Below are 234780 nucleotides of genomic sequence, written 5' to 3'. Positions count from 1 at the left end.
AGAACTGTTTGTAGTGTGGGCAGCTCAGTTCTGAAAAAGAAACTGTGAATAGTTCTGCGTATACTGGTTTTGGCTTCTTCATCAACTGTGATTTTTTTTCGTCCGCTACTAGTTTTTGGCGTTTGTACGTCCCCATGAATTTCTGCTTCTCTTAGTATTTTGTAAATCCATGATTTTGGTACACCGGTATAATCAGAGCACATATCAACTAATTTATCTTTTGTAATTGTGGAACTTAATGATGTAGAAATGCCCGGTTGGTTATTCGGAGGTACACATGTAGAATTACAGCACATATGCACAAAGTCATCTTTTGGTGGCTGATGATCTCTTTCAAGACAGTGAAATACTCGCAGTACAATTTGTTTTTCTCTTACTGACCGAGACTCCGACCGTTTTACCTTTTTCGACGTGGAAGGCCCGACCATGTCTCCAATTTTTTGAGTAGTTTGAGAACGGTGTAGAAATATAATTATGTAACGCTTAAACACATATTAGCACTATTATTTTCACCAATTGTTATCACAACACGTCGATTGCTGACTAACTTAACTGTAAAACGTACAATTCACGCTGTATAATTCACAAACCAATGATACGCTCATGGCTGCAAGTACATTAGTGAGGACTGCAACGATGAGATGGAAGTTACGGTAAAGTGACAAAGACAGAAATATCGTTGCGTACAGCGTTGCCACTAGTTGTAATAAATATCTAACACTATACAGAAAATAATGAATTTTAACTGATCAGTAATCAGAAAATGTATAAGTATTACTCAATAATACAAGCTCATTACTGATTTTTGTCATAAATAATACCTTTTAATCGTACTAGTATTGTGTATTATCTATAATTCGCCACAACCTACAACTCTACTGCTTACTATGTTTTGATTCTGCTATAAACTGGTAACGTAAAATTTAGATATGACAACGCGCTTTACTCTCAATCATTATTGGTTTTACTATAGCTACAGTTCAATAGCATAACCACCACGTGTTGTTGAGGCTAAAGTATAAGTTTAATTTATTTTGTAGTAAACAAAATACCGTGAAATTTAATTGTTATAACTGGAATGCCACCACGTAATCTTCGATTAAAGATTGGTTCCCCTATTATTCTCCTACGTAATTTGAATCCACCTCAATTATGCAAAGGTACGGGTTTGGTCATCAAAAAGATCACCGGAAATATTCTTGAAGCAACCATTTTAACTGGGAAGTGTAAAGGAAAAGTGGTCCTGTTGCCACGTATTCCAATGATATCCTCAGATTTTACCATACCCTTTAGAAGGCTACAGTTTCCAATTCGTTTAGCTTTTGTCATGTCTATAAATAAGTCTCAAGGCCAAACAATGTCCATTTGTGGTTTAGATTTGGAAAATCCATGTTTTTCTCACGGGCAACTGTATGTTTCATGTTAACCTGTAGGGAAACCGTCGAATCTATTTGTAATAGCTAAAGACAGGTTAACCAAAAGTATTGTGCACCGATTAGTGCTAAATTAAATTGAAATTAAAATTATGTATAATTAAAAATAATAACAGAACAGCTGCCAACTATGACTACCAGAAAAGCAGATAAGCAGAGTTGGTTAGGACAAAAAGGAATTACATTTCCCGAGGACATGGTCAAGGCCGAGCTTATGAGTGTCATTGAACAGCATCGTGACAGATATTGCCAGCATGTGGTGGATACAATAGCTCGTGCTGAAGGCATCACCATTTTGAGACTTGCTCCCTACCAATGCGAGTTAAACCCGATAGAATTAATCTGGGCTCAAATTAAGGGTTACATAGCTCGTGAAAACGTGACATATAAAATTTCTGATGTCCAACGTTTATTATAACTCGCAATGGAACGGATACGGAAAGAAGATTGGGCTAATGCTGTAGCCCATGTGATCAAGGAAGAAGAGAAAATGTGGAGATTGGACGGGATGGTAGACACTGTTTTCGACCAAATACTAATAGATTTTGGTGTGACTGGGGATTCCTCTTCGGAAGAGTCAATGGATTCTGAAACTTCATAAGCATAACATAGTTAATTTTTTTTGCTTTGTAGTTCTCTTTCTATATAAAAGGAACATGATAACTATTTTGTAAATTTTTCTGTTTTTTTGAAGTTACTGTATTAGGCATAATAAGAAAATGTAATCAGTTTTACCATTGACAGCAGGTAACAACTTTCTAACCGTGTTGCAACTGATGTGAAACTGTAATATTTATAATACATATAAAGATAAGATGCGAAATAAAACAGTTGTCATCAAAAGAAATACTCTGCAATAAAATATTAGTAAGCAATGATAATCAACGGGATAAATTATATCTAAGCAAGTTTATATAGATTCTGTTTGGGTTGAAATCATAGTCAATTAATATACTTCCTCCTCTCTTAAGTGGAAGATTAGGGTTGGTCTGGTTGGCTGGTCTGACCATCCATCTCTAAGTTGTCTTTTGAAGTTTTCTTATGTAGTTGTCTTCTTCGAAGATACTGGATCAAGTTTTAGGGATAACATGTTTTATAGTAACATGTCGCCAAGATGTAGATGGTAAGACTAACCATTAAATAAATGATAACAATCATCCAAACAGGTAGTGATTGTTCAGGCATTGGCACTTGGGGTAAAATAACTTCATAATGGGTGCTCATAATATAATAGATAGATAGAGATTCACTTTATTGTCGAAGAAAATACAATCTTATTGACGAAGCTTGTTGAAAAATCTGGTATATATAGCACTTCAAAGAATAAAAGAAAAGAAACAATTCAAAAACACAAATACCCAGAAACACAATTTGAACAAAACTAAGTTCACATATCTAATAGATAAAATATAACAATAGAAAATAAAATTTAACAAAGTTTGTAGCAAAATAGTTTGTATAGTCCCTTTCAAAAGATTTAAGTAACAAATATACAAAATTTGAACATAAGTTCACATATATCCTGGTATAAAATATAATTTAAAGTATTGGTGTCAATATAAACAACAAAAAAAACATCCATATTAAATCACAGCAAAGTTTCAGTGTAATATTCATCAAGATTTTTTCCTTCCTAATTTCGTAAGGTATGTGATTATACAGCTTTTTACTTTCATAAATTAAAGAATACTTTGTCTGGCTTGTTTTTGGAACAGAAAGATTTATTTTATTTTCAGTTACTTGCCGGGTTATGTAATTTGTATGTTCCAGAGTTCCAACCATATTATGTTTTTTGTAAATCAGGCAAACTGTTTCAAATATGAAAATACAAGTAACAGTGAGAATTTTTTCTCTCAAAAATAATGGTCTGCATGACTTACGCACTCCCATCTTGCATAAGTATCTAACCACTCGCTTTCGCAAAACAAACACTGAATGAAAAAGTTGTTGACTGCAAAATCCCCAGAAGGCAACGCCATATCTCAGGTGGGACTCAATCAGTGAATGATATACCATTTTTGTTGTGGAAACTATTCGAAGTGCATAACATCCTGATGCCAATTTTTTATTCAAAGCTGAAATATATTGATTAAATTTTGTTTTGTTATCCATGAAGATTCCCAGGAATTTGGATTGGTTTTCATTCTCAAGAATTTGTCCATTGAAGTATAAATTGTTAATATTACAGCTGAAGGTGAGTTGGTTTGTTTTTTTAATATTAAAGCACAAGTAGTTTGCCCTTACACCATTTTTTCACAACTTCTAAATCACTAGAGATAGTTTATTCATATTAGAAGTATTTTTTCCATGCCAAAGGAGCGTGGTGTCATCCACAAAGAACGTAAACATTCCTTGAGTTGAGAGAGTAACAAGGTCATTTACATAAATAAGGAAAAGAATCGGACCCAGTGCTGATCCTTGTGGAACCCCAAATAAGATATCGTTAGTGTGTGATAGTTTTTCGTTTGATCTTACTAACTGCCTTCTATCACTTAAGTAAGACCTGAACCAGCCATTACACGCTCCTATGGAGCCATAGTAGTTCAACTTTTGCAAAAGAAGTTCATGATTTACACAATCAAAAGCTTTGGAGAAATCGCAGAATACTGCAGCTACGACCTCACCATTGTTGAGATGTGTGTAGACACGTTCAAGAAAGGAAAAGATTGCGTCATTTGTGTTTTTTGCCTTATGAAAGCCAAATTGACAGTTGGTTAATATATTGTATTCATGAAGAAAAGCTAATACTCTTTTTTTCACCATTTTTTCTATGATTTTTGAGTGTTGAGAGCATGGAAATAGGTCTGAGGTAGTTTTTTTTGTACCTTGGGAGCTGTCTTGTCCATTCAGTCCAAATCTCCAGAAAACACTTCATCCTCTTGGGCTTATTGCGTTTATTCTCCCATCTTCTCATGACACCCATTCCATCAGTCTCGGTCTGAGGTAGTTAGTTTAAGCCGATTTCAGAACCACCCCCCACCACTTTTAACCTTGAAATGACCTCTACGTCACACGAAGTAGTCAAGGTGACTTTGAGTAGGTGTTATGAGTTTGACCTTGAACGACCTTGGTGACTTTGGCTTCGAATGAATTCGAGCCAGTTTTGCACCTACATGATTCAACGTAACCAAGGTGCCTTTGAACGATTGTATTGAGTTGGACATTGAACGACTCTGTCTTACGTCACACGATGCAGGCAACGTGACTTTGAGGTTTTGGGTTTTTCCTTGAACGACTTTCATTGATCCATGCGGCTTTTTTGAAGATTCTTTGAACGACTTTTTGCAATATCATATGCCTTTGTAAATTTGGGGGGCGCTCATGTATTCTTCTTCCCTTCCCCACTTTTTGAGTGAGTATATTAACGAGGGGCCGCCCACTCACAGGAGTCAGTTCGATATCGCGCATATTGAATATTATTTAGAAGATTTGAGGATTCGACCTTGAATGGCCTTCCGCTGCTTTTGGACGGCATTCTGACAATGACCTCTATATACGTCACACGAAGTAGCCGAGGTGACTTTGATGTAGTGTTTTGGGTTCAATTTTGAATGACCGCTATTCACTCCCCATGTTTTCGATATGTTTTGAACCTATACGACACAGCGTACATTGAGAAGGCGTTTCATGTTTAACCTTGAACGACCTTGACCTGTGTAACACGACGACGCTGGCAAGGTGACTTTGAGGTAGTGTTTTGAGTTTGACATTGAATGACCTTCATTGTTTGATGCGACTATTTCGAATATTAAAGGATTCGACACTTAACGATCTGCAGCTACTTGAATTCCCTACAACTTTGGTTCACATCAATTTTTTCGTAATATCGGTATTCTTTTATTTAAATCCGAGAAAAAGATGAAGATGAAATTTTCAATGGACTCGAGCCGATTACGCGGCTTGAAGTTTTGAACTTATACGACACAACGTACCCAAGGTGACATTGAGCGAGGGCGTTTCGAGTTCAACCTTGAACGACCTTCATTCACTCCATATATTTTCGACAAGGTGACTTTGATCTCGAATGAGCTCGAGCCAGTTACGCGGCTTGAAGTTTTTAACCTACATGGTACAACGTACCCAAGGTGACATTGAGGATGCGTTTCGAGTTTAACCTTGAACGACCTTAACCTACATCACACGGCGACTCAGGCAAGGTGACTTTGAGGTAGTCTTTTGGGTTTGACATTGAATGACCTTCATTGTTTGATGCGACTATTTCGCAGATTCAAGGATTCAACATTGAACGATCTGTAGCTTCTTGAATTCCCTTTTAATTTTGGTCCACTTCAATTTTTTCGTAATACAGATATTTTTCGATTTAAACCCGAGAAAAAGAGGGGATATAATTTTATCATTGTATTATCACATGAATATTACTGGAGTTTTTTCCCAACACCAAATCGTTATTTTTAACACCTCGACACGTGTTTCGATCACCAAGTGAACATCTTCAAAGAGAATATTAAAACTAAGGACTAGTACGAGCTAATCCTATTTATGCTATAAAGGTAACTCATACAGGTAAACCATCCAGACATGACAACCTAAATTAATTTTACAATTTTGCCTTATCTATTATTTTACAATATATGTTTATATAAAATAATTTTCAGCTATATAAAAATTAATTTCACAATATTGCCTATCCAAATTTATTTTTGCAATGTGTCCTTATGTAGTAATCAGTAAACCCAACAACATTATTTTATTTTAACAACCTATATAGTATGCTCTTTGGTATAGGTTCGTCATCATTATTCATAATATTATTGTGTTTACTTATTTCTACACTCTCATAGGCATCTATTTGCCTGTTGTTGTTAACTTGTCTAACTAATCTTAATGAACTGAAGTCTATGGAATGGTTTCGTTGCAAAATATGATGGGCGACTGCTGATTTTTCAGGTCTTCCATATTTTAAGTGTGCTATGTGTTTCTTATATCTTACTTTAATAGATCTTTTTGACTGTCCATAATATTTTGCATCGCAGTCCTTACATTCAATTTCGTAAATTCCAGACTTTTCCGAATTCTCGACTTTGTCTTTTGGACTTCCCAAAAGGCTCTGTAGTGTATGACTTGTTTTAAAAACCACCTTCATACCTAGTACCTTGAAAATCTTTCCAAAGTTCTTCGTATATTCATGGTATGGAACTGAGATGTATTTATCTTGGTTTTTGTCTTTTCCGAAAATCGAGATTTCGTTCATTCTTAACCTAAACTTCTTCTTCCTTATTATGTCATCTACAATACCCCTCGAGAAACCGTTAGTGGCTGCTGTTTCCTGTATTGTACGTCTTTCTTTTCCTATCATGTGTTAGAGGGAAAGTCAAAAGACGATGCACTAAAAAATTCAACCCAGCACGTTTGTGCTGTCCACAGTGATGTGAACTGTCAGGAATATACCTGTACGTGCTTGTTTTTTTCCTAAATATATCGTATTCTAACCCTTCATATTGGCTCCTCATTACCAAAACGTCAAGAAATGGTAGTTGTTCCTTATTTTCTAACTCATGCGTGAATTTTATTGATGGACATCTATTATTTAAAATTGAAACAAAGTTGTCAATATTCGATTTTTTGGTATCGTATTGTATTGTATTATCACGTTTATTTTCGATTTTACGAGAAAAATTGTAATAAAGAAAGTTGTATAATATTGAATTTCCTACAATTTTGGCCCCTATAATTTTTCTAGTGGGATCGATATTTGGGTTTAACCTTGAATGTCCTTCATTTATTTTGGAGTTCGTTCCGAGTTTGACTTTGAGTGACCTTTTGCAATATCATATGACTTTGCTGAAGTGAGTCACGACGCAGGTACATATACCGGGTGTCAACGAATCTATTAGACAAGTCATAACTTCTAGACTATTAGGTGTATCAAAACGAGATTTGGTACAGATAAATGGTATGTGGAGAGGAGAGTTTCCACATATTTTTCACTTTCCGGTCACTTCCGGTTTCAGCGGAAATGGCTCCGGTTCTGAATTTTTAAATGGAACACCCTGTATATTGTAACATTTTTGGATTTCTGAGACAATTCTGGATCAGAAACTGACATTTCCGGAAGTTTTTCAGCCTACTTGATTTTTTCAGAGTCACTTTTAAAATTGCATCTAGGTGGCCATGATCGGACGTAAACTAATCTATGGACCTCAGGTGATATCAGAAAATTGCAATAGCGGAGTTTTAGTGACTAGTGTGTTGAATATGAATGAGACAAGTTTACAAAATAACATTTTCGTGTCTAACTATTATTTTTCAAATGGCGACCATTTTTCGACAAGCACTTTCCAAAAAAAGGATTTTTTGACAAATCTAACGATACTAATTTATTTGCGATTGGATTACAAATAAGAACATAAATTAAATATTACTGAGGAAAATACTCGATACAAATTCATTTACTTTTGTCAAGGGTGCCATGGATAGGAATGATGCATAATATTTTGCGGTTATTTCCATCAAGTCCACTTTGGAGAACAAAACGCTCACCTAGGTTATGACAGTGACATAAGCTTTATGAGCAGAAAGTAGAAGTTTCTCTTGATTTTCGTTAATTTTAGTTTAATTTTTCGTCGAAATAATGTATACTCAAAGTGAAAAAGTGGATATGTTGTTATTGTTTGGAGAATGCCACAGAAATTCAAGGAAAGCTGCTGAGTTGTATGCTCAGAGATATCCCAATCGGCAACACCCATCTCATCAGTATTTTCCCTATGTTGAAAGTCGTTTTAGGCAAGAGGGAAATCGAGACGCAGAACAGAGGTTTGTCATAAATGAGGAGACTGAGATTAACGTTCTTGCTATGGTAGAAGTTGACAAAACGGTTTCTTTAAGAGAAATTAGTAGAGAAATGCAGATAAGTCACGAATCAGCAAGATAAATACTGAAAAAGCACGGATATCGAGCATTTAAATATCAGTTACATCAACATTTGTATGCTGACGACGGCAATAGAAGAGTAGTATTTTGTGATTGGTTGCTTCAAAATCATAGAGTTAACCCAAATTTTATCAACTTCATTCTATTTTCCGACGAATCACGGTTTACAAATAATGGCATGTTTAATAAGCAGAATTGTCGGTACTGGGCCCAACAAAATCAACATGCAATGAGAGAGGGCAATTTTCAAGAAAGGTTTGGCGTCAATGTCTGGGCTGGTATCGTTGGAAACAGAATAATTGGTCCAATATTGTTTCAAGGTCAGTTAACAGGGGTTAGATACTTGGGTTTTCTTCAAAATGAAATCGAGGATCATCTTAATGATATGCCTTTAGAAGTTTTACGGCAAATTTACTTCCAGCAAGATGGAGTACCACCCCATAATAGCAGAGACGTACTTGATTTTCAATAGAGCATTTTAATAATAGAGTTATTGCAACCAACGGTCCAGTACGGTGGCCTGCCCGCTCACCGGATCTGACTGTGTTAGATTTCTTCATTTGGGGATATGTAAAAGAAAGGGTCTACTATGCAACAGCCCCAGCCACTCTCGAAATCTTAGAAGAAAGGATTCAACAGGCATTTAGAAGTATATCGCCTCAAATGTTACAAAACGTGTTGAGAGAAACAATTGAACGAGCTGAAATGTGTCTTGAACAAGGAGGGATGCACTTTGAAAATTTACCATAGTGGAATTTTCAAGAACTTAGGATATTGCAAAAAATCTAAGTGCATCGCTGAAATTATTAGTTAAATTTGTTAAATTTGTTGATCCAATCGCAAATAAATTAGTAACGTTAGATTCGTCAAAAAACCCTTTTTTCGGAAATTGCTTGTCAAAAAATGGTCGCCATTTGAAAAATAATAGTTAGACACGAAAATGTTATTTTGTAAACTTGTCTCATTCATATTCAACACAATAGTCACTAAAACTCCGCTATTGCAATTTTCTGATATCACCTGAGGTCCATAGATTAGTTTACGTCTGATCATGGCCACCTAGATGCAATTTTAAAAGTGACTCTGAAAAAATCAAGTAGGCTGAAAAACTTCCGGAAATGTCAGTTTCTGATCCAGAATTGTCTCAGAAATCCAAAAATGTTACAATATACAGGGTGTTCCATTTAAAAATTCAGAACCGGAGCCATTTCCGCTGAAACCGGAAGTGACCGGAAAGTGAAAAATATGTGAAAACATTCCTCTCCACATACCATTCAACTATACCAAATCTCATTTCAATTCTCCTAATAGTCTAGAAATTATGACTTGTCTAATAGATTCGTTGACACCCGGTATAGATAGGAATGGGGATAGTGTGGAGCGCTACCACGACCACAGCCGAATCTTATAAAAGTCAAGTTGCCATTCTGAATCTCACACAGTACCTATATTAGAGCACATCAAGATGAATTCTGAAAAAAATGCCGCTGTATTAGCTAGGATATCACCTGATGATGAAAATAATTGGACGGATGATGAGTCATTGAATGGGGGTGAAATGGCCCCCAACATTGAGGGAATTGTGGAAGAGGAAGTTGATATTATTGGAGACGAGGCAGATATTGAAGTCGACGAAGATGCTCATGTCTTGGAGCATGAGGGGATTGTAGAAGGGGATATCGTGAATGATTAGGGTGACCTAAATGATGAAGGTATTGTGGCTAATTCATCTGAAGATGATGGTGCCTTAATGATCGGCGTCCGATGGCTCAACGTCACCGACACATTGGAAGATCGACTGGATCTGTATTGTGTGACAGATTCGCACGTACGAATGAGAATGATCGATGGCGGTATCCAAAAGTTATGTTGGTGCTATTTTCGATTTTACTCGCTACGAAACAATAACGGCAGCTGGTATCATCAACATATAAACATTCATGATACTGTATCTAAAATGCAAATGGGTCAGAATTGGTGTGAGGCGTGTGAGAGGCCACTCACAAGAGTGTCAGCTTGCATAATATGCAATAGTGTCAAAGCCCTTTTCAGGGCTACATAATACATACAAACAGTAGTAGTGGTGGTGTCAAATCTGTGGCACACTTACCGTGGGCCTTTTGACCAAGAAAACAGCTTCCCTTCTCAGGGCAACATCATTCATACAAACAGTAATAGTAGTAGTTATAGTGGTAGTATATGTAGCCGTTTTACGACTGAAAATATAAATTTGTATTGAATAGCTCATTTATTTTCAATTTTACACGAAACATAGTTATGACAAAAGTTGTACAAAATTGCATTTTCTACAATTTTGACCGTGGTCAATTTGTTCGTAGGATCGATATTTTTCGATTTAAACCCAGAAAATGATGGGGTAAAATCGTATCATTGTATTATCACGTTTATTTTCAATTTCACGGGGGAAAGTTGTGATGAACAAAGTTGTATAACTGGATTTAAACTTGAATGACCTTCATCCACTCCCCATATTTTCGACAAGGTAACTTCGACCTCGAATGAACTCGAGTCAGTTGGTTGGCTTGAAGTTTTAAACCAGCACGGCATTTCGAGTTTAACTTTGAACGACCTTGACCCACGCCCCACGACGCAGGCAAGGTGACTTTGAGGTAGTGTTTTGGGTTTGACATTGAATTACTTTCATTGTTTGATGCGGCTATTTCGAAAATTTAAGGATTCGACCTTGAACGATCTTCAGCTGCATAGACGCATTGGCTTTTGGAGTGCGTTCCCAGTTTGATTTTGAGTGACCTTTTGCAATATCATATGCCTTCGCTGATTAAATGACCTTCATTCACTCCACATGTTTTCAAAAAGGTGACTTTGACCTCGAATGAACTCGAGCCAGTTACGCGGTTTTGAACCTACATGGCACAACGTACCTGAAGTGACATTAAGGAGGCGTTTCGAGTTTAACCTTGAACGACGTTGACCTACGTCACACGGCGACGCAGGCAAGGTGACTTTGAGGTAGTGTTTTGGGTTTGACATTTAATGACTTCATTGTTTGTTGCGGCTATTTTGAGGTTACAAGAATTCGACATTGAACGACCTTCAGCTGCTTGAGTTCCCTACAATTTTAGTTCACATCAGTTTTTTCGTAATATCGATATTTTTCGATTTAAACCCGAGAAAAAGAGGGGGGGAAATTTTATAATTGTATCATCACGTTTATTTTCGATTTTACGAGAAAAAAATGTGCATCTTCAAAAAGTTTCAATAGAGCTCAAAATTACCTTTTCAAAAATGCAGCACACTTGAAATACAGAGCTTTCAGGTTTTTTCATGTAGACTTTTGAAACGCACACTTTGATCAAGTAGGTACCAAATGTTGAGAAAGCTTATCACAGCACTATTTAAAATGCATAGACTACTAGCATAGACTACTGATAAATGAAACTTGTATGAGCCCTCAGGCTCATACAAGCTAACAAGCCTGATGTAGTCCTTCTCGACCACCAGACCAGAACGATATTTGTCGTGGAGTTTTCAGCTCCTGGCGAGACGAATATCGTCAGAAAAGAGGAGGAAAAAGGGATAAAATATCGAGATTTTCTCTTCGAACTTCGCAGACTCTATCCAGATCACTCTGTCAAGATGGTCGTTTTGATTATTGGAGTCCTTGGTGGAATGATGTCTTCTCTACTCTCGAATCTCAAAAGCATACCGGCTTGCCACACTAAGGCAGAAATGTTAGCCGCGCAGATGCAGAAGGCTGTCATTCTTGGCTCACTGCGTTTGCTCAGGGCACATGATTCTCGGACCCAATGATCACTTACCCCACGGTGCGGGGAGTGGTCATTGGTTGATTATGCTGGCGCGCCCTCCCGAATGTATCGGGGCTTCGGGGGATAGAGCCTGAGCAGCGCACACTACGGTGAAAAAAATGATAATAATAATAATAATAATGATGCCGTACTAAGGCAGAAATCTTAGCCGCACAGATGCAGAAGGCTGTCATTCTTGGCTCACTGCGTTTGCTCAGGGCACATGATTCTTGGACCCAATGATCACTTACCCCACGGTGTGGGGAGTGGTCATTGGTTGATTATGCTGGCGCGCCCTCCCGAATGTATCGGGGCTTCGGGGGATAGGGCCTGACCAGCGCACACTACGGTGAAAAAAAAAATGATAAAGAACAAACAATGAAATATATTTCTTCAGAGAGGGTGTTTGAAATGTCTGTACAGCTTTTCCTACACACTTGCGACACCTTTTCTGAACGTTTTTTGCCGAATTAATTACTTCAATATGAGTAAGAGAAGCAAAACTTTGCATTATTGTAGCTTCCAATCCGTATCTAGAATTGGTCGGCAAAATAAAAATGAGATCTTTTAACCTTCCCCAGAGGTGAAAAGTCCATAGGCGTTAGGTCCGGACGCAATCAGTTGCATCTAATACTAGTAATAATAACAATACAAACAATAGTTGAGATTTATGGTGTTTGTGTCATTATCTTGAGGGGTGAGTTTTTGAATTTCTATGGTAATTTCAATCATATCCAAGCTCGCTTCTTATATTCAAAGGGAATTATCTCGAGCTTCCATATATTTAGAAGAAATGTTGTTTGAAGGATAACATTTTGATAATTTTTGAATGAAATTAGGAGTCTAAAGTGTATTTTTCCAAATGAATATAGTTTCATGTATCACAAGAGTGAATTATTAGGAGTCTAAAGTGTATTTTTCCAATTGATTATACTTTCTTGTATCAGAAGAATTATTTTGGAGTACATTTAAATACATTTAAATAATATCTTTCTGATAAAGTCATTTGAGAGCAGCTTGAGATCCACTCCATTTGTTCTGGAAATAATCTTATAATTTGTTTCGTAATCAGCTCTTTGAAAATCTACCAGCTTTAGACTGGTAAGTCACACATCTCGTATGTGAAATGAAAGACGAATAATTTTTTTACATTGTCTATTCAAGGAATAGTATTTATACCAGCATTTTTAAGTTCAGTAATAATCAGAGTGATTTCGCCATCATGAGGGTCATATGCTTCAATCAAATATATCAATCGATCAACCAAAATATTCGTGTCCTCCTACTCCAAAATGTTGAATGCTTTAGATTGTTTCTCCAATGTCTCTTTACATGGCCGCGACTTGGTTTCAGACTCACCCCTTGATGTATCTTCACGTATATAGGCTTAGTGTTAGTTTTGAAAAGGAGTTTGATAATTTCATTGAATTTCTTCTTATCGGCTTGCCCCCTCAAACTACCAACAGTATCACGGTGAGCAGCAGTGAGTTCCAATATACGTTTATACATCTGATGATCTATCGGCGTGTAATTTTTGGGATTTTTAGAAAATAGTAATTCCAAAAGACCAACAGTACTTTCGACTATAGATTATCTACGACTATATGTTTATCATCGAAGCAAATATTCTCATTCCCTAGTATCCATTCACCGTCAACATGTTTCGGACCATAATCATTGTCACAATCTATACAGTGTCCGCTGTGTCGAATGCGATTCTGCTACCTTAGTCTCCATTGGTTCGAAGCGATCAATGTGGTACCCAATGCAAAACTAATCCGACTGCTAAAATACTACAACTTATAATCATATGAAGACTTCTGAATAACTCTGAAGATTTCTGATGAATTCTGAGGAGTTCTGAAGAACTCTGGAGACTACTAAAGAACTCAAAATCCTCTTCTCTCTCATGAAATCGCGACCATTAATCATATACATTTTTGCTGGCGTATAGATCAAAAAAAACCATATAGTGCACCATACCTTCCAGCAGTTCCCCTTTAATAAAATAGTTAGGGAGCTAACTGATTTCGTTATTCAATAATCATTTCTGATTATATAAGAATCACAATAACTATAAAAAAAACGACAAAGGTTAATGCAGTCAAGCTGCTGGAAAATAATTCCATGAAAATCAAAAGACAAATAGATGAGTACTTTCTGATCATTCCCATATTGATTTCAATTTAAGAGCCACCGGTAGACAGCTGTTTCAGCCCATTGGGCATCGTCAGTACCGTGTAGGCGGTCCTCGATTGAAGACAAAATGTGAAAAACCAGAAAAGTACTTGATAAAAATAGCTGCGTAAACGCAAGTGAAACATAAGTGGAACCACCTATTGGGGTGACACCCAAGTCAACTTGCCAAGTTTATATATGAGGAAGATTAAAACAGTGATGATCGAAACACGACACGATATATGTTACATACAAAAGTTGATTCAATTTTCCCCAAATCAACTCGATGGGATTGAAAACAAAAATAGGGGGGAAGTCTCAATATGGTGTTCCATACTTTTCAGCAATACTCTCAAGGGCATACACTTATTCAAATGTTTTTGTTTGTAAAACTTCAAGTAGTTGGTTTTTGGCATAGTTATCTTCAAAATACAAATTGTTATCCATTAAAAAACTTTGTATTTCATCTTTCTTCGAATTTTTATTCGGTACTTTGATGAGCTGTCGCGAATGATATGAAGCGTTGTCAAGAACTATTACACTATTCGCATCCAAATTTGGGACCAATGTGTTTTCCATTCCATTGTATATTAGGGAAACCTATTTCTGAAATAAAGAAAGATTATTATTATTCCTCAAAAATATTAGCTTCCATGTTCTTATAATAGGCAATATTGCAGTCCTCAAGTTTTTTTCCACATAATTTCAAAGAATTTGGAACTCATCCTTTACTTCCTCCGCAATGCACAATGTTTGCAGGCATGTTAGGCATACACATTCTCGAACCACCAGTCAATCCTTTCGTAACTGTGTCGTGAGTGTCATACCAAGTTTAGTCCAAATAGAAAATTTGCCGTTGTTCTTGTTTATATATAGTTATTTTTCTAAGTATTTGTTACGCAATTCCCCTATTCTTCTGCTTTCCATAACTGCTTGACGTTTGTTTATTATTTTAAATCAAAATCCTAGTTTCTTTATCCAATTCTGAAAAGTTTTATCACAGCAGCTCAAGTTATGGCCGAAAGTATTAAATTTCTTCCTTATGATTTCAATTGTAGGAATCTCGTTGCTTTTGTAGTAGTCGTATATTGTTTTTTTATAATTGTATTAGATTATTATCTGAAGGTTTTGGTAATCCCGTATTACATCGCGTCTTGCGTTCATAAGGTTTATTTTTGACTATTTTACGTACAGTTGAGAAAGGAATTTCGATCAAATCTAATGTTGCTTGTAATAGTTTTTTTCAACATTCTATTGGTCACCGTAACATGACTTCAAATTCAATTTTATGACTTTTTAGCCAATCATAAAACTCGGTTAGTCATAATTATCCAATACAAACCGCCAGTTCTTCAGTCCACGTGAACTAATTCGTAGCGGCATTATTTCTTTGTTACTTCGTTACTTCGACTATACCACATCTGATCGTTATCTCGAATACTGAGACTGATTTCAGGACTCAAATTTGGAAATACTTGTGAACCTGGCTAATGAATAATTTCTGTAACATTCACCCAAAATGTGAGTCATAACTATTTTTTCAGTAGATCGTTTCATATCTAAAAATAAAAAAGTAGATTTCAATTATAGAAATACTCAACATTGACCTATAAATAATAATTCAAGTGTCCACCCTTCAAGAATAGATGATCATTGTCGATATTTTCAATATTTGAAGCCGTCACCTGTTTCATTGAACAATAGCGATCGGATAAATTTTTGTTAACGCATCACAAAACCTGTTGAATATGTCTGATATCGCCAGATAGATAGGTTCCGATAAATTGTGCGGTTGTCTAATAACGTCGCCATGTTTATTAGTTGCAATAGTTGTAAATCAACATTTGATATATACTTCAGAGATGGCACACTTTAAAAATTGTCGAGCCAGCTTTGCGGCTTTCTTGAAGTTTTGGACCTACACGACACAATGAACCCAACTTGAACTACATTGACTTTCGTCACACGACGCAGATAAGTTGACTTTGAGGTAGTGTATTGACTTTGACCTTGAACGACCTTCAGCAGCATGGATGAAGACTTTTGGAGTGCGTTCTGACAATGACCTCTACATACGTCACAATAAGTAGCCAAGGTGACTTTGAGGGGGTGTCTTGAGTTTGACCTTGATCCACGCCAAACGACGCAGAGAAGGTGATTTTGATGTAGTGCTTTGGTTTTGACATTGAATGACCTTCATTGATTCACGCGGCTATTTCGAAGATTTGAGTTTTCGACATTGAACCACTTTCAGCTGTATGTACGAAGAGTCTTTTGGAGTGCGTTTTCAGTTTGAGTGACCTTTTGCAATCTCATATGCCTTTGCTGAAATGAGTCACGACGCACACAAGGTGACTTTGAGGTAGTGTTTTGAGTTTTATCTTGAATGACCTTCTAAGATTCATGCAGTTATTTCGAAGATTGAATGAATTTGAAAGTGTGATATCAGGTATATCATCTTTTTGGTATATTTTTAAGATGGATTTCCATCACATTACTCCAGACAAGTAAGAAACTCTTTGGATACTACTTGTTCCGGTCGTTGGATTGGCCATCGAGGTCCTACAGAATGGCCAGCCCGCTCGCCAAATTTGACACTTTGGAGTTTTTTAGGGGCTGTTTGAAGCAAATGGTGTACGAAACTGAACCTGCTTCAATATTGGATATGCGGCAGAGAATAATAAATATTTTTAGAGATATTTACGTTACTGTGTTCGAAAATGTTCGGGGTGAAATATCGGATAGGCTGTTGATATGTCAAGAAGTTCAAGGCAACCATTTCGAGCATCTTCTGAACTGACCTCAAGCTTATTACCTTATATTAAGTAGTTAAATGTTATGTATTCAGGCAATCATTAAAAGTTCCGCCATTTTGTAGTACTCGAAGATATTGACATTATATTTAAGGGTTGTGAAGCATTTGTCAGGAGCCTCAAAAATATTTGTCACGAGACCCCTCTTTCCATTTAATTTTTTTTCCCAGATGGCGCCCAGTCGCATCTTGAGAGTTTCATCTGTAAATAAAGTATTCATGCAATTATTTCATTATCCCAAATTTCAATTTGTCGAGTTGACCCGTTCAAAAAATAAAAGGGGGGACATTAAAGAAATGCACTGTATATTGTAAACTCATTGTTGTTAGAATGTGTATGTTAACTGGAAAGGAGGGTGCTGCAAACGGCTTCATTGGACCAGAACCTGTCATTGTCATCGCTTTGGGCTTTGCCAAACAAACACTGAACACCTGGATGGAAAGAAGAGTTAGGGGAAAGTGGTTACCCTTTAGATTTAATTTTTTTTCTTCATAACTAATAGTTGAATTTATCAACTTTATGTACCAGATTGTAACAAATATATTGTAGTTTATTACAAAAAATTTCGAATCTATATTGTCAAAAGGTTGAAGCGTTACAGCGATTTTTCTACGATAAGACCTACTGTACCGCGTACGTGGGGTACGTTCGTACGCCATGGGTTAGATTCATACAGGGTAATAAAAAGCCAATTAAAGTCGTTGAATTGTTATTAATAATTTTAAAGATATTCATTTATCAAAGAACTAACTTAAAAATATGTGACTTGACTAATCGATAAAACTTTCTTTAAAAAAATTACAGAAATAAAATCGTTCATCCTTAGTTTACTTATTGATAATTCTAAGCTTTACAATCAGTCCAAATGAGATGTTTACAATCATTTTGTATGACATCGTTATACAGTCTTTGACAATTTAAACTTAAAGTAGGTAATCATACATTTGGTTGTTTACTTGAAACTTATTGCACATTATGATTATTTAAATCAACTGCAAATTTATAAAGCCTAGCCATTCTAGCTGTACAGCCCGTTCGTGGTTGAGGATCAGGGAGGATCATGGCGACATCTCTGATACACAGATGGTGTATCTCTTCTATATCTGGGAAAAAGAATGAACATGATGACCCTGGTTTCTTCCGAAGATAAGATATATTCATCTCTGTACCGGAATAATGACTGAGAACTTTTCCGACGTAATAAACAACATAATTCTTTTTTTCAATCTTTACCAAAACATAACAATTATCTTTGATTTTCTCTAGTATCACAATTGAATTTTTATTGATACTATGATCATCAGTCTCTTCGTCCATTTTTAAATCAACTGGAGATGTTGAACTCTCCCGCGAGCTAAATTGCGATCCTTCAGATTCATCTCAATCTTCGTCGCTTTCTCTTTTCTTAGATTTTTTTTTATTGAATTGAGTTCCTTTCAAACTACGTTTCACTGCTTTGGCTCTGGCTTTCCTTTTCTTTTTTTTCAATTCTTTATGTCTATGTCTCTCTTCTAGTTCAGTTTTTTCTAGTTCATATATATATATATATATATATATATATATATATATATATATATATATATATATATATATATATATATATATATATATATATATATATATATATATATTTACCCGGTTTTCTCCCTCTATTGGTTTTTCTGTTTCTAACAGCTGTAGAATAAGGTCTTATGACCACTGGTGTTATGGGAAGATAAGAACTCGGTACAGATTGTGTCTCGGCGGCAGAGGTGGAAGGTTCACCAGTTCCGGTAACACAGTCTTGAGGATTATACGACAACCGTCCTTGTATTACATCATTATTTGCTAGATTCATGAACTCTTCATCCACTTCTTGAGTATGCGTACCCTTTTTTCATATTTTTGCACCGTGATTCTGCAATAAAATATTAATTATAACGTTGACTCATTAAAAATATTTTATTTTGTTAGAAGTAGAATATTTCATAAAAGAAAAAATATGTTATTGTCTTATCTGCAGGATAATTTTAAAAGCTGATACTATATTTTATTTCATAAAAATTAAATTTTATATACTAGTGGTTGATACAATCTGAAGGGCAGCATTCGTATGCGTACTAACACTTACAATTACGAACTGAACTTAGGTAAAAAATTTACTCACCACCCGCAAAAACACGTTATGTCTTATCAGCTGAAACACCGTGGTGCCACTGGCGCGACACTCCGCTAGCAACATGGCGGTCTATATGTCTATGCCATAAGCAAAGATGTGTTTGTGTGCCGTTTAGTTTTTCTGTTATACCAACTGTACGAATGTGACCCGCGTACGAATGGTGACCACTTTCTCCTATGGACTTCTGGCAGAATCTTCCAGGATTGGCTCACCCCAAGGCGTTTATTAACCCTTTGAAGCTTGATTCCAAACAGTTGTTGGACTACAGTAGGGATGAACTACGATGTCTAACAGGCCTTCTTACAGGTCACTGTCATTTGAATGATCACATGCAGAGACTTGGACTGTCGGAAGACAGTGTGTGTCGCCTCTGCCTGAGAAATGATGAAACAGCCGAGCATATACTTTGTGCCTGCCCCGCTGGGGACCGAAATCAGGTTCTTTGAGTTTGGCAGATCCGTATTCTCACCATCTGACCTGAAAGACCACTCACCATACAAACTAATCGGCTTCGTTAAGAAGCTGGGTTATTTGTCGGAGTGTGAATGGGTGTGAGCCACAATAAACCTTTGTGGGTTGCGGTGGCTCACTCACTTTAGACCTACCTACCTACCTACCTACCTACCTACCTACCTAACTGGAAATAAAAATCTGTCTGTCTGACTGTATACTATTTTCTACGACTATTGAAAAAAGGGTCAATTATGTGAGCGTTTCCTGATTGATAAGTAACTATAGTTTGGTAGTAGACAGTGATCCATTACTCAACACCTCAGAACCAATTACAGTTCAATTCAACACTGAGGCAGGCCCATCTCAGATAGGCAAATTCATTTTTATACTTTTAAGAATCACCCCGTATACATAACCAATTGAATAAGTTTCTTCGAAATGCATTGTTCGAATAATTAATAATCACGACCATTTGTCGCAAACCTCGGCCACTATATTGTGTCGTTCTCTTTCCAGATTTCATCAGTTCTTTCGGTAATTCTCTCACATATGGGTTTAGTTCGAGTTTCCCCACCCACAGAACGTATTACTTGATGTGAATGCTTTACGCTTATTAGTTCCGATGACGGCTATCGTCTATCTACAAACAGTACAAACTACACGTCGCAAAAATTGATATCAGCAGTAGGAGATAACGAGAAACTCAATAAGGATTTATGAAAACATAGCAGCCTCAGTCAGTGCAGTGTTGTGTATAATCGGGTATGGAATGTGTATTTTTTGTTTGAGATATGATCACCAATGCCACACTCTTCTTCGGAACAGTCTCTGGTTACAAATTGTCATCCGGTGTTGATGGGCAACTCGGATATTTTGGTCAAGGATGAATTTGGTCAATCCAATCCCCTGGAAGTGAGTGATTACACTTCCAGGAATGGAGAACTGGTGAATCTTGAAAATGCCTGTGTTAATATCGATAATTCCAGTGATGTGATAATTGGTCCTGTGACACAATTCAATGTTAATGGAAATGTTACCATTTACCAAAATGAAAATGGACAACAGCGACCCGCTGACGAAGGAGGCACTGACACAGACACTAGAGAATCCAGTTATGATGGTAAGAAAACATGTTTTGTTTATATTAGTTTCGCGAAGGTCGACCGCAGCGCAACTTTCGACATGGTTATAATTAAATGGTCAATACAGAGTGAATTCATGTTGCACTCTTTGTTGTTTCGAATAAAACCGAATTTATACTATCGTTTATTTTTTGAACGAATCAACTCAAAAAAATTGAAATTTGGGATAATGAAATTGATGCATGAGTACTTTATATTGAAGTGAAATTGACAGATGAGACTTTCAAGATGGCGACAGGGCACCATTTGGGAAAAAATTGAGTGGAAAGGGGGATGACACATCTTTTTAAAGCTCCTAACAAGTGCTTCACAACCCTGGAATATAATGTTGAAATCTTCAACTAATACAAAATGACGGAACTTTAAACACTTGCCTGAATACATCGACATTAAACTACATAATATTAGGTATTAAGCTTGAAGTCAGTTCAGAAGATGCTCGAAATGATTGCCTTGAACTTCTTGACATATGAATAGCCTATTCGATATTTCACACCGAACATTTCAATATCTCTACAAATATTTATTATTTTCTGTCGTATATCCAATATTGAATCAGGTTCAGTTTTGAACACCTTTTACTTTAAATAGCCTCATAAAAAAGTCCAAAGGTGTGAAATCTGGCGAGCGGGCTGGTCATTTTGTATGACCTCGACGGCCAATCCAACGACCGGGAAAAGTAGTATCCAAATAGTTTCTTACTTGTCTGGAGTAATGTGGTGCTCCATGTTGTTGGAGTACAATATCCATATCGAATTCATTGAGATTCGCTTCGACGATTTCAGTGATGAGAGGGTCAACAGTACTTTCCAGCATATTCAAAATTTGATCAATAAATAGAGGTCCTAAAATATGATTTCCCATTATTTCTGCCGAAACGTTAATTTATTCTGGATATTGGGTATGTGTTTCCCGGAAAACGTGAGGGTTGGTGTCACTCCAATAACGACAATTTTGTATGTGATCATTGCCGTTTAAAAAAATGTACATTCGTCACTAAAAAAGAATTATGGAGATAGGTAGGATGCCTTGCAATGGTTTCCGTCATGATTTCGCAGAATGCTGTTTTTCGATCGGGGTCATCTTCAGTATCATTTTAATTTTGTATGGATGACACCTGTGTGTGTGTGTGTGTGTGGGAGGGTTGGCATTGGAGTTATCCTTTTGCCACAGAGTGTGGATGATACCTATTCCCCTTCAAAAGTCTCCACACAGTAGAAGGAGACACCTCACAAACATTCGCGGCGGAATAAGTAGACTGTTGAGGATTTGCTACCATCTCGCCATTTATTTGCATTTGCTGTTCTTTCGGAATGAACGGATGACCTGGGGGCTTTTTGTTATGTACACTACCAGTAGTTGTGAATTTGGCTACAAGTTCCCTCAAATATTTTCTACAGATAGGACGATTCAGAAAACGTTCATTGAAAATCCTTTCGGTCTCGTGAAAGTTACGCATCGCACCGTAAATAAAAATCGCTTCAATTTTTTCTTCCAACGGACCATAATTGACCATTTTAGAGATTGTTGACGTGGTACCTTCCTTCTAGTAAAACCGAAAACTAAATGAGAATATTCTAACTGAACAATGATGTTCATTGTCGTACTGACATTTTTTGACGTTTTTATAAACGAAAAATAACTTAACAAACCTTATCGGGATGCTGGAATTGCCATATGGCAAATAAAAAAATTTTTCCAGAAATATCGATAATAATGTGTTTGTCTTCAGGAAATTATTAAATGTTCCGCCATTTTGTAGTAGGTGAAGATACTGACTTCATATTCTAAGGTTCTACTCGTAAGTACTCGTCAGGAGCTTCAAAATGATGTGTCACAAGACCCCCTTTCCGTTTAATTTTTTTCCAGATGGCGCTCACTCGCCATCTTGAAAGTTTCATCTGTCAATTTAATTTCGAAATAAAGTATTCATGCATCAATTTCATTATCCCAAATTTCAATGTTTTGAGTTGACCTGTTCAAAGAATAAAAGGAGGGGGCATTAAAGAAATGCACTGTTGAAAGCATGACTTTTGTAAAAACCTAATTATAAACATTTTCGCTCTCTTCTTTGAGCAGAGTTGGGTGAGATATTTTAAGTGGTTAATAATTTGCTAACTCCCGCTTATTTTCAATTTTCAAATGAGAAATTAACTGTGAGTTAGATACCACCAACACAATATTTGTGTGTGTGGTATTCAGTAAAAACCAGTTTAGTATATTATGCTAATTTTCAAATGACATTTGACATAGTTTGTTAGTTATATATTTGTTATTTCACACAATTTTGAAATGTATCTGCTTATTTTGAAAACTTGCTAGTTACTGAAGAAAAATCGCGGATTTCTAGTCTGAATACCTTTACAAAATACGCAAGTAGATATATCATTTTGGTGGTTCGGATAATAATTCTCAGATTTAGTAAATACATTTGATCTGTGTTATAAATTTTTCTGCCTTTTGATAAGGTGATAAATTGAAATGGGCGATTAGCCAAATTATTTATATACTCCAGTTTAGCTAGCTGAACCACTTTGAATTTTCATATTCATATGAGGCTATAGTTTCAGCCTAATTTTTGGGCTAATTTTGTCCTTTATTCAAGAATTTTTGCTCCTCTTTCAACAGAGATATTGTGCATTTTTGGCTTTCTATTACTCCATCTTGATACAAAAAAATGTGGGAATCTTCCAAAAAAAAATCAAGGAAGTAATCAATTCCAAAAGAAGTAACTTTATACATAAATGTGTAGATCATGCAAAGAAGTAACTGGGCTCTACTGGACTACACAAAAAACATTTTCTTGAATCAGGTTACGACATCATTTCAGGGAGTTCCGTGGTGGCCGTGGTAGTGGACAGACGTGCTGATAACGTCCGTTCACAAAGAAGATACTCGGATGCCATGTGCTATCGTGGGGCTCCGTTTTGTGTTGTATTCAAATTGAAATGTAGAGTGTCTAAAAAAGTGATGAATAAGTGGCCCCCTTTATTCACGCCGGTATCCAGGCCGGGGTGGTTCGGATAACCACGTAAATGGGGCTATATATGTGAAAAATTACCAAAAGGTCTCCCAAGTAGGAGGCGACTTCAAAAATCAAATTGTTTTTATGCTAAAAAAACTAGTGTTTTTTATTATAAAAAGTTGGAAAAAAATGGGTGGCAGCATTGCTTTGTGCAAGACCGCTGCGCCCCCCGACGAAGCTCCTGTTAACCAACAGGAGGAGCATTGGTCATATGCGCCTGAAGATAGGAAGCAACGACCATCTAAAATAGAGAGACAGACATCATTTCAGGCTCATTTCAGGCTCCTATTGCCCCTCACCGCAGATATTCTGTCTGTGGGTTCTGCTAGCTTCACCATTAACCTGTCAGAACCAAATCGAAATCTTTTACTGTCTGGAAATTTTGCTATTGGAATAACTCTAGGCTTATTTCAGGCTCCTTCTATGTCTGGGCTTATTTCAGGCTCCTTCTACAACCTATTGATTATTCTCTTTTCCGAATCATAACCTTAAAAAACTCTGTATCATTAAGCGGATCATTGTGTGTAGACTTCTATGGTCGGTGCCTAACAGATTATTCGCTATTTTAGTGTTTATTAGCCATACTTTACAGGTTTTTGGGTCGACGTTTTGTCTGCATCTGCCCAAAAATAGCAAATAATCAGGCCCTTGTGTGGGAGAGGTAGACACATACAAAAAAAATCCATCGTCACCTTTCCTTGAGTTGGGAGAGGTAGAAACATAATGGTTTTTTTCCCATCGTCACCTTGCCATGAGTTGGTTTTTTGAAAAAATCATTGGGACCATTGTGGGCTCCTTCATTACACCATTGAAAAATTTGTTGCTCCCAGTTTGAATTGAATATTTGAGAGATTACTCTAAACATACCTTAGATAGGTAAGGAAATGGGCTTGCTTCATGCTATGGAAAATGATACTGGTTTGCTTATAGACTGATCGAGTTAGGGGTATATTACACTTATCAAGCCTAAGTCGTTGTTCTGACTTCATAGAGAACAGGTGTGAGTTTAGTAAATTGTTTATAGTTCAGTAGCGTACGATGACTATTAAAAGGGAAAATACACTAATATTGGATTTCAAGAATGTTAGAAAAAAACCTCCAAATATAAATATCCATAGATGGGTTAAACAAGAATTCGATTTCTCAAGAGATCAAGTAGAATGTATTCAATATGATCACATACGTTCGAAGGTATACATAAAAGTTATATCAAAGTTATTAGTAGAAAAAACCCTTCAGAGGTTTGAAAATATGAAATTGTTTTATGAAGATGAAGAAGAGAAACAAGAAATCTATATTAGTGCTGAAGAAGATGATATATGGGTAAGAATTTTTGATTTTCCTCCGGAACTTAAAAATTCCAAGTTGATAGAGTATTTTGGTAAATACGGAATAGTTAAAACAATAAGAAATGAAATGTGGTCAGGCCAAGATCTTTATCCGGTAGAAAGTGGTGTTAGGTCTATGTTAATTTCAATGAAGAAGAAGATACCTTCTTATGTCACTATCGAGGGAACAACATCTCTGGTTACATATAAAAATCAAGAAAAAACATGTATGATATGTGATAAACCTGGTCACGAAAGAAGAACATGCCCTTCAAAACCAAGCAACAGAGTTATGGCAATCAGAAGACCTAATGCACCGGTAATGCCAGCTTTACATAACTTACAAGGAACATCATACGTTGACGTAACACGGGATAAACCAAACAGAGAAACCACAGACCAAATCTTTGTCCATAACTTGGAAGATCTGATTGATCATGCTGGGATTTATAACAATCAAATACTGAATGTCCAAGAAAAATATTTTGAACCACCTCATTCCTTGCCAGAAGTTATCGTTCACAACCCTGCACAAAAACCACAAGAGGGAGAGACTATCCATACAACTTCAGTGTCTCAAGAAGAAGATATCATACCAGCCACTCCAAGGAATGATAAACAGGAAAAGAAAGCGGAAAAGAAAAGAAAGAAAAAGGCTAAAACAAACGGAAGTTCGGAAGAAGAAGAAAGAAAAGTCCCTAAGTTACATATAAATCTGAGAAGCAACACCTCACAAAACATTAACGAATATGAAATAGATGAGGAAGAGAAATCTCCAGGGAGCGACGCTGATATGTTTTAGAACTTTTTATTGAACCTTTCTTACTACTATTTGTTTTTATTTCAGTCCATAAAAATAGCTACAAATTTACTCACTCTTCTTTCGGCTAACTGTAATGGTCTTAAAAATCCAGTCAAACAAGGATTACTTTCTGAATTTATCAGAAAGCATGATATTGATATTATTTTTGTACAAGAATTAACTACAAATTTTTTGAAACTCTCTCCTGGATATACCATGATTTGCAACATAGGTGAAGCAAAACGCGGTACGGGAATTATACACAGATGTGGCTATGACATAAAGGATATACTTTGTTCTCAAGACGGTAGAATAGTATCGGTAACTATCGAAAATATTCGCTACGTTAATATTTATGCACCTTCAGGTAGTCAAAACTATCGCTCGAGAAATAAGTTTTTCCAAAATGATTTGTTTCTACACTTCAACTTCAATTTGCCTGTCATTTTAGTAGGAGATTTTAATTGTGTAATACAGCAAAGTGACTCTAAAAATAATACGTCAATTTGCAAAATGCTTTTACGACTCGTTCAGAGCTCAAATTTAGTTGATACATGGAATATTCTATATAAAAATAAAAAAGAATTCACATACATTAGAGACAATTGTGCTACGCGTATAGACAGGGCATATATATCCAAAGAATACAAAGATTTACTTCTTAAAGCTGATATTAAACCAGTAGCATTTTCAGATCATTCGGTGTATCTATTTTACCTTAAAATAAATAACAGGCCTAAAATTATAAATCATGGATGGGGTTACTGGAAATTAAAAAATTTTTGTCTCAATGAAGAAACTATAAGCGATTTTAAACAAGAAATAATAAGATTAAAACAAAATTTCTGTTATAATAAAAATTTTATCAGATGGTGGTTTCATGTATTCAAAAAGAAAGTAAAATCTTTTTTCAAAAATATTGAAATAACTGATGCAAGAGAACATAAAAGTACTGTTGAATTTTATAACAGGGCATTAATTGAATTGAATGAAAAACTTCTCAAAGGTGAACAGGTTGGGAATGAAATACGTGAAATAAAAAATATCATGATAGAATTGAAACAAAAAGCTTTGGACAAAAAATTCATGAACAAAAATAAAGACCAACTCAATGATCAATACTCCTTATATGACCTGATGAAGGAAAGGAAAAATAGCGCCTCAGTAATCTCAAAAATTAAAACTGAAAACCAAGGAATTTTAAAAACTTCTAAAGATATTTTACTTTATGCATCTGAACACTACAGGCAAAAATTTCAATCTTCCGGGGTCGGGGAACAGGCTGTACGATCTATGCTATCTCATATTGTCAAGAAATTGTCGATTCTAGATAATACGCAATTAAACAAGGAAATCGATAAAGATGAAGTGTGGAAAATCTTGAATTCAGTGTCAAAAAAGAAAACACCGGGTATCGATGGAATACCCTATGAATTTTACATTTGTTTTTTCAATGAGATAGGAGATGAATTAACAAAATTTCTAAACTTGATCTTCACTAGTGCAGTTTTGCCCCCTAGAGAATTTTCTGAGGCTGTTATTACTCTCATTCCAAAGATGAAAAATCCATTGATAATCAGTGATTGGAGGCCTATAGCTTTATTGAATACGGACTACAAGTTACTGACGAAAATTCTAGCGGAAAGAATAAAAAATGTGTTGCCAAAAATTTTAGGAGACGAGCAGAACTGTGGAACAGAAAAGTCAATTTTCAACAACCTTCTTTTGATCAGGGATACTATTTTAGATTGGGAAACTGAAAAAAAAACTGAAGGAGGTATTATAAGTATTGATTTTTCCCAGGCTTTTGATAGGGTTAATCATTCATATCTTTGGCAAACTATGCATATTATGGGATTCAGTAATAAAATAATACAGGCATTGAAAAACATTTATAGCACTGCAAATTCTTCAATGATGATAAATGGCTTTCTGTCTAAAAGTTTCGATATAAAGAGCTCAATAAGGCAGGGCTGTCCCCTGTCGATGATTTTATTCAGTATTTCAATGGAACCTTTTTTGAGACTATGTAATGGTTCCCTGCAGGGCATAAAAACTCCAAACGGGATAAGGATAGCTTCGGCTTATGCAGACGATGTCACAATTTTTTTCACGAATCCAAAGGATATCCACGTTCTGAACAACTTAATTGAAATATATTGTGAGGCATCTAATGCAAATGTTAACTATAAAAAATCTGTAATCTTACCTCTAGGAAACTTCAAACATAACTTTTCACAAAATTTTTCTGTTAAAGAAGATGTTAAAATTTTAGGAATGAGAGTATGTGCAGACTTCAATGAGATGATACGGAAAAATTGGGACTCAATTATTCACAATATGCACGTACTCCTGGAAACCAATTACACACGGAATTTAGACTTGATAAAAAAAATTCAATTTGTAAATATGTTTGTGCTCTCTAAAGCGTGGTATTTGGCACAAGTTTTACCAGTTTCTCAGTATCACATACAGAAAATAAAACTTCTAACGGGTAATTACATATGGAGTGGTCATCTATATAGAGTTAGCAGGGACCAACTTTTTCTACCTTATAAACGGGGAGGGCTAAATCTTATTGATTTTGAATTGAAAGCAAAAGCTCTCTTCGTCAAAACCCTTCAAAATTCTTTGGCCACTTGTGAAAGAAAAATAACTTACAAAACATCTTTGAACTATATACTAAATAATAACGTGAATAGCCCGGTACACAACTCTCTCAAAAAATACAAAGAAATCATTCGTGAGGCGATCGTAGAATTAGATCAAGATATGCTGCTGAAAACAAAACTAATATACCAAAGTTTTATGAAAAAAAAAATACATTAAACCGCCCATAGAGTCGAAGTTTCCGAACATTAAGTGGAATACGGTGTGGAAAGTAATCGGAAATTGTAGAATTCCGTCAAAGTGGAGATCTGCTGTTTACAAAGCGATAAATGGAATATACCCGGTAGGTTCTAAAACTTTACGTCATGGCCTTAGCGACTCCAATTTGTGTTCGAAATGTGACGATATTGACAACATATCGCACCGTATTAAAAACTGTCTAATCTCGAAGGTCCCATGGAAATGGTGCTATGAGCATATAAAAAAAAAGTTTCGCCTGTGTAACGATAGTGGCGATCCAAGAGAGATATTTCAAACTTCCTTCAAAAGGGAAAAAGATACAAATGTGTGGCTTTGGATATACAGTGCTTTACTGTATAACAATTTAGAAAGTTTCAAAGATTTGACTGGTTTTATAGATACACTTCGAAGAAGTAGGTGGAATATGATACAGACTGGTAATATTGTTGATTTTTCTCATAAAATTTATTTCTTTTAATAAATTCTCACACTGTGATAATAGTTAAGTGCTACTACTACTATTGTACTACTTTTATGAATTGAATAAAGTGTTTTTTTTTAAAAAAAAACAAAAAAAAAAAAAAAAGCCTAATCGGTCCCAAGATCTCTTTATATTTGCAGAAAAAAGAATAATTCGGAAAGCAAGAATTTAAATTGGCGGCGTGTCTGTTGACCAATAAAATTGATCGTGTCTAGAGCGGAGTTGCCAAGTGTATTGGTTTTTGATATCCAATCACAGATCTGATTATCCAATTTGACAGACGCCATTTTTGATGTTTTTGTTGTTATTGTTGTCAACTCGGTGTGAATACAACTGGTACAATTATCTAATTGAAGATTTTTTTTGTATAAGGTAGGTCTCGGAGGGTGCTTATTTTGCTGCATATTCCGTGTCATCAATTCACATTCCGAAAAATATTTTTCGTCTTATTTTTGGATTAAATTTTTCTATTGAAAAAATCTGTTTAAAATCTGTTTTACCGTTAACCAGCTGTCGCACCCCTACGAACGACAACCCTCAGAAGTCGAAACTTGTGCGAGCTAAGGATTAACGAGGTCTTACCTTTTAACGTGTGATTCCTAACACACTCCTAACCTAACTACCATCAAAATGGTTGAAATATGTTTTATACCTAGTTGTAAAAACAAATCATCCATACCAGACAAAAAGTTTTTCAGTGTTCCAAAAAAGAAAATCTAAGAGATATATGGTTTTCTTCAGTTGGCCGTGCTAAAATAAAAATTAAATCAAAACTTTCCATTCTTCGATAAAAGACAAAGTCTGAACTGAATGTTATACAGGGTGTTCCTCACAATCTGAATAATATATAAATCGATAAGTTACATTTTACATAACTATTTTCCAGATTGTGGAAGGGGTGAACTGAATTCTTTCGAATAAGTAGCCAATTTTCTTACCTGGGGTTTTGATATATTCTCTTATAGAAACAAACGACTGTTAATAATTTCTAGAAACGAATACATGATGACAAATAATTTTGTTCGTACAGAATAATAATTTTCATATTTATGAAAATTTTCATGAATTTTTTTGAAGGCCCGAAGTTAGTTGAAATTATCTGAGCTATTAAATAACATTCTGATGTTAAGTTAATTTGTAAGCAGCTGGATATTTCGAGAGATTTAGTAAGTCACAGAAATTTGATAATTATTTATTTTCAGTCAGAGATGAAATATTTACTATTAATAGTAATTAATATTTGGGTTCATTCATAAAGTGTTATTTGTAAAAGATTCTTCATATTCAGTATACTGAGATATGTAGCTTATCAGATTTGAGGTTAACCAGAACAGGAAATTCAGATATAGACTAGTTTTTCTGCTTTGCTTTGTCATTTATCGAGTAGATTACTTCAGCTGAATAATTATTCATGAAAATGGTTTAGTAGATATATGCCATTTTGTATATATTCGGACATTTATTGGAGTTTCCAACCGACAGATCTCTCCAGACATCAGAATTTGATCCTATTTCGCTTCGGAAATTATCTTTTTTGGCATTTTCTCAAGCTCGATGTGGAGTTTAGTAAACACTCCAGTACCTGTTTCTCCAAACTGAATATGATTATACATTACATAAGATTTGATTTTTCTACTACTATACGCTTCTTCACAGCATCCTTCAACTGCCGAACAGGCAGAGCATAGTGCGGTGGAGCCCCATCTTGTCGAAATATTAACAGATCCTCCCGACAATTGTGGTAATTTTCAATATCATCAGTGAGAAGGGGATTAATAGTATCTTCCAGAAACTCCAGATATTTTTGTTCGGTTGAATTGCCTTCTAAAAACAATGGGTCAACAATACGGTCACTAAAAATTTCAGCCCATGCATTTAATTTTTGTGGACGTTGAGTATGCACTTCATCGGTACTCCCAGATAGGAAGTACCGATTCCTTTTAATTAGAAGCGAATCATGTTATGTGATGTATAATGGCAGTACCCTTTTGTGTTTGATATTATTCTAAGAATGTACGCGAATATTCTCATAGGGTTTTTCTTTCCTACGGAAAATTTTCTCAACCTAATCCTGCATCCCAAAGGATTTTGGAACGTTAATCAGGGTCACAAGACTGTTCCTATTCACTGATTCGGCTCCATTTATCCATTTGGATGTCCTCATTGACTCACACAGAGGTATTTTCTACCATAGTCCGGATCTACCAATTCCTAGCGAGTGATAAGACGGAAAGAAAAAATATAACCACTCCTCCTTTCTTACTGCTTGATGACCTCATCTGCTCTACGGTTGTTACTCCTTTAGAATCAACGTTGGATGAAAGGATAGTTATAGATGATAGAGTTCTTTCAGTATTATAGTTTTGATTTAATATTTAAGTTCTTACTTTCAGTATTTAACTGTTTATATTTAATCATTCATAATTATTAATATAAATTTGCTATATCATCAATATTCAAGCTCTTTTGAGTTAACATAACTCAAAAAACATCTTATTCCCCATTAGGAAAAGTTCATGAATTTTGCCCTGGGTACACGCTTTTTTTTATATATTTATATATACTGGTATCAGTAAGTTATCCGTCAAGTAGGCTTGGGAAGGTTCAATATATGATCGTATGCTTTGTTATAATTGCATAATAGTACCGTACGACTTAATATTTATCTCATTCAATAATATGAAATTGGGTATGTCTTTTTTTTATTTCAGCTGTTGTATCTACTCACTACCTTAGGTTTCTGATCTTTTCCAAATAAGACCTTATGAAAAAAGACAGTGGCGCCCTTATTGTATCCTTATTTTATTTAACAGAATCGTAGTAATCAATCCACTCGAATATGGCGCCGACGAACAGCTGCCGGAGCTACTTTGCCATGTTTTCTCTTTTGTAAAAAGACAAAACAGGTGAAAGGAATAACAAACATTTTGCAGCACTCACTACTAGTAATAATGTAGATATCACTTTTAACATAAAAATGAGAAATAAAAACAGCATTTTTAACCATTTCTCAATTGTAATAGTCCTCTTATTAGAGGAGAACTAAAAAATTAAAAAGAAAGTAGCGTAAGAAACAAATTAAAGAGTTTCAAATACATTCCAACTGAGCAGTGGCGTACGACAATTTGTTGCTATTAACAATATTGAAAAAGTTAATTATCGGAAAGAAATCTTTCAAATATGTTCAAATTTAAAAAAATTTACACAATTGTTTAGACAATTCCAAGATCTTTCAAACGATGTGCGACTAACCCCCTATTCCCTATTAAAATTCCATAGGTTCACACCTCTGCTTCGGGGCTGAAGCGATGACGCTGTAAATGAGGAAAAATGTCCCCCGCCCAATAAAAATTGACCTGTCTGAGCGTTTTTTGGGATTTGCAAGATTAGTACCCAAAACCTCCAAGTCAAGTTCTCGATGGCCCACCCTATATAATGATTGTCTTACCGAAATGAAGGTTCGTTCAGATGAATATAACATGTAAGATTAGATTTAGTAATATCATGATGTTGTTAATTTGATTAGCGAAAGTTTCGAACAAAAGTGGCCCGATTTTCATGATTTTTGAATTATAGTAATAATCTCTTCTCGAAATACGAGATTAGCTATCAAAACTTTTGAAAAATTAGGAAAAAAATAGAATATTTTAGGTTATGTCAATTGTCAAGGTGCTCGCAAAGACTTTCGCGGATATGAATAATTGTTACGTCATAACATGACATGAAAAAATTCTCATAAAATGTTTTTTTTTAATGAAAAACGTACTCATTCCCGGTACTTTTTCGACACAGTAGTATTAAACAAACAGGTATAGATATTATGTTATTCTACGTAGGCACCTTCAGCAGCAAAACAAGCAAGACTCTTCTTGTATTCGGATTTTAGCGGAAGTGCCATTTCCTCATACAATTCACTAATTCACCACATTCACTGAACCTTTTGTCAGATCGGTTGGCGGCCACAACGATCACTGAAATGATTGCCAATTCAATAATCGAAATTATTGAGTGAATAAAATTTATTAAACTTAACTTATAAGAAAAAAACAAAAAAACGTATTTATGAAAGTTGTAACAGGAACGTGCGACAAGAGCGTTAAGAAAAGTACGATCAGGCGAGGCGAACGAAAGTTGAGAGGGAGGTATAAGTTACTGAAGATTAAAAGAGGGAAAGAGGGAATATATATATATATATATATATATATATATATATATATATATATATATATATATATATATATATATATATATGAAATCTGAAGTTTTCACGGATAGGAATATGCTGAACTGGTTTTTCCGGGTATTTGATCCGTGTATGTCATATTATCTCCAATTTCACCGACGTTTCGACAAAATCTCATTTGTCATTATCAAGGTGTGCTGTTACGTGTTCAGAAATTTGTTGACCTTGCTCAACTCACTTCTTACTATAATGGTAAAATGGAATTCGTTATGTGTTCAGAAATAGAGTAGTCCATAAACCCTCTACTACCTACTATTTAAACGTTGTTGAGTTTTACCTGCGTTCTTCTTCTTCTTAGTTGACCTCATCTCCCCGTTAAGGTATTGAATATGAAATCTGAAGTTTTCACGGATAGGAATATGCTGAACTGGTTTTTCCGGGTATTTGATCCGGGGAGATGAGGTCAACTAAGAAGAAGAAGAACGCATGTAAAACTCAACAACGTTTAAATAGTAGGTAGTAGAGGGTTTATGGACTACTCTATTTCTGAACACATAACGAATACCATTTTACCATTATAGTAAGAAGTGAGTTGAGCAAGGTCAACAAATTTCTGAACACGTAACAGCACACCTTGATAATGACAAATGAGATTTTGTCGAAACGTCGGTGAAATTAGAGATAATATCACATACACGGATCAAATACCCGGAAAAACCAGTTCAGCATATATATATATATATATATATATATATATATATATATATATATATATATATATATATATATATATATATATATATATATATAGATATATATATATATATATATATATATATATATATATATATATATATATCTATATATATATATATATATATATATATATATATATATATATATATATATATATCTATATAGATTCTATATATATATATATATATATCTATATATATATATATATATATATATATATATATATAGATTCCCTCTTTCCCTCTTTTAATCTTCAGTAACTTATACCTCCCTCTCAACTTTCGTTCGCCTCGCCTGATCGTACTTTTCTTAACGCTCTTGTCGCACGTTTACCAGCTTACTTCTCAAGTCAAGCACGCGTGCTTGACTTGAAATTAGTGAATTCCTCGTTACAACTTTCATAAATACGTTTTTTTGTTTTTTTCTTATAAGTCAAGTTTAATAAATTTTATTCACTCAATAATTTCGATTATTGAATTGGCAATCATTTCAGCGATCGTTGTGGCCGCCAACCGATCTGACAGAAGGTTCAGTGAATGTGGTGAATTAGTGAATTGTATGAGGAAATGGCACTTCCGCTAAAATCCGAATACAAGAAGAGTCTTGCTTGTTTTGCTGCTGAAGGTGCCTACGTAGAATAACATAATATCTATACCTGTTTGTTTAATACTACTGTGTCGAAAAAGTACCGGGAATGGGTACGTTTTTCATTAAAAAAAAACATTTATTCAACCCCGAAGCAGAGGTGTGAACCTATGGAATTTTAATAGGGAATAGGGGGTGAATCGCACATCGTTTGAAAGATCTTGGAATTCTCTGAACAATATTGTACATTTTTTTTAAATTTGGACGTATTTGAAAGATTTCTTTATGATAATTAACTTTTTCAATATTGTTAATAGCAACAAATTGTCGTACGCCACTGCTCAGTTGGAATGTATTTGAAACTCTTTAATTTGTTTCTTACGCTACTTTTTTGTTAATTTTTTAGTTCTTCCAAATATATACAAAATGGCATATATCTACTAAACCATTTTCATGAATAATTATTCAGCTGAAGTAATCTACTCGATAAATGACAAAGCAAAGCAGAAAAACTAGTCTATATCTGAATTTCCTGTTCTGGTTAACCTCAAATCTGATAAGCTACATATCTCAGTATACTGAATATGAAGAATCTTTTACAAATAACACTTTATGAATGAACCCAAATATTAATTACTATTAATAGTAAATATTTCATCTCTGACTGAAAGTAAATAATTATCAAATTTCTGTGACTTACTAAATCTCTCGAAATATCCAGCTGCTTACAAATTAACTTAACATCAGAATGTTATTTAATAGCTCAGATAATTTCAACTAACTTCGGGCCTTCAAAAAAAATTCATGAAAATTTTCATAAATATGAAAATTATTATTCCGTACGAACAAAATTATTCGTCATCATGTATTCGTTTCTAGAAATTGTTAACAGTCGTTTGTTTCTATAAGAGAATATATCAAAACCCCAGGTAAGAAAATTGGCTACTTATTCAAAAGAATTCAGTTCACCCCTTCTACAATCTGGAAAATAATTATGTAGAATGTAACTTATCGATTTATATATTATTCAGATTGTGAGGAACACCCTGTATAACATTCAGTTCAGACTTTGTCTTTTATCGAAGAATGGAAAGTTTTGATTTGATTTTTATTTTAGCTCGGCCAATTGAAGAAAACCATATATCTCTTAGATTTTCTTTTTTGGAACACTGAAAAACTTTTTGTCTGGTATGGATGATTTGTTTTTACAACTAGGTATAAAACATATTTTAACCATTTTGATGGTAGTTAGGTTAGGTGTGTGTTAGGAATCACACGTTAAAAGGTAAGACCTCGTTAATCCTTAGCTCGCACAAGTTTCGACTTCTGAGGGTTGTCGTTCGTAGGGGTGCGACAGCTGGTTAACGGAAAAACAGATTTTAAACAGATTTTTTCAATAGAAAAATTTAATCAAAAAATAACACGAAAAATATTTTTCGGAATGTAAATTGATGACACGGAATATGCAGCAAAATAAGCACCCTCCGAGACCTACCTTTTACAAAAAAAAACGTTCGTCAATTAGATAATTGTACCAGTTGTATTCACACCGAGTTGACAACAATAACAACAAAAACATCAAAAATGGCGTCTGTCAAATTGGATAATCAGATCTGTGATTGGATATCAAAAACCAATACACTTGGCAACTCCGCTCTAGACACGATCAATTTTATTGGTCAACAGATACGCCGCCAATTTGAATTCTTGCTTTCCGAATTATTCTTTTTTCTGCAAATATAAAGAGATATTGGGACCGATTAGGCTTGATAAGTGTAATATACCCCTAACTCGATCAGTCTATAAGCAAACCAGTATCATTTTCCATAGCATGAAGTAAGTCCATTGCCTTACCTAAGGTATGTTTAGAGTAATCTCTCAAATATTCAATTCAAACTGGGAGCAACAAATTTTTCAATGGTGTAATAAATATATATATATATATATATAGATGGAAAAAAGGTTATTGGACAAAGCACTCATAGGAAGGTGGGCAAACCGCAGACACGTGTTTCTGGGTCCAAGATAAATCGATGATTTATCTTGGACCCGGATGTCACGCAGGTTGCTATAGCTGCACCCGTGACGGAGTTAGTCCTTGTAATCATAAGGTCTTCCAACGATGACACGAAATCGCAGTTGGCCCCTGATGATGAATCCGCTTGCTTGTTTGACCCCTTTCTTGCAACCAAGTGTTGTATATCCTTTACACTTGGCTGTACCGGCTGTACCGTAGCCAGAAACACGTGTCTGCGGTTTGTCCACCTTCCTATGAGTGCTTTGTCCAATAACCTTTTTTCCATCGATAATACCATCTCACTCAATATCCCTTTATCTTTTGATTTGTTGATTGGTCAAAACACCAACACTGACATAAAAACTTGGCAAGTTGACTTGGGTGTCACACCAATAGGTGGTTCCACTTATGTTTCGCTTGCGTTTACGCAGCTATTTTTATCAAGTACTTTCTTGGTTTTTTCTCATTTTGTCTTCAATCGAGGACCGCCTGCCCGGTACTGACGATGCCCAATAGGCTGAAACAGCTGTATACCGGTGGCTCTTAAATTGAAATCAATATGGGAATGATCAAAGAGTACTTATCTATTTATTTTTTGATTTTCATGGAATTATTTTCCAGCAGCTTGACTGCATTAACCTTTCTAGATTTTATATATATATATATATATATATATATATATATATATATATATATATATATAATTAGAATAATTAGTGACTGGATTAACTATAAATCGGTTCAATTTGTGAGGTTGCAGTCAATAGCTGGGCTGTTATAAAGAAAACTCTTAGTTATGTGTCAAGCTTTCGGTATATTTCACACCTTCGTCAGGACAACTACAATAATAAGATTATATATCTTGTAAAAAATATATAAATATGGAGAACTTACTAACGTGAGAATAAAATATGAAATGGTTCAAAAGCAGATAGAAAAACATTAAATAATGACAGTTGATAAAAGTTTTTGGCTGACAATGTCGAGTGGGAAAATTCTGAATGATACTCGAATTACTAGATCTTTTATTTTCTTTATCATATATCAGAAGGTACGTGTAAATTTTGCTAAGACTATCAATATCAGTTCGTTTATTCATTGAATGTTCTTCGTTATTAATATGTATCATTTCCAAAAATATTCTTTTAGTTGTATTGGTTTCTCTATCTAATATATTTGGATTTTCAAAATTCATTTTATGATCCTCCGAATTAACATGTTCTGTTAATGCACAAGAATGAACATTTCGTCTACAGTCGCTCTTATGGGAAGTGATGCGACTACGTAGAGGTCTAGATGTTTGTCCTATATATGTTTTAGAACAATCCATACAAGAAATTTTGTATACTAAATTGGATTTTTGTTTATTTGAAATTGGAACTTTTAGTTTACTGTATAATTTAGATATAGAAGTGACATTTGTTTTAGATATTTTGAGGTTATTATTTCGGAATACATTGATTAATTTTGGTGTCAATGATATACAGAATTTCCTATCCAATTAATCCAATCCAATATAATCCAAATTACAATTGTTACAGGGAATGTTATAAATCACATTAGACTTTTTGGTGGCATCTGTTTTATCTTTTAATTTGATATTGAAATTCTTTATAGTTTTAATATTTTTTGGCATATTTCGATATTTTGTTCATTATGAAGTTTGATGATTTATGAAGATAAATTTCCAAGATTAGATATAGATTTATAAGAAAAATTGATAGATGAACTATTATTATTACATACATTCCTGGTGATTACATCGGAATTTGTATTACTTCCAGTATTGAAAATTATTTTATTGGGAAGTTTTCTGGGAAAGGAATTTTTGATCAATGTGCCTCTAAGGGGTTTGAGATTTTTTTGCTTGAGGGAAGGGTGTACTATTTTTTCTATTCTTTTTTCAAACAGAGTATTGAATTGATTCTAACTGTTTTCTCATGAAAAGAATAGTAATTGATATATCTTCCTGAATTAGTAGGTTCCACATACCAATCAGTGATCAAGGAATTATCAGTTTTACGGATAACTCTTGTATCAAGAAAAGGAAGGGTCTGATTATTTTCTATTTCGATAGTGAATTGCAATTTTATATCATATCTAACATAAGGAATTTCATGAGATTTGTCATAAGTTATTCCACAAATGACATCATAAACGTATTTTTTTAAAAAAAGAATTTCAAAACTCAGTTTAGGAAGTATGCTTTCAAAAAGATCGTCCATTACGTATTGAGCTATAATAGGAGAAATATTATCTACCATTGGTGTACCAAGAGTTTGTTTATAGTATTCACCTTCGAAAGAGAAATAACTTGAGTTGAAGATGAAATCAATTATTTCAATAAAACTTTTTTTGGGTTATTGAATATTTTTTATTCATATCATTCCATCTTTTGATAATACTTTTCTCCACTAGATGCATAGGTATATTCCTAAAAAGTGAAATCACATCAAGGCTGATCAGAATATAACCTAGAAGTAATGATTTTTCATTTATAAAATTGGAAAAATCGAAAGAATCCTCAATATAAAATTCATTTTCATAATTCTGAGAATTTTGGTGAGCATTTGGGCAATTCTGCTATTTGGAGCATCAATGGAAGAAATAATGGGTCTCCATTTCATATCAGGTTTATGTACTTTAGGAAGTCCATAATATTTGGGTGATATAGAATTAAGAATCATATACATTTTTGCTTCATCTTCTGATATCATTTTAGATTTTTTCAAATCTGTAATGATTTCATTTGTTCTTTGTTGTATTATCGAAACACGATCTCTATTAAGTTTAACATAAGAATCAGTACCTATTATTAATAATCTCAAGAGATTTCTCAATATAGTCAGATTTTTTCATAATCACTGTCACGTTGCCTTTATCAGATCTTGTTGGTATCAATTATCGATGATTCTTCAATTTTTTTTTGTTTTTTCAAATAGGGAATTAAGATAATTTTCTTTATCATGAGGTTTCTGGAAAAAGTTAATAACAATATTTGTAATTTTTGCAGGTTTTCAATATCTGAAAGTAACTTTGGTATATTCACCTCTTTGGTAGTTGGTGTTAAGCTGAAATTGAAACCTAAGGCGAGAAAATGTTTTATATCTTCAGGTATAATGATATCTGATGAATTTTGTATCCAATTTTCTTCAGTTTTAATAACTGATTTTGAATTACTTTTGTGCTAAGTTTATCGATATTTCTCTTTTTTATATCATTGAAAATTTCATTGAATTTGACAGTTTGTCTTTTTTTCAAATTCCCACCAAATATTAAAAGGAATTGATTCTGTCACAAATTTTGTTTGTTTATCCGAAAGTTTCTCTAAATTTTTCAAATCATTATGTGTGACTTTAATTTCAAGATTTAATCCTTTTTTCTTCAAGTTATCATTGGAATTATGAATGTCATTACAATTTTTACCATTTGTAGAATTGAAAAGGATATTTACATTTTTCGTATTATTTTCTATATGTGAAGGTACCCCATTGTTTTTTCTGCATTGAAGGAGGAAAATTCTTCTGTTGCGATACGATGCTAGTTTCTTGTTTGTATTACTTCATTTCTTTATTTCTCTGCTGACCTGGAATCCGTAGTTGAGCTCGATCTCTTCGAAGAACCCCATTATTATTTGAAGTTGAAAATCTTAGCGACTGGAGAAATGTACAGTTATTCCATTTTACTGTACAATTAATGCAATCAATTTTCTTTCATTTTCAGTATTTTAATATTGACATATGCCACAAAAAGGATTGGAAGCTTATAACTTCTATTTATTATATGCGAGCGCTTTCGATAGCTGGCTGTGCTATCATCTTCTTGGCTCTACTCAAACTCTATTGAGTTCGAGATTCATCGCAAGTTATTTCCCACTATGAGAAGCAGAAATTGATTCCATTTGCTCAATCCGACCAACCGATAGACCGGTTTCGAGGTACTTGCCCCGTCATCAGTACCGGGCGTGGCCTCTTCAGAACGGAGTGAACCGTCTGAATATCACGACCAAACACATATAATTCCAGTTGATATTGAACTTTTTCTGCAGCTGATTCAGTGGGATGTATACTGCACCACCTGAAGGAAAAGCCAGGAAACAACTCCACAAACACATACTTTGGGGTGCATATGACATGCTCCAGGTGAGAACATCTTTGTCCTTGTCTCTCATGCAGACCTACGAATTTGTATGTATGTGTGGCAGACACCCGACGGAAAAACAGTAACTAACCCAGCAAATGCCACACAGAAAGTTGACGTGCAATCATCAGGCATATGTGCAACGTCTTCGATTTGGAAGATTCGCCTCAAGTTTTTTCCCACTATGAAAAGCAGAAAAAAATACCGATAGATCGGTTTCGGATGGCGCAGTGGACATCTTGAAAGTGGCGCATCGTCCGAAAAGGAAAGGAAAAACAAATGACAAATCTAGAGTTCCTCTTCAAACTCCACAGACTCTATCCCTTCTACGCTCCGATTATTGGAGAACTCTGTATTCTCGAATCTGAAGATTATGCCGGATTGCCGTGCAAAGGAAAAATTTGGCCTGACAAATGCAGAAGTCCTCCATTCTTGACTCATTGTGTCTACTCAGGTCATATGTTTCTCAGATCCAATCGTCACTCATCCCTCGGTGTGAGGAGTATCACTGATTGATGATGCTGTCATGCCCTCCCGAATGTTTTTGGACTTTGGTGACGAGACCCGACCAGCTCAACTTTCGGAAAAAATAATGATAATGATGAAAATTGCAAAAAATAAAAAAAACGAAATAAATTTGCAAAATGGAGATATTCTCCAACTGCCGGTTTCTCAGTTATCGTCCTTCAGATGTCACCATCAGAAGTTCCAACTGCATTATTTGAAATTTAGTTACGTGTGTGATTTCCCCCTTCGATACCATTTATTTTCAGTTGCTCAGTACTGGCTCAATATAAATGTCTCACTCTAAGAGGAAAATAATATCAATTTAACCTAGGATTTTGTTGGGGCTGAACTTAGAACACATAGAAAGTGAAGAGTTGAAAACCACATAGGAAATGAACACATGACAACCAATGGGCTTGTTTCATGATTTTTGGTTTATAGTTCAAATTGAAAAACAGTGCACTTTGTTTCAGCTCTCTAAGTATCGTAGTTTTTTTTAATTATTAAAAATCGAATGTAGTTGGCCGGTGACGTCACGGGCCAATTCCCGCTTCTTGTTCGATTGACCAATAGGAGCAATAAAAATAATCAACATTGCCAAATCGTAAAATTTACGAAGCCTATGATTATTAATTTGATTATGGAAGTGTATATGAACCCGTTAACGTTTCAATTAATGAAAAATTCTCCACATGGAGTAAAATGTACATGAAAAATCATGTTTGGAAATAAGTTCTATATTTAAAATCAGTAAAAAAGTCGAAAGGTCACAAAATATTTACCTAAACTATGATTTTATGCGCTATTTAATAATATACAGTTATGAAAATCAAAAAATATAGCAAACTGGATTGAATAATCATTTCAAAAATTCAATTCATTCTTCAATCCTGAATCTGTACAACTGCAATTTATTATAAAAAAAAAGATTCCTACATACATACCTACCTCTTTCTAATATAGCTACTAAATTCAAGCGTTATAGGCTCGCTTGGGTAATCTGTTGAATCTTCCAAAACTTGAGAGGAAGGTTGAATAAGGTCAAGTATAGACAGAATTGATTTTACTCGAACTGATCCAACAAGAGCTTCTGAGGTAATACCATTAATCATATAATACAATTTAATGAAGTGAAATGAAAAGCATTTGATTTTTTTCCTGAAATAATAATTCATTTTGTTTCATACTTTTAGCAACAGTATTAACTCCAGATAATATTTTCTGTGGAGAATACTTGAAGTTGAAATAAAAAACTGTGCCATCAAATTCAATATTTTCGTCCGCCTTTCATTTATAGTCACTTTTTGAATGATTTCTATAATGTCTTGGAAGGGTAGAAGGATCGTAGTTCTTTCTTTTTAATACTTTCACCCATTTTTCTCATCATTTTATCCTTTGGGGAACCTAAACCCATTATATGAAATAATTCACCTATAAACCAATGCGATTTCTGTTTCTTGTGTATTTACGCACAAATCAAATCAGCACAAGACTGCACCATATTGATACACACAAACTAAACTCGATGAAAAAAAGAATTGTTTCTACGCGAGCTGTCAGCTAAGAAAAAGTTGAAAACAAGTAGAATGGATGCGATATGACATACATTTTCAATTCCGAAAACAGCAATAAATTGTGATATGGGTACTCCATTTTCTTGAGAAAATGAACGATCAATTAGATTTTTCTCTAATTATTCATTCATTTTTTTAAAAGAATAAAGCCAGCAAAAAAATATTAAGCATAAAAATGGACAATAATATTTGCCTTAATAACTGATATAGTTCAAGTTATATCTAATCATGATTCTAAATAGAAATTAACGAGCTGTATATTCAAATGGTTTTGAAATGCTCCTGAGCCCCAATAAAATAAATCAATTATGCATTCATGCCACCCACCAAAAATAAAAAATTCAACGTTACTGGTATATTAGCCATATTGCTATCCAGTCAGCCAGCGCCCTCTATAGTGTATGCGGCAATGTGCTCTTTCTAATGTTAATGGTTTCCACACACAACTTCGTATTTTTGCTAAAATAATTTCAGAATGAATGTTGAGCCTAGTTTTGTTAAAGCTGACTCCGACAACTTACCAAGAGTCGATTTTGAAGTGATCGTTGAATTTTACTTGAAAAATTTGCAATACTTTTGTATCGAATGAAAAATTGAAACGTAGGTGGTATATTCAGTAGGTCCCTTTTATTCAAATGACATTCATTTCAGACTTTGTCTTTTATCGAAGGATGGAAAGTTTTGATTTAATTTTTATTTTAGCTCGGCCAACTGAAGAAAGCCATAGATCTCTTAGAGTTTCGTTCTTTGGAACACTGAAAAACTTTTTGTCTGGTATGGATTTTCTGTTTTTCCAACTAGGTATGAAACATGTTTTAACCATTTTGGTGGTAGTAATGATAAAATTCAATTCAAAAATAACCTGAAAAAATATTTTTCGGAATGTAAACTAATGACACGGAATATGCAGTAAAATAGACACCCTCCGAGAGAAAAAAAACGTTTTTCAATTAGATAATTGTAACAGTTGTATTCACACCTAGCTGACAATAATAACAACAAAAATGGCGTCTGTCAAATTGGATCATCAGATCTGTGATTGGATATTAAAAATCAATACATTTGGCAACTCCGCTCTAGACATGATCCATTTTATTGGTCAACAGACACGCGGCCAATTTAAATTCTTGCTTTTGGAATTGATCTTTTCTTGGCAAATATAAAGAAATATTGGGACCGATTAGGCTTGATAAGTATAATATATTCCTAACTCGATCAGTCTATAAGCAAACCAGTATCATTTTCCATAGCATGAAACAAGCCCATTGTTAAATGGTGGGGAGGGGTGCGGTCTCCCTTTCTACTGGTACTTTCTTGAGAAGGGCATTGATTTTTTGAGCTGGTCTTTTTTAACCTGAATAATTCATTCAATGAGAAAAAAATGTAAATAATATTGAAACAAGAAAGCACTCGTGATAAAAACCATAATATTTTTGTTATCATCAATTCTCACCTCCAATCGTACCATCTGAAAGTGGTTTTCGTGAAAGACTACAGAATTTGAATCAATAAAAATAATTAATTCACCTACTTAATCTATCAAAGTTGATGAAGATAATATAAGAGACAACTTGAAAGATAATGTATGTTATCATCTATCTATCGACCTATATGTCTTTATCATTAGTATATTGATGTAAACAGTGATGCTACAGAACTTGGATTCAATAACATAAATAATTTACCTGCTTACCTTATCAAAGTTGATTAGGATAATATAAGAGACAACTTGAAAAATAATGTATGTCATCATCTATCTATCTATCGATCTATACGTCTTTATCATTAGTATGTTGACGTAAACAGTCTAAGCTTGGAAATAAACTGTTAGGTTATTTTAAAAGTTCTGTACGTTTCGATGTTATGTGTTTTTTTCAACTATATATCTCAATAAATATTTGTTCTATTGTGTTATGGTATATACTGATTGATAGAGAATTGCGGGATGAAGTTATCCACATCCACAAAGTACACCGAGAAAAAAATATCGCATTCTTATTTTTTCATTTACCGACAATGCACACCTACCATTTTTCAATATGATATGCTTATTTACTGATTTAGTGAAAACAAGAAGCGTCCTTGTTTATTAAACTGTCTGAAGGGGTGGAAATAGGATGGAAATATTTGAAACAGGGCCGTCTGAGGGGGGTTTTCACCCCCTCGGACGGCCTGGAAAACTACGGCGTGAAGTTTTTATTGTAGAATAGATCATCGTGGATAACATATCTCAAACTTGTAGTGTACACATTCAATTTTCGAAGATACGATTGTTCAACTTTCCACCCCATGTTCACCCCCTAAGACGGCCTGGAAAACTATAACGTAAAGTTTTTTTGTAGAATAGATCATCACGGATAATATATCTCAAATTCGTAGGTGTACACATTCAATTTTCGAAGATACGATTTTTTCAACTTTCCACCCCATTTTCACCCCCTCAGACGGCCTGGAAAACTATAACGTGAAGTTTTTCTTGTCGAATATATCATCAGGAATAATATACCTCAATTTTGTAGGTGTGCAAAGTCGGTTTTTTATGTTAAGATATTTTTTGATATTTTCACCCCATGTTCACCCCTGGAAAACTATCACGTGAAGTTTTTCTTGTCGAATAGATCATCAAGAATAATATACCTCAATTTTGTAGGTGTACAAAGTCGATTTTTCATATTAAGACTTTTTTTGATATGTTCACCTCATGTTCACCCCCTTCAGACGGCCTGGAAAACTATAACGTGAAAATTTTCTTGTTAAATAGATCATCAGGAATATCATATCTCAATTTTGTAGGTGTACAGAGTCGATTTTCCTTGTTACGATTTTCTCAAATATTTCCATGCCCTTTTCACCCCTTCAGACAGTTTAATAAACAAGGGCGGTTCTTTTTTCCACTAAACCAGTAAATAAGCGTATGATATTGGAAAATGGTAGGTGTGCAGAATCGGTAAATGAAAAAATAAGAGTGCGATATTTTTTTCTCAGTGTACTTTGTGGATGTAGATAACTTCACATCTGTCAATAAGCGTATCATGTTGAAAAATGGTAGGTGTGCAGAGTTGGTAAATGAAAAAATAATAATGCGATATTTTTTTCTCAGTGTACTTTGTGGATGTGGATAACTTCACACCCGTATGAGAAACAAACTCAAATTCAAAATAGAGTTGAAGAAATTTGTTTACAATAATTATGATATGTTTCTTCTGATCTGATCTGATAGATAAGAAATATCTATTGTTAGAGGTGTCTTTCAGAGCGCATCACAAACAGATCTTTCTCTCTCTTTCTCGTTCTCTATCTTCTTCTTACTATCTCTTCCTTTCTATACTCTGTTCACTATGTTTGGTTATACAGGAAAAGATATACTGTTCAGTTTGCTGGCTACAACACAAGCTTGCTTAGGTAGTCGTATCTTTCATTGAAATTGTATAATCTTTACATTTCATGTATCATTATTCATTTATTTTATTTTATTTTTAGTTTTATTTCAATTTTATTTCAATATTGTTTCATTCCATTTTATTTTTTTATCCTTTGTCATAGACGACTATGTATTTTGTCTTATTACTGAATTGAATAAATTTACCCACTTACTTACTTACTAGTTTATATACTTCAAACATACTGACTAAGATCAATCTCTGTTTCATGCTTACGCTGATGATATCCAATTTTATGAATCGTTTAAACCAGAATTGCTGAATGAAGCTGTTGCTGTCATCAATACTGAACTTCAAAACATTTATGATTCTTCTGTGAAACAAGAACTGCAAGTCAATCCTTATAAAACGCAGGTTCTTATGTTTGGTCCCAAAGGTATTTACCTCAAATAAATATTTCTCTGAATGGTATAACTTTAAATACAGTACCGGAGGCAAAAAATTTTGGCTTGATTTTGGATAATAATTTCAGGTTCAAAAAGCAAGTTTCATTATATATCCAGAGAGCTTACGCGAACTTAAGATTAATTTACCGTCACCGAGCATACCTAAATACTCAGACAAAACCAATTTATGCCAGACTCTCATCCTTTCACACTTCACCTACTGTTCACCTGTATATTTTCCCTGTTTGGATAGTCTAGATCTGTGCAGGATACAAAAAGTCCAAAATTCCTGTTTACGCTACATCTATGGCATCCGTAAGTTCCAGCATATTTCTCATAAGCTTAATCAGTCGCAATGGCTGTCAATGGAGAATTGTTTCTTATTGCAATCTCTTAGCTTATTTCATAATATTATCATCAACAAATCACCACAGTATCTTTGTGATAAAGTTCGATTTCCTGAAAATGGACATGAAGTGAATATCCGACACAAAAATACAATAACTGCCCCCACCACAGCACAGCACTGTTTGAGAGATCGTTCAGTTGTTCTATCTTCACTCATTACAATAGTCTTGCCACATACCTAAAACAATTTAAACTGCTGGTCAAGCTATAGCTTGACTCGTAAATGGCTATATGAAAAACAGCTATCGTTCACCTAAAGTCTTGCATAAAATTCAAAAATTCAAGTCATTCTGTAATCATTATCAATTACCCCTCTTTTATTCCTTTTTTTTCTCTGTTGCGACATAGGCACTATAATTTATTGTACATTTTATGTTTTATGAATACTTTAAGTTTTGTATATTGTAAAAGAGTTGAATGGAAGAGCAGGACTTGGCGTGTTGTACACGCTTGTCTCCTGAATTCCGATCCGGAATTTTACCAAACTCATTGTATTTTACTTTGTGTACTTTCTTTTTTACTTTGGTAAATAAAAGACATCATTATTATTATTAATATTGCGGTAATTAGTTCCTCTATTCGGCGCTTTAAGCCACTTTTCTCTGACCAACCCGTTCATCCTCCGATGAGCTTGAAGAATCTTCAGTCACTTCTTGTCTGCGGAATTTAGTCGTACCTCTCTCCATGTAATTACTGTGGTGGAGGCGACGTCGCTTCGGAGATTCATTATCACTCCCAACATCACTACCACTTTCCATTGCATTCACACAACACGTCAATTACAAAAATGAAGTAAAATCCCACTTCTGAAATGTAATAGAGAAACGTAAATTAAACGATGTTTACTGTTCGAAAGAATGCTTTATTGTGTCTTCAAATATATTTTCTAGTCACTCATTCGATATTACTCAGGCTTACCTAAGAATCCAAACACAAAGAAACGAAATGTGTCTCTGACTCAACCCTAAAATGACAAATTAACTGGACAATAATAATGGCAATATGTATACCCAATCACTAATTAAGTAATTTCGTTATATAATAGAATGCATTCTGCAATTGTAACAGCAGTATAAAAAAATATCGTCGTTTCAGGCAATTGGCTCCTGATAGAAAGAGTCAAACTTTTAGTATAATTATTGAAGCATCTTTTCAAGAATTTTGAAATGAAAAATTCATACTCCAATTCAAAGTATTTTCATTTGCTCATAATGAGAAGTAATAATGTATCAAATCGAGACTCTGCTTTGTCTTTATAGGGTCTTTTATTAATCATATCACCAACTCCAATTGTTTGCAAAGTTTCCACATCATCCAATTAATTATCTCATATCGATTTAAAGGAACATGCCATTTCTTCGAAAAGTTGCAACTCGTGTTTCACTGGAAAAATGTAATACGCAAGTAATTGATTTCATTAGCAGATTAGTGGGCTGGAACACTCTCTTAATGTTTCAACAACGCCAAAGGCGTAACAAGGTCTTGGTAAGATCAATTCCTCACAATATACATGAAACACAGGACACAGCAAGTCGAAAGTTTTATATTGTTCCTTTCCCAAGTATTTTATGAACGCTCAGATAATTGAAAGGATTCCATCAGCTGAAAGATAATAAATGATTGAAAGTTAATCGTGATTATAGAATGAAATCGTTACGATTGATTAGATATATATTCCAAACGTTTGAAGATAATTTACTTTGTCATTTTTTCAGAAGAACGAAATTCAATCTGAGTATTTTTGATAATGATGATAATAATAATAATAATAAACCTTGGCTTATCAAAGAGCCTGACTGACAGGTCGAGTGGGCTGAAGTCGGAAATTGAGAGGGGTTCATCATGGCTTGCCAGGATGGCAAGCCATGGCAGGCTTCATCTACCGCAGTCGCGTGATGGGTATAGAGGTTCCTGACACAAGATGCAGGGCCTGCCGCGAGACGTCCGAGAGCCTAATGCACTTGCTATCAGCATGTCCAGCATATGCGGTCTCCGCCTATATCCATCGACATAACGCGGCCCTAAGAGTGTTATATTATCATCTACGGCACTCTTACGGTATTGACGAGACACCAGTGTTGCCCTACGCTCCGGGGAATATTGAATCCGTGTGGGGAACGAGAAGTGCCGAATTTATTGGAACTATTCGTTCCCCACCCTCAGGCTAATACTAGCTAATAAGCTTGATGCAGTCCTTCTCGACCACCAGAGCAAAACAATATTTGTCGTGGAGTTTTCAGCTCCTGGCGAGACAAATATTGTCAGAAAAGAGGAGAAAAAACAGATAAAATATCGAGATTTTCTCTTCGAACTCCGCAGACTCTATCCAGACCACTCTGTCAAGATGGTTGTTCTGATTATTGGAGTCCTTGGTGGAATGATGCCCTCTCCACTCTTGAATCTTAAAATCATACCGGCTTGCCGCACTAAGGCAGAAATCTTAGCCACACAGATGCAGAAGGCTGTTATTCTTGGCTCCCTGCGCATGCCCAGGGCACATGATTCTCGGACCCAATGATCACTTACCCCACGGTATGAGGAGTGGTCATTGGTTGATAATGCTGGCGCGCCCTCCCGAATGTATCGAGACTTCGAGGGGTAGGGCCTGACCAGCGCACACTACGGTGAAAATAATAATAATAATAATAAATGCTTTCATTGAAAGGTTACTCAGTGCACAAGATACTTACCTGTTTAAAAAAATCTGTTGTTTGTCCGGTGACCAGCTGTCGCACGCCTACGAACTACAACCCTCAAAAGTCGAAACTTGTGCGAGCTAAGGATTAACGAGGTCTAACCTTTTACCTCGTGATTCCTAACACATTAAAACCTGACCCAACAAATGGCGGAAGTCAACATCTGCACATATTGCTCTTCCATCCATTTTTATGTATTTTAAACAAATTAAAAATCCGATGATTTCCTTTTTTATCTGAACGAAAGTTTATAATCAGTCGTTATTACATTTAGGTTTAGAGCGACTGGTTAAGTGAATGTATTCTTAATGTTCGATGGTAATTTGGATTATTCCCACGACTTTGATTCGAGTTTCGCTTTCACTAGTAGAGGGCGCTCCCTACTTTTTTGCGAAAATCATAACTTTTCTTTTCATTTTTGTATTATGTTCTATAGTGAAATTATAAATTTTCAGTTTTTACATGGATATACGATCGATTTAAGAACATAGATTTCCACGGCCGGAGTCCTGCTACATTTAATACGGTTGAGAAGTGGAGGTATGACAAAATTTCACAGACTCTCTCACTGGCAGGATACACACACACTCAATTGATTATATTGTGAATAGATCATACACCTGAATCCCGATCTTGAAATTCCATCGCTTGGACAGTCAAACTATCAGCAATAGTGTTATATACCGCATTCAAATCATTAGATTGATCAATAACTTGATTGGAACTATTGAATGCTTTAACATCACAGTATCTTAAGTTTGTAATTTGTAGCGCCCATACACCTCCGTAGTAAATTTCAGCAGTAGCTGACAATTCTACACTTGAAATCTGTGCCTACGATTTTAATCCACTCTCCATAATGCACACATGCATTCGTTCTATGCTGCAAGGTTTTCCGATGTAGGGGAGAATAGGGTAATGTGAGTCAGCGGTTAATGGGAATCACCCTCACATCCACCAAACAATACGAGCGAGCAACGCAAAAATAACATCCCTAACCCCGCTTTGACCCAACAGTGCTGCCTGGAACAGCTCGCGCCAGTCAGTGCCCACGCCATTGATATACGTAGGTGATATGTTTTTGTGCCCCTCTGGTATCATTTTACGTCATTGCAAATCAGAAGGTAAGTGTCGAATACCTTGCAGTATGCGATTGAGACTTTTACACGAAATCAGTTAGACATTCGAAATTGTAATGGACAGTTCAGATTATGTGGGTGTTTTGAAGATTTTTTGCATGCGCCTTAGTGTAATTGTGGGAAATGAGAGTCAGGTGACTTCCATTACCCGCAAGTGATCACTATTACCCGCAACTGTGCATGTTGAATTACGTCATTTTTATTTCATTTTAGATGCCGAAAGTACGAGTCAGGACAACTGCAAAGGCTTCCTGGTCTTCTGAAAGCCTGGAAAAAGCAAAGCTTGTTGAAGGAGATTCTTCTATAAGAAATGCTGCTGAGTTAATGGTCATCCCCTTTTCAAGCCTCCAAAAGAGGATAAAAAAGGGTCTACCTTAGGACCACATCTAGGACGATTTACTGTTTTTAGTGCTGAGACAGAAGCCACGCTAGCAAACTTCGTGAATAAAATGGCAAATATTTTTTATGGTTGCACTGCTAAACAAATTAAAAAAGTGGCTTTCGAAAATGCTGAAAAATTGAATATGAAGCACAATTTTAATCAGTCTCTAAAAATGACTGGACGCGATTGGTTGCATGCATTTATGACCAGACATAACTTTTCTATTAGGAAACCTGAGGCGACCAGCATAAACAGAATAACAGCTTTTAATGAAACCGAAATAAGTCTGTTCTTCGAGCTACTTGGCCAGCTGATGGAAAAGCATAGATTTTTTCCAAAAAATATTTATAATAGCGACGAAACGGGTATGGAAAAATTCTGGCTACCAAAGGACAGAAGAGAGCGGGATCGATAACCAGTTGGGAAAGAGGAAAAAACGTCACTTTGATGTGTGCTATGAGCGCTGCTGGCGGTTACATTCCACCGATGATTATTTTCTAAAGGAAAAGGTTGACTCCTCTGCTCAAGGAGGATGGTCCAGCAGGAGCGCTTTACAAATGCTCGGACAATGGTTCGATTAATGAGAATCTCTTTCTCGAATGGTTGGTAAACTTTAAACAGCACGCTGAGCCGTCTGCAGATAAACCCATCCTTTTAATACTAGACAACCATGCTAGCCACATTTCTTTTTCCATCTACAGATATTGCAAATCCAATCACATTCATATGTTGTCTCTGCCACCACACACGTCATACAGAATGCAACTTCTGGATGTTTCTTTTTTTGGTCCGCTCAAAATGGTCTATAAAAAAAATGTGACTTATTTTTGAAAAGCCATCTTGCAGAAAAGATAACATCTTATGACGTAGCATCGTTGGTGAGGAAAGCATTTAATAATGTTGCGTCTATTAGTAACGGAGAATCGGGTTTTAAAGCAACTGGAATATTTTCACTAAATCCGGAAGTATTTACAGAAGAAGATTTCTTCGCTACAGAAATTCTCCAATCTGAGACTATTGTAATCCTAGACTGCAATGAAACTCTCGCAGATACCAGCATGATTCCCAGTACATAAAATAAAATTCACTCACCAGTTCCGAGCACTTCAAAACAAATTGATCCACCGGTTCTGGGGATGTCTGAACGAGTAGGCCCACTTGATTCTGAACCAGATATTATATCAGCAGTAGCGGGTACGTCAAACCAAATTAGTGCTAATTTGCATGATTTGATCAAGTTGCCAGAGAAAAACCTGTTATAAATATAAGAAAAGGCCGAAAGAAGCACTACGCTACAATTTTAACTTCAACGCCAATCAAAGGAGAGCTGATAGAAAAAGAAAATAAGAAAATGAAAAAATCAGGGAATAAAGAAAAAAAAGAGATGGAAAGGTAAAGGTCAGGGAAAAAAGACTACAATCCTGAAAATGCAAAGCGCCAAGTACTACAACGACGTTTCGATTGTTAGTATCTACAATCGTCTTCTGGTGATGACTGGACTGATTCCTCCAAGAGATGACTATTTATGGGTCGTTCGAGTACTTTCACTTATCCCCGCTTTCCATTTTTATTCGCTTCCTTGGTTCAGTGGGAGATGACCGTTTGGCGGGAGTTGGCCATATTTCGCTTGATGTTGGGTTTCCATATGTTGCGTATCTCTATGCTAGCTTGGCTGGATACGTTGTTGGACAACATGCATGCGGTTATCTTGAATTTTATCCTAAACCAATGTTCCTCTCTGTGTATGATCTCAGCTTGGGACCACTCGATGTTGTGTTGATGGGTCCAAACATGGTCTGCTATTACTGATTTGCTGGTTTCCCCTCGCTGTTTGTGTTTTTTGTGCTCGGCAATGCAAGCAGTCAAATCTGTTTTTTCTTTTTGATTGTATAATATCCAAAGTTGATTGCCAGAGTGGCTGATAATTATTTTTAATGATAGTTAATTAAGTATATGATGTTTAAAGGCGGTTGCAATAAATAGTTTGCTTATGATTACACTTTTATTCGAGTTCTCGCTTAAGTGACCCCCATTACCCTCTTTTACCCTACATTCATCTGATCACATAAAATTGTCAAATTGCAGCACTGGCATGTCTGCATTGCCGGAGGTGGTGGGGGGTTCAACCTAAGTTCCTTCGAAGTTGATGCTTCTCCATCATTCTCGATTGATTAGCCTCCATAATTCACCAACGTACGGGAATCGCGCTGATGGCGACGCAGGTTGTCACTACGTGTGAAATTTTCCCACATTCATTGCACATATACATTTTGTATGAAATTATATGAACCAAAAGATTATGAGGAGAATGCGAACTGAGTGAAAGATTCACCCTGCACTTTCAATAAAAGTACATTCCCCCACCACTCCACTTCGAGTCAATGAAAATGACAGAGACGAATCTCAAACCACATGTTCAATGTTATATGACATGCACATATCTCAAGGTCGTGGGACGCCCTTCAAGGTCTAACTTCAAAGTCACGTATCAGGGATATTCTGGATTCACGAGGTCAAATTTCATGTTTACGATCACATAGCATACAAATAGCTCGAGGATGATCTTAGGGTCAAAGCAAAAGTCTAATGTCATGTGTCGAGGACATAATGGATAAGATCAAGATCATATTATGTGACATCATTCAAGGTCTAACCTCAAGGTCACGTATCGAGCAAGGTTGAATCAACCGAATATTCAATGTTAAACTGAACGGTAGATCAAAATCGTGAAGTATCTTTCAAGGTCAGACATACCGTGGGCAGACCCAAATCTCCACGTCAACACCCATGTGCAAGGTCATACCTTCTGACACGTGAATCAAGGTCATATGACGTCATTCAAGGTTATAAAATGTTACTGGAATTTTTTCTCAACATCAAACCGTTATTTCAACACATCGACACGTGTTTCGATCACCAAGTGATTATCTTCAAGAGGAAGATCAAACTGTTTGGTCTTCCTCAATATCATTTTTGAAGGTTTCAGGCCTGGTCTATCACCTGACTGAGATATATTATTGATATTGATTGTGAGGAATATTCGGTTGCTTGGTTTCAGGGAAACCAGTGTGTATTGTGTATTCAAATTTATAAATTGGGTGGTCAAAAAAACGAAACAGGAACTGCATGAACTCTTCTGTTAATTGCAATTCCGTTACTATCATCCCTCAAAGTGAAAATCAACCTAAATTATTTTTACGGCATAAGAGATATTGTAGAAGTCATTTCAAAGCTATTAAAATAATCTTCACAGCAAATAATACGCCTAACAGTTTTGTAAAACAATATATTTGGAAATTGGACTTTGTTCAGCAGCTTACTCACTACGTTGATTGAATTTTTAAACTAATTTTGTCGAGTATCCCCAAAAAGAAGTCAAGGTCCCAACGCTCCGGTGAGCGTTGAGGCTATTCATGCTGTCTCTTTCTCCAGATTTAGTATCGCGAAAAAGGATCGTCAACGTATCAAAAAACGAATAACATTCAATTCAGAGAATTGCTGTCCTGATGAAAAATTGAATGAACCATATTGGTGTACAGACTGAAAAATCGATTATAATATATTCGAGTTATGTTCAACTGAAGCTGAAAAATCTCACAATTTCTCACAATTATTGACATTCTATACTCAATTCATGATTAAGGTATTTTTCCAATAAACGAGTTTCCTCCTTGTGAATTCTGTGTCGATCATAATCTCAAACCTATCGAAATATGAATAGAATGGGTCTTCAACTTCAGGTCCAATTTCCGTTCTGTCTGATAACACTAAATTAATAGCATTTTTGAAACCAGGTTCCACTCACACGATATCACAAAATTATTTTCTATTTAAAGAATAGTTCTGTTCATGCAGCGAAGTGCTTATAAAAGGAAACCCGTTGCTGGCTAAATTGAATCTACATGCTATTCTTGCCCGATAGTTTATATTGGTCAAAAAGGAAGGGCCGCCATCCAAAGAATGAAAGAACATAACAGTCGTTTTTTTGAATGTGAAAACCAATTACACCTTCATTGATGATATACATGTGGAAAAGGAAGATTCGAAAATCAATCTTTTAGAATGCTCAAAAATAAGTAGATTTAACTATTAACTCGATGACCAACCAGAATTCAATGATTCTTCTTCGTTAAGTGTCGAAATTGGTACTTGGTGATATAATGCAGGTACCCAGGTATATTTTTATCTATTACATATTCATCTAATTGGGTTTGTTAATAGAATGTTGAGTTGGTAAGTCATTAAGTAGATAGAAACAGTCATAATTTGGATTAGTATTATACATAGAAGCATGTACTAGTGTATATATATTACAATGTAGGTTTTCACGGATGGTAGAAAATGATGTGTTGTTTTTCCGGGTGTTCATCCGTTGTGTACTATTCGATAGTCGACGTTTCGCCATCATCTCAGATGGCATTATCAAGACGAGTTACTGCTTCGCTTCGAGAGGTGTAACTGATGTTAGGTTCTTCTTGTGGTGTTTTTATATGGTTTCGCTTGCGTAAGTTGTATGGATTTGTTACCTGTTTCTCCACCTGAGGGTTGCTGATGGCTTTTGGCGGTTCTCCTACCTGTTTTTCTACCTGAGGGTTGTTAATGGCTTCTGGCGGTTCTCCTACCTGCGATGGTTCATTATCAATTTGTGATTGTCTTTGGTGGTTGTTTTTAATTATTGTTTTCCAAATCCTTGGGATGTTTAGTGAGTCATCCCTTTTGTTGATGAGGCCTTGCTTTTCGATTTCGATAGCTTCCTTGATTTGTCGAATTCTTGGGTTTTGCACCTGTGCTATCTGTTTTGTGGACTCAAAATTAATATTGTGACCTGTTTGTAGATGGTGTTGAAAGAGGGCAGAGGAGGTTTGTTTTGTTCTTATCGAGTTTTTGTGCTCCTGGGTTCTGGCAGATATACGTCTGTTGGTCTGACCGATATATTGTTGTCCACAGTCCTCGCATGTGATGCTATATACTCCTTGGTTTTCTAGGGAGATTCTCTCTTTCGGTCTGGGCAGCCAACTGGATATCGTTTTGTGTGGTTTGTAGGTTGTCCGAATGTTTTTACGTCTTAGTATTCTCCCGATTTTGTCGGTCACACCTTTGATATAAGGTAGTGTCACAGATTGTCTGTCGTGTGGAGAGTCTTCTCTTGATCTAGGGGATGTTTTTTTGGTTCTTCTTTGTCTGTCGATGGCCTTTTGAATGATCTTTGGTCCGTAACCATTTTGTCGCAGAGCCGTTGTTGTCTCCCCCAATTCTGTTGCCCTATTTGTTGGTTCTGTTAGGCGGAAACTGCGGGATATTAACGTGTTGGCTACGGATTGTAGCTGGCTACGGTGGTGGTGTGATGCTGCTTGTAGGTAGCGGTTGGTGTGTGTGGGTTTTCGCAACCGCTACCTACAAGCAGCATCACACCACCACCCTACCCAGCTACAATCCGTAGCCAACACGTTAATATCCCGCAGTTTCCGCCTAACAGAACCAACAAACAGGGCAACAGAATTGAGGGAGACAACAAAGGCTCTGCGATAAAATGGCTGCGGACTAAAGATCATTCAAAAGGCCATCGACAGACAAAGAAGAACCAAAAAAACATCCACTAGATCGACAGAAGACTCTCCACACGACAGACAATCTGTGACACTACCTTATGTCAAAGGTGTGACCGACAAAATCGGGAGAATACTAAGACGTAAAAACATCCGGACAACCTACAAACCGCACAAAACGATATCCAGTTGGCTGCCCAGACCGAAAGAGAGAATTTCCCTAGAAAACCAAGGAGTATATAGCATCACATGCGAGGACTGTGGTCAACAATATATCGGTCAGACCAACAGACGTATATCTGCCAGAACCCAGGAGCACAAAAACTCGATAAGAACAAAACAAACCTCCTCTGCCCTCTTTCAACACCATCTACAAACAGGTCACAAGATTAATTTTGAGTCCGCAAAACAGATAACACAGGTGCAAAACCCAAGAATTCGACAAATCAGGGAAGCTATCGAAATCGAAAAGCAAGGCCTCATCAACAAAAGGGATGACTCACTAAACATCCCAAGGATTTGGAAAACAATAATTAAAAACAACCACCAAAGACAACCACAAATTGATAATGAACCATCGCAGGTAGGAGAACCGCCAGAAGCCATTAAAACCCTCAGGTAGAAAAACATATATATACATATATAATAAATAATATATAAATATATATATATATATATATATATATATATATATATATATATATATATATATATATATATATATATAAATTAACAATGATTTTTAATAATTTGGAAAATAAAAGGCGGAGTTCATTTTCTCTAATGAAGCAATCGCTCACTCCATCAGGAAAATGTTCTTCCACTCAACCCTAGAACGTGTGTCTTACATCAAAAAGGTAGTAGGTTCTGATTGATAATTTAAATATTAACACATATACTTATATTGAGTTTCAAGAGAATACAGGATAGCATGTTGAGATCAAATTGTCATTGGTTTTTAAGTTGGATATTTTTATACTTTGACTTAAAACTTTCAATACTGTGATTTTGCAAGGATTCCGGAACGGAGTTCCGCAACTTATAAATTTGGTAAGTGAACGAACGTCTGAACATTTCAGTTTTAAATACTGGTGGAGACAACAAACCTCTGAATCTCAAATTTAAGTTGTGTACGTCCGTTCTGAATGTTATTTTTCTATAGAGGTATATGGGAGTTTTTGTTAAAATAATTTTGTGATATAATGAATTTGCATGATGAACTCTTGTATGTTCCATATTCAACCATCTGTTTTCAGCCAATTTGTGTGATATTATTTGATACTTTTTGATGCCATATATCAATCTTAAGCAGGAATTCTGTATTTTCTGAATTTTATTTATGTAGACAGTAGTCAAATTTGGGCCATACAATGAGTCCGCAAAATTAAAATTTGACAAAACTAAGGTTTCACATAATGTTATTTTAACACTCAGAGAAAAAAACTGCCGGTTCCCATAAATCAATTTTAGTGAGCTATATGCGCGTTGAATGAGCTTATTAATATGTTTTTCAAATCTTAAATCTGAATCTGAGATGACTCCTGAATTTTTGGCTTCCTTAACTATAGTTAACGGATCATTTTTAATTTTAATGTTTACAGGCAGCATTTTAGCACGATTATAAGCAGAACCAAACAACAACAATTTAGATTTAGAACAGTTATTCAACAAACAGTGTTCATAAGCTGAATCAGTGAAGGTTACTAATTTCTGATTTATAGTTTCACAAGCATTATCTACTAGTGAGGGAGGAAAACTGTAATAGATTTGGGTGTCATCTGCATATACGTGAATCTTACATAGCTTCAGAGATTTGATCAAATTGAGAGTGTATATAGAAAAAAGCAACGGGCCCAGGATAGAACCCTGAGGCACCCCTGATTTCAATGCCAAATATTCAGATTGAACTGTATCGATTTTTATCGATTACTTAAATAATTTTGTAAAAGAAGGGTGGCCATATCAGAAAAACCTATATAACCCATAGTATCAAAAGCTCTGCTGAAGTCTAGAAGAACTAAAATTGTACATTGACCTTCATCTATGGAAGTAATTATATCATCAACAACATTAAGTACTATATCCTAAGAATCACAATCGCAGTCATTATTTCAATAACTAAATTATGCGTGTCATGTGAAAATAAGACTTTCTGATGAGGGCAAAACACCATTTTGTATTATCAGGAAAACTTTTATTCATGTTATTAGAACAAACATTTCAATTCGAATTTTAAAACTAATCTAATATGAAGGATGAATTTAATGATTTTTATCAAGTTTGTTAATATCAGGTTCGAACTTACCTAAAAACAGCCTTAAGTCACCGCGTTCGGTAATCTGCAACCGATTTCTCTTTTTACTTAGTAACGTTGCCACAGCACTAAATCCACGTTCACACAAATAAGATGTTGGGAATGCTATCAAAAATTGATGAACGATGGACGACAATCCAGGGTACAATTGCGGGTTTGGCTTTTGTAGCCAAAATTCTTGGTATCCATTTTTGAATTTTATTTTTATTTCCTCGTTCGTTATCAGTTCTATGAGTTCTTCTTTCAGCTGGGTTGACTCTGCTATGTTGACATTTGAAAAAAAATCCAACACCCAGTCCTGTATTTCCAATTTTAAGATGTCCTGGAATCGTTATGCGAACTCACTGTGGAGGTTCTCCAAATGTTGGCAGTGAACAAGCAAGTCGTTGTTGTTGAAGGATACTGCTGACGAATTGAGGGCATTGCGAAACTCACGTATGCCGATATTATTTTTGTACAAGAATAATTTGGCTACAAAAGCAGCAATGACATTTTTTGTTTTAATCAAATTCAAGTAGTCACCTTGAAGTTGGAGATTGACCTCATTGAATAATTTATACAGGTCTGTCAAGCACGTAATATAATTCTTTGAAGTGATGAGGTTGTCGTGCAATTCTTTGTCTTTGTTTTCCAAGAACTCTATTACATAGTCAAATAGATTGCAAAATCTAGTCAGACAGTTACCTTTTGATAATCAATACACTTTTGTGTGAAATAGCAATCGGTTGAAATTTTCATCATTAGCAACACAAAGTTGATTGAATAATCTGTCATTGAAAGAGCTGTTTCGAATTTTATTAACTGCTTTGATGATCTATCTCTGTATCTGTAGAGTAGGGAGGGTGAGTGTAAGCCCACGCACTTAGGCCACATGTGACCCATTGTACATCCTCCCGAGGAGTTGTCCTCCTAGGTCATCGTCCATCCTGTCCTTTCCAAGAAGGTGGACAGGTCGCTGGGAGACATCTCCTTTATATCGGCAGGTGTAGGCCAAGACTCGCCGAACACACATTCTCTTATTGACGATAACTCCGGGCACTCGCACAAGACATGCCTGACAGTCTCATCTTCCTGTTCATACATCCTGCATAGAGGTGTGTCCACTAGCCCCATTTTATGTAGGTGTTTCCTTTGCTGACAGTGGCCAGTCAGAAATCCTACTGTAAGGCGTAGATTTTTCCTGGTCATCGCCAGATATTTCTTCGGCGCCAGCTTCCCAGGGTCGCCCAAGGTGATCCTGGCAAGATTACATCCTTTGATTTTATCCCATCTCTTTAAAGATTGAGCATGGGTGTAACATTTGACTAGTTCCGCAATTGTCGAAGTCATCAGGCCGTGGGTGCCGCTTGGTCCTAAAATTCTTAGTCCAGCAGCTTCCTTGGCTAAAGAGTCGGCAATGCGATTACGCTTTGATGATATATTGCAGTAATTGAGATCTTCATCATCAGCAACACAAAGTTGGTGGAATAATCTGTCATTGAAAGAGCTGTTTCGAATTTTATTGATTGCTTTGATGATATATTGCAGTAATTGAGAGAGGCGCTCACTCAAATTTTTCGCAACCAAATGTTGGCTATGAATGACGCAATGTACAGCGAGCACATCTGGAACTTTATTTTTTAAGTACGCTACGAAGCCTTTGTGACATGCTGTCATAGCCGGAGCGCCATCTGTATCAGCTGATATAATATTCTTCAGTGGAATGTCTTTCTCATCACAAAATTTTTCCAGTGTATATATGGTTTCTCCTTTTGTATCCGTCTATAAATTTCAGGTACATAGTAGTTCTTGATATATTTTCCATTTTTCAATAATCCTCACGTATGACAACAAGAATGCTTCATTGGTCGGTAAAGTGGACTCATCTAAGTGAATTGAAATTTTAGAAGTCTTCAGATGATTGCACAATGACTCTTCAATGTTATCCTCCATCTCATCAATTCGTCTTTGCACGAAACTATTGCTCAAAGGAATTTTTCAGATAATATCTGCCACTACTTTATGGAGCACAGTAGTTATTAGTTCTTTAATAGCCGGTAAAATTAAAATCTATCCTATAGCGAGGTTTACCTGTTTGAGCAATTAGCAAGGATATATTGTAGGAAGCGCGGAGTCAGTCGTCGACTTGCTTAGAAGCCGCTGAAAAAAGTTTTGACACATTTGGCTGAGCTGAGTGTTTCTTTTCCAATTCTTAACAATAAGTTACACTTTTGTCTTTATTATTCAAATGATCTTGTAGACTTGAGGGTTTCATCGCTTCATTCGAAAATGTTTTTTTGACAAAGAAGGCACATAGGCGAAGATGGATTTGTGGGATTTTCAATTAATCCATATTTTAAATATTCCGCGCTTTACTGCCGTACCCTCTTTTTTACTTCCGACATAATTTTGTCTTAAAAAATGCTGGGTTTGATTTTACCTGATATTTTCGTAACTTATGTATATTTTATATTATAAATGTAAGTTACAATGACCAATAGAAAAATATTTTACCATATATTACAACTGCAAAGATGTATATTAGTGGCGTACTCATGCATATTATAGGTTCGTTCCAACCTTGAGTCACCAACAGATTTCCAACAGTTTGTAAATCGTTGTCAACGCGCATGTCTGGTAGATATTTGTTTCTGATTAATTTGAAATTTCTGATTGGAACAGCTGACAGCTGATAGTTCAACTGAAGTTTGGCATGGAATTTCAACATAACCTTTAAAAATAAATCTAATCAATTGTATTTCTGGGGAGTAGTAGTAGTAGACTTTAGGAATCCTAATATACAATATATAGTTATGCATATATGAATAATTTATAGACGTATATAATTTTACAATGCGTCATGTATTACAATTTGATATATTCTAATGATAACTTTTTGAATACTTTTAAGGAATTTACATGTTTTATTTCATCAGGTAACTTATTGAAACTATCAAGACCTTTAAAGAACAATGAATTCATTTCACTCTTGTTCGGGATCTATAAAATGTATTACATGTTCTTGTGTTATATGAATGAATGTCACAATTTCGAACTAAATATCTGCTAAGATATTTTGAAAATAAAAATCATGCTCAAATACTACATTCTTTTATGTACCGGCTGCCAGTGTAGAGTATTCAACATATATTCAATAGGGGTATACTGGTTGCATCTCAAAATGATTCTCATACCTCGATTTTGTAGTTTCTGCAACTGTCCCATTTGATTTTGATTGAATAGATACATCAGTGTGGCACAGTAGTCAAAGTGTGGCCTCATTATGCAGTTTTACATGTTAGTCTAGCAAAGGTTGATAAAGATTTTGAAATTCTAGAGAAAAAATACTTTTTCTTGCATATCTTTCTAATGGAATATTCGGCATGCTTATTCAAATTCAATTTATGGTCTATAATGAATCCTAGGAACTTAATTTCATTTATAATTGTGAGTTGATTATTGATTAAGTCGTTAGTATCAATCTTTCTTTGATTCGAATTTGTTGTAACCATCATTGCCTCAGATTTATTGATATTCAATTTGAGTTTATTCACTTGTAGATATAATTCAATGATCTTTAAAGATATATTGATATTTTGTACAGCTTCTTTTAAATCACAGTTTTCCGTATATACAAGGGTATCATCAGCAAATAAGAGTAAAAGAAGGTTGCAATATTTTATATCTCTATTCCATTTACTAATCAACATGGAACTGGGAGGTAAAAGTAGGTCACCGCAATAATTAATTTGTGTAATTAAAGATGTTCATATTTTAGGTTCACTTAAAGAATTCCTAATTTTTCCTGCGCCAGCAAATACGTAATTTATTTTATTACAATTTTTGCAGGTTATGTTGTTTGCAAGTTGCATGAACATACAACAGAAACAGTAATACGGAATACGCATGCGTCAGATTAATGGTTGGAAGATAATCCTCAAACCATTCTGATAGATTTCGAACAGGTTTGAATCTTGGATGGAACAGAAAACTGATAGTTTACTTATGGTTGGAAACTCACGTTGGAACGCAATCACATTACTGCGCACAATCCTGACTGTCAGAAACTGTATCTGACGCTGGTTGGAACGAACCTTATGACGATTACAATTTTCACAACTTTTTGAATCGTTATATTTCGAAAACGGCGGTGGCTCGTAGGGAAAAAGTATTGATACATTTTTTTTTAGGTCATAGCATGATCTACAATTTTTGTTTGGAATATTTACATGATAAAACTTACCGTTTTGCTGAAAATCGCGAAAAACTAATTTTTTTAGCTTTGACCTTGAATTGAATTTTTTCCATTCAGGGAAAGATGACAAATTTTCAAATTTTATTTTTGATCATATTTTAAACAATCTTACTGATTTTCAGCTTGGTGGGAATTCAGGTAGCTGTACTCTTATTTTTGGTTTAATTTTACCGGACTATTATCATAGCTATTTGCTTGAATTTCTGTAAATTTCATCATATCTTCAGAATGCAATTCACAAATGTTCGATATTTATTCATCAGATAGTTAAGTTGCCAAGAAACCACAGAAAAGACATTATATTTCAGAGGTAAGTGAAATATCGTATGAAAATATTGAACTGTACCATAATTGAATATTACTGGTCGATACATGATGGAAATTCATATTTAAAAACTAATTAATATAGTTTATTGTATGATTTTTCACTATAAAGGGTTTTATAAAAATCGTATTAATTAGTTTTTCAAAATGTACCGGTGACACACTTTTCGAAAACAACTAATAATTGAATGAGCCATTGAGAAATAAGTATCACTTTCAAAATTAATTTGACACCTTCATTTTGCCAAACAAATGAAAAGTTCGATTTGTTAAATCTGTTTCTGTTCTGTTCTTCCATTAACCAGCTGTCGCACCCCTACGAACGACAACCCTCAGAAGTCAAAACTTGTGCGAGCTAAGGATTAACAAGGTCTTACCTCGTAACGTGTTATTCCTAACGCATATCAATAATAATGGTCCTAATGAATGAATTGAATAGAACTGACCGATACCTGATGGAAATCCATATGAAAAAACTAATTAATACAGTTTATTGTATGATTTTCACTATAAAGGGTTTTACAAAAACCGCGACACGTGTTTCGCTATACAATAGCTTTCTCAAGCATAAACAGTTATTTCGTCCTTATAAATCTCGTATAATCAAGTTCTTCATTTTTGGTGCTATCATTGTTTAAATGATTTCGATATGAAAGTGTGAGAATACTAAACCCTCAATCAGTTTATAACATGTAGTCTACATTTTTATTATAGCACAAACTGTTTGATAAGATAACATTTTTTACCAGATATTTTACAGGAAGTACAGCGCTTTCTATAAATCGTTTCAAAAGTGACATTCTTGGAAAAAGTTTGAGGCAATATATTTATCAATACCAGCATATTTTGTTTTATATACATAGTGTGTTCCTTTCGACCATGAAAAAATAAACCAGATGACGATTCACTTGCGAAATTTATTTATTCATCAGGAATTTCAGTAGAATGTAACAGACGAAGCTTCACAAGATATATTGTTAGCAATTGTTCTGATGAAACTGATAGTATGTGTTCCAAGAATATTTTCTTTTTTAACGGATGCTTCAATTTTTCTAGTGAATTATATGTTCCATTCATGAAATTTTAGTTTAGAACATCTAATTTCATACCAAGAAAAATGTATACAAAAGTCAGTCGATGCGCTTGTGACAAAAAAATTTCAGTTTTGTAATGGTTTATATTGAAGGAATGATGTAGAGTGTACATCAGGAGTCGGCAAGTTGTTTTATTTGAGGCCCGGTAACTGTGGTGAAATTTTGACGAGGTCCAGAAAAAAACAACTGATAAAAGTTGTTGTACTATGTATTATTTTGATTTCAAATCAAATTCTGAATTATAAAACACAAGACCTAAAATAAATGTGAGAAATTACACTGACGGTCTTGATCCAGTTTTTTATAATTTGGTTCTCGAGCGGAACACCAAAGTCAAATTATGTCTTCAAGGTGGGCGTCCGTTAATCTCAAACGATATTTGTTTTTCAAAAAATAATTCTTTGAGAAAGATGTTTCACATACATCTTGTCGAGCCAAACATAGTGGCTAAATTTATAGCTAGTTTCTTGCAATTTTCATATTTTCTGGAACATGTTTGATCCAAAAGTCTTCAATGGATACCGTTTTATATATGTGCAAAGACACATCTGCAAATCAATTATCTCTATCTGAGGTGATGCCTTTGGCAGCCACATCTGTCCATTCTGCCGCTACATCAACTTCAAATGATGATTTGAGAAACGGAGATAGCTTTTTATATCAAAGAATTGTCGAAATATGAATACATTCTTGTTTTCAATTCTTTTTCAAAGATATCCAGCTTGCGACATAAAGCGGATACGTTTTGTATCAGATTACCTACATATTAATTTTGCATTTCCTTGTGATTATGTGTTGAGCGCATTTGAATATTTCAAAATATCTTTTTTGTGCTTTCTGGCTCCCTCCCTATCTAAATTTTGCAAGAAGCAGGTTACTTCTTCTTTTATCAGCCAGAAACTTTCAATAACTTGCTAACGAATATTTTGTCGTGTTGCAGTAAGTCAGAATACGCTGTTAGAAAGAAAATCCTTGAAATGTCGGTGCTGAAGAGCAGAATAAGATCTCATAAAATCAATCAACTCGACCAAGCTTTCCATCATTTCTTTCAGTGTAGTACTAAGTTTTCCACAAAGGGCTGCCTGTTGAATTATGCACTAATACGATAATAGCCCCTGAGTTTTTATCCCTGATTCTCTTTACTACACCTTTTTCTTTGCCAATCATTGCTGCTGCTGCCGTCAGTTGAAAGCGACACCATTTTTTCTCAACTAATGTTAGATTCAGTAATAAATTCATCAATGATCTTGACAAAACTTTCTCCTCGAGTGTAAACTTTCAACGGCAATATTGCTAACAACTCTTCCCTGAAAATATGATACTCAATATCAAGAAATCTTACGAAAATTGACATTTGTTCATCATCAACAATGTCACATGATGTCACGCCTTGTATTTATCGTTGACTAATTAAGTCAATTTGTAAACGATTCCTCGTTGTTCCACAACTTGGCGTGAGGGTGGCTGCTAGGGATTAGGCCGCCAGCTTTTAAACAGTGAAGAAGGGCGTGGGTAAGATGGAGGGTAGAGCGCCACCCGCTTTATCAACCCTGGAGCTTATGCAGCATACACAACAAAAACGGGAAATTTACTCTAAACGGTAACCAATTGAATCAAACTCGAATCCAGTTAACATATTTATAATTCCTTTCTCCAACATCTACACCTTTCTCAGTTGGTTTTAAAATTCTCAACAAATCCCCCGATTTATCTGTCAGTTCATAAATTTTACCAACCGTTTTTATAGGACTCCCCCTACAATACTGGCAGGAAGCCTTGAGCTCCTGAGGCCACAAAATGTCAAATGTGAGAAGATATTACTTATCTAATTGTAAACAATACCAAAATGTTCATAAGATATAAATTATATTACACCTATAGCACAAATATTTCAATTCTAAGGGGACTGTAATGAACCCAGGCTCCCCAAGGAAGGAATTGAGGATGTCTCTTCAATACTTGAGACGTTGCTGTTCTGAAGTTATACCTTTCCTTAGATATAGCTATATCGCCAGCTTACAGTAGGTTGATGGAATGAATCATAGGCATAAAAGCATATACCCTACACTAATATTTGTTTCCTTTTTGGGGAGGTTTGAGAAACATAAATCTTTGTTGAGATAATTAATCAAGCATCAAAAATCTAGTCACTGATAAGTTCTTTGTCCCTATCTTGATAGCCAAGCTCATCTGTGTGTCTCTCCCTCGAGGTGGCTTGAAGAACTAAAATGGTCTTAGAGTTCCAAACTTAGATCTGCAGTGTTCTGTCGGTACAACAATTGTGATCGACTCAACAGCTCGGCTCATGCAAGGGTATTTAGTCTTACAGCAATACTAAAACGAGGAAATGGTATCAAGATATTAGATACCCGCTTAACAGCGGGTAACTAATTACTACTGCTACTACTGTATTAAGCATTCATGCAAGGATATCTAGCCTCACAGCAATACTAACACGAGGAAATGGTATTCAGATAAAAGAAGCCCTAAAATGAAACAATTCATATTAGATGGAAACGGTTCACTGGAAGTGATGTCCAGGACGATACGTCTGGACAGAATGATCAGGCTCATTCTCTGAATATATGAGTTGTCTCGTTGTTGAATACCAACTCACCTTCTGGTGTCGTGTGACCTATAGGTTTACTTTTGCCCCAAGAAGCCAAGATTCAAATCAGTAAAATTCTGTGCTGCATAAGAAATTGAATCCAACAAGTGAGTTGAATGTTTTACCAGCATCCAAATGCTAAGAATAAAACAATTTCCTATTCTTATAAAATATGATATTACTTTGTTAATCCCAAAAATCGAGAAGTTTGGACATAAATTCCAAAATTAGTAAAATGGCTACCAAAAGTACCACAAAAAATTTTGAATCCCGGCAGCAAGACATTCATGGAACCAAAATCGTAAATTCACCGTTCCCTCAGAGCACATAATCCTTATGGGCTTCGAATATGTGTTCGAATATAATTAATGCGTTCGAATATATCCTTGTATAGTTGTTTATCAGTGAATGAGAACTAAACGAATGACGAGGTATTAAAATATCTCAAAACCTCCATGGAAGTATTCATTTCAGATTTAGATAGTCGTCGACCTCAAAACAGAACAAATGACAAAATGAAACCGTAACAATGATTCATCAAGTGCTATGACATACCAAGATGCCTTTTACAGAAGTTCAAGAAGAGTGTTTTTAATATCAACAGCAAAAACTTCCGTTTTTCGTGTATTACTTCTCACTGATAATGGAATACTTCGAAACGCAACGACATTTTTTTTGTTCAAAAAGTGCCGTGAGTTACGTGGTCATAGTTCCCACGACACGGCCATTCACACGGAGATTCAGCTGAGTAAGAGATATTCCAGGAATCCCTTATCTCGACATGCAGTTAGCATCCAGTTAACATTATATTAATTATCATTCTGTTTGTAGCTCTCGTAAGAGACAGTTGTCTCTAGTTTGTAAAATAAATTCTTTTTAAAAAGTTATTTTCTCGTTCCAATCATTTAATTCGTGACTACTTCTAACATACATTTTTTCACCATCTCAGAATCAGAATATTGTTTCTGCTGTTTATTAAGCGTCCAGAACACAGGTAGCGCTGCATCTGTGGATTTTTATTGCTCGCTTATGCAACGAACTATACTAAAACCAATAATGATTGAGAGTAGAAGTAAGCCCAGTTGACAGCAAATCGGGGGCGTGCTCATTAATTTTTGAGAGGGTTAAGAATGAAAGAAAAATTTTTAGTACAATTAGTTAAAATATTCATACACATTTTTTATTTATTTCATTAAAACTTTGCAATATCGTAATTTACCTAATCGTTGTAGTCATTAGGTGGGCCTTATGAAAACGGAGTAATAATCGTGGTAATTATAGTAGGTACCAAATAAATTTAACAATATTAATAAAAAACAAATATATATATATATATATATATATATATATATATATATATATATATATATAACTTTTTTTCACTATTGGGTTGCAGCAATTGATAAGTGAACTCTTTATAACTATTCTCAAGCTTTCGAGTAACTTAAACTCATCGTCAGGGGTACTAGAAAATACAAATTACAAATTGATAAAGGAATATAATATAAATGTAAATGTACAAATTTTCGTCTAATCTTCAACCTCAGATTCGTCACTGTTGCTACCGCTATCATCAAAGTGAATTATGATTGGTTCAATATTGTGTTCAATACGGTTGTCTACGTCCCACATTTTTTGCTCCTCTTTTAAAACATGCTGCATGCATTTCTTTCAGTCTTCTGCAGAAACAGTTCGAATAGCTTCTTGTAGGTGATGTTGCACGTCCAATAATTTAAATGTTCTGTTTTCTCGTGCCACATATCCTTTTACTTGCGCCCAGATTAATTCTATTGGGTTTAATTCGCAGTGGTATGGTGGTAACCTTAAAACTGTAATTCCACGACTTGAACGCCATTTCATCCACTGCGAATTTTTTATATTTTTCTATGTGTAATTTTGTTAGCTGAAGTAGTTCTGCCTTTAAACTATCTTTGTTATATTGGATGTTCTTATTAATTAACCATTCTTGAATTGCTGCTTTTTTCCATGATTGTTTCGGTAATGGTTCTAAATGTCGACTATGGTATGGGGCATTGTCCATGACGATGACAGACCCAGGTTCCACAAGTTGAATGATGCCTTCAAACCATTTTTCAAACACCTCCGCATTCATCTCTTCATGATAGTCGCCTGTTTTCTTAGATTTAAATATTGATTCACCATTTGGTAAAAATCCACTGTCGCTTCCTATATGCGTAACTATCAGACGACTACCTTTTCCAGATGGCTGTTTTAACCCAACTGACAAACCTTCAATAAAGGCTTGTCGTGCACTTGTTATATTACCATCCTGCCATACTTTTTTGACCGTATGTCCTTGGTTAACCCATGTCTCGTCCATGAAGTACAATTTTTTTTGAGCTTCCGAAATTCGTCAATTTTTCTTAGATAGTTTCTTCTCCATGTTATTATTTCTTGACGTTCAATGAGAATGCTTTTCCTGTCAACTTTTCCGTAGGTAAATTTCATTTCGTGTACAAGTTTCCTAAAAGTTTCTTTACCCATTTTTGGGACCAATTCATGATCGCTAAGTGCCTCCAGAACTATTTGTAGTGTGGGCAGCTCATTTCTGAAAAAGAAACTGTGAATAGTTCTGCGTATACTGGTTTTGGCTTCTTCATCAACTGTGATTTTTTTTTCGTCCGCTACTAGTTTTTGGCGTTTGTACGTCCCCATGAATTTCTGCTTCTCTTAGTATTTTGTAAATCGATGATTTTGGTACACCGGTATAATCAGAGCACATATCAACTAATTTATCTTTTGTAATTGTGGAACTTAATGATGTAGAAATGCCCGGTTGGTTATTCGGAGGTACACACTTAGAATTACAGCACATATGCACAAAGTCATTTTTTGGTGGCTGATGATCTCTTTCAAGACAGTGAAATACTCGCAGTACAATTTGTTTTTCTCTTACTGACCGAGACTCCGACCGTTTTACCTTTTTCGACGTGGAAGGCCCGACCATGTCTCCCATTTTTTGAGTAGTTTGAGAACGGTGTAGAAATATAATTATGTAACGCTTAAACACTTATTAGCACTATTATTTTCACCAATTGTTATCACAACACGTCGATTGCTGACTAACTTAACTGTAAAACGTACAATTCACGCTGTATAATTCACAAAACAATGATACGCTCATGGCTGCAAGTACATTAGTGAGGACTGCAACGATGAGATGGAAGTTACGGTAAAGTGACAAAGACAGAAATATCGTTGCGTACAGCGTTGCCAATAGTTGTAATAAATATCTAACACTATACAGAAAATAATGAATTTTAACTGATCAGTAATCAGGAAATGTATAAGTATTACTCATTATAAGCTCATTACTGATTTTTGGTCATAAATAATACCTTTTAATCGTACTAGTATTGTGTATTATCTATAATTTTCCACAACCTACTACTCTACTGCTTACTATATTTTGATTCTGCTATAAACTGGTAACGTAAAATTTAGATATGACAACGGGCTTTACTCTCAATCATTATTGGTTTTACTATAGTAAGTTTGTGCTTTTTTTTGTGAGAATGCATGAAGTTTTTCTTTACTTACTGCCTTACTGCCAAGCGGAAAGTTTTTGTGAAATTGCTGATGAGTTGTTTCCTAGTGTGGCTTCAAATTACTACTCTTAACAATAGCGACGGTTTTATTGCATAGAAGGCACATTGAAACCGCTTGAGGCCTATTAGGCAACGTAAAACAATATTGTTCATTCCATTCTACCAGAAATTTCCTATTTTCACTGTTCACTTCACGCTTTTTAGAATCCATATTAGCATAGGTACGAAAGTATTATGAAAACGTGAAAAGTCACGAAACAAATGAATGGTTGCTCCGCGGTTTGCGCTTCAACTGACAGTCTGCTTCCCCCGCCAACACGCCCGCACCCCCGATTTTGATACTAACTCGCGCTTGTTTCAACAAAACAAAATAATGGCAAGTGCGCACAAACAAACATACACACAGTTTTATCTTCCTCTTGAAGATGATTACTTGGTGATCGAAACACGTGTCGAGGTGTAAAAATAACGATTTGGTGTTGGGAAAAAACTCTAGTAATATTCATACACACAGGGTAGATAGGAAACTAATAAAACCATATCAGTTTTAGGTAATTGTAAAACAGGTTGACTAGGCAACTTGAAATAAAATAAGTACATACTTAGTTGAATTCTATGCGAATTAAAAAAATTACTTCAACTAATAAAGGTATAGTATACCTTATCTACGTATTAATTTTTATACTTGGTATATAACACATTACAATATTTGGCGGTCTGATGTTCGACTTTTGGCGTTCCGTAAACGAACCGCGGTCCGCCTGTTGCCGACCGTTGGTCTACATCAGTGTTAACCAACCTTTTTTCTTGACGTACCACTTTACAAGTCAAAATTATTTTGTGTACCACTTAGTCTCATGGAGGTAATTATGGATGGAATATGTACAATATTTATTATTTTGCTAACCTAACTAACCTATTTTCCAACGATGAGTATGAAAAATAAAATTATGTGTAGTGTTATGATACTTTATCAATTCATAAATATAAAAAAATTATACTGTAAGAAAAATAAAACAAAAATATAACGCAATAATTCAATGAGAAGGCTGAGCTTGATGATTAGAAGCCAACTTGGCAATGTCTGGCTTAATTTTGCTCAATCTTAAACGGAGATCATTTTTCACACTAATAAGTCTATTCCGATACTTGTTTTTCAGGTACACAAGTAGGAAGTTGTGAATGGAAATATAAACTTTTCTGCTTTGTCAGCTATTTATGCGTAGTCCGCACGTCTTTTGAAAACTTTTGCTGTAGTTTTGAGTCACAATTTACTTTATAAAACTGTTCCTTTTCTGTCGCAGTAAAGTTTTCTGGTGCCATTTCTAAATCAGCAAACGGGTTTTGGATCCAGGAATATTTACTGAAGTCTTCAGGAAAATATATGTTGTAGCTTTGAATCACGTACCAAGACAGTGTGTTTTGATGTCATATCAGAAGTGCAGGACTCAGTTTGAGGTCATTCTCTTCGACGAAATTCTCGAGCGTTGGAAACGATACCTTTTTCAGTTCTGCTTCTGTTGCTGCTTGATTCAGTTTCTTTTTCATAACACTTACTTCATCATGATTCCGAGAAGGTGTGTTATAATATCCTTGCAGGGTTTGCTTGAGCTTATTAAGCTTTGCAAATATCTCTGTCAAATACCCCACATAGCAATAGATATTCCAGGTATATTTCATGAATATACATTTAAGGATATTGTATTATGCTATGAATATGCCATGGATATATATATCTTCTGGAGAATATTCCCTGGAAGTGCTCCTGGCGAACCTTTGATATATTTTAAGAATATTCCTTGGGAATATTCTTGGAATATCTTATAATATTCTTAGAATATCTAAGGTATATTCTATTAAGAATGTTCCAGGAATATAACCCCAGGAATATTCATAAAATATTCAGGATATTCTTAGTTTATTGTAGGAATATACAAAAGAGAAACACCATAGAATATTCTTTAAATATATTTTATGAACATTCTAGGAATATTTGGAATATTCCAAGAATGTGACGAGTAACCGCTATTAGGCATGTATATATTGCATTTTGATACAAAATTCACACAAGTAATAAAACGCATAATATTCATAAACAAATATATTTTAAAAACAATATACACTGAAATATTTGACGTTTCAACCAATATTAAAAATCAAAAAATCTAATTCAAAATATTTATTCACTGAATAAAATATTCCTGAATACTGTCATATTACAAATATTAGAAATGTATTCAAATTAGGATGTTCCTACTCTCAAACAAATGTATACTAAAAAATATACTAAAACAACAACTCTGTGAATTCATCAGCACTAATTAAAAAATAATAAATATATCATTTTATTGAAAAAGAAAAAGTGTATTACATCAAGAAATAGGTTAGGTTAGGTTTCTCACTTAAAAAAATAAACCCACAAATGAAGTATTCAAAATGAGTGGTATGATGGGTTCTTCAATGAATTTCACTTACTTAAAGTTATCCAAACTTTGCTCACCAGAATAGTTTTCCTTATATTTGTCCAACAATGCATCAGCCAGTGTTTCAATAGTAATACCTGGAACAAAATGTACATTACCGTTCATTATCACTATTTGAAAGTGGCACAATAAAACTGGAATAAAAATCAAATAGATATTTTTCGCATAGGTTGCTCATGAACATTTACAACATTTTATTACTTGGAGAGCAACTTTCATTGTCTTGTTAAAAAGTACTCATTACGTTTTCAGTTCCTTGGCGCACCTGCCTGTACTAGGTACCACTCTGTTTCCTTTTGGGCAAATTGATACTATCTTGAAAACGAGTGATAAAAATTATGAAAACAAATGATACAAAAGAATGTGTCATTAACTTACTTTTCTCTATTGAAGATACACAACTGAAATCACTCTAGTTCAAACATGTACTTAGTCAAACCAACAAATCCCACACACCAACTCTCCTCGAACCTAAAATGAGGTATAGTAGGTCAATCACCATGACTTTATTATCGATACTATTGCATTTTACTTACTTTTCTTGAAGACTGAATATATGCAACTCTCCTGTTTGAAGATCCAAAATCAAACTATTCGCTGTACTGCAAATTGGACAACCCCAAATTATAAATGGTACACTGAACGTGACAGAATTATACTTTGATAATAACACCAACACACCATGCATTACACACACGAACCTGCCACGTCAACCGCCATGTTGAATCAAATGTCGAATTTAACGCAAATGTACCATGCATTAAGGGACAGCCGCTTTCACAGAGCTTATTCGACTGTCGCGCGCTACACTTCAATTGACCAATGAGAAACGTTTACTCCAATTCTTCACTTCCCCATTTCTCTGTTTCCAGAATTTTTCGCTTTGTAATTAAATAATTTCAAATACAAAAAGACAAATAGGATGAGAATTACCCAATTTATTGATGCAATTGGTTCATTTATTGGCCCATTCAAATTTTTTTGTCGTTTCCAACAGTTACTGTTGGAGCAATTCATCCAGAATCTTCGCGTTGAGTTCAAAAACTGGTTAACACTATCAGGGTTATATACATTAGGTTATGCATTCGATTAAGATCTTCAAATATTTTTGTTTTTAATAATATTGAATTATTTGAATACGTTATTATAAGATAATTCAAAATTCCATTGTATAGAATATTCCAAAATATACCGTGGGGATATATTCTAAGGATATACCATATGGTATATTCGATCGACAATATTCTTAGAATATTCAAGGGAAAATAAAACATTTATAGACATTCTATGCACATTCTTTCGGGAATAATCCTGCCATATTCATTCAAGCATATTCTATGAACATTCTAAAGGCATGTACATATTCCAAGAATATTCTATGAATATTTGGAATATATACGTTCGTTTTATGATATACAGGGAATATTCCATGAATATCTAGTGCTGTGTGGGACGCCAACGAGCATAACCACAGTTCATCTGCAAAGCCGTTTTTTAAATTCAAAGTTTTTGTCAGACAAAAATACGAAAACTTTATGGCGCATCTCAAACAAACGTGTCAATACTTTCCCTCTTGACAACTATCTGACCTCTGTGTGAGGAACAACTGTCTGTGCAAACCACCCATATCATCACATAATATCGCAAACAAACGGGATTGTAAAATTCACTGTTTCTACAGCTTGGCTCAAAACCTTCTTCAAACTGTCAGGGCAATTTTTGCTTACCAACGTTTTTCGATGCAAAGAACAGTGCGTGAATATTGCTTGGGCAGCCACTTGTTTGACTCTAGCTACAACTCCAGCATGACCCTCCACTCTCGTATCTTTTTGAGCGATACGAGGCTTCAACGTTTAAAGATGAAAATGAGCTCATTATAGTTTTGCTCCCTTTGAGCTCATTGGTGCAGAAATAACTCCGCAAAAACCTTGTAGATCCTAGAAACACTTTCTTACCACCTCTACATATAGAGTTATGCCTCATGAAACAGTTTGTAAAGGCATTACCTAAAGATGGACCTTGTTTCAAGTATTTCTGTCAGAAATTTCCAAACCTTTCAGAGGCTAAACATAAAGAAGGCGTTTTTGTAGGACCCGATATTCGGAAAATGATGTTCGACGTAAACTTCGAAACCACAATGACCATATATAAGGAAGAAGCATGGGTATCATTCAAGCGAGTTGTTACAAAATTCTTAGGAAATGCAAAAGACCCAGAATATCGTACTATTGTAGCTAACATGTTAAAGAATTTCCAGAAACTAGGATGTTTGATGAGCCTTAAAGTCCCCTTCTTGAACAGTCAACTTGATCACTTCGCGGAAAATTTGGGAGATGTTAGTGAGAAGCAGGGATTTGGATTCAGCACACAAAAATCTATAAAAATCACCTAGTGAAGTGAACAAAGTTTTCAAACACATTTTTTTTGTTGGTCTGTGTTTTGGATTCAATTTCACGAGAAAATTTCTTGCGAATTTGGAGAGAGTGGTTAATGAAAAGGTATACCATCGGTTGTTTGGAGTGAGAGTTCATAGTTCATAGTTATCATGCCATATTTTGTTATTTCCAGACTTTCGAAAGCATTCACCAGACTTTCGAAAGCATTCGAAAGTCATGTATCGATCCTAACAATTTTAGACAGTTTTGAGGACGCGTTGAGCGACACTAGATTTGCTGCGTGTTGTTTAATACGAGTTGTAATGATTTCCTTAGTCTGACCTCAGTCTGAACTTAGTCCTCACAGATTATATCATATATTCTCGACTTTTCATTTTTCAACAGCTTATCTTTTGGGTTTTCTAACAGTTGGTAGAGAGAGTAAGACGATTGAAGGCTACTTTCACGCTCAACTTCAAAAAAATAAGATCAAAACCATTAGTGTATCTTTGTTCATACGGAAGGATAATGAACCTTGAATCTACATATTTTTGAAAAGACGAGTATTCACGAAAACTCCTGAATTTATGTTTCCTGAATAACTTACCTACGATATTTGAAGAATACTCGTTGCTATGAGCTTTATCACAGATGAAAATTTCCTCGAAATCGTATCTTTCTTTACTCAAGGGGACCGTAACAAGTCTATGGACAGGAAAGTTTAGACCTGATATATTGTGTCATGGACAATGGTATTTGATATCAGAAATATATCTAAATATACTCGTATTTTTTCCATTGATAAGAGTTGAAACAAAGTCCTACACCTTAGATTTCTTCTTTGTTCACTGCCAGTCTCCAAGCATAGCCCACTGACTAATAAGAAAGTTTTTTTTTCCTTATTCAGATGAATCAGGCAAATTTCGGATATGCAGTTGGTTAGTACCTCGTCCACTAGATGGAGTGACATTTTGTTGTTCGCTCCAACCTAGGAAGAGGAATGAAATACTCTGAAAGAATTCCGATTTTCAATTATGGAATATTATTGACTTTAGGTCGGTGATGGCCACTATCTTGCACTGACGACTGGCTAATGAGCCCGAAACCGGTCTGCAAGTGTGCCCGTTCCAAAATAAAGGTCGACTCTTTCAGCTGTATTGCCAATTGCATATGCATGAATTGTTTTATGAAGATTCCTGCACTGACGCCTGTCGGACATAATCCAACGTCCTTCGTGGTATTAGCCAGGGGAGTAGTTGTTTTCTGATAGGCGTCAGTCCATTCAACCTACTGTGTAGGTATATCTGAGACTGACAAACTTAATTTCTTTAGATCACTAATATTGTTCGAGAGTGAAAGTGTGTTGAATATAAAAAAATACCCATTTCAGAGATGAAACTCAGTTTACTACGCCTGAAGACGCCAATTTGGTTGGTAAAACGGAGGAAGAGTGTTGGAGTTCTTGTTTTCGGGAGCAGTGCCTTTTTGGGATCAGTGCCTTTTTGGGATATATTCTGTGCCAAAGGTTCCTTTCATCTTTTATTTCAAAGAGTGGAATTGAACATTTTTTGACTGTAAAAGATACACCCATTGTCAAAATATTCATGAATGATTGTCGTAAGATGATAACTTGGTAAATAAAATGATATTGTTTGAAAGCTACAGGAAGTTTTTCAAATGTTGTGATAATGATCTCCCGTCAGATTATAAATATAACAAATGGATCTCTGCCTAACTTCCTTCTTAATACGCATAGTGGGTGTGGGTAACAGGAGAGGGACGTCAAAACAAGTAACGAATATAGACTCTGTTTATCTTTATGAGATGTGTAATATCCATATTTTTAGTTGAATTCTGCCTACTCAATTCGGGAACATGATTGTGAAAAGATAAAAATGAAACGTATGAAACTGATAAGAGTGAATTCGCGTCATCGTAAAAATAACAAAAATAATGACAGGATGGATCCAAATTCTTGGAACAATAAAGGTGAGTTCTACGTTCTGTTCATTTAGCTATACTAGTAAAATACTTATTGTAAAAATAATGAACAAATGAAAAAAAATCCTTTTGGTGTTATACAAACTTGCCTACAATTCATAAAGATACACATACAGAGTGTTGAGTTATTGTGTGAATTAATTAAAAATTCAGTTCTTATGTAAAATGCATAGCAATCGACAAAACAACCATTTTACTACCGATAAGAGACACATTTTGCCAGTGATTTATATTCAACTAGCAGACGCGTTGCTGTGGCTGAGGTTTTTCTTATATTACATTGTAGTAGACTTATTAAGAGGAGAACATCAGTCACGGGGACCACCATGCTTTTTTACATAGATGCCATTTGTAAAAAAAAATATGGCGACATCCATGACAGATTTTCTACAATCGTAACCCCTTAGTACAATGAAATTATTATTTACGAACGAAGACGGAAACGTTAAAGCTGGTATAAAAATCCACTGGATTGGGATTTGAAGGGAAAGGCCTTTGAACACGATTGATTAAGATTTTCGTACAGTTGATATTAAGCGAAAATCAATACAAAAGAATAAAGTTCAAAATTAATTATCATTTCTATTCAATTTTGTAACAAATTAGTATATTGCAAAGTTGTTAGTAAATAACATGTGACACTTAAACTTATGAATGAGGTAGGCATGTCAGATAGTCTTAAATTTTTAACAATAACATTCATTATTTTGAATTATAAATACTTCTAATTTCAATTTGATTTAGCACTAATCGGTGCACAATATTTTTGGATAATCTGTCTTTAGCTAACACAAATAGATTCGACGGTTTCCCTACAAGTGAAAATGCAACATATAGTTGCCCATGAGAAAAACATCGATTTTCCAAATCTAAACCACAAATGAACATTGTTTGGCCTTGGGACATGGCAAAAGCTAAACGAATTGGAAACTGTAGCCTTCTAAAGGGTGTGGTAGAATCTGACGGTATCATTGAAATACTTGGCAACAGGACCACTTTTCCTCTAAACTTCCCAATTAAATGGTTGCTTCAAGAATATTTCCGGTGATTATAGCACATTCAAATGAGAAGTGCAAAATAATTTTTAATAGAGGTTAAATAAAAGTAATGAAAAAAAAATTGTACGATTATTGGGAAAGTTTGGGGAGCTTTGTACCATTTTCTCATAGATATATTAATTAACTTTTATGACTATGTGATAATACTCACATGTATATATTTTCATTAAGGAGTTTTGAACAATGAAGCACAAATTATGCAGGAATAATTTCACTGTATTTTTTACTCTTAATTTACACTTCATTCTAAGTAACACGTGGCTGGCTATGCTAATACCAAAAATTAAAAAGGTAAAAACAATTGGATTTCACGGTATTTCGTTCAGTAGAAAATAATTGAATAGAACTGGTACTTTGATGAGCCATCACGAATGACAGCGTTGTCAAGAACTATTACACTATTCGAATCCAAATATGGAATCAATGTGTTTTCAAATCATTCCTCAAAAATATTAGCTTCCATGTTCTTGTCATAGTCAACATTGCAGTCTTCAATTTTTTTTCCACATAATTTCAAAGAATTCGGAACCCATCCTTTACTTCCTCCGCAATGCACAATGATTAGTCGTGATCCTTTGTTTGCAGGCATGTTAGGCCTACACATTCTCGAAGCATCAGTCCACCCTTTCGTAACTGTGTCGTGAAAGTCATACCAAGTTGCGTCCAAATAGAAAATTTTCTATGATTCCTGTCTATATTTAGTTATTTGTTCTAAGTATTTGTTACGCAATTCCACTATTCTTCTGCTTTCCATAACTGCTTGACGTTGTGGCTGGAAGTATTCAAGTTCTTCCTTATGATTTCAATTGTAGGAATCTCATTGCTTCTGTAACAGTCGTATATTGTTTTTTTGATGATTTTATTTGATGAACGTCTGAAGGTTTTGGTAATCCCATATCACATCGCGTCTTGCGTTCATAAGCTTTGTTTTTGATTATTTTACGTACATTTGTTTGAAGGTGGTTGACAATGTTTCGTGGTGTATTTCATCAATTCAGACTTCCATTGTCTGATATAATATAAATTGATTTGAAAACCCCGAAAAAATAGTTGAAGAATTAATAAGATTAACCGAAATAACCATTTTATTATACAAAAAACTGAAATTTCAAAGAAATAACATACAAGCAACAACCAAACAAGAAAAAAAGTAATGTGACCAGGTTATGTGACATAACTTCGTTTGGAATTTTTTAATTTTTATTTTTCATTTCTTGTTAATAATAATTTTAATTTTTATTTTTCAGCTTTTATTAATATTTCAATTTTTTATTTGTTTGGTTGTTGCTTAAATGTTATTTCTTTGTAATTTCAGTTTTTTGTTTGATAAAATTGTTATTTCGGTTAATCTTATTGATTTTTTAATTGTTTTTTTCAGGGTTTTCAAATCAATTTATATTATATTAGACAATGGAAGTCCGAACTGATGAAATACATTATACGTACAGTTGAGAAAGGAATTTCGTTCAAATCTGATGTTGCTTGTAATATTTTTTCCTTCGAAACCAAACTTGAGATGTAGATTCTTATATACATTGAAACATACTCTCTGTGTTTCAATATTCAAATGCATCCGAATCTTATTCACTGGTATCTCGTTTTTGCATTGTTCACCAGCGCTATTGGAATCACTACATAGGAAAAAGTCTGCGTTGTTATCACACTCGTAATTACTATTAGTACTTGTTCAAAGCGCCACATTTTAAATAGATAAGAAAAATTTTAAATAATAACTGCACCAGTATCAAATTTCAACACTCAAATCGTGATCAGTTCCTGAAGTGAACTCTCTTCAGTCCACGTGGACTAGTTCGTAGCGGCCTTATTTCTCTGTATTGGTTTATTCGGCCTTTGAGATGCCGATAACTTTAACTATTCACAATAAAGATTACTTCGACTATACCTAGTAACACCGAAAATATTCTTTTTGTTTTGTAGCCAATTTTCAACACAGAGAAAATTCACAAGCGGAAGAGGTAGACGAGGTACATGTAAATGGATGGCAAGCAATGATAAAAACCTTTTTGTGGTTGTCGTTAGCTGTATTCCTTATAATTGCAGCAGTATTGATATTAGAATATTGCTTTCCGAATAGGCGAACTGAAAATGAAACATCATATGCTACATCTCAGAGTCCACCTTCTTCCATTAAACTTCCAAATCACCAGTTTTTTAAAAAGAGCGACTGGGGTGGTAGACCACCAAAATGGCAATTGAACATTACTGGTCCTGTGAATATGGTCATAATAAAACATCTGAGATCAAGAACCTGCGACTCTTTTCCGAGTTGTAGTAAAGTTGTAGCGACGCAACAAAGTCAAGATGCCAGAGACGGTCATCCAGATATATACTGCAGTTTTCTTATTGGCAGTGATGGTAATATCTATGAAGGAAGAGGATGGGGAGTTCAACCGCAGTACAGAAATGATACGGTCGACATCGTATATATTGGAACTTACGATATTGACAAATTAACGCCAAATATGATAGATGCTGCTAAAACTTTAATCAACGATGGAGTTAGCAGGAAATACTTGACTGAAGACTATATTATCGTCTGTCATAACCAAACTAGTCCAAACACATGGAGCCCAGGCCAAAATATTTTCAAAGAAGTAAAAACTTGGCCACACTATGACTCTGGAATTTTCTTTGAGACGACCTCAGGGAACACGGTGGCTTCAGTGAAGCATTCGGTAAGCCTGACTTCAGAAGTTCAAATAATATGTTAACTCATGTGTTTAACTCACTTGTGTTTTGTGGACTACGTTTTTAACAAGTGTTTGAGGTGACTAATTCTTCCACTAATAAATTTCGATAAAAAATTAAATTGAAGTATGACGAAATATGTATTGAACATAATTTGGAAAAACTGCCTCGGCTTGAATTATTCATTAGATGTAGGTATTGATTTTGCTTTGTATCTCTCAAGATATATGTATAAATACTTACCAATATTGAAGACTGCTTAGTAGTTATATTTCATAGAGTTACCAGTTTTCAGAAAGTATTCGTAAAATCAACAATGTATTGGGATATGCTTAATGCTTATGAATTGGGAGGCAGTAATAATTACTCAATTCAAAGAAATAATATTTATCAATGTATTTATATCTGTGCATTGATATCTGTGAGTTAAAGTTTTTTGATACTTATGAATTGATATGCAGGGATAATAATAATTTTATCCATAAAATTCATACAGGAAGGAATAGAAAATAATATCCTGAGAGTAATATGAATAGAGTACATAAGGCTAAGTGCCATCGCACTCGTTTCCTAAGTGGAAAACAAAAATAAAGAATTAGTATATTGTACAACAAGTGAGAAAAACGACATATTTCTTACGAGTGCAGATGTTTGTTGACACGAGTTTTTTCTACGGCTGCGCTGTTTTCAAATATTGAAAATTAAAATACATATATAATAATACTTGTATGTCATTAACTCATTTTTATATTTTATTTAAAATAGTAATTAACAGTTATATTCGAACAATTTTGTAAAGTTATTCCTGGTAGGTCGTTTTGTTTCAATATGTTTTCAGTAATTGAAATATTAGCTGCGGTCGAAGTTGAAGTTGATGGGGAAACGTACTGAGCTTCCACAGCATTGTTGTGTTCAGGTTCTAATGGTGCTGGAGGCTGAATGGATTCTACTATATACTTTTTGAAATTTTCATTTTGTTAGCTATGTAGTTGTCGATGAAGGATTCTGCGACATTGCTGGATTTCCAACCCTCACGGCGTTTTGAAGTTAAAAGATTTGTCCCTGCATTAACTAAAATAGTCGCAGATGACCTTCGGAAACAGTGGCCAGTATATAATTCAGGGTTCGGTAATTGCAAAAATTTTGGTAAAAGAAACGTGTTTCATTTGTATACGGTCGAAGCTTCACATATTTTTTGTAAATTTGGTAGAATTCTCCTGTGACTGTTAAATTTCTAGGATCCTTGGTTTTAGTATCTTAAAATCTTCCATGTCATCAATTTTTAATTTTCGAAGTTCATCACAACGGCATGCCCCTGTAAGGCCAATAGCTAAAGCAGCCTGAAATCAAAATCAAAAATTTCCAATTCATACCTTTATCAGCAAATACTTTCCATCAGGTGTATCTTTTAAAAATTTGTTGAATTTCTTCAGAAGTTAATGTTTTTGACTATTTTGAAGCATATTTTTCAGATTTGTGTTTTAGAAATACACATAGTTTCACGTATTTTGATATATCAACACAGTTTTCAATAATTAAGGTACTTCTCAGCATCGAGTTCTGAGAGCATATAATGTTGATGATTTCAATCTTCTCGACAACTCTTCAAAATAAACTAACAAGGTATTTTCGGAACAAGAATTTACCTTGACTTTCATTTTCCACTCCATAAAGGTTCTGTAGGCGATTTCATATTTTTCTCTTGACGTGCTCGGTAGCAAATTATTGGTGTATTTTCCAACTCTAAATCTTCGTATTTCATTGTATTCGTTATTTTATAAATCTGAACTGTTTATACTATAACAATCAACAATAAATCTATTTTTGTTGAGTAAGTTGACAGCAATAATTATGCAGTGCTTCGGTTTTGTTGTTATGGAAACGCCGACAATGGGCTACTTGGATATTGCATGCGAATCGTCGGCATTGCGTTGTCAACATGGAGAACGTGCCATATCAATCTGACATATAACAATTCACGACTGACTTGGGTTATCGTGATAACAGTGAGAAATTATTTCTCACTGCGTGAGAAATCTTTCGTTTTAACGTATGAAAGCGATGAGAGAAGTGTCACATTGTATAGCAAACGTATATTATACAACATGTACCTACCATACCTCAAAATATCTGTAGAGTTAACTTGAAAATTCATCATTTTGGTAAATATAAAGAAGATTAAACATATTTAAACAGATTCAATAATACTAAGTTCAATGTTATATATGATGGGAATGAAAACTAATTATACAAATAAATGAATAAGAGATGACTGAAAAACGTTAGAAAAAAATAACGCAAATGTATATCTGGACCAATAGGAACATAATCTATGTAGATATTAAGAGCGAATGGCGTGTATGTAAACATTTTGGGTGTGAATGTGAATATTATAAAAAATACATAAAATTGTTGAAATACAAAATGACTGGTACACACGCAATTATTTTGTATTTCGATTCCATAGGTAACATAGTTGTGCTTCATACATTATTTTAGTAAAATTCGTTCTGTTCACAAACAATATCTGAAAAATTTTGAAGTGCATCATGAGAACGATCGAGAAAATGAAATTTTATATCAATGTTCTTCATACATTGAATCTTGTATGGCTCCTATGAATGCTATCTCTATAAAGAAGAGAAGGTATAGTGAGACTCTGATGGTAAGCGAGTTCAATCTTTATATTCATTGAAAGCTTATGTAACTGTAATTTCCTTCCTTGGGCTTGGTAGCTGATTCTCAGGCTCCCTCTCCGGAATCGGAAAATATCAATGGTCATTTTTCTAAACAATATACGGCTGATTGATCCCAAAGTTTAGATGAAGTAAATATAGTTCAAAAATACCAAAAAACACGCTTTTATAGCATACGAAACTAAAAAAAGAAAACTAAATATAGTTTGAAAAACTAAAAAACACGATTTTGAAGACTATAGAACTAAAAAGTTGAAAATATTTTTCTAAAATAAGCTTAAAACAACACCGAAAGAAAAATACTAGTATCATTGTTAAAAAAGCGTGGGCGCTTTGTGCGCTCGTCGCTTGAAGTACCTTGAACGTACCTCCGCTGCAGTCCCCCCTTTTTATGTATACTGGGCACTTGGAGTCTAATTCCAAGTGCCTCCTCTCACTCCCAATCACACCGACCCTTCTGCAATTGACGCAACTGAGTCCCCGATTACCCTCACACTTTTTTCCTTCATGTTGTCCTTCGCATTTGTTGCAAGCCGGTTCCTTCCTACACACTTTCGCTGTGTGCCCATAGTGATAACACTTGTAGCACACAGCCCCACCGTTATGCTGCTCCTCCACATGTTCCCCGTGAGGTCTAGGCCAAACATACCCAGTTACATGAATCTCAGGAAGAGCACTGTATTCACTTTTAGAACTATCTTCTCCTTCCATGTATTCATTCTATATTCTTTCATTTTTCTCCATGCATCTCTTTCGTTATCTCCTTCTGTGAGATATTCTCACTCAATGCCGAGTTTTGCTTTAGCTGGGGTTGAATCAATCCCCGATCTCCATAGTCCTTCTCAACTTCAGTGAGAAGTACATATTGATTCGGAATTTGACCTTCCTTAACGTTCGCCCTTCTCTCATCCCGTAGCACGTTCCTGTACATCTGTGGTCCCTTCTCTATTTCATCTTTCAGCGCAAATTTTGGTGATGGCCTCCAAATAGCTCATACACCCCTTCGAAGTCGTTCGCTGACTATTCGTGCAGTAGGCGTCTCATCTTCCTGATCCGTTTTTACTATTATAATCTCCTCCTTCAGTGGTGTCTTCCAACCTGGCCTCGGTTTCCTCTTTCTCCATAGTTCGGTGGAGTATGTCATCTTGGTTCTACTTTTCCTTTTTTCTTTTCTACTCTTTGCCACCTTGCCAGAGACCTTGCCTAGCCAGAGTGTGTTGCCACAAGGTGGCAGAGTTGCCAGAAGGTGTAAGGTTCACCTTGATGGGTTGGTTGCCCTTGCTTGGATTTTGCCTTCGATTTTTTGTAAGTACCTCAATCTCTTCTAATGTCTATTTTATGGATAACCAATCCTCTCCTATCATTTTCTCTAATCGTATCGTTAGCGCTGCAAAACTCTCTCTCCTTCTCACATACACTAACTCTTTTCTCAATCTCTTTCACTTTGTCAATCATTTTTGCTCTCGATTCCATTGCTTCTTGAAGAATCAGATATTCATCTTTGGTGAAGAACATATCAAAAATTTTACCCTTTCCAAACCCACGGATGAATTTGTCACTTAGTGCATTATCTAATGATTTACAATGCGTTGCTGGACCGCGAAGACGAAACGCATACTCTTGGATAGTTTCCGACCCCAACTTTTTGGTTGCATGAAATGCAAAACGTTCTGCAAATACCGCATGAGTAAGTTTATAAAATGTTTCGAATAATTTCACAATGTCCTCAAACGAACTATTTTTCGGTTTTGCAGGTGGCGAGGTTTTCTAATGGCACGAATACATTTTTGGATAAACCGTTCAATAATATTGCACGTTTTCTCTCTTCATTATCGATTGAATTTGCCACGAAAAAAGACTGGATTGGACATCTGATTGCAACTTTTTTCATTGTTCTCAGAACTGAATTATATCAATTCTTCAATGATGAGCGCGCTTCATGTTAACCATTATCCCCGTCACCAACTGTGATGTACTTCACCATTTGTAACAATGATACACGGTTCTCATACATTCCATTTGATTTCGAAAACTCAACTGCACTCATATCTCCCAAGGTCCCGGCCAAGCGCATGCAAAAAAATATACACTTTTTATCTCAAACAGTTCGAGTACAGTACACTTTTAATAGTTCTCTAAAGAAATGAACTTTAAATGTTCAAGCCAGTCTCGGATATACCTATACAGTAGGTTGAATGGACTGAAGCCTATCAGAAAACAACTGCTCCCCTGGCTAATACCAAGAACGGCGTTGAATTATATCCGACTGACTAATTAGAAAGTTTTTCTTCCTTATTCAGAGGAATCCGGCAAATTTCGGATATGCAGTTGGTTAGTACCTCGTTCACTAGATGGAGTGACGTTTGGTTGTGCGCTACAATTTAGGATGATGAAATTTCGATTCTCAATTATGGAGTATCATTGACTTTAGGTCGATGATGGCCACTATCTTGCACTGATGAATGACTAATGAGCCCAAAACCGATCTGCAAGTGTTCCCATTCCAGAATTGAAGGTCGACTCTTTCAGTTGTATTGCCAATTTCATATGCAGGAAATTTCCTGTGAAGATTCCTGTAACACAGTAAAAATAAAAATCTCAAAGTGAAGAACATTATCTGGATTTAAATAAATCTTGCTCTCTTATATTAATGAAGAAATATTTTTTAAACTGAGAAACATATTCTCTCGAATTGAATTTGAATAATTATTTCAAATGGACTGAATAAACACTTATTTTAAGTAGAAAAAAAAATATTCCACCAAAATTGTGCATACATTTCAATAGAAATAATCACATTAGCTCAAGAGAAGTAAGTATGCATTCTTTAGTCTGAGCAAAATTAATCTCGAAGCCAAACTGTGGGTTTTGAAAGAATGATATGTTTACTTGGAACATTATTTAAATTTCTCCGTATGAGAAATTAATTGTTTTCCTTTGAAGAGAAGCATTTTTCATTGAAACGCTTCTATTTGTATAAATCAAATAAACTCATTTACTTCATCAAAGATGAACTTATGTTTCTGTGTATAAACTTGAATCCAAAGTATCTCATCATCTCATCTCATAAATAAATATTCAATAAGAAAACATATATAAAAAAGGGACATATTCTTGACAAATTGCAAATTAACAAATAATGAAATCGAAGCCTATAAACAACATTACAACTCAGACAAAAAAGTGAATTAATTTATTAGTACACAAATGAAGTTTTTAAAACTAGATACCATTCTGGTAAATAACATTAAAAAAATCACTATCGTCGATCAAGTTCTGCATTCTGCTTTTGTTTATCCACAATTGCCGGAACATCACTTGGATTCTGAAACGAAAGAAGAAATCAGCACATCATCCTTAGCCACTATTTCAAATATATAAAAAGGTAAAAATATGAAAACAGCAGCCACTCGATAAAGGAAAAACTGTTTTTTAAATAAAACATTGTTCAAGTGGGTTTATTCCGTTAACCAACCTAATTGTTGTTCGCACGCAAATGACAATCCTCAAAATTTTAAACTTATCTGAAGTTTTATTATTTAACATACGATTCCTAGCAAGTTAAAAGGTGCTCAAACATTATTTGATCAGAAATAAATAATAAATTCAAAAGGCGTACCTCAAATCCCTTTGAGGTGGACAGAAGTCTATACAGAAAAATTGCCTTTCAAAATAATAATTTTGGAACCGTTATAGGAATTCAAAGTGTCGTGTGAGTATTATTAGAGGATCAATGAAAAATATTGAATGTAGATTTACCAGATAAGGTTAATTATAGGTCATAATTTGGATTCATGTTTTTTGGCAAGAACCGGACATAATTGGTTTTTTTTTATTCAGGCTGAGGCCATTCTCAAAGCTATACCTTTCTATTTCATTAGATGCCTTGTTACTTAAATTTGTTAATTGATCAATGTTATTGTGTGACATCAGAATATTAGTGTCATCGGCATATAATATCATTTGATTTGCGAATTTACAGGTGTCTTCAATGTCACTCAGAAAAGCTACAAACAATAGTGGTCCCAGGATTGAACCCTGTGGAACCCCTGAATTTATTACTCTTGAATCTGACTTCACACCATTCACAACTGTCGTCTGGGTTCTGTTTGTTAAGTATGATGTTACCCATTGAAGCTCTATACAAACTGGAAGAAAGTCCTCCTGAAACAGCTACTTCCATATAAACATTGAATTACACGAAAAAAAAAAAAAAATTCTTTCGAAACAAATACGTCTATATGAACACTGAATTATACAGAAGATACTTTTCTCTACTCAGTTTCTATTCATTCACATGAATGATAACAAATTGCACTTACATGAAACACTGTCATCCTCACTGGTATACATCGATGTTTCGCCGTAAGACACTTGCCTTAAGGCTCTTCAGTACCAAATTGGATAACATTATAAAAAATACACACAATTCATTCATGAATTACGATTTTTAATGTCATGGAATAAGCTTGATCTACTTATGTCATCGATGACATCGTAACGACATTCATTCTCCTATTTGATTTAATCCCAGTTAAGAGGAATCTTATTTGAATTGAAGGGGTTATATTTTTAGGAGTGATTCATTTTTGGAATACAAACTGAGTGGAGAAAAGTATCTTCTGTTTAATTCAGTGTTCATATAAAAGTATTTGTTTCGAAAGAATTTTTTCTTTCGTGTAATTCAATGTTTATATGGAAGTAGGTGTTTCAGGATGCCTTTCTTTCAGTTTGTGTCTAAAAGTCACTTATTTGCATGATCTACATATCCATGTTACTTATTTTCAAATTGATTACTTCCTTCCTTTCTTTGGAAGATTCCCTCATCCTTTTTTTGTATCAAGATGGAGTAGTAGAAAGCCAAAAACGTGTTTTTTAGTTTTTAAACTATATTTATTTTTCATTTTTTAGTGTCGTTGTTTTAAAGTCTTTTTAAACTATATATATTTAATCTGTCAAATACAAATCCCGAGGTACAGGTGAAGCTAATAAAAGCGTGTTAAATATCCATGAACCTGCGCAAGCTTTTGTGTTGCTTTTTTGATTGCCTCAGTTTCCACAAGCATCATGAAACATTTAGAGGGTTGCATGTAATTTGAAAATACCCTCACGAAAGGAGTTCAGAATATTTGTTCTCAATGAGATAAAACAGCTTTGCCGAGTGAAATTATATTTTTCAATAGTATATTTTTAAGTACTTAATCTAGATGCAGAAAATGTCCTGTTCACTAAACTGAGAGCTCTTCTGAATAACAAAATAGAAAAAATAAAAACAACCGTCTGAATGTTATACAAACAAAAGCCTATTTTTGAAGCTTGGATACATCTGCAGCAATTTTATATACCCTATGTGGGCCATAATTATTTTATGTTTTTAAGCGATATCTGCAGGTTTATATGCCTGACCGTTTCTGCGCTGAGAACAACTTGAGCAGTATACCGCAGTAGTAGACGAAACGTAAGACATAAAAACTTGCAGACCACGGCCAAGAAAATAGCTGGGAAATATCTTTGACAGAGTTATCTCCGAACGTGAAAGTTTACACTGTTTTGCCGTATATAAGTTCGCAAATTGAGTATTTCTTATGAGCAGTGGATGATAGACTAAACTGAAAGAAGTGCTATGGTATAATTCATTACAATCGCTGATGTATTTGTAGGTTGTTCTTATATTGAAAATTAACACTAGGCACAAACATGACAATCACCGATTTTGTCATTGATCATCAAATTCTCGGAACTGATTTATTATTCAGAGTTATTATTTCCAAATATCAAAACAAGCAGCGATAATTATCATTTATAGCCAGGACTGGCTCCTCAAATAGTGAAACGATAAATGAAAATGAATCTATTGTTTTGTACAGTTTCAGTCAACCTTCACAAACATATCTTCTGAAAGTATGGTTAGACGCTTTTCAGGGATATGTTTTATTTATCCATGGCTTTATTATTGAACAAAAGATGTGGGAAACTTTCTAGGAAAGTAAGAAGAAAAATAAGCCAAATTAAAAATTTGTTATGAAGAAACATTGTAATTACCGTCGGTTAGCCGTATTTCTGGATATAATAGAATTCATTTCCTGAAAATTGGCAAATATGCGTTTCTTAACATGCTTCATCGAATGAGATTAATGGCGTTTTTCGGTTATACCGGAAGTTGGTGCCGACTTCCTTGATTCAAATATAACACCTTGTATGTTGTCACATTTTTGAATACCTGACATAACTCTAATAGGGGTTTATGTAATACATTCTATACTAAAAATTAATAGTCCGGTCAATTTAGACATTCGAAGTTACCTAAATTCCCACCAAGACGAAAATCAGTAAGATTGTTTAAAATATGATAAAAAATAAAATTTGAAAGTTTCTCATCTTTTCTCTGTATGGAAAAAAATTATTCAAGGTCAAAGGTAAAAAAAAATTAGTTTTTCGCGATTTTCAGCATAGCGGTAAATTTTATCATAAAAATATTTCTGACAAAAATTGTGGATCATAAAATTATCTACAAAAAAAATTATCAATATTTTTTTCCTACAAGTCACTCTTTTTGAGATATAACGATTCAAAAAGTTGTATAATATGCACACGTTTCCACGCCAACTATGAGGTAGTGTACTTAGCACGTTTTTTTTAACGTGGTTTTCCCAGTAAGCCTATTCCACGGGTCAGTTGTGATCCTGTTTAATTTAAAACTATTGCAAAAAAATGGATACTAGCTGAGATTGAAAAGATAAAAGCAATTTAAGTTCAAATAAAGTAGTGTAATTCAATCGTTAGAGTCGTTACTTTCAAATTCTTCTTCTGGTTTTTCTTCTTGATCTTCTTGTTCTTGTCTTGTTCTTATTCTTCTTCTTCATCTTTATCTTGAGTACATGTAAACTGCGTTAATAACGATGTATCGCATGTTGCCTCGTTGGAATCAAACGGATCCTCCAATGTTGGTGATTAAATATTAGAGCACGATCGGCCTTGACAATATGTACATGCCAGAGAACAAAACAGTACGGCTTTTTCGCAAACACAAAGCACTGCACCCCTTTCTGCAGTTGCAAAAAATTGTCTTCAGCAGTTTTTCCGGCGCAGGTGAAAGTAAAGTTTGGATTGGTTCTAATGAATTGTTGACCAACTTCAAACCCCAGTCTGTAGGGTCTAGCTGATAACCAAGCCACACTTGAACTTGGTAATATACCCGAAAATGATGTTGGTGAGCAGCAACTGAGGTTGAAAGACGACAAGATAATTGTACTTGCTTTTTACCATTGATATTTTTAAGGAAACATGCATATCTATACTTATCTAAGCAGGTAGCTTTTTAGGAGCTCCGTACATAGAAAATGCAGATGTCGTATCACAGCCAGTTATTGCGTGTAAAAAACGTACATGATTTTGACACTTTGCAAAAGAAGATACACTTTTTGATGAATATACAGGGTGTCCCTGGACTTCCTCTTTTCCTCTCGGGAATGTATAGATGGGGTCAAAATATCACCAGTACTTCATATAACTTTTTTTCCTAAAAGTCTTCGTAACCAAGTTACGGGCCCTCGAAGTTACAAAATGAAAAATGTTTTTCTTTGATAACTTTTCAAGTGAATATTCAAAATCATCCAAATTTTGGTAATTGACTAAACAAATGAATTCCGTCGATGAGCTTTCATGCAGGAGTCAGTTGTTTTGCTACAAAGTCAGGAACGGACTACCCCCGATGGTCCACACCCCAAAACTTTGAAATGACAGATATTTTTCAATATTTTTCAACAAAATTAGGTTACTTGGACAATTTTATGAATAAAAGTACTCGTGTGGAAAGTCGATCGGAGCAACGAGTCTTGATAAAAATGTAGTTTCACTCGACGACATCAAACCCGCTCGTCCACCATTATTTGAAATGAATAATTATCAAAGCAGAAATAATAATGATAACGTTAATTCAACAACATTTATAACAGGAATAATACAAAGTATGCTAAAATGAAGTCGTAAACAAAAAGTACAGTAACTATATGGAAGTTTAAGTCACAATTGTGATAGCAGATATTTTTTCAAAAGAAATATCAAGTTCTGTAGATTCGTGGTGTTTTTAAACTAACAAGCTACTCTACTATGAAATATCGAATTCATTCCATATTTTGTTTGTACATAATACGTGTGGAATAATCACGTTTCGTGTTGTTGCTTGTTGTTGTTCATTGAAATGAACCGAGACTTTTTGTGAGTATTTGTAAGACATTTTTGTTGACTGGTTGAAACTGTCATATTTTCATCAAATAAAATATCAATGTAGATGTTGCTAAAGTTCGACGACGTTGTTCTGCAGCTTTGGTATTTCTAGTGCAATCATTATAGCCATCAAATACGACAGTAACTCTGGAACCAAAATGTCGACATACTATACGTAATTATCTAAGATAACGTTGAATAGTTCTTCGCTATCCCACACAACGTGATGTAGTGAGTATCCTCCGTCAACGATGTATGTCGCATTTGTGTTGTTAATATCAAAATCTACCTTTTCGAAACAAGCGTAAATGGCAGACTTCTGTGTTTTACGCATCCCGATGTCATCAAACAAAGATAAAGGGTATGCATATTTTATATTATAAGTGTAAGTTACAATGACCGAAAGAAAAATATTTTAATGTATAGTACAACTACAGAGATGTATATACGTGGCGTACTCATGCATATTATAACGATTACAACTTTTACATTTGAATCGTTATATCTCAAAAACGGTGGCTCGTAGGAAAAAAATTGATACTTTTTCGTAGATAATTTTATGATCTACAATTTTTGTCTGAAGTATTTTTATGATAAAACTTACTGCTTTGCTGAAAATCGCGAAAAACTCATTTTTTTTAGCTTTGACCTTAAATAATTGTTTTTCCATACAGGGGAAAGATGGTGAACTTTCAAATTTTATTTTGTCTAATATTTTAATCAATCTTACTGATTTTTAGCTTGGTGGGAATTTAGGTAGGTTTACTCTTATTTTTTGGTTTAATTTGACCGGACTAGAACCGTTCTCGACTAGAAATGCGGCCTCCGATGATTCCCCCATAAAATTTAAAAGTAGAATACATAAATGAGCTATTACTGATTCATTGAAATACTCAATTTCATAGACTTGTTGAAGTAACATTACCAAAATTTAAAAAAAATTGTTTAGAATCGATGACTAATTCTGAAGATATAAAAATAGGCCAAAACTCAATTGTTTCAAATGGAATATCCTGTATTTTATGATATTTTTCAAATACCCAGGTGATTTTAAATAATTTTTATGAAACATTCCTTTTTCGAAAATCTATCGTTCACGAGATATTTCAGTTTTTTTCGAAAAATTAAAACATGCGCATGTTCAGTATAAACCTACGGGCTACAGAATCTTAATTTCGAATCGTTACAGAAAGTTTATTAGAACCATTAATTACCCGCCTTGGTTTTAATTGAAAGCAGGAGATCATATGAATAAATAATGAAATCAAAAATGTATTATAAATATTTCATAAAACAGCAAACGTTCAAAAATATTGCCTTTCCTTTTCACACAAAATATGAAAACTATTTCACAATATGTTCGAAGATATTTCCGTTAACTTTCAGGCATTCATCAACTCTCTTCATCAAATTGTTATTTAATTGTTATTTCATCGCCATACAGGGTATTGGATGCAATTTTATATTTATCGTTCATGAGTACTTCATGAGATTTTGGAGACTTTACAAATTTTCAAAATATAAATCATCAGTTTCATTTCATTAGTTCGGACTACTATTGTCTGTCTAACATTATATAATTTGATTTGAAATCCCTGAAAGAATTTGTAGAAAATTAAAAAAAGATTATCTGAAAAATAACAATTATATCAAGCAAGAAAAAACATAAATTAAAATGGAATGATACAAACAACCAACAACCAAAAATAAAAAAAATTGAAGTATTAACACAAGATGAAAATTCAAAAATCATTAACAAGAAATGAAAAATTAAAAATTAAAAGATTCCAAACCAAGTTACTTCACGACGTTTCGATTATTAGTATCCACAATCGTCTTCGGGTGATAACTGGACCTATTCCTCCGAGATCTGACTATTTATAGGTCATTCGAGTGCTTTCACCTATCCCCGCTTCCTTCTCTCCGCCTCATGGGTTTTAGCGGAAGCTAACCGTTTGACGAGAGTTGGTCGTGTTCCACATGATTACAGGTTTCCATATGTTGCGTATATCTACACTAGCTTGGCTAAATGCGTTGTTGGACAACATATATGCGGCTTCTTTTAATTTTCTCCTGAACCAGCGTTCCTCCTTGAGCTTGAGCCCACTTGATGTTATGTTGATGAGTGCAAACATGCTCTTCTATTCCTGATTTCCCCTTGCTGTGTGTGTTTCTTTATCTTGGCAATGCGAACTTTCAATGGCCTCTTAGTTTCACCGATGTATGATTCTCCGCACTCGCAGGGTATCCGGTAAGTGCAATTCTTGAAATTGCAGTCCGCGTTTGGTGGCCTGGTTTTCGTGACGCTGCTACGAATAGTGTTCCCAGATCTGAAACAGGTTCTGATGTTATACTTGGACCCAATCCTTCTCATCCTTTCCGACAATCCTCAGATGTAGGGGAGTACAAGTACTGGTTGTGGCGGCTTCTCTTACTTGTGGAGCTTTTGCTATCTTGTAGGTAAAGCCTGGTCCACCATCAATTTGGAGTAACCATTCCGTGGAAGGTAATTTTTCATGATGCCTAGTTTCTTTTGGATTCCTGGTTCAGATACTGTCCTGAGTAGGTTTTCGTTATACAGATGTTTTCCATTTAGTGTCGATCCTCTTCACCAATACGTCTAAGAATGGAAACTCGTTGTGGACTTCCTTCTCCATTGTGAAATTGATGGAAGGAGTTACGTTGTTGATGTGCTTCAGGAAGCTGTCTAGTTCTGCATTTCCATAGTTCTATCTCTGTTTCCTGTTGCATACCAGTGTTTGTCGTCATTTTAAGCATAGCAATCTCTATTATTTTGTATATATAGTAATATATTTGAAATGTATATGCAGAGAAATGTCAATATACCCTTTTGTTTAAATACTTCTCGGCATGAGTCAAAGGGTTCCATATTATAAATAATTCTTGATATGCGTTTTTGGAGAACGAAGACTCTTGACAATTCAGTTGCAAGGCCTCAATTGATTAGCTTGAATGATGATGTCGATTAGACTACGGAGTAATATACTTTCAGGAGAGACGATTCATGAAGAGATTTTTTTAGTGTTAGGAAGGCACAGCAACTTTTTTTCAGTTTGTTACATGTATTATCTATTTGTTCGATCTTCGTTATGTATGTTATTATCGAGATATTTGTCTAAGAATTTTGTTGAGCTTGATATTTCATGTTGATTGTTATTTATATTCAGATTGACTAGGTTTGGTTTATTACTGCGTGCACTGTTGAATTGAATGAGTATAGTTTTTTGTAGGTTCACCATAATATGGTTTCTCGTATTCTTGTACACCATTCATAGAATTGGTTCACTACTGAGGTCACTTTCACAGTACTCAGCGCGAAGCTCGTAACTATTATTGTCGTATCGTGTACATTTCCGAATGTACCTGCCCAGACACTCATTTTCTCAGGAATCTGAATTTGACCTACTCGAAAAATATATCGGATTATGTCTAACCAATATCGCACAATTTGACTGTGGATATTTCCGTTTGAGAAAAAGTGCATTCGTCACTGAAACGAGTACTTTCGATGTGCAATGCTTCTGCAAGGATCATCTTCATTTAATTCATCTAGATCTTCAGTTCATAAGGGTGAAGCTGGTTGTTGAGACGTCATTCTCATGAGCAACTGTAGTCGAGGACCGCACGGAGCTATTCACTACAGAAGTAACGATTTCTATTTCTTGTCTGAGATACATTTTCCCAGTTCCTCTAGCTCTAGCTACACTTTCAGTTATTTGAAAATTTTCAACCGATTCCTTGAGATGTTTTCGAAAGATCGGATTGCCAGGAAATTTTGCATGTTGAACAACCTTTCTGTCTCGCAAAAATTACGACCGGTGTCAGCATAAAACGAAATTGCTTCCTCTGAACGAAATGAAATAAAGCTAATCCTCATTATCAATAGATATAGTTTAATCTATATACAATTCATTTCCGTGAAAAATTCCTCCCTCTTAAACATTTCAAACTAACTTTGAAGTTGTCTCAATGCCCTTTTTGTTGCAAAGTTACGAATTATCAATACATTGATGAATGTAGCGTTACTACGTGGTAGAAGGTCATCATGAAAAATGGTAAATCAAACTTCCTGTTTTTATTTCACTTGTATTTGTAACTAAAGTTACTGTAGTTTCGTACTGTTAGAACAATTTTCAAACTATAAGTACTAAAATTCTATAACAGTAGGCACTAAATTCTCAGAAATATTATTGTATTGAAACGAAAACATTGTTGTTCGGTTGTGATTTTATATACAACGTATTTCATTCATTGAGAAACTTCCTGAAAATTTAGTGTCTACTATTTTGGAATTATAGTTTATTACAATAAACTGACTGGTTACAAATATAAGTGGTATGAAAACATAGGAACTTTTGTTTTTCATTTTTTATTTCAGATTATCATTTTTCCTAGTCTCCAACTCATATACCAATATCTCCACAACCGGTCATCCAAATTCAAAACAGTGAAGTAACTCTCGAGCAGAGGATCGCAAGACTCCCCTTTCTATTGAAAAATAGGTTGATGTCGCCTTGGTTGGGCGAGTGATGCCACGCTATGGACATTCTCAAAATAATACTAAAAATTATTTTTTTCCATACAATTTTTGTCCAACTTTGTGATCTTGCCCCGTTCATCAGTCAAGAGGGAGGGGGTTACATATATCTGCACTGTATTACGAAATCAAATTCTGTATAGTTTCATAGTAGTATTTCCGTGAATAAAGGTGTGTTATGTAGACTAGTGCCCCTCCCTTTCCCCATGGGTTGAGCTACCTTTCGGGCGCGTCCCAAGGTGGCGGATAGGGGAACGGCCAGAAGACTGGAGGCCATATCCGGGAAGCCAATGTGGCCTTACGGATGGGGTCGCCGGATTCCTAGTCAGTGGCAGAAATAAATAGGGTGAGGGGAAGTAAAACTCCCCAAAAGCCTTTGCGTAACATGCCACCGTGGACCTACACAAGCTGAGGTGTAAGGAATCGTGCCGACAGCTGAATGGCCGCAGGATGATATGCAGTCACGAAAGATCATATTGGTGAATTGGGCGAAACCTTATTGTAATCAGCCTACCTCTAGTAATACAGGGCTCTGCCAGAGGTGACCAACTCTTCCCTTGCTACTCGTGGGAACATACATGAATGAAACAACACAAAAACAGAAACAACAAAAACAAAAATCAATCCTGAGGCTGAACAGAAGTGCTTTCCTCAATCTAAGGCTGGGATGGGGATGAACATAAATGTCAACCCTAATCTACCGCTTGGAATGAGGCTGGACCTAGCAGATCACCTCCAACAGCAAGGGCACTTCCTGCGGCGGCCGCCAAGAGCTCCGCCTTGAATAACGTCAAGTAACCGGCTGCCCCTGTAGGAAAGCTTCCTCACTTGTGCACCTCCACGGAGGGAACCCCAAAAAGGTCGAAGAAGCCGCGCAACGACAGTAATATCGCTGCACCTTCCAAAACCTCCGCGGAGGCCACCGTAAGACACCTCAAGGTTGCCAAAGAGAGTGTGTGTTTGGCGAGTCTTGACCTACACCTGCCAATATAAAGGAGGTGTCTCCTAATGACCTGTTCACCTTCCTGGAAAGGACAGGATGGACGATGACCTAGGAGGACAACTCCTCGGGAGGATGTACAATGGGTCACATGTGGCCTAAATGCTGTGAGTTCACACTCACCCTCCCTACTCTACAGATACAGCGACCGTCCTGGCTCCGCACGAGGGCAATAATGATTCATCCACCGGAAATTTAAGGCACGGTGATGAAAGGGTAACTTTATTTTATGAACACTACTTTTTTTCCGCGCGGCTGACGCCCCAGTTGGAATATTTCCAAATCTTTTCTCAATGCACATCTACAACATAAAACGAAACTACATACAACATTTCAGTATCCTGAAATATAGCGGTATGAAGAAACAGTGATGAAAAGTTAACTTAATTTTATGAAAGCGCATTTTTTTTGCGGCTGGCGTGCCAGTTAGAATATTCAGAAGTTCTTTCTTATTGCACATCTAGAACATGAAATTAACGTACATACAAAATTCCAGCTTCCAGTACGGAGAAACAGAAATGAATGGGTGAGTGTTGAGTGAGTGACTTTCGCATTTATGTATGTAAGTATGATATTCTTTAAATTGAAGGGGTTATATTTTTAGGAGTAATTAATTTTTGGAAAAGAGAGTTTTTGGCTTTCTACTACTCATCTCGTTACAAAAAAAGATAAGGGAATCTTCCAAAGAAAGGTAGGAAGTAATCAATTTGGAAATGAGTAACTCTATACATGGATATGTAGATCATGCAAAGAAGTTACTTTCAGGTACAAACTTTCATATGAACATTGAATTACACGAAACAAAAAACTTCTTCCGAAACAAATACTTCTATATGAACACTGAATTATACAGAAGATACTTTTCTTTACTCAGTTTCTATTTCAAACATTCGTTGTGGAATAAAATCAGATATTATTCATATGAGTTATACTTTGAATGAATGGTAACAAATTGCACTGAGGATGACAGAACACTGTCATCCTCACTGGTATACACTGATGTTTCACCTCAAGACACTTGCCCTAAGGCTCTTCAGTACCAAACTGGATAACATTATAGAAAAAACACACAAATACAAATGTACACAAATACAAACATCGGTACGATGTTTAAAATTTCAATTAGCTTTTACCTGTCCTGAAACAATTTTGTGTATTTTCTATAATGTTATCCAGTTTGGTACTGAAGAGCCTTAGGGCAAGTATCTTACGGCAAAAATCGATGTATACCAGTGAGGATGACAGTGTTCCATGTAAGTGCAATTCGTTACCATTCATTTAAAGTAGAACCCATGTGAATGATATCTGATTTTATAACTGAGTAAAGGAAAGTATCTTCTGTATAATTCAGTGTTCATATAGAAGTATTTGTTTCGAAAGAATTGTTTTCTTTCGTGTAATTCAATGTTCATATGAAAGTAGCTGTTTCAGGAGGACTTTCTTTCAGTTTGTGTCTGAAAGTTACTTCTTTGCATGATCTACACATCCACGTATGGAGTTACTTATTTTCAAATTGATAACTTCCTTCCTTTCTTTGGGAAATCCACTCCTCTTTTTTGTATCGAGATGGAGTAGTGGAAAGCCAAAAACTTTCCCAAAAATGATATTCTCGTTTATTCAGTTTCGCGAACCATTCTTGTGGGATGGTGGAAGGAAAATGTAACTTCAAGTAAAAATAGAACATGTAGAACTGAAGTCATTAGTCAATGAGAGGTCTATGATCTCCACAAGCTAAACGTACAAGCAGTTTTTTTCTGATTGGTATTTTCGAATTTGTGCAAAACTTTTCGAAGAGTAAAATAACTTCGGTCAAGAGGAAGGTCGGTTTTTACAGATTTGCTTTGGCGATATTTAACATTTTTGTTCTGTGAGAGAAAACCTGATTGTGACCTTCGGGGTATAGAGTGGTGGGTAACAAAACCAGAAATACACAAGCATGTACTGCGTACTCGGTTTCTCAAGAGAACGATAACTCTTTGATCAATTCGTTACGATGTTTGAAATTTCAATAAGTTTTTACCTGTCCTTATGTAAAAATTATTAGTTATTGAGTAGGTTTAAGGTCGATGACAAAAATTGTTATTATGAAAAGTACAAAGTGGAATTAGTTTATTATATGTCCATTAATTGAGCTGGTAACATTTTCTTTTATGATGTTTGAAAATTCCAATTAGTTTTCAGCTAAACGCAGGTGAAATGAAATAATCATCACGTAGGTAGTATATACGGAAGCGTAGAAGGGCCAAAGATTATTTGTTTATTTGATCCACCATAATTTCGACTTCACGTAATATCGACTTTTATCTCGTTATTTCGACTTTTATCTCTTAATTTCGACTTTTATCTCGTAATTTCGACTTTTATTTCATAATTTCGAATTTTATCTCGAAATTTGGACACTCTTTTCAAATCATTTCGACAGTACTCCAATCTTCTCATAGTGGTATATTTTTTACGAAGAAACATAGAAACTGATTTTATTGAATATTCGAAGCCTACTCATTTTTTGATTGAACCTTCGGAAACCATTCTGCTCCAGTTAGTTTTTTGGGTCATTAGTTCTCTACGATTTTTCGAAACGAGGAGAGAAAACCCAAAATATCTAAGAAATGAACATTGTATCTCTTCGACCATTGCAAACTGTGTTTCTACATAACGTTTGAGATATGAATGTGTAGAGTATTCTTTCAAAATGTTAATAAATTTCTACTAGTGAAAAACTGAATCTTAGATAAGTTTTTATAACGAAGTAAGGATACTACTGATCAGATTGATTTACTATGATGAGAAACTAATATTTTGGCCAAAGTCGATTTTCTCCTACTCGTACGAAAAGCATTTACTTTTTCAAAAAGGTACTGAATAATATCAATGCATAATTATCAATCTAAAAGTTATTCAAATAACATAATTAATTCACTTCTCAGGTTAATGTATAAATCAATTGTGGCATAAGGATCTAGGGACCTTGTGTAATTATTTTTTTTCATAAAAATTGAACATAATTTCCAAAAATCTTCATCACAGGCTGTCCGGGGATATGTACACTCCGACGAAAAATGTTTAAAAGCGAATGATGGAATATTGATGAGGTGATCAGTAACTCCATATAGGGAAGGCATCGCATACAATATAATCGTTCTCCCTGCTGGAGCAATATCATTTCTTGTTTTCCGTATTCTATGAATACTCCATTCAAACCATACTTGATCAAGATCACTCTGAAATGAAAATTATAATTGAAATTTCATTAACAACAACTCATCTCTTACTTGTACTAATGGTATGAAACAGCATTGAACTAGAGACTTTTCCGAAAATGATGCATCAAATAAATTGTCTTCTATTAGGGTTTGAAATGAATTAATCCAGTATTGTGCATTATGTTTACGTGATATAGACCACCAAGATTCTATCCTTTGATTATGCATGCTTTTTCCATACAAAAAACATGGTCGATTTGTTAATTCATTTTCAGTGCCCATATCGGTTCGTAAAGTTCTGGGACATCCTCTTTTTAAGAAATATCCTCCAATTTCCTTCAAAATTACAAATTTTTTCAAGTGTGAAGATGAGAAATGATAAATAGTGTGGTGAAATTTAATGAAATATCATTGACATGAGCATCTTCAAAAATGTGCATTCAACTGAAATATTTGTTCTTGTTTCAACATCAGTTTGAAATGATTATTGTTGAAATTATTGATTGATTCTGAGTTAATGATTTTTTCTAACCTTGAGGTTGATCTCACTTTCAACCACATATTTCCATTAAAATTTCAATCGCACAACAATTTCACGAACCTCCTGTTAACATCACCTCGTAGTGGATTATAATGCACTCAAGGAACCATATTTCTAATTTTGAGTCAAAATTATGACTTTCAAGTCGAAAGTCGAAACTACGAGATAAAAGTTGAAATTACGAGATAAAAGTCAAAATTACAAGAAAAAAGTCGAAATTGCGAGATAAAAGTCGAAATTACCTGATAAAAGTCGAAATTACGAGGTAAAAGTCGAAATTACGAGATAAAAGTCGAAATTACGAAATAAAAGTGGATATTACCTTATAAAAGTCGAAATTTCGACTTTTAATTCGAAATTATGGTAGATCAAATAAACAAATTATCTTTGGCCCTTCTACGCTTCCGTAGGTATAAGATTATATAATGCAAATTGATATTATATAAAGCACAAATAACTAGAATTGTATTGGTATAAAGACGCTTGAGAAAACTATTTTATAGTGAAACAAGTGTTGCGATTTTGTAAACCACATATTTCCATTGAAATTTCAATCACACAACAATTTCACGAACCTCCTGTTAACATCACCTCGTAGTAGATTATAATGCACTCAAGGAACCATATTTCTAATTTTGAGTAAAAATTATGACTTTCAAGTCGAAATTACGAAATGAAAGTCGAAATTACGAAATGAAAGTCGAAATTACGAGATAAAAGTTGAAAATACGAGATACAAGTCAAAATTACAAGAAAAAAGTCGAAATTACGAGATAAAAGTCGAAATTACCTGATAAAAGTCGAAATTACGACATAAAACTCGAAATAACCTGATAAAAGTCGAAATTACGAGATAAAAGTCGAAATTACGAGATAAAAGTCGAAATTACGGGATAAAAGTCGAAATTACGAGATAAAAGTCGAAATTACAAAATAAAAGTGGAAATTACGTTATAAAAGTCGAAATTTCGACTCAAAAGTCGAAATCTCGACTTTTAATTCGAAATTATGGTGGATCAAATAAACAAATAATCTTTGGCCCTTCTACGCTTCCGTAGGTATCTGTTTTTTCTGTTTTTCCGTTAACCAGCTGTCGCACCCCTACGAACGACAACCCTCAGAAGTCCAAAGTTGTGCGAGCTAAGGATTAACGAGGTCTTACCTTTTAACGTGTGATTCCTAATACGGGTTGGACGATAGCAAGTGAAGATCGATCGTTCAGACTGGGGCTTGAACCACCGACCAACACGGCAGTCAATTCGAGTGAATGAACAAATCACCCACGCCGAACAGCTTGGCTACCGACCGACCAATAAGATTATATAATGCAAATTGATATCATATAAAGCACAAATAACTAGAATTGTATTGGTATAAAAACGCTTGTGAAAACTATTGTATAGCGAAAAAAGTGTTGCGATTTTGTAAACTGTCCAGTGAAAATTTCTCAATGACGTGTTATTTCAAAATAATACATCACTTCCTTCAGACAAGTTCTACAAGCTGTTAAAATAGATGCCTCAATTTAAGACTCTGAGTGAATATTTCAAAAATAGTATCGACTTTGATAAATATATAGTTTAATGTCAATTAAGAAAATGATATTGTACTACGTGTACTAAATTTTCAAACTTCAAATTGCCGTACTCTCTGAAAACATACAGTGCATTTCTTTAATGTCCCCCCCCTTTCATTTTTTGAACAGGTCAACTCAGAAAATTAAAATTTGGGATAGTGAAATTAATGCATGAATACTTCATTTTGAAGTGAAATTGACAGATGAAACTGTCAAAATGGCGACTGGGCGCCATCTGAGCGAAAAAGGGGTCTTGTGACACATTTTTTGAAGCTCCTGATGAATGCTTCACAACCCTGGAATATAATGTGAATATCTTGACCTACTACAAAATAGCGGAACTTTTAATAATTGCCTGTATAATACATAACTAGATAATATAAGGTAATAAGCTTGAGGTCAGTTCAGAAGATGCTCGAAATGGTTTCCTTGACCTTCTTGACATGTGAACAGCCTATCCGATATTTCACGCCGAACATTTTCGAACACATTAACGTCAATATCTCCACAAATATTTTTTATTCTCTGCCGTGTATCCAATATTGAAGCAGGTTCAATTTCGTACACCTTTTGCTTCAAATAGTCCAAAGGTGTCAAATCTGGCGAGCTGGCTGGCCATTCTGTAGGACATCGACGGCCAATCCAACGACCGGAAAACGTTAGGATTGGTGTCACTCCAATTTTTTATAAACGAAAAATAACCTAACAAACATTATCGGGTTGTTGAAATTGACATATGGCAGATATAAAGAAATATTTTTGGAAATATCGATATTAATGTATTTGTCTTCAGGTAATTATTACATGTTCCGTCATTTTTTAGTAGGTTAGGATATTTGACTTCATATTCGAGGTTTTCCAGATGGTGTCCAGTCGCCATTTCGAAAGTTACGTCTGTCAATTTCACTTCAAAATGAAGTATTCATGCATTAATTTCATTATCCCAAATTTCAATTATGTGAGTTGACCCGTTCAAAAAATAAAAGGGAGGGACATTAAAGAAATGCACTGTATACTTATACCTTATTGAGGATCACCCTGTATTTGTTTTACGAAATAATGTACAAGTTAAAGAATTGAGCAAGTTCTACGGTAATATGAGTGTAAGGTCATTTTCAATGTGAATTCACTATGTTATAAAAACAAGGATCATAAAATATCTTTAAAACTGACCTGGAAATATCAATTATCAAAATGTTTTATTTTTGCTTATGGAAGAGTTCGTTAAAATTCATGAGTAGTATGTTTATTTGCACTCACGATATCAGTAGTATTTGACGTAAAAGGAATATACCCAGTAAAATTTTTCAACGGGCCTCAATACCGAGTTTTGAAATAAGTGTTCGAGGGATTGCCTCTGAAATTAAAGAACTCAATCCATTTCTAAAGATGACAGTTGATAAATTCAAGTGTAATGAGTGTTCGGAAGACTGTAAACATTTGAAGTCGTTGTATTTATTGAGTTCTCAGTTGGATGAGTTCAATAAACTGCTTTCTCATCAGAAGAAATCCATCGAAGAACAACAGGTTTCTATAAAACTTTTGTTGGGTATGTACAAATCCCATATTTACCATTATACAGTGCATTTCTTTAATGCCCCCCCCCTTGTAAAGGGGGTTCTTGCGACACATCATTTTGAATCTCCTGACGAATACTTCACAACCCTAGAATATGAAGTCAATATCTTCACCTACTACAAAATGGCGGATCATTTGATAATTGCCTGAATACATTGACATTTAACTACTTAATATGAAGCAATAAGCTTGAGGTCAGTTCAGAAGATGCTCGAAATGGTTGTCTTGAACATATGAACAGCCTATCCGATATTTCACGCCGTACATTTTCGAACACAGTAATGTCAATATCTGTACAAATATTTATTATTCTCTGCTGTATATTCAATATTGAAGCAGGTTCAGTTTCGTACACCTTTTTCTTCAAATAGCTCCATAAAAAAGTCCAAAGGTGTCAAATCTGGCTAGCGGGCTGGCCATTCTGTAGGACCTCGACGACCAGTCCAACGATCGGGAAAAGTAGTATCCAAATAGTTTCTTACTTTTCTGAAGTAATGTGGTGGTGTTGAAATACAATATCCATATAGCATTTATCAGGATTCGCTTCGACGATTTCAGTGATGAGAGGATCAACAGTAGTTTCCAGCATATCCAAATACAGTTCCCTTGTTAAATTTTGATCAATAAATAGAGGTCCTACAATTTGGTTTCCCAATATTCCTGCTCAAACGTTGATTTTTTCTGGATATTGGAAAAACCGAAAACTAAATGAGAATATTCTAATAGAACAATTATGTTCATTGTCGTACTGACATTTTTTGTCGTTTGTATAAATAAAAAATATCTCAACAAACTTCATCGGGTTGTTGGAATTGCCATATGGCGGATGAAAAAGAATATTTATAGAAATTTCGCTATTAATGTGTTTGTCGTCAAGAAATTATCAAATGTTCCGCCATTTTGTAGTAGGTGAATATATTGAAGATTCTAGGGTTGTGAATTATCCGTCAGGGATGTGTCACAAGACCCCCCTGTCCATTTAATTTTTTCCCAGATGGCGCCCAGTCGCCATCTTGAAAGTTGTATCTGTCAATTTTACTTCAAAATAAAGTATTCATGTATTTATTTTTTGAGTTGACCCGTTCAAAAAATAAAAGGGGGTGACATTAAAGAAATACACTGTATATATGTATATATTATGTATATATGTATATATTTATATATCTCTCAAATAATATTTCATTTTTGGGTATTACAACCAACGATTGATTGTACAGTATGGTCAAAAATATTGAGCAGAAATTGAAAGGATATGTTTTTAAGAAAGATTAATTTTTGAGAAAGAAAAGTTTTGACCTGAAAATTACTTCTTCGCACGATCTACACATCTTTATATGGAGTTGATTTTTGAAACTGATTGTTTTCTTTCTTTCTTTGGAATATTCCCGCATTTTTATATCAAGATGGAGAAATATTGAGCAGAACTTGTGATAACAAAACTCTATTTGAAAATGATACACATTTTTTAGAAAACCAATGTTCCACATTCTCCTCTGGCTGACACCATGACCGACATTGAATATGTTTCTGTTGTGGAAATGAGTGGACATAGTCATCTGGGTTTGGCAGGGAAACTATGAGTTGCAAAATTAGATAAACTTTAACTATTCTCATAATTTGATCAGTACATCTGATTGAATTCAAATAGGATAGTCAGAAGATTTATTGGACATAGCAGTCAAAAAATTGGCAAATCTTATACATGTATTTTGGGCTTTTGGCCCATCATCAGTATGGTGCAGCCAAATGCAAAGATAGGCAACACTTGGCTGCATCATACTGATGATGAATATATATATATATATATATATATATATATATATATATATATATATATATATATATATATATATATATATATATGCGAGCGCTTTCGACAGCTGGTCGTACTGTCATTTTCTAGGTACTCCTCAAACTGAACTTGTCATCCTGTCGTCTGCCTCTTTATACGGTCAGAACGTCTCAACTCAGGTATTTCAGGTACTTTAGGTATATATATATATATATATATATATATATATATATATATATATATATAGTAGGTAGTAGAGAGTATATGGACTACTCTATCTCTGAACACGTAACGAATACCATTTTACCATTATAGTAAGAAGAGAGTTGAGCAAGGTCAACAAACTTCTGAACACGTAACAGCACACCTTGATAATGACAAATGAGATTTTGTCGAAACGTCGGTGAAATTAGAGATAATATCACATACACGGATCAAATACCCGGAAAAACCAGTTCAGCATATTCCTATCCGTGAAAACTTCAGATTTCATATATATTTAGGTATATATATATATATATATATATATATATATATATATATATATATATATAGATATATATATATATACAGTGTGACCCATCTAAGATGGAAGCACCCTTATATAACTTACTTTTTTTAACCGATGGGAATGATTTTTTTTTGTTAGGTAGATATTCAAAAAGTCTATTAGGACACCAAATATCATGAATAAATCTCAATTTCCAGGGCCAACTAATCTTATTTTTCAAGGTCAAAAATCACACCACTGGATCTGTGACATTTTCAAATGGGTAACATGTAAATTACGTTGAAATGCGTCAATCAATAAAAAAGTTATGAAGGAATGAAATTTGAAAAATATGCCGTTTAATCAACCCACCAATTCATGTTCAGGAATTTTATGAAAATTCTGTATACTCCACTGGATTCAGGATGTCTTGAAATATTACTGATCACAGTTTCATCGAAATCTGTTCGGTAATAAAAAAGTTATAAAGGAATAAAATTTGAAAAATATGTTGTTCAATGGAATTTTGCCTATTGAGCATCGTTAGTACCGGGCAGGCGGTCCTCGATTGAAGACAATATGTGAAAAACTAAGAAAAGTACTTGATAAAAATAACTACGTAAACGCAAGCGAAACAAGTGGAACCACCTATTGGTGTGACACCCAAGTCAACTTGCCAAGTTTTTATGTCACTGTTGGTGGTTTGACCAATTAACCGACTGAAGAGAACTTCACCTGCAACCTTGATAGTCTGAAACATCGAAGAAAGGTTGGAGATTTGCCTCTCTTCTATAAATACTTTCTTCTATAGATACTGTTTCTGTTGTGGATTTTATTCGTTTTGTTATTTGTATTGCGAACTGGAAAATGAGATGCTCTTCTCCTCGCCAACTCTCATGTGAATAGACCCAGATGGTAGAAATTGGCCAGAGTAAAGGGTGAATATTTTTATGATTCCGAAGGACTCACTTTGAGCAATTGACAATATCACTAAATCAATAGATTTATGTACAAAAAACTAATCATAAGGATTATTATCCGAGCAATCCACATGACATACTTACTTAAATAATGAAATTTTATTCATTTCGTTATTGTATTGCGGACTGGGAAATGAGATGCTCCTCGCCAACTCTCATGTGAATGGACGTAGAGGGTAGAATTTGGCCAGAGTGAAGGGTGTATATTTTTATGATCAGATAATGAATCTGATCAACCGAATAACGCACCTTGCCATCCAATAAATTATCACTTGATGTTTGAAGGTAGTTGACAATGTTTCTTGGTACATTTCATTAGTTCGGACTTCTATTGTCTAATATGATACAAATTGATTTGAAATCCCTGAAAGGATCCATTAAAAATCAAAAAGATTTGCTGAAAAATAACAATTTTATCAAGCAAATAAACTAAGAAAATTATCGATGTGAAATTTTAATTTTTAAACAGGTAGGCTGATGGATTTAAAGCGTTGCTAGGAAACCAATCAATAGAAAATCAAATATCTGTCAATTTAACTCTGTGATTAGATTTAAAAATTGGTCAGTAGTTATTTTGAGAAATGTCTAATTCCGAGTTTTCTCCGACTCCACCGGAGTTAGTAGAAGCAGCGAAAGTAGCGTCACAAAAATTATTGCCAGCTAAATCGCAGAAAATTCATGAAACCGCGTATTCAAGATTCATGTAATGAAGGTGGAAAAGACATGCAGTTCTTTCTCGGAGACGGTGTTATTGGCTTATTTTTCGGAACTGGCACAACAACAAAAACCATCAACAGTGTGGTTGAATTATTCAATGATTAAAAGAATGTTACAATCCAATAATTATGTAGACATTTCAAAATATTTCAAACTAAATACATTTCTGAAACAAAATGGGAAAGGTTACACGTCCAAGAAATTTGCGATATTCACGAGTATACATATTAGTGACTTTTTAAATAATGCTCCCGATGAAGTTTATTTGATGGTCAAGATTGTTGTTGTATTTGGGATTGCAGGAGCTTGTCGAAATTGTGAAACCAGCCAGGTAACATTAGATGATATTAAATATTCGGAAACGTTATTAATTGTGAAATTCTAGCATACAAAGAATGATGTATACACGAGATTTGTAGTTACTGAAGAATATATTAAATTTTACCGAATGTACATAGTCCTTCGTACAGCAGCAGCAAAGGATCGCCGCCTGTTTTATGCATATCGCAATGGAAAATGTATCAATCAGGTTGTGGGTACCAATCAGTTTTATAAGGTACCTGAAGCAGTGGCTAATTTTCTTCAACTTGAAAATGCCAATTCACATACAGGTCATTCATTTCGAAGATCGTCTGCTACACTTTAAGTTGAATCTGGGGGAGACTTGATGACACTAAAGAAACATGGCGGTTGGTAGTCATCAACGGTCGCTGAAGGGTATGTTGATGAATCGGTAGCACACAGGACAGAAATAGCTAATAAAGTGTTTAGAACGTTTGGCAGTGCTGAAATAACATCCACACCCGATTTGCGAACAGGTACATCAACGGCAGTTGTGTCCATGGCAGAAAAAAATATAATTTCAACATTAGAATATTCGACTGTTGTACCGAATAGTTCAAGAAACATATCATTCATGCAATTCACATTTAATAATTGTACTTTTGAAATAAAGGAAATGTAACTTTAGTATAAGAAAATATTCTAAAATTAAAAATTAAACCAAATTACTTCACGACGTTTGGATTATCAGTATCCACAATCGTCTTCGGGTGATAACTGGACCTTTTCCTCCAAGATCTGACTATTGGTCATTCGAGTGCTTTCACCTATCCCCTCTTTCCTCTCTCCTCTTCATCGGTTTTAGCGGAAGCTGACCTTTTTGCAGGAGTTGGTCGTGTTCCACTTGATTAGAGATTTCCATATGTTGTGTATCTCTACGCTAGCTTCGATAAATGCGTTGTTGGACAACATATATGCGGCTTCTTCGAATGTTCTCCTAAACCAGTGTTCTTCCTTGTGGATGATTTCAGCTTGAGCCCACTAGATGTTTTGTTGATGAGTCCAAACGTGATCTGCTAATCCTGATTTGCTGGTTTCTGCTCGCTGTGTGTGTTTCTTATGCTCGAATTGCCGAGTATATTAGAAAAGAGTTTAGGAGAAAATTCAAAGAAGCCGCATATATGATGTCCAACAACGTATTTAGCCAAGCTAGCGTATAGATATGCAACATATGGAAACCTCTAATTAAGCGAAACACGACCAACTCCCGCCAAACGGTCAGCTTCCGCTAAAACCGATAAAGTGGCGAGAGGGATAGGTGAAATCACTCGAATGATTTATAAATAGTCAGATCTGAGGAATAAGTCCAGTTACCACCCGAAGACGATTGTGGATATTAACAATCGAAACTTCGTGAAGTAACTTGGTTTGGAATCTTTTAATTTAAAATTTTTGATTTTCATTTCTTGTTAATAATTTTTTAAATTTATAGCTCATGTTAATAGTTCAAGTTCTTTGGTTTTTTGGTTGTTGCTTGTATTTTATTTCATTGTAATTTCAGTTTTTTGCTTGTTAAAATATTTTTTTCTAGTTATCACCCGAAAACGATTGTGGAACAATCGAAATGTCGCGAAGTAACTTGGTTTGGAATATTTTAATTTCCATATTTTGTTAATAACTTTTTTAATTTTAAATTCGTTTTGATACTTTAATATTTTTTTGGATTTTTTTGTTGTTGTTTGTATTTTATTTCATTGTAATTTAAGCATTTTTGCTTAATATGTACAGTGTTATCCCCAAAGTATGCACCATATGGAAAACTCATTTATTAAGGATTTTTCGACAAAATTTTACTTCAAATAAAAATTTGTGCATCCCCTGAAGCTAAACATGCACCAACAAAATACAGTAAAACACACGTAATATACGAGGAGCCTTCAAATTTTAGATTTTGAGACATGAGTGAAGTACTCTTATTTCTCAGGAAATGTTATTTGAAAAAGTTGTTCGAAATTAAAAAATACATCTAGATTTGGAGTCATGGCTATCTAAGCGGGGCTTTATTTTTTACACATTTTTTTTGATGGGGACTACGAAAAATGAAAATTTGCTGAAAATTTGCGATGAATAGACAGCATCTTTTATACGACAGTTCATTTTGAAAGCCTGTAATATTACGAATAATACAACTGTGGTGTTAACCATTTTCAATTTTTTTGAAGAGTAAAATAATTTTCAAAGTTTTTGGTGCAAAGTTATTTTTATTTTTTGTTAACACTGAAAATTACTCAAAACTACATTGTATTGTAACAAGAACTCATTATTTAATAATATCAAATCACAAAACATCAAAATAAAATAGGTATTTCGGAACAAACTCATTGATTTTCTGGAGTTTTTCTTGTCCAAAATAATTCTCCAAAATAAACTTCAGAAAATCAATGAGTTTGTTCCAAAATACCTATTTTATTTTAATGTTTTGTGATATCATTGAATAATAAGTTCTTGTTACAATACTGTACAATTTTGGCTAATTTTCGGTGTTGACAAAAAATAAAAATAACTTTGCACCAAAAACTTTGAAAATTAATTAAAATTATGGTTAACATTATGGTTAACATCATGGTTAACATCATGGTAATTTTGCAGGCTTTTAATAATACAGGATGCTGTCTATTTATCGTTTTGGCAAATTTTCATTTTTCGTAATCCCCATTAATAAAATTGGTAAAGAATAAAACTTCACTTAGATGGCCATGACTTCAAATCTAGATGTATTTTTTATTGCTGAACAACTTTTTCAAGTAACATTTTTCAAGATTTTTCAAAATAAGAGTACTTTACTCTTATCTCAAAATATTTTAAGACTCCTCGTAAATTACGTGTGTTTTACTGTATTTTGTTGGTGCATGTTTAGTTTTAGTAGATGCACAAACTTTCATCAAAAATAACATTTTGTTGAAAACCCCTAATAAATAAAATTTTTTTCATATTATGCATACTTTGGGGGTGACACTGTTTAATTATTATTTTTCAGCTAATCTCTTTTTCAATTTCTCACAGATTCTTTTTGATGTTTCAAATCAATTTATATCATATCTGACAATGGAAGCCGGAACTAATGAAATTATCACTTTCAATTAATGGTTTGTCTCTTCTAATTCAAGCTTTTGCGCTTTCTAGTAGGTACATTATTCTTCATAGGATAAAGAAAATAACTTATGTCCAATTTTGTCTATATTCAATATGGATTTCTACAATGAATATGAAATCAATCGAACAAATAACATTATTCTTTCTACATTTAATTAATGAATGTATCATATTCGTGTTTCTTTTATTCGCCGGAAGACCTCACTAAAAGTAACTCATTGAAAACAACTCAAACTTTCTTATTTATGTAATGATAGTTTTCCTCATTTTTGTAGCCCAATATCCAAGACCCATCTGCGAACCTGAAAATACCCCTCCTGCGAGGCTTGCACGAAAAAATATAGTTACAAAGTCATGGATTACATTAGGTATTCTTTTATTCATTTCGTTCGTTGGAATTCTCATTTACGTGTTTTACCCAGATGAGGCTTGTGATTCACTTCAACCCTCATTTGAATATGAATTGGACAAGCATCCATTTTTCACAAGAAGCAATTGGGGTGCGAGACCAGCAAAGTTCATTTTGAATGTTACGGAACCAGTTGATATGGTGATAATAAAACATACTGCCGAAAAAACATGCAGCAACTTCCACGTCTGTTCGAAACTAGTACGCCATTTACAAAGTTCTGATGCTAGTAAGGGCAATCCTGATATTTATTGCAGCTTTCTTATCAGCAGTGATGGGAGTATATTCGAAGGAAGAGGTTGGGTGTACAACCGCAATACAGAAATGACACAATAGATATAGTTTTTATAGGAACTTATGATATTGATGTGCCATCAGCCTTCATGATCGATGCTGCTCTTGTTCTGCTGAAAGAGGGAGTGAAGATGAAATACCTTACTGAGGATTTCAAAGTTGTTTGTCACAATCAAACTTATAACACTCTCAGTCCTGGACAAAATATCTTCAAGGAGGTTATGAAATGGTCACATTACGATCCCAATCTTCATTTTTATTACCAGATGGTAAGCCAGGCGGTGAAACTTGCACTCTGAATTAACATTTGTTACTAATGTGTGAGCTTTTTGCTAAAATATGACTAACGGTCACTGCATATGCTCAATGCTAAGTTAGTGTGCTGATTTTTTTAAACTCATATTTTCCAAAAAATACATCAGACCTTAGTTATACAAGTACGAATGATGAGTAAAATATGCCGTTTTTATGAACTTGCTCCATTGATATATTATCGAAATATGCGTTTTTACATAATATCTTGTTGATTTATTCATCAATATGGAATGCACCAAGGTTTCATTTTATAAACAACATTCTTCAAATGGCCCCACATAAAGTATTACAACGGATTTAAGTCTCGCGACCTCGCTGGCCATTCAATATGTCCACGTCTACCAATCCATCGATTCGTAAACATTTGGTCTAGATAGCTTCGAACATCTGCAGTATAAAGTGGAGGCGCACCATCCTGTTGAAACCATAAACTTTCATCAAAACTTCCAGGATTAATTCTACTGGGGAATAAATTGATTACAGTGGGTACTAGATATCCCCTTAAAAACTGAAGGTATGTTGGCCCGTCTAAAGTAACATCGAAAAAGTATTGTCCGATGATCCTGTTTCTTACAATGCCAGCCCATACATTTACTTTTTGTGGGTTTTGTGTATGATGTTCACGCTTCCAGTGGGGTTTTTTTTGGCCCAGTACCTATAATTGTGACGGTTGACCCCACTATTTAATGTAAAAGTGGCTTTATCAGAAAAAATTATATTTTTTACTAGGAGATGGTCTCGGTGACAGTTATCCATCATGGCTTCCCAAAATTCTATTCTTCTATCTGGATCACTCTCGTTTAGTTCCTGTACAAGTTCGATATTGAAGGGATGCCGTTTTTCCAATTTTAATACTTTGTGTACAGTTGTTTTACTGACATCGAAATCACGACTAACCTTACGAACAAAAGTGTGCACATCTTTTTCAAAAGCAAGTACCTAGAACATCTAGTTTTGTATCATCATTTACAGGAGGACGAATTGATTCGCGTGCATTTTCAACTGTACCAGTTTTTCGAAATTTCTTTCCAATCTCACTTACTGCAGACTGCGTTATGCGTCTTTCTAGATATTTTTCATTAAATTTCATTCATTCACTTCCATCTGAGTTCGCGATCTGTTTCCATAGCTAATTCATAGCTAATCGTCATACGTGCTTTACACTTAAATTCATTACTACTTCAAATGAATTCGAAGTAATACTACAGAAAATTCACGAATTAATACAACAACTACTGTCCTATTTAACAGTAATCGAAATAATGACATTTCACAGTAACAAAAACAAACTAGCCGCCTAGTTTTTTAAAATTAATAAGAAATACTTGTTATCGTGCTAACAAGTATTTCTGTCAACTACAGCAAGGACTACAATTCGAACATTCAAAATAAAGTCATGTATTTATTACTGGATTACTTTTCCATTGTTAAATTAATCATTAAAAAAAATATAAAATAATTAATTGATTTTTACTTTAATTAGATATCAATAAAATTTATTTTCTAAGCGCACATCTTTCAAATTATGTCTGTTAGACCCCAAGTATCATACCTTTTTGGAATCAATTCGTTACGAATTATCTAAAACTGACACCAAATACAGGGTGTTGCATTTAAAAAAAAATTACCGATAACGTCATCACATTATTATGGATTACCTTGTATGATGAAATTCTATTGTAAAATGTAGAATATTGAAATTGAAAATCGATGTGTTTCAGGTTTTTGTAAAAAAACCTTTGGTTTTGGAAATATCGAATTTATTCCATACTTTGCGGACACACTGTATATACACTTCACATCTTGTTACAACTTTCAATTCTTTTCATGAGTTTCCCACGCAATGTTTGCATCTTTCCTTCCCTCTACAAAAATTTGAGGAATTACCAAACAAATGATTAATTTTCACATTGGTTCACTGGGGGAGTGTAAACATCGACAAATGTTGTGAAGCAAAATATCTGGTCCACGTGTATGTGTCTTCGTTTCTTACTTTCCTATTGAACCTTCTGGCATCACGAAGTTTTACTTTAGTTTTCGTATATCGGATGATGTTCTTAGCTGTAATCAAAAGCACTACATCCCTAAGGGTGCCCTTCGTAGTGAGAAGTCGTTGGAGAACATACGACTTGAAGCTTCGCATGAAAAATGCCTGATTAACTAAGAAATAATTAGTAATTTTTGAAACTGAAAATGTAAGTCCAACACGATTTGCACCTTTTTTCCTTGATTTACGTTAGGTTCTTGACGTTCCGAGGTGTAGTTTTTTCAATTCCATTGGGTGATTCTAAGTAAGATTATTTTCATCTACAATACTACAATAACAGTAAAAAGCCCAAGATCAGTGTAATAATGGGATTTTTCTGCCCTCAGCAGCATCTATCTTTTTTTTTTTATAAAGATTCTACTTTTTCAAGAACTTCAGCAACTTCATTGAATAAGCTAGTTGATGCGGTCATTCTCATTTCTGAGTTATTTAAGACAGTTTTATGAATGGGGTAGAGATGGTGTTGATTGTTATGAGGGATTTTGAGAGAGGTGAAGGCTGATCAATCGCATTTGTAATATGCATATGAGTGTCAGGAAGATCCTCTTCAACAGGGTCCGAGGGCTCCATCCCTATTCCAGTACTATTGAAGCACTTCCACCGCTGTAAGCAGAACAAACAATCAAATGATCTAACTCACAGTACTCCGTTAAAAAACATCACTAGGCTCACAAATTTTTTGAATTTTTCCAAAAGTCACACTCAATAATTATCATTGTTATAGTTCAAGTAAACTACCTTCCAGCAGTTCCCTTTAAATAAAATAGTTAGGGAGCTAACTAATTTTGTTATTCAATAATCATTTCTGATTATATAAGAATCATAATAAATATATATATATATATATATATATATATATATATATATATATATATATATATTACAATGTAGGTTTTCACGGATGGTGGAATATGATGTGTTGTTTTTCCGGGTGTTCATCCGTTGTGTACTATTCGATAGTCGACGTTTCGCCATCATCTGTTACAGAGGTGTAACAGTTACACCTCTCGAAGCGAAGCAGTAACACGTCTTGATAATGCCATCTGAGATGATGGCGAAACGTCGACTATCGAATAGTACACAACGGATGAACACCCGAAAAAAACAACATCATATATATATATATATATATATATATATATATATATATATATATATATATATATATATATATATATATATATATATATATATATATATATATATATATATATATACAGGGTGTCCCTGGACTTTCTCTTTTCCTCTCGGGAATGTATAGATGGAATCAAAATATAACCAGTACTTCATATAACTTTTTTCCTAAAATCCTTCGTTACCAAGTAACGGGCCCTCGAAGTTACAAAATGAAAAATATTTTTCTTTGATAACTTTTCAAGTGAATATTCAAAATCATCCAAATTTTGGTAATTGACTAAACAAATGAATTCCTTCGATGAGCTTTCATGCAGGAGTCAGTTGTTTTGCTACAAAGTCAGGAACGGACTACCCCCGTTGGTCCACACCCCAAAACTTTGAAATGACAGATATTTTTCAATATTTTTCAACAAATTAAGGTTACTTGGACAATTTTATGAATAAAAGTACTCGTGTGGAAAGTCGATCGGAGCAACGAGTCTTGATAAAAATGTAGTTTCACTCGACGACATCAAACCCGCTCGTCCACCATTATTTGAAATGAATAATTATCAAAGCAGAAATAATAATGATAACGTTAATTCAACAACATTTATCCTGAGATGTCTACCATTATTCGAAAATATTAGTTTTTAAGGAAAATGGAAATGATAGGTAAAATGTTCATAACGAATTTTTATAATGCAAACACGTTTAACTAACGAAACTCAAGAGCCTCAAGAGCAAACAGAAATGAAAAATTCGCTACAGAAACTGCTCGATATGACCACCTTCTCTCTCTATACATTTTCTTAGTCTGCGAAGACACCCTCTCTGTACTTGAAATAGCATTCCAGGGTCGTTTCGTATGGCTTCACAATGTAATGTTATTCTATTCAACAATGCATCTCTTGTGTGAATGGGTGTAGCGTAAACAAGGCTTTTTAGATGCCCCTACAGAAAGAAATCCAATGGATTTAAATCCGGAGACCGCGATGGCCATGAATATGGCCCACATCTACCAATCCATCTATTGTGGAAAATATGGTTCAGATGGTCAGGCACAATCAAACTAAAATGAGGAGGAGCGCCATCATGCATAAACCACATATCTCTTCGGGTTTGCAATGGAACATGTTCCAAAAGTCCATTCAAATCGTTCTGAATGAACTCCAAATAACGTTCTTCATTCAATCGGTCCTGTAGAACGAATGGTCCTATAAGATGGTTTCCTATGATACCAGCCCAAACATTCACGTTGAATTTCCGTTGGTGTTTGGTTTGCAATATCCCATGGGGATTTTCTTCGGCCCATATATGGAGATTATGAGAGTTGATAACTCCATCTCTACTGAAACCTGCTTCATCAGTGAATAAAACTCGATTAATAAAAGTCATATCCTCTCTTTGCCTATCCATGAACCAATTGGCATATTCCAGTCGTGCTGGAAAATCTTGAGGTGTCATGGCATGTACCTTCTGGATGTGAAATGGGTGGAGCAGTTGTTCCCTAATTATTCTATGAATAGTGGACTTGGATGTATGGAACTGTTCTGATAGATTTCTGATGCTCATTGAAGGATCATCAGCGACGGCTTCCAAAATATTTTCCTCCAATACAACGGTACGTACAGTCCTAGGAGCGCCCTCGCCACCTCGTTTTGGCAAAACTGTACCTACAATAATATCGAAATAAAACAACGTGCTCAAATTGATTATCAATTATTACATACCTGTCTCCCTCAAGCTGCGATCGACACGCTCGAATGTTTCTCTTGACGGTACCGTTCGATTGGGAAAATGCTCGGAATACAGACGACGAGCTTCTGCAGCATTACAAAATGCTCGTCCATAAAATACATGTATATCTGCATATTCATTGAATGTAAACTGTTCGGCCATATCAAAAAAATTCAAAATATCCTATAGAATATTGACAATACAATGATAGTCATATGACAACGCACCACTCAACAAAACAAAATCGCATTCCAGTTTCTCATTTTTTATCAAAACTTTCTAAAAGGTTTTTTTGTCAACATCTGTGAAAGAAATGGAACATAATTATTTCCTGGATATTTTTCACCTGATCATGTGCAGCCGTTTTTGTAGTTCATTCGTTTGCTTTTTATTAGTATAGTAAATATTTTTTCCGATGTGCGTTTTTTCAGCTAAATTTAGATTCGTGTTAAAGAATTTCTCCCATAAAATTATAATTATCAGTGAAACTCCTCAACAGTTTAGCTGTGAAGAAGAATTTGAAACATTCGAATGTTGAGTTTCATGAGATTCAGATAACTGATCAACACGAAACGTGATTATTCCACACGTATTATGTACATACAAAATATGGAATGAATTCGATATTTCATAGTAGAGTAGCTTGTTAGTTTAAAAACACCACGAATCTACAGAACTTGATATTTCTTTGAAAAAATATCTGCTATCACAATTGTGACTTAAACTTCCATATAGGTACTGTACTTTTTGTTTACGACTTCATTTTAGCATACTTTGTATTATTCCTGTTATAAATGTTGTTGAATTAACGTTATCATTATTATTTCTGCTTTGATAATTATTCATTTCAAATAATGGTGGACGAGCGGGTTTGATGTCGTCGAGTAGAACTACATTTTTATCAAGACTCGTTGCTCCGATCGACTTTCCACACGAGTACTTTTATTCATAAAATTGTCCAAGTAACCTCATTTTGTTGAAAAATATTGAAAAATATCTGTCATTTCAAAGTTTTAGGGTGTGGACCATCAGGGGTAGTCCGTTCCTGACTTTGTAGCAAAACAAATGACTCCTGCATGAAAGCTCATCGACGGAATTCATTTGTTTAGTCAATCACCAAAATTTGGATGATTTTGAATATTCACTTGAAAAGTTATCAAAGAAAAACATTTTTCATTTTGTAACTTCGAGGGCCCGTAACTTGGTTACGAAGACTTTTAGGAAAAAAAGTTATATGAAGTACTGGTGATATTTTGACCCCATCTATACATTCTCGAGAGGAAAAGAGGAAGTCCAGGGACACCCTGTATATACATATACATGGTGTTTCAGAATTCGACGGACAAACTTATACCACGTCATTCCTCTTGCAAAATGATGAAAAATGAGGTAGGACATGTGTGTCCGGAAATGAGCCGTTTCAGAAATACAGGGCGTTGAAGTTGCAAAATAAAAAGACCCTTTTCGTCGTAGCTCCCGGACTAAAAGGAATAAATTATTGAAACTCAGCAAATCGATTACGAGCTAGAATGTGCTTCCTCCAGTGGTATGTTTGCTTCAGTATCAGTAGCCAGTGGCGTTCCAGCGGGGTAATAGCTTATATTTCCCCCCTCATTTTTTACGCCACTGACTTTATATCCACAACATTCTTTTTTTTGAATTCCTTGATAAATTTTACGTAAAAACCAAATAAACATTCACTATGAAAAAACCCGTAGTTTTCGAGAAAAATTGAGTTGAACTGATACGTGCATTCTTATATGGGAATAATCGATTAAAATAATCGAAATTCCAAAACCAAAATTATTTGAACTCTTTTATAATTTTACCATTAATTTAGCGCTTGCAAGTGATGGTAATTATTGTGGGTTTTCTATCATTGTACCAATTTTTGTTATGTTTAGCATATGTAATGACAAATCATAACTCTTGAGGCTTATTTTCGTGCTTGTCAATAGATTTCATTGTTGAAATGTTTTCATTGTTCTCAGATCTTCGAGTGACTTTGTGATCTGAAAAAAAGTGACCCCAAATAAAATTTGCGATCATTCGGAATCTCGACTGAGTTAGGCTCCAATAATCCTAAAATAACACCATTATTCTGGATTTTGGGAAAATTATTTTTTGTTCACAATTATCCTGTCTTTCCCATTCGTGAAATCACACTTCTCTTTGTAGAATCGTAAATATCTTGAAGAATATTCATTAATAAGAAAATGAAAAACATTCTCAAAGTATACAGTGTTTTCAAATTTTCACAGATGAAGCCGAAAAACAAAATTTTACCAGTAGACTCTAATTATACGCCTGAAAAAAAGAAATGTATTTGGAAGAAGTCAATTTATTTGAATAACCATCTGATAAGATCTTCGCTAACTCTAGTCAGTAAATGAAGTTTTTTAAATAAATGAAGAAATGGAAGTTGTCTATTTACAGCTAATTACATAACTCTTAGTTGGATGTCGGTACTCATAATTCATCTTTGAGTAGAAATATCATATTCAAAATATACCTTCTCTACACATATTTTAGATAATGTGATAAGAAACAATACTGTTGAAATTCTAGAACAGTGAGTCATAAACACGAATTTCTTTTTGAAATTTACATTGAAAATTCAAATGTGCTTTTGAATAATAATGAGAACATCTGATGAATAATCAATAGGGTAATTGTTCGAAATTTTTTCCGTCAACACTTATACACGATCTGCAACGGCGCAACATAGAAAATCGAACTTTTTCAAATGATTCTAAATTTTCGGCAATCGTCATCGATGCAGCTTGAATGCGGGCGACTAATTCTTCTTGGCTTTTTGGTTCTGTTTCATAAACCAGTGACTTCATATGACCCAAAAGAAAATAGTCAACAGGATTCAAATCTGGTGATCTGGCAGGTCATTTGTGGGGTCAACCTCGACCAATCCAATTGTCACAGAATTTCCGATTTAGGTACTCTCTAGCAGCTAACGAAAAATGAACAGAAGCACCGTCGTGCTGAAACCACATTCCATTCCGGATATTCAGAGAAACATCTTCTAACAATTCAGGCAATACTTCTCCCAAGAAAGTGCTATAATTGTCCCCATTCAACTTATCTGGTAAAAGATAAGGACCAACTAAACGGTTTTCTACTATTCCTGCCCAAACATTCAATGAAAATTTTGTTTTTTGGCCATGAGGATGAATAGCAAAAGGATTTTCCTCGGCCCAAATATGGCTATTGCGAGAATTGAAAATACCTTCCCTTGTGAATTTTGCCTCATCAGTGTATAACACTTGCTTGATAAATTCCGGATTATTTCTCCACATACTTAAAAACCATCGAGAAAATTGAATTCGATCTGGATAGTCCTCTGGTTTCAGTGCCTGAAACCAGTGCCATATTGAAACAAGTAATGGTATTTTGGTTAATCGATAAAACTTGGATTTTTACCCAGTGAGAGAAGATAATTCGATAAAACATTCTGAGTTCAGTTTTGCCAACTATTCGTAATTGTCTTTGGAAATCTTTTGGATGGAACATTTTATTAAAAAATAAATCTCGAGGTAAAGCCATTCAGTAGGTCTGCGGGCTCACAACATATCTGCAAAAAAAGTTGGTAAAATGGTAGAAAATCCGCAATATGTTGCCGAAGTGAATAATTTTTCAAGCACACAATGAATGGTAGAATGATGAAAGAGTTCAAATAATTTCGGTTTTGGAATTTCGATTATTTTACTCGATTATTAATATTCCCATATGAGAATGCACCTATCAGTTCAACTCAATTTTTCTCGAAAACTACTGGTTTTTTCATAGTGAATGTTCATTTGGTTTTTACGTGAAATTGATCAAGGAATTAAAAAAAAAAGACGGTTGTGGATATAAAGTCAGTGGCGTAAAAAATAAGGGGGGAAATATAAGCTATTACCCTGCTGGAACGCCACTGGTTACTGATACTGAAACAAACATACCACTGGAGGAAGCACATTCTAGCTCGTAATCGATTTGCTGAGTTTCATTAATTTATTCCTTTTAGTCCGGGAGCTACGACGAAAAGGGTCTTTTTATTTTGCAACTTCAACGCCCTGTATTCCTGAAACGGCTCATTTCCGGACGCACATGTCCTACCTCATTTTTCATCATTTTGCAAGAGGAATGACGTGGTATAAGTTTGTCCGTCGAATTATGAAACACCCTGTATATATATATATATATATATATATATATATATATATATATATATATATATATATATATATATATATATATATATATACAGGGTCCTGCAACAGTGGCGCGGTGTTCCATATCTCTATATAGGAAGCAGATCGGAATCTAATTTTCTATAATATTACCTTATTGCTCGAGCTCGACAAAATAAAAATATTAGCGGTCACACAGGGTGTTCGATTTTTTCTGGGCGGATCCCAACTGTGTCTTTTTAAATGGCAACCTATATTTTTTATCGCTTTTTCGGTTTCTTCATAGAAAATAAAATAAACTTTATGTATATCTGCACTTCGAAAATATTGACGGTTTTCGAGATATCTAGCATGACAGGTTTTTTTTTCCAATATTCATCACTCAGAATATTTGAAATTATAAAGTGGTGCCAAGTCCAGTTGAAATTTTTTTTTGGTCGAATATTCTACATTGGTAACTCTCTCAAACGATATATCTGAAATCGACCTGTGATATACAGGGTATGAAAAACCGCTTGCCAAATATTGTAAATGAAAATTTGCAAAATCTTCCTTAGATTAAATGGAACACCCTGTATATTATTGATCCATAAGAAGCGCCAACGAAACCTCTACAAATTTCATTAAGTATTCCCTATGGCTAAGTTCAATAGTTTTTCTTAAATGAGCATTTCTTTCGAAAAATGGTCATTTTTTCAAAGCGAAATCCATTTGACGACTGATAAAAATATACGAAAGATATCTTGTTTCAATTTTGTACATTAATCATTTGAAAAAGCTAATGTTTTAGCGAAACATGTTATGATTATTTTCAATAAAGTTAGTGGAGATCAAATCGTTTAAGTGTAGTTTGTGAAATTACTATGGATCTTCATCAAGTAACGGCCGAATCAATCAGAACATTAGAAGGTGTCCAAACAAATATTTTTTATCGAAATAAATGTATGTACCTATCACTTTTTGCTAAATGGAAAATTATTTTTTCATTGGATGCAGAATTTCACTCATAAATCGTGCAATATCAAACCAAACAAGTTAAAAGAAATAAACATTATAAATAACTATTTTTTTCATGTTATTATATTCATTCAGAGCTTGAGTTCTAGATATTCAAATTTGTCAACTGGCAAATTACAAAACTACAAAAGGGAGAGTTTAATTAAGGTTGATAATGAAACTTTTATAAAATATGTTCAACATGTCTTTCATTTTCTTGAATGCAGAGCTGAAGTCTATGTTTGAAAGACTGTTCTACCCTGCGCAAGACAGCTGGTGTAATGCTGCGAAAAGCATTCGTTATTCTAAGTCGCATATTTTCGGGAGAAGTTGGTAGCTCAACGTAAACCATATTTAAGAAAAAATCTAGTTTCGTCAAATCTGGTGATCTAGCGGGCCACCGTACAGGCCCATTCCGTCCTATCCATTTATTGGGAAATACTTCATTTAGATGATCTCTCACTTCTGCCGAATAGTGAGCAGGTGCACCATCATGTTGTAACCACATTCTATTGCGGAGGTCAAGAGGAATATCATCTAACAAACCTGGTAAATCATTTCGTACGGAATTGAGATACATTGCACCATTCATATGTCCCTCAAAAAAGTATGGACCAATTACATATTCTCCAATGATGCCTCCCCAGACATTTATCGACCACCTATGTTGATAATCCACCTGTCTCAATAAGTGAGGATTTTCTGTCGCATAATAATGGTAATTATGTCGATTTACAAATCCATTTTTATGGAATGTCGATTCATCCGACCATAAAATATTATTGAAAAAATATTCGTTTCGACGAATTTTGTTCATGGCCCAATTGCAAAATCTCACTCTTTTCTCGAAATCAGCATACAGTAGTTCTTGATGTAACTGAACGTGGTATGGATGCAAGCGATGTTTCTTCAATACTCGTTGCACTGATCTCTCACTTATATCCACTATTTCCCCAATTTGTCGTTGACTCCTACTAGGATCTTCTTCAACAGCAAGAAGAACTTGCAATTCATTATCTTCATTAGTAGCTGGCTTGATGCGCTCATGTTTGGAATAATTAATAGATCCAGTTTCAACGAATCGTCCCAAGACCTTTCGGAAAGATCTTTCATCTGGATGCCTTCTATCTGGATACCGTTGAGAATAAATTCTACTTGCCAATAAAAAATTCCTGTCTGATTCACCTAATATGAAAATCATATCAATCAAATCACTTTTTGATAACAACATTCTGATGAAATTATACCGACAGTTCAACTTCACGATTGACTAAAAATTTCAATATTCATTTGCAGCCAAATATTTTGTTCTGTCATTTGCCAGACTACTTGATTTCCAATAAATATTTCATTCGCTGAAAGGTTGTTTTAGAAATTATTGTAACTATTCAAGAACGTCCATTTTGTGGTGTAATTCGCAACTTGTTTATCTAGCAACAGGTAATTTTAGGAATGGGCGATATTTTAAGGAAAGGGTATTTTTTGTATATTCTTATCAGTCGTCAAATGGATTTCGCTTTGAAAAAATGACCATTTTTCGAAAGAAATGCTCATTTAAGAAAAACTATTGAACTTAGCCATAGGGAATACTTAATGAAATTTGTAGAGGTTTCGTTGGCGCTTCTTATGGATCAATAATATACAGGGTGTTCCATTTAATATAAGGAAGATTTTGCAAATTTTCATTTACAATATTGGCAAGCGGTTTTTCATACCCTGTATATCACAGGTCGATTTCAGATATATCGTTTGAGAGAGTTACCAATGTAGAATATTCGACCAAAAAAAAATTTCAACTGGACTTGGCACCACTTTATAATTTCAAATATTCTGAGTGACGAATATTGGAAAAAAAAACCTGTCATGCTAGATATCTCGAAAACCATCAATATTTTCGAAGTGCAGATATACATAAAGTTTATTTTATTTTCTATGAAGAAACCGAAAAAGCGATAAAAAATATAGGTTGCCATTTAAAAAGACACAGTTGGGATCCGCCCAGAAAAAATCGAACACCCTGTGTGACCGCCAATATTTTTATTTTGTCGAGCTCGAGCAATAAGGTAATATTATAGAAAATTAGATTCCTATCTGCTTCCTATATAGAGATATGGAACACCGCGCCACTGTTGCAGGACCCTGTATATATATACAGGGTGTAACATAAGTATGTTAAAATATTCAAGTGACGTATTCGTGAGACAATTTTAAGAAAAAAGTCTATATAAACTTGTGTTCGAAAATGCTTGGTTTCGGAGATACGGGTGTTTATATTAATTACATTTTTTTGTTCGCTTTTCGAAAATAACTGTTGCAAAAAATAAGTTATTTGAACGAAATTCGGTACCCGAGGTTTTTTTGACGTGGAAAATCATAATTTTGTATTAATTTCCATGTAAGATCTATAGGGCACTGCGTACGCTGTCATTATTCATTTCAAATTGCCCTAACTTTTTTGACAGTGAACTTTTGGTACTTTTCATGAAAAAACCTAGTTTTCACACCTTTTCCAAGTAAAAAAGGTACACTTCCTCAACAACGCTAGAGGTGATCGTTTTCGAGATATTTAGAATTTTCTATATCGATGCTTATTGCTTAGCTCCTAGGGCGCTAAGTGAAGTTGCTGAGAACATTACAAAAACTAAGTATGTGGTGGATCTCGTTAAAATGAACAATTTTTTTCTATAAAATATTTGATGAAAATGACTAAAATTGCACAAAACTTATGACAAAAACCTACCATGTTTTGAAAAATTATCGAATATTCTCCGTTTCACTATCACTGTCGACATTTAAATCAATAATGAATTTATTTCCATCATTGATATGGAAGTGTCCAATCTCCATATAGTCTTTTTCAACTGAAATTACTTTAAAAATCTTTTTCTGCCAGTCTTCTTCGGTAATAGTAGCTACATCTTATTTAACTAGCTCTATCATCTTTTTATCAAATTTTGGAAAATTATTTTTACGCCTGATGCTTTGTTTCAATTTTCCTCAAATCAACTCGATGGGATTGAAAACATAAAAATAGGTGGGAAGTCTCAATATGGTGTGGCCATGCTTGTCAGCAATATTCTCAAGGGCATACACTTTTTCGAATGTTTTTGTCTGTAAAACTTGAAGTAGTTGGTTTTTGGTATAGGTATCTTCAAAATACAAATTGTTATCCATTAAAAAACTTTGTATTTCATTTTTCCTCGAATTTTTCGGTACTTTGATGAGCTATCGCGAATGATAGGAAGCGTGATCAACAACTATCACACTATTCGCATCCAAATTTGGGATCAACGTGTTTTCAAACCATTCCTCAAAAATATTAGCTTCCATGTTCTTATGGTAGTTAACATTGCAGTCCTCAAGTTTTTCTCCACATAATCTCAAAGAATTCGGAACCCATTATGGCCGGAAGTATTCAATTTCTTCCTTATGATTTCAATTGTAGGAATCCCATTGTTTTTCTAACAGTCGTATATTGTTTTTTCAATGATTTTATTAGATGAACATCTAAAGGTTTTGGTAATGCCGCATCAAAGCGCGTCTTGCATTCATAAGGTTTGACAATTGAGAAAGGAATTTCGGTCAAATCTGATGTTGCTTGTAATAATTTCTTTCCCTCGAAACCAAACTTGACATGTAGATTCTTATATACATTGAAACATGCTCTCTGTGTTTCAATATTCAAATGCATCCCAGTCTTATTCACTGTTATCTCTTTTTCGCATTGTTCACCAGCGCTATTGGAATCACTACACAGGAAAAAGTCTGCGTTGTTACCACACTCGCCATTACTATTAGTACTTGTCCAAGAACGCCACATCTTAAACAAATAACAAAAATTTTAAGTAACTATAACTGCACCAATATCGAATTTCAACACTCAAATCGCGATCAGTTCCTGAACTGAACATTGACAACACGACTCTTCTAACCATCCTCACATTCTATTGGTCACCGTAACATGACTTCAAATTTAATTTTATGACTCTTCAGCCAATCATAAATCTCGGTTAGTAAAAATTATCCAATACGAACCGCCAATTCTTCAGCCCACGTGGACTAATTCGTAGCGGCAATATTTTTTCGTATTGGTTTTTTTGGCCTTTGAGCTATACCAGCTTGTTTGACCTCCTACAAAGTACCCATGCAATGGGTGACTGCATATTCTATTAAAGTGGATATAGACATGTTATATGTTGTAATGATAATGAGCACCTAATCTCTCTTTTAAAAACCTCAATAATCAAGCCAACATTTTTCATTTATCACTTCCACACATTATCCTCACAATATTGAAATAATTTGTGGGGAAATCCCTTCTATCCCCTCCAGGCTATCAGATAGTTTGATAATTGTACTCATACAGTTTCCAAAACGTCACTTTAAGCATTGCTCGTCTACAAATCAGTAAGAGTATGATGTAACTGTGCAAATCCGATTCAAAATATGGATGAGTATCATAAGGGTATGTCCATTTTGAATAGTGAATTGAACGAACTACTTCAGATACTCAATCAGCAAAAAAAATCAATTGAAGTGCAACAAAGCTCTATAAAGAGCGTGCTGGGTATGTAAAAAGTGATCCTAATGATGATATTTTTCTCAATAAAGATATTATCGTTTGAAATAATTTGGAATTTGACAATATATTGCAACAAGATACTGACTTATACATTTTCGAGTAGTTCATGTTTTGCAGCCATTTGTACAATTAAATGATCTTGATACTTTCTCATATCGTGGAATGATATAATTCCAAACATGCCTCAAGAAATAATTTTCTTCACAAAAAAGTTCTCGAAAGATCGCAAAGTTAAAGTTTGTTAATGAGTTCCCAAGATCTGAAACTTATCAACATTCGAAATGTGTCTCGAAAATAAAAAAAATTGGGAATTAATTTTTGGTAGTGTTAGATGTGAGAAATACTTACTTATTGAGTTGTTTTCAGTAGTGATGTACCGGGTGGCAATGAAATCCTCTCAATTGTTTTTATGGCTGTATATTTGATATTTGAAACAAAGATCTAGTTCACTGAAGCAAATATTTTCAATAATGGAAAAATTGAATGTATCTTACCCTTCATGCGGAAGTATTCTCAGGCAAATAATTCAGATAGAATCTTTTGGTAGACTCAGAAGTTCTCAAACTTATTTTGTCTATCGCCCACTTGGAGAATTAATTATTTTCTAGCGCACTCCAATTTTTTTTACTTTACTACTTCTCAAGAATCACAATCGCAGTCATTATTTTAATAATTAAATCATGTGTGACATGTGAAAATAAAACTTTCTGATGAGGGTAATCTAAAACACTATTTTGTAATATTTGAAAAACTTTTATTTAGTTATTAAAACAAACATTTCAATTTCAATTTTGAACCTAATCTAATGTGGAGGATGAAATTGATGATTGTTAACAAGTTTTTTAATATCAGGCTCGAATCCACTGAAAAACAGCCGTAAGACACCGCGTTCGGTAATCTGCAACTGATTTCTCTTTTTAGTTAGCCACAACGTTGTCACAGCATTAAATCCACGTTCTCACAAATACGGCTTTTGTAGTCAACATTCTTGGTATCCATTTTTCATTTTTATTTTTATTGGTTTGTTTTTGACTATTTTACGTACAGTTGAGAAAGAAATTTTAGTCAAATTTGATGTTGCTTGTAATAGTTTGTTTCCCTCGAAACCAAATTCGAGATGTAGATTTTTATATACGTTGAAACATAATCTTAGGGTTTCAATATTCAATTTCATCAGAATCTTATTTACTATCTCTTTTTCGTATTGTTCACCATCGCTATTAGAATCACCATACAGGAAAAAGTCTGCATTGTTATCACACTCGTTGATACTATTAGTACTTGTCCAAGGACGCCACATTTCAAACAGACAATAGAAATTTCAAGTAATTATAACTGCACCAATATCAAATTCCAAAATCGCCATCAGTTCCTGAACTGAACATTGACAACACGACGGCTCGCATTCTATTCGTCACCGTAACATGACTTCAAATTTGACTTTCCAGACAATCATAACACTCGGTTAGTAAAAATCATCCAATATGAACCGTCAAGTCTACAGTCCACGTGGACTAGTTGGCAGCGGCTTTATTTCTCTGTATTGGTTTTTGGCCTTTGAGAACGCCGACACTTTATATGCACGATATGCAATTACTTCGACTATACCAATATGTAAGAGTTATTGAATGATCAGACGATAAAAATAATATGATAGATATAATATGAAATGACTTCAACCATTTATTTTTCTGAGAAAACCAAACAGTAAAATAGTATTGCTTAGGGGAGACTGTTGTACCTTGGATCACGATTCACATTTGAATTTTTTTACAAGCTGTTTTTTTTAATATAATAACGGAGAGAATCTCTACTGGTAGCACCATTGTTCCTACACATTATGTAATTTTTGAAAATTTAAATATTGAACATCAATAGAAAAAAATGAACATATATATTGTATTGATATATAATCAATGGTACAAGACCATAATGTACCATTGATCATGCCTTCGTGTACCTTGGATCATCAACGTCCTGTACCTATAGTATGTATCAAAAACAACATTTTTATACAGAAATGAGTATTTAATTTCTTTCATTGCAAAAAGATTAATATTGAAGTATAAGTAACGTTTTTTCAATTTGTCTATTTTACTGAATCAGTTGACATTGAAGCTGGAAAAGTCTACTTGGAACCATAACTGTCCATCAGTTCTAGCCGATCCACTCAACTCTACTGGAGTTGGTAGTTTTACCATAATATCTTCCGCTACAATATTTCTTCAGACTCTTTCACAAATTTGCTGCCAATTCCAATTCGTTTGTAGAATTTAATCTGGTAATCAAAATGATGTTCATCTCTGGAAATGATTTTTCCCACATATTGCACCGGTGGCCCATGCTTTTTGCTGAATCCTACCAAAACATAGTCCCCTCTTCAAATGTCGTTCTTTCAAAATTAGTTTCTTCTTGCCTTTCATTTACTTCTTGGTTAATTATGTCCAGTAGGTCTGTTACATCATCTTCATCTTCTAAGACTAAATCCACATCTTCATTTTCAGATTCACTATCAAAATTCAACTTTTTAATAAGTCCTCTTGTATTTTTATTTCTCTTCTTGGCATTCAAGGTTTTGGGCAATGATTTCGACTTTTTTCTCTCTCGAATTTTATCTTTCTCTGGGGAATCTGTAGCTATTTTAGAAGACCCTGGTTTCCTTCCTTTTTGTAGGCCTACCTTTTGTCTAGCCGCCACCTTAGGATAAGGTTGGATCTGCTCCGGAGTTATGATGGGAGTAGTAGTCATACTATTTTGATTAACTTTCTCTTATTGGGAATATCTCACACACGAACATTGGCTCATTGACGGCCCTGCAACACTTTCCTGACAGCAGCTTGTATCCTTTCTCCTTGAAGGTGGGGTGTTATCTACCCCAGTATCAGTCTCAACTAAATCTGAAGCTGGGCGATCCGTTACATAGGATGGCAAATAATCATCATCATTAAACACGCCTCTATCTAAAGGGTAAATTCCTGCTTTTTTGAAGCTACTAGTTATGTTGATAGTGATGAATGCTCTGGGATAAGCTTGCCCAACACATTCTGTAACACTATAAATGTCAACTCTTTTTCCAGGGTTGTTAATAAGCCAAGATTGAACTGCTTGATTGTAATAAGCCTTGAATGGAAAATAGACGGAAAGATCAAGTGGTTGTAATCTATGAGAAGTGTGGGGTGGAAACGTTACAATTACTACTCCAGCATTAGATGCTAAGTCCAAGGTTTCTAATGAAAGGTGAGATTCATGGTTATCAATTATGAGCAATACACGTTCTTTCTCAGTAGGTTTAGTGTGTTGTATGAAATGTTCCATGAATTTAAAATACAACTCTTCTTTGGACCAACTTGAAGGGTTAGCACCACCGATTGTTCCTGGAGGCGCTTCCTTCAACATGTGGTCTTTATAATTCACTCTAGGAAATATCATCATAGGAGGTATGTGATTGCCTAAAGCATTGACACAAGCAGATACTGTTATCAGCTCCCCACGCTCTGCTGACGTCACGTTACCAACCTGTTTTGCACCTTTAGGTGCGACAATTTTCGGAGGATTCTGCACCGTGGTCACGCCGGTCTCATCTTGGTTCCAAATCCTTTCGGGTGGGAATGGACCAAAGCGCCCGTGGACGTCCTCCAAATTATCAAAAAATCTACTCACATTCGATTTAATAAAACTAGTTGCACGTGACATGCTACTTTTTTCAGATTTTCTTATGGCTAGGCCACCTTCGTTGGAATGCCGTTTCAAAAATAGCCTCATCCACTTTTCTCCTGCGAATTTACTTTCGTTCCATGTAGGAGGGAACCTCTTTTTGTTCACCACAGCAAATTTATATGCTAATTCACGAACCTGTTTTTTGGATAGACCATAATTCATTTTTGCTGTAGTTTTGATGTAATCAACTAATTTCAATTCCTCTTCCTTTGTAAATACCTTCTTGACATCATAGCTGGCCTTATATTGAAAGTTTGTTGCACCAGATGTTTTGAAAGCATTAAGATGCCGTACAAGAGTAGCAAATTTAACATTAAAAATTCTACAAGCTTCTCTTATTGATATCCTCTTCTCTGGAGATCCAACAACTGCTTCAACTGCTTTTTTCATCGACTCAGGGTCAATAGGATTTCTTTTTTTTCCACTTGTACTTCGTGGCATACCTACTGACCTATAACAACGAACGAAATAATTGTAACATCATTTACCTCTGATCACTGATCAGTGGTACAGGACTTTGTTTTGATCCAAGGTACATGATGGTGCGTTTTTTCAAACTCAACCTCCTCAACATTCTAGGTTAGGACTAAAACTGGAATATTGCTCAACATATTACTCACTAATAAGCAGTGATTCAGGTGGAATATTATTTCAAACACAAAACACTATAGTCAACTTGTTAAAAAATAAAGAGTAAAGCCAAAAGTCGTTACTTTTCGCAAGAAGGAAATGTAATTCAACTCTACTCAGAAACATAGCACATAGACAACCACTTTCCCGCCTGTTTGTACTCTACTGAGTAAACGCTTTCTTGGTTCAGTCGCTGTGGTGCAGATGGTAGCATCTGTCAGGAAACTGAAGGGTGATCCGAGGTACAATATGATCAAGGTACAACAGTCTCCCCTATAGATAATAAGGTGAAAATAGTGATTTGTTTATAAAATTACCACTGTGCTAGTAGTACAGCTCGAATTATTTTGAACGGAAGGAATCCAGAACAACTATTTCTCATAAATCTTTAAAAATACTGATGTTCAAAGCTTCTAGGTCGGTAAAAAAACTGGAAGTAGATCAGTAAGAAACAAAGCTACCGAATCAAATTCTAGGACATTGTGCTAGGGATCAACTGAAATTGTAAGACAAAATTGTGCTAGGGATCAACTGAAATTGTAAGACAAACTCTACTCAAATTCTTTTGATAATGAAAAAAAATTTAGATCCTATAATAATAGAAACATTCAATAGAATAAACAATTCATGTATTCGTTGACGTTTCTCAGTACAGTTTCACTATGTGAATATGTTTACATCAAAACTGTGCATCATAAAAAATTGGTAATGGTCAAACAGTTGACATTGAAATGATAGTAGTGAATGATGACAATTGAAGACTCTCGTACTACTTTGCAGCTTTTGACAAACTGTCGAGTAATTTTCTAAAGAAATGGGTTGAAAAATATGTTCTTCAGATAACTAGGTAAATCAGACGACACGACACCTTTTTGTAAAAGAAAATGTACACGAATATCCTTCAGTCTAGGGAAGTTACAGCGTTGCCAGACCGACAACTCCATAAGAAGTTATGTTAAGAAATTAGATTTGTACCTATTTCTAGGTACATTCCTACGCACACTTTCAGTTTCAATCCCATTAAAAATGATTGGAGTACAAGATGAATGACAAAAAGAGAGTTTCTTGTAAGTTAATGTTCGTAGTAGTTGTTTCGAAAGGAGTTTCCTTTCAGTTTGTATCTGTAATGATATTCTGTTCACGATCTACATGAAGAGTTTCATTGTAACTATTTCCATCCAAAAATCTACTTTATCATAAAAATACCTTCGTCAATCATGAGAGTATTTTTTGCACCTAAATTTGCCATATTTAAAGACATATCCACTCTTTCAGACTTGTGGTGGTAGATAGGGAATTGAGTTCTTTTACATTGATTCTGTACCCAATGGTTATTTTTTTCAACAGTTCCTCTACCGGATTGTATGTTCTTCCAGTCAAATTTTCCTATTTCCATTTCATCAAGAAGTATCTTGGCAAGTTAATTGTAGACCTCTGAGATATTATTTGCAATAATTATCCATAATACATTCAGGGTAATTTCATCAGTTTGGACTTCCATCGTCTAATATAATATAAATTTATTTGAAATCCCTGAAATAAATTAAAAAGATTAACCGGAAATAACAATTTTATCAAACAAAAAACTGAAATTACAAAGAAATAACAAACCAGCAACAACCAAATAAATTAAACAAAATTGAAATATTAATAAAAGCTGAAAATAAAAAAAAAATAATTAACAAAAAATGCAAATAAAAATTAAAAGATTCCAAACCAAGTTATGTCACGACGTTTCGATTATTAGTATCTATAATCGTGTTCGGGTGATAACTGGACTTATTCTTCCGAGCTCAGTACTTTCCTACATCAGAAGATTATCAGAAAGTATAATATCAGGATCTGCATCAGATCTGAGAATACTATCCGTAGCAGCCTCACGAAAACCAGGCCACCAAACGCGGACTGCGATTCCAAAAATTGCATTTATCGGATACCCTGCGAGTGCGGGTTTCACATCGGTGAAACTAAGAGGTCATTGAAAGTTCGTAATGCTGAGCACAAGAAACACACACTGCGAGGAGAAACCAGTAAATCCGGAATAGCAGAGCATGTTTGGACTCATCAACATAACATCAAGTGGGCTCAAACTGAAATCATCCACAAAGAGGAACACTGGTTTAGGAGAAAATTCAAAGAAGCCGCGTATATGTTGTCCAACAACGCATTTAGTCAAGCTAGCGTAGAGATAAGTAACATATGGAAACCTCTAAGCAAGTGAAAAACGACCAACCCCCGCCACACGGTCTTCTCCCGCTAAAACCATTGAAGCGTAGAAAGGGAAGAGGTAGGTGGAAGCACTCGTATTACCTATAAATAGTCAGATCTCGGATAAATGAGTCCAGTTATCACCCGAAGACGATTGTGGATACCAACAATCGAAACATTGTGACATAACGTGGTTTGGGCTCTTTTAATTTTTCATTTTTCATTTTTTGTCAATATTTACTTTTTTATTTTTTTTAACTTTAAGCTTTTATCAATATTTCAGTTTTTTATTTTTTTGGTTGTTGCTTGTATGTTATTTCTTTGTAATTTCAGTTTTTTGTTTGATAAAATTGTTATTTTTGGTTAACCTTTTTAATTTTTTTCAGGGTTTCCAAATCAATTTATATTATATTAGACAATGGAAGTCTATGGAACGCCGTTTTACTTTTTATTGTCACAAATATTCATTCCTCAATTTATTCAACTAACAATGTATTTGTTTGAATTTAATTGATTCATGCATTTGTTCGACACATTAAAAACGATTGTTCCCAAAATTTGTTCTATTTTAAATGACACTTGATTTAAAATTTTACATGAATTAATTTGTTTGATGAAAAGTTGCGAACAGTTATAATATAGATTCATTGTTTGAAATTTTTGGAAGTAAATGTTTGTCATATATACTTTTTTTGTAACTATCGAATAATTTACTACAATTTCTGTGAAACATGAATAAAATGGTTTGTTGATAATTATAGTTACATGAATTGAAACGATTGTTGATAATTTTAATTCGGCGCTAGCGTCGAACGGATTCTTGCAGAAGCTGAATTTCTAAATCTGGCAACATAATAGTTTAGTGATAGTAACACAATATTCCGTCCGACCGCAGCGCCAAATAAAAATTATCAACAATCAATTCAATTCATGTATCACCTAAAAGCAACAATCAAAACAATTTATTTTTACAAAATACCGATAGAAAGTAAAACGGCGTGTCACGCCGTTTTACTTTTTTTAATATTTTATTCGGCGCCACGGTTGAACGGCGTGTTGTCGTACTATAAATGAACTAGCATGTTGCCATATGTAACAATTGAAGTTCTTGATAAATCCGCTCGATACCAGCGCCGAATTAAAATTATCAACAATCGTTTTGAATGTATCTTTCAAATACACCAAACTTTTTAAATCATCAAAAAATTTAATTTTTTGTCAGAAATTAGCTTTTTAAAACGACTGATGAAATAAAATGATACTTGCTTGAGAATGTTTTGCACAAAAGTTGTAACCAAATTTTAAATTGAATGCATTAAAGTGAATGTTGCAAATATTGAACACTTTCAATAAAATTGAAATATAACAATCTTTATTATTCATAGAAAAATATTTAGTATGGAAAGTTAATTTGCTATATTTTCAGACAAACGAAAGTCTATTTTTATTACCAACAATGTTTCATGGAAAAACTTTGACAGTCTTTCAAATATATTCATTGAAATTTTATTCCCAAACTTACTCTTAGACAGTGAATTTAAAGTTTCATTGTAATTCAACAGTCATATAAATAACTAACATTTTATTGAAAGGTCAAAATTATATGCGGAATTGAAACGTTTGTTGAATTTACTCGAATAATACATTCCATTGATTGTTGAATTAAAATGTTGGTTTATTGCTGAGTTGAACTATATGTATATAGATTATTTTTCAGCATAATATATAATAAATTGGCGTTCCATTTTCCAATACTCTGAAACAATATTTTTCTTCGGAATCAATAAAAGCTTCAAGTTATTTCATTACTCTTTTTTATTCAAATAACAATTTTATTCATGTAACATTTTAAATCAAGTGTCATTTGAAATAGAACAAATTTTGCGAACAATCGTTTTTAATGTGTCGAATAAATGTATGAGTCAATTAAATTCAAACAAATAAATTGTTAGTTGAATAAATTGAGGAATGAATATTTGTGACAATAAAAAGTAAAACGGCGTTCCATAGAAGTCCGAACTGATGAAATACACCACGAAACATTGTCAACTACCATCAAACAAACCATTCAGGGCTAGTTCAACTACACTAAAATCAAAAAAGATTACACAAATAAATTAAACATGGAGGACAAATAACTACATTGCACCAGAAATGTTACTGCATTTGAGTAAGATTCAGTCGAATATTCATCCAAATTGATAGCAATATTTTTTATTATAAATATGAGCCTATAAGTTTTCAAACAAAAAAATGTTGAAACAAAATATACCCCCTTGAATTAGAAAAAACTCTGGATGTTAATAATTCTACTTCAAGTAAAATTTTTCCAATTCAGCTCCTTCGCTTGAAAGAAGAAGTCGAGTATGATCAAAATTAGCTGAACATATTCCATTTTCAGTGTGAATATTCTTCGGGTTTGAAATTTCTTCCCGACGTTTCACTGGTGCGAGTAGCTAGCTTCTGCAAGAAGTTTATACATCTTGGGTTAATATCTCTCATGACCCTTCAAAACCGAAGAATTTTCACACTGAAAACCTTACACTGACATTACACCAGCAGTTTGTGTTGTCATAATTTACAAAATCAATTCAAATTTTGTTATATCTTGGTTTTCATGTTATTTTTGTGAACATATTTTTTTATTCTCGATGGTCTCCTAATAAATTCTCGTCTGTTCGTGTTCGGACAGAAAGAAGAACACTTTGAATATAAGTTTTTGATTTGACCTTCATTGACTCAACAGGTGAGTCATTTGAGATCTCAAATTACTTTTTGTTCTGAAAATCGTTCAAAAATTAAATGAAGAAACGATTCGTAACATCCTTTGAGAAAAAACAGGAAGTAAGGTAACACGTTCAAATAATTGTTGTTGTTCACAAAACCGATTCAAATTTTGTTATGTTCCAGTTTTCATGTTATTTTTGTGAACAGATTTGCTTATTTTTTATGGTCTCTAAGTCTCATCTGTTTGTGTTCGAACAGAAAGAAGAACACTTTGACTACAAATTTTTGATTTTACCTTCATTGACTCAACAGGTGAGTCAATTGAGATCTCAAATTACTTTTTGTTCTGAAAATCGTTCAATACTTAAATTAAGAAATGATTCGTATTATACTTTCAGAAAAAACAGGAAATAAGGTAACACATAATTGTTGTTTTATTAGATGTTGTTCGTTATTGTGGCAGTATGGATTGTACTTGTTCGATTGATGACCTATTCATTTTGTTTATCCTATATTCTGTATGAATTGTTCTCAGTTCATTGAATTGGCTTGTTTCATGATTTTTGGTTTATAGTTCACTTGATAGAAATTTCAAACTGAAAAACAGTGTACTTTATTTCAGCTGTCTAAGTACCGTAGTTTTTCTGTAATTAATTATTGAAAATCGAATGTGGTAGGCCGGTGACGTCACGGGCCTATTACCGCTTCTTGTTCGATTGACCAATAGGAAGAATAGACATAATCAACATTGCCAAATCGTAAAATTCACGAAGCTTATACTTATCAATTTGATTATGCAAGTGTATAATATGAACCCGTTAACGTTTCAATTAATGAAAAATTCTCCACAAGTTCTATTTCTAAAATCAGTACACAAAGATCACAAAATATTCACCTAAACTATGATTTTATGCATTATTAATTAATATACAGTTATGAAAATCAAAAAATATAGCAAACTGGATTAAAGAATAATTTCTAATATTCAATTTATTCTACAATCCTCAATCGGTACAACTGCAATGTATTATAAAAGAAACGATTCCTACTCACATACCCCTTTCTAATATTGCTACTAAATTCAAGCATTATAGCCTCGCTTGGGTAATCTGTTGATTCTTCCAAAACTTGAGAGGAAGGTTGAATACGGTCAAGTATAGACAGAATTGATTGTACTCGAACTGATCCAACAAAAGCTTCTGAGGTAATATCATTAATCATATGATGAAATTTAATGAAGTATAATGAAAAACATTTGATTTTTCTGCAAAAATATTAATTTATTTTGTTTCATACTTTCAACAACAGTATTAACTCCAGATAATACTTTCTGTGGATAATACTTGAAATAAAAAACTGTGTCATCAAATTCAATATTTTCGTTCCCCTTTCATTTATAGTCACTTTTTGAATGATTTCTATAAAGTATTGGAAGAATAAAAGAATTGTGGTCCTTTCATTTCATTTTTTTCTCATCATTTTATCCGTTGGGAACCTAAACTCATTATATGAAATAACTCACCTAAAAATCAATGCGCTTTCTGTTTTCTTGTGCCTTTCCGCACAATTAAAATCAGCACAAGAATGCACCATATTAATATTCAAATATATCTCTAAAACACTTTCAAAAAACACACAAACTAAACTCGATAAAAAAACAAATTGTTCCTACGCGAGCTGTCAGCTAAGAAAAAGTTGAAACTAAGTGTTGCAAAAACAAGCAGAATGGATCCGATATGACATCAGATCTGTGATTAGATATTAAAAACAGATACACTTGACAACTCCGCTCTAGACACAATCAATTTTATTGGTCAACAGACACGCGTCCAATTTAAATTCTTGCTTTTCGAATTGTTTTTTTACCTCCAAATATGAAGAGATCTTGGGACCGATTAGGCTTGATAAGTATAATATATTCCTAACTCGATCAGTCTATAAGCAAACCAGTATCATTTTCCAAAGCATGAAACAGGCCCATTGTCTCAATCAAGAACAATTTCCATTAGTTGGTTTCATTTTCAAAATTTTGTATCCTACATGAAATTTCCCTGTTTCTGTTATGATATGTTTCAAAAGTACCTCTTTTCTCACCAATTTGAATAAATACAAGTATATATCTCTTTTCTATAAATACATGTTTCAAAATGATTTGTACATATTGCTACTGCGGACCTTCGGAACCAAGGAATACAACGCTTTGCGATGCTTGGTTGGCCGTTAGCAGCAAAATATTTAATCCTTTCTGAACATACCCTTGCTCAGTGGAGACGGGTGGGGTTCTTTATCGAACAAAAAAAAAAAAAAGAAAATAAATCAATAAAACTCGAATAGTTATACCAACTATATTATCCAAATTAAACAACCTATCAAGTTCGAAAATCCTCAACAAAATCAAATAAATGTTAATTGCTTGTCGTTGACAATTGACAGGGTGACAATGTTGTGGAACCGGAACTGGATAAATATCTCAAAATAAGAGTCCGTCGATGAAAAACGTTTGACAGTTGGGGAAATCGCAATTATGAATGATGGCTAGCCTGATTTCAGTAAGGAAAAGAGTGAGAGGAGTGACAGGAAAAGAAAGAAAAAGAGGGGCTATGGTGTAAACAGGGGTCAAAGGTCGATCTTCATGTAAATATTGCAAGAGATGCAAAAATGCAATCTTGTAAATTGTATGGTAATATTATGTTCTTGAGGCAATTATTCGTCATAAATGTACTAGTTACATGCGCTAAATTCCTTAACCTTTTAGTATATATACTGAAAGTGTACACTGTTAACACTAGAGGTAAGTTGTTTAATTTTGACCCACTATAGGTTCTTTTAAAGTTGTTATTTTTATGTTTTTTTCTTTACAGGAAATGAGGATGTGACTGAACTAATGGTCTAGCACAACTTGATAACTGTACAACTCTAAAGAAAGAAAACAAAACAATTTGTGTAGTAATTCATGCACAATCAGTGAAAGCGACCATGCTGAGCAATAAAATGGTAGAAATAAAGCACAGTTATGAAAAAAGCTTATCTGTGTCGTCGGTGTCTCCTTCAAGTCCTGATCCACTTCATGAGAGTATCCTAAGAGTTGGGGTGTTTAAATATCACTCGTGCATTGGGTCAATTAAAGCAGAAGCAAATCCCTCAACCAGTGAAGCCTTATGACAGATTCCAAATCCCTATTATTAAGCAGGAAGGAATCAGGAAGCCAGGTTTAGCACTATACTCCACTACTCTACGTCTTGATATATAAAGCAGAACAAATCAAGGATAATAAAAGAAGGAAACAGGCCTGAAAACAATGAATACATTCAGTATTAATGACATTCTATTGTAGTGAATGTTCAAATGAAGAAGGTAACATACCCTAGATGTTGTGTGGCCTCGAAAGTGATTACGTAGAACTTACGTCGAAGAAGGTTGGAATGTTCAGTACTCCAGAAAAAATATCCACAAATGAGTGAAGGTGGTTAAGATTACCCAACTTATCAATAATCTGGTGCTTTTGAACGAGATTTCCAGAATAAATCCGCAAAATGCGTAAATTGAATATCACCATCAAAATGGAGGACTTCAATTTTTTTCCAGTTTTTTTCCTTTCCTTCACATCTGTGCCAGTTCTAGTTACCTTTTTCCCAAATCAATGGTACCAAATGTGGACGAAATTTCAATCATAGAGAAGAATTTCCATACAGACATAAATCAATCTGAATGGATGATGATGACAAGTATAGGTTATGTTTTGAAATTTTATTTATTTTGTAATAACTGTTATATTTTTAATGATCTAAGTGACTGAAGAGACCAAGTTTACTGCCAGAGATAGTGAGAGTAGGAAAATTTGAGAAGAATTGAAATTAAAAAAAAAATAATATTTAATAATAATGATTATCTGTAAGGGCAAGACCACATATAATTTAGATTTGTTGACAATCCGATTCCTCTATTTATTTTCTCCTTCTTCCCTTCCTTTTTAGTCTAAAATTCTTAATATCTAGAAAGAGAAAATAAAACCGTAACAACACCACCCTTCCCAAGAAGAAAGTTTCTTTGAAACTTTTAACGAAAGAAAAAAAATATCAATAACTTGAAATAATAATCTTAAATAAACTAATTCATATCCTCTTCTGGAGGATGAGCCTTGATGTCCTTGGAATTCCATATGCCTACAGACTTATGGTTTTCGTCCTCTAACTCATAACACCACGGGGAAACTATTCTTATTATTTTGAAGGGTCCGGAAAATTTGTTTGCCAATTTCGCAGTGAATTGTTTTGATGCATCTGAAAGGACATAATTTCGTTTCCATACTTTTTGATTTAATTGGAATTTTTCGTTGCGATGTCTCAAATTGTAAGGTCTACAACTTTTATTATATGCATTAAGAAGTCTTTTCTGGACATCCACAAAGAGTTCTTTGAGTATTTCATTGCGCCCAGTTTGGTTCACCGTCGAGTTTGCAACTTCCGTCGCCCCATCTAGAATAACTTCTCTTCCAAAGTTGATTAAATTAGGAGTTACACCCGTTACCTCATGTTTCGCAGATCTAATAGCGGAAGCGATTCTGCCAAGATATTTTTCCCACTGTCTATGATTTTCCGATATGTATGATGTTAGCATTGTTTTAATCACTCTGTGTACGCGTTCTACGGGGTTTGCTTGAGGATGATAGTTCGCTGTGTACCTAATACTAATATTAAAATTTTTCATTGTTGTTTGAAATAAGTCACTATGAAATGCTTTTCCATTATCCACTATAATTTTCATAGGGGCACCATACACCAAAATAACATGGTCTTCTAACCACTTTATAATACTCGCTGCTGTTGCAGAACGGAGAGGAAACAATAAAATATATTTTGAAAAGCAATCCAAAACCGACAGAATATAACAAAATCCTGAGCTTGATCTGGGAAGGGGACCAACTATGTCTACACTCACTAATTCCCAAGGCCGAGATGCTGTAACTTGTGCGGATAACATTTGACCAACAGGGGCTTTTTGTATCGGTTTTGTTCGAAGACAGGTGGTACACTTTTTAATATATCTTGCTACGTCGGATCGTAATTTCGGCCAATAATATTTTTGTGAAATGCGTGCTACTGTTTTGAAAACTCCTAGGTGTCCGCAGGTTGGAGGATCATGATGATCTCGGATGATGTTCGCTCTTTGATTTTTCTCCGGCACAGTTAGCCATTGGTTGATGGCTAATGTGGGGTATCGAACGTTTGTCATACGGAGAAGTTTACCACCCTCTATTCTCCACAACGGATATTTACTGGGACACTTTTTTACCATTTCATACATTCTAAGGTACCATTTGTCTGATGATGTCACATGATCAACTACTACTTCATCGGCGAAAAGGTCAACTACAGGTACGGCTCGTGAAAGTGCGTCTGGAACGACGTGTTCTTTTCCCTTACGATGCACCACCTCAAAATCATATTGTTGCATCCTGAGGGCCCATCGAGCGATGCGTCCTACTGGCTCTTTGATATTAAATAGCCACTTTAGTGACCAGCAGTCTGTAATTACTGTAAATTTGGTACCTTCCAAATACGGTCGAAGTTTCTCTACCGCAAAGAGTACAGCCAAGCACTCTTTTTCTGTTGCTGAATATTTTCTTTCGTTCTTCGTAAGCGACCTACTGAGGTACGATATTACCTTATCTTCACCTTGATGCTTTTGAGAAAGAATGGCACCCAAACCATAGTCTGATGCATCAGTTTCTACGACAAAGGGGATGGTGAAATCTGGACAAGCCAGTATGGGTGCTGCGACCAAATGCTGTTTAACTTTATTGAGGGCATCTTCGCATTCTTGATTCCAAATGAAGGGTTTATTCTTCTGCGTTAACTGCGTCATGGGATGGACAACTGTGGAGAAAGACGGGATGAATCTTCTGTACCATGATGCAAGACCTACAATTCTCCTCACCTCGGAAACAGTTTTTGGAGTAGGAATGCGCAATATGGCCTCGACTTTTTCTGGATCCACCAATAATCCGGATGAATTTACCACATAGCCCAAGTATCGCAACTCAGACCGACAAAATAAACATTTATCCCTATTGAGTGTAAGACCGGCTTCTTTCAACCTTTTCATAACTTCCGTGAGGAGTTCTATGTGTTTTTGGAAATCTGGAGTGCAAATGATTAGGTCGTCTAAGTAAACAAAAATATAGCTGTCAAATTCTGAACCAATGACTCTGTCTATTAGGCGTTGCCACGTGGCTGGAGCTGAATGGAGCCCGAACGGCATACGTTTAAATTGGAAGAGTCCTCGATTAGGTACAGTAAAGGCTGTCAAAGGACGAGAGTTTCTGGCGACGGGAATTTGCCAATAAGCTGACTTAATGTCCAGTGTCGACAGATAACGTGCATCGCGCAATTTGTCCAATATTGCACTTACATAGGGGATTGGGTAAGCATCAGGGATACTGACTGCGTTGAGTCGCTTGTAGTTAATACAGAATCGCCAACCACCATCTGATTTCCGTACCATCACAATTGGCGATGACCATGGTGAAGTAGATGGTTCGATTATATCTTTTGCCAACATATCGTCCAATTCTGCGTTGACGATCTTTTGAAGTGCTGGAGAAATTGGATAGTATCTCTGCTTTATGGGGGCCGAGGTTGTCCGAATTTCGTGCTCCACTAGATGCGTACATCCCAAGCCGTTTCCCATAGAAGCGAAGGCCTCATTGACAACAGTATGAAGTGTTTGTCTTTGTTCCGCCGTCAAGGAATCCGTATCTTTAATACCTGCTACTTCAACACTTTGCAGTGAAGACTTATTGCGGAAGTACCAGTCCCCTGAATATAAATCTGGAATGATTTCCATCTGACTCCAAAAGTCAATACCTAAAATGAGTGAATGAGGTAGGTCAGGAACTACTAAAACTTCAAGAACTCTCACACGATCCTTTAATTGAATGGGCAAGAAAACGGAACCAATGATCAAACATTTCCCTCCATTAGCAACCGTACACATTTTGCCTTCATCTTCATTCAAATGACATAGACTTCGTAAACAATCCCAGCCATTTTTGCCTAAAATTGTTCTAGTAGCACCACTGTCCAACAAGCCTAGGAACATTTGCCCCAAGATATGTACCTGTAGGTACGGCCGTTCATCGTTCTTGGCGTGTGCTATTACGTAGTTTAGTATTATTTGATTATTAGTCTTATTGGCCAATGTAATAGGCGATTTCTCCGACAGTCGGCCTACTGTCTCGCCAGATTCGAGTTTTTTGAACAGTTTGGACAAGAACTGCTAGTGGTATTAGGTCGACCACACTTAAAACAGAACACCCTTTTAGGTTCACTACATTTTCGAAATCTGTGCCCACTTTGACCGCAATTCCAACACAGGCAAATATTCTTGTCAGCTTGACATGCTTGCGAAGTACCAATTGTAGTGTTCTTTGAGTCTGGGTTGTTTGTGCGCCGATTTGTATCTACACAAAATGTATTAGAGCCTTGAAGATTCACTGGGCGCCTGTAGGCTAATTCAGGTTCAACCAGATTTCTTGGATTTGAAGGAGGTGGACAAAACTTTTGTACTCGCCAGTCTGTTTCCTCTACTATTCTTGCTAGACGAATAAGTTCTGATAAAGAGTTAATGGTATGCGTGGATAACTGAGTCTGAATATGTGGTAGCAGGTTTCTTCGGATTATAGACACCCGCTTAGCTTCAGGAATTTCTCCCGACATTTTCCTAAATAAATTTTCCATGATAGAAACAAAATTAATAACACGTTCTTGTGATCCTTGCGTTCTTCTTCGTATCTCGTCCATGAGAGTCAATTCATAATCATGTGGTTGGAAGGCGTCACGGAGTTTCTGAACAAACTCGTCCCAGGACATGAAATTTCCTATGCGGTACCACAATAGAGCGTCTTTTGTCAGCAATTCCGGAGCTGAGCGAAGAAGCCTCTCTTTTGATATACCACGAGACACTCGTAATTCTTCAACACGTTCCAGGAAATTTGTTACACTTGAAATTCCATCGAAACGCAAATTCCAACGACTCATATCCAGATTCTCATAACGATTATGCAATCCTAGCGTAACAGGTTTCCCATGGTATACTGAACCATTAACAATCGGCATCTGTGGAGTTTGTCTTCTGTAATCACCATAATTAACAGTGGAGTTAGCATATTCAGTCTGATATGGATTTCCAAATCCGGTTTCATTCCTATCTGGTATTTCACCTCGAAATCTAACTGTATTATTAGGTAAATCATGAATAACACGGTGACGATCATTTATCTGCACTTGAGACGATCCTTTTCCTTGTCGAGTCGTAGTTTGACCTTCATGTCTTCTCATTGCATCAGAAGCTAACAGTTCTCCCGCTTGAGTAGAAGATCCGGCTACAGTACCAGCAGCTAGTGACCTTCGAAGATTTTCCAGCTCCTCATTAATTCTTGGGTCCTCAATGTTCAGTATATCTACACCTCGTGTAAAGGTTTCAGTTTCAAAATTGAAGTCAGCATTGAATCCTGTTTCTACTCCTTGGCTTCTAATGACCTCCGAATTAATAATTTCCGGAATGAGAGGAATAGGTTCATCCAGAATTGAAATTTGAGGAAGTGCCGCCGGTTCTTCAGGTATTGTTCGTTCCAAACATACGTTAACATCCGAAATGAGTTTTTCACAGTGGGACAAAAGTGCATCTCGTTTTGGTTCCTGATTATTTTCACAGTGAATCCGCATTAACCTTGAATTTATATGAAGAAGACGAGTATAAATTTTTTTAAACTGGTTTTGTTTATTTTTATAGTCAAAATTTTCAATAGCCTCCTGTAAGTCACTAAGTTTGCCTTCACAGATAGTTAGTTCATGGTTAGGGTTCATTACACTTAAGGAGAGCGGAAAAGTTTTACCGGTACGTTCTAATCTCAAAACATCCCGTAATGTTTCTCTATTTTGGCTTACCGTAGCCCCTATAGGACATCCACGAATGTGCAGTTCATACGCTATTTCATCACCTAGCAATCTGTTAACTTCCATATTGAAAAGTTGTTCAAAACAGAATACAAACAAATCAATTATTTTCCTGACAGTGGAACTGCACCCCACACTAACTCACAAAAAAAAAGGAAAAAAAAAAGAAACTAGCCGCACAAAATAAATAAAATTGAATCCCAACAAAACAATTAACTAATGTGTTTTCTATTACCTAAAAAAAAAGGCTCACAATCTCTAAAAATTAATTTAGAATCTGCTGAGAACCAAAAACTAAAGACTTCCTTCAACTTACAACGCTTTCAGATGAAAATAAAATATTAAATAATAATGAAGGTGGGCGCCAAATTGCTACTGCGGACCTTCGGAACCAAGGAATACAACGCTTTGCGATGCTTGGTTGGCCGTTAGCAGCAAAATATTTAATCCTTTCTGAACATACCCTTGCTCAGTGGAGACGGGTGGGTTCTTTATCGAACAAAAAAAAAAAAAAGAAAATAAATCAATAAAACTCGAATAGTTATACCAACTATATTATCCAAATTAAACAACCTATCAAGTTCGAAAATCCTCAACAAAATCAAATAAATGTTAATTGCTTGTCGTTGACAATTGACAGGGTGACAATGTTGTGGAACCGGAACTGGATAAATATCTCAAAATAAGAGTCCGTCGATGAAAAACGTTTGACAGTTGGGGAAATCGCAATTATGAATGATGGCTAGCCTGATTTCAGTAAGGAAAAGAGTGAGAGGAGTGACAGGAAAAGAAAGAAAAAGAGGGGCTATGGTGTAAACAGGGGTCAAAGGTCGATCTTCATGTAAATATTGCAAGAGATGCAAAAATGCAATCTTGTAAATTGTATGGTAATATTATGTTCTTGAGGCAATTATTCGTCATAAATGTACTAGTTACATGCGCTAAATTCCTTAACCTTTTAGTATATATACTGAAAGTGTACACTGTTAACACTAGAGGTAAGTTGTTTAATTTTGACCCACTATAGGTTCTTTTAAAGTTGTTATTTTTATGTTTTTTTTCTTTACAGGAAATGAGGATGTGACTGAACTAATGGTCTAGCACAACTTGATAACTGTACAACTCTAAAGAAAGAAAACAAAACAATTTGTGTAGTAATTCATGCACAATCAGTGAAAGCGACCATGCTGAGCAATAAAATGGTAGAAATAAAGCACAGTTATGAAAAAAGCTTATCTGTGTCGTCGGTGTCTCCTTCAAGTCCTGATCCACTTCATGAGAGTATCCTAAGAGTTGGGGTGTTTAAATATCACTCGTGCATTGGGTCAATTAAAGCAGAAGCAAATCCCTCAACCAGTGAAGCCTTATGACAGATTCCAAATCCCTATTATTAAGCAGGAAGGAATCAGGAAGCCAGGTTTAGCACTATACTCCACTACTCTACGTCTTGATATATAAAGCAGAACAAATCAAGGATAATAAAAGAAGGAAACAGGCCTGAAAACAATGAATACATTCAGTATTAATGACATTCTATTGTAGTGAATGTTCAAATGAAGAAGGTAACATACCCTAGATGTTGTGTGGCCTCGAAAGTGATTACGTAGAACTTACGTCGAAGAAGGTTGGAATGTTCAGTACTCCAGAAAAAATATCCACAAATGAGTGAAGGTGGTTAAGATTACCCAATTTATCAATAATCTGGTGCTTTTGAACGAGATTTCCAGAATAAATCCGCAAAATGCGTAAATTGAATATCACCATCAAAATGGAGGACTTCAATTTTTTTCCAGTTTTTTTCCTTTCCTTCACATCTGTGCCAGTTCTAGTTACCTTTTTCCCAAATCAATGGTACCAAATGTGGACGAAATTTCAATCATAGAGAAGAATTTCCATACAGACATAAATCAATCTGAATGGATGATGATGACAAGTATAGGTTATGTTTTGAAATTTTATTTATTTTGTAATAACTGTTATATTTTTAATGATCTAAGTGACTGAAGAGACCAAGTTTACTGCCAGAGATAGTGAGAGTAGGAAAATTTGAGAAGAATTGAAATTAAAAAAAAAATAATATTTAATAATAATGATTATCTGTAAGGGCAAGACCACATATAATTTAGATTTGTTGACAATCCGATTCCTCTATTTATTTTCTCCTTCTTCCCTTCCTTTTTAGTCTAAAATTCTTAATATCTAGAAAGAGAAAATAAAACCGTAACAATATATTTGAAGATTTTCGAATAAACATTAATAACACGCAACTCATCGAGATCAAATTATCTCATCTCATTTTGTCACATCAATGAAAGGATTTCGAAAGGGACTTCCCCTCAGCCCCTCCATGTTAACCAGAGCATCATGAATGGTGATATAGAACCACAGGTTTCAAGAAGTCATTCAGAAGAAACTTGACAAACCATTGAACTAAGATGAAAAGTGAACGATGTGAATATTGCGTGTGTTTGAATCTATTAAAAAGTGATTTGAAGGAACTAAACAAGGTTTTAAATCAACAAAAACAGTCAATCAAAGTGCAACAAAGTTATATTGAGAGTTTCTTAGGTATGTATTGCAGAACTCGTTTTTGAAAGAATCTGTATTCCAAGACAAACAGTTCAATTATATCTTATTTGAACTATTCACTTCATACCTAAAAATGAAAACAACAATAAAAATTAATTGGCGCTCCGGGGCGACTTATTTTCGGCATTTTTTGTTAGTGAAACAGTCATTTGTATGGCTCACTTTCCATGAATAGGTTGAAAATAAGTGCCAGTTTATTTTTTTAATAATTTTCAGGATTTTTTCTTTCGAAGGATTGAAATAGCTTTAAATATTGTTTGATTCTTTCAATTCAACTTTTCTCTCGAAAAAACTACGTGAAAGTGAAAAAAATGACTTGAGGGACATGGATAATTTGAAATATTTTCGAATGAAATGGTATTTCACGAGAATATATTACTATTGGAATAGTATTTTTGTCAAACATTTGCCAAACCCTGCTTTGTTTTATAGACAAAAGGTTAATGTTGCGAAAGTCACCCGAAATATCAGTATTATGATAATAATGATAATAATATCGTTTATTATGCATAAAAAGTACATTTATACATGAAAGGGAAAGGGTTAGCCAAAGGCTATTTCCACCCCTCCCAAAATTTATACAGTGAGTGTAAGAAAATAATTATCAAAATACTTATTTACTATCATAACAATGATAGGAAAGAGAAAAAAATAATAGATCATATAGTTGCTAATAACTCTTAATATTCTTAACATTATTTGGGTCAATTTAACGATATAGCACTGAGCAGTAAGCATCTGTGATTTCATTTCTTTCTTAAATTGATAAATATTATGATTTAAAAGGAGTAAAATTTCATTCAGGGGCTATTTAAGAAAAACATTTTTGAAATTTGGAAGTACGGTGCGTAGATATGTTGAATGAGTTGATTCCCAAATTGACCATATGTATGTCAGAATGCCTGCTTAATAAACTACATATATGTTGTATCGTAGCTTTGCTCGAAGACTTTTTAAAAACACTTTTTATTTGTTACTTGTTACTTCTTTATTGTTTCGTTGTTTGTTTCTTTGTTTGCTTTCTTAACCTATACTGGTTAGGTTCACCAGGAAACTAGTCGATATTACGATAGCAAGTGACCGTACTAGAACCGTGTTGAATCGCGCCAGGATTCTAGGAGATGTGACGTTAGTCAGGGACCGCGCTAGTAATGCGGGCGAGTCTCGAAGAATTGAATTTATAAGTTTCCAAGTGATGATTTAGCATCTGTGAAACACAGGAAATGAATCTGCGCTTTTAATTAAGACGCACTAGTTTCAGGGTGTCCTTTATACATAATACGCAATAGGGTTATAAAAGACCCATTGTATTGGAATATATAACAACTCCCTTCCGTAGAAAAAAGTTATTGCGAAGTTGCATTGACTTTTAGAAAATTCAACAATGGTTTTCCAAAATTACTTGATTTGTTCAATGCACCTCCGTTAAATAAAATAATATAATTAAACATCAAAAGCAATATGGTTATGATAAATGGTTAAATATAGGTATATACGAATATAAATGTTTCCACACTTATGGTGAAAAGTCTCTTAATGGGGTCTCTTGATCATCCTCATCGGAGTATTCTCTGATGTTGGGTCGTCTTCTGGGTAAAATACGTAAAATTCTTCGTAAAGACTTGTTTCTGCTTCGGTCTGAAGGTGGAGAAGGTGGAGAGTCTCCAGGTTGTATGGCCAATACTGCTCGTCTTCGTCTTTTGCATTGGTAACAGCACAACACAATTATAATTATTACAACAATGGTAATGGTAAAATAAGTGAACCAGGAAACATGTTTATTCATTAATAAGATCGTCAAGTACTTTAGAATTTTGGTCAAGCTTGTGTTTTGCAATTTCCAAATCGTCTATGTTCAAGTTACTTAGCTTTAAAGGTTTTAAATCAGGCAACTTCAACTTAGCTGGTAAATCTGCACAACATTCATAAGGAATGCTAATCGAATGTGGATCTGCTTCGACATAGGTAGAATCTTTAGTATATTTTGATATAGCTTGGACTTTAGTTATGCCTATAAATGCATTGCATGAAGTTTTCAGCTCAAAAATACAGTTTCGATAGATTACTTCTGTAACTGTGTTTTTATTTTCACAATTGATTGTAATGTGCAATGGTTCTGCAACAATGATTAGCCATATGTTATCTTCAAGTTGTTGAATGTTATACCCTTGTGTATATATTATAAGACTTTGACAATTGTCAGGAATGACTTTAGAATTTCTGAATAGTTTCGCTTCACATGGAGCGTATTCATTAATAGGATATACATATAATTTGGAACATAGCAATAGCTTAGGTAATAATGTTTTACATAGTTTTGGATCTGGTACAATAGCATATAGTAAGCTGTCATCATCTTTCGCGATATATTTTGAGTTTACAGAAAGGACGTGATGTAAATCAGTTCTGTTGTCCTTAATAGGGATAGGGAACAAGTTATACATAGTAAATATTTGTGAGTCAATTAAAGGTATTTTCAAAATGAATATTAAATTTTGCTGAGTTTGAAAAGCTTCTAACTCGATGATTTCTAGATATTGGGCGATTTTTGAGGTTTTCGCTAGTAAAGGTAGATTATGTCTTTGTAAGCTTTGAGAGATTTCTTGCAATGAACATAACAACTTACTAGTTGTTCAGGTGTTATTATTGAAGAATGGATTATTCCTAATCTTTCAAAAGTGATAGCGTTTAAGATATCATCTAAGTTCTCTTCAATATAGTTATAGCTTATCATGAGTTGATCAGCTAATTCCAAAAATTTTAATTTTATTGTGATTAAGGAAAATTCGTCTGCGTAATCTTGAAGTGTAGACTGTATTACTTGAATATCTCTGTTGAAAGTTTCTTCATCTATCTGAAGTTTTCTAATGGTATTATTGAAATTTTTTATGACAGATGTTGTCACGGAAATTTGATTTTTCATCAGATTTTCAAGTTCATGTTCGTCGTTATTTATTTTGTTTATACAGTTTGTATAATATTCACCATCGGAAGCGTCTAAGTTTCCTGTAATGGCTTTGAATATTGTTCCTATACTGTCTATGATTCCTCGTTTGTAACGTTTAGAATCAAGAGAGATTTCTTGAAATTTCTCTTCAATAGATTTTGAAAGTTGTGTCAAAAGACTGATATGTGTTTTGACTTCAGCGAAAAATGCTCGGGTTTGGATTGCTTCTAAATTTTTATGAAAAATGGTTAAAAGAGATTCTAAAATTCTATTATTATTTTCGTAAGTTTGGTGTAAAACGCTCGTATTTTTGTTTACCAGTAATTTCCAATTCGCGTTGGATATAACCATATCCGAATCTTCATGGTAGTATATTCCTAAGGTATTGTTGATTGGCTTGATCGTGTATTGGGTTGCTATTATCCGAAAAAGCAGGGATAATCTGAAACAGATTATTTCAGATTATTCTATTGTAGTATAGGGTTTCATTTTATCAAAATTATATTTTGATTTTTGTTTAGTTTCCTCATTTACCACAATAGCTGAATTTTGAAAAATTTCTTCTATTTTGAAGGGTCCTTTAAATTTATCTTGTAGTTTATTTCCTATTTGAGATTCCTTTATATATACTAGATCTCCGATTTTATATTCGTATTGATTTTCCGAGATCCGTTCGTCAAAGCGTTCTTTAGCCTTTTGTTTGGATTCTTGCATTCGTTTTCTCGCAATTTTATATTAATAAGATATTCTATTATTTAAGTCTTTTATGTATTTTGTAATAAGGGACTTTTCGTTATAGAGAGTATCCGGGGGTCTACCAGAGGTATGTCCAAAGATTAAATCGTACGGAGTGAATCCATGGGTTCGATTCTTTGAGTTGTTGTACGTAATTACCGCGTATGGCAGTACATTAAAGGGGTGTTCGTCAGGGTGGTTTGACATGTGTATTCTAATGATTTCCATAAGGGTAGCATGGAATCGTTCTATAGATCCATTCGATTGTGGATGGTCTATGCTTGAATGTGTCAATTTAATGTCATAAAGATTGCATAAATCTTCCATTGAGGCTGAAGTAAATTCTTTACCAGAGTCACAATGTATTCTTAAAGGGGTACCGTAGTGTTGAAAAAATAACGATAGTGTATTTACAATCGTTTGTGATGTTTTATCTGGGATTGGATATATTTGAACAAATTTTGTCAATTCATCATTAATTGTAAGGGCGTAATTTTTCGTTGGGACTTCTAGAATGTCAATATTAATTCGTTCGAAGGGTGGTTTAGGTGCTTCGGTAATTACGAAAGGATTACTTAGATTTGTTCTACAAATTTTAGTTCTTTGACATAATTCACATTTTTTTATATAGTTTTCAACGTCTTTTGATAATCCCGTCCAATTATATTTATTTCTTATGCGTCTGATCGTTTCGTTTATTCCGCGATGTAAGTTCGTTTTTCCGTTATGGTATTGATCTAATATGATTGGAATTTCAGCTTGACTTGGGGTGGTTACCACGTTTTGACAAATTATAAATTTGGTTTTTTGGGAAAGAAAGTTTTTGGCTTTCTACTACTCCATCTGATACAAAAAAATGGATGAGAGAATCTTCCAAAGAAAGGAAGGATTAATCAATTTGAAAATAAGTAACTCTATACATGGATGTGTAGATCATGCAAAGAAGTAACTTTCAGACACAAACTGAAAAAGAGTCCTCCTGAAACAGCTACTTTCATATAAACATTGAATTACACGAAAGAAAAAACTCTTTCGAAACAAATACTTCTATATGAACACTGAATTATACAGAAGATACTTTTCTCTATTCAGTTTGTATATCGAACATTCGTGGAGGAATAAGAATCAGATATCATTCACATGAGTTCTACTTTGAATGAATGGTAATAAATTGTACTCACATGGAACACTGTCACCCTAACTGGTATACACGTGTTTCGCCTTAAGACACTTGCCCTAAGGCTCTTCAGTACCAAATTGGATAACATTATAGAAAATACACACACTTCATTCATGAATTACGATTTTGAATGTCACGGAATAAGCTTGATCTGCTTATGTCATCGATGACATCGTAATGACATTCATTCACCTATTTGATTTAATCCCAGCCATGAGGAATCTTATTTGATTTGAAAGGGTTATATTTTTAGGAGTGATTAATTTTTTGGGAAAGAAAGTTTTTGGCTTTCTACTACTCCATCTGATACAAAAAAATGGATGAGAGAATCTTCCAAAGAAAGGAAGGATTAATCAATTTGAAAATAAGTAACTCTATACATGGATGTGTAGATCATGCAAAGAAGTAACTTTCAGACACAAACTGAAAGAAAGTCCTCCTGAAACAGCTACTTTCATATAAACATTGAATTACACGAAAGAAAAAATTCTTTCGAAACAAATACTTCTATTTTTTTTTTTCGTGTAATTCAATGTTTATATGAAAGTAGCTGTTTCAGGAGGACTTTCTTTCAGTTTGTGTCTGAAAGTTACTTTTTTGCATGATCTACACATCCATGTATAGAGTTACTTATTTTCAAATTGATTAATCCTTCCTTTCTTTGGAAGATTCTCTCATCCATTTTTTTGTATCAGATGGAGTAGTAGAAAGCCAAAAACTTTCTTTCCCAAAAAATTAATCACTCCTAAAAAAATATAACCCTTTCAAATCAAATAAGATTCCTCATGGCTGGGATTAAATCAAATAGGTGAATGAATGTCATTACGATGTCATCGATGACATAAGCAGATCAAGCTTATTCCGTGACATTCAAAATCGTAATTCATGAATGAAGTGTGTGTATTTTCTATAATGTTATCCAATTTGGTACTGAAGAGCCTTAGGGCAAGTGTCTTAAGGCGAAACACGTGTATACCAGTTAGGGTGACAGTGTTCCATGTGAGTACAATTTATTACCATTCATTCAAAGTAGAACTCATGTGAATGATATCTGATTCTTATTCCTCCACGAATGTTCGATATACAAACTGAATAGAGAAAAGTGTCTTCTGTATAATTCAGTGTTCATATAGAAGTATTTGTTTCGAAAGAATTTTTTCTTTCGTGTAATTCAATGTTTATATGAAAGTAGCTGTTTCAGGAGGACTTTCTTTCAGTTTGTGTCTGAAAGTTACTTCTTTGCATGATCTACACATCCATGTATAGAGTTACTTATTTTCAAATTGATTAATCCTTCCTTTCTTTGGAAGATTCTCTCATCCATTTTTTTGTATCAGATGGAGTAGTAGAAAGCCAAAAACTTTCTTTCCCAAAAAATTAATCACTCCTAAAATTATAACCCTTTCAAATCAAATAAATTTGGTATTTTCATTTTCAGCAAGAATGTATGATAACATTTCTTGAATTGGGAGTTCTAAATTGTTTTCAAGATGATACGTTTCGTTGGGTTTGAATTCATTTTGACTTTTATATAAAGTTACAAACATTTGTTCTAAAGCATCGTTGTTTTCAAAAGGAATCAATATTATAAAATATTTCCTATCTTTTATTGTTCTGCTGAGAACAATGATTATTTTATTATAGCTAAATTCTATTTCTTCGTCGTCTATCAAATCTTCTAATATTTTTTCATGAAGTTCAATAGTTTTATTTTGTTGTAGGATAGTTACAATATTTTTATGTTTTTTATCTAGTAATTGGTCGTTAGTGGTTTCAAATTTTGAATAATCAATTAGGGATTTTGTTTCGAGTAATGAAGTAAATCGTTCGAATTCTTCGTTTATAGTTTCGGGTGAAATTTCAGTTTCAGTGTCTGAACATTCGTTATCTGTGCTTGCCATTAGTATTGAATGAAATTTTGAGCATTCTTTAAGATGATTGATTTTTATTTTCGAAAGAGCATGTGCATTTTTATTTATTCTTCCAGGTTTGTAAACGATTTCGTAATCGTATTCCTCTAATTTCAATCTCCAGCGAGATAGTCTGCTGCCAGGATCTTTAATCGAAAATAGCCATGTAAGAGGTCTATGATCGGTAATCAATTTAAATTTTCTTCCATACAAGTAGGGTCGAAAATGTTTGACGGACCATACTATAGCAAGTAATTCTCGCTCTATGGTTGAATACTTTGTTTCTGCTGGGCATAATGTTCTTGAAGCGTAAGCAATGGGAAGATCCTTTCCTATTGGTCCTTGGGAAAGAATAGCACCAATTGCGAATGAGCTTGCGTCAGTTGTTAATAGAAATTCATCATTAAAATCAGGGTATCTTAGTATTGGGGAATTCATTAGTTTTTCTTTTAGTTCCTCGAATGATTTTTTACATTCGGTGTCAAAATTAAAAGGAATATCTTTTTGAAGCAATTTTGTTAATGGCTTTGAAATTTTGGCATAATTTGGGATAAAACGTCGGTAATATCCGGTTAATCCTAAAAATGATTTTATTTTTTTTACGTTTGTGGGTTGTGGGAAATTTTGTATAGCTTTGACTTTGTCTGCGTTTGGTTGTACACCGTCTTTCGTTATTATGTGTCCTAAATATGCAACTTCTGTGCGTAAGAATTCACATTTGTCAGGTTGTAATTTCAGGTTAGCTTTTCTTAATCGTTTGAAGATGTCTGAAAGTCTTTCTATGAGTTCGTCTACTGTTGCGGAGTATACTATGATATCGTCCATGTATACTAACCATCGTTCAACTTGTAAACCTAGTAGAATGTTATCTAGGAGTCTACAAAAAACACTTGGACTATTTTTCATTCCAAATGGCATTCTAAGGTATTCGTAATATCCGTTTTCAACCGAAAAAGCTGTTTTTTCAATGTCATTTTCTTGTATTTCAATTTGGTGAAAACCAGAAGCTAAATCTAAAGTCGTAAAACATGTGCGTTTACCAAGTTGATCTAATATGTCAGATATGTTCGGAAGTGGATATTTATCATTAATCGTGACTTCATTTAATTTCCTGTAGTCGATAACGATTCGCCATTTTTGTTTTCCCGAGGCGTCGATTTTTTTTGGGACTACCCAAACCGGGGAAGACCAGGGAGATATTGAAGGTCTTATAATTCCTTAAAAGGATTTGGAAAAGCTGAATACACTTATTTGAATTAATGAATCGAAGAGGTTTTGTATTAAAGTGTATAATATATTAAAATTCTTGCAAAACCTCTTCGATTCTTGCAAAGAATTTTAATATATTATACACTTTAATACAAAACCTCTTCGATTCATTATAATTCCTTGTTGTAACATTTTATTAATTTGATTTTTGACTTCTTGTTTGTGTATTTGTGGATACCTATACGATTTTGTGAAAATTGGTTTTGCATTGCCCGTATCTATGCTGTGTTTGATTTCGTTTGTAAATGTCAGTTTGTCTCCATCAAGGTAGAAAATGTCAGAAAAATTTAAACATAGTTCAGTGATTTTTCCTCTATCTTCGTCATTTAAATGTTCTAATCTCAATTGATTTTTTATTTCATGAGCTCTATCCAAATTTGGTTGTATGGTTTCATCAAGGGAATTCATTTGAAAATTTTGAGTTGATTCAATTTTTTCAAGTTGAATATTTTCAAAATTTACAGTTTTTGAAATTGCGTTTGGATTTATTATGGAAGTTAGAAATTCTCCTTTTTCATTAATCTTTACTAGTGCGTTCGAAAGACGTACTTTTTCAATTACTTGAGCTACCAGTATAGCTTCGCAATTTTCTAGGGTCGAATTCAGTTTAATTATTTTTTCTGTACGAGGTTCAATCTCAATGATGTTGGTAATTTTTGAAATTTGTCTTATGTTAGGTTGTTCTAAGTTTTCATTTGGGATTTCAATTCGAATCTCGTTTCGATTTTCTTGTTCATCACCTATTTTAAAAAGTGGTACGGTTTTGAAATTTGTTATGAGTTTTCGATTTTTTATGTCTAGTATACAATCGTAATGTTCTAGAAAGTCTGAACCTAAAAGTCCATCAAATTGTATATCAAGATTATAAATAAAAACTTTGTGTGGATCATCAGTTTTGAAAGGAACGAGTGTTGATTCGTCTATGTGAATTTTTTGATCAGTGATTCCTTGAATTGTTATGTTTTCTTTGCATTTATTTTTATAATTTTCTACAGTATGAGGTTTGAAAATAGAAATTCCTGCACCGCTGTCTATTAATATTTTGAATTTTTTTGTGATGTCTTCAATGTAATAAACATTTCTATTGTCCATCGACATTAGAGGTTGATTTAAATGAAAAGTTGTTCTAGTTTTGCTTTGTTCGATTTTTGGATCGACAAGATTTGAGTTGGAGTTTCTACAGGTATATCCGGGGGTTTGGTTTGAACGTTTTCTTGAGGGTAATAATACTTGGGGTCGTTATTTTGGTACGGGTCTTGAATATAATCAGTATTATATTCATTCATTTCGTCATAGTAGGGATTTTGGTCATTGAAACACGCATTTTCGTAATTTCCCGAAAAGTATTCATCATTCACTGTACTATTATCAGTGTAATAGTATTCGGGTTGATGATCGAAGTTTATTACGTGTGCTCTTTGAGGATTCTGCTGAATAACAGAAGGTCTTTGCTGATTATTAGATTTATTTTGTTGAGTCGTATGTGGGTTAGTTTGCTGCTGTTGTCTATTCTAATAAGAATTAGCAAAGTACTGTTGTTGCTGCGGATAAGAATATCGCTGATAATTTGAACTCTGATTTAATTGAGGTCTCGCGAAGCTTTGTCTTGGGTTATTATAATTATTAGAATAATGCTGAGCTTGTGGGTAATTTATTCTTTGTGGATTTGAATTAAAAGTCTTTTGTTGGAAATTTGGTTTTAGTGGTGGAGGGTTTCGTTGCAAATTTTGTTTAAATTGGGTAGGTTTTGAAAATTTTTGATTTTCAAAATAACTTAGTTGTAATTCTCTTTTAATTCTTTCGGAAGCTGTTAGAATATTACCAGGGTTACTAGCTCTTATGATTTGACCTAACTTGGGCTCTAAACCAGTAAGAAGTGTATTTAGGCTCATTGAGTCAATTAGTTCGGTTTGTGCATTTTTCTGTGCCGGTGTTAGATTTTGTTTATTGATTGCAGAATAGAGTTTCGCTACGTGTGTTTGAAGTCGTGAAACAAATGTCAAGGAATTTTCGTTTGGCATCTGTCTCATGCGTTGCAAGTCTTGAATTAGAGAATTAAGATCACGGGTATCTCCAAAATGTGTCTCTAATAGGTCTTGAATTTCAGGCCATGTTTCTGGGTTTCTGGAGTTTACTACTTCAGAAGCTTTACCTCTTAATTTGTTTTTTATATGCAGAGTGACGAAAACTTTTTGATCGTCTACTGCCATTCGATGTGCCGTTGAACATGCTCTAATGAAAGTCGAAAGAAAAATTGGGTTTCCATCATATTCAGGTACAATGGAGAAAATTTCAACTAGTTTGTATGGTTCAACGTCGTTAGCCATTTTATGGAAATTTTTGGAATTGTATTCTCAAAATTATTTTCAGATGGTTTTGAAAATTTATATAATTATTTCCAGAAATTATACTCAATTGGTGGATAGATATTAAATGTTCAGGGGATATCAGGAACAGAACAGATCACACCATGTACATAAATAAATATTCAAATGAAATTTGAAATAAAAGGAAAATCGAGATGACGACTTACCCTAATAATACAATTTTCATTTCGTTGTGGACTTGGGCGAAGAAGATGAAATCCTACTCTGTAAGCCAGGAGTCCAGTTCTGTAGGAACCGTCAGAGAGACCGTCTTCTAGGGATCAGGATGGGTTGTTGTGGTTTCTGGGTGTAAAGAAGATGAAATCCTTGCTCTGCAAACCAGGAGTCCAGTTCTTGTGAGAACCGTCAGAGAGACCGTCTTCTTTGGGGTTGTGGGATTATTCGATGACTCAAGGGTTGGAAACCGCCGTTGATGAGATTTCAGCAACGTTGAGTCATCCTACCGACTGCGCCAATTGTTGTATCGTAGCTTTGCTCGAAGACTTTTTAAAAACACTTTTTATTTGTTACTTGTTACTTCTTTATTGTTTCGTTGTTTGTTTCTTTGTTTGCTTTCTTAACCTATACTGGTTAGGTTCACCAGGAAACTAGTCGATATTACGATAGCAAGTGACCGTACTAGAACCGTGTTGAATCGCGCCAGGATTCTAGGAGATGTGACGTTAGTCAGGGACCGCACTAGTAATGCGGGCGAGTCTCGAAGAATTGAATTTATAAGTTTCCAAGTGATGATTTAGCATCTGTGAAACACAGGAAATGAATCCGCGCTTTTAATTAAGACGCACTAGTTTCAGGGTGACCTTTATACATAATACGCAATAGGGTTATAAAAGACCCATTGTATTGGAATATATAACATATATAAATAACTTGGTGTTTAAGTTTAAAGCAACTTAAACAAAACAAATTTATCAAATATTGGACTCTGCTCACATTCAGCTCCTTCATTTTTAACAAAAATGGTGTGACATGTTCACCATACAGCATACGACTTGCAAGCAAGCATTTTGTATACGTTGTAACTTCTGCTTGTTATATTGCGGCAAAAAATTGTGATACACCGAACAACAATACTCGATATGGGGGTAAATAAAAGTTTTTGCCAACCTGAGTTTCATTTCTTCTGCTAACTGATACTTGAATTTGTATAGCGATTTGAGTTTGAAGAATGATACTTTGAAAATATTTTTCACATGTTCATGGAAAGACAAAGAGCTATCTATGTTTACGCCAAGATTTTTAGCACTGTCTACCCAGTCAATGTCTGCGTTATCGAGAGTGAGCATGAAGTTATACTCAGTTTCTACTATTTGTCTTTGAGACCCTATGCATAAGACCAAAGTTTTATTTGGATTGATTTTCAGTCCATGATTCTCCAAGTATAGGAATGTTTTGTACAAATCTGTGTTTATATTAGCCACGCAACTTTCTGTATCGGTGTTATGAGAAGACGAATATAACTGTATATTATCTGCGTATAGATGTACTTGACAATATGATAAGAAAGTGATGTAATCAAAAATAAACACTGAAAACATCAAGGATCCTAAAATACTTTCCTGCAGTACACCTGAGATTGTTTCTTTTAGGGATGACCATTTGTAATCATCCAGTTTGATTCTCTGTGATCGTCTGTGAGATAGCTGGTCATCCATTTAAGAGAAATATCATCGAATCCTATGAACTTGAGCTTGCTGATGAGTAAATCGAAATTAACTAAATCGAAAGCTTTACTTTGATCAAGCAATAGGTACTAAAATGGTGACTTTTAATTGATCTCTGAATCTCGCAAGATCGTCGATTACTTTCAAGAGGGCAGTCTGTGTTCCGTGTTTTTTGCGGAACCCAGACTGCTCGTACAGGAGTATTCGATTTTCTTCAAGAAAAGCTCTTACTTGACGGAAAACATTTTTCTCGAATATTTTAGAGAATGAGGGCAGAGTGCTGATATGGCGTAGGTCACTGAACGTGGTAGGTGCATTAATTTTTGTGAATTGGAATTATATTAGCAACCTTGCGAACATCTGGAAGAATACCCTGTCTGAAGGACTCGTTAAAAATAAATTTAACTTTATCAATACAGTGTGGTATCAATATTAGAGTGAAGATTTTTCTCTCTTGTATAAAGTCATCTGAACAAGCTGGTAGAGAAAATATTAAACTAGAAAATTTAAAACAGAAACGTTCGTGAAAACTATGGAAATGTCCGAAAAGAGCCCAAAAAACCTTCAACAAAAGAGGAGTCTAACAGAAGAAAACTTTAAACGAATGAAAATATTATGACACTGAAAAAGATTATGATTCAATCCTTTAATACATTTCGATGATTAGATTATTTTTTTATCATTTCAAGTATTATTGGACTTTCTTTTCACTTTTTTTGGGGGTGTAATTTTTCACAATCTGAAAATCAAACAAATCTAAACCAATTAAAATCTGCTGAAGTGTAATGAAGGGCAAACTGAAAAGTTCACCCCGAAAAGTTATTGCCTAATATAAGCCTCTGAAGAGTCCAATTAGTCTGTAGTTGTTGTATTCATAAATGTTGCCTACAAATTCAATGATCAATAGAAAAAATGAAATTTTCATGCTCTACTATACTCAGATTGTTGACTTTTCGAAAAATAATCCTTTTCCGTTTTCAAAACTTGAAAAAAATCACTTTTAAACAACGCCATTGTAAACAGCTATATTTACTTTAACACGAGTCGAAAGAATATAATGTCCAGTTTCATGTTCGATAGTCTATCTGAGTACATATACAGGATGTTTCCTGAAGATCCAGTTCAAGCTCATATTTTCATTTTCCACCTATCGCCTCAGCAAAGGCAACCAGGTAGGACCCATTTTCACAATGCTGAAATAATATGTGCGAATACTTTGATTCTCCTCATTTCGTTGTGAGGTTTCTTGGTGAAAATTTTTTGCCAAAAAAATTATCCTATCAAATTTGTCTATTTCTAGTCATGTGTGTCGAAATAACCAATGAAACCATCATTACACTGATAACTACCCATGGATAGTTTTCACGGGTAGTTATCACTTATGTCATGACATTGCTAAGCAACCAACACAATAAAGTTGTTTGACATTTCAGTAATTCAATTTATTTCGAAAATGTCACTTCCTCGCTTTGGTGTTCAAAATGATGCGGCAATTGACAAAATCATTGGAGAAAATACACCAAAAAATACTGTCAATAGTAAAAAATACACTTGGAAAATATTTATGGAGTTATATCATTATACGAATTGTTCTTTTAATAACTGTGTGTTCAATAAATAATTTTGTTCGAATTGCAAAAAATTTTTTCTCAAATATCCCTCGAACATTGATAAATAACTCATAATTTTATCACAACTTCTTCAAGCACGTTATTTTAGGTAACATCCCTCCGCCTTCGGCGTCGGGATGTTACCAAATAACGTGCTTTCGAAAACTGTGATAAAATTATTTCGTTAGTTATCAATGTCCTTGGGATATTATAGCTGATAATTCTTTTTCCACTCCATTTTATCGCGTGGTCATTATTAGTTGATTTTAGAATACGCTTTACTATCCCTGATCTTGTATCTGGTTTCTTTTGATATAGTCATTTCTAATCTGAAGAAATGAACTTCAAACATTCAAGCCAGTCTCGAATATACCTACACAGTAGGTTGAATGGACTGACGCCTATCAGAAAACAACTACTCCACTGGCTAATATCATGAACGACGTTGGATTATATCCGACAGGCCTCAGTGCAGGAATCTTCACAGAAAATTTCCTGCATATGCAATGGGCAATACAAATGAAAGAGTCGACCTTCAATTTTGGAGCAGGCACACTTGCAGACCAGTTTCGGGCTCATTAGCCAATCATCAGTGCAAGATAGTGGCTATCATCAACCTAAAGTAAATGATATTCCATAATTGAAAATCGGAGTTCTTTCAGAGTATTTCATTCCTCTTCCTAAGTTGGAGCGAACAACAAAATGTCACTCCATCTAGTAGACGAGGTACTAACCAACTGCATATCCGAAATGTGCTCGATTCCACTGAATAAGGAAGAAAAACTTTTTTATTAGTCAGTGGGCTATGTTTGAAGACTGGCAGTAAACAAATCTAAAGGTATGAATTTTAAACGTTCAAGCCAATCTCGAATATACCAACACAGTAGGTTAAATGGACTGACGCCTATCGGAAAACAACTATCCTCCTGGCTAATACCACGAAGAGCGTTGGATTATCTCCGACAGACGTCAGTGCAGGAATCTTCACAGATTAGCTGAAAAATAACAATCATTTTACGCAAAAAACTGATATCACAGTGGAATGAAATTTTAAAAAATAAAAAATTTGAACTATCAACACGAGATGAAAAATAAAAAATCATTAACAAGAAATGAAAAATGAAAATTAAAAGATTCCAGAGCAAGTTACTTCACGACGTTTCGATTGTTAGTATCCACAATCGTCTTCGGGTGATAACTGGACTTATTCCTCCGAGATCTATTTATAGGTCATTCACCTATCTCCTCTTCCCTCTCTCCGCTTCATCGGTTTTAGCGGAAGCTGACCGTTTGGTAGAAGTTGGTTATGTTCCTCTTGATTAGAGTTTTCCATATGTTACGTATCTCTACGCTAGCTTGACTAAATTCGTTGATAGACAATATATATGCGGCTTCTTGGAATTTTATCCTAAACCAGTGTTCCTACTTGTGGATGATTTCAGCTTGAGCCCACTTGATGTTATGTTGATGAGTCCAAACGTGCTCTGCTATTGCGGATTTGCTGGTTTCTCCTCGCTGTGCGTGTTTCTTGTGTTCGGCAATGCGAACTTTCAATGGCCTCTTAGTTTCACCGATGTATGATTCTCCGCACTCGCAGGGTATCCGGTAAATGCAATTCTTGGAATCGCAGTCTGCGTTTGGTGGTCTGGTTTTCGTGAGGCTGCTACGGATAGTGTTCCCAGATCTGAAGCAGGTTCTGATATTATACTTGGAGCCAATCCTTCTCATCCCTTACGATAATCTTCTAATGTAGGAAAATACAAGTACTGATTGTGACGGCTTCTCTTTCTTGTGGAACTCTTGCTGTCTTTCAGCTAAATCCTGTTCCATCATCATTTTGTAGTAACCATTCAGTTGAATGTCATTTTTGATGATGCCTAGTTCCCTTTCTAGACCTTCCTTTGTATTACAGAGCCCGAAAGTACGGTCTGGGAGGGTCTTGAAGATTCCTCTCTTATTCGATGGATGGTGGTTGGATTCCTGGTTCAGATACTGTCCCGTGTGAGTGGGTTTTCAATATACAGATGTTTTCCATTTAGTGTCAGTCCTCTTCACTGACAGGTCTAAGAATGGCAATTCGTTGTGGACTTCCTTCTCCATTGTGAAAGTGATGGAAGGACTCAAGTTGTTGATGTGCTTCAGGAAGATGTCTAGTTCTGCATTCCCATGGTTCCATATTATGAAGGTGTTGTCCACGTGTCTCAACCAGACTCGGGGCTTCTTGTGGGCTTCTTCAATGGTCACACCTTCACACCTTCGTCAGGACAACTACAATAATAAGATTATATATTTTGTAAAAAATATATAAATATGGAGAACTTACTAACGTGAGAATAAAATATAAAATGGTTCAAAAACAGATAGAAAAACATTAAATAATGACAGTTGATAAAAATTTTGGCTGACAATGTCAAGTGGGAAAATTCTGAATGATACTCGAATTACTAGATCTTTTATTTTCTTTATCATATTTCAGTAGGTACGTGTAAATTTTGCTAAAACTATCAATATCAGTTCGTTATTAATATGTATCATTTCCGAAAATATTCTTTTAGTTGTATTGGTTTCTCTATCTAAAATATTTGGATTTTCAAAATTCATTTTATTATCCTCCGAATTAACATGTTCTGTTAATGCACAAGAATTAACATTTCGTCTACAGTCGCTCTTATGGGATGTGATACGACTACTTAGAGGTCTAGATGTTTGTCCTATATATGTTTTAGAGCAATCCATACAAGAAATTTTGTATACTGAATTGGATTTTTGTTCATTTGAAATTGGAGCTTTTAGTTTACTGTATAATTTAGATATAGAAGTGACATTTGTTTTAGATATTTTGAGGTTATTATTTCGGAATACATTAATTAATTTTGGTGTCAATTCTTGAATATATGGGAGCGATTTATATGTGAATGAAGGTATAACGTTGTTATGTTCAACTTCTTCATTATTATTTTGAAAGTTTGTTCTTTCACAAAATAAAATTCTGTTTACTAAAGATTTAGGATAAGAATTTTGGATCAGAATTTTACTGAAATTAGACAAACTTTGGTTTCGTAAATCGGGATGGGTAATTTTGATGATTCTGTTTTTTAATGATTTTATTAAATTGATTTTCATTTTATTTGGATGATAGGAATGGTAATTAAAAAATCCATTACTTGTAAATCAAGTACATTTTTAAACTCGATTTTTCATATTATTTATTGCTCTCCATACACTTATTTGCTGCATTGTTGGGGAAACATTCAAAATCCTCAATCTCGAGTCTTTCACATTTTCTATCTCACTGCCAGCGTAAATCCTATTTTTCAATGTCACTCATAGAAAATAGTCCAAAATAGTAAGATCTGGTGATTTTGCAGACCATCTTTTTGTCCCATTATTTGTCTCGAAATGGAAGGACTCCAATTCGAACATTTATCGCACAATTAATTTTTTTGTGTATATAAATTACTTACTCCATTTCAATTTTCATTATAAATATAGTGTTCGTTCCGGATGTTATTATTGCGACCACTTTTTTTTCTGCTCATCAAAACATATATGATATATTTTTGTTGTAGATATGTTTCAGATAATCATAAAAGGTTTTCTTATTCGAAGTTCATTGTAGAAAACGCTCGGAACAATGGAAAAAATATGAATAGTTAACTAAAAATGAAAAAAAAACTCTCGAAAAACTCTACGGTACATAGGGAGACGTGAAAGTTGTTTTTGTGTTTTTTTTCAACTCAGTTAACCAATTTCCAAGGCCGTAATTCAAAAGGGAATAATTCACATAATTATAATCGAATATTACCGAAAAATACCGAAATATATAATTTAATGTCTCACTATGAAGTGAACGTCTACGATCCAGAATCTACAACAAAAAAAAACAAGTCCGTATTTAAAACTTCAAAGCTGTGGCCCAAGTCAGATGACACCCTGTATGAAAGATTCATGGATATATTCTGAGAGCCCACATCAAGTGCCGATAGCAAAATGTAAACAGATTTTCGATATGTCTGCGAATAAAGAAGATATAGGCAAAAAAATAATTTGGGATTTTTTGGTTTTTCCTGTATATCTCCAGAACCAAAAGAGCTATATTCGATTTCTTCACATCATTGAATAGGTCTCTGAATTACGCAACTTTGTCACGATTCAACCGACACTCTATCTCTTATCGTTTACGAGATCTCCATGTACAGAAACGAATTTGAACAGCCCTGAACATATAAATAATATCAAATATTTTGGAGAAGTCTTATGAATTAATGTAGAATATGATGTAGATGACAAATCCGTAATAAAAGTAGATGTTTCTTTGAAAATTGTTACAAATGTCATTATTATACTGTCAAATTTAAAAAAATTTCCATTTTATACTTTTCTCAATATCTTCGACGCAGTCGCAAGAATCACCCTGTAGGCTCATTGATTCGTTGAATTTTTGCGTTTATCCCGTAATTTATTTGATTCTAAAAATAAAACGTGAAGTAATAACTGGAGTTCAAACAATTATTGGAACAATTCACAGATCCAATCAGTTAATACAGTATTTTTCTCTTTGTAGCCAAATTACCTCGGACAGAAAAAACAGAAGAGCAAGAACACATAGATGTTAATAAACGAAAGACACTAATAAAAGCTTTTTTGTGGCTGTTGCTAGCTCTATTTCTTCTTCTTATGGGAACCATTATCGTGATTTTCGTTCTTAATAAACCGGAAGACAAGTACGTGCAACCAAGCATTGCTCAAAATAATCATATTGGAAGTCATCAATTATTCGTAAGAAGCGACTGGGGCGCAAGACCTCCAAAACATTATACGAATATTACTGGTCCTGTACATATGGTTATAATAAAACATACCGCCGGAGGATATTGTGATAACTTCGTAGCTTGTTCCAAAATTGTCAGTGATTTACAAAGTTTGAGTGCTACAAATGGATGGCCTGACATTTATTGTAACTTCCTCATCAGCGGTGATGGAAATATATTCGAAGGAAGGGGATGGGGAGTTCAACCCCAGGAAAGAAACAACACCGTGGATATAGTTTTTATTGGAAACTACGTTATCGACGAAATGAATTCTCTCATGATTGATGCAGCGAAAGCTCTCTTAAAAGACGGAGTTGAGAAAAAGTACCTGGACGATGATTACATTGTGGTTTGTCATAATCAAACCAAGAACACAATGAGCCCGGGACAAAATGTTGTCAAAGAGGTTCAGAAATGGGATCATTTCGATAGAAATTTGCATTTCAAACATCAGTTGGTAAGCAATTTATTGCAGTTATTACTAACCCTATGCTTGAAATCGATGCTAACACTGTAAATAGGCATGCTTCATTTCATATTGAAAAAATTACAATCAGCTAGTACTAGGTATCTCGCTTTTTCTCATTTTTTTGAGCAACGTTATTCAAACAAAGTTTTCTCAACTGAACGAAATCTGTATATATTCCCTTACTTCATATCCTGTACCGTGAAGGCTCCATAATGCAGAATTGGGCTGTGATTTCCCAATTATCTGACAAATAATTATACAGGGTATATCTTGACGAGTTAACGCAATCTTTATATAGAAAATTGAGAGTAGGGCGATACTGAAAATTGGTAGGATAGGTGAAGAACTGGTGAAGAATTCAACTGAAATATTATCGAATATTACTGGAGTTTTTTCTCAACACCAAATCGTTATTTTTAACACCTCGACACGTCTTTCGATCACCAAGTGATCATCTTCAAAGAGGAAGAATGAAACTAGAAATTAATGTGAAGATAACCCATACAGGTAAACGATCCAGGTGTACCACCCATACAGGTATACAAACCAAAATTAATTCTACAATTTTGCCTTATCTATTATTTCACAATATATGTTTATATAAAAACAATTTTCAGCTATATAAAAATTAATTTCACAATATAGCCTATCCAAATTCATTTCGCAATGTGTCCTTATGTAGTACTCAATAAACCCAACAATATTATTTTATTTTAACAAGCTATATAGCTTTGGTATAAGTCCGTCATCGTTATTCATAATACTATTGTGTGTACTTATTTCTACACTCTCATAGGCATCTAGTTGTCTGTTGTTGTCAACTTGTCTAACTAATCTTAATGAACTGAAGTCTATGGAATGGTTTTGTTGCAAAATATGATGGGCGACTGCTGATTTTTCAGGTCTTCCATATTTTAAATGTGCTATGTGTTCCTTATATCTCTTTAATAGAGCTTTTTGTCTGTCCATAATATTTTGCATCGCAGTCCTTACATTCAATTTCGTAAATTCTAGACTTTTCCGAATTCTCGACTTCGTTGAGATATATTGTAATATATTGTATATTGTAATGAACATATATGTAAAATAATAGATAAGGCAAAATTGTAAAATTAATTTAGGTTGGTATACCTGTATGGGTGGTACACCTGGATCGTCTACCTGTGTGGGATACCTATATAGCATAAATAGGGTTAGCTTCGCAATAATTTCTAGTTTTGATCTTCCTCTTTGAATATGAACACTTGGTGATCACTGCGATGCAAAATATTACGGACAGACAAAAATATCTATTAAAGTAAGATATAAGGACCACATAGCACACTTAAAATATGGAAGACCTGAAAAATCAGCAGTGGCCCATCATATTTTGCAACAAAACCATTCCATAGACTTCAGTTCATCAAGACTAGTTAGACAAGTTAACAACAACAGGCAACTAGATGCCTATGAGAGTGTAGAAATAAGTAAACACAATAATATTATGAATAACGATGACGGACCAAAGAGCACACTATATAGCTTGTTAAAATGAAATAATATTGTTGGGTTTACTGATTACTACATAAGGACACATTGCAACACTAAATTTGGGTAGGCAATATTGTGAAATTAATTTTTATATAGCTGAAAATTGTTTTTATATAAACATATATTGTAAAATAATAGATAAGGCAAAATTGTAAAATTAATTTAGGTTGGTATACCTGTATGGGTGGTACACCTGGATCGTTTACCTGTATGGGATACCTATATAGCATAAATAGGGTTAGCTTCGCATTAATTTCTAGTGTTAATATTCCACTTTGAAGATGATCACTTGGTGATTGAAACACGTGTCGGGGTGTTAAAAATAACGATTTGGTGTTGGGAAAAAACTCCAGTAATATTCATTACTACACAAACAGTGCATCATATGAAATATCATCGTTTAGGTGACATTTCGGGTTTCAACGGAAGTGACGTCATCTTTATTATTTTTAATGGCATAGCCTGTATTTCACCTCATTTTTGAATTCTTCCCGTGATTCAGATTCTAACTTATGTATCATAGCCTTCATCCAAAATGAACTGTTTTCGAGTTATTCGAGTTTTTTTAGAAAAAGTGATAGATGCAGCCTCTCGAACATACGTTATTCTCATGTAAATTAAAAGTTTTAAAAATATGCAGCCAGTGAATCGTGATAATTGAAGGTTGAACAGATCACGCATCATTTTCACGCCCACTGAATAATCCGCAGGGTGCGCAAAAACCAGGGTCCAATAAGTGAATGAGATAAATTAAAAATCTCAACTTTTTTGAATGGGAAACCCCACTTTTCTGCTCAAGGTTCAATTCCATTGTGAAAATAAGCCCTATTTATGATACATTTCCTTATACCCAAAACTTATATAATTTTGGAGATTTCCATTATTTATATACTTTCTCGAAATGTTGATATTTCAAGTAGGCTGCTGTCCATCTTCCAAAACAATGTTTTGTGACAAGTGAAATAAAGTTGTTTATTGTCAGATTCGTGCTCTCAGAAGGTACAATATGGCTCGTGCTGGTTATAATAATCACGATTTCTTCAACTTATTGGTGATTAATGGCGAATACAATAAGGTGTTAACAAGAAAATGTGATGCTTATGCTACAAGGTATCCAGAAAAACCGAAACCATCTCCAGATATCATTAGAAGAATAATCTTCAATCTTACGCACTTTTGATCATTCGAAATGAAAATTATCAAAACTAAAACGGTGGTTGACAATGAAGATAATGCGATTACAGTGCTTGGGTACTTCACTGCTTTTTCAGAAGCATCTTTGAAAGATGCGGCACGAGATTTGGAATCGAATAAAATGTCCATGCAGAGAATATTAGCAAAACATAAATGGCATCCGTATTCTCATACTTTAGTCCATGGCCTGAAGCTATCCGAGAGAAGAATTAACTTTGCGAAGTTCTTCATTATGAAAAATCAAGAAAATGACCAATTTTTGAGGAATATTATATAGAGCGATGAAGCAAAATTTACCAAAAATGGGATATTCAACAAGCGGAATTCTCACTACTGGAGCGATACAAACCCGCATTCAGTTCGGGAACGTCAATTTCAAGACCGTTGGAATTTCAATGTTCACTGCGCTCTTGAAGATGACACAATAGTGATGCTTCACTTCTATGACGAAAATTCAAATGGTTAGTTGAAAAGTATCAAAATTGTATTGTTTCATCGATTTAAAAAAAATTAAAATACATCACCCAAGAAAATGGCATCAAGGTAGCCATGTAATAAACATTCATAGCATCTAGAAAATAGATAACAGACCAACAGGTGAACGATACCTAGATATTTTAAAAAATGTCGATACGAATCATTTGGAAAAACTGACGCTCGCTGACCATCGAAAAATTTAGTGTCAACATGATGGAGAACCTCCACATAATCATCAGATGGTGGAGATGTATTTAGAAGAAACTTATTACGACCAGTGGTTTGGAACCGACGGTCCTCAATTATGGCCACTGCGATCGCTCGATTTAACTCCAATGGATTTTTTTATTTGGGGTTATATAAAAAACGAGTTGTATTCTAACACGCCAACAACAAAAGAATATTTTCAACAGAGAGTTCGTACTGCTTTCAACTCTATTCCACCGGACATGATAAACGAACTGTAGGAGACGTCATACGAAGAAGTGTAAAATGCTTAGAAGTTGGAGACGAAGTATTTGAACATTTGCTGCAATAAAAAAACGATTGACAAAGAGTGTCACATGCTCTTGTTTAGTATTGAAACTAAATTTGAAATTGTAGTTTATTCTAATCATGATTTTTGTCTTGAATATGGATTATTTTTTATGAAATATTCAATGGAAACTAGACAACAAAGAAATTTTATCGGAAAAAATTGGGAGGTAAAAACGTAAATCCTCGCGTGATAATAACTTCTATTGCGGAATATCATCAAAATTATAGAGAATTATATGGGTATAGAGAAGTGTATCATAACTATGGCTTATTTTCATAATAGAATTGAACCTTGAGGAAAAAAATTGGGATTCCCATTTGAAATAGTTGAAATTTTTATTTTTTCTCATTCACTTATTGGACCCCAATTTTTGCGCATCCTGTGGATTATTCAGTGGACGTGAAAATGATGTGTGATCCGTTCAACCTTCAGTTATCATGATTCACTAGCTGCATATTTTAAAATTTACATGAAAATGACGTATGCTCAAGAGGCTGCATCTGTCACTTTTTCTAAAGAAACTCGGGTATAAGGTATGATAAATCAGTTAGAACCTAAATCATGGAAAGAATTAAAAAATGAAGTTAAATACGGGGTGTGTCATTAAAATTAACAAAAATGACGTCACTTGAAACCCGAAACGTCACCTCAACGAAAATATTTCAGTTGAATTCTCCATTAGTTCTTCATCCATCCCATCAATCTTCAGAATCGCCCTACTTTCAGTTTTCTATATATATATATATATATATATATATATATATATATATATATATATATATATATATATATATATATAGATCACGTTGACTCGTCAAGATATACCCTGTATATAGTTTACTATCGTTCTGAACAATTCATTAACCCACCATTTTCACCAACGGATTAATAGAAATATCACCTCATAAATTGACATTGTAAACAATTTATCAAAGGATGAATATATATTTGAATTATATTTCCTTATCGATATTTGTGTACAAATTACAGCTAATTGAATTCTCCAAGTTTAACGTTGTTTTTTACAACAACCTTATTGGCGAAAAAGGAATCTGACCCTTTTTCGGTGAGTGAACTACTCGTGAAGGCATCGTTTTTTCCAGTTTCATACAAAAGTTGAGCCTTATGGCTATTTGCGTTTTGCTTCTTAGTATTGCATCCATTTTCTAGTCTTCTTTTAACTACAAAACACATTATATCTTCGAATATTTATCGAACTGACCGAAACTTCCATTGTGTAAGATAAATGTCTTCTTTCAGTGTGGAGCTGAAGCTGCGAATTTCGACAACTATTATAAGTAATAAATAGAAAACAGTGTTTCTCACTTTCTTTGCCAGCCTTACCCATTTACAATAATAAAACCCTGAGATTCTCCGTTTTGGCTCAATATATATAGTATCGCCATTCAAGTGACATAATATCTGTTTCACAACCTGTTACACCTTTGATAAACATTAGGGATTAAATTTTTGTTAGGGTACTGGCAAAATTTCACTATTTTACCATAGAGATCATAAAATTCTAATGTTAAAGCCATCCTGCTAGAACTTTGGATATTTTCAGATTTGAAAGCTAGTATTCTGAATTAAAAATTCTTGTTTCTGGTTGAATTCTTGAAAATGAATTGAAACTGATGAGGGAGTGTAGTTAACTTTGGCACATTTTGCCTTGCCTCAGTCGACTTTTCTTCTAAAAAGTTGGCTTATGTTAACCACCGTCAACTAAACCTGTATTTGCCTCTTGATATATGCTCAACAACACAAAGTCTCAACAATATTATATGTGTAACTAGATTTTGCCCGCGGCTTCGCTCGCATCAAGAGGTGTTATAGTTGATTAGGTATAGTTTTTGTGGCTTTACTTTTGTTTAGCGTGTGTAAAAAATTATGACACCTAAAACTCCTTTGTACACAATATTCTTAACTAATCTGTCATTAGGCGCTAAAACTATTAAGCTATTGGGTGAGCAAGCAACACATAACTGTCCATGAGAGAAGCAATGTTCTCTCAAGTCAATACCCACAAATTTGTAGCGTCATCTGTATTAACCACAGAATCAATCGAAGTATAGACCTTTTCTTCGCCCTCAAACGACATGAGCAGGATATCGTTGATAGCTGCTGCTTGATCGTTCTTTGGCGTAAGTATAGCACGCTCACATAACCATTCAATAGGCTTGTCATGTATATGAATAATGTCTGGATAAACTTTAGACAGCAATTCTTGAACCGTAGTTCAACTGTGCACAATTATTCCGGGATGGTTATCATTCCATCAAACGATGGAAAATCGCCATTACCGATTTTAAGAAGAAAATCTGAAAATCTACCTCATCCCCGCCTAAATGTGCTCTCATATTTTAAGAGAGCTTAAGAATATTAACCTGGGGCCACAAATCAGATTTCTTAATGCACTTCGTCAGCTCTGGTTCCTTTTGGCACCACTGGTAGACTCTGCCGAAGGTCTTCGGCCAGCAAAACTGTTACGCAACCCATTAATTTTGTATTGTCCCTTATATCCTTTAGTGATCTGTTTGAGGCTTCAATACTACCTTTATGAGCCATCGTTATTTCGTCCCACATAATTATTTTTGTACTGTTCAAAACTTCAGCAAAATTACTTTGTTTGGAGATGTTGCAAATGGGAGTCTCGGCAGTGATTGAATTGAGTGGCAGCTATACCGAACGACGCCACAGCCAGGGCAATGCCGTGGGTACTTCTTACTTTCGCTAAAAGTAAATTAATAAGGAAAGTTTTACCAGTTCCACCTGGAGCGTCTAAGAAGAATATTCGACCGTCATTTGCATCTACACTTGTGATAATTTTATTGTTAACTTCCTGTTGCTCGTCAATCAAGGATGCTGCAGTTTTTCTTACTGCGTCTTCTCTCTATTTTCGAAATCAATTTATGTTATTGGCTGAGGTAATCCATACTCTCTAAAAGGACGGCCGCCTAATGATAATACGGCATCCTCTAATACCAACAGGCATTTGTTAAATATCAGGTCCGATGAGTGCTCTACATACACGTCACCTTGCCTTTGCAGTTGTTTTTTAAAGTTTTCAGAAAGGTATTCTTTGTATTTTTCCCAAAGGCATAGGGGGTCGGAAACCTGGCAGAACAATAAAATGATAACAAAAAGCTCTCGAATCATATGCGGTGTTTGACAAAGTGCTGCCTCTTCAAGAGCTAAATCCAAATTTCGATCATCTTCGAGTAGACCTAGAGCCTTGCACGCGGATTGGAAAGTGGGATGTAAGTGACCATCTACAGTTTCCAATGCTTCAAATGAAATTGGGCCTCTAATTTCATGTAGAAGCATTCGAAGGTTGTAGCATTCTGTATTGTTTAGATGAACAGTATAAACCTCACCTAGAACGTGTTCTTTTTTGACCCCTGAACATCCTTCAACATTATCTTCTCTCTTCCTTCTCTGAAACGATCGCTAGTTCCCAACGTAAAACGCAGGGACTTCCGAGTATAGCAATGTTTTTGCAAAGTCATCCACGTTACACAGATCGAAAAAGGAGAGGAGTGTAGTTGTAGGAGGACTACTCAATTTGTCGCACAAGTTCTGCTCATTGAAATAAATTCTCTGTCGATTTTCTAAATGGACAGCAAGGTGCACTACAGGAGGAAAACGCTCATGTATTGGGAATTCAAGGTTTCGCCAAACTGCTTCAGCTGAACTTATATATCGACCACTTGGGTAGGTTGAAACTTCATCCTTCCCACCCTTCCCGTTCTCTAAAGTCAACGTAGCCTAATCTGACGCTTTATTAACATATTTGCAAACGTATTTGATTGACTTCACTGACTGGCAATACTCTACGTTCACGTGAGCGTTACATGTTCTCAATAGCACTGAATTATAAGCAACCACCCAAAGATTATTATCTATTGTAACACCCTTGATATTGACGGGGAATCCACCGTCATCCAGAGAACGTCTCCTGTACTGCGGATAACCATCATCACCAGTTTGAGTTTCCTTAATAGGATAACGTTTCCTTAGGATAACGTTTGCTGCACGAATTATCTTTCATACATGGAGCATTTCGGTTCAAACTTCCAGAGGGGCCATGTATCATATTACTTTTAACAATTTCGTAAAGCTCACGATCACGATCGTGCAAATAATATTGTCAATTTCATCTGGAGTGATGTGATGTTGAAGCCATAAAAGTTTATGAATATGCGGAAGACCTCGCTTTTGCCATTCTATCGAATACATATAGCATCTCACTTCACCGAATATTTTTCCTTTTATCAACAAATCCATGATCTTTTTTACCTTTTTTCGAAAGACCTGCGAAATAATATCGTATCGATCATGAGATTTTTGTCCTCAAAGTTAGTGCTCATTTATGTCACTCCAGCGTTGGTTACATGTTTTTTATGTAGTTTAGTCTTTCAGTTTCTATTTTTGCGTTTTCATCTACCAAATATTGACTAAAAAGAGCGCGATATTTAACCAAAAAGTTATGGCAGTTATGGTAGGTGGCGACAGCTTGCCTCTGTTCATCAGGGTTTTTTTCAGACACAGCTTTATGGTAGGATTCAGGTAGAGTCTATCCATATTTTTTTTGTGCCTTCTTTATTTGATTTTTTCGTGTGTAATCAGTAAACCTTGCCCTTCGTTCGTTTTTCTTTCTTTCAATAATGTAACAGACTCAGATTGGGACAATGAATTTCTTATTGAATTTTCATCATAATTTATTGAAGATAGAATAGGTGAATGTTCACGCTCTAAAACATGTACTTCCTGACAATCAACTTTGAGTTGCGAAGGTGTATTTGTGGGTTCTTCCATCCGGGCTTTTCCATTCTTGAGTGAGTAGCTCATTTCGAATGCTCGTCGATCCATCTTCCTTAGTCACCAACATAACAGGTGACGACCAGGGGCTGTTTGATTCCTCGCTTACTCATTCCTCCAACATGCCCTTAACAATGGATGCAGCTTGGCCTTGCTTTTGCGAAGGGAAGTCTTCTTGGTGGTTGGCATATGGGCTTGGCCCATCCAATTTTGAACCAAATTATTTTGACCAAAGATTTTGGTCTTCACAAACATATCGTTCTCTTCTTCTACGAATCGGGTGGCCTTGCATAGTTCTTCTTCAGACAGATGGATCCATGTCTTCTTGACGTCTATGAGTTCCTTGAGAGTCACCCTGTTAATATTAGGGTTGATTACTCTAACTGGAATTGTCTGATTGTTACCATTCACGAGGGCTCTGGCCACGATAATTCCTGCTTCAGAGCCGTTGGATGGCTCTATCAATGATGTGTCCTAGTCGCCAGGTCCCACAATTTCTGCCGCTTGAATGAATTTCTTGGTGTTAAGAGAGATTCTGGAATCTTCCAATATGACCACTTTGGTGATGTCATAAGGCTGAGAGGGTATGTCGAGCAGAATTTCATCATTTCCGACTTTCAACAGTTCGTTTCTTATACCCACCGTGAATCCGTAGGGAAACATGATGTCTAGTCCCAAAATGAACTCGACGATAATGGCCAATAATAATCAGTTTCTATTTCGCAGTTTCCAAGTCCCAGTTCAGCTCCTCCATAGACTGTCAACCTATCTCAAATGTCGGCTCTCAGTACTGACTTTGTTGCTCTAGTATCGATGGTGGAAAGGCACTGGCGATTAATCAGCAATCCGTGGACAACTAGGTTATTACTATTGCATCATATCATGTAAATCGAATACCTGGGGGCTTACAATGCAGCATTCGATCTACCCCTCTAACACTGACTGAATTTAATTTTTCGAACCCCGACGCTCTACTCCGGGAGGTCCCAAACGCCAGTCTCTTCTTTCGTTGGATGCTAAATGTGACCGAAAGACCATCTCGCTTCAAATGTCCTTCTCTGCCATAGCTATAACATTTAGGCCGCCCTTTCGCCTTGGGAGCAGTTCCATTCATCAAATATTTCTTGAGGAGTTCCTCTAGACATACCATGAGCGATCTGTTCCTTCGTCTTCCTTTCCATTGATGGTCCTCACTAGAACGTTTCGTTGTTGTCGTGAAGCATTTTTGGCAGCTTCAAATTCAAGGGCATATATGATGGCTTCATTCAATTTCTTATGACGTGTCATCATCAGCGACTGATGCAACTCCATGTCACGAACCCCGTCGATGAAACTATGGACGCTAATTCAGTCGGTGAAGTTAGCAGGTGCTTCTGGGTAAGGGAGTCTCACCAACCTTTCGACTTCAGTCCCAAACTCTTGCAAACTTTCTGATGGACTTTGAGTTATCACCTTCTGTTGAGCTTGGTAGACTTATTGAATGCTCTCACTACCATACCTGATCTCCAAAGTTGATACGACTGCTTCATAATACTTCTCCCTATTCACTGAATATTCTTCAGGATTTCGGACGACTTTTCTCGTAGTGTCAGTATGAGAGCCGTTGCTTTCTCCTCACTTTTTTACCCGTAATTTTTTGCAGCGGCTCAAATCGTCTGCAATTAATTAACGTTGAAGATCCGTCATCGAAAGTTGGAGTTTTAATAAAACTACTGCAAGAAGGGACAGATGACGTTTCCGATTTGCATTTTTCCACTGTAATCCTTTTCCTGACCGGTGATTTTTTTCAAAGTTCCCGGAAAACCTCTTCAAACTTTTTATCGACTCCTTCGAATTTTTTTCCAAGCTCCTCTTCAAATTTTCCTCCGACTCCTTCCAGTTTTTCTCCAAATTCCCTTTCAACCCCCTCAAACTCCTTATCGACTGCATTTTCCAATCCCCCTTTTGGTTTCTTAAATACTTTTCCAAATTCTTCCTGAATAAATAATACCTGTACCTCCCCTTTACTCACTTGGGAAGATTTTAAATCTTCCAATAAATGAAGGTACATCTGATCATCTATTTCTTTTTTCTCTTGAATATTCAACGATCTTCTTCTCTGTCTCTTTTCTTTTCTTTATCCTGTTTTACTAAATACTTAGTAGTAATTCACGACCTTCATTTTCGCGTACTCCTCCTTCCTTTGACCTTCGTTCATCTTCTTCATTTCGGCATAATTGTTCTTCCTCTCTTCTGCGTTTCTCTTTTCATCTTCTGCGTTTATCTTCCCCTCTTCTGCGTTCATTTTTCTTCCTTTTGCGATTTTTATTCTCCGCCAGGTCCGCTTGCAAAGCCTGGAACATTTTCTCAAGATTGTCCATCTCGTTGTAATCGACAATTCTTATTTTCACCATAAAATAAATAACAATAAATGAACAATAAACAATAAATGAAGGTACATCTGATCATCTATTTCTTTTTTCTCTTCAATATTCAATGATTTTCTTCTCTGTCTCTTTTCTGTTTTTCCTGCAAGTTTCACGAGCAAGCCTCTGTCTTTATCCTGTTTTACTTCCTCTGTCCTTGGTTCATCTTCTTCATTTCAGCATAATTGTTCTTCCTCTCTTCTGCGTTTCTCTTTTCATCTTCTGCGTTCATCTTCCCCTCTTCTGTGTTCATTTTTCTTCCTTTTGCGATTTTTATTCTCCGCCAGGTCCGCTTGCAAAGCCTGGAACATTTTCTCAAGTTTGTCCATCTCGTTGTAATCGACAACTCTTATTTTCACCATGAAAGAGAAATTTTTCAGAAAATTATTTCACTTCAGACACCAAATGTTACATTTTTCCCCGTGGGTTTACCAATAATTGACTACACTGAACAATAACCGGATTCAACTTAATTTCACATTCAGTACAACAAAATACTTAACTCAAACTTCAACTAGTATTCAAATGTCTATCGCCCTATTAGATCGCTCCGTGTACCGCACTGTCACTTCCACTTGACTGTGTCATTAGGCAAGTGGATCGTGTTCATACAGGGTGTAACTGAATAAGTGTAAAACATTTAGGGAGGTGATTCCTCATTGAAAAAAAGATAGGATCTTTCATATAAAGAAACTTCATTGGAGCATCCCTTGTTAAGATACAGCCCCTTAAAGGAAGTACATGAAATTTGTATAACAATTTTTTCACAAGCACTGAAAAAGTTACAATATTGAAATTAACCTGACGTTTTGAACTACCAAAAAGACACTTAGCCATTTAAAAATGTATTTCCGATAGCCTGTTTCATTCTAAACAAAAAATGTATCTTGGGTTTTTTGCCCAAAATAAACCAGTTCGCAGCAAAAAATTATTTTACGAATAACTACAGAGGTACATCGTCATAAATGCGAACTGGATATATTGTTATTTTGTAGTTAGTACCTGCATTAAACGATCAAAGGGTAATTAACAAAGCTAATTTATTATTACCAAAACACACAACATGTGTAGAAATCATAGTAAATGAGCCACGTATTCGCTCAAATATTCCTGGAGTCTCTCTGATTACCCTGCACGCATCGATGATGCGGTTTCTTAAATTCTCCACATCGCGAACAAAAGTACCAAAAAATCAAATGCTGTAAATGGCCCCAAATAGAGAAATCGAGAGAATTGAGATCCGGTGATCGAGCGGGCCAGTTCTGTGGTCCTCCTCCACCTATCCACTGATTTGCATATGTTTCAGTTAAATGCTGACGTGCTACTTGACTAAAATGGGAGGGGGCCCCATCATGCATAAAAAACACATCCCTTCCGACGCCCCAAGGAACTTCCTCCAGCAGTACTGGATGCACTCCTCTTAAAAATTGAACGTATGCCTCATGAGGCCCAATTAAATCATCCCCAATAACTTCAAGCCACACGTTAAGAGAAAACTGTTCTTGATGGTTAGTTTCGACAACAGCGTGAGGATTTTCATCAGCCCATATGTGGTAACTATGAAAATTAATAATCTTTTCCCGAGAAAAACTACATTCGTCTGTGAATTCTATCATCTTCAGAAAGTCACAATTTCTTCTAATCAGTTCCAGCATCCAATTGCAAAATTCAAGATGGTTCGGAATGTCTCGCGGTAACAGTGCCTGTACTTGTTGCATATGGTGAGGGTATAAGAGTTGTTCCTTTAAAATTCTAAATACCGTCATATGATCAACATTTAGCTGGAAAGCAATCTTTCTAGTACTGGTAGTAGGTTGTTCTTCAATCAAATTAAGTACTGCTCCCTCAAGCTGTGGTGTTCGTACTTCTCGATGGCTACCACAATCCTGCGTTTTTTTGTCGAATGAACCATATTCTCGTAATCGTTGATGAAGTCCAGCAAATATTCTATGTGAAGGATGCAGCCGTTGAGGATACATTTCAGCATATCTTCTAGAAGCTTCTAACCCATTCCCCTGCGACAGACCGTAAACGTAATGCATATCAGCCATTTTCTCATTTATGTATGCCATTTTAATAACAAGTGAATTATTAAAGTAACAAATTAAGAACAGAATAACACACAATTAGTATTAATTCAATTTCGAAAATTCACAAACTGACAGTGTCATACCAATTTAATTGTCACTATCGCTAAAAGCGACCTATTAGATAGATTATTTTCGTATTTTAGCATTGACGATGTATCTCAGTAGTTGTTCGTAAAATAATTTTTTGCTGCGAACTGGTTTATTTTGGGCAAAAAACTCAAGAGACATTTTTTGTTTAGAATAAAACAGGCTTTTGGAAATACATTTTCAAATGGTAATCAAATAATAAGACAAAAAGTTACATTGGAAATAAATTTTAGGGGTTGTGTTTTCCACCCCTTACAACCATGGGGTAAACCAAATAAATTTCTGTCTGAGTGTCTTTTTAGTAGTACAAAATGTCAGGTTTATTTCAATATTGTTACTTTTTTAGTGCTTGTGAAAAAAATTGTTATGCAAATTTTATGTACCCCTTTAAGGGGCTGTATCTTAACAAGGGATACTTCAATGAAATTTCTTTATATAAAAGATCCTATCTATTTTTTGATGAGGAATCACCTCCTTGAATGTTTTACACTTATTTAGTTACACCCTGTATTTGGCAATCGAATGCAGCGAAGACAGCGAACATCGAACATTCGCGAAATGTCGGTAGACTGAGCGCGCTCTTAGCCACGTCACGATTGGTTTATGACTACCAGTGGCGGCCAGCGTTGTTTTCTTTAGGGCATGATCTGATCATTTGACGTGATTTATACTGAATTAGTTATATGTACCTGAACAAATTACTGATTGGTCCTTTTCTGATTCAGAATTGGATCTAAACTCTATTTCCTTCTGCATTTTCTTTAATTGTTCTATTAAACTCGTATTTATCACCTTTGTGGTCTGTTTTTCCCTTCTTGCACTTTCAGACACACTACTGAATTAATTGGCACAAATCAAAGGAATGAATAGCTATCGGCAGTGAGGTGAGGTTCAATGAGTTTTTTGTACGATTTCTTTGATGTTTTCGAGATTTTATTGTTTGCTGGCATGTAGCGGGGCAGGAGGGTGTAAGCTAAGAGCTGTTGTGCACCTCTGCACGAAATTCGGTTAAAAAATATGTGACCATGATCTGACTTCATCATTGCCATGAGGAGCTCCCAATAAATGTCTTATATGATTGTGAACTGTTTAGGAATTAATAAAAAATAAGACAAGGAGGTGAAATAAACGTACATTTTTTATAGTAAGATTATTCAATTTAGGACAAAAACTTATGCTGATATATTTCGAAGGTTTTTTAGAATGATCAGTTTTTGATTTTTTTTAAATTTGTTTTCAAATTTCTATTGGCAAATTTCAAAGTATAATAACTTCTTACCCTTGTGAAAAAAGAAAATGAATAGTCCTAAGGAAAATTATCATAAGGGTGAGAATGTTGATTTTTGAAAACATTGTTTTGAGCTGGTTGCCTATGCAATCATATGGCACATAAATTATATAAATGGTAAAGAAATTCTGTGTCTAGATGAATGATACTTTGTAAAAATGAATCTGCAAGCATATATGAATTTTCAAACTGTTTGGCTTCTGTATCACTGTATGCCTTGAAATAACTATACAGTGTGTAACAACAAAAACTTAACAGAGCCGTTTTTGAATATAAAAAGTGAAATTTTCAAAAAAAGCTCGGACACGTCGATTTCTAATTAACGGAGGACACCTTCCAGACTAATCAGATTTTTTTTAGTACGCACTCCCTCGGAGGGGTGCGTCTGACGACCCTTATTTAGATAGGGAAAGTAGGTCGAGTGGCACCTTGTTTTAAAGGTCTTCCGAATACCTTTACATCTCTGTTGAAAGAAAATTTTTGTAACGATTAGTTTTCGAGATAATTTGAAAATTCATAAGGTATTTTTATTGAGTTCAACTCTTTTTAAAATAAATCAAATTGTTTTTAAGGTACAATTTACGTTCAGAACGTTCATGGAAAAAATAAATTTTCGCCTTTTATGACAACCTGCTAATACGTGTCCATTTGATTTCGTAAAAAAGTAAGAATTATTTGTTTATTACAAAGAGATTTTTTCGGGGATAGGTTCGGTTACCACCCTTATATTTCAGGTAAATTGAGTGGCACTTCCTTATAAAGGTTGCCTTTTGACGTGGATATTTTATGCTTCTGATAAAAAAGTGAATCATACTAAAAACTTACCTACATAACGAATACAACCTGCTGATTTCCTTGAATGCTGATGACACAGGAAAGTTAAAAAAACTGTTTTAGGGTTAATAAATCCCAATAATTGTTTTTAAAGCACACACAAAAAAAGTAACACCTAAACACCTAATAAGGGTAACTCACATAGGAGTAAATGTTCAAAATGTGTGCCATTTTGCTCCATGCAATGATAAAGATTTTGTTCGAATTTTGCTCTTACATTATTCAACATCTCAGGAGTTATAGCTCGGCATTCATCAATAATTCTACGACGTAATTCATCCAAATCGGCTGGCTGTGTAGCATGAACTTTAGACTTTAAATATTCCCACAAAAAGTAGTCCAGTGGTGATAAATCTGGTGATCGTGCTGGCCATTCAATTGGACCTCTTCTGCCAATCCATTGTCCTTCAAAAAATTTAAATAAAATGAGATTTCGTCCGAAAAACAGATGTTAAAAAGCAGCTCGGGATTCTGCAATAATCTCTCACTCATGCCCTCACAAAACTCCTGTCTTCGGTCAAAATCATCCTCATTGAGTTCATGAACAAGTTCAATTTTGTGAGGATGGAATTTGTGGTTTTTAAGGATTCTACATGCGCTCATATGGCTTATTCCGGCCATTGCTGATAAACCTCTGGTACTTAACCTGGGATTGGCGATGACTTGACCAATCACTCCAATCGCATTATCGTCATTCACTACCCTTCTCTGAACATTTCTTTTCTTATTTAAAAGCGAACCTGTCTCCATGAATTTTGTGACCAAATCCAGAACGTGATTTCTGCTTAGGTGTTTACCAGGGTTTTTCTCGTTAAATAAAATTGATGTTCTATTAGCATTTTGGTCGTTGCCAAAAAATAAACCAATAACTGAAACCCTTTCAGCAGTAGTGTGAGACATTTTCAAACAAATAACAATACACGACCCGTTTAAACAAAACAATCGAACGATGTACTAATGAAAACTGGAAGAAGAGGAGTGGGTATTGATTTTAAAAAAGGGATTTTATTTAACAATAAAGTGATAAGAAGAACTGCTCGAATTTTTTTTTATTTAGGCATACAAGCTACCGAGTGGCCTGTCTAATGTATTATTAACATGGCAATTTTAACTTCAAATTATCTCCAAAACTAATCGTTACAAAATTTTTCTTTCAACAGAGTTGTAAAGGTATTCGAAAGACCTTTGAAACAAGGTGCCACTCGACCTACTTTCCCTATCTAACTAAGGGTCGTCGGACGCACCCCTCCGAGGTGGTGCGTACTACAAAAAAGCTGTTTGAAGGTGATTGACAATGTTTCGTGATGAATTTCACTAGTTCGGACTTCCATTGTCTACTATATAAAATGATTTGAAATCCCTGAAACAAGTAAAAAAGAATAATTAAAAAAGAATAGTTGAAAATAACAATTATATTAAGCAACAATAAACCTGAAATGAAATGATAGTGAACTAACCTACAAGTAAAAATATAATAATTGAATAAATGAAAAAATTAAAGGAAAGCAAAAAGAAAATAATAAAAATAAAAAAGTGTAGAGATTCCAAGTCACGTTAGTTCACGACGTTTCGATTGTTGGTATCTACAATCATCTTCGGGTGATGACTAGACTGATTCCTCCGAGAGATGACTATTTTATAGGTCGTTGAAATACTTTCACTTTCTCTACTTTCCATTTTCCGCTTCACTGATTCCGTGAGAAATGACCGATTTGGCGGAGTTGGTCATTTTCCGTTTGATGATGGGTTTCCATATGTTTCGTATATCTACGCTGGCCTGGCTGAATACGTTGTTGGACAACATGTATGCGGCTTCCTTAAATTTTCTCCTGAACCAATGTTCCTCTCTGTGCAAGATCTCAGCTTGGGACCACTCGATGTTGTGTTGATGGGTCCAAACATGGTCTGCTATTCCTGATTTGCTGGTTTCTCTTCGCTGTGTGTGCTTCTTGTGCTCGGCAATGCGAACATTCAATGGCCTCTTAGTTTCACCAATATAGGATTTTCCGCACTCACAGGGTATCCGGTAAATGCAATTCTTGGAATCGCAGTCCGCGTTTGGGGGCCTGGTTTTCGTGAGGCTGCTACGAATAGTGTTACCGGATCTGAAACATTAGAACCTGTTTCAGATCCGGTAACACTATCCGTAGCAGCCTCACGAAAACCAGGCCCCCAAACGCGGACTGCGATTCCAAGAATTGCATTTACCGGATACCCTGTGAGTGCGGAAAATCCTATATTGGTGAAACTAAGAGGCCATTGAATGTTCGCATTGCCGAGCACAAGAAGCACACACAGCGAGGAGAAACCAGCAAATCAGGAATAGCAGACCATGTTTGGACCCATCAACACAACATCGAGTAGTCCCAAGCTGAGATCTTGCACAGAGAGGAACATTGGTTCAGGAGAAAATTTAAGGAAGCCGCATACATGTTGTCCAACAACGTATTCAGCCAGGCCAGCGTAGATATACGAAACATATGGAAACCCATCATCAAACGGAAAATGACCAACTCCCGCCAAATCGGTCATTTCTCACGGAATCAGTGAAGCGGAAAATGGAAAATAGAGAAAGTGAAAGTATTTCAACGACCTATAAAATAGTCATCTCTCGGAGGAATCAGTCCAGTCATCACCCGAAGACGATTGTAGATACCAACAATCGAAACGTCGTGAACTAACGTGACTTGGAATCTCTACAATTTTTTATTTTTATTATTTTCTTTTTGCTTTCCTTTAATTTTTTTCATTTATTCAATTATTATATTTTTACTTGTAGGTTATTTCATTATCATTTCATTTCATTTCAGGTTTATTGTTGCTTAATATAATTGTTATTTTCAACTATTCTTTTTTAATTATTCTTTTTTACTTGTTTCAGGGATTTCAAATCATTTTATATAGTAGACAATGGAAGTCCGAACTAGTGAAATTCACAAAAAAGCTGATTAGTCTGAAAGGTGTCCCCTTAATTAGAAATCGACGTGTCCGAGCATTTTTTAAAAATCTTACTTTTTATATTCAAAAACGGCTCTGTTAAGTTTTCGTTGTTACACACTGTATACATTTGTTCCATTCAGTGTGATACTAGCCGCCGTGGCAAAATTTGTTCATACTTTACATGAATGTTTTCCTGAATATTTTCCCAAAAGATATCCATAAACATAGTCTAAGCTGTTGCCTTCGGGAATGGCTAGAGTTATTTAATCATTTATCTATACTCTCAAAACGTTTATAGGGATTTTTTGGAACTTCCACAACAATCTTCACTTTATTAATGTCAGCATCTGTAGTAGTAGATAGAATCTCACTATTATCTTCTAGACAGTTAGTTCCTTCTGCCTGTGTGAAATACTGAAGAGTAAATGTGTTTTTGGAAGCTGTGGTAATTTGAACAGGAGTTGGGTTTCTGGCATTTCCACAAGTATTTCTCTGTTGACCAGAATAATTTTCCACACAGTCCTGATTTATATTCCTTTTCCATATACACTGTGTCCTTAAAGTATGGAACAAATTCATTTTTAGCTAAACAGGTCATTTTAAGAAATAATCCTAAAACACGTCGATTTTTGATGTTAATTTACCGTATTTTACAATAATAATCTAACATACAGGGTGAATTACGTTCGAGTAATGACGTCACCGTCATTTTTTTTAAACGGATTACCCCCATTTTGTCTCAATTTTCGGATTACTCTAGCTGAGCTGATTCCAAAAATGTATCACATCTTGATTCCAATTGGTACAGGGTGGACAAAAATACAGTAGTTGTGTGTGTACTAATAAAGTAACGCGTAAAATTCTTTATTAGGTAAATTAACAATATTATCAAAAATACTTATTGTCTAGCGGACAGAATATGCTGGAATACATGACTTTATATTAAATGTTACACATTCTTGTTGAACCTTGTGTATGGTTTCTTGCGTAATATTGTTTATTTCTGTTCGAATTTTCACTTGTACATCTTCAATATTTGCTGGTTTCGTTTTATAAATAACATTCTTCAGATGGCCCCACAGAAAATAATCCAAAGTATCTAAATCTGGTGACCTCGCTGGCCATTCAGTGGGTCCACGTCTACCAATCCACCTGTTCGGAAAAATTTCATCTACGTACCTTCTAACATCTACAGCATAATGTGGAGGTGCACCATCCTGTTGAAACCATAAACTTTCATCAAAACCTCCAGGATTACGTCTGCTGGGAAATAAATTACGTAAAGTAGGTACGAGATGCCCCCTTAAAAACTCTAGGTACTTTGTCCCGTTTAAATTACCTTCGATAAAGTAGGGTCCAATGATTCGATTTCGTACAATTCCAGCACATACATTTATCTTTTGAGGGTATTGTGTATGATGCTCACGTATCCAGTGGGGGTTTTCTTATGCCCAGTATCTACAATTCTGACGGTTAACCTCACCATTTAACGTGAAAGTGGACTCATCAGAAAAAATTATGTTTTGTATCAAGAGAGGGTCTTGGTGACATTTATCCATCATTTCTTCGCAAAATTGGAGTCGTCTATCGGTATCATCTTCGTTTAATTCTCGCACAAGTTTGATTTTATAAGGATGCCATTTTTCAAGCTTCAATAGTTTGTGTACCGTTGTTTTGCCAACACCGATTTCGCGACTAACTTTACGAACAGAAGTGTGCATATCTTCTTCAAAATTCAGTAAAACATCTATTGCTGTATCAGCATTTGCAGGGGGACGACCTGATTTGCGTACATTTGCAACCGTACCAGTTTCTCGAAATTTCGTTTCCAGCTTACTGACTGTTGAACGCGTTATAGGTCTTTCTGGATATTTATCATTAAACAAATTGCACACTTCCATCTAAGTTCGCGATCTGTTTCCATACCCAATCATCATAAGTATTTCAATTCTTTGTTTTACACTTAACTCCATTTCTACTTCTAATTAAATCTAAGCAATCATTCGAATATTCACGAATACCAAAAATATTGTAGTACTAAACTGTCACTGAATATCAATAAATTACTAAACAAATAATGATATTTCACAAAAAACTAGGCGACTATATTTTTTATAAATGTAGATAAGAAATAATTTCTTTCATATTCTGTCTGCTAGGCCACAAGTACCAAACATGTTTGGAAACAGCTCATTTTTATTACTCTAAACATGTAGCAAACTACGTGGTGTTACATTTAAACCAATTTCCGCTAGACAATAAGTATTTTTGATAATATTGTTAATTTACCTAATAAAGAATGTTACACGTTACTTTATTAGCACACACACAACTACTGTATTTTTGTCCACCCTGTACCAATTGGAATCAACATGTGATACATTTTTGGAATCAGCTCTGCGAGAGTAATCCGAAAATTGAGACAAAATGGGGGTGTTCCATTTAAAAAAAATGACGGTGACGTCATTACTCGAACGTAATTCACCCTGTATATTAGATTATTATTTTAAAATACGGTAAATTAACATCAAAAATCGACGTGTTTTAGGATTATTTCTTAAAATGACCTGTTTAGCTAAAAATGAATTTGTTCCATACTTTACGGACACAGTGTATAGGAGTGTCTTTCACTATGTAGGGTTTCTCAAAGTTGCAGAAATGCCGAAATTGTTATCTGCCACCTTTTTTTGATATCACAGTTAATTTGTTGAAAAATATTAACATTTCTTTGAGAAAATCAATTTTTTTTGATGTTCTGAAAAAAGGTTTATTGAAATGTTTGACGTCGTCAAATCGATTTGAATTCAAAATATCAAACACTTTATCTATTTTTTCAATGAATGTAGCCGTCCCTATTGCTGCTAATGGTATCTGATCGAAACTGGCATAAGTAGGTATTCATCGCTGTAGCTACCGAATGACTGAAAACTTAACTGGCTAATTTAACGTTCATCCTTTGAAAGTTAGTTGAAAACGAATGAGAATCAGTAGGTTTGGGTGCTAGTCCACATTGCTTTTCCTTGTCTAAGTTGTAAAGTTGTCCAAGATGATTTTTGTTCGTTATAAATTCATCAAATTTCAAAAAGTCATCAAAAAAATGGTTTCTGCTACATTTCAGCAGATGAGAAGTATCAAAAAAGTAGAATATTTTTATTTCATCAACAAAGAAATATGACTGTCACTTTGACATCTCAAAACCTAAATCTGAAATGATACCCCTAACTCATAATCCAATTTTTGATAATTGCCTAACAGCTTCAATCAGAATACTTTTTATATCCAGTATTGATGAATTGGTTAGAAAGTATGCAACAGTAGGCTCCAATAAAGGTTATTTGAATATACCTTTGATACTTTAGTTTTGCAGAGATTTCAGTGGAAGTAATATTTTTCCTACAGATACATACTAGCCAAATCAAAAAATGTGATTCAACAGTTACCTTCCTTTGTGGATTTTCAGTGGATCTTCGATTTTTTGTCGTTTTATATCATTACTTGTGAGGCCTATACTATTCGTAAAGTTCAATTTCATCAAATTATTTTTATAAAAAAATGTTCGCATATATATATGGTCTATAACATTTTATTTTATAATTTTTGTTATATGTTCATTCCTCAATCTTTCATAATTAATACAAGAAAAACACACCTTTTTTCGTCAGTTGGAAATCGAAAAAAATTAATGTCGACATCACCCTGCAAATTATAGCAACCCACAGCTCAACCCTTGTTCTTTTTGAAACTTGACACGAATTTTTCACGAATACAAAACCACCATTTACAACGACTCACTCTGTAATAATATTCCATGCCTCAACTTGGCTCGCTTTGTAAACGCCTCAGATTCAGTCGGTTGCGATGTACTTCGGCTGCGCATTGAATTCGAGGTGGGGAATCTTGACTCAAATATGGCGGAGAGTGAACTTACTTCTGTTTACTTCTATACGGTGATGTAGGACAACAGCAAAAAATAATTGTGACTCGGCTGTGAAAACCTATGTTATTATAATATAATATAACTATCTTGATACCCTTGGTGTCTGACTTGAGCCTACATTTGCTCAGGCAAAGATCAGATGGTTTTTTGTTGAATTCCATCCTTGTGAATTATCTACTAAATACGATATAATTTGACGACTCATGTCAGAGGTGTGAAATATCATTGGCTGAAAATGTTGATCGATTTGAAATCGAGTTTTTTCACAAACCAGAACAGTCAAGGAAGTTAGCTTCCATCAGGAGGTGACTCAAACTGAATCTTGTAACTCGCGTTGGGCAACCCGAAAGATGAGACGACGTAAAATGTAGTCTGTGATTTATGAAATATGCTGTGAAAACTGCGATGAAAAAATGTTGGTCAATCTGAGCGGAATGTATTAACTTGCTACAAAAAACATATTTCACATTTTTTATTTCATAGACCAGCGAAATCTACTGTTGCTCAACATGCCGCTAAACACGAAAAAATACATTGTTCCTATCAAAAATAGTTTGAGAAATTAGCTGGAACAAGAAAAACAAATATTTGCCCAAATGTTTGTTTTCGCAGATTTTTGGTGTTCTGAAGTTTACCTGGGAATCACATCAAAATCGGCTATTGAAGCCTATTCTACAACTTTTCACTAGACAATTACAATTTCCAACTTCAGGAAGAGTCTCTTTGTCACAGATTTTTCACTATTATATATCATCTTCATTATGCTTTAGTCAAATAGTATCTATTTTTTCATCATCAATATGTCATCATTTTCCAGTATCAAACCAAAAACAATATGTCAAATTTTCTGGAATGTTTCTTTGAATATCTGCTAAATCTAGTACATTCATCAATTTCACTACTAAATCTTAGAGTCCAACTAACAAAGTTTTGTGAATATTTACGAGTTTTAGTTATTTCTACCACGTGAAATTCTCGATATTATCACCTACCTTATGAAGGACAGCTTGTCAACATAGAAGTCAAATATAAAAACTCTCAAACAATAAATGCTCAATTGGCTAATTAAACTGATCAAAAATATTTGAATTTGAAATAACTTCACTTTTCCAAAATTAAAAATTCTGGCATTGTAGATAGTTTCAGATGCACAGAGTATTGCATTTTTTGCAATTTATAAAAATATATTTTCTCAAGCCACAAAATGCCAAAATAAATATATTTAAAAAAAAAAACTAAAATACACGCTTTTGAAGAACATTGAACTGAATAGTTAAAAATATATTTTTTTAATAAGCTCAAAACAATAACGATCGAAAAATACTAGTAATATTGTGAAATAATCCTGGGCGCTTGATATACAGAAAATATGGCACAAAGCGCCCACGCTTTCGTCACAATAATACTAGTATTTTTTAATCGTTATTGTTTTAGGCTTATTCAGAAAAATATTTTCAACTTCTAGTTAGATGTTCTGCAAAAGTGTGTTCCTTAGTTTTTCCAAACTATATTTATTTTTAACTTTTTAGTTCGATGTTCTTTAAAAGCGTGTTCTTTAGTTTTTTTAACGATATTTATTTTTTACTTTTAAGTTCCATATGCTATGAAAGCGTGTTTTTCAGTTTTTTAAACTATCTTTATTATTTTTAATTTCTTTTGAACAACCTATCAAAGAGGTTACGTACAGCGCCATCTGCCCGCGAATAGATAAAGAAATAGAGAGTTACAAACAAACATGCATACAAACAATCATACATACATACATACAGGTGAAGCTGATATGAAGTGTGTCAAAATAGAGAGTGATGCAGCCTCTGAAATAACTATAATTGAGCCTTTTCTTTAAAGATCTAAATTTCGTCTGGTGGATGTGATGTAGAGAAAACAAACGTTTCGTGTGATGCTTCGAACGCACCTTTGACTGTCGTCCACTTTCACATTTTAGAAAAACGCGGATAATTCAAGATCTATTTTCTTCTAAACCAGAAAATGTATTGAACAGGTAGAATGTATGAGTATAATTATTATTGTTCCTTCTTTTAATTGAAAATATCAAACAGGTATTTCTTTGATTACCACGAATAATCGAAAAACTGTTATAAATAACATATTTCATGTTAGTATATTAATGTAGAATACAAAGACAAGAAGATATATCGAGTGGTCCAACGAAACGTATGCACCTTGCTTTTCTCCTTTTTTTGTAACTTAACGCAACCGGTTCTGTCTGTAATGTGGAACACCACCTACGGAAACCGATCAGAAATGAAGCAGTGGAAGTCGCCGTTTTGGGACATGTTGAATTGAATCATACTCAAAGTACCCGTCAGCTTGCTGCAGCCTCAGGTGTCTCCCGTTCGTTCATAATACGGATATTAAAAGCCTATAAATTTCATCCGTACAAAATTAAATTAGTACAGGAACTCAATGAAGATGATCCTGATAGAAGGCTGCAATTTTGTGAACAACTGAGCCAGCTACTAATTGATGATCCGCACCTATCATTCAATACGTGCTTTTTCGATGAGAGTACATTTTTTTTGAATGGAGAGATGACAGTAACCCACAGTTAGTCCGAGAGGTCCATACCCAGTACCTTCAAAAAATCAATGTCTGGTGTGGCATATTAGGTAGTCATATCGTAGGGCCACTTTTTATTCCTGGGAATTTAACTGGTGAGGTCTACCTGAACATGCTTGAAGATACAATTGATCCTCTCATAACAGGAATGATTGAAAATGACCAAAATCATAATGATGATCGGCTTCATTTCCAGAAAGATGGAGCACCTCCTCACTATGTTGCTCCGGTAAGAGAGTTTTTAGATGACTGGTTTCCTGGACGGTGGTTTGGAGGGAGAGGCCCCATCGAATGGCCTGCCAGGTCACCTGATTTATCGCCTTTAGACTTTTTCCTTTGGGGACACTTGAAAAATAAATGTTTTGCTACGCAGCTCGAGTACATAGAAGATCTTTGCCAACGAATCACAGCAGAGTGCAGAAATATAACACCTGATATGCTACAGAATGTTAGGATAGATAGATAGATAGGAATAGATTTGAACAAAATCTGTATTATTGTATGGAAGCAAATGGGTCACATTTTAAGCACTTGCTGAAGTAGGATTCTACTAAGTCAATTACACATTTCAAAGTACTGAGTTGTAGTTGTTTTTCTTCATAATACCTACATGTTTGAGTGAAATACAACAAATTAGGTATCATTGGAAAGATAATTTTGTGCCCTTTCAAATGATATATCACTCGACCCAACTTTCCATTTAAAATTTTAGGGTTGTTACTCACCCTTGCTAGGGGGTTGAAGACACAGGTAGAAAAATGCATCTAAAATGTGTCCCCCTCAAAAGCAAAATTGACCTATCCGATCATTTTTGCGTTAAGTTACAAAAAAAGGAGAAAAGCAAAGTGCATACTTTTCGTTGGACCACTCTGTATATGGGATATTACGTTTGAATAAATCGCAGGAACTTGAATCGAAGTGAACGAAAATCAAAATATAATGAAAGCATTACACGCTACGTTTTACGCCACATTGTGCCTTAAAAGGGACCATGTCAATGTTAGGTTATTTAATATTTGTTTATTTAAAAAAAATATATTTTTGCTTTTATGGAAAAATGCAACCCCGTGAGCATTTGGAACTATTTCCACGTGGCTTTTTGGTCCAGTGTAACTTTTATATTCTACTTCTCAACTTTCACCTGTTATCATTTGAGATATAGTAATAGTTCACCTGGTGTAGGTTATGTTGGAAATATATGATACCTACTCCAGATCTCCTTTGCTCTTTATAATGACATTTAACTATATATTTCATATAGTTGTAAATGTTTATACGTTCACTGTGGCACATATACATTATTTCATTTTCAATTAATGATATTCTTTAATACCTAGGAACACTATGCATATTGGTGTTCTTGATGTTTTCTGAATGTTTTATCAACAATATCATTATTTAAAAAAATTCTAACCACTGCAAACTTTTATAGAAAAAGGGGATGTGATTTAAAATAACGTATTATCTAGAATCTCAAAAGTCTAACTTTCTTATCATGGAAAATATGCTCAAGTCCTTATAGTGAATTGTATTTGAAAATTCTCAAAAAAATTTATTGATACATGTTTTTTTTTTCAGTGAACTCCAAACAATCGGTTCCAACACCCCTGGAAAGTCTTCTTATGTTATGCGGCAAGCAAAGCAAGAAACAAGTTATACTCATCAGCATTGTAGTTTTGATTACTACTACCACCCCAATACTCTATGTTACTCTCTCCAATTCTCCATCGAAAGAAATAGACGAAAATCAAGAAGGATCATATTGGTGTTCTACACATATTGGAAAATCCCATTTGTATTCTCGAAAGGACTGGAATGCGAGTCAGCCTCTATCTGAAAAAGTTCTTCCTCATCCTGTAGGTCTGGTGATCATAAGTCATAGTGCATCTTCTCCTTGTTACTCATTTCAATCGTGTGCCAAAAAAGTCCAAAGTTTTCAACGTTGTCATATATTTGAAAAAAGATTGGATGATATTTGCTATAACTTTCTCATAGGTGGTGATGGAAATGTATTCCGTGGAAGAGGGTGGAATGTGGTAAATTGTCATAAGAAACTTAGTATTGGAATAAACTTGATAGGAAATTTTGAAGAAGATACTCTCAATGATACTATGATTGACTCTTTGAAACATTTGATTGAAAGAGGTGTTGCTTGGAGAAAAATTTCGAATGACTATATTTTGATAGGTCATAATCAGACTACAGATACTTTAAGCCCAGGTAAAAATGCTTATAAAGTTATCAAAAACTTTTCCCACTTCAGTGAAAAAAACATGCGGTTATGATGTTGCTGTTACCTAGTTAGTGAATTGGACTTTTTACGTTGTAGTTTTTAAAGAACATTGTAAATAATTTTAAGTTTTTTCTGTTTTCATGATTTTTTTGTTGTGTGTGAATCAAATAATAAAAATTTTTAAAACTTTTCCGAAACACTTCTTTGTGTTCTAAACCTTATCAGAAAATTTATAGGCTATTCGATACTTGACGTTATCTGGATTATGAAGTGAATACATAAGAAACTAAATTTTTTAAGAAGTATGTTTCCTATGAAATTATAACGCAAAACGTGAACATTACATTGAGATAATTGAACTCCAAACCTATATCACACATTGTGCATGAATATTCAGAAGTCAATAAAAATTAATTAAGAAAAATTACTCATCGGACAGATCTTCACAATCTCAATGTTTTCTTTTGTCCCTTGGGGGCTGTCTGACTTGTCCATTTAGTCCAAGTCTCCAGAAAACACTGCAGCATCTTAGACTTATTGCGTTTATTCTCCCATCTTCTCATAACACCCATTCCATCAGTCTCGTTCCCTTTACTAGTTTGTACAGGTTCCGTTTTGGATGTTCGTCACATTCCTCTGGACGTAATACTGTACGTCCATATATTGCCTGCCTCCTGTGATTCAGTGCATCACATTCGCATGAGAGCTGTTTCTATCCCTTCGTTGCATATTCTGTAGCTGAGGTGTCCCTTGTACAACCCCATTTTATTCAGGTGTCCTCTAAGCGGACAATGACTGTGATTATTCTGAACCGATCCCTAATATATTGAAGTAGTTCTTCGGTTCTTTTCTCAGACGGTTCCCTAATGAAGGTTCTACTGTGTTTGTTGCCAGGTACTTTTGTCCAGTACTCTGTGTGCTTCTTATTGGTCCATGTCTTAATCTGGTTTCGTATCAATGATTTTGGTACCCCCAGAGCTGGTTCAGGACCTATATATGAAGTTGATGATCCGCGTCTAGCGCATTCATCAGCTTTATCATTACCTGTGATTCCTGAATGCCCTGGCACCCAGTACAAAGTTCATTTGTTCCTGTTTGCAAGTTCTTTCAGTTCTTCATGGCATTCCCAGACCAGTTTTGATGTCACCTTCGGGTTTGTCAGAGCCCCTAGTGCGCTCTTGCTGTCTGTTAAAATATTGATCCGCTCATTTCTTTGAGGTCTCAATTTAATAAGCCCCCGACACTGCAAGATAGCATACAATTCCGCCTGAAAGACGGATTTGCATAGTCCTGTTTAATCCACGTTTGGTCTTCGATCCATCTGTATACCAGGTGTTTTTTCCAAACGTGTTTTCGAAATGACTTCCACTGTTCACGGCTTATGATTTTGGTCGTGAAGTTTGTGTTAAAGATGTACTTCGGTGTCATGTGGTCCGTGCACATATTCAATGTGTGCTCCTTCCTCCACATGTTCCGCAATTTCTGTTCGGTCCGATCTTTTGTAGTTCGATGACTTTTCCAGTCTGAATTGGCCCATCCTTGCCTCCCCCATTATCACAAAGTGTAAAGGAGGTAGATTCAGGAGTGTCTCCAATGCAGCTGTAGGGGTAGTTCTCATTGCTCCCGTCATTCCCAAACATGTAAGTCTTTGCACCTTGTCTAGTTTGTTGATAGCGGTCGCCTGCTTCATCTTTGACCTTCAGACCAAAGATGTGTATGTTATCATGGGTTTAACCACCATCATGTATAGCCAATATACCTTGTCTGATTATGTTTTTCCCATAGGTGCGTCTGGCGAGCATCAGTGCTACCTCCGCTTTCCTTTTTATCCTGTCCAAGTGTTGGTTCCAGGTCAGTTTGGAGTCTAGAATAACTCCCAGATAATTAACCTCCCCCGACACTTATATTTCTTTTAGTCCTCTTGGTGAATGCTACTATGGTCGATTTGGATTGGCTTATGTTAAGCCCTTTTTCTTCGGACCATCTTGTTAAAAATATTCAGGGCCTGCTGCATGCATCCCTTCACTACATTATTGTATCAACCCGAGACTAAAATGACTAAGTCATCTGCATAGCCCAGTGCTTTATACCCATTGTGGTCCAGGAGACATAATAATAGCTCGTCCATTACAAGGTTCCATAATAGAAGAGATAAAACCCCTCCTGAGGACAGCCCCTTTCTACTCGTGCCACGACTGTTTCCCCCATAATGGTTGCATATACCTAAGCATGCAGTCTATCCACCTGCAGCTTGTCTTGTCAATCCCTCTTCTACTCAATGCCTGGATGAATAATTCTAAACACGGTTTGTCAAATGCATCCTCAATGTCAAAGAAAGCTGCTAAAAATACCCTCTAGTTTTTATAAGTATGTTCTACTTTTTCTGTTACCCGACATAGAGCCGTTTTTGTTGACATACCTGACCTGTATGCATATTGGTCTCGATGTAATCGGCTGATAGCCAGTGATACGTCCTTGATAAGCCTGCGTTTTCAACGCAAATGACATGAGACTGATTGGTCTCAAGGCCTTCGCCGAGTCCTGTCCGATTTCACCAGGTTTCGGAATGAAGGTGGCCCTGATCAGTCTCCAGATTTTTGGTATGTGTCCCAGTGCTAAACTTGCCCTGAGAATTACACACAATTTTTTGAAAAGAGCTTCCGGTCCCTTTTGAAGCATTACTGAGTATATGTCATCAGGTCCCGGCGACTTACAGGGTTGAAATAAGTTTACAGTCCATTTAACTCTCTCCAGATCTTTGTCATTTGCCAGTCCTCCCTATATGCCCAAAAGGGAATATTATCAGAAAGTGCAATATCGTTCCTTAGGACGGATTTCTTAAATGATTTACTTTCCTCGAATGTTTCGTTTCCAACTAATATAAGAGTGCTTTTAGCTACACTAAATGAAAATATATAATTTATATATTATATATATGTTAATTCTTGGTATATCATGAAAACAAGTTTAACTATGATGAGTGAATAACATCTTGTTGGTCGTTGAAGATTTACGAATTCATTTTTGTCCATCATTTTCTGTAAGTTATATGGCGTAGACCAAGTTAAGATCGTGGTTGTTTTCCGAAAAGTGGCAAACTGAGGTGGAATTGGTTGTCTGAAGTTCAATACTTCTTCAATGTTCGGAAATTCTTGAAGTATTTCATATACAGGGTGTAACATAAGTATATTATAATATTCAAGTGACGTATTCCTGAGACAATTTTAAGAAAAAAGTCTATATGAACTTGTGTCAGAAAATGCTTCGCTTCGGAGATACGGGGTGTTGAAATTGAATTTTTTTGTTCGCTTTTTGAAAATAACTCTTGCAAAAAATAAGTTATTCGCACGAAATTCGGTACCCTGAGTTTTTTTGATGTGGGAAATCATAATTTCGTATTAATTTTCATGTAACATCTAGAGGGCGCTGCGTACGTTGTCATTATTTATTTCAAATTGCCCTAACTTTTTTGACAGTAAACTTTTGGTACTTTTCATGAGAAAACCTAATTCCCACACCTTTTCCAAGTAAAAAAGGTACACTTCCTCAACAACGCTGGAGGTGATCGTTTTCGAAATATTTACAATTTTATATATCGATGTATATTATTTAGCTTCTAGGGCGCTAAGTGGAGTTTTTGAGAATATTACAAAAACCAAGTATGTAGTGGATCTCGTCAAAATAAACAACTCTTTCTTATAAAATTTTTAACGATAAATGATTCGTTTTCTAAATACAGATTGTTGAAATTTTTCAAAACATGGTAGGTTTTTGAATTGAAGGGGTTATATTTTCAGGAGTGATTAGTTTTTGGGAAAGAAAGTTTTTGGCTTTCTACTAATCCATCTTGATACAAAAAACAAGGACGAGGGAATCTTCCAAGGAAGATTCCCCCGTCCTTTGTAGTAGAAAGCCAAAAACTTTCTTTCCCATGGTAGGTTTCTATCATAAGTTTTCTGCAATATTAGTTATTTTCATCAAACTTTATACACAGTATACCCAAGACCAATGGGAACATCTTCCATAAGTTGGGTGTTCCAAAAAATGTAGGTAAGCATCTCCATTCAAACGTAAGGGGAGAAAATAGGGCACACTTAAATAATCCCCAATTATGCCTACCCATACATTAAAAGAGAATCTGTCTTGGAAATGAGTTTGCGTTATCGCTTGTGGGCTATTTTCCGCCCAGATGTGGTTTTTATGGAAGTTCATTATACCATTTCTTGAAAAATTAGCCTCATCTGTGAAGTGGATTTTTGATAAAATTTGCCGGTGTTGTTCGACTTTTCTTTGAAGCCATTGAGCAAATTTGGAAATCACGTAGCGTAAGTGTCTGGACACGCTTAATATGATAAGGATATAATTGCTGTTCCTTTAAAATTATGTAAACTGTCATATTTAAAGTTTGACTGATTTTTCTTGTACTTATCTCTGGATGTTCACTAATTTCTTCGAGAACCGCCTCCTCCAATTTAGTTTTTGTAGTCCGTGGCCGCCCTACTGCAGAATTTGTTTAAAAGTTTCCAGATTTGGAAAGTCGCCGGAAAAGATTCGCAAATGTTGCTGCACCAGGAGTCACGCGTTGGGGATAACTTTCCTGATAGATGCGTCTGGCTTCGCTTCAATTTCCGTCAGCCAAGCCGTATGCAAAATCCATATCAGCCATTTCAGCATTCGTAAAGTCGGACATGGTACCAAAAAATCACTTTATAAACTCCGAACTGTGAATTTGTCAATTACTAGTTAAAAATGTGACAGCGAACTACTATTTTTATAAGCAAACTTTCATAGCCTATTCGATTTAATTAACTTAATTTGCAAGCGAAGAAATAAAATTTGGTTATAAACTAATATGCATCGATATAGAAAATTGTAAATATCTCGAAAACGATCACCTCCGGCGTTTTTGAGGAAGTATACCTTTTTTATTTGAAAAAGTTGTGGGAATTAGGTTTTTTATAAAAAGTACCAAAAGTTCACTGTCAAAGAAGTTAGGGCAACTTGAAATAAATAATAAACATATAGCGCCGTCTACATGTTACATGAAAATTATTACGAAATTATGATGTCTCACCTCACAAAAAACCCCAGGTACCGAATTTCGTGCAAATAACTTATTTTTTTTGCCAGAGTTATTTTCAAAAAGCGAACAAAAAAATTCAATTTCGACACTCCATATCTCCGAAATGAAGCATTTTTGGACACAAGTTCATGTTGACTTTTTTTTAATTGTCTCAGGAATACGTCACTTGAATATTTTTACGTACTTATGGTACACCCTGTATACACTTTTGGACACAGCCCACATGTTAGTAGACTTCTAATTGTTTATCTTGGACCATGTTTGACACTGTTGTTTTTTAAATGTCTACCCAAGGAGTTACCAGTTTTATATACTATATTGATGTTCTCTTTGTTTAGTAGTCTCTTTATATGTATTCTCTATATATGTAGGTGTTATAAGTATTATTTTCAAAGAGGGGGTATACTTGGTTCATGTCCTGTTTGAAAAGTTTTTTGACAAGAATGTCATGAATCATGTTGGGTTTAAAGTTTGTTATTTACTGCAATTTGTTTTATCGAATTCAATTTCTCATTAAAATCATCTGTGGATATCGGAATACAGATGAGTATGTAGATCATGATATGGTATTCATGCTGCTTCACTTTGGGCCATATATTTTTTGCGTCATACAGGGTCTCTAAAAATGCAGATAATTTGATCACATGAAAAAATGAGTGGAAGTCAATTTTTTCAAAAAGAACACCCTGTATATTTCCACATTTTTGAGCTCTACATCCAATTTCAGATTGAATTTGTTCAGATAATTCTTTTTCAATTCCCAATCATTTTCGAGATAAACTGTTTCAAATACAAACTGACATGGTGTCCTTGTATTCATCACTTATTTTTTAAATTTAACAGATTCCCTTCGATGTTCTTTCATCAGTCACACATAATACAATGAATAATTATTCAACCATCGAATGAAACTTCTTTCTCAACAATAGTTTTATTAACGCTGACACGAACTGAAAATAATTCCATGAATTAGTAAGGTAATTCAATTGTCAGTGTATTTAAGAATATGTTTGAACACATCTCCATCTTTATTCAAACAAACATACAATCTCTTCAAAATTTATTCATGTTTAGCGCTCCTGATTAATTCAATTTTTTTCTTGAAAGCGTTAAGAGACTGATTCATAACACTCTCCGTTGGAAAGTGTTATGAATTTATCTAACTTGAATTTTCACTCAACTCTCTGAAACTCTGAAATTTACAAGTGTAGATTTGCACTACACTTTCCATTTGAATGGAAATTCGGAAGAGGTAAAGGGCAACAGGGACTACCTCCAGGGCCACATCACGGAGCCCGTCTATTCCTTTACGACTGAGTGGAAAAGAAATCTGTTAGGACATGACCATGTTATGAAAGCTCTCAGGTCCAGGCCAAAAATAGGACGCGAAAGAGCAAGAAGCAGGCCAATAACGCCGACGCCTGGAAATACCGATACACTATTAGAGGTCAGTATTAGAGGTAAACAAAGAATCGAAAATCTCAAGAAATATGCCTGGGATAAAGTAAGGGCCAAAGTGAAACGATATTGTAGGGCCCAAATTGTCATATCAGATGAACTAAAAGACTTCCTACAGGTCGCAAAACGGCAGGCACAGGTCGGGGCTGCTACCAGAAGGAGATACAGGACGATCTCAACAGATCATAAAATCTGATGAGCTTCCTAAAATCTCCTTCGGAAACTCAGAAGAGGATATTCAAATCCTAGAAAGACTTTCCAGAACTTCCACTTACAGGGCCAAATATCTTTCCCAAGAAACCGTTAAAAATCACGCCAATCCAACCTAAGGAGAAAATCTCCGTGAATAACTGGTTCAACTCTCTTTCTGAACCGAAATCTAGGGACACAGATGGAAAAAGCCAAAACCACCTCGGTCACCTCACAGGGCAAGGACAAAAAACAGAAGATGAATTTGTGGAATTTCACACCTACACATGAGAGAAATCTCATGTCTTTATACTGAGAGGACTGGACTCTGAACCCCCGGCAGAAGACATCGCGGAGGGTTTATATGACAAACACGAGATAATAGTAGAGGCAATCTACAAACTCAGATCTGAGGGCAGACCACTATACGTGGTAGTTACTGACAGTTGTAAGGGTTCAATCTCAGGGTTTTTTGAAAGGGGTTGCTGCTGATCCAAATGAAACAAAGGAAAAGGTGCGAAACAATCTATTTTCAGTTCGAGGGGGAGACAGACTACTTATTTGGTTGTTGACTTAGTTCTAAAATAATTACAAATGTTTTAACAAAATAGTTAAAAGTGGTTAATAAAAACTTCAGACACGTGTTACATCGTCTATAGTAATAAAAATCATTACCCACCTAAAATAATTACACGCACGGGACTCGACGGTGAATCTTGTCCTTAAGGACCACAGTAAGGTAATTCAGAACGAAGTTCACTTTAAAGAGCAAACAAGAAGAATCTTCGAACAATCGAGCAGATCTGGCGCATCAAAAACCGTTCTCACTCAGGTCTCTAGAGACGAAAAAGAATCTCGACAGTCGTTCATAAAAAACCTGACCCTGAAAATACTTTGCCAATGCAAAAAAACCCGTCAAAATGAAATATTGGTTGCCTATCCCGGAGGGCATGAGAGCCATCGCTACTTATGATTAAGGACGGTAGAAAACTGTAAACAACTGGAATCGGCCTTCACTGTGGCGGATAAGTTACCGAGAAAATTCACCAGATGGCGAAACGATACTAGTTAAAATGGAAATAAATGAAATAGTTGTGATTTGTCACACAGTGAAGTTACGCTGAACTATCTCAAGTGTAACATTACGTCAGTAATTTATATGAAAGTATCCTGGGAGCTGCGGAAAAACAGCCGGGAAATTGTCCAATGCCACCGCTGCCGGCTATGGGGTCAAGCCACCTCTAATTGCCATAGAGAAATAGGTTGACTGAAATGTGCCAAGACTCATCCAACGTCAGAATGCCCTTCGCCCAGAAGCAAGGTAGCAAAATATGTGAATTATTCCGGCCCCCATCCAGCAAACAGTAGGGAATGGCTAATATGGCGAACTTGCTCAAAGGAGAAAAGCCAATCTCCCCACGAAATTTATACCAGCACCATTACCAGTCCACAATCCGTGGAAGGGGCGAGACAGATTCCTAGCCAACAACAAAGACACCACCCCACCGATGGAGACTGGGTCGCGCTCCCGTGATCCCGCTAAAAGGATACAGAAAGAAATAGATGTAATACTTACCTTTGACAAAGTAGGCACACTCATTAACATGGATGAAATTCTCAGGCCGCTGAATGATTTGATTGCTGCGTTGTCCAAGGCCTCGAATCCGAGAATCGAATGGTTCAAGTATATGCAGTTCCTGCAAGATTTCGACCCCTAAAAGCTTTAAATACCCATAAAGGTATGTATGCTGAATGCTAACGGAGTTGATAATAAAATCCACAGTATTATTTACTTCGTTAATTCCCACATAGTAGATATAATTTTTCTGTCGGAAACTAAACTCGATACCATCTTTATCTCTTTCACAGTCATATGACTAATCGGCCCGTCTCATTCTGATTGGTCGACTGGGTGATGATGAAAAGTGGAGGAGTGGGGTGGTCCTAAGTGAGGTTATACCTACTAATATACAAACGGCAATAGATGATTCCACAAGACTGATTGTGCTTAAAGGTTCCAAGAATTTCCTTCCTCAGGACATTGAGGAACTCATATGCGAGAAACATCGTGCCAGTAAAATGTGGCAAAATACTAGAGACCCTCATTGCAGAGAGCTCATGCTCAGACTTGCGAAGAGGGTAAACCAACAAATAAATTAGTTCACCAATGCCCGGTGGAAGGAGAAACTGTGGAGACTGATGGCACAGGATGGCGGAGAGCAATAGTGAATGTTGAGTGATCGACGATCAGAAGGCCAGAGTGTTTGGCGAATATTTCCATAATGTTCACCAGACATCGCCAGACATCACCGATGCGCACAGAAATATTATCGAGATGGCGAGGAGGGTGCATTCCATGACTCTTTCCTGCCTGAACGATAATGATCTGGCCAAACTCCTTACCGACTTCGAGGAGAAGAGAGACACAACAAAACGTCTGCCAATACACAAAACACCTATCGGCGATATCATTAGAGCAATTCTACTCCGGAACTTGCCGCGCAAAGGTCTCGTACAGATGATACATATCACCAACGGCCTCATCAAATTTTTCAATATCCAGACTGCTTGAAGCCCTCAAAAATAATACCCATTCACAAATCGGAAAAACATAAAAATCAAAGGGAGAGCCATCGGCCGATCTCGCAGCTAAGCATGGTTGCCAAGATCGTTGACAAAGTACTATTGAGCAGACTTCTTCGTCTGGAGAGAAGGCTGAAACTTGTTCCGAATGATCAGTTTGAATTCAGGCTGGGTCGTAGTACAACCTCACAGCTAGTCCGACTGGTCCACGGAATAGTTGGAGGCCTTTCATCAGAAGAAGAATACAGTTATGGTTCTGTTGGACTTACAGAAAGCCTTCAACACCGTTCGGACAGAAAGATTTATCGCGAAAATGTGGACGGCACACATGCCTTCATATATGATAAGAATCTCAGATTCTTATCTGGTCAACCGGAAATTCAGAGTTAGAATTCACCAGGCTATTTTTAAGGATTTTTTAATGAAAGCAGGGATTCACTGGGGTTCTGTCTATCTCCACACCTATATTCTCTGTATGGTTATGACTTCCCCATATTCGAAAACGAATATAGGCATATATGCAGATGTAGTCTCATTAACAAATTCGAAAACATGAAAAATAGAGATAAAGGTCCTAAAAAATGAGCCATAGCTCATTCGATTCGGAATCACCTCTAGAAAAATGTTTTTGAAGGATTTTGGTGCAGGTAAAAAATTGCAAATATCAACAAAATAAGATAAAAAAATGGTATTTGGTTTTTCCTTAATAACTCAAAAAATATCAATATTTGAGCAATTTTGAAAAAAGCTCGTTAAGGAGAAGGAAATTTCCGATAAAAAAGTCTCAACTCCTGAAACTCTATCTCCATTATTTATAATTTTAATTTGACGTTGAAAATAGGATTCCGTGCGGCTGTTAAGGCATGCGCGCGCTGCCGCTGAAAAAAGTTTATCAAAAGTAATAAATTTTTTTGTAATATAAAATGTCATTTTAAAAATTTGAAAAAAATCTAGTATCTTCTCAACACTTGAATTATTCGAGTCCCGTAGAAAAAATAGTTTTATCACCATTTTTCAAAAAATTATTCAATTGTTAACTAACAAATTTTTTCTCAATCTCCGTTGGCATAAATAATGGGATAAAAGGAAGGTATGAATAATTGGCCTATAAATTTTAAACTTCGTGGAGCCCTTCCGATATATATATATATATATATATATATACTTCATACGATCCTGCGATAGAAGTTCAAAAATGTATTAATTTGTGAAATATGATTTTTTTATAAGTATTGTAAAATGAAATATCTAAAAATTGTTGATAATTTTTTTTTCAATTTACATTTAGTTATGTCTGTTTCCACATGTAACAATGGCAGTTATTAACATAGGATATGATTTTTTTACGTAATCTGTTTATTAAATTGTTTTAAACAAATAGAGAAATTCAATATTTTTGAATTTTTTTTGTTATTTTGTGGTCTAGAGATAATTATGATTTTAAAAAAATGTTTTTCTTTATTTTAATTTTTAATTGTTCAAAATCGATTTTTTCATATTTCCATCGTTTCAATAATCAGTTAAGAAATAATTTTGCTTTCAAAAATCATAACTCACACTTTCGAATAGTTTGGCAAAATAAATTATTTATTATTTGATTGTTTATTAGTTTAACAATTTGTTATAACCCTTTATCGGTTTTTGACACCATATGATTACAATATTTTTTTGATCCCTTAATGGGCAAGACAGTAGAGAAGCTTATTGAAATGTTCAAATCGCAGAAAATGATTCAAAATAACTCACTGACTTCCTTGAAAGTGTCAGTATATCCATATTGATAGTGGTTATTCGATTTAAGGTTGTAACCATATGGTTACAATGACCACTAAATTGGCATTGCTCCTCATACGTATATAATTCTTTATGTATACATTTCTGCACATGAGAGCTCAAGATTTTCAGTAGATTGAAATACATATTCATAGAATTTATTTTTCATACATTTTAACATAATATAATAATTTTTTTCTATGAAATATTTTAAAACAGTTCTTCATGCCAGTTAGACATAATCTTGTATCACATTTTTCGCACTCCAGGCGGCTTGTACCGTTTACACAGTGCCTGCATCTTTCCTTGCTTGTGTGTATTGGCCAATGAGCATATGAATCAGTCCTTGATGCAGAATCCGCTCTGTCAGAAACCGGACGATTGGTACTCCAATGTCAAAGCTGGGTCGACCTCTTCTGGCTTCCTTTCTGCAACGAGACAAACCCATCGCAACCTCCAACCTAAACCACAAACCACCTACTATATAGACTCCTCACGGCAATGGTATTGGTCGAAGATGCTTTTGTAGTTCGTTGTTTCAACCTGTAGATGTCACAGCAACGATTTGTCAAATTATGAGCATGCGTAGTTGACGATAATGCTGTCAGCTGGCAACGATTTTCAGCTCCCTCTATAACTTAGAATCGGAACTAAACAAATAAGCGGGAAACTTAAACGCAATCATTGAAACTTTTCCTAGAGATCAATTACCCTAACACCAAACTGATATTTTTTGCACTCGACGCGCGTTTCGCTAACAAGGTTAGCATCTTCAGAAGAAAATTGATACAGTATCAATTGATAGATGAAGATGCTAACCTTGTTAGCGAAACACGCGTCGAGTACAAAAAATATCAGTTTGGTGTTAGGGTAATTGATTTCTAGGAGAAGTTTCAACTTTTCACCAAAGGTTCCAATCTCATAGTTTATTAGCTCAACCGTTGTTTACTTTGAAAGTGTTACATATTCTAATTTGCTACTGAAATGAAAATAAAGTCTTTGGGATAGAAAGTTTTTGGCTTTCTACTACTCCATCTCGATACAAGAAATGTGGGAATCTTCCAAAAAAAGGAAGGAAGCAGTCGATTTCAAAAATTAACTATATAAAGTCATTGCTATGGTTGATTCCAATAGCAAGATAGAAATAATATTCATATGTAACAGTTCATGAAACATAATTCGCATATGAAGGGTAAATAATTGTAATGTTATAAAGTTTGGCATAGTAAATAAAACAGGTTAATCAAATAAATCAATAATATAATATCAAGCACCTAAACTATTACATGTGGTGGCTTTTTCAGTTTTTTTTTAATTCTATTTAAATAGATTTTATATGCCTGAATCTTAACTAAATTAGTATCAGTATAGGGTATGGATTTTCCTTGCATAATTTTATTCACACTTTTACAGAAATGGTGCAATATGGTTCTAATTGCAATTCTCAAAATCAAATCAATAACGCTTAATTTATGTTGATTTTCACATGTTAAAAATTCAAAATCAACTTGTGCATTAACAATTTGTTTGATTAAATAAACCAGTGTTCTTGAATGTGGTTGTCTATCAAAAGAAAAGTGTATAATTTTATAAATATCATAAAAACATGAAACAAATGAAGGGGATGGGTAACAAAGCCTTCTAGCCCAGCCACCACCATATTCTCTAATAGAAATGAGTCTATTTGCATCAGATTCATAATTGGTTGAAAACATTGTGTTTTTGCAATTTGAACATGTTATACTTTTCCTGATTATTTTCAAAATGAAGCCAGCTACATAACTAGTGGACAACTCATTCAACTTTCCAGATAGAGTGCTACTCTGATTATATGTTATATCTGCATATTGTATAGCTTCAGTAACATTACTGTCAGATATTCTGCCAAATATTCTTCACATTTTTTATGACGAATGACCAATTCTTCAGGCTGGGAGGCCTTCTTTGATCATTTTTCTTTATTCTCTGAAACTCCATTCCATCCAGCAGTAACAGGGCTTCTTCATTCCAAAAACGAAGGTGATCAGAGGTGTCACTTAAACCACACCGTAATATTTTTCCCCTCTCTGGATTTTTTTTTGAACCATTCAAAGAGTCAAATAAACGATCGAAAAAAAACAGTAACTCAGATGTATGCTCCACATGGGTTCCGATTTTGTTTGCAGAATCTGCAATAAAACAACAATGAATGTAGTATACACATAAACCTATCAATGTTCAGTTTGATATGTAGGTTTCATAGTAAAAATTGTATCTGATATAAATATAATTGAGCTATGCACCAGTACTAATCAAAATATTTGAAACTGAAATAATCAGATTTAATCCTTAACAAAAATTATGCAATGAAAAATATAGAAAAAGAGATACTCACCAATCTGACTGGCCAACTGAAGAGTTGATGCAAACCTCTGGCTGAAAATGTGAGCTGCATTCTTCACTTTCATTTTTCTAATTTCATTCTCATAGATGTGTTCATCAGTAATATGTGGCAGAACTTTTAAACCGTCAATTGCTCCGTTATCATTTTCATAAAGCTTTCGTACATGCTCCCATTTTGCTGTTTTCCTGACATTATTTTTTGAATAATGTAAATCCTTTTTGATAAAATTATTTCTCATTCCTTTCAACAAATGAGGAGGATCCAGAATAGGATAGACTTTGAATTCATCAATTTCGAAAGAACCTTCTCCATATGTGGATATGTTACCACATCTCAAATATTTCTCTTTGGTGTCATTCATTAGACTATTGATGACACTAATATTATTTTGATCACATATTACTGTCAGAGGTTTTAGATCGATGTTTATTAATTTTCTTATTATTTCAGTTAATAACTGTTTCATTTGCAAGGTTTTTGCACCCCCTCTACTGGAAAAATGGTAAGTGATAGGAGCTTTCCATTGTTTTTTCAAACCTCTGATCATAAACATTAGGACATGATCTGCAATGTAGCTATCAAAAATATCTCCACCCATGTCTTCAAAGCCCTCTATGAAGCCAGTATATTCATTGAAATGAAGACTAGGCAAAATTGCCATTTCATCAAACAGAACCGCTACATATTTTTCAGAGGAATTCATTTCTTTTGTCATTTCTTGAAGTGATTCAAAGATAACATCTTGGATGCCTGGTCTTCCAACTACTAGGGCAAGTAGCCTTCCCAATGTTGACTTACTTGGCAAAAGAATATTTTTGACAGAAGTGCATAACATTTGGGACTCTGTTTGTAAAGGGCCACAGAGAGTAACTTTTCGTCAAGAGTAAAACGCCTTAGTTTCTTGCACTTACTTGATTTTCGAAATTGCAATCGAATCAGTATTGCTGCCAAGGAATTCAGCTTTTCCATGTTATGCTCCAATTCATATTTATCCTTGAATGTTTCAGCTTCGTGTAATCTTTTGCTAAGGTTTTTTTTACTGTTCCTCATATTATTCATTGTTTTTTGCAATACTTTCACTGATGCATATAACTTTTTTTTTCTTGGTGTGATTGCCTGCTTACAAACTCCTGAATGCTTCAGGAGCTGAAATGGTGACATCAGACAACCAATAGCATTTTCTGAAAAAGAATAATGTCAATTACTCCACCAATAAATTAATTGATATGAAAACTTATTCGTGAAAACGCAAGATATGGTAATGAAGAAATAACCAAACCAGTACATACCATTAGAGGAATCCGGTTCCAAAACCAATGTCAATGGCACGGTTGAAGAAGTTGACGGCTGATCTGGATCGAATAGATCAATTTCATCTGAAAATAAAATAGTAGGCAAACTTATTAAAAACTGCTTAGATGAAGGTTCAAAATAATTGTAGCAATGAAATATTCAAATTGAGATTTTTACGCATCTCAGAAGTCACGCTAATATGAGGATTGAGATGTCAGAACTAACTGTTAATGATGAAAAGAATAATTTTACCTGAATTGTTTTATTGTTTGGACGTTCAAGAATTGAATGGAAATGTTTTTCTTACCTCTCAAAAATAATGTAGGCACAGCCATTGTTTGAAGTCTACTCGACATCGATGAATGGTATTTAGCATCGAAATGTTTATGACAAATTCTTTTAGAGTGATACACCATTACTGGGTCCATTTCATTGATATCCCTGTCATTGATAGAGTGCACCCATATTCTGAATTTTTGTAGATATTTTCCAGGATTTGGAAATTTGTGTAGCGGTGCAGATGTTGAACACTTTGAAATGCAGCATTTCCTACACGACATAGTTGAAAACGAAGTTCACTAAGAATGATGAAAAAATATTACATGTAAGAATGTAATAACACTGGATAAATATGTTTATATGAGATACAAACTAACTTATCGGAGAACACTAATAAAAATAATACGTATCGAATTCCTTCCAAAGAAAAAATGTAAACAATCAACAATCGACATAACCTATAATATCTGCAGAGACCCCTATAGGACGAAACAATGAACTACAAAAGCGACTTTGACCTTGATCATCTGCGTGAAACGTCTAGAGAGTAAGTAGTTTGTGACCTAAACCGTTTGAGAGGTATATATCTTTGGTTCAAAGCTGCACAATCCATTCTGTAAAGAAGCCATGCATTCACAACCGTTACATCTAAAAGATATGCAAATATGGGAAAGTACCATCTTTTTGCTTTGTGAGGTGTTTTATAAAGATCCATGAGAGCATTAGCTATATCAACAACACCCATATGTTTATTATATTGTTTGACGATTGCTGGACACTTGATATCTGTTTTTGTCCTCGTATTTTTATTGTATCTCTTCACAGTGTCTATGGGCTTTATGACATATAGAATACTGCCTAATAAAACAGCCCTGTTATCAACCCATTTCACTACAATAATGCCTTTGTCTTTATCGGTTTTGTAGTCATAGCATCCTCTCCCTTGTTTCTGTAGAACTTTGTCAGTTTCTTTCGGGCAACAAGCAATTCTATTGGCTCGTAGTGTTCCCAGGCTATTTATTTTCATTTCATTCTTGAGATACAAGAAAAGTGGCAGACTAGCGAAATCGTTATCAAAAAATAGAGTCGATTTGCTTGAATCATGCAATGATTTTACTAAAGCAATTACAGTTGCAGCTCCAACACCCAAGTCAAACTCGTTCACAGTAATTTCATTCTTAGTTCCCTTCAAAACATCAAAGGTACTCGAACCTTGGTAGGGAATAAAATCTAATATATATCCGCTTACACCAGCAATAACAATAAATTCATATCCCTATTTATGGGGTTTATTTTTATATACTGACGGAGATTTCCCGCACGAGTACCCTTATAAGCGACTATCGTCTCGTCTACACAGTACTGATTTTCAGTGTGGAATTTTTGAAAATTAGACTGTAGTTTTTCCATCAAAGGGCGGATTTTGAAATACCTGTCCGTTGTGTTACCAGATAGATTTTCATTATTGTTGAAGTGAATATTACGTCTCAATTTCTTGAAACGTTTGGCTGACATCAAACTTGCTATTTGCTCAATTCAGGTATGATTTGCCCAATAGTCTTCGAAAGACGAAATATATATCTATCTGTCTATATCTATTATTCCCATCAACAATAATATGGATAAAAAATCGGTTATTTCCTTGATTGGTGTCTATGGATTTACCAGTTAGTTGTGTACCATACAGGTTAGTCTGGTCAATTATATCATTCATTATGTCAAAAGAGAAGAGTTTGGTGAAATACTCGATTGAAGCTGGTATCTCTTCATTTGTATCCGGAACGAAATATGTGTTGTTCATTCCACATATATTTTCCTTTGTTCAGCCGAAAGTTGGTCCTTTTTCTTCTCCCTTTTTCTTTTTTTTTGCTGTTGGTTCCTCTATCTCTGCGTCCTCTTCGTCGAAATTTTGTTCAATTCCAGATATATCTTCCTCATCTGATTCATTATATGCTGAAAAAAAATCGATTATCACCTCCCCACTTCCTTATATTATGATAGTTACCTGAAGTGAGATCCATAACTTGATTTGGAACAATGTTAGATTTTTCTCGTCGTCGGAACTATCAGTTTGAAATTCTTCCTCCCATAAAATTAACATGAGGGAATTGTTTCAAGATTTTCCATGAATATATTTCGAAACCTAGATGAAACACTTTCTCATTATGGGCAATGTAACCATATGGATACGCATATTTCAAAGTCAACATTGCTTCTATATTCGTGTAAATTGGATCGGAAACAAATAAAAAACATATTACCTGATTCTTTCACAAAACAGCAGTGACACGATAGACATAAAATTACTATGATTTCAGTAGGAATTGAAACTTTTATACGAATGTCACACATAACCTGTAACGCTGCAGCGCTACCAACAGGCATAACCTCGTAAAACACACATTTTGATTGGCGCGAAAACCAACCGGCTCTTTTCCCTCCACAAAAACAACGTAACTATATGGTAACGTAGCCCGCGACACGTCAAACGGCATAGATATGATTTGGGAGGGTTTTGAAGTTGACGTGACCATATGGTTACGTCGACCATTAAACAACATAAAAATATTCAGGGAGTCGCCCGATAGAGGGATAAACAAATATTGATCAGCGTTATATTTTTTTTGTGAAGGAGAAAAAGTCATAAAAACAGATATATATGAAAAAGTGCTATCAAAAATTATATTATAATAGATTTAAAAAAAATTATGGCACTTTTCTATATATAGCTGTTTTTATAAATTTTTTCTGCTTCAGAAAAAAGTATAACTTTGGTCAATGTTTGTCTATAACAAATTGTTAAACTAATAAACAATTAAATGATAAATAATTTTTTTGCCAAACAATTCAAAAGTGTAAATTATGATTTATAAATACAAAAATCTATGTTAAACAATTGAAAATTAAAATTGAGAAAAACTTTGTTTTTTAATCATAATTACCTACTTATCTCTAGACAACAAAATAGCAAAAATATTTTTCAAAAATATTGAATTTCTCTATTTGTTTAAAACAATTCAATAAACAAATTACGTAAAAAATTCATATCCCATGTTAATGACTGCCATTGTTCAATGTGAAAACAGACATAGCTAAATATCGATTGAAAAAAAAAATTCATGAACAATTTTTAGATATTTCATTTTGCAATAGTTATAAAAAATCATAATTAACAAATTAATAAATATGTATGAACTTTTATCCCAGTATCGTATGAAGTATATATATCAAGAGGGATTCACGAAGTTCAAAATTTATAGGCCAAATATTTATACCTTTTCTCCCATTATTTATGCCAACAGAGATTGGGAAAAAATTTGTTAGTTAACAATTGAATAACTTTTTGAAAAATGATGATGAATTTTTTTTTCTACGGGACTCGATTCATTCAAGTATTAGAAGATAGCAGATTTTTTTGATAAACTCTCTTTAGCGGCAGCGCGCGCATGCCGTAACAGCCACGCGGAACCCTATTTTCAACGTCAAATTAAAATTATAAATAATGGAGAGTTTCAGGAGTCGTGACTTTTTTCATCGTAAATTTTCTCTTCTTCAACAAGCTTTTTTCAAAATTGCTCAAATAATAATATTTTTTGAGTTATTAACGAAAAACTAAATACCTTTCTTTCTTATTTCTCATCTTATTTTGTTAATAACAATTGCAATTTTTTACCTGTACCAAAATCCTTCGGAAACATTTTTCTAGAGGTGATTCCGAATCGAATGAGCTATTGCTCATATTTTTAGGACCTTTATCTCTATTTTTCATGTTTTGGAACTTGATTAGACTAATGATACTGCCATATATGCCCATTCATTTTCAAGTAAGGTAGCAACACGCCAAATGCAGATTCATCTAGACCAGTTAGTCGTACCTTACATGGACAGGAATAAGATAAGGTTGAATCCGACAAAGACTGAGCTTGTCAATTTCATGAATAAATTCACTGATGTGAAGATCTTCAGAAATTTGATGATTCACGGAAAATGTGTAGAAGAACGAGAAGTGTGAAGTGTCTGAAAGTTATCCTTGATAAGCGCTTGAATTTTCATGAACATTTAAGTTTGGCAGTTGGAGCAACGATTAAACGCAACTACCCAGTCATCGCACGAAATTCCAAACTGAGTGTTGACAACAACCTCCTGATATACAAACAGGTTATCAGACCAGCTATGCTGTACGCTTGTCCTGTATTCTGCAGCCTCAAGAGGACTCTATTAAGAAAACTCAAGACAACGCAGAATAAGGTGCTTCGTATCGTGACCAATAGCGATCGATACAACATCTCATTCAAGCGTCTACGAGAAATAGCGGAAGTCGAGCCGATTACCGATCTTATCCGACGGCTTGCTTACAAGCACTCCAAGTGGTTCCTTCCGAAAAGTCCGCTGACTAAAGCAAATTCAAATCCAAGATAGAGTGGATGTAAACATTGACATGTAGGGCACGTGATATTGAAAATCCCAAGAATTGGCCAGGGTCGTATTCAGAATCAACATCTTGTTGATCGCAAATGCTATATCATACTTAGGAAAACTTTTTTATAATAACGAGTGAAATGCACAAGTTTTGCTGTTTAACGGGAAATATGCAGATAATATGTGTGATATAAAAAATTTTTCATTGGATTTTTCACAGCGCACTCAAGCATTATATGAAAATAGACGTAATTATTTCTTTATTGATAATTTTTATTTTATGTAAAATCGAAAGGAATATTAATCAAAATTATTCAACTGGATGAATTTGTCTCTTCATCAGTAGTGTCATCCTCACCAATCTGAATTATCAGTGGCTCGATTTGTGCCTCTAGTATGTTGTCAAGCTTCCACATCTTTGTCTCGACTTCCGATATCACATGCCGAACACACTTCTCCCATTTCTCCGCTGTGACTCTTTTCAAAGCCTCATTAAAAAGTACTTTGAGATCTGCGAATTTGAACGTGGTGTTATGCTGAGCTACAAAATTCTTCACATCCGCCTATATTAACTCGATGGGATTGAGCTCGCAGTGGTATGGAGGCAGGCGAAGGACAATTTTGTTTTGGCCTGCTGCCATCTCATCGACTATATATTTTTGGTATTCAAGCTTGCGCTCTTTGACAATTTTTAGTGGCTGTACTCTTAGCATTGAGTCTTCAAAGCTAATATTCTTTGATCGCAGCCAATTTTGGATTTCAACCTTCTTGAAGACGTTGTTGGAATCTTCTCTAATCGTCGCGAATGATAAGATGCATTGTCCATTACAATCACAGCATTATCCTCTGGATGGGGTAGAATTTTGGAAAACAACTGTTCGAAAGATTCACCGTTCATTTCTTCGTGATAATCTCCATTTTTATTCGACTCGAAACACCACAGCCCTTCAGCAACAAACCCATTCTCATTGCCGATGTGACAAATAATAAGCCGTTTTCCTTTACCTGAAATTATGACGAGGTATGTGAGTAAATAAAACAAATACTCGGGTTACTTTTTATATATTGAGATTGAGGCAGGTCTTAATATAAATATAAGTTTACCTGATGGATTTGTTAATCCGGTGGATAGTCCATCTAGAAAGGCCCTCCTAGATGAGGTCACAGTTTCATCGACCCATACTTTAGGGGTAGTATGACCAACATCAACCCAGGTTTCATCCATATAATGAATTGTTCTCTGTTGTTCCCTATAATATTTAATTTTGGTCAAATACTCTCTCCTCCATAACACAATTTCCTCTCTATCCAATAATAAACTATTGCGCCCTCGTTTTTTCTATACAAAATTCAAATGTTTCCAAACTTGGCAATAAAACATCTTCATTTATTTCTGTGAGTACTTTGTCTATCGTGGGTATTTCATTTCTGAAAAAGTACTCATGCACTTTCCTCCTGATTTTATGTTTATCAGCATCATCTATTGATTTTATAATGGTTTGACGATTCTGATTTGTATTCGGTTTGGAAAATGTATGATTTTGTTTATATTCCCGTAAAACATTGTAAATCGAAGCGCAACACACTCCAATTTTATCGGAAACTTTCGATACGACCTAGTCGACAGTCGATGTCTCAATTTCTTCCATCTCTTTCTTGAACACATTTAAAATCACTTCCTTCATCTCAACACTCAAATGTCTTTTTTTGGATCGTTTCCTGGCTGGACTCAGAGGATAGCTCACAGTGTCATCAGCAGTGTCTGTACTGGACATCTTGGAAGACAATTTTTGACAATATACTATAACGCACGTCACACAAACACGCAAACGACTGATTACAACCCTGTGCTGGTACCGAACTCGTACCAAGAAGGCAAATTCACCAATGAACGCTGCCCTTTCCATCTGACACTGGGCAATCACGTGAACATCACGTTTCGGTTTTGTTTTGTTTAACTCTATCTTGGATTTGGATAGATTTTAGTACAGTCAAGGCAGTTAGAGCATATCATAATCGACCCCGCCGACATGACGGGATGATTTATGAAGCACTCGACATCTTCTATGAGCGGCGTATAAACGACCGTTTGTAAGTTCATGAACAAAGTGGCATAGAAAACTTACTGTAGACAATCTGTCCTGGTTTTTTCGTGAACATTTTCCAGGAGTATCTAGCCAAAGATGACAGCGACAATTATATTTTGATGTGGGTGACATGAATATTAAATCCTTGTGATGATGTGCATAAGCCTTGTCGGCAGGAGGCAGGCGTCAACTCGCTAACATCGCAGTGGCGCTTCCCACTGCCTCCTGCCAGTGGGGGCATGAGGGCACGCTTGTCAGAACCAGAAGTCATCTGCTACTCTACCCTTCAGGTAGAGAGTACCTGAAGGGTAGAGAATACATGGTAGGTATAATTTAATGTAAATATTTTTGATTTTCTATGAAGCTAATAAAAATATGACTCGAAGTGAAGATAATCAATAGTATTACTCCATTTCATATTGAATTTGATCGTCTGACTACCAGAGGGTTGAAGATTATCTGCGTTTATAAAAGTACATGTGAAAAAATCTAAATTATCTTTCCTATACCTATCTACTTCCGTAGTGAAAATAGTAGATGAAATTGTTGTCAAAGTCATAAGAAATCATACAGTGTAGTCTATTTGAAAAACCAAATTGACCGCTACTTTATTGTAGTGGCGGCAACGCTGCGTCGTTTACAATAGTTTACGCATGTAGATAATAATTATTTAAGTGTTCTTTGAAAATTTCAGGTTGACCCGTTGTCTGGTTTGCTAGGTTGACCCGTCTAATTAATGCTCATCGTGAAAAGCCCTGCATAAGGGTTGGTTTTCTTCGTTTACAACTGTTATCAGTTCTTCAAATGTATTTTTCCAACTATTGATTGATTGAATCTGAATTATTTTCATTATGAACAGTATGAATAAATTAGTGGTGAATTTTGATGAATTCCCAAAATTTGAAAAATATAAAGTTGACTAAACTTTTTTTAAATTCTAGATACAGACGCTTTGTGAAAGCCACAAAGCTGCAGATCTAGAATTTGAAAAAATATATCAGGTCCTTATCTGGTTTCTAAAAACGTTGTACAAAAATAAATATCGTCATTCTCTATTCCTGTTTTTCATAACTTAAAAAAAAACAAAAATGCAAATAAAGTGAACTATTTCTATTTACCTCTGTTTCCTCAGTTCGAACTTTCATTGTCTAATAGTATATATTGATTGGAAATCCCTGAAAGAAATTAAAAAGATCAACCAATAAATAACAATTTTATTAAAGAAAAAACTGAAATTACTAAGAAATAACATACAAGCAAAGTTAATACAAGCTGAAAATTGAAAAATATATTATTAGCAAGAAATGAAACAAGAAATTGAAGGATTCCAAACCAACTTACGTCACGACATTCCGATTGTTAGTATCCACAATCGTCTTCGAGTGATAACTGGACTGATTCCTCCAAGATCTGACTATTTATAGGTCATTCGAGTACTTTCACCTATTCCCTCCTCCGTCTCTCTGCTTCATTGGTTTCAACTGGAGATGACCGTTTGGAGGGAGTTGGTTGTTTTCTGCTTGATTGGAGGTTTCCATATGTTCCTCCTTGTGGATGATTTCAGCTTGAGCCCATTTGATGTTATGTTCATGAGACCAAACATGATCTGCTATTTCGGATTTGCTGGTTTCTCCTCGCTGTCTGTGTTTCTTATGTCCCGCAATGCGAACTTTCAATAACCTCTTAATTTCCTCGATGTATGATTTTCCGCACTCGCAGGGTATCCGGTAAATGCAAGTTTTGGAATCGCAGTCCGCGTTTGGTGGCCTGGTTTTCATGAGGTTGCTACGGATATGTTCCCAGATCTGAAACAGGTTCTGATGTTATACTTGGACCCAATCCTGCTAATCCTTTCCGAAAATCCTCTGATGTAGTGAAGTACAAGTACTGGTTGTGGAGGCTTCTTCCTGGTGGAGCTCTTGTTGTCTTTTAGCTAAAGCATGTTCTACCATCACTCTGGAGTATCCATTCCATTGAAGGTGATTTATGATGATGCCTAGTTTCTTTTCGAAACCTTACTTTGTATTACAGAGCCCGAAAGCACGGTCTAGTAGAGTCATGATGATTTCTGTCTTAGTCGATTGATGGTGGTTGGATTTCTGGGTCAGATACTGTCCTGTCCGGAATAGAAGAGCATGTTTGGACTCATCAACATAACATCAAGTAGGCTCAAGGTGAAATCATCCACAAGGAGGAACACTAGTTTAGGAGAAAATTCAAAGAAGCCGCGTACATGTTGTCCAACAACGCATTTAGAAAAGCTAGCGTAGAGATACGTGACATATGGAAACCTCTAATCAAGCGGAAACGACCAACTTTCGCCAAACGGTCACCTCCCGTTAAAACCAATGAAACGGAGAAAGGAAAGAGGGGATAGGAGAAAACACTCGAATGACCTACAGTCATATCTCGGACGAATGGGTCCAGTTATCACCCGAAGACGATTGTGGATACTAACAATCGAAACGTCTTGACGTAACTTGGTTTGGAATCTTTTAATTTCTAGTTTTATTTCTTGCTGATAATATATTTTTTTTAATTTTCAACTTGTATTAACTTTTCAAATTTTTTATTTTTTTGGTTGTTGCTTGTATGTTATTTCTTTGTTATTTCAGTTTGTTGTTCAATAAAATTGATATTTATCAGTTAATCTTTTTAATTTCTTTCAGGTATTTCAATTCAATTTATACTATTAGACAATGGAAGACCGAACTGATGAAATACACCACGAAACATTGTCAACCACCTTCAAACAATCTATTTATCTCAATAACGTTACGTTTTTCCATTTGACTATCGCTCAATCTTATGTCATTTCCGAAATGCCTATAGGATCTTTGTCAAGTTGACTCGGGTGTCACACCAATAGGTGGTTCCACTTATGTTTCACTTGCGTTTACGCAGCTATTTTCATCAAGTACTTTCTTGGTTTTTCTCACTTTGTCTTCAATCAAGGACCGCCTGCCAGGTACTGACGATTCCCAATAGGCTGAAACAGCTGTCTACCGGTGGCTCTTTAATTGAAATCAATATGGGAATGATCAGAAAGTACTTATATATATATATATATATATATATATATATATATATATATATAAGTACTTTCTGATCATTCAACTAATTTTCCTTTATTTTCCGTATTTCAATATTAAATTTCACAAAAAGGATTTGAAGCTTTATATCTTCTATTGATTATTTGCGAGCGCTTTCGACAGCTGGTCGTACTGTCATCTTCTAGGCACACCTCAAACTGAGGAGCTATAGCTATAGCTACCTGCGTGACATCCGGGTCCAGGAAATAATATAAATACGAAGGTTATCAAGTGTCTTGATATAGATAAAGGAGTTTTTGATCGAACATAACACTCAAGAAAGTGGCAAACCATAGGCACGTGTTTCGGGCTTTTGATCCATCATCAGTATGGTGCAACCAAGTGTAAGGATGGACAACACTTGGTTACCAGAAGAAAAAAATACAAATACACCGAGCCACCAGATCTATTAACTGAAACCACAAATGTGCGGCTGGCTCCTGGTGGTGGTTCCGTGCATTTGTATTTATTTCTTCTGGTAACTAAGTGTTGCCCATTCTCACACTTGGCTGCACCATACTGATCATGGGCCAAAATCCCGAAACACAACACGTGTCTGTGGTTTGCCACTTTATTGAATGCTATGTCCGATCAAAAACTCTTTTATATATACATATATATATATATATATTATATATATATATATATATATATATATATATATATATATATATATATATATATATATATATATATATATATATATATATATATATATATATATATAAAATCTAGAAAGGTTAATGCAGTCAAGCTGCTGGAAAATAATTCCATGAAAATCAAAAAATAAATAGATAAGTACTCTTTGATCATTCCCATATTGATTTCAATTTGAGAGCCACCGGTATACAGCTGTTTCAGCCTATTGGGCATCGTCAGTACCGGGCAGGCGGTCCTCGATTGAAGACAAAATGAGAAAAAACCAAGAAAGTACTTGATAAAAATAGCTGCGTAAACGCAAGCGAAACATAAGTGGAACCACCTATTGGTGTGACACCCAAGTCAACTTGCCAAGTTTTTATGTCAGTGTTGGTGGTTTGACCAATCAACTGACAACTGCGGTAGCAGAAATTTGGGAAGCTAACCTGAAATGCCATCGGAAAACGAATCCACATGTTTCTAGAAATGATATGAAATCTAGAAAGGTTAATGCAGTCAAGCTGCTGGAAAATAATTCCATGAAAATCAAAAAATAAATAGATAAGTACTCTTTGATCATTCCCATATTGATTTCAATTTAAGAGCCACCGGTATACAGCTGTTTCAGCCTATTGGGCATCGTCAGTACCGGGCAGGCGGTCCTCGATTGAAGACAAAATGAGAAAAAACCAAGAAAGTACTTGATAAAAATAGCTGCGTAAACGCAAGCGAAACATAAGTGGAACCACCTATTGGTGTGACACCCAAGTCAACTTAAATTGAAATCAATATGGGAATGATCAAAGAGTACTTATCTATTTATTTTTTGATTTTCATGGAATTATTTTCCAGCAGCTTGACTGCATTAACCTTTCTAGATTTCATATCATTTCTAGAAACATGTGGATTCGTTTTCCGATGGCATTTCAGGTTAGCTTCCCAAATTTCTGCTACCGCAGTTGTCGGTTGATTGGTCAAACCACCAACACTGACATAAAAACTTGGCAAGTTGACTTGGGTGTCACACCAATAGGTGGTTCCACTTATGTTTCGCTTGCGTTCACGCAGCTATTTTTATCAAGTACTTTCTTGGTTTTTTCTCATTTTGTCTTCAATCGAGGACCGCCTGGCCGGTACTGACGATGCCCAATAGGCTGAAACAGCTGTATACCGGTGGCTCTTAAATTGAAATCAATATGGGAATGATCAAAGAGTACTTATCTATTTATTTTTTGATTTTCATGGAATTATTTTCCAGCAGCTTGACTGCATTAACCTTTCTAGATTTCATATCATTTCTAGAAACATGTGGATTCGTTTTCCGATGGCATTTCAGGTTAGCTTCCCAAATTTCTGCTACCGCAGTTGTCGGTTGATTGGTCAAACCACCAACACTGACATAAAAACTTGGCAAGTTGACTTGGGTGTCACACCAATAGGTGGTTCCACTTATGTTTCGCTTGCGTTTACGCAGCTATTTTTATCAAGTACTTTCTTGGTTTTTTCTCATTTTGTCTTCAATCGAGGACCGCCTGCCCGGTACTGACGATGCCCAATAGGCTGAAACAGCTGTATACCGGTGGCTCTTAAATTGAAATCAATATGGGAATGATCAAAGAGTACTTATCTATTTATTTTTTATATATATATATATATATATATATATATATATATATATATATATATATATATATATATATATATATATATATATATATATATATTTATTAATATTAAATTCCACAAAAAGAATTTGAAGCTTTATATCTTCTATTGATTATCTGCGAGCGCTTTCGACAGCTGATCGTACTGTCATCTTCTAGGCACTCCTCAAAAAGCAGTTTGAGGAGTGCCTAGAAGATGACAGTACGACCAGCTGTCGAAAGCGCTCGCAGATAATTAATAGAAGATATAAAGCTTCAAATCCTTTTTGTGAAATTCAATATTAAAGTACTGAAAATAAAGGAAAATTAGTTGCATCATTCAAAATATATATATATATATATATATATATATATATATATGCGTCAGACACCATCAGAAACTTTACATCATTGAACATGATACATTATATAATTATTGACTATAACCATACTCAAAGAAAAGATTTTTACTTCGGTGAAAGGCGTGGCTGAGTTGATTTGGTTCAACCTATATTTTGAGTTCATAATGTATAAAGGAATAGAGAAAAAAATTATTGAAATTAATTGAGAATTGAAATTAACCTAAAACTGTTTACTTTTTCAGGTCAACTCAGAAGAAAACAGAGGAAGACTTCTTGGATTCATCTAATATTCTTGACTCTTGTTCATAACCGACAAATTGTACGGAATTTCCTGATCCTTTCAATAGTCATGATTCTAGTCTTGATTACATCTTCTTTGCTCATCAAAAAATTTGTACATCAAGTTTTATATGACGATAATTTCAATGACACATTTTATGGCAACGTCCTTGGGAACCACAGTGTCTTTTATAGAAAAGACTGGGGCGGTCGACCTCCCAAAATGAACACCATGTATTTGAAACACTGTGTGCCTCTACTGATAATATCCCACAGTGATACTGAACCGTGCTTTGATATTCAAGAATGCTCAGGAAAAATTAGATATCTACAGAAGGACCACCAAATCAATATCAACACACTTGACATTGCAATGAATTTTCTCATCGGAGGAGATGGTAACATCTATGTTGGAAGAGGATGGGATATAGAAAATTATAGAAGGAAGAATAGCCTCCTTTTCAGTTTCATTGGAGATTATGTTTATGATACACTCACAGAAACCATGATTAATGCAACTCAACTACTCATCTCTCAGGGATTACAGCTGGGAAAATTATGTCCCGATTATGAAATTGTTGGAGAAAATCAAACAACGCCAAAAAAGTATCTGAGTCCCGGTAACAATGTTTATAAAATTATAAAAACTTGGCCACATTTCACTAATAAAACTATATTTTGAAGTATAATTGAAATTTTTTTGCGAACACAAAATCATATATCAATAATTTCTAAACCATTTCTATTCAATTTGATTTGTTTATGCAGTTGCGTCACATAAATCTTCCATTGGATGTCTATTTCATCACTGATATATTCAGTATATCACAAAATATTTTGTAGTACCTATACTTTGTTCCATAAATTCAAATGTAGAAATTTTGAAAAACTGTGCTTTGTTCTATTATCACACTGATCCTCGAGTGAAAATAAGTACACACTTTTCATTGATTTTAATTCTTTGTATATTTGGGAATGATCATTGTTGAGAATTTCGAAGTTCTTCAACATTTTCATTCGGTATTTCATTCCATATTTGTAGCTTCTTAATTCTCAAATATAATGAATTTTTCACTTCTTTTGAAACAATATATAAACTTCGTGAATTTTTTCAATTTTTAATTCTTGATGACAGTGATTTAACAAAAAAAATATATTTGTGTTGCATGAGAAAAACAGTGCTTTTTATTTGATATTTCGACTTCCTTCGGCTGAAAATTCATTCACTGGAGAATTTTGTGTTTCCCAATTGAGCGATGACAACTGTGTGAGTAACTACGGATTCCAATAATCCAATCAGAGTCCCACGATTGACCTCAAAAAAATCCCTAGCAGTGAATTTGGGACCATCATTTTGAGTTAAAGCTATTATTGTATCCAATTCATATTTCAAATTACTAGAAACGAAATCATTGTCTGCCATGGTATGACATAAGTAAATTCCCTTCGCATATTCTTCTAAAGCCAGATAACTTGAAAAAATCAGAATGACCACAGAAACCTAAAAAAAAAATAGTATCAGTTGAATTTTTCACATTGAGTCCTTGGTCACTTATATTTATCTGAAGAATCCTTTTTTACTATTGACAAAATGTTTTTCATTTATGGAGTTATGATATGATTCCTGATAATTCAGTGTAACTACCTATTTTGACAGTTACAGTGTATATACGAGTATTGTCCTCATAGGCCATATCATACTATTCTGCCACTATGGTACAATTGATTTTCGTTGTCAACCTTACTAAAGGCATCGCTCCGCACTCAATGAAATTGGTACAACTCTATTCAATCCTTCCAGTTCAAGATATAACTTGCCAAAAAATAATTGGGTTGCATTTACAAGAGATCTCAGAAAATGCTTAAGCTTGATTAATCCCAAAGCTATTAACTGGGGGGCTTCTCAGCGCTGTTATGAGTACTGTCAAAAAGCGAAAATCTTCAAGAGAAGTTCTAGGTATACTAATATTAGACCTGAAAAAAAATACTCTTGGCAGAAATTACTCAAAATTATCAGCAACCCCCAACTCTCGGTACCTAAAGAAACAAGAGTTCTTGAGCAGCCGACTGCAGACATCTAACCTATTAGAAGCACAACTGTCTTAGACGAATTTTGATGTTTGTCAGCTCCTGACATGGCAGGCGGAATGGATGCAAAAATAAAACCAAGAATCTACCATGTATTACAGACAAAACACTTAATGTCGAATCACCAAGAAAAATATGGACAAGCCTCAATAAAGTTGCGACAAATCACAGCAATCCAAACAATTGCGATAAACTTCCATGTTCCATGTGTGACTGTGGTACTGCGAGTACAACATATAGGAAGGAGAGTGAAAGGCAAAACTCTGGCGTGGAATACATCCAAAAACAAGCACTTTTCCAAATCAACAGAAATGCATAACTTGTTTTACCAACCAAGCTGGCGTCTTCTGGAGATGAAAAAAACTAATTCTCAATTGTAAAACTCTTATTTATATCCGAGAACTTTCCGATACAAATCAATGATTTCGGGTAGATATTTTCCAGATATTTCTAAATTATTGATTTGGGGAAAAATTCAATAGATTGATTCATGAAAAAAGAAATATAATGAGCTGTTTGGATGAGGCCTTTGTCACTGTTGATAGTTCTACACTTTGCAATTTCTAGATTTTCGAAATCATCCAAATATCTAGTGTTATGTTAGCTAAGGTTAGATCAAAAGTGAGTAGGTCTATTCGATCCTCCACCACAACCCGCAAAAGTTTATTGTGGCTCACACCTATTCACACTCGAACAAATAAACCCAGCTTCTTAACGAAGCTTTTTAGTTTGTATGGTGAGTGGTCTTTCACGTCAGATGGTAAGGGTACTCTAAAAACAAAGTATTTGCTCTACTGTTTCATCATTTACCAAAACAGAGCGACATAAACTATTTTCTGACAGTCCGAGTCTCTGCATATGATGATTCAAATGAGAGTGACCTGTAAGAAGGCCTGTTAGACATCGTAGTTCATCCCTACTGTAGTCCTTCAACTGTTTGGTATCAAGCTTCGAAGGGTGAATGAACGCCTTGGAGTAAGCCAATCCTGAAAGATTTTGCCAGAAGTCCATAAATCTTCTTACCATCCAGGTGTTCAGTGTTTGTTTGGCAAAGCCCAAAGCGATGCCAATGCCACGTTCTGGTCCAATGAAGCCGCTGGTCCAATGAAGCCGCTTGCAGCACCCTCTTTTGCAAGAGAGTCAGCAGCTTCATTGCCTTCCAGGCCAGTATGGCCAGGAATCCAGACCAGAGACAATCTGTTGAGTCTTCCTATCGAGGAGAGTCGTTTTTGGCAATTTGATATCAATTTAGACGTTGCTCGGTAGGAGCCAAGAGCTTCCAACGCTACTCGACTGTCCGGGAATATTTTCATTGACTTGTGTATGAGATTGGATTTATCCTATTTCTCCGCACACAATTCAATAGCGTGAATTTCCGCTTGAAATACAGTCGCATGAGTTCCTAGGCAGGTAGATATCTCTGTCCTGGGTCTGCGACTAAAAACACGTGCACCAGAACCTACAGGTGTTTTTGATCCATCTGTGAACCAACAACTTCTTTCGGAGGATCCAGTCCCCTCTACTTGGGAACAGTACTTTATAAGGCAGTTCGCAGTTGACAGTTGGAGACATAAAGTCAGTGTTATGTACCTATCATAATAATTTCATCATTTCCACACCAAAGTGTGTTGAACGATATTATATTTTTCTCATCGGATATGTACTGCGTTTTCTTTGAAACTAGTTCTAGTGAGTCGCTTAATCTGGCCAATATATTTTTAGGTCCTTATAGGTTATTCCATATGTGTTATGATCACACGTTGAAAGGTAAGACCTCATTAATCCTTAGCTCGCACAAGTTTCGACTTCTGAGGGTTATCGTTCGTAGGCTCGTTTATCGTCGTGGTATGATAATGCAACTTCATTTTTCAATTCAGTATACATATCATGCAACACGCTTCTAAATGAATTCATTTTTCTGAATATCATACTACCTTGTTCGACGATTTTTTGATAATCTTCGCATGTCAATTCATTCTTTATTACCGATCGTTCAACCCCTTTGGCTTTCTTAAATTCACCATCAACAGATTTCACATAATATGCTTTAGCACCTGTACCATAAAAACTCATGATTGGATCATTTGGAAATTCATCTTTGAAGTTACCCAAGACTGAACTTGTTACTGGAATATTGAATTGGTTAACTATACTGTAATTGGATGTATTAAATCTACTTATGTTAGTTTTCATGAATTCATAAAAAATTTCTGTGTTTATTTTAAGAATGAGCGAGTCGGTATCTGTGTAAAGTAAAGAGACATTTTCATCAAAGTGTTGTTTGATGCATCCATAGAAAAAGTCATACATGACTGTTTTAGATAATTCTAATATGGAAAATCCTAAATATAATGGTTTATCGTAATGAACCTTAACTCTACCCAACTGAATGGCAACGAAATTATCAGTGAAAATTGAACAATTTTTGAAATTTGGTTTGGCTATGAGAGTGCTGGCACCCATATTTTTCTTTATATTTTCCCAATGTGTAACGAGTCTAACATCAATTCGATTATCTACATTCTCCATTGTCTTTCCATATACCGCATTATTCATTAGTTTATAGAAATCTTTAACAGATTTGTTGTTAGACCTATTACGCATTTCAGTATTAAGATCTATATAGAGTTTCATCCAGCATGATTGTTTGAATTTCAATACTCTATGTGTATTCATTACAATCAATCCATTTTTGACAGCTTGCTGTAGATTCCTATAATGAACAATATATTTTCTTTTATCATTCAAATTTGGAATCAATTTGGGAATTTTCGATTGTGTACGAGGTGGTATTATTTTTTCGACTAAAAATGGAAGATCAGAATGTTCATCATGCAACTCTTGTGGATAATGAATGTCCACTTCAAACACATACCCATACGGACTATCAGTACTCACATCCATCACATCAAGATTAAGAATTTCATTTGGTGTCAACCATGTAAATTCACTTGTTGGTAGAGGTTGTGACATACTGTGACCATATAGATTTGTTGCATCTAAATATGTAATGAATGTGGAAGGTTCATTGGGAATATAATTCGGTAAAAATCTATTATTTGCTATATGTTTCCTCTCACTACATTGACTAATTCCACCTCGTATACCTTTTTGAAAAAGTGAATCATATCAATGTCAGTTAGTAATTCCAATTCAACATTAGTGAACTTCAACATGGCATCCCATGATAATAATCCAGGTGCAGTGTAATATTGTGCCGGATCTGAGTTATATATCTCTAAACTTGTGGTGCGGAAGTATTCAAAAATATCACATAATAGCAATACATCCGACTCCAAATACAAATCAGAGTATTTTCCCACATTCTAACACTCGAATAAATTCCAAACATTTCTAATCCTATCATGATCAGTTTCCGATATATGTTCACAATTGAGTGTGTCATAAAGCTGATTTTTTGTCGGAAGTAATGGATAATTCCATTTGTCGATGTCATCAACAAAACTATATGGAAATACACCTTTCTGTCTCATCAAATTGAATTTCTCAATTTGTGGGAAATGTTTGTGCATCTCCAAACATTGATCGGAGGTCAAGTTTGCACTCAACTTCTCCAACGAATTAGTCATAAATTTATAACTATCGATAAATCTCATTTTGAGATAATTCTTCCTAACCACACCATCTTTATCGGTATAGCTGTGTGTAAAGAGATGCTTCGTGAAAGATATATATTTCCCTTTAGTTTGCGGGATAACATCAACTTTCTCTTTATTCCTATACAATTCTTTTATGAATAAATGACAATCATAACCACTTAAATTATGAAAAATGATAGGTATGAAGTTTGGTATTTTGAAATTTAAATTACATTTCGAGTGAGCGGCATGTGATCTTTTCTTTCCTGTGACATGACAATGATCTCCAACTTTGACTTCACCATCAATAAATGCTTTATTACATATACCACAAGTTCTGGCTGCAGCAAACTGTTCTTCTTCTTTGACAGTTTGTGTATCCATTGGTTTAGGGTATCTGAGATGATTTTCATGTATCTCATTCAAATCATCTTCAATGCTACTCACAAATTTCTGAGCAGCATCTACACCCCTATATGTAACAAATTTTAACAAATCATCATTATATGATTACTTTATCAAATAAGCAAATGAATATGGGGCATGTTTGAATGTTTTAATCGTGTATGAACTTTCAGGATTCGGCTCATTCACATGAATCGGTTTAAGCACTGATTCAAAATCAGCATACACTACAAATGGCACCCTCATTTGTCTCTCAAAGTTTTCAAACATTAGTTTATTTTCCGCAACCATTCTACCATATTTATTGATCTTTAAATTAGTAGTTGGTGTTGTGGTACTAATGTGATTACAATCATACATATTATGACGTGAAAGCAATCTCTCATCAGAAAAATATATCAAACATCCGTCACAAAAATATTTTTTCTGTCTATGAGCTGATAGTTGATCAGAAACTAATCTTGAAAGATCTTTGATCCAACAATAGTGACCATTACCGGAGTCATCAGTTATAAGCAACAAATTGACATGTCTCCGGAGTCTTCTCTGTGAGTATCGTAATGGACCAATCACTTCATACTTCATTTTACCCTTCTCCAATGTACTCTCTAAACCGTAAACATTATTTGAAATATCATTCCTATCTTCGAATCTTTCAATACTCTCATTATTAATTTTAACCGGAAAATCCATACCTGTGACATCTAAAACAGTGAAAAAATGTGGATATGACGTAAGTTCGGACACTCGACTATCTGCAGGATATAATGCTGATGTTATAGCCCAAGCAAAACAATATTGATCTTCATTACGAACATTCACAACAGCTTTCTTCCATTAAATAAATTCAGGCAGCTTCACATATGAACGTCCTTCCAGTGGACTGTATTTATTAATGTTGACCTCGAGAAACAATATATTTTCACAAGTTCAACCTGAATTATAAAAAAATATATATTACTATTCAATCTTATTGAAATTTTAAAAAAATGAATACCTGAGTCACGTTCTTGCAATTCAGTCGTTTGAGCCACAATTACATCACGAAATCCATCAAAAACGTCATTCAAATCGGAAGATTGGTCCACTATTTCATTTTGGGAATTAAATGACTTCGTGTCCCTCATATCTTGAGTCTGAAGAATATAATTCCCAAAAACTTCCATATTCACCTTGATGCTTTTATGGATTCTGATGGCCGATTCCAGTGATTCAACGACCTTCTGTCTGATCTCATTGAAAAATGATATATAGTCAGTGGCTACAATCGAACACTCCACCCTGTATGTAGCAATGCGGCAATTGAATGAATTCGTTATAATTTGAACACCGTCAGACAATTGAACATATGCATTATTTTTATGACTCATGGTTCTTCGGTGAGAATTCACTTGGGTTATAGAAATTGTCACATTACAACAATTGCACGTATACATAGGTGTTGCATTATCCACTCTCACCCGTTTCACTGCAGGCCCTCCTTGACAACTCTGGAGCTGATGCCGTCTAAGATTATCCCTACGAGTGAAAGATTTACCACAATCACAGGAATACATTTTCTATGATACGTTCTCACTAACTCACTTGATGTAAACTAACATAACCTAGACTGGTCCGCTTCTTAAATACACTCTGATCGTATCCGTCAAGACGACATAGCCATCCCCACCTCTCAGTTACATGCACCAACTCAATCTCTAAGTTGAACACATTAACGGATGCCGATATGAACAGACAGCGTTGCGCTTTGCGTACAGGACAGATGTCGAGACAGAGGTGGGGACATACCGATGAATACGCATTACTCAGCCATACGCCGTGGAGTGCACATCTCGCTCTCCTACTGCTGAACGGTTGCAGCTGTCACACCACTAACTTGGTGGGCTCACACCGATGGAACATTCATTACTTGGAGGATCTTTGAAGTATGCAGACGTATGTTTATATACAGACATGCACATGATAAACCCTGTACCTTGCCTACTGTGACGTCACATCGCTTGGTGGACTCACACCGATGGAACATTCATTACTTGCATGATCTTTGAAATATGCCCCAACAACCAAATGCAATTACGTCATTACGTCACACACACACAAAATGTCGAAAAAATTCTGAATGGTCCATGCACCAGACACTTCAAGATCACATCACCTTGATTTCACTAAACCAACAAAAATAAGCAATTAATACGTCATAGTGGTGGGGGGAGGCCGAGAATCAGCTGTAAACATCTACTGAGGATATATGGAATGAGCTATGAGGACTGTCAAAAAGTATATTGGTCAGACTGAGCAAGCCACTAAAACTTGTTTCAAAAAACACGCACAAATATCTGACCTCGACGATTAGAAGAATCTTAGTGTCGTTCAACACGTTTTGGAGAACATCCATAAAGTAAATGAAATGGCAAATCTGTCAAAATTTGTCGTAATTTTCACAGAAATCAATCATGTTCACCGGTAAGTGAAAATGTACTCTGTTGAATATAAATGAGTTGCAGAGTCAAGAATCAGTTTTCATCATTTTCTGGAGTCGCCAACTTGGTTGGTAACACTCGTGTCAAAAAGAGTATTGCATTTCTGGTGATTAGAAAGAGTGCTTGTTTTTTGATTTTGTGAAGGATATTACTGGAGTTTTTCCCAACACCAAATCGTTATTTTCAACACCTCGACACGTGTTTCGATCACCAAGTGATCATCTTCAAAGAGGAAGATCAAAAACTCCAGTAATATTCATTACTACACCAAATGTTTCAAACAGTGCATCATAAGTTAGTGAAGGATGCAAATTCAGAAAGTCGAATTCAAAAAGATAACAGCGGGAACAATACTGGGAAAATCACACCATCTTGTCACTGAGAAAGATCTTGAAATGAAGGAATTTTTAAATAATCATGGTGATTATGTTCACTACGACTATAACTACAAAAAAAAAAAAACAAATCTAGGTCCAACATCTAATCAACACCAGGGACGCCTAACCAATTGGTGGGGTTCTGAAAAAGTTTCCATTTGAGTAACAAAAAGATTGACACGCTAGAAGAAGGATTCATTGATCATCAAAAGTTTACGCTCACTCCCAGTTATGTTAGAGTGATGAAAAAATAGTTTATTCAGAGTAGGCTATACACCGCTGGATGACATCACTAAGAATGACATTTATTCATTTCCTAGTATTGGCGTTATCCAGGGAGATCAAAATGAGTGATCAACTTTGAGCTGGTTATTGGCAAGTCGAAGTTTCTCTTGTACTAGATAAAGAAAAAACCAATATACTGCATTGAACATCAACTCAAAACTAGGTTAGGACTATTTTAATTGGCTGGATTTTATAAATTAATGAGTGATTTTTTTGCTGGTATCTTTTTGACAAGAGTTTTTGACAGATCACGCGTGAATCGTGTCTTGTGTCATTGTCAAACTTGTTCAGTTTGGTCTATAATTTAACCATGAATCTACTTACGAAAGAACAACGCTTGCAAATTATTGAATTTCATTATCAAAATTCATGTTCGGTGAAGAAAGTGCATCGTGCACTTCTTCCAATTTATGGGCAGTTTCGTCGGCCTACTGAGGAAGCTATTTGAAAGTTTGTAACTGAATTTTGAACCCAGTTTACATTATTGGACATTAAACCACCAACACGCATACGTAGAGTGAGGACCGAAGAAAATATTGCGACTGTATCTGCCAGTGTTCGTGATGACCGTGAAATGTCGATTCGCCGCCGTTCGCAGCAATTGGGCCTCTGTTACTCCACTACGTGGAAAATTTTGCGAAAGCATTTGGGTGTATAACCTTATAAGATATAGCTGGTGTAAGAATTGAAGCCACACGTCCTCCCACAACGCCTAACATTTGGTGAATGGGCGCTGGCAAAGTTGGAGGAAGATCCACATTTTTATTGCAAAATTGTGTTCAGCGACGAGGCTCATTTCTGGTTGAATGGATACGTTAAAAAGCAACATTGCCGCATCTGGAGTGGAGACCAACCACAAGCATTGCAAGAGCTACCGATGCATCCAGAAAAAGTCACTGTTTGGTATGGATTATGGGTCAGTGGGATCATCGGACCGTACTTCTTCAAAAACGAAAATGGCCGGAACGTTACTGTGAATGTCGAGCGCTACCGTGTGATGATTGACGACTTTTTGTGTGCCTAAAGCAGAGCTACCTTCAGTTCAACAACAAATTTTATAAAGAGGATTTAGGTTTACCAATAGGCTCACCCCTTAATCCACTTTCAGCAGACATATTTATGAACAACTTGGAGACCACTATAGTAAATTCCGACCTGGCTAAAAAACATATTTTTTTTTGGTACAGATATATAGACGATATTCTCGCCCATTTCAGAGGTACTACACGACTGCTGAACCAATTTATGACATTCATGAATAATCTCAATAGTCATATTCAGTTTATACTCGAAACAGATAAATTTCTTAGACCTGACCATTACACACAATCATAATAAATTTCAGTTCAATGTTTTCAGAAACTCTAGCTATACAGACATTTCAAGCGATTCTTTCCATCCAGACAGTCATAAATTAGCAGTCTAATATTCAATGCTGTACTAGGCAAATTGATATAATTACACAGGTAGGTCATAATAATTGTTCCAACGCAGATACTATCCAGAAGTTAGTCAGGAAACGAAGCCGGAAATTCACTTACAGATTAATATACCCTCAAACAACCAGAAATGAAGAGATGGGTAACGCTAACTTATTTTTGAAAAAGAACCGAGATAATTGCGGGTTTCTTCAGAAAAAATAATGTGGAAATGGCATGCAGACCACATGCCAGGTTATCTTGATTTCCTTTTCAATGCCAAAGATAAGGTGGATAAGTTGGAGAAATCTGGAGTTTATAAGCTTAAGTGTCCGGAGTGTTATAGTGTTTATGTGGGACTTTCAGCGCTATTTGATTCTAGCGCCCAAAAATGCTAAGTCAAGTAACATCGCTTGCCCCCTTTATATAAAGTTCAAAATGGTAGAAGTAGAGAAATCAAGAATTTTCTAGCGCGGTGTGAGCAAGCGAGATAGCAATAGTCCCGAATTCCGGATTGTTCGCGTAGGTACGAGTAGATACACGAAGCTTCCAGAGTAGAATGCGCGGTATAAAAGCCACGCTAACCGCAGCGACCGACAGTTCGGTTTTAATTTGAGTGAAATGTCAACAGAAAGAAATAAGCGCGAAAATACAAAGCGAAGTAATAAGTGATTGAGAATAAGTGCAGTTTAATAGTGTTTTGGGGAGGCAATAGTTCTAGTGTAGATTTTAACTCGACTAGCCGGTGTCATATATTTTGATCCACATTCAACGTAGATTTCCTGTTAACCCGTCAAGTGCCGTGTATAATTGTGTTGAGAAATCGTAAGTAAAACTCTGTTATTAATAAGTGTTTCCCTACCTATTTAATCAATTTCAATCAAATTTAGCTTTAATGTTGGCCAAATATTAAAATAAAACAAAGAAATTACTATTTTTATCAGAATTTCTCTAACTGTAATAATTACGTCATTATTTCAGATATAAAATCTGTATAAAAATCTTAAAATTTCTGAGGAATTTAATCAATTATTTTTGATAATTTAAAAAAGAATGGGCAATTTAAGTAGATACTGTAATTGTTTTTAGGTTCTGTGTTAATCCTAGCCAGGATTAGAACGCAACATGGAGAAGCCAGGACCTAGTAAAAAACGTAAGGTTAAAGATGAAAATCGGCAGTTTCAAGAAATTTGGACTGAGAAATACTTTTTTATATGGTCGCATAACAAAGTCGTTTGTTTAATTTGCAAGAATTCTGTTGCGATTGCAAAGGAATATAATGTAAAAAGGCACTATGAAACGCAGCATCGTTCTTTTACCAAGTTTACAGGCGAATTAAGAAAGCAAAAAATTTTGTCTTTAAAACGGGAGCTTATTGGTCAGCAAGCTATGTTTACAAAACCCATTCAAGATTCAGAAACAGCTACAGAAGTTAGTTATGAAATTTCTTGAATGAT

At 34.8% G+C, this 234780-nt stretch overlaps 1 protein-coding gene and 3 long non-coding RNA genes across 15 annotated transcripts; 1 reads left to right on the top strand and 3 right to left on the bottom strand.

Moving 5' to 3' along the window:
* The first annotated feature begins 20193 nt into the window (after positions 1 to 20193).
* LOC111507475 (peptidoglycan-recognition protein SC2) lies at positions 20194 to 223360 on the top strand. 12 transcript variants are annotated; one of them, XM_074186719.1, is made up of 4 exons: positions 77296 to 77893; positions 77950 to 78091; positions 81100 to 81857; positions 112938 to 113118. In XM_074186719.1, exons 1-4 carry the CDS (start codon positions 77822 to 77824, stop codon positions 113004 to 113006), a joined length of 1041 nt encoding a protein of 346 aa, XP_074042820.1. In that variant the 5' UTR covers positions 77296 to 77821; the 3' UTR covers positions 113007 to 113118. The 12 variants fall into 12 exon arrangements, with proteins under 12 accessions (XP_074042816.1, XP_074042818.1, XP_074042819.1 ...); XM_074186715.1 differs by lacking the exons at positions 77296 to 77893; positions 77950 to 78091 and adding an exon at positions 20194 to 20834 and having other exon boundaries at positions 112938 to 113021; XM_074186717.1 differs by lacking the exons at positions 77296 to 77893; positions 77950 to 78091; positions 112938 to 113118 and adding exons at positions 20195 to 20834; positions 222635 to 222825.
* LOC141487580 (uncharacterized) lies at positions 73553 to 74917 on the bottom strand. The gene is made up of 3 exons (XR_012468452.1): positions 74264 to 74917; positions 74106 to 74198; positions 73553 to 73804 (listed from the first exon to the last, which is right to left on the bottom strand). It is a non-coding gene; the product is annotated as an uncharacterized lncRNA (long non-coding RNA).
* On the bottom strand, positions 147124 to 148808 carry LOC141487581 (uncharacterized). The gene is made up of 2 exons (XR_012468453.1): positions 148159 to 148808; positions 147124 to 148084 (listed from the first exon to the last, which is right to left on the bottom strand). It is a non-coding gene; the product is annotated as an uncharacterized lncRNA (long non-coding RNA).
* Positions 207439 to 210739, bottom strand: LOC141487579 (uncharacterized). Its single transcript, XR_012468451.1, has 4 exons — positions 210179 to 210739; positions 209868 to 209954; positions 208570 to 209759; positions 207439 to 208363 (listed from the first exon to the last, which is right to left on the bottom strand). It is a non-coding gene; the product is annotated as an uncharacterized lncRNA (long non-coding RNA).
* Positions 223361 to 234780: the final 11420 nt, after the last annotated feature.

The sequence above is a fragment of the Leptinotarsa decemlineata genome, unplaced genomic scaffold (assembly GCF_025532065.1).
Source record: "Leptinotarsa decemlineata unplaced genomic scaffold, Ldec_3_MD MMD2_P_RNA_scaffold_4, whole genome shotgun sequence".
NCBI classification, from domain to species: Eukaryota; Metazoa; Arthropoda; class Insecta; order Coleoptera; family Chrysomelidae; genus Leptinotarsa; species Leptinotarsa decemlineata.
This window is presented reverse-complemented; position numbering and strand designations above follow the sequence as displayed.

Excerpts from the sequence above, each read along its gene's own strand:
- LOC111507475 (XM_074186715.1), top strand. The coding sequence starts at position 20,516 with ATGCCACACTCTTCTTCGGAACAGTCTCTGGTTACAAATTGTCATCCG. Across the intron at positions 20,835-81,099 it reads TAGAGAATCCAGTTATGATG|CCAATTTTCAACACAGAGAA; the intron begins GTAAGAAAACAT and ends TTTGTTTTGTAG. Across the intron at positions 81,858-112,937 it reads TGGCTTCAGTGAAGCATTCG|CCCAATATCCAAGACCCATC; the intron begins GTAAGCCTGACT and ends TCATTTTTGTAG.